Source organism: Bombus pascuorum, chromosome 14, assembly GCF_905332965.1.
Source record: "Bombus pascuorum chromosome 14, iyBomPasc1.1, whole genome shotgun sequence".
Classification (NCBI taxonomy): Eukaryota; Metazoa; Arthropoda; class Insecta; order Hymenoptera; family Apidae; genus Bombus; species Bombus pascuorum.
Genome location: NC_083501.1, coordinates 5,033,701 through 5,257,134, shown reverse-complemented (window position 1 = coordinate 5,257,134; position 223,434 = coordinate 5,033,701). Strand labels below are relative to the sequence as shown.

The 223,434-nt window shown below is 30.9% G+C and overlaps 31 protein-coding genes and 2 long non-coding RNA genes across 65 annotated transcripts; 14 read left to right on the top strand and 19 right to left on the bottom strand.

Moving 5' to 3' along the window:
• Positions 1 to 275: 275 nt before the first annotated feature.
• LOC132913986 (synaptic vesicle glycoprotein 2A-like) lies at positions 276 to 22,742 on the bottom strand. 3 transcript variants are annotated; one of them, XM_060972716.1, is made up of 11 exons: positions 22,479 to 22,742; positions 10,000 to 10,050; positions 9,409 to 9,570; positions 6,711 to 6,873; positions 6,400 to 6,521; positions 5,821 to 6,062; positions 5,238 to 5,564; positions 4,360 to 4,504; positions 3,821 to 3,980; positions 2,708 to 2,835; positions 276 to 2,459 (listed from the first exon to the last, which is right to left on the bottom strand). In XM_060972716.1, the coding sequence occupies exons 1-11, from the start codon at positions 22,507 to 22,509 to the stop codon at positions 2,389 to 2,391; spliced, it is 1,602 nt and encodes a 533-aa protein (XP_060828699.1). In that variant the 5' UTR covers positions 22,510 to 22,742; the 3' UTR covers positions 276 to 2,388. The 3 variants fall into 3 exon arrangements, with proteins under 3 accessions (XP_060828699.1, XP_060828698.1, XP_060828700.1); XM_060972715.1 differs by lacking the exon at positions 22,479 to 22,742 and adding an exon at positions 13,040 to 13,299; XM_060972717.1 differs by lacking the exon at positions 22,479 to 22,742 and adding an exon at positions 12,676 to 12,979.
• A 5,383-nt stretch (positions 22,743 to 28,125) lies between these two features.
• Positions 28,126 to 33,570, top strand: LOC132913984 (proton-associated sugar transporter A). Of its 3 annotated transcripts, none has more exons than XM_060972713.1 (10): positions 28,126 to 28,302; positions 29,047 to 29,205; positions 29,423 to 29,685; positions 29,887 to 30,135; positions 30,474 to 30,724; positions 30,885 to 30,998; positions 31,091 to 31,384; positions 31,510 to 31,640; positions 31,920 to 32,094; positions 32,521 to 33,570. In XM_060972713.1, exons 2-10 carry the CDS (start codon positions 29,117 to 29,119, stop codon positions 32,749 to 32,751), a joined length of 1,797 nt encoding a protein of 598 aa, XP_060828696.1. In that variant the 5' UTR covers positions 28,126 to 28,302; positions 29,047 to 29,116; the 3' UTR covers positions 32,752 to 33,570. The 3 variants fall into 3 exon arrangements, with proteins under 3 accessions (XP_060828696.1, XP_060828695.1, XP_060828694.1); XM_060972712.1 differs by lacking the exon at positions 28,126 to 28,302 and adding an exon at positions 28,343 to 28,638 and having other exon boundaries at positions 28,886 to 29,205; XM_060972711.1 differs by lacking the exon at positions 28,126 to 28,302 and having other exon boundaries at positions 28,343 to 29,205.
• LOC132914003 (malate dehydrogenase-like) lies at positions 33,178 to 35,670 on the bottom strand. The gene is made up of 6 exons (XM_060972743.1): positions 35,287 to 35,670; positions 35,026 to 35,171; positions 34,797 to 34,949; positions 34,536 to 34,697; positions 33,974 to 34,180; positions 33,178 to 33,706 (listed from the first exon to the last, which is right to left on the bottom strand). The coding sequence occupies exons 1-6, from the start codon at positions 35,546 to 35,548 to the stop codon at positions 33,593 to 33,595; spliced, it is 1,044 nt and encodes a 347-aa protein (XP_060828726.1). The 5' UTR covers positions 35,549 to 35,670; the 3' UTR covers positions 33,178 to 33,592.
• A 23-nt stretch (positions 35,671 to 35,693) lies between these two features.
• Positions 35,694 to 40,057, bottom strand: LOC132913982 (tetratricopeptide repeat protein 21B-like). Its single transcript, XM_060972699.1, has 6 exons — positions 37,929 to 40,057; positions 37,543 to 37,859; positions 37,135 to 37,466; positions 36,843 to 37,050; positions 36,453 to 36,766; positions 35,694 to 36,344 (listed from the first exon to the last, which is right to left on the bottom strand). The coding sequence occupies exons 1-6, from the start codon at positions 40,055 to 40,057 to the stop codon at positions 35,712 to 35,714; spliced, it is 3,933 nt and encodes a 1,310-aa protein (XP_060828682.1). The 3' UTR covers positions 35,694 to 35,711.
• Positions 40,058 to 40,158: 101 nt separating this feature from the next.
• On the bottom strand, positions 40,159 to 40,913 carry LOC132914001 (protein NATD1-like). Its single transcript, XM_060972741.1, has 3 exons — positions 40,721 to 40,913; positions 40,456 to 40,562; positions 40,159 to 40,371 (listed from the first exon to the last, which is right to left on the bottom strand). The coding sequence occupies exons 1-3, from the start codon at positions 40,848 to 40,850 to the stop codon at positions 40,159 to 40,161; spliced, it is 450 nt and encodes a 149-aa protein (XP_060828724.1). The 5' UTR covers positions 40,851 to 40,913.
• A 6-nt stretch (positions 40,914 to 40,919) lies between these two features.
• On the bottom strand, positions 40,920 to 42,987 carry LOC132913995 (protein lifeguard 3-like). Its single transcript, XM_060972732.1, has 7 exons — positions 42,614 to 42,987; positions 42,304 to 42,548; positions 42,161 to 42,214; positions 41,997 to 42,087; positions 41,794 to 41,919; positions 41,551 to 41,700; positions 40,920 to 41,461 (listed from the first exon to the last, which is right to left on the bottom strand). The coding sequence occupies exons 1-7, from the start codon at positions 42,695 to 42,697 to the stop codon at positions 41,309 to 41,311; spliced, it is 903 nt and encodes a 300-aa protein (XP_060828715.1). The 5' UTR covers positions 42,698 to 42,987; the 3' UTR covers positions 40,920 to 41,308.
• Positions 42,988 to 43,104: 117 nt separating this feature from the next.
• On the bottom strand, positions 43,105 to 62,806 carry LOC132913980 (intermembrane lipid transfer protein Vps13). 4 transcript variants are annotated; one of them, XM_060972692.1, is made up of 60 exons: positions 62,164 to 62,806; positions 61,149 to 61,235; positions 60,863 to 61,060; positions 60,543 to 60,775; positions 60,339 to 60,474; positions 59,965 to 60,211; positions 59,663 to 59,897; positions 59,460 to 59,577; positions 59,117 to 59,363; positions 58,789 to 59,043; positions 58,613 to 58,712; positions 58,291 to 58,533; positions 58,032 to 58,215; positions 57,860 to 57,945; positions 57,665 to 57,797; positions 57,371 to 57,603; positions 57,159 to 57,296; positions 56,937 to 57,081; positions 56,644 to 56,861; positions 56,408 to 56,563; positions 56,201 to 56,335; positions 55,948 to 56,120; positions 55,563 to 55,864; positions 55,352 to 55,488; positions 54,946 to 55,234; positions 54,608 to 54,864; positions 54,409 to 54,531; positions 54,225 to 54,327; positions 54,012 to 54,158; positions 53,722 to 53,918; positions 53,514 to 53,651; positions 53,301 to 53,420; positions 53,051 to 53,230; positions 52,779 to 52,958; positions 52,529 to 52,690; positions 52,304 to 52,467; positions 52,110 to 52,230; positions 51,685 to 51,861; positions 50,704 to 50,928; positions 50,427 to 50,642; positions 49,979 to 50,020; positions 49,519 to 49,581; positions 48,594 to 48,797; positions 48,374 to 48,511; positions 48,128 to 48,274; positions 47,909 to 48,057; positions 47,732 to 47,843; positions 47,434 to 47,672; positions 47,192 to 47,354; positions 46,897 to 47,113; positions 46,647 to 46,822; positions 46,450 to 46,569; positions 46,263 to 46,384; positions 45,865 to 46,178; positions 45,669 to 45,790; positions 45,406 to 45,575; positions 45,189 to 45,303; positions 44,971 to 45,102; positions 44,714 to 44,878; positions 43,105 to 44,641 (listed from the first exon to the last, which is right to left on the bottom strand). In XM_060972692.1, the coding sequence occupies exons 1-60, from the start codon at positions 62,261 to 62,263 to the stop codon at positions 44,594 to 44,596; spliced, it is 9,996 nt and encodes a 3,331-aa protein (XP_060828675.1). In that variant the 5' UTR covers positions 62,264 to 62,806; the 3' UTR covers positions 43,105 to 44,593. The 4 variants fall into 4 exon arrangements, with proteins under 4 accessions (XP_060828675.1, XP_060828676.1, XP_060828678.1 ...); XM_060972693.1 differs by lacking the exon at positions 49,519 to 49,581 and having other exon boundaries at positions 62,164 to 62,805; XM_060972695.1 differs by lacking the exon at positions 51,685 to 51,861 and having other exon boundaries at positions 62,164 to 62,805.
• A 91-nt stretch (positions 62,807 to 62,897) lies between these two features.
• On the bottom strand, positions 62,898 to 65,009 carry LOC132913994 (carbonic anhydrase 2-like). Its single transcript, XM_060972731.1, has 7 exons — positions 64,895 to 65,009; positions 64,793 to 64,831; positions 64,558 to 64,725; positions 64,341 to 64,494; positions 64,170 to 64,275; positions 63,881 to 64,108; positions 62,898 to 63,803 (listed from the first exon to the last, which is right to left on the bottom strand). The coding sequence occupies exons 1-7, from the start codon at positions 64,932 to 64,934 to the stop codon at positions 63,633 to 63,635; spliced, it is 906 nt and encodes a 301-aa protein (XP_060828714.1). The 5' UTR covers positions 64,935 to 65,009; the 3' UTR covers positions 62,898 to 63,632.
• Positions 64,936 to 73,505, bottom strand: LOC132913983 (serine/threonine-protein kinase 11-interacting protein). 10 transcript variants are annotated; one of them, XM_060972703.1, is made up of 20 exons: positions 73,324 to 73,343; positions 72,784 to 73,018; positions 71,918 to 72,453; positions 71,548 to 71,844; positions 71,157 to 71,350; positions 70,731 to 71,055; positions 70,247 to 70,651; positions 70,093 to 70,171; positions 69,859 to 70,033; positions 69,648 to 69,777; positions 69,382 to 69,570; positions 68,911 to 68,988; positions 68,397 to 68,532; positions 68,167 to 68,291; positions 67,948 to 68,085; positions 67,676 to 67,866; positions 67,498 to 67,595; positions 67,211 to 67,416; positions 66,837 to 67,138; positions 64,936 to 66,734 (listed from the first exon to the last, which is right to left on the bottom strand). In XM_060972703.1, exons 3-20 carry the CDS (start codon positions 72,369 to 72,371, stop codon positions 66,540 to 66,542), a joined length of 3,717 nt encoding a protein of 1,238 aa, XP_060828686.1. In that variant the 5' UTR covers positions 72,372 to 72,453; positions 72,784 to 73,018; positions 73,324 to 73,343; the 3' UTR covers positions 64,936 to 66,539. The 10 variants fall into 10 exon arrangements, with proteins under 10 accessions (XP_060828686.1, XP_060828685.1, XP_060828683.1 ...); XM_060972702.1 differs by lacking the exon at positions 73,324 to 73,343 and adding an exon at positions 73,126 to 73,252; XM_060972700.1 differs by lacking the exon at positions 73,324 to 73,343 and adding an exon at positions 73,100 to 73,217.
• LOC132914000 (LDLR chaperone boca) lies at positions 73,268 to 75,137 on the top strand. Its single transcript, XM_060972740.1, has 6 exons — positions 73,268 to 73,394; positions 73,582 to 73,817; positions 73,906 to 73,980; positions 74,355 to 74,515; positions 74,595 to 74,739; positions 74,828 to 75,137. The coding sequence occupies exons 2-6, from the start codon at positions 73,665 to 73,667 to the stop codon at positions 74,909 to 74,911; spliced, it is 618 nt and encodes a 205-aa protein (XP_060828723.1). The 5' UTR covers positions 73,268 to 73,394; positions 73,582 to 73,664; the 3' UTR covers positions 74,912 to 75,137.
• Positions 75,138 to 75,848: 711 nt separating this feature from the next.
• On the bottom strand, positions 75,849 to 105,528 carry LOC132913999 (Kv channel-interacting protein 1). Of its 2 annotated transcripts, none has more exons than XM_060972739.1 (7): positions 105,428 to 105,528; positions 97,360 to 97,720; positions 83,644 to 83,713; positions 83,497 to 83,567; positions 82,981 to 83,253; positions 82,326 to 82,621; positions 75,849 to 81,967 (listed from the first exon to the last, which is right to left on the bottom strand). In XM_060972739.1, the coding sequence occupies exons 2-6, from the start codon at positions 97,522 to 97,524 to the stop codon at positions 82,574 to 82,576; spliced, it is 627 nt and encodes a 208-aa protein (XP_060828722.1). In that variant the 5' UTR covers positions 97,525 to 97,720; positions 105,428 to 105,528; the 3' UTR covers positions 75,849 to 81,967; positions 82,326 to 82,573. The 2 variants fall into 2 exon arrangements, with proteins under 2 accessions (XP_060828722.1, XP_060828720.1); XM_060972737.1 differs by having other exon boundaries at positions 105,189 to 105,509.
• Positions 83,721 to 89,041, top strand: LOC132913989 (dynein regulatory complex subunit 5-like). 3 transcript variants are annotated; one of them, XR_009659496.1, is made up of 10 exons: positions 83,721 to 83,997; positions 84,329 to 84,601; positions 85,145 to 85,336; positions 85,719 to 85,886; positions 85,977 to 86,115; positions 86,476 to 86,710; positions 87,500 to 87,655; positions 87,884 to 87,998; positions 88,058 to 88,579; positions 88,646 to 89,041. XR_009659496.1 is itself a non-coding variant. In XM_060972721.1 (9 exons), exons 1-9 carry the CDS (start codon positions 83,951 to 83,953, stop codon positions 88,143 to 88,145), a joined length of 1,413 nt encoding a protein of 470 aa, XP_060828704.1. In that variant the 5' UTR covers positions 83,721 to 83,950; the 3' UTR covers positions 88,146 to 89,041. The 3 variants fall into 3 exon arrangements, 2 of the variants coding, with proteins under 2 accessions (XP_060828704.1, XP_060828705.1); XM_060972721.1 differs by having other exon boundaries at positions 88,058 to 89,041; XM_060972722.1 differs by lacking the exon at positions 85,145 to 85,336 and having other exon boundaries at positions 88,058 to 89,041.
• A 1,685-nt stretch (positions 105,529 to 107,213) lies between the features above and the next one.
• On the top strand, positions 107,214 to 109,148 carry LOC132914350 (ADP-ribosylhydrolase ARH3-like). 2 transcript variants are annotated; one of them, XM_060973383.1, is made up of 6 exons: positions 107,214 to 107,613; positions 107,706 to 107,863; positions 107,938 to 108,156; positions 108,238 to 108,350; positions 108,412 to 108,640; positions 108,756 to 109,148. In XM_060973383.1, the coding sequence occupies exons 1-6, from the start codon at positions 107,442 to 107,444 to the stop codon at positions 108,921 to 108,923; spliced, it is 1,059 nt and encodes a 352-aa protein (XP_060829366.1). In that variant the 5' UTR covers positions 107,214 to 107,441; the 3' UTR covers positions 108,924 to 109,148. The 2 variants fall into 2 exon arrangements, with proteins under 2 accessions (XP_060829366.1, XP_060829367.1); XM_060973384.1 differs by having other exon boundaries at positions 107,485 to 107,613; positions 107,720 to 107,863.
• A 209-nt stretch (positions 109,149 to 109,357) lies between these two features.
• LOC132913988 (rabenosyn-5) lies at positions 109,358 to 112,031 on the top strand. The gene is made up of 7 exons (XM_060972720.1): positions 109,358 to 109,642; positions 109,783 to 109,908; positions 110,133 to 110,273; positions 110,343 to 110,504; positions 110,585 to 110,936; positions 111,053 to 111,440; positions 111,530 to 112,031. Exons 1-7 carry the CDS (start codon positions 109,507 to 109,509, stop codon positions 111,755 to 111,757), a joined length of 1,533 nt encoding a protein of 510 aa, XP_060828703.1. The 5' UTR covers positions 109,358 to 109,506; the 3' UTR covers positions 111,758 to 112,031.
• On the bottom strand, positions 112,017 to 114,017 carry LOC132913993 (protein Tube). Its single transcript, XM_060972730.1, has 4 exons — positions 113,892 to 114,017; positions 113,608 to 113,791; positions 113,329 to 113,492; positions 112,017 to 113,256 (listed from the first exon to the last, which is right to left on the bottom strand). The coding sequence occupies exons 2-4, from the start codon at positions 113,775 to 113,777 to the stop codon at positions 112,553 to 112,555; spliced, it is 1,038 nt and encodes a 345-aa protein (XP_060828713.1). The 5' UTR covers positions 113,778 to 113,791; positions 113,892 to 114,017; the 3' UTR covers positions 112,017 to 112,552.
• Positions 114,018 to 114,278: 261 nt separating this feature from the next.
• On the bottom strand, positions 114,279 to 117,324 carry LOC132913985 (asparagine synthetase domain-containing protein 1). Its single transcript, XM_060972714.1, has 6 exons — positions 116,938 to 117,324; positions 116,642 to 116,842; positions 115,615 to 116,535; positions 115,121 to 115,533; positions 114,867 to 115,048; positions 114,279 to 114,780 (listed from the first exon to the last, which is right to left on the bottom strand). The coding sequence occupies exons 1-5, from the start codon at positions 116,998 to 117,000 to the stop codon at positions 114,874 to 114,876; spliced, it is 1,773 nt and encodes a 590-aa protein (XP_060828697.1). The 5' UTR covers positions 117,001 to 117,324; the 3' UTR covers positions 114,279 to 114,780; positions 114,867 to 114,873.
• Positions 117,325 to 117,381: 57 nt separating this feature from the next.
• LOC132913990 (hydroxysteroid dehydrogenase-like protein 2) lies at positions 117,382 to 120,274 on the top strand. The gene is made up of 8 exons (XM_060972723.1): positions 117,382 to 117,560; positions 118,248 to 118,411; positions 118,513 to 118,726; positions 118,802 to 119,007; positions 119,087 to 119,284; positions 119,446 to 119,661; positions 119,739 to 119,867; positions 119,951 to 120,274. Exons 1-8 carry the CDS (start codon positions 117,520 to 117,522, stop codon positions 120,061 to 120,063), a joined length of 1,281 nt encoding a protein of 426 aa, XP_060828706.1. The 5' UTR covers positions 117,382 to 117,519; the 3' UTR covers positions 120,064 to 120,274.
• LOC132913996 (mitochondrial S-adenosylmethionine carrier protein-like) lies at positions 120,269 to 122,013 on the bottom strand. The gene is made up of 6 exons (XM_060972733.1): positions 121,592 to 122,013; positions 121,272 to 121,428; positions 121,075 to 121,184; positions 120,757 to 120,997; positions 120,545 to 120,683; positions 120,269 to 120,466 (listed from the first exon to the last, which is right to left on the bottom strand). The coding sequence occupies exons 1-6, from the start codon at positions 121,640 to 121,642 to the stop codon at positions 120,352 to 120,354; spliced, it is 813 nt and encodes a 270-aa protein (XP_060828716.1). The 5' UTR covers positions 121,643 to 122,013; the 3' UTR covers positions 120,269 to 120,351.
• Positions 122,014 to 122,532: 519 nt separating this feature from the next.
• On the bottom strand, positions 122,533 to 124,346 carry LOC132914156 (uncharacterized). Of its 2 annotated transcripts, XM_060972995.1 has the most exons (4): positions 124,047 to 124,346; positions 123,349 to 123,740; positions 123,053 to 123,261; positions 122,669 to 122,954 (listed from the first exon to the last, which is right to left on the bottom strand). In XM_060972995.1, exons 2-4 carry the CDS (start codon positions 123,379 to 123,381, stop codon positions 122,789 to 122,791), a joined length of 408 nt encoding a protein of 135 aa, XP_060828978.1. In that variant the 5' UTR covers positions 123,382 to 123,740; positions 124,047 to 124,346; the 3' UTR covers positions 122,669 to 122,788. The 2 variants fall into 2 exon arrangements, 1 of the variants encoding a protein (XP_060828978.1); XR_009659521.1 differs by lacking the exon at positions 124,047 to 124,346 and adding an exon at positions 122,533 to 122,650 and having other exon boundaries at positions 122,735 to 122,954; positions 123,053 to 123,962.
• A 149-nt stretch (positions 124,347 to 124,495) lies between these two features.
• LOC132914154 (uncharacterized) lies at positions 124,496 to 126,604 on the top strand. Its single transcript, XM_060972992.1, has 3 exons — positions 124,496 to 124,527; positions 124,604 to 124,737; positions 125,575 to 126,604. Exons 1-3 carry the CDS (start codon positions 124,502 to 124,504, stop codon positions 126,252 to 126,254), a joined length of 840 nt encoding a protein of 279 aa, XP_060828975.1. The 5' UTR covers positions 124,496 to 124,501; the 3' UTR covers positions 126,255 to 126,604.
• LOC132914155 (uncharacterized) lies at positions 126,404 to 127,471 on the bottom strand. Its single transcript, XM_060972994.1, has 3 exons — positions 127,326 to 127,471; positions 126,985 to 127,197; positions 126,404 to 126,856 (listed from the first exon to the last, which is right to left on the bottom strand). Exons 1-3 carry the CDS (start codon positions 127,362 to 127,364, stop codon positions 126,602 to 126,604), a joined length of 507 nt encoding a protein of 168 aa, XP_060828977.1. The 5' UTR covers positions 127,365 to 127,471; the 3' UTR covers positions 126,404 to 126,601.
• A 2,516-nt stretch (positions 127,472 to 129,987) lies between these two features.
• Positions 129,988 to 138,236, bottom strand: LOC132914157 (dynein axonemal intermediate chain 3-like). Its single transcript, XM_060972996.1, has 13 exons — positions 137,584 to 138,236; positions 137,275 to 137,480; positions 136,699 to 137,130; positions 135,989 to 136,309; positions 135,663 to 135,911; positions 135,425 to 135,576; positions 134,850 to 135,197; positions 133,255 to 133,574; positions 132,741 to 132,969; positions 132,056 to 132,356; positions 131,565 to 131,732; positions 131,096 to 131,428; positions 129,988 to 130,257 (listed from the first exon to the last, which is right to left on the bottom strand). The coding sequence occupies exons 1-13, from the start codon at positions 137,828 to 137,830 to the stop codon at positions 130,048 to 130,050; spliced, it is 3,516 nt and encodes a 1,171-aa protein (XP_060828979.1). The 5' UTR covers positions 137,831 to 138,236; the 3' UTR covers positions 129,988 to 130,047.
• A 556-nt stretch (positions 138,237 to 138,792) lies between these two features.
• LOC132914105 (neurexin-4) lies at positions 138,793 to 150,040 on the top strand. Of its 4 annotated transcripts, none has more exons than XM_060972932.1 (10): positions 138,793 to 138,964; positions 139,440 to 139,532; positions 142,539 to 142,735; positions 143,516 to 143,657; positions 144,034 to 144,404; positions 144,485 to 144,823; positions 144,903 to 145,707; positions 145,807 to 146,112; positions 146,612 to 147,238; positions 147,603 to 150,040. In XM_060972932.1, the coding sequence occupies exons 1-10, from the start codon at positions 138,901 to 138,903 to the stop codon at positions 148,454 to 148,456; spliced, it is 3,798 nt and encodes a 1,265-aa protein (XP_060828915.1). In that variant the 5' UTR covers positions 138,793 to 138,900; the 3' UTR covers positions 148,457 to 150,040. The 4 variants fall into 4 exon arrangements, with proteins under 4 accessions (XP_060828915.1, XP_060828916.1, XP_060828918.1 ...); XM_060972933.1 differs by lacking the exon at positions 142,539 to 142,735 and adding an exon at positions 141,776 to 141,972; XM_060972936.1 differs by lacking the exons at positions 138,793 to 138,964; positions 139,440 to 139,532 and adding an exon at positions 141,835 to 141,972.
• On the top strand, positions 139,440 to 141,200 carry LOC132914107 (L-aminoadipate-semialdehyde dehydrogenase-phosphopantetheinyl transferase). The gene is made up of 2 exons (XM_060972938.1): positions 139,440 to 139,532; positions 140,111 to 141,200. Exon 2 carries the CDS (start codon positions 140,249 to 140,251, stop codon positions 141,074 to 141,076), a length of 828 nt encoding a protein of 275 aa, XP_060828921.1. The 5' UTR covers positions 139,440 to 139,532; positions 140,111 to 140,248; the 3' UTR covers positions 141,077 to 141,200.
• Positions 150,041 to 150,228: 188 nt separating the features above from the next.
• LOC132914106 (CTP synthase) lies at positions 150,229 to 154,260 on the bottom strand. The gene is made up of 11 exons (XM_060972937.1): positions 153,901 to 154,260; positions 153,193 to 153,363; positions 153,031 to 153,116; positions 152,818 to 152,949; positions 152,399 to 152,563; positions 152,030 to 152,317; positions 151,801 to 151,889; positions 151,421 to 151,719; positions 151,229 to 151,336; positions 150,929 to 151,141; positions 150,229 to 150,855 (listed from the first exon to the last, which is right to left on the bottom strand). The coding sequence occupies exons 1-11, from the start codon at positions 154,064 to 154,066 to the stop codon at positions 150,803 to 150,805; spliced, it is 1,770 nt and encodes a 589-aa protein (XP_060828920.1). The 5' UTR covers positions 154,067 to 154,260; the 3' UTR covers positions 150,229 to 150,802.
• Positions 154,261 to 154,848: 588 nt separating this feature from the next.
• On the top strand, positions 154,849 to 155,771 carry LOC132914086 (small ribosomal subunit protein uS19). Its single transcript, XM_060972906.1, has 3 exons — positions 154,849 to 154,970; positions 155,162 to 155,247; positions 155,380 to 155,771. Exons 1-3 carry the CDS (start codon positions 154,962 to 154,964, stop codon positions 155,726 to 155,728), a joined length of 444 nt encoding a protein of 147 aa, XP_060828889.1. The 5' UTR covers positions 154,849 to 154,961; the 3' UTR covers positions 155,729 to 155,771.
• A 307-nt stretch (positions 155,772 to 156,078) lies between these two features.
• LOC132914082 (phenylalanine--tRNA ligase alpha subunit) lies at positions 156,079 to 159,995 on the top strand. 4 transcript variants are annotated; one of them, XM_060972897.1, is made up of 8 exons: positions 156,079 to 156,332; positions 156,562 to 156,902; positions 156,988 to 157,209; positions 157,294 to 157,409; positions 157,484 to 157,668; positions 157,732 to 158,093; positions 158,174 to 158,275; positions 158,525 to 159,995. In XM_060972897.1, the coding sequence occupies exons 1-8, from the start codon at positions 156,192 to 156,194 to the stop codon at positions 159,147 to 159,149; spliced, it is 2,094 nt and encodes a 697-aa protein (XP_060828880.1). In that variant the 5' UTR covers positions 156,079 to 156,191; the 3' UTR covers positions 159,150 to 159,995. The 4 variants fall into 4 exon arrangements, with proteins under 4 accessions (XP_060828880.1, XP_060828881.1, XP_060828882.1 ...); XM_060972898.1 differs by having other exon boundaries at positions 158,359 to 158,667; XM_060972899.1 differs by having other exon boundaries at positions 156,080 to 156,332; positions 158,174 to 158,310; positions 158,525 to 158,638.
• A 3,294-nt stretch (positions 159,996 to 163,289) lies between these two features.
• Positions 163,290 to 172,004, top strand: LOC132914088 (uncharacterized). Of its 4 annotated transcripts, none has more exons than XR_009659513.1 (5): positions 163,406 to 163,687; positions 163,928 to 166,396; positions 167,943 to 168,119; positions 170,996 to 171,166; positions 171,278 to 172,004. It is a non-coding gene; the product is annotated as an uncharacterized LOC132914088 (long non-coding RNA). The 4 variants fall into 4 exon arrangements; XR_009659511.1 differs by having other exon boundaries at positions 163,410 to 163,687; positions 163,928 to 164,940; positions 166,219 to 166,396; positions 170,996 to 172,004; XR_009659514.1 differs by lacking the exon at positions 163,406 to 163,687 and adding an exon at positions 163,290 to 163,350 and having other exon boundaries at positions 170,996 to 172,004.
• On the bottom strand, positions 166,121 to 169,723 carry LOC132914084 (uncharacterized). Its single transcript, XM_060972904.1, has 5 exons — positions 168,772 to 169,723; positions 167,889 to 168,228; positions 167,191 to 167,547; positions 166,768 to 166,950; positions 166,121 to 166,627 (listed from the first exon to the last, which is right to left on the bottom strand). Exons 2-5 carry the CDS (start codon positions 168,225 to 168,227, stop codon positions 166,256 to 166,258), a joined length of 1,251 nt encoding a protein of 416 aa, XP_060828887.1. The 5' UTR covers position 168,228; positions 168,772 to 169,723; the 3' UTR covers positions 166,121 to 166,255.
• An 821-nt stretch (positions 172,005 to 172,825) lies between the features above and the next one.
• Positions 172,826 to 174,590, bottom strand: LOC132914087 (uncharacterized). Of its 2 annotated transcripts, XR_009659510.1 has the most exons (3): positions 173,285 to 174,107; positions 173,122 to 173,215; positions 172,826 to 172,972 (listed from the first exon to the last, which is right to left on the bottom strand). It is a non-coding gene; the product is annotated as an uncharacterized LOC132914087 (long non-coding RNA). The 2 variants fall into 2 exon arrangements; XR_009659509.1 differs by having other exon boundaries at positions 173,122 to 174,590.
• Positions 174,591 to 174,754: 164 nt separating this feature from the next.
• Positions 174,755 to 181,639, top strand: LOC132914081 (uncharacterized). The gene is made up of 7 exons (XM_060972896.1): positions 174,755 to 175,076; positions 175,425 to 175,538; positions 175,624 to 175,776; positions 175,883 to 176,087; positions 176,164 to 180,505; positions 180,586 to 180,796; positions 181,100 to 181,639. The coding sequence occupies exons 1-7, from the start codon at positions 174,993 to 174,995 to the stop codon at positions 181,220 to 181,222; spliced, it is 5,232 nt and encodes a 1,743-aa protein (XP_060828879.1). The 5' UTR covers positions 174,755 to 174,992; the 3' UTR covers positions 181,223 to 181,639.
• Positions 181,640 to 182,491: 852 nt separating this feature from the next.
• On the top strand, positions 182,492 to 184,180 carry LOC132914085 (methylated-DNA--protein-cysteine methyltransferase, inducible). The gene has a single exon (XM_060972905.1). The coding sequence runs from the start codon at positions 183,021 to 183,023 to the stop codon at positions 183,582 to 183,584; it is 564 nt and encodes a 187-aa protein (XP_060828888.1). The 5' UTR covers positions 182,492 to 183,020; the 3' UTR covers positions 183,585 to 184,180.
• Positions 183,795 to 220,689, bottom strand: LOC132914083 (uncharacterized). Of its 2 annotated transcripts, none has more exons than XM_060972902.1 (13): positions 219,799 to 220,689; positions 188,553 to 188,790; positions 187,690 to 187,844; positions 187,413 to 187,607; positions 187,209 to 187,321; positions 186,973 to 187,139; positions 186,656 to 186,811; positions 186,519 to 186,586; positions 186,350 to 186,430; positions 186,104 to 186,265; positions 185,834 to 186,031; positions 185,651 to 185,755; positions 183,795 to 185,561 (listed from the first exon to the last, which is right to left on the bottom strand). In XM_060972902.1, the coding sequence occupies exons 1-13, from the start codon at positions 219,866 to 219,868 to the stop codon at positions 185,437 to 185,439; spliced, it is 1,833 nt and encodes a 610-aa protein (XP_060828885.1). In that variant the 5' UTR covers positions 219,869 to 220,689; the 3' UTR covers positions 183,795 to 185,436. The 2 variants fall into 2 exon arrangements, with proteins under 2 accessions (XP_060828885.1, XP_060828886.1); XM_060972903.1 differs by lacking the exon at positions 219,799 to 220,689 and adding an exon at positions 214,176 to 214,621.
• Between the last annotated feature and the right edge of the window lie 2,745 nt (positions 220,690 to 223,434).

Genomic DNA, 223,434 nt, shown 5'->3' with positions numbered 1-223,434 from the left:
ATTTATCAATAGCAGAATATAAATGAACTGTTGTTGGACATAAAGGATTTCGAAATTCCAAAATTATTATCGATATCTTTCATCACTCTTTGTAGATAAAAACATTGTTTCAAAATTTATACGAATAGTAGAAATCTTGATTGAAGTAGCGTTCTTTCCCGTAGTCCTTTGAAGATCACTGATAAGAGATATTAATAAATTTTCCTTTATACGGTAACAATATTTTGAAATCACTTTATATAAATTTGGAACTTTCAAAAAATAATAGACGATAATTGATTTTGATAGGTTCAGCAAGAACATATTTTTTATTGTACTTCGATGGCCGGCATATAAACAGTCTACAATATAAAAAGTCTCGTACATAGAAAAATAGAAGAATAACACGCGTCGGGAATACGATCGTCGCGTTCGATATTCATTTACATAGAGTTCGAGGCTGATCGATCGAATCAAGCTTCGTAAAAGGATCTGCACACGATGAGTACTGTTTGACAATACTTGGCGATATTGACAATATTATTAATCGTATGCGGGCCCCTTAACACCGTATAATTTGCAATGTTAAAGAAATATCGTGGCACTGCGTTAACAATACGAGAGATCGTCGTGATAATGGTTTATATAATTGAGCATTTATTTCCTGCCTAGTTTTTTTTAAACTACTGTATGTGTATTAAGTACTAAATACGTTAAACTATTTATTCGAAGATCTTTTTCGTTGTATATAATATTTTAACAGAATATTCTACAGGTTATTTCAGAACGAGTGTAGTAAATTTTTAAACGATTGCTTAATTATTTTCACAATAATTATACGTGCAAGTATCACAACTTAAAATTGTTCTGTTGCCACAGAAAAATCATAAGTTCAATGTCAAATGACTTTTAAAATACTAAGACAAAGTCGAACAATTTACTTTCAGGTCAGTTCAGGTCAGGTCAGATTTATTATTTTCTACTTTCCTTATTCTTTGAGAAAATTTGTCATTTTTACCACGACAGAATGCTTTTCACGTTCGAGTAAAATGTAAAATCCAAATTTCTCAAAGTTTACCAAAGGATACTTCATATTAATTTTATTCCCTCGTTATCACAACAATACAAATTCGAACCGCGATAGTTTCTCTAAATTTTATTCACACCCCTTCCAAATCGCTCTGTAAATTCTGAAGAGAACAAAATAGCCATTTTTCTCCTTCCATAAATTAGAAGAATAAAGTACAATATCCCGGAATACATGTTAAGAGATTTTAATTAAGAAACAAAAATTTTGTATACTCTTTAACTACCGTATACGACGCTCGATGAAGATACGTATTAATATTTTAGAAATGTAGAAAAACATGTAACACATATACTTTCATCATTGTGAACCTCTCGAATTTGCTGAGTATTCACAAACATTGTGTGCGTTGCGTGAAACTGTCACGTAAAATTTTCGCAACTACAAATATCTATACGGTGGCTACAAAATATATTGGCACACCATTGTACGTATTGATCATAGTATTTACGTACTAATTAATTAATTCCGAGTACGTGAGATTTCGTACTATATGACTGCAAAAATTTAATACTGCGAAAATGAAATGTACGACCTGATAAAAAAAGATGCTTCATCGGAAAATACGTGCCGCTACTTTTTGTAGCCATTGTATAGGAAGAAGAATCTTCACTTGTAAAATACACTCGATCAATAACAGGCATCCTCTTAAAGTATACTAAATTATGTCCGGTGTGTATTAAGAAAAATGTATAAAATAACGCAGACACCGGCCGTGATAAAGTATACGCAGAAAGTACACAGGCACGATAGTTTAATTATTAGAAGATGGTGTTTCTATATATGTATATGTATATAGATAAGTATATAATTCGTTAACAAGAAATGAAGACATTAACGTTCTTAACCATTACGAGAAAGAAATACTGTAAATTTAACACTAATATCTTTCTTCTAAATTTAAGTTGTAATATTATAACGTACATTTAAGTAATAACATGTTTTCATACTCTTAACTTGACAGAACTTAAGGAAAAGTAAAGATGTTTTAACACCAGAAGCACCATAGCTTAAAGAGTTGCAAATAATTATGTCAGGCTTACTAATGAAAATAATAATTTTTACCAATCTTTGTGAATTGGTCGTTCTGATTGCACTTTCTGGTGTCAAATAAGAGATCCTCTAATTATTTCGAATTTAATTAAATTCTTTCATCGATAAAATTGCCTATATTTCTTGTTTCCAAGCGAAATGCGTTTACATTATTAAAGAAAAAAAAAAAGAAGGAAAAGGAAATTATATAGAATTCTTGTGGATGTAAAAACCTTTTTGATTATTTCTTTTCTTTCGTCTCACTTTCTTTAGCTTAATCCGTACTATCGTTAAGATTTCTCAACGTCTATCGCCTTCGATTTCTTTCTTCCTGGTGTAAACAGGGCTAGCAAACCACTCACTGGAATAAATAAATAAATTTTACGCTTATAAATATTCGATAAGACATTATATAAGGAAGAAAGCATTAAATTAAAAGTAACTTATAAATATATTTGCAGATATTGAATGAATTTAAGTAGTCTAACAGATGTAACAAGTACTGTCACGACATTATCGCTATTTAAACGTGATAAGTTGATATGACACAATACATCTGTATAGAGATAATTTAAGACCTAATTAAAAAAATTGAATTTGAGTACGTACGGAATAATTGAGCAGCCACGATAACAATCACCAATGTACAATAGTCGTCGATCAAATATCCGATCATTAGAGTACCACTAATGGCACCTATTCTGCTGATAAAGGCAGACAAACCGGACGCCATTGCTCTGAAACACAATTATATTTGAAAATTATTAAGCTTTATATCATTAATTTTGTGACAGTTTTGGATAATTAATTTTCTTATGTTCGGAAAGAATCATAAATTTACGTTGATGATAACACGATTCTATTACAAAATAGTAAATGGTAATGATCGTAATTAACTTTCAATATTTTTACATTATAATTGAGTTAATGTATAACGAAGAAACAACGAAAATTTCCCTAAGAACGTAATTTCTATTTTAATCATAGATCTCTACCTAATATTCCAATGATAAGGTCTCTCTGTTACGATAATAACGTTAATTCCAGTTACATAATTCCAAAGACACCTAACAACAGCTACATAAATCTCAATTTATGAAACAAATATCAATGACGAAAATTTCAATCACGTTTCGCAATAAAACGCAACTGCAATTTCGATCTACAAAAATCAAGTTGCATAACGTTCTCTAACAACTATGATAGTATTAATAAACGATAACGATAATAATAATATAAGAAGACAAGTATTTTATCGTAGGTATTGAAAGCAAGAACACTCGAGATAATGTTTCGAGATCGACAGATTAGTTCAATATTCGATCGTTGGAAAGAATGATCGTTTCTATTATAAATAAACCAGTTGACACAGACGAAAAAATAAGCATTATATACCGGGATATTTATATCGATCGATAAGCACACAATAAACTTTCTTTCATATCTTTGGAGAGAATAAACAAGTGGCGATCTTTTTTTAGAAAACTCGTGCGGAAGAATGAAATTTTTTCAAGTTTCTACAGTAAATCACAGAGGTATTCATACTCTCACAATTATCGAATTCACGAACGGTCTCTTTGAATTCCCTTGAAATATTTACGAAACGATTAAGAAAATAAAGATACTTTACGTTTATTTTTATTCTTAGGATTTATTTTATATTTTTAGTATTAGAATTATTAAGTATAGGAAAAAAGTAAGAACCCCGTGTGGGTAGATTACCTCAAGTGCGTTGGATACAGATCGACTAAAAGACAATATACGACGCTCAAGCAAACGGAAGTGACGGACTCATAGGCACACGAAAGAACCAAGTTTTGGGTGGACGTCTCCACCAGAAAGAGGCAAGCCGTCACGACAGCAGGAATGAAAGCTGTTATCACTGGAATGACAGATAAAATTATTCGATATCTGTCAATAGACTAATTTCTCAAGTTAAGTAAGAAAATTAAATCAATTAGAGATTAAAGAGATAAATTCGAATTGCTCGATGGTATACTTATAAAGTCAATTAGAATTTCAAAAATATATTTAACACATCCACTGCTTTTGGCGCATATGGTGTATAGATTCGATTAATTTAAACAATGCCACTGACATAATTGTTGATAACATCCTTGATGAAAATAGGAAGGCAAAGAATTCAGGGATGATTAGTTGTATTTTAATAGCAACGGATGTGTTAGAGATAAAAATATATTTTGAACTAAAAATATATATATCTCGTAATGGTAGAGAGAAAAAAATATTTGTTTGCTTACCGAGGAAAAATTTATATCCTAAGTAGTTAACAAATAATGGCAATATCAACCCTGTCGGAATACACGAGGCACCCAAAATAAATGTGTGCACGAACACGCTAGTTTGTACTCTGGAATTGCAGCCGAACGGATCGTCTGACATATCCTGTGCAAAATTTTTCTCATTAAATCGCTATAATAGTATTTAGTATTTTATTATATTAAGTAATTTTTAAGTTATCCTAGAATTCAATTAAAATCGCCTAACATACTATACATAGAGTTTTATGTATAGATAATAACGCAATGAACAACGAACATCTGATCTTTGTATTCCATCTACATATCGCAAACTATTCCGTGCTTTTGCCTATTTTGCAATTGCTTCTTGGCAATCATCCTAATATCTCTTTAATTTAAATTCTAAATGTAGAATAATACAATTTCTTCTTCATAGAATAATTACAATTGCAAACTACACATCTACTCTCTACGAAGTTTCATTGCAAAATTCAATTCGACGAATAACAAATGAATAATTATCTACTAAATTTTATATAAAAATTACTACTTTTCATTCATCTATCCTATAATGCCTCCTTGGCAATCGTCCCAATATCTCTCTTCCTAGTTTCTAAGCTTAAAACAATTACAATTGCAAATTATAAATTTACTTTATGCGATATTTCGTTGCGAGAACCAACTCTCTACTAGAAAAAATTCCTATTGCAATGATTTCCACCTTTTTGTCTAATATATATATATATATATTTTTTTTTTCCGGTTTTTTTCTTTCGTCTAACGATAAAAAATTATGAACGAGATATTTAAGAAATATTGAAAAATTTCTCTAAATTTCACCTAGAAATCATATTTATATTTGTTATTCGATCACTCACTATTTCTGTAACATTTTTCGCGCTCTTCAATGTGCAAACGCTAGCCGTCTGATTGGGATACGCCTCCTGAAAGTCCGCGTATCTATGAAAAAGTTCTGGCAGCCATAATGTCAGCGTGTAATAAGAGGATGTGACGAAACATGCGATCAGACACATTACAATCGTTCTACAAAGAAACGGTGGCTTCAGTATCATCATGGTTTTCATGTATATGTCAGTTATCATCAGTTGGAAGGATTTCTCGCTCACATCTTCTCTCTCTTTGGTGTGCATTATTCGGTGCACCAAATCGTTTAAATTGTTATTCTCGCAGTTTCGAAGCTTTGTCTGAAAATGGAAGATCAGAAATTTTTGTTTCTTTCCTTTCATTGCTATCACAGAAATATTCTTATCAAATAATCAAATCAAGGATTAAAAGAAATATCACTCGCATTTAGCTTAATTTACATAGGATTTCGAGTTTGAGAGAAATTGACTTGAAGATAGAATTCCCTCATCTTCAAAATATTTTTACAGCAGCTTTCAACTTCTGAGAAATTCTCTAATGATTTCTGTTATTCGAAAAGCGAATATAAATACTTACTATGTACTCTTTCGGTGGCTCTCCACTGTTTTCAGAGTACATTCTCATTAAAACATCCAGCATCTGAACGTTGTGTCCAGTCTCCGCGAGATATTTTGGCGTTTCAGGGAAAAACAGCAACCAAGTTCCGGTCAACAAGGCTGGAAGGGAGCATATGAACACGAAAAGATTCCACGAATGGAAAAAGAAACCGCCGTCCGTTTCGATGTTCACGTTCAGCGGAATAATAATCCAACCGACGCCTGAAATTTCCAAACAGTTTGCAATGTTGAACAAATTTTGAGAAAGAAACGCAGGCAGAGTGAAATATTTAAAAATAATACAGGATTATGTTTACGAACTTTTATTCCTAATAAAAATTACCTATGATTTATTATCATTAAGATCGTTATCGTTAGATTATTATCGTTAAAACCTAACGTAATATATATACATTATACATCCATTAAAACTAATTTCAATAGAAAATTTAATACTTTAATCTCTTTACTGAATCTTATAAAAATTAACAAACGAAACATCTATACTTCAGGTTAAATTAACGGCATATTATAATTCGTAAATTTTGACAGTAATTACCTGCTAAAATGATCATTCCAACCACCCAAGCCATTTCCATCCACGAGAGCATCTTGTCCCGATATTTAGTCGGTTGAAATTCACCCAAATATAGAAAAACGACGGCCGATTGTCCATTCATACTGAAGCAATAATTAAACACGATAGTGAAATAAAATGTTCCACTTTAGACATAGGGAATCAAGATTGTCAATCGTGTGTTATTTAATCAAACACAATCAAACTTTTACTGTGTAAAGTATTATACGGTCGTTAAATTTATCATCTATCTGTTATTCTACTTAAGTGGGATAAAATGTAATAATACTAACGCTGCACCGCTTAGAAATTTCAAAAACAGGAAGACCCAATAAAATGGCACCACCGACGCCAATAATTCAGAGATACCATGTAGAAATAGCGCGACCAGTAACGATATCCTTCGCCCTTTGATAGCTGCGTAGCAACCCCACATGTACGAACCTGCTAACATACCTATAAATTCATAATTAGAGAGATTGATGACGCTTAAGGAAACCATCTTAGTTATTTAGTTACTTTTGCTGATAGAAAATATTGTCAGGACAATGTTAGTTGGTTATTTACTTTCAATCTTTCATAAAGGCATAAATATCCGTAGACTGTTCTTTGTATTTTAAAAAATTGACATATTATTTTTTAATGAATATTCCTTATCTATCGCGTAATAATCGATAGTTGTTGCATAGAAATAGCAGAAAACGATCAAAGAGTCACGTTCTTGCATCATGTAACCTTTCAAGGCTTAATTATTCGTATTCGACAGGTGTCATCTAGACGATTGCAGTAATTCTTTGACCGTGTCTCCTGCCACTGCTTTCATGAATATGTTAGCCGTTCTTACTACGTGCTAGTGATATGTTTAAATAATTAGCTTTATTCCTTAAACGATTTATTATGCTAACGGCGAACGGAAAAATTCGTGGCAAACAAGTTCAATGACTTGTTCTTTACTCGTGATATATTAGCTGAATGTGAAAAAGTATTATAGAGAGAACATTTATGTTTAACACAAGAGAATATGATAATAATAATTTAATATTTAATATTAGAATAATAGTAAATTAAATATTAATATCGGTATACGATTTTTAATACTGAAATTCGTAATAGTAAAATAAAAATTTGTAACACCCGACGAAATATCAATTAACCGACTAGGTAATTAAATGATATGAAGAACTAAGTGATAAAAGAATATAAAAGTAAAGCTATAAATATTACAACATCGATATGTTCAACTGTGTAGAAAATTTTAATTGAAAAATCAATTTTCTGACAAAGTGGAAACCATGTATGAACATTTTAACGATACGTCCCTGGTTTTCGCGCATTACGATTCAATTAATTTATGTTGCATTCCATTTGAAGAGCATTGCTGTCTGGATACTTTTGCACAAGAGTTTTCCTCTCGGACGCTCATCCACACCGCGATGAATCAACTTTATCTCGTCGTATAGCTTTTCTTTGTGCAAATTAGTGTTTGTACATTAGTTGTCACCTTTAAAAAAGACGATACCAAAGCATGTCTTCGCGCGTGATCGAACGTGGACAAATGTATAAGAAAGTATTAATTCGATAGAAATTAAAGGATATTATTAATACTATTTATTGTTCACATTGCTAACAAAGCGGTAATATGAAATAAATTATTATAATGAAGTTAAAATTTCATGGAGATATAGAGATGTGTTTATATTGCAAATTACACTAATTGAGTTATGAGAGTATGAAGAGGGAATAGACCGTTTTATCTTCAGAAACGACTTGAACAATGAAGTGAATCACGATAAAGGTGAATAAATAGAGAGAAAAATTTAAATCCGATACATCGTCATCAATATTTATACCGCATAAAGTGGAATAACACAGACAAAGGAACGAGCGATGGCAAACGGGAATGAATGGATAAAAAAGACTGAATTCGATAGAAATAGATTGCGGAATTTTTTTCTGCAGTTACGGGAAATTTAAAAGTGCAAAAATGCGCATAATAAGTAAAAGTATATGAAATATACAAAGTTCAGCATCTATTATAATATTTATTAAGCACAACAAATTTGTATTTAAACTTTATTCCTTTAATCGTTTTTATGAAAATAATTCTTCTATTTGTGATTGCCATTATTTATATAAATATTTGCATGAATATCTGGCTGTCCGTATATAAATAAGGAAAGTGAGACGGCTTGAACGAGTGGAAAATAACTTGAAATTTCACAAGGATTTTTATGTAACTCGAAAGGAACGCAGTTTGATGTCCTGTTCAGCTAATGTAAGCAACGCAACGTGTTGGCAAAACACCATGGAAATCGATTCCAGGGCGTGTGGAGCGAGCCTTGGAAAGGCACGCAACACATTTTCATTATAGTGATAAGGTGAATGCAATATATATACGCTATTTTCATATTTGATAACAGTATTAAAGTGATATCGATCGAATAAAGAAACATTATACGAAGCAAATAAGCCATTTTAAGCACGGAAATGGAACTTTTGTAAGTGACATATCTTTTTTCTTTTAACAAGAATTATTAAAGAATTATCATTTTATTATTTGTTTATTTATTTTTTATAAGTCCTTTTCCTCCGGTTTGTCTTATTTCACAGTTTTCTTTGGTACCAAAAAATGTATTTTCCAACTACAGGCAACAATATATAAAATGACGTTAAAAATAAATTACATAATCCTCGTTCATATTTGCAAATAACAAATGCGATAAGAACGATTAGTAATTTAATAAAAATCGGTAAACCCATAAAAAAATATAATTTGTAATTAAATTAAATAGATTATTACAGTTATTACAAACAACACAATCATAAAATTCTTACATGGTCATAAAATAATTGTCAAGCAAATGTCAGCGACAGACAAGGATTGTTGTTGTCATGTGTGTATGCAAAAATGAAAGTAGTTAATGATATCGTTAGTATGCCGGAAGAAACATTGATATATAATTAATAAGATGCTGATTATTCGAGTGTTACCTAACATGGGGGCGGCGCTCATGCGTCCCTTGTCGACAGTGGTCATTCTGAAGTCACATGCCGCTGATGGTAATACAAAACCGATACTTGTTATACTAAAAGCCACGTTCATGAAGATCAGACTGCAGACGGCCATAACCTTAAGGTTAAACTTGCCAAACCCTGTGGAAAGATACCACGAATCATTAGAATAAATCGTATTTATCGTTGCATACTCGTTATTGATCTTGTGAATTGTAAATTTATACAAATAAGATGCAAGAGATTAAGTTGAAGAAAGACGGATGAGAATAAAAATTTCTAGATATACAAAATCATTTATTCTTTCGTCTCTATTCCAATATCGTATAAATAAAAACTCGACTAGTAATAACAGTAGCAGTATTTTTCCCCCTTTATTGGGTTACGGGACCTTCGATCGACTCATTTACAACAACACCAAACGACTGTCCCTTAGAAAGTTCAATTATATTTAGATTAATTCGTCAACGATGATAGCTCGTTATAAAGATAAGCTATAAACCATAAAATAATAGTCAATTCATCCTTGCTCTTCAACATCCTCAAACTGAAAACCCAAGAAATGCATACCTGTTTGGTCGACGGCATCTTGAGCTACGCTTTCCGCCGTTTGCTTGGTGCCTGCGAATACGAGAAAATAACGCGGTTACTCATAAAAAGAATAAGAGAGAAAGAGGGGGAGATAGAAGAAAGAAAGATGGAATGAGAAACCGTACAGGCTGACGTGAAAGTCAGACCTGCCACCGTGATCATATGTTCATTCCAAGAATAAAAACATTCCTCGAATGTGCTACGTCCTCTTGCCCATCCGTCGAAAACAAAAGCGTACCAAGTCTTTCCGAAGGCTTTTCTTGCCTATAAATTATAAATCGTTCCTCTCGCTCGCGTCTTTGTAACAGTTCGCAACGCTACTCAAAACACTTCTTTGTTCTTGCAACACACTGGAATTACATACTTGTTTGTCACCTTCGATACATTACGCTTCTCTGACCTTTATTAGCGATAATCCATTAAAATGTACGTAAAATACATAAAGACGTACAAAGACACAAAGATTCGTAATACGTCGAGTATACTCGTCGAATATATAATAGGAATATCTGTTTAGGAACCAATTTATCATCCATTTGACAAAATTCATGAAAAAAAGAATTTTTTCGGGTGGCAACCAAGTGATTGCAGGTTTTGTTATTAATTGATATTGACAAAATCCGCAATCACTTAGTTATCAACCCAATACTTTTTCGACTAACGTAGAGTTTACGAGATAATTGCACTGATCGATGGCAATGAACCGGACTTTATATAAACACGACGTTGCTTATGGAAATGACCTAATTACATATATCTCTAATTATATCTCTAACACATTAACACGAGTACAGGTTTGGGTTAATGCATTCTTTTGTTTTAGACTTTGGAGGGTCGAGCTTAAGTCTAACATTGAGACGAAGATTAGTCTTCAGATTAAGTTTTGCGCGATATTTGAGTCGAGATAATTGTGCGAGATTAAATTTGACTAGAATTTTATTTACGAGTTAGTTTTTATTACTATTAGCGGTTAATTGAGTTTCCGTTTAAGATCTTTAATCAGAGAAATTGAGCCAGAGCTAAATACCTATATAGATAATTATTTGTAAGCCATTACTTATCTCTATTTTGAAATTTTGATACGATAAGAACAGTTTCGAATTAAGTTTGGATTATATCGCGTTAGATGTGACGATAGTTATTTATTTTTTGATTAAGTTTGGCTTAAACGCGGATTAACTTTGAATTGAATTTCGATCATGATTGTACGACTTCTTGGCTGAAGTTGTGAGCCATTAAAATGGTATTGAATTAAGCTAAATAAAATATAAATACACCGCTCTGTTTTAGTCTTTGGAATTAAGTTTTAGATTACGCTTGTATTAAGTCTAAATTTTTAGATTAATCATCAGTATTGGTAACTAGATATCGGAATTTTTCTTTCTTTTTCTTTGGTCTCATTGTATGAACAGTAGTATCAGATTAAGCTCGAATTAGAGAGACAGCAAATCACCATCGGTAACACATATGACTGATTATATTTGTTTCTTATGGCTGTAACTCATTGATAGTAATTTTTTATTAACGCTACTGATGTTTCTTTGTTTTCGCTGGTGATGATTATTTATCTATTAATATAATAATATAAAATAACACACGAATATTTCCAAAGAAATAATTGTTACAATTTTGTTGTATAAAGAAATCCAAATCGAATTCAAGATCTTCCAATTTTATTTTTTGAAATTTGCTATTCTCTAATTTGTGATACAAATGAGGCGCTTCATCTTCGAGAAAAAGCGCCTACACGTGCATCTGATACTTGGTGTAAATAAATTTTTTAACTTCATAATACAGTGTCAGTTCTTTCAATAGCAAGCAAATCGTTATGCTATATTGACGCAAGTAAGAAGCAGGTAAAGCAATTCAGATAAAAATAAACCACCAAAAGCATCGGGCCAGGCAAATATCTCTCAAACTGCCAGTCAAATACCGCAATGCGTCAATCCCGTTTTATTACAGCGATTGTAATCGCGCTTGTTTGTGAATTTCATAGAATAACGTTTCTATAAAGTTTGTACGATAAAAATGTAATGTCTGGAAAAAATAATATTTTTGCGTTATAGTAATTATTGTAGCATCATTCTGTTTTTTAACGTATTTACGTTATTCTCGTATGATAAGCTTATGACTTTCGGTGAACCACCGTCTCTGACGTTAATACAATGTCACAGCTTCTAATAACAAGCAACAAAAGGCTTTTATATATCCAATACAGAAACACATGTGGTATAATAATTTATAGTGAAAAGAAACATACAAAGTATCGATCACGTGTAAGCAACCCGTTTAAATTTTCGAAGCTATTGCTTCATAAGACATCATTTCCACTTTCGAGACAGAATTTGCCCGTTGTACTTTATTTTTATCGCAGATTATAATTCATCCTATATATCTATAGATATATCTACATACATATGTATCTATTTATAACTAGACTATGCATTTGTATGCATTTATGGGAAATTTGCAAATATAAGAACGTGCAGAATTGAAAATGCCGTTTTGACCACTGTTCGTCCAATCGAACCGTCGAATAGAATAAGAATCTTCTTATTCTATTGTATTCTATTTATCTGTTTCAGCCGATAGCCTAGGAATTGGATCTTGGTTTCACGATAAAATGCAATCTAGGTAAGAAGTCGTTTTACTTACTAAACGCTATAGCGAGTACTGTACTCGAATAGTTCGTATATCTCTACGTACTACGCGAGACTCTGCGCACTTTTGCATTTTCAAATTTCCCACGATAAACATCCGAATTCATCCATCGAACATCGTAGTCACAGGTTCGAGCGAAAATCGAACCGAGAATATAACTATCGCGTATTCTATAGATGCTCGGTCTAATCTCCTCGAACGTTCGTTCGCGTTCGTTGCGGGGAAACGTTTTTTGGTGTAAATGAGTTTGCACTAAACGAGCACGAGAGAATGCTCTTGCTCGTTTCCCTTAGACGCGCGTTAAGAAGAAGAAATGGCACAAAACAAACGTGCGACGTACGCGAAGAAAAAGAGTTACCTTGCAACGTGGAAACGGCGTCCGACACTAGCGGGTCGGAGGCGGCCGGCTCGCTCTCGAATCGAGCGATATCGCCCGACATCGTACGCGCGCGCAACTAACGCATCGCTGCGCTGTGCTGTGTCGCTGATCTCCCTAGCGGGTATAACAGCGCGGTAGTAACGCGTCCTTGCTTTCGTCGAACCACCGTCGAACCGACCTAAACCGAGTGTCCGCGGTCGTCGAGTTTCGCTTGCCACGAGATCGGCCGACCGACTGCGCCGCCCCCCTCAACAGTTCACGACAATAAACCTGCTGCCGCCGTTCCATAGGCTTTAGCTAGGCTTTTCGATATTCTCGGTTATCTTTCGTATGTGAGCCTTCTGCTCGCCGGCTGCTCGAACGGCTGTTTCTTATCTCCATTATAAAAAGTGGTCGGAAACTCGCACATCGCGTCAGTTCCTCCTTGTCATTTCAACCGAATCGAACATTCGCAAGAATACTTCATGAAACCAATCGCACGCTACTTCTGCCGTTAAACGCTTAAAAGAATCGAACAAGCATTTCTTGGTGCATTCTTAGAACGTTCCAATGGTGCGTTTAGAGTTTAGATGAAACGAACGAGCGCTCCGCCTTAGTGAAATTTAGAAATGCAAGGGTGAACGGGCGATTCGTTCGTCATTTGGCGATCCCCCGCATAGCCGGAAATTGTTTGCTTCTATCGACGACGAGCGCGATCGAACGTTCGTAAAGATGGATCCTCTTGAAGCATCGAACAAGTATTTTCACAGCGTTCTAGAGGAATTGCAACTCCTGTCATACCAAATCAGAAACATTTTGCTGCGATGTCTGCATCGGGGGGATGTCCTTTTTATTAATACACATATAGAAAATCCTGTATTTTTGTCGCTCTATGTGTATTTCACTGTATTGTCGAATAGCGGATTACGATCCATAATCTTTTTTACATCGGTGACTTACGGAGATGGCCATAGAATTAATTGATTCACCATTTCCTTACTCTTCGTCTAGCGGAAGTTCAATTTTATTATATTCGTCACGAGTATTTATATATATCTTTTTATTTGTTGCGAATGTTTGTTTTATAACGATTATATTATCATAGAAGCAAAATGAAAAGTCAAATTCATTTGGACTTAGGTTTTTTTCCCTTTCTTTCTTTTTTTTTTTTTTTCTGAGAAATGTAACTTTTGGATAGGAATGTCGAGTGCAAGCGATGTCGATCTACCTCGCCTTCCGTACATCAACCTTCAAACAGTGACGTCATTCGCAGTTGCCTTTCATTCATCTAGGCATATATGTACTCGCAGATGTTTCTCCGTATCCTACATCTCGTACAAAGAGCATTCGCTCACCCTTGTTCTTCCATGAAACACCTATCCTACTTACAACCCCCATAAACTCCCACGAACTTCCTTCTTCATTTCTATTTCGAAACAAATAGGTACATGAGCTACTTAGAAGCCAAATTAATCTACTCTATTTAATTAATAATTAATTAATCTCGACCATTTTCTGTCACGAAATAAGTCGAGTAGCTGAAGTAGCACTTCTGATTCTATTATTCCACGAGAATGAAAGATTAGACGAGGAAGATTCCAAGAATGACGTCGATTATAGTAGATATCGAATAGAAGCTCGAGTCTCTTCGAATTTCAAATCTTACTTACGTAAGGAACAAATATACTTAGCTGGAAAATGATCTGACTGAATGATAATTTCTGTCTATTAATTGGTTCATTAATCTTATTTGATATACGTTCAACCAATGAAATCATTAGCTCTTCGTTCTTGTCTTATACATATTTTATGTAAATTGCAATCGCCTTGTTTAACTCGTTTCCGTCTATTTCATATTTGCAATAATCTGCGAACGATACTTTATTTGCAAGGACGAAAACGAGGAATCTTAATCGAAAGCTGGAGTTTATAGATATATAATCGGCACTATTATCGTATTAATTAATAGATTAATTTTGCAACAAAGTTATAGTTTGTGTGATATAGTTTAATAATATTTTTTGACTTTCGTTGTTCACTCTATAGCCAATTAGGACATAAATCCGGGTTACCACGATAATTATAATTTAATCAAATAATATAAAACAAAACTAAAATAATTAAATATTCAATTCCGATAGCTGGAGCTGCGAGATATCTTCGATCTCGTTGAAAAAAATACCGAGAATCGTTGGCCCACATTGTCCCTACACAGCTTCACAAATTTCTTCGTTCATTTGTTTTATTTTATAAGTTTGAAAAGAGGTGCTTGTTTCTTTCGAGTTGTGGCGAAATTAAGCATTATCGTTAATTAACCGTATAGATAACGCAGAAATTTAGTTACAGTGTGTTTACGTTTCACGTGCGTGTATAGTGTGTTTTAGTTTTAGTATAGTGCATCGGACACGGCAATTGAGATAAACTAATCTACCCGATTAAAGTCTGGAAAAGTTGCATGAAACGCACAGATAAATATCCACTTGAAGTTCAATGTTTACTTATGCCAACTTTACTTTTTCAATCTATCTTACATATCGTATAAAATTCTACTAGATTTTTCTATTAAATATAATTGTTACTTCCTTTGTCAATTCTTTAAACAGCGACGAAACTCTTTTTCTATCAGAAAAGGACTAAAGATAAGGACTGAAAAGTTACAAGTATACGAGCTTAAAATATGTACATGACCGTCGACTCTCAAAATAAAAACAAGGTTTCTCTTATGCTAGAAAATTACTGAAGGAGGCGATTTAAAATATTTAAAAAATATTTGAAATTATGCATCTGCGTTATGAAATAATCTTTTACAAGGACATTGTAGTTATTGAATTTTTCATGAATATGTATGTACTACCAGCGAAGAATTTATATTTTTCCATTACAGCGAATATATTTTCAACACATTGGCAGTAGTTGACGCTAAATTACATCATTTTCCATATTTCATGTAGTAGATTTCAAAAATTTACATTTCGTGGATTCTGCATCTCATGTAAGAGATTTTAGAAATCTAGATATCGTAAATTTCATATTTCGTGTCGACAGATTTAAGAGATTGAAATTCTGAGCGACGCGTTCGCCTATTATATTGATTCCGTTTGAAAAAGTCGAACGAAAGGAGGGATAGAAATGGTAGAAAACCTGTCCAATGCCGGTTTACGCGCGACGAAAAAAAAAAAACAGAACGTATAACGGAGCGCATATAATTAGACTGTGGGCTAAATCCTCGTGTTTTATGGCACCAGGAAATTCCATCTTGAGACACTCGATCGATTACTATCTTCTGCTTGTTTTTACATATCTTTTTTATTATTATTATTATTACTTCCGTGTTAAGCTTTCGCTCGTTACGTGCTTAGGAAATAAATTGGTTACAAATACTGGTTACTGTTAGTTACATATGATTCTTTGTGTAAGAATATAGAATAATATTTTTTCATTTTCGACTTAGTTGCCATGAAAAAAGAAATTGGAAAATTTATCATGCGCGTGTACTAGGTCGATTTTTAATTAAACCTGTTCAGATTCTATCTTCTTGAAAATGAATTCTTAAACGAAAAACTAATATTCCACGTCTTCTATTTAGTTTCAAACGTAGAACGATATCCTGTCCCGATTATCTAGTTCTGTCCAGTCCGCAATTAACCATATTTAAGTATACCTGATAAATTTTCCAACTCGATATTCTTAAAAACTAAACCGAATATGAGAAAATTTTATTCCATATCTTTTGCTTAGTTTTACACAAGGAATCGCATCATTCCTCATGAGTAAATATAGCTAAATATATGTATATAAGTAACAATCTTTCTTTGATGTAGCGTTGATCTGTAGCATGTCTTTGAGTTTTATTCCTGTCCTTATTACTAGTAATTCGTATCACTATCTTAGTACTCTAGACGAACTGCTCAAATTCTCATTGCACTCCGTATGAAGTAGAGTCTTCGTTTTTGCATATCATAGCTTTGCAAAAAAAAGACACAGTTTAAAAAATGCAACTTTTGAGTTATAAATATGAAAATGTTACAGAGACATTTCTCGACCAATTGCGAAACTTTTATTCGCTTATCTTCGTAATTTTGTCGATATAAAGCAGTTATGTCGCTCTTCCTGATTTATACGATACTGTGCTGTATCCTACAAATGCGTCTTATCATTAATAATTGTGTCCTGACTAGAAGGATGATTTCCTACGGTTTAGAGTTAAATATGAAAAAAGAAGAAGAACATTTGAACCTATTTTATAAGCATTACTCTTCTTGTTCATAAATTTGATTTAATTACATTTGCAAGTAGTGTTTCGTTCGTTTCTTCCGCAAGAAAACATACTTTAAGAAAGAAACATACTGTAAGAAAGCGATATATATTTTTCAATGGTGCTTCTAGATTATAATTTATAGTTATACATTCTAATCTATTTAAATTCAAACAGGCATTATACAAATAGCTCTATTTTGTTTGTTACATACTATATGTGTAAAAATGACAAAGATCTCTGTGTTGAAAACACGAAAAAGAAAATCTTCCAGGTCATCTTTTTAGCATGAAGAGTGATTCACATTCTCAGTCATTGGCGAAAGAAGAGAAGAAACGAGATACAAGGATTCCTGTTTACGATCTAATAACAAACGATAAATCTAGCTGTTGAGAGTCTTGTTCAGATGATTTAGACACCTCGCAATCGTTTGATAAATATAAATCACACCAATTAAGGGAAGCCCGCTTCAGGTTTGCAACTACAGCCTTATCGATCCTGATAAAGGCAATTAAACTGATAAACGCAGACATACATACGTCGATTCGACGACTTTTCTACGCAAATTCTAAAGTTATATATAATTACACAATCAGATGGCAATTAACAATAAAGACACTAAATAACGATTTAAAATAAGGAATGCCTTCCTTAATATTTCATCTCAGCGATGCTCTAATAATTAATATATTTTAATATAGTTTAACGATAATATTTTAACATTTTTTAAAAACATTATTTTTGTGTAATTATTTCGAGTATTTCATTGTGAGCAATATTTTAGTACAATTAATTCTAATGTGGATCAACAGTATAATTTTAGTGTTCCAAATTTAAATAATCAATTTCCGTAATAAAAATCGTTTTAAATATGTTATTAAAATCTGGTTATAATCACGCGTTTCTCGAACAAATAATAAAAGAAAATGAAAAAAGATAAGGAAACGGTGGAAAAATGTGCATTGAGCGTTTGACCAAAAGCATTCTCAACTTCCGTCGAACGAACGAAACGCAGTCGCGTCAGGGTTTATTTCACCATTGACTATTTTTGCGCGCGTGCCAGCATGTTAAATCGAAACGATGTCAAGAACACAATGATGCTATTGCATCTCGAAGGATGGTTCGTTGTTTGTTTATACAAGGTTACAGAAAACTGCAAATTATTTTTTAGAAATTTATTTCCTCATTTCTTTGCTTACGTTATGTAATGCTTGTTTTTAAATATTTACTTTGTCTTTTTCCTTTCTTTTTCTCGTATGACGAGTGGAATTTTTCAAATTGATATAAAAATTGATAATTCACATTAATTTATCTATGGATTAGAAAACGTTGATCGATATCTTTCCTTTTCTTTTTTTTTTTTTTTTGTTGTTTATAATCCCTGGATTACTAACGTCTGGGAGTATATCGAAAATTCTGATACGTTTGGTATTTTTTTTTTTTTTTGAAAATAACAAACATTACGTATTGCCTGAGAAAGCGTAACTGCTTAAAAGAAATTCATGAATCCTCATTTGACGATGTAATCTGATTGGTATCTTTTTGGGTCACAGGTGACTACTTGCAACAAATTTCGATTAAGTAGGTTTTTTAAGTTTAATTTTCTTTCGTATCATTTTACACGATAAAAATCTTCAATAACTTATATAGAGTAAAAGTTAGAATAGAAATTGGTGTTGCATTTGGAAGAATTACGGCCGTGTAAATCTTTGGCAAAAACAAAGAAAGATTTATACGTGATATGAGATGAAACAAGCAAAATCCTCGTTTCGAATATCAACTTTTGCATCATCCTGTACATCGTACCTTACCTACTGATATGCACATACGTATAACATATAAATCGATATTTGACACTTTTATACATCGTTTAAATTTATTAAAGCTTATTTATTCTTATACTCAACTACTTTAACATTTCGTTTAATTTTAGAGACCTATGAATAGATTTCGTAAATCTTATATTTCGTACAGTAGATTGCATATAATAAATGTTAAACACATTTCATGCTTTTTGTATTTTCTATAACATTCACATATATGTACAAGTATAAATACATATGTATTTCAAAAATTTAGATTTCGTAAATTTCACACAGGTTACTATATTTGTAAACAATAATCACATTTGTTTTTTTTTACACAATGTAAGGGATCGAAATTTCTTAATCTATTCGACGAAGAGAATCGCTTGACGAAACGTAGAAATGCAAAATGCATAAGGAACACGTACTGATAAACCGGATCGGTTCGAGTCTGTTCATTCTAGTTCATTTGCGAATTGTTATTGGCGCGCTGCATTATTATATCACTCGATAACGAGTTTATTTGACGATAAAAATGCTGCCCGCTAATAATTCATGCACGCCGCGCCATTAGGTAGTCAGCAGCCTCTACAGGTTTATCCATTTACCACGTACCGGTCGTTTTAAACGAGAAATCATACAAATTTCATAATATTTCATCTTATTGCGAATTTTTATATCCCAATCTCACATTCATCTTAATGAAGATAGGCTCTTAATGGTTTAAAAAAAAAATATTTGTATAAAGTTGAACAAAGAAATTGCACATATTAACAATGATCGTTACATATTCTTCTTAGTTCGAAGATATTTGTTTATTTTTAAATAATTTTTACATCTTCTACGGTTCATTCTCTTTTTTATTTTCTATAGATTTATTACATGTTCGTGAGGTCTTATCCAGTTCGAATTTTATTTCATTTTATCTTGGTAAATTTCATTTGTTACACATCTTGTTTGTTGCTCGAGAATTTCTTCTTTCTCGCTATTGGCCCTCTGCCATAAATCGATGTAGATTATAGAACTACTACTTGGACTTTTCTCCTGCGACAAAGAGCTCTCTTTTTAGACTACTATTTTTTAAAGTTAAGATGCGAAACGTCTTTGTCACTTGGATTAAGTTCAATGACAGACATTATTATTGTTTATTAATTTATCCGTATCTCACTTTCTTTTTTCACTTTTTGACTTAATCACATAACAACGACATATTATCGTTGTTATTTGCATTAAGTGCATCTCTGTGTGCACGATACACGAGCTGTATACTAAAACAGGAAATATATGCTTCCGCCAGCAACACGATAAAACATCTTCGTAAATACATACTAGTGCTTTTAGAAATCATTTCCACGATATCTCTTTGTATACACGATACTGTTTTATTTCGTTATTATGACGTTACTATTACATGTTAAGTTTTCTTTGTTTTCCAAATATAACACATATTGTATGGAAGTTTGAGTATTTAAAGATTTGAGATTTAGAAATTTGAAAGTTTGAAGATTTCCTGGAAACTTGGAAATTTGAACGATTCGCAAATTTAATCATCGAAATTTTATAATTTAAAACTTTCGAAAGAATTTTTTTTTTAAGGTAGGAACTTCAAAAAATGTTGACGTTTGTATTTACGTTGATGTTTATATTTTTATATATAGCTCTTAAAGAAAGACAAGTCGTAAACGCTGCGAGATGTTTTATTTCATTAGATAAATCAACGAGAATGGTGAATTAAAAGCAATTTAGATAGTTCTAGTTCAGCGTCCTTGACATTGCAATGTGCGGAAAGACCAAGATAGAGAATTCCCATCCTATAATTTTCATTCGTTTATTATGTTATTCCAGTAAAACAATGCTGTAGACGTATAAACAATTTTTATTCCTTTATTCCTATTTTCATCATAGATGAAATAATAATATTAGAATATGGATATGGAAATGGAAATATAGAAATTTAGAGATTCGAAAATTTCAAAATTTGGATGTTTGAAAGAATAGCAACGTCTTCTGTTATTTGAAATATTCATCTTTTGATTTTCTTTCTCTTTAGAATAAATATTGATACAATTTGCTAATTAAAATTTCTAATTCATTGATATGTTAGTATTGTGTAATTCATTAACATTACTTTAGATTGAAGATGCTACGATAGATAATAATCGATGATCTAAGACTTCTAAATATATATTGCGGCAATTTAATCCCAATACCAATTCCAATATCAATTCTTAATTGATTTGCAAATGACGAATAATGCATGGAAGTTCTGATAACTAGCGATGTTGCAAATCATAAAGCGAATCATAGACACTTTCTATGTTAGTACATTTTAATTATACAAGATTAATCAGTGCTCGATTGATTAATAGTATTGATATATTTAGTTATTATTAATATAAATAGTATCTTTTATCGATAGACAGATATTCTTAACTTTTTATTTATATTTAAATTTGTTCCTCTGTGTTATTAGGAAAATTGTTTTACTAATTTTCTTTTAGCAAAATTTATTATTTTTGTTATTAAGTAAAATATATAAAGGTTAAAAATAACTTTCGGTAATACTATAGGTGATATCCAAATATTCTATGTTGTCTTGAAGTGTCGCAATCGAAAGATCTCTTATTTCATTACACTTTGCATTTTTCTTCAATTAAGTCTGCAGAAATGTGCTATTAAAGGTGCTATAAATATAAAGAAGAATACCTCATACGTTATCTTCTTTTTCAATGATAGACAAAGAGTTGAATTATAAAGAAAAAAACGTTTTACATAATCCAATTAAAAAACGCAGTGTAATCCAATTAAAGCAAAATATGTTTTGCATAATCTAATTGAACAATAAACAATATAATGAACCTTTCGTAAGAATGCCCTCAGACGATCAAGAATATTGTCAATATTTCAAGGTTCTCAATAAAAATGCGGTTTGTCAATAAATATTAACAATATTGTATTAATAATACACATTGATTTTTTGAATTGAGAACTGAAATATTGACAATATATATCGCTAGACTGAAAACACTATAAAATAGTACACCAACTTCTTTATATTGAAAACAGAGACACAGAAAGATAGAAAATGTTAAATATAGAAAATATAAAGAATATTTAAAAAATATAAAAAATGACGGTATCTGAAAACAAAAATTTCAGTAATTAAAACAAAATAAGTTTACAGATTGAAATATTCTGTCTAGCACTTTTCCATTTCCCAACATATGTTGAGAAATTTGAAGTTCCCCATATTTTCTACCTTTTGGTTGAAATTGTATTACACGTATCATAACGAAGCTGGTAACTAAAAATTGTAACTAAAAATTTTACATTTTCCGTAACTAAGGCAATATAGTAATCCAAAAATAACCCAACTTACCTGTTTCATTCTCAATTTCTATATCGACCATTGCAAACTTCCTCAAACTGTCCTCACAGCAAAGTTAAAATTAAAAATACAAAAAGAAAAATTATCTTTTCTACTAGAGAAAGATATTTTTCTAGCACTCTCTTCCTCTTCTTTCTCTTCTTCTCAATTTAAATCAGCCAAAAGAGCAAAATTTGATCTCAACCACTTCCCTGTTATATCCTCTCATCAAGGATCACAGAGAAACTAATCGAACACACGATGAATCAGCCCTGGGATCACAACGTTGACTGAGCTTCGAAATTAAGCGAGAGCATCAGTGTGTCGTTGTCCGAGCTTGCGAAGAAACATCGAGAGAGAGAGAGACATTCAGCTGGCACCAGGTACACGTGCCATAAATAAGAACTGTGAAAATGCTCATGAAAGGTTATTTCATTTGTGTAGGTTTTCCCATTAACGTCGATTCGTCGGAGGACATCGTTTCTATCTTCGTTCTTCCTTGCTTTCAAAACACACGCAGGGGCTATATTTGATTTCGTTCTGTTCGTCGTTCTTGGTATTTACGACGAAAGCAAACCACCGTAAAGCAAATTCACGTTTATAGTTACACGTTACTATTGTTCTTGAAGTCCTCCTGATTTTTTAAACTTTCGTATATCATGCAGAAATTTTGAGACTTAAAGAGTTGAAGATTTACAAATTTGACTATTTGGAAACTTGGGAACTTGGAAATTTGGAAATTTGAAAATTTGGAAAGTTTAGAAATCGGCAAGTTATGAACAGAGACGATCAATATTTGGAGAATACGAGGTTGAATAGATTTTAGGGGTAGAAGGATAATTAGGCGATTAGGGTGAACAGTTTGTAGAAACGTAGTAAATTTTCAAAAACGAAATAAAGGAGATATCTGATAATATGGGACTGAATGAATTTTAGGAGTGGAATGAGGATCGTGGGTTAAGATAGAAAATTTGTAGAATTTACAGGTCTACGATGGTACTTAGTTTAACTCTTAATTAAACTACTTTACTTAGCTACTCTTAACCAGACTCAATTAGAAAAACTAAATCAAACACTGTACAAGACTGTTGTGAAATTTGAATGATGACAATAGAAAGTGAAGATACAGAAATTACGAGATTGGACGGATTTTGAGAGAACTGGAATTCAGAGATCAGAATGTAAAATTTTTAGAAATTTAGAATTAGCATGATATATTTGATTTTGAAAAAGTGTTTCTTGTGAATAATAGTGCCTTCAATTTGATTCCACATAACAGAAATTGTTTCTAGGCATAATGGAAAACCGCCATGTAGAATGTTGCCTGTTTAATATTCGTCTTTTAATTCTTGTGGTTAATTAAATTAATTAGGCACAAGCCGACCCTCTCGAGGAGAAAGATTAAACTGTTGTCGGCGATAATTGTCACCGGTGTTCCTCTCGTTTTCAACACACTTGTCTGCCCGTTTAACCCTGTAATAATTGGCACAATTGCCAGAATTATGTCGCGTAACAACCGTTTGAAAAAGGAGACACGAATGAGAAGATTATTAATTAGTGGTGAATTAAACTAAGACACACGCAGATCTTCTAAGAAGAACACGCTCCAAAACCCCATTTTCAGTTTTATTCACGAAAGAAGTTCTTCGTATTTTAAGATTGATTTCTATTTGTTACTTGAGATACCTGACAGGTATTTGAAAAATCTTAATTTTTACCCTTATTACCTGTTCCCACCAAACGTCGTTTTTACCACGAAGATTCGGATATTATTTCGAAAATAATCTGTAACAGAGAATTAGACGACTAACGATATAAGTAAATTATTTCCTTTAATTTTCCATCGTCTTTCTCAACAAATCCATCGGATTTAAAACTTCTTGAATAAGAGGTAGGAACGAGAGCGAAGACCATCGAACCCATCGAACCTTCGATTTCTGTGCGAGCGAAGTTCACCGAACGATTTCTGTCTTCTTCCTCGAAATTTCCTGTTAACCTTGCTCCATCTTCTCATTGATTCCTTCGAAGATTCGATGAGAATCGTTACGTTCTTTAAAGATTACTACACCGTAACGTTGTGTACACGATTAATCGATTTTAATTTGACGTATTCTTAGATCAGATAACGTCACAGAGAACGTCACGGATCATAGAGAATCAACGAGAAACACGAATCACATATCGTTGAATTTATCGTATTGATATAACTTGTGCAGATAGGAAACGATATTAGAAAATTATCGAGAATATTTCCCTTTCTAGAAACCGTCTACGATAGAGATTGAAATTGGTGTAACGAATAGTCTCTGTATATGCAATCAAACGTTTATCTAGACTTTTCATTCGGGAAAGCTATTTTTAAAAAACGATGATTTCGAGTAACTCCTTAACAGGGTCGCAAATATTTCAGAGGATATAAAATTGAAAGGTTGCTTAAGTGCCAATAAAAATCACTTTCAGCTCGGGTACATCGTCGTAAGTTGAATCGCAAATTTATCGATCGTGTCTTTATCGTGAAGAAAATTGGAATCTGTGAACGTTTATTAGACGGATACTAGGATAAATAGCGAGGATAAACGTTAGAAAAGGGATATACGTGATCGAATAAGGATCAACGAGGTATCATCGCCGTGAAATTGATTGGTGTTTCGTTTTATCGAGGTAGCTGACAAGAAAATTGTGTTTTCTTCGGAGAAAAGGAAGCAGCTCATAACTTTTAGTTACCTTCTCTTTTAAAGATAGAAAACTCGAGTTCCTTCAAAGTTCTATAATTTTACGCAGGAATTATTTTAATCTTTGGTAAGTTCGTAGAATCATAGAAATTTGTAAAGTGGTAAATTTCAAGAATTGTAGCGTTATAAAGATCTGATTTCCTTAAATTGTTTCGTCGTGACCTCTCCGAAGAATTATCTTCATTTCGAAGAATTATCCCTGTTAAAATCAAAATTAGCTTGGGAAAAATTATTCTTTCCCAAATCTTATACCTGCGCACATACAAGAGTGTAAGAAAATCCTGCCTTTCATCGTTATCGTGGTCTTACAAGAACGAACTGGGAACTTGATAAGATTTAATAAAATAATCGGATCGAAAAAGATGTTTCGTCTTTATTAACCATCCTTCGAAAAGATTCTTCGAAGTTGACAAAAACACGATTAAGAAAAGTGGGAAACTGCCAATTATCTTCAAAATATTTTATAATAAATTCTATATGACCATATATTCGACCTCTCCTTTTATATCAACTTAAATCTCTAATATTACTCTTGATACATTAGTTTAATTATTTCCTTTCAACGTAATTTTCCTGCCAATTAATTACGTAACTTTCTTGCTTAATTTTGAGGACATTGGAAAGAAGAAAAATTACGCGATTGGGATAGGATAATATCTAATCCTGAAGAAATGTTAATTTCCGTGTGTCATTCCGTTTCAGATGAAGCTTAAGCCTGATTACACAACGCAGATTGGTTCTTGCGAGCGAGGCACGTCGTTAAGAAATAAGACGGCATTTGCGTGTGCCTTCAATCAGAGGGAATGTTAAATCATTAACAAATCAGATTGCCATTGACTCGTGCAAGGCTAACTAACAATACGTTCGTACTAAAACCTTTAAAAGAACGAAAGGATAGTATACGATAAAGAATAGTTAATTAATTCAAATTACGATTGCATACATAGTTTCCATTGCGCGAAAAAATATTTTTACATGTGTACATAGTGCTAGAATAAAGAAATTACATTGAAACATCTTTCGTACTTGCAATTTGAAAATAGCCTATTGCATTTGAAGGGATCATACATTCAAAAATTGAAACAAGCGATATTTCTTTTTGTTATTTTTAAAGCCAAGTATACTGTTGCCCCTCTCTCTTTCGTTTTCCACGATTAAATAATTTTCTTAGAAAATAAACGTATACAGGGAAGGGACGAAAGCCTGAAATCGATGTTGTCCATTATGGCTACAATGCAACGACTTCATCGAAAGTCCATCGAGGAAAAGAGTGAAACGTTCAACCGATGAACGTATTATCGATGCGTATTGCTATCGTAAGCTCTGACAAAGGCGAAGCTCGTGCCAAGGCCACATACGCAATAAGACCTACTTTGTAGGACTTCCTTGTCGACTAATACGATATGTTTGCCAATGTGTTATATGTTTCCTGAAAAAAAAGAAAATTAAAAATATAATATAATAATGTAAATAAATGTAAGTAAATTGCAAATGTGTGGTAATATAGTAAGACAAGAAACGAAAAATACAGGGAATTAAAAATACTCTCCTAGAATTCAATATAGCATTCAATGAAGCATAGAGCATCTATCAAATTGTATCTAAATGTACAGAATATATGTAGAACATCCTTCGGTGGTAAATCGAATCGAAAATCCTGGTGGGAAGGAGAGAATGGACAAAGTGCAATTTCCGCGGCGGAAATTACATCTACGACCAACGGTGAAAAGCATTGTTGAAAACCTGTCCGTGTGTACACGCGTAAACCATGATATAGCTGTGTGTTACGAGAATAGAGCAAATGTTTCACAGGGACACAGAAAGAGGAGCAGCTGATTCGATATTTGATTATTTATGTCAAACACGTATAATCTTTATAGGATACTGAATAACGATTTCTGCCATTCTAATCTTTTTCTTTCTTCTTGAAACGATATGCAAAAAAAAAAAATATTACTTAGAAGAGAAACTTAATCTCTTACGGTCATCGTTAAGTATAAGGCTGTTATTCTTAGAAGAGTCACAAAAGGAACCTTTTCTCCTATGGTCATTGTTAAGTATGAGGTTGTTATTCGTAAAAGAACCATAAATGGAACGAGGAAACGATGTGCAAAAAGATATTTAAAAAAGAAACTTAATCTCTTACGGTCATCGTTAAGTATAAGGCTGTTATTCTTAGAAGAGTCACAAAAGGAACCTTTTCTCCTATGGTCATTGTTAAGTATGAGGTTGTTATTCGTAAAAGAACCATAAATGGAACGAGGAAACGATGTGCAAAAAGATATTTAAAAAAGAAACTTAATCTCTTACGGTCATCGTTAAGTATAAGGCTGTTATTCTTAGAAGAGTCACAAAAGGAACCTTTTCTCCTATGGTCATTGTTAAGTATGAGGTTGTTATTCGTAAAAGAACCATAAATGGAACGAGGAAACGATGTGCAAAAAGATATTTAAAAAAGAAACTTTTCCTCTTATGGTCATTGTTAAGTATAAGGCTGTTATTCTTAGAAGAGTCACAAAAGGAACCTTTTCTCCTATGGACATTGTTAAGTATGAGGTTGTTATTCGTAAAAGAACCATAAATGGAACGAGGAAACGATGTGCAAAAAGATATTTAAAAAAGAAACTTTTCCTCTTATGGTCATTGTTAAGTATAAGGCTGTTATTCTTAGAAGAGTCACAAAAGAAACCTTCTCTCCTATGATCATTGTTAAGTATGATGTTGTTATACTATCAATAAGTATAAGGTTGTTATTCTTAGAAGAATCACAAGAGGAACGATGTACAGAAAAATATTATTACGACATCCTCTTATGATTATTCTATAAAGTTTCTTTTTTAATTTTTCTTTCTTATGAGTTTCTTTTTTTAATTTTATACCAACCAGATGCTTTCCGGTGCTATGTGTATATTTTTATATATTTTATATGTATATATACTTTTACTGAGCAAAAAACTGTTTCACGTTTTTCCAAAGGTAAATCACGAACAAACGACCGAACCGATTTTAATCAAGAGTAACAAGCAGCTGGCTGATAAGTAGGTTTCCCTTGGTACACGGGAAGCTCATTTTACGTCCTACCGGAACACGGATGGAGGGACTAGGTATGTAACTAGGTATCCACGGTGAAAGGCGACGTCGGTCGAGCTTTCGTCTTAGTCGCGAGCTTGCGGAACCACCAGTCGTTTCTCGCGTCTCGTCGACGAAACACATCCCCCAACCCTCTACGGAAAACATCCCTTCGCGTCGTTTCTTTCTCGTAAAATTTTATTCTATTCTTATCGAACGCGAATCTACGAAAATAAACGTTTTCCATCTAATTCTCACGCTAATTTCTGTTTAATTAAACTGGCCATTTTTTTTTTTTTCTTTTTTTTTCGAAGAAGAAGGAGAAGAATCGAAAAGGAGTATATTATTTTGTGCGATGTTCATTCGTAAAGGTTGATCTTTCCGTATAATCAATTCGATTATCGTTTTCTTTGTATTCTTGTTTAATATTCTCGTTCTTTTAAAGGAAAGTGATAAGAATAAAAAGGATATTATTTCGTGTTATTCATTTTTATTATATCTATTGTTTCTTGATTTAATCCTTTTCTCCGTATTTTTTTCGGAGGAAAAGAAGAAATAGTAGAAATATGAAGGATATTATTTTGTCTGATCGATGTTTACCCGTAATTCGTTCATAAGGGTTGATGGAGAATTTTAACGAAGTGACGATTAGTTTTGGTGTTGCTTTGAATTTTCTGTGACACAATGAGAGATAGGACATTTAGCTGAGAAAGAGAAAAAAAGTTTAAATCGTGAGTCATGGTGGATAAATTACACGAATATGAGGGTTTCGCTGGCAGGGTGCACGATGTCAGAGACAAGTTTAAAGAAAAATGGGAGACGTGGAAAGAGTGGAAGAATGGGATACCGATGGACCAGGGGATTAAAGGGTTCTTGAATCATCTACGAGGACCACCCAAATTGGAGAGGAGTTTGAATGATTACGCGCATATTTACAGGTATTTGTTCAATTATTTGCGCGAAGGTCCTGAAAATAATTAACTTTAAACGATAGAAAAATACAAAGGATATATTTTATTTTATACTTTCACCTCTAGAAAATTCATTTTCTGAAAACAAAAAAATCAGTTTCTCGGCTTATAATATATTAAAATTCAGTAAAAAAGGACAAATCTAAAATAACATAGGCCATAAATACGTATAAATATCTTGTAGAAAAAAGACACGAGGAGAATTGGTACGAATATCCGCAGCTGTGATGGGAATCGAATTTTCTTACGCCGCAGAAACAGCGTTTGTTTCACCGACTTTATTAAAAATCGGCGTAGATCATCAGCATATGACCCTCGTCTGGGCACTCAGCCCTCTCATTGGTTTCTTCGTCACACCGATTTTGGGAAGTCTAAGTGATAGATGCAGACTAAAATATGGAAGAAGAAGACCGTTCATTCTATTGCTGGCTCTTGGAGTTTTGATAGGTAAAATGTTTTTGTGTAATTTATGATAATCGTTTATGGAAAATTGAAAAATATATAGATATCTGTAAATGGCAAAGAGCAGTATTCATTATGATATTTATTTGTGAAATAGTCAATAAAATAAATGAAGTAAGTTTTGTATGCTTACTCGATTACAAAAAACGACTTATTTTATGATATACTTTCTACTTACTTTTCAAGGATTAATACTAGTTCCAAATGGGGAAGATATGGGATATGCCTTCGGGGATGTTCCACCTACGTGGACCAACTATACAGTTCCCTTAGGACATCGAACTACGGCGAAACATGCACAAGAAGAGTCACTGAAACCTCCGTCTCACTCTTGGGGAATTTTCTTCACAATCCTAGGCACAGTTCTGCTCGATTTCGATGCTGATGCCTGCCAAAGTCCAGCCAGAGCTTATTTACTCGACGTCACTGTACCTGGCAAGTAATTAAAGTTGTTATTTATAATATTATTTAATTATCTACACACTAACTAATATTTATTATCGTTTAATTATTCATCATACAATTTATATTAATTACTAGATAGATATTTATTGAAATTCAAAGCCATTAGGAGACCATAAAATGGACTTGGTTTACATATATTAATTATTATTTAACTACTTATTTTGAATAAAAGAAAACTTTTATTCTGAATAAAATATTTTATATTTGTTTTAAACTAAAATTGGAATAAAATTAATATAATTTGATGCGATGGTTACAAGAATTGTTTATGATCCCATAATCGTTATTGCAAATTTTTCTTTTCACAGATGATCACGCTAAAGGTTTAAGTACATTCACCATAATGGCAGGCTTGGGAGGATTCATGGGGTACGGACTAGGTGGAATTAATTGGGATGCTACTACGATAGGAGTTATGTTAGGTGGACATCTTCATGCTACTTTCACTTTAATTACGATTATTTTTGTTATTTGTGTATCCTGTACCATTACCAGCTTCAAAGAAATCCCATTGGAATTGTTGGAAAGTGACGAATATCGTCAGTTACAGGAACAAAAGGTTCGTTTAGTATTAATTAATTATTAAGAATAATATTAATAAATATACTATTACTAACATTAATAACGATTAATTTATATTGCTTTAGAAATAAAGAATTAGCTTGGATAGTTTTCCTGCATTTTTTAAGCATTTTTTTTTATTCTCGAAATTAATTCAGGCATCTGCTGAAGAATCGGAGGATCAGCCAAAGGAACATGAAAAAATCATCACAGATGATTGTGCTTCTTATGGCACCTTGGACAATGATCAAGAGATTGCTACGAAAAAGGATGTAAGTCGATATATTTGTTTCACAGAATATAAATCAAAAATAAAGTAGTAATGATAAATAAAGTAATCGTATCTTCTTCCTCTTTTTCATAGGAGTTTGCTCTGAAACCTCTTCCAGTTCAAGAACCGGAGAAAAGAGTTGGTCAAGTCCCTATGATACCAGATATACCCATCCAAGACACAAATTACGTTGAACATGGTTTCGATGAAAGTATCGAAGGAAATCCAAAAGCCACATTAAGGGAATATCTTCTTTCTATCGTATATATGCCACACAGTCTTCGTATGGTGTGCCTAACTAATTTATTTTGTTGGATGGCACATGTATGTTATTCCCTGTACTTCACTGATTTCGTTGGGGAAGCTGTTTATGGGGGGAACCCACAGGTATTTATTCATTAATCAATTATTATACTTTTATTACTTAGTTTTAAAAATTACACGTTTGCATAATGTATATAATTGAATTTTTATATTTGTATAATTTAATGTATTATTCGTGCAAATTACAGGCTCCAGATGGTAGCAAAGAAAGAGAATTATACGAAAGTGGAGTTCGCTTTGGATGTTGGGGAATGTCTATGTATTCATTATCCTGTTCCTGTTATTCAATGATCATCGAGAAGCTCATAGAACGCTACAAGTAAATATCTTCTTTTTTTTAAAGAAGTAATTTTTATTTGACAGAATAATTCCGTAATTAATGATAGTATAGTTTTACTGGAAGTTTAAACTTCGTTTTATTTTCTATTTAGATTCTTTTTTATCAAAATAATTCTTCATATCAATGTTATATATTCAAAAATTAGTTTTCTAGTTCGTCTTTTATTTAAGTCCTTCAGATTTTATTAAATAAAGGACTGTAATAAAAAAGAATCGTTTTTCTGGTAAAAGACGTATAATGTATCATGTGATTTAACAGAGCTCGGAGGGTATACATTTGCGGCCTGCTGTTCTATAGCACTGGTATGATGATGATGGCGTTGACGAAACATCCCGCGGGAGTAATCATATTCTCTTGGACCGCAGGTGTTATGTACTCCACATTATTCACTATGCCATATCTTCTAGTTGCACATTATCATGCTTCATCAACAGTAAGTGATATCTTATATCTTGAAAGAGTAATCCCAAAGGAATCGATCAAAAAATTTAAATCATTCAACTAAGAATGTCATGATTAAAAAAATAAAAATTTATTCAATTCACAATTTTATCTTAGATTGGATTAGGACCAGAATACTCCTTAATTATGAAAAAATATATATAATTTAAAACAAACCATATTTTCTCGTAACAAATAACATTCAGAATTTCAATAAACCTTAATAATTTCCAAAGTTTAATAATACGTACCACATAATATATCCAATTTTTATATTATTAGAATTATTTTATAAATAACAAGAATAATTTAATAAAACTCAATGGACGAGAAGTGTAATGCCATTAAATAACGTAACGTAGTAATGTATATAACAGACGTATATATCAAGGAGAAATTGAATTAGTCGACTTTGTAGTTCGAGGTGACAGCCGAGGGTGAAGCCGTTCAAAGCGGGGGAGTGCGTGGTCTTGGCACGGACGTCGCAATCGTCTCCTCTATGGTGTTTCTGGCGCAGTTTCTTTTGTCCTGCTGCCTAGGAACGATCGTCAGTAAATCTGGGACCACTACAGCCGTTGTATGCGTGGCTAGTACCCTCGCCGCCTGCGGAGCCATTTCTGCAACACAGATTATGTATTTGGATCTTTGAAGTTCCTTTGGTAAACAGACGTTAATTATTTTTATTTTTATAATTTATTATTTAAAGAATGGATTTTATATTTGACTAATTTGAAATAATAGCCCTGGAGAAATTATCGTATTATATATTATGATTTATTATTATTAATAGAAACTAATATAAATTTAAAATTTGAGTTATTGAAATTTAAAGGGAAGTGTCTCATTTTTATATTTAATTAACAATTCTCTTCTAAAATCACTTTTGAAAAAATTAGACTGCCGTCAAAGTGATCTATTTTTCCTTCTTTTTTTCTTTTTCTTTTTAGTGACACTGAAATATTTGAATTATTTTTATTCTTCAAATTAATACTAAATTATAGTATATATTATATATATATATATATATATATTAATACTAAAGAGATTTTATTACTCTGATACTTTTGAAGTAGACTACACATTTGGCGACGTTGATTATTTTTATTTTTACTATCAAGTATAAGAAGAATAGTGCTGTCGTAAAAACTGTTCAAAACAATAATTGTTGCTAAAGTGATGTATACATATTGTGTGATTCTCTCTATATAAATATCTGCTGTATTAACATTTCTACATTTATTGTTATTAGCATTATTTACATAACAAAAGAAAATTTCAATGATTTGGAAAGATCTATGAAACGTTGTGCTTAGGAAATATAATAATGATATAATAACGATAACGATGCACAAATAGTGGCTCCGTGTATCTACGATACATCGTACAGTTACGATTCTATATAGTTTAAAGATACTTGTAAATAAATGTAACTTGTAAAAACGTAATAAAATACGTAGCATAATCTATATACGAATGAAGAATATACCTTATTAAGGATCAATTGATATTAAACCACAAATTTCATAGGCAAACTCGATTTCCCTAAAAATCAACCTACTTAGATCCACAATGTATCGCAGAACGTACCGATCCATATCAAAATCCTGTAAAATCACACAAAAAAATTATATTTTCATTTTTTAATATTTTTATGTTTCTATATTTTACATTTCTTTATTATTCATATAAAAATTTTTGATATATGAGAGGAGAAAAAAGAAGTGGAAAAAAACATAGTCTTTAAAATAATGACCTCGGTTCTCCATAAATTAATTAATCAAAAAGAATCACATTTATGACTAAACACGAAATTAATTTAATGAACCATCACAAATGAATTTACTTGTAGATCCAACTAACAATTGTCATACCTGTACTATTTCATACTGCCTGTTCTTACAAATTACGGGATAAGAGAAAAATATTCCAGATCGAATCGAATAAGAATAATCAGACATAACACCCATAGAGGTCCATTCATTCTCTGGAGTGCCATTCCATAAGATTTTACAGTGCTCTGCCAACGCATAAGCTATGGAATTAACGAGGCTTGGTCTGTGAGCAACATTTCGAATAATCTAAAAAAAGAAGGAAAATATCTTAATTAATATCGAATATTTAATTCTATTTCGTTTTCACGAAAATAATGCTATACTACATCACTTCACATCATCTTACAACCATTTAATGCAACTATTCCAATTTACAACTCCATACACGATTCACATTCGGAAAGTTTGAAACTTGGATAAAAGATTAAAACTTAATAAATGTAAGCGGTAAAGGTCAAATTAAGAAACCTTTATGTATCCTGAAAGGGCAATATTTAAAAAAAGAAATATATGCGTATATAGTTTCATAATTTTTATTTTTAATTGCAATTTTTAATATTAAATATCTTATTTTCATATATCAAAAAGTCGAAGGTCTTACTTGTGGAAGAACGTCAGTGATCCAAACTTTCAAAACATCAGCCAAAGGTTTCCCACAGGTGAAATACATATATCTGCAATCGGGATAACTATACCAGCCATTCGAACCCCAGATTATTATATTCTTTACTTCTGTTGGAAGACACTGTGCTTGTGCAGCAATCTGAAATTTGAAGAAAAAGTTGTTTGTTTAAAAATAAATTGAAATCATTAATAAATTAAATTACTTAAGTATCAAACACATGAGAAACACCAGAAGTACCTGACCCGCAGCAATATTTAAATTAAGTAAAGATAATGTAGTTATATTCTTGATAGGAATAGATTTCACATATTTGGATATGATTGTGGCAGCAGTAGTTCCTAGTACAATAATTCTTGCATCCCTTTTTACATACTTTTCTATAACTTCACCCTACAGATGGTATAAGATTTATAAATACTGGAAATGTTAATATTATATTTGGACAAGATAGGAATAATTAATATACATAAAACTTGGAAGTCAAAACGTATTCTTCAAAAAATGGTTCAAGGTATTCATTATCCTTAAAGTCATACTCTCTTGCATCACCAATACAAATTACAACATCTGCATCCTTAAATTCAATGGAAGCATCATGACCATAACTGATGCCTATTGATATTAAAATATCTTAGTAATTGATTATCTTGTTATTTAACTTAACATAATGCACTGAATAATATTAAACAAAAGTAAACCATCTTTTTATTACTGCATGGGTATTTACCATTTAAAACTTTGGGGCTAAAGGAAGTGAGTTCAATTGCAACACTTTCCAAGAAGGTCGCCTTGTTTGGTAACTCATAAAGGCTGACAAAGACAGATTGATTTTCACCAAACACATTATCATTCAACATTCTATACAAAAATGCACGTGCAAGATCTGTTGTACCATCTGTAACTATTACTTTTAAAACATTCTCTTTACGTCGAAAATAATTTCTAAGTATATGATCATTCCTTTCTAAATGTAATTTTTCATTCAACATTTTATTGCAAGTTTATATTCTCTATTTAATTATTTACCAAACGAACATCGACATAAATCATAGTATTATTTTGTTTTAATTCGCAAGAAATGGAGAAAAAAGAAGGTTTCTAAATATATAAATAAAGATTGTTAATTAATTACAATGAAGACATAATTGTTTATTAAGTACGTAAGTTATTAATACATTTTTCCAAAATCTCCTTCTTGATGCGTGGATAATCAGGACTCTGTTTCAAAACTTCATTACAAGCTTCTATCCCGTCTGCGTAAGCTTTTGCTTTCATTGAGCAATATGCTAATTTATAAGCCACAGACAATTTCGATTTTCCACCATACTTCCATGCTTCGCTATACTGTGATGCAGCTTCACGATAATTTTGCTCTTTTTCTGCAATATATCCAGACAATTCATGAGCTCTAACACAAGTGGCATTATGTTGTAAAACACGTCTTAAAAGATCATTTGCCAATTCATATTTGTTGGATTGAACATAAATATCTGCTAAAAGTAACCAACAACGTTCCAGGTATTCTGCATCCTCAAAGGTCCATGTGTTCTTGCTGACACGTTTTAGATGGTTTCGAGCTCTAGGAGTTTGTTTCAAAAGAATGTGGGCCATAGCCATGCCTAAAGCTGGTCCTACGTGATCTCTCAATGCCTCTTGACTAGCTAATGCTGTGCAATCCTGCAATGCTTTCTCCACATTGGATTTTTGCTTTGTAGCAAGCAGAAAGAAATTGCTTAACAATCTGTGCGTCAACATTTCATGTGGACTACCTTTAGGATTTAATTCCTGTAATAATAAAGTAATGTTTTTAAAATTCAAATTTTGTAGCACACTATTTTATTAAAAATTTTAAATCATAGATTTACTATGTTCTTTTTGCTCTTTTTTGAGTACCTGTAGCAAACGATAGGCTGTTTTCAGAGCCATCGTTCTAGAGTCCTGATATTCAGCATCATCGTCGTTAAAGATTTCATTAGAGAGGGAAGAATCATCATCCGGATCTAAACAAATCTCGATCATATTGTATATTGCCTGTTGACCCCACTCAGGATCACGTCTCGCGAAATTGAACTGACGAAGCGCGGAATTTAATCGACCCATACGCCAATCCAATAAACCCGCGCAATAATAATAGCCAGGTGATAAATTTGCACCACTCATTCCTAGTTCTGCTCGATGAAGCCATTCTTCAAGGTCGTCCATATCCCCTAAATTTGTTACATCGTAAATAAGTCTTGCATTGGGGAATTATAAACAAAATTTAAATTTTTTAATGAAATTCACCTGTTCGACGAGAAACTTCTATCAATCTCGCTAAAGCGGTCCAGTAAGTTGGCTGCTTCAGCAATAGTTGTCGAAAGTGAAATGCTGCTGTGTCAAAATCAACTTTTCTAAATGCAAGATCTGCCATCATTATGGAAGCAGCTTCATTGTTGGGATCCGCATTCAATAAAGCTGTACAGCTTTGAGCACATCGATCCAAATTATTTGTCTGTCATTTTACAGTGTACAATTATTAATAATTTCCTAAATGATACTATAAATTGCAATTATTGTCATTTTATTTGCGACTTACCTGCATATAAAGTTTTGCTAAGGATAACAAAGCATTTACATCCGCAGGCTTATGATTCAGTGCTTCTTTATAGTACGTAATAGCTTGATCATAATCTCTTAGAGAAGAGGAATGATCAGCCATTGTTAAACAGATATTTGCAAGAAGTTGTTTTTCCTCTTCCAAATTAGAACCTCCCATGCGTTGAATGTATCTATGTTGATTTTCCTTGGCTTCCTTCAATGCTGACAAAGCACCGTTAATATTATCTGCTTTTTCTCGTGTTTTAGCAAGCAACAGCAAAAGCTGACTACGCACTTCTAAACTCTTTAAATCAGAATCTCGTCGACCATCTGAAATATCAAAACTCATTAAAATAATTAAAATTAAAGTAGAAGAATAAAATATTGCAGCTAAAATAATTTCTACCTTGTAATTCTTGAACCAATGTAGCTTCTGCTTTATCATACTGTTTCAACTTTATGAACAACTTTGCAAGATCCAATTTCAAGCTTTTAAAGTTCTCTTGTTTCATCACATCTCTGTAATAATTTATGGCTTTTGTGTACTGATGCGTCTTTATAAGTGCCTTTCCTAGCTTACTTGCTATATGTACTTTATTTGTAGGATTCTGTTTCAAAGCTTGCTCATATGCTTCTATTGCTCTCTCCGGCTCTTGTATAGAGATATATGCATCACCAAGCATGCTATATGTCTTAGGACCAGGACAATGTTCAACCAATTCTCTACAAAATAAAATATTTCAACAGATTGAAAAAAATGTAACAAAATGTAGAAGTTTATGAAAAACAAACCTGAAACACATAGCAAAAGCGAGACGATCCTTTTTGTGTTTCAAATTTATCTCGGCTAAACGCGTATGTGCTTGCAAATAATAAAGTTGGTCTGATGTTACTTTTGCCAAGCAATCAATGGCTCCATCCAACTCACCCATTTCTAAAAGTAACTCTGCATTTCCTATTAATATTCTACCTTTCTCTGAAGTGTTCCCAAGTTTTATATTTGCATCTTGTATTATGTCAATTGCCTCATTGAAATGTCTCATTTTTCCATAAGCAGAAATTAGTTCCAGGTACAAAGTTGCCATATCTGATGTTGAAATATCTGAAGCTTCTGAAGTATTTTTATGTGATTGCATCTCAGCTAATGACATAGCTAACTGAAAACTTGTTATTGAGCCCTCTATATCATTTGTTTCTTTTTGAACCATGCCAGTAATTAAATGATAAATTGGATTGTCTCTGATTTTGAAATTGTAACTTAAACCAACTTCAAGACTTTGTGAAGCTGATTGGTAATTCCCTTGACGAGCTAGAATCTGCGCCATTAGTAAATGCGCTTCTGCGTTGGATGAATCCACATTGTCTAAAAGATTTCTTAGTATGTATGAAGATTCTTCTAAATTTCCACTTTGCATTTTAGCTTTACTCAGTAGTAACTGTGAAATACTCAAACCAGGGTATGCTTCTGATAATTGCTCTAACAAATACAAACTTGGCTCTTTGTAATTGGATACATTTTCCTCAGAATTTGTTACATCACTTGTTACAGAATAAACTAAACGTTGTTTGGAAATTTCTAAACATAAATCAGGATTTAATTTTTTCATATAATCATAACCATATGGTACATATTTACAGTTGTCCAGTATGATCGTAGCTGCATTGTTCAAATAATTCAGGACTTTAATGGAATCATTGGAGCTCAATTTGGCAGACATAAAAAGCAATTCTGCATCCACTGAATTAGACTGTATCTCCATTAAAAAATCTACTTGCTGCTGTGCCAAGCCCAAGGCATCAATCGAAGTATCTAAAAGCTGACAATGGGCTAGTCCCATCAAAGCAGCAAACGACGATTCGTTTATTCGAACAGCGCTTCTGTACCAATTCTCTGCATCTTTCACTTTACCCAGTGAAACATACAAGTTTCCTAATTCCACCATGAGATCTGCACTTTTTGGATTCTGTTGTAATGCCTTCTCAATGGTCCTAGAAACCTCCAATAAAATTCCTTGATGTTTGCAAGCTAATCGTGAAAATAATTGAATATTGTTCACCAAAACTGTGACGTTCTTTGTTTCTATAATTATCATATTTCTGAAGAATGACTGTAAATGTTTTAATCCTTCATTATAATTTCCATCCCTACAAAGATATACAAATGCATGTGCTTTTCTTGCATCCAAATTATTCGAGTCGATCGACATTATTCTATTAGCGGTCTCCAGAACTTGGTCCCAATCTCTCAATGCGAGTTGATTGTACAATTTTTCTACCAAGGGTAGACATAATTTAGGATATCGTACAATTAAAGAATTCAATGTTGATATTGCTCCTGTATAGTCACCTTGCTGTTGTTTGTATTTTGCAGAGCCAAGCAAAGCATTTATATTCTTTGAATCTTGTACTAAAACAACTTCAAACAAGTTTGGCTCACTCAAATCATTTTCGTTTGCAATAAATAAATCCACCCAAGCTTTTGTTAATAACACGTTTTTATTGGATGAATCAAGCTTGTAAGCCCTCTCTACATAATCTCTAGCTTTGTCAGTTTTCTGAGATAAAAGCAACACTGAGGCTGCTAAAGCTAATGCGTTTGAAGACGATTTTCGTTTCTCGTCTCTAATTCTTGTTTCGATTTGTATTATAGTGGCCTTTTCAACATTTTCAGTTTTCATATATGCAATATTCTGAAGAAGCAATGCTGTCAATATGGTATCTGCATTGTTCATTAAGTTTGAACATTCTTTGATTGCTTCTTGTACTTTTCCAGTTAATATATACGCAAGACTTAAAAGAATTCTTAGATATTCGTTTGCTGGATACACTTCACATGCTTCTTTGCAATAAACTAACATGCCATTGTAGTAAAATTGATGACAGAACCATTCAATTAAAGCAATATACTCTATTTCCTCCATTTTACCAGTAAAATAAGGAACAATAATGAATTTTAAATCATTAAGTGATAGCTTAATTCAATAATTATTCAAAATTGCAGCAATTATTGTAACGATATTTATTAAGAAGAATATATCAAAAAATCTTCTGGATCAGGTAATTCATATATAATGTCAGGGTCTAAAGGTTCTGAATCAGGTCCTTCTAAAATATGCGGTGGTCCAACAATATATTCTTCAAGAGCTGGATTCTTAATTGCAAGATAATACTTCTGCATGTACTCACATGTCAAGTACATATATAAATAATTCACAATAACATATGTAAATGCAGTCTACAAATATAGATATTAATATAGCATAATTTATAACAATAAACATTCATTTGAAGTTACAAGAAATTTGAAAATAAATTTTACCTCTGTAAGCAAGCGAGCTAAACCTCTTCCTGTATATCTATAGGGTACACTTATCACTTGCATGTCTAAAACCTTCCTCTCAGCTTTGTATTGTAATACTGCTCTTGCTGGTCAAAAAATGAAAAAAAGAAATATATTTTAAAATACTATTCACATTAACAATATAAAAATCAAGTTTGTTCCATATTTTCCTCTCAATTCTTGGGTCATGAATAATATTAGAAATTTATTAAAATAATCATTTTTCGGATCAAATATATCTTACAATTGTCATCCAATTTTACGTAGAAAAGACCTCGGTTTTCATTATGATGCACTGCATAAAACAACCTTGCAAATTTATTTCGTTTGATTTGTAATGACATAAGTGACGATAATTTGGTCACGTAACTCATACCATTTATTACATGTAAGATACTAATAATAATACATCTTTTAAAAATTTCAACTAATTATATACTTACACATTCATTTAAATCTACAAAATATGTATTTTTTAATTGAAGTTTTGAACATGCAATAGGTTAGGTTTTTGTTGTCAAACAGTTGCTTAGCAACAGACTCGACAGAAACATGCTATTTTAAAGGACAGTAGCGTTTCAGAATCTTTCATTTATGAATTTTATATAATTATAGCTTTATAGCAAATGATTATTGACACTGTGTAAGTTAATAATCTCAATAGCAATAAAACACATATAGATAAGTCATAAAAAAGAAAACAGTTTTCAATGCTATTGTGTAATATTTCACATACATTTATTTATTGATATTTAAATCTGTATCTAAAATATTACTGCTATAATAAGAATAGATTATTCTTAATGACATAATATAAATTTATCCTTAATATTTATCGATGATACATCATACCCATAAACAATAACACGTATTGATATAACAGTACTATGTCAACATAAATTTGTGCTGTTGCAAATACAACTTCATCCGGACTTAATTCTATTCTTCTTCCACCCATAATTGTTTGCACATCAAAATACAAGTACTAGAAAACATATAATAATGTCCTTTTATGTTTGAAATAAATAATATTTTCAATATATATATATATATATATATTAATTTTATATTAACCATTGATAATAAAATCATTCCTATAACTGAGATTATTATATGTAATATTCTTATATATGTAAATAGCAGAACTATCATTATCACAAAAATTGAAACAATAGAAGCCAGTCCAAAGATGATCAACAGTCCTGTTCTCATTGTTAAATCAAACTGTAACATTATTTATAATTATTATTTGTTTTATAATTATTATTTATGATATTTTCTGTTATTTTATGTCATACAAGTTTTATAGCTAAGTACCTTAGAAAATGTTGCAATAAGACCTATTCCTAATGTAATTAAAGTTGTCATACCTAATGCCATCAATATTACTTCAACTTCTAAAAAGACTGATACAAAAGCAGCTAAATATGACATAGAAAGTGTCTGTAAATAATAATTTTTTAGTACTGAATGTTAAATTGTATGAAAGACATCCAATTAATTATGGCTAAGAACCTTACCAATTTAGTTAGCCATATATAATTGAAAGGTGGATTGCGTCTAGCTCTTTCAGATATAGATATAGCGCAAAAAGAAATGGTGAAGCATATCCTAATAAAATTATGAATTATTTACTAAATAATATATCTAAAATAGTTGCAATATAGTTGCACTATTTACATACATAGCTATAATCCACATATACCAATGAATTATCATAAATTTTCTGGCAGCATCCCTGGAATAGAGTTGTTAAAATAAACACGATTCATAGCTTTAATCCATAAAGGAAATATTATTAAAGCATTGCTAAATCATAATGCTTACACAAACAAAAAGACTGCAATGATGCCAGAGGTAAATAGTAATTGAATTGTTAATATACAGAAAATTTTTCTAATGAAACTTCTTCTCACTGTGTCATCTTTAAAGTCGCCCATATATTCTGAATCATCATCATCTGGCGCCATTGCTCTTCTTCGTTGTTGTTCACGCCAAGCTCTATATAATTGTTCGTTCTCCCTTTCTCTTTGTGCTACCATTTCATCCGTAACTGTAGTAGTGTATGGTCCCTAATGAAAATCACATTATTAATAAATAAATAGATGTACGAATGTATGTAATTTTTGTTACTCACTGTTTTTATCTTCTGCCCTTTATACAAAGGGGGAAGTTGTGGAGGACCTGGTATAAATTTTTGAGCCTCTTGATTCTCTTCCATCAGATAATTGTCTTGATAATGTGCTATCAAATATTTAAATTAATAGTTACATACTACATCTGAAATACCAACTAAATGTATTTTTATATCAAACACATATTTCTCTGGACATAGTGAATGTGTTAATACACAAATATATCTTAATAAAATTGAATTTGTACAGATTTATACTTACAAAAAAGTTGTTCACCTTTCAATTTTATTTAGATGCAGAATTTCAGGACATTGATAAGGAAAATAATAGACACACATAAAATGTCAAACTTCTAATTCATAGATAAACAAATGAATGCTATGATGCAAACAAAATAAATTTTTGGAGTGTGTAGTATATAAATATACATATACACATATACTTATCACACACATTGAACATTGATAATAGTGATCAAGATACAAGGAAAGAATAGAAAGCAAAAGTTATTTTAATTTTCCTATGAATACAGTTTGTTTATACAAGCAATACATAACAATACAGATATATCTTTCTTTAACAATAACATAATCTAATTAGATCACCGTTAAACTTAATCATAATTATACAGTAACATATACATATCTTATATCTATCATAAGCTGTAAAAGGTATAGTGTACTGACTTTGGATTTGTTTTTATTTTTTTTCATTTTCTTCCATTATGCACTTAACTGAACAATCTTGTAACAAAAGCTATGCACTATCCATGAATATACAGAGTGTTTCTAAGAATATGTAATGATTTGAATTTAAACATATAATTGATTGAATGAGTAATAGTTTCATACAAAGTATAATTGAAATAAAAAGTTATATAAACATTAGTGTTTTATATGAAAAGTAGTTGACTTCTGCGTGCATATAAAATTTTAAGAATATATATTTTAAAAACAGAAATATATTTTTGTATATAATTTAGAAAATTATGCGGCGGCTTTAGAAACATCCTGTATGTCTATATACATATAATAACAACACAGTTATACAGGTACAGAAGTTACTGAACATAGGATGTGCGTTTGAATTTTTGTTTATGTGTATGTGTATATAGTAAATAATTATTAAACTTATTATTAAACGATAAAAAATATTATATTGTCATATGATGGCGATTTTTTAGAATATCAAGTATATTACATTAACAAGAAATATTTTAAGAGATAAAGCGTCAATATTCAATTTGTATTTTTTAAAATGCTATAAAACTATGACATATCTCTATATTGATTTTTGCATATATAACTTTTTACATAAAATTAGTCAGGTATTTAAGTATCAGCTTAAAATATATCTTGTACCTTATAAAAACATTATGTTTTAAATTAATAGGATAAAAATATTTATTTAGATTTTCAACTATTTCCATGCATATTTCAACTTTGTTTTACATACCATAATACACCTTGAAGCAAAATTATACTGGATGCAATAATGTGATTTAGAACTTTTAACGATAATAAAGACTATAATAACTATTTTGTATAATATCAAAAAACGTGTCAGTAAGATTATGTAGATTAATTAAAAGCATTAAAAGCGTCTTGTGGCTTTTACTAACATTATAACAATTTATGGAATTAGAAACTGGCACGTTTTGTGATAAAAACAGTGTTAAATCGTATAAAATATAATAAATTTAAACCCAGAGTATTCAAAGCGTAATAAATATAAAACTATATATACATACTGATTCTTCTCTACTTTTTGTTGATTCTGATCAAATATCAGTCTTATGAATAATATTTGTAGAAAACTGTGTTATAATATACATATGTGTATATATAGAATTTATGAAATTCAGCTTGGAAAGCTAATAGAAATTTATGATGCTAGATGATAGTCAGACGCTATCAATTCATTTAACTATATTCAAATGTTAAATTATATTTGCGTGTATTATCTATTTTGATTTTCTGGCATTACAACTCATACTGATTAATTTGTTGTTGCATTTTATTGCATAGAAGCTGTGAAAATTGCAAAAAATTTATTTGTTTTTAAATATAAAAAAGATATTAATATTAAATTGGACAACTTACCTGTCTAATATTATAATCAGGTATTAAAATTATTTTTGATTGATCTGTACTACCAAATAATCCTAATTTCTTCTTCTTACTGGAATCTTTCATAAATATCTGAACTCCCTTATCAACTATTTTCGGTTGTTCGCTCATCTCTTGCCACGCGTGGGTCCAATGCACCTATATTATTGAAAACAATAGAATGTCTAGTTTATCCAAAACTAATTTATTGCTCAGTTTACGAAAATAGGATATTTATAAAATGTACTGACCCGCCATCCACCAAATAAATCACTATGCTCTAAGTATGCTATTCTCTTATCAGTAAGCAATAATACATCTTTGTTAATGTACATGTGATAAAAATAGATATCAGTATTCGCATATTTTCCTTTTTCTAATTCCTGTAAAAGAAGAGTATTCATAAATATTACAAGATATTACATAAGATTATATACATATATATATATATATATACTTATATATTTACACATAAGATTTTATGTCCCTCAGCTTCATCTCTGACATATGGTCTAACCAAACAGTCTAGTTGTAAAAATCTAGATGGTCTTACTTTCTTTACTTCTTCATTCAACTCAGTTGCACTGAAATAATTAATGAATAATGAAATAATTTAGATTATCCTTTTAGTATATTTGATAATTAGATTGATATTTAGATTGATAGACACAGTTTATCTTTTTTACCGTTTCACTGCTCCAAATGAACCACTAGCAAAATCTATAACTCCAGCAGTTGGTCGAGTAACAAGACCAACCATGCCTTTCCCAAATCCTTTAAAGAATCCTTCCACACCTTCTTCTTTGGCACCCGATATGGGCTTCATCACAACACCAGTTACACCATCAAAAACACCCTAAAAGCCATATATATAATTATTCATCTCTTTTCGTTTTTGTCTATCTATCAATAAAAGTTGTACTAATTTTTATTCCTTATTTTCACTTACCATTATCAAACCTTTTCCACTACGAGCAAGACCTTCTTGCAAGTTGGCTGGCTGTTTGTTAAGCTGTTCTTGTCGTTTTCTCTGATAGTCTTTGTCAAACGTTAAGGCAGCTATACCTTTACCTATAATAAAAATAAAAATGAAATTGGAAAAATATATAGAATAATTAATTTAATAATACAAAAACCAGATGTACCCATAGCTCCAGTAATTTTAGAAACAGCTCCAGCCATTCCACCAACAGTGTGACCTAACATACTCCTCATACCAAGAAGCAAACCTTCTGCAAATTCTCCGGGCCCTTGTATGGCACCTTGGAAAGGTTCATAAAACAAATCTTCAATGCCCTTCATAGTACCTACCACTAGGCCATACGGATTGCCTATTACATCGAGTCCCAGAACGAGAACGTAAACTTGTTTAATTGCTTGTCCTACATAATGTGTTGTTGCTTCAGAAATAAGCTGTTTATTGGTCATAAAAATGTACTCTCTTTCGAAATATGCTAATCTGCAAAGAAAATTGAAATGTATTATTCCCATATGATTTATTTCCTAGTAACTTAATTTAAAATTGATTGGTGAAAAGGTTTACTTGAAGACAATATCATTGATGTCAGTTAACGTAACACCTATTCCTTGTAACAATACATTTAATACTTGAGGTAGTGCAGATGGCCCGCTACCACTACCGCTCATTGAGAAACTTATATGAATCTGGAAAAGATGATGTCACTTATAGAAATATGGTTACAATTAATTTGAAGTGTAAAGTAACGAACCTTCAAGGGAGAAAAGTGAAGTAGATCAAAGAAATTCTTCTGTTCGGCTGTAGTAATCAAACTGACATGATACATCAGAGGTTCATTAACGAGTTCCATGTCCAATTTAAATAATTTACTCTAAAGTATACAATAAAATAATTATTATAGTATTTTAGAATTGTATATTTTATGCATATAAAGTAGATAGAACTCACTTCTTCCGCATCGTTCATTTCATTTGCTTCAAACAGTCCCACGATCGCGTTAATAAATACAATATCTACTTTCACATGAAACTCTTGTATAAGAACCTTAAAGTACCGAAATTGTTGTACATTACTATGTTCAAGTAGTCGTTTAACCATACTAAGTTCAGCGAATGGTTTCATAACTATTAAAAAATAATTTGAGAAACATATAATCACATATGTAACACTTATTTTAGTCTTTAATATAAAAACTTACCTGTGCTCGCTGTAACACTCTTTGGTGGCGGAACTGGAGCTAATATAACTGGAAAAACGCAGTCTGTAAGTTGATTATCAATTTGCAGCCTGTTGATCTTTGCATGTAACTGCACTTGATGCACTGAAGTACGGTATTGCAACCATAAACCAGTTTGAAAAGTACGTCGTAGACAACGACGATGTGGTTTTAACATTTCCATATTTAAATAATCAACCTGAAATTAAAATTAATTAGTGATTAAATTGAAAGTTGAATAAAAAAATTATGAAATTATTATTTTCATTTACATTACCTCTAATTTTGGTTCAAGTATTACTTTTTGTATTGGACTTTTATCCATTTGTAATTCACGTATATATTTTTGATAGCCTTCTTCTATAACTATTACCTCTCTTGTATCAAGATTGCGCCAACGATGGTTAACAGATTTGCGCGTTTCCCACATAATTCCAGAACTAAATTATAAAATTTGCCAATATGTGAAAACTGTGATAATTGTTAAAATAATGAAAATTAATATGTGTAAGGACGTACCTAGCTATACACAAATATAACAATTCAGTTCTCATGACGTTGTTAACGAGTGAGAAGCCAACTCCGTGAATACTTATTGTTATTTCCTGTTCTATAGGTTCAAAATCACCTGCTAGTTCGCAATCTTCTGCAACTTTCATATTTGTTGTAAATAGAAGCACTCGTTGTGTACCATCCAAAAATGATACATAGTATACTTCTTCTTCTAGATCTGGCAATTGAAAACCTCCTAAAGTGTCCTAAAAAATAAAATTTTTAATGTCTTTTTAATGATTTTTATTAAATATTGAATATTTACTTTTCGAAGAGTTTCTTCAATTTCTTTTTTATTGTTGTCTTCCCAGACTAATTTCCGCGGACCTGCAGGATTTTCCCAAGTGTAAAACATTCTATTGTATGACTGTACAGATCTATAAAGTAATTTACAATATAATAACATTAATAATAATATTAACTTCTGCATTAATGTTCATACCTGACATTTAGTGAACCTTTTTCCCAGAAATTAATTGTATGTGGAGTATGATTAATAATTAAAGCTGGGGCATTTCCAGAAGTGTACGCAGATAAGGAAATGTACACTCCACCTTCGCTTATTTGTATATCTACATTAATTCCTCCATACTGTTAAATAAAAGGAATTGTAGCAACATAAATTACATTACATTCGGAGAGAAATAAAAACAGAACAAACCTTATTATTTAATTTTAACAAAGTCGTATGGTTCTCTGTGTAAATAAATGGTGCAGTTTTTTCAGGGTTACCTGCGATTCTAGCACTTAGAGTTTTCTGTTCATGATCAGAACGAGGCCAATAAGCTGCACATTCTCTGGCAGGTACCTATAAGTAAATGAAATAATAAATATTTTTATTTAGATACATTAAAATTAATAATATACATTATATATTACAATTCTTTCTTTTGTAAATAACTATTACCTTGATCATAGGATCAGCTGGCCTATTACCTTCTTGGCATTCAATGAGATAATCAGAGTTATTTATCAGTACATAATACGGAGTAAATGTAATTTGTTTTGTCAAAGAATTATAAGTCAATTGATTGTGAACTCCAATCTGTAATTCATAAGAAATATTGCTGATATAAGAATATGGTGATTAAATAATGGAACTATAAATAAGGAAAAATACTACTAACTTGATATATTTGACCATTATATTTACAAATAACTACTCCCTCACTTCCTGCAACATCTATTGGAAATTTATCTGACCATTCACCATTCTCAACCCTGATCATTGCTTTCTTTTTACCAAAGAATACTTTGGAGCGAAATGAGAACAATATTGGTCCCTTAAAATTCTCTGGATGATAAAGCACATTTAGATGATCTTCTCCACTCTGAAAATATTTATATATATAAATTTTGTGCTAATGTTAATTGTATTTCAATAATTTAACTGTACACGAAAAATGCAATTAATTGCATTTTTGAACATATTTATACAATGTTACATTACATTCACCAACACCAGCCAGCTTTCTTTTATAATTTTAATTATATATCTCAATAAACAAAGCTTGAACTTATAAATTTTTGTATGTTATGAATCCTTTTTGTATTTAAAGTTTTCATACAAATTTTACAAAAACTCCTTGTATTAATGTTGCATTAAATTATTACTATTTCATTATTACAACATTGTTGCATTATTACTATTTCTATGTGTTTAATCTCATAGCAATCATGCCTTGTACGTGCCATAATAATACATATACAAGTATATAAGCAGGAATATCTTACTCATAGCTAGGAAAAATGTGTAATGTTGCAAGATTATGATAGTACCACAATATGCCAACTAATGAACAAAACAGAGTATGAATGAAGCTTAGTACATTTTTTTGTTAATTTTGGAAGAGTATATGCATGTAAATGTCATTAATATTAGCTAGTAAATTATAGTTAGTAAAAAAACACTGATAATAATGTGTACGAACATGTAAGACATTAATATATGGACGCAAGTAGTTAGTTAAATATATTAGATAATATGAAAAGTCTATTCTACAGTTTATAAGATTAAACCACCATCAATATAAAATGAAATCAATATATCACCGAACGTGCTTTCTTCCTCTTGTATTCTGTACGTGATTGATGAGGTTTCACACAAACCAAATTCTGAAAGATACCTTTCTATGTATTAGAATTCGCGAAATTGGCAAAGACGAAATTAATTTTTTAAAAAATTTTGTAAGATTGCTTTTAATATTTATGATTCAACCCAGGACCATGACTGATATAAGTCACAATAAAAGTTTAATATTGAAAAGCTATTCCAACATTCTGCGACATGCTGCTGTTTTATTACATTAAATAAATATACTTGACTTAAACAGAAAAAAGAATTAAAAGACTTGTATGCTGTATTTAACGATGCACTTTTCGAGAATACTCTAGGATCTTTTAAAATAAATTTTGCACACCAAGAAATATAGCAGTCATTAATATATTATAAGAATTATTTAATTAACATTGTGTCCAAAGCATGAAAAATACTGTAACATGAAATCACTACCTTGATTGGACTTGAGTGTTCTTTGCCACCCTTACTTGATTTCTGTAAAATAATGTATTGAATAAGATATAGTTATAGAAAATTAATAGTTTGCAACATAATACTACTTCCAGCATGCGTAATGTGGCATAGCACTTACATATGGCACAAAAATATCATAACTCAAGCATTGCATAGAGATTAATTACATACCTAATACAACTACTAAAAAGAAATTCATATTATTGTTTAATATATTAGAGTACTTTATTACGATATTATAAAATTATAAATAAAATTTGTGTATTTATACTTAAGGGTATTTTATTTAATGAAGAATTTTTTTTCTTTTTTTATTAAAAAGAAAAAGAATTATTAAAGGAAAAATAATAAGCGAGATTTACATGAAGCAGAAAATAAAATTATTGTCGCTTAATTAATTGTTTAGAATAAATTTCATGATACTTACCCGATAAGACAACATCAAGCCTGTTTTATTTAACATCCAAAATGGACAATATAAAGCCATAATGATAGAACCATGTTTGTATGATGTATGCATTCCCAAATCCATTATAACTTTTTGTGCACTATCAAAAGATTCAAAAGACCATACAGAAAATTCTGGTGGATTTGCAAGTATCTCACCTCTACATGACCAATCTTTTTCTAAATAATTTGGTAACTATAACATATAATTAAGTAAGTTATATGAGTCACAATGTATAGAAATGTGATTTACTTACTTTTATGATTATATAAGACTTTCCTGGGTCAATTGTAGGAATCTGATAAGATGTGCCAGCTTCTAAGAGTTTTTCTTGTACATTTCCAGGTAAACATACAATAATATCAATAGGCAAAAAATTCTTCAAATATACAGCTGGGTATAAATGAACATTATAGATTGTACTTGCTATAGTATGTCGACTAGTAGTCTCAAAATAAACTTGTTCCATTTCACCAACAACCTGTAAGTATTATAATACATTTTCAAAATATATAAATTCTGTTTTAAAATATTGGAATTATTTTTTCTCTACTATGTTATTCTATTATTCTCTCTACTACTGTCTAAATAATAAAAGACTCTTTCAATGTTTAAAGCATAACAGTAACAATACACTCCGTTTTATAACACCAATAAAACGTAAAAAAAAAAAACGTGCAATGAACACATTATACTGAATACCAACATAAATTTTCAACAACTATTTGAACATTTTATGCATAATACAGATAAATTAAAAAATTAACCATAATACATTGTAAAAACTTGTTACTGAAATGCATTGAAATAAAAAATAAAACAGTGTCTACAAAGAAAATTAAACAAAGAAAAGTCCTATAAAATAAAAGATCTGTTCTCATAATTTAATGACTGAAAATAGTCGAGTTTAATAAAAAGAATTAAATTCAATATAAAAATAATTTGTTCATATTTCTCTGTTTTTGTTTTGTTGTAATTATATTATTAATATGACACAATTAACAATTGTAACAGAAACCATGCCAATAACCATTTCCAATCAAACATATAGGGATTCTCTATCGATAATCAGTATAATAACTATACTTATCCTACAATATTATTTGTTACAGGTATACATCCACATTAAAATTATTAACTATCTAATAGCGGCAGTAAAGATATTTATTTAGCTGATACCCAACGTATACTAAGTAGCAACTGATTCTCAAACTAGTTTAGAAAAAGACGGTAGTACCTGTATAGGTGCTTCCAGATATTTTTTGTGCTCTGAGGGTAAAGTTTTCAAGCAAAGACGCTTGACGCAATCAATGAAATGACAGAATACGGATCGCCAGTTAATAGCATTCAATAATAAGCCAATAGTGTTGTTATTATATAAAATACTACCAACCACAATCATCATGAAAAACATCTAAAAGTAAAAACTGCTGCTTATAAAAGCATGTAGTGTAACTTTTTTAACGAAATTTTGTTTGATTACAGCATATGAAAATACAAATAAATCAAACGTACTGTTTCATTATATGACTATCAAACGTAATCGAAACGTCGTGAATAATAGTATTACACGTACTACACAGTGTGAAATTTTGAAAGATAGAAATCAAATATAAAAATTTTCTAAGTGTGTACATAAATAAACGCGTTTCATTTTGTTACCTTTATGTAAAATGGTTCTACAGCTTCTTGCCTCACTCGAGCTTCACATTTTAACAACTTTGTCATACTAACTGTTTTCTGTAAATCTTTCCAAATAAATTGTTCTAGCGAAACCATATATCTAAAAAGGAGAATTAAATAAGTATTATAGAAGGACATAAAAAATACAAAATTTATATAAAAGTATAAAGTACCCTTCAACACTGAAAAATAGCCCATAAACATTTGTTGGTGTATATACAGTGTCTAGTGGAAGATTTAATTTACTATCTGGAGCAACAGTTCCCACGCATTCAACTTCATTTCCACGCTTAGTCATATAATATACAGATATTGGTTGACTAAAATGATTGTGTACCTAAAAAATTATTACTTGCAATTATTACTAAAGCTTAGGAATAAGAACTTATGCAATTTACCTGTAAAATACTTCTAAGAGTAACAATAGTACTTCCTTCATCTACTATAACATCAGAAACAATACCCCATTCTTCAGAACCGTCCTTTCGATATTTCAGTGAAAAGAATCTTTTATCAGCTCTTAACACAGGTACAGCCAAAGTTCTATTAATTTCTTTAAACTTTAAAAAATATTATATATTAACTAACTAGAAATTATTTTAGTTATATAAAATAAACTCATAAATTTATACACTTTAAAAGTATTACCGAAATAATAAACTTATCATCGTCTTTTTCTTTGATTGTTTCAATTTTCAATTGATCAAGCAGTGGTATCTCAGTTTTTGTTGTCCTCGGAGCTAACTGTACTGACGCACCAGATTCAAGAATTACTTCCATATACGAATCTGCATTATTACTTGTAAGTTTGGATCCATCATTAAAAACCTAAAAAAAGATATGTATATTTATTTTATATACATAGTTCATAGTATTATATTTATAATTAAAAGAACATAAAAAATTCAACGGCAATAAACCTTGAAGTGACTGCGCTCCAAATCTAAAACTATCGCTAAACCAGTTTCATTCTTAAGTACATATGGTGCTACACTTTTAGCCGCTCCTTTCCCACTAGCTTCCATAGCAGATGAAAATGCATTACCGAGTTGTTGTAATACATCGAGACATGTTTTAGTCACGGTTATTTCCAAATTTTCCTATTGCAAAATGTCATAAAGATTTTACGTGAAATATACAATAAAAAAAAATCAATGTTTACGAACTTACAGTTGATATTATATCAATAGACATTTTGGGAATCTGATGTAATTCTTCTGTTTCACTATCTGATGTAGGACTGGCCGCACTTGCGCCTCTAGAATCCGGTGATACATCATTAAATTGAATCTAACATACAAAATGAATAAAAAGATACATAAAAACAATGAAAGAAGTTCTAAGAAATGTAACATTTCAATTTAAAAAATTTAAATACATTACTTTAACTTTTAGTTCCCAAGGTGTAGAAATCCGTTTTTCATTTCTGATCCCCTCTATTGGTTCAATTAATGGTTCCCACAATGCTAGACAACTATTATAATACGCCATAATTACCGACATTGTATACTCCATGTTCATCTAAAAGTATTTGAATTTTAAACGAATAGTGCAAAAAAATCTTCATTACAGTCATACCACTATATCTTACAGTTTTTGTACTCCAATCACTAATGTTACTTTCAAAGCCAATATGAAGTAGAAGCATTGGCAATGTTTTATTACCAATGCCCGCTTCTAATGTGAGTAAAATTGTTGGTGCAGAGATTATTGCTAATTCTGGCTTATAAATTGTAGTATCTTCATCATCAGAATATACAACATCTTCTATGGCCTCTACTCCTACTTCTAAAGAGGGAATAGAAAACATATAGAGGCAAATCACGTTAAATAAGAAGAACTTAAGTGTACATTAAATATATATATATATATATATTTTACCTGTTTTTAAGAACCAAAAATCATTTTCTTCAAATGGAGTGACAACCCATAATCCTTCGTAATTTCGCTCAGTAATAATAACTTCCTGATCTTGCTCTTGTGTCTTTGTAGCAGTATGAACTACTTTATTTAATATTTCTATGACACCTATAAATAGCAAATTCGATTAGTGATTCAATTTCGACATTAATTACCAATAATTTATTGAATCACCTGGCGAAACTGATAAGTGAATGTCTGTGCAACAAATATCAATGTGAAGTCCTTTTCCTTCTGGTGTAGAACCTGCTACACTTATACTACATGGTCTTAGCACCTTTATAAAATTAACATTTTAGTCGTTTCATATGTAGGAATAATATAAATCATAAGTGAACATTTTTATAAGAATCTTTACCTGATATATCCAATCACTTCTCTTCGCGGTATTATATATACCAGCTAGAATCGATAAATCTTTTATGGTGCCTGCTATTACTTGATGTTCATCCATCATACGTACTTTCAACAGTAATTCAGTCTAAAGAAATGTTACACATATGAAAGAAACAATATATATCATATACACCAATAAAAATACGTCAAGTAGATATTACATTTAATATAATACAATTAGAATTTATGTCATCCATGTCCTCTAACAAAATAATATCGGGTTTCTCAATATGTACATTAACCGTAAACATTTTTTTAATTGGTGATACAGTTTGTTTCTTTTTAATTGCTGATTCGTTATAATTCTTTGGTTGCACTGCTTTATTTGTCGATGGTTCATCAATAGTGAAAAAATCTTTCACTTTCATTAAATAGTCAAGTGACACAATAATACTAAATGAAAAGACTCGAATATCAACTGAAAACAAACTCAATTAAAAATTTTTTAATGACAATAAGGACATATTCTATATTAATTAAAAAATATTTTTCAACTCACCAAACATGTCATTTGAACTTTGTCTAATGGTCATATCTAACATACTGCGAACAGGTTTGGATTCTTTTTCTATATCATCCATGGAAGGCACTGCCGTAGTTCTTTCCATGATTCTTGTAAGAGAACCTTGCCTATTTTGACGTATGTCGTCCAAAGTACAGTTCATAAGAAGAATTGAAGTTGCCATTAATCCATCGGCAAATATTCGACCTTTTAACGCGAAATGGGTTAAACAAAATTTCGCTAATCCATTCTCCGGTAAATGAAGCAGAGAACTTTGTGATTGTAGCTGTAATTAATTTGAATAATTTATACATATGTCGTTATCAACTTACTATCCCACTATCCCACTATCCACAAAATAAAAATTTTCCGGTTGTATGTATATATATTTAATTGATATTACCATTTTTGAACCTCCTGTAAATAAAGTAATCATAAGACTATCCATAACAAACTCAAATTTGATGGACGTGTGTGTATGTACTTGCTCTTGCGAGTTTGGATCTTCTGCATCTTCTGCAGTAGCTCTTAGAAACCTATCTGCTCAGATAAAGACATTAGTTCATAATTTCTTTACTTTATTATTGTAAATAAAGCAAATTATATATTCTTACCACTTTGTCGATGTTGTAAAACTTCTACTTCAAGTTTCTTTTCGGATTGACTAACACTTGCTGTGAGCTTTGTATCTTCAACTGTTTCACCTAAATTTTTTTCTAATACTTTCAATGCAGTCGCATAATCCTCTTTACTTATTAATATATTAATTTTATTTAGTCTACCCGACATGTCAATATCAGGTATAGATGTAAACCAAGCAGTAGATAAATTACGTTTAATGAGTAATGTAAAACTGACTGGTTCTAACAGCAATATTTCGTTTTCAATCGCGAACTTCTCCATATTTAGTCTTACACTATTGTAAAAATAATACATTAAATAATTGTAATTATCAAGATTAGTAAATATTACTAAATTCTGTAAATAATTAATTATTACCGGGACAACTTTAAATTTTGTAGCTCGATTCTCATTTCATCGACAATAGGACAATCTCCAGCATCATTTGTAACTTCTAATTTCTTAAAAACATTACATATAGTAAGGTTACCCATATCTAGTGTTAAACAATGATCACTTTTCGAATGCATTGGTACATATATAACTGGAGCCTAGATAACAATTTCGTCATAACGTAAATGATTTAGTAAACAAAAAATCGAGTTATTTTTCTACACATTTTTCTACATACTTTAATTTTTACTGCAAGGCCAATACGTGCCGCGCTTTCTTTAACGTCTTTAATATTTGTCTTCGCGGCTTCTGCAGCTGCTGCTGATGCATCCCTTATGGCTTGTTGAGCCGTTTGAAAATTGTTTAAAAAGCTCTAAAAGATGAAATATTCTTTAATGCCATTTATTTACTAAGATATTTTGACTATTATATAAGATTTTTTTACCATTATACTAGTAACAAACATATTCAAAAAGACGATGCGATAACAGCCCATAACAACTGTGATAGACATATTATTTTTATCAATGTCTGACGGCTCAACATTATACATTATAGCTTGGATTTGCAAGGATTCAGTATCTTCTGTCACTGATACAATCTATATATCAAAAAAGTAATTAATTATATTATTACAATAAATTAACATTTAATTGATTTAGTAAGAAAATAAAGACTTACATCCTTATAACCTGACGCTTCGTTAAGATCTTTAATGCTAATAGAAGATAAATTAACATTTGCTTGAGAATAGGAAGCTTTCATTATAAATCCGGCAGTGATACCATCGATATAAAATGCAGTAATTTCTCTACAATCGCTAGTTATCTTCATACAAATAGTCCCAACTTTTGCTTGAACTTTTAGATCTACGTGCTCCATCATTGTTCTTCTCCGTCCTAAACATATATGTATAATTATAATTTATAACTTCAGCTTTAAAGTATAAAAACATATAATAGAAGTATACTTACGTGTCGTTGACCTAAGTTTTTGCTTTTGAATTTGTTCTCTTAAAAATGTAGAAGTTTCTTCTTGAATGGAAACCAAATGAGAAGGTCGTGGACGTATGCGAGGCTCTTTTTCAAGTTTACTACTTGCTATGACATTCATTTGATCCTACAATTTAAATATGAGACAATATAATTTACCCTTTATTACTCATATACGCAAAATTTGTTGCTACTATAAATTACCTGCACATATGATATAAATTGAAGAAGATTTATAAGAGCTTCTTGGTGTAATAGAACATCCAATGTTGTAAATTCTAATTTTAGTAATTGAAGAACAGATCCGTGTTTCGTCTTAAATTCAGGAGATCGCTTATTTACCTAAAAATAAGTATAAAAGAGTTAAATTATATCCCGTGAATAATTTATTTCATAATATAAATCTATTTACTTACATTTATATACTTTACTGTTATCAAATATTCATGTCTACCTGATAGCATCGGAGTGGTTATCATAAATATTTCTCTTTGATTGTAATGTTGCTTGACTTGAACTCCGCCTAATCTTAATAATATCTCTTGATCATAAGTCCGTTGTAACATCTCTGCTTCTAATTGTAGTACCTCGAACTTCACAAATGGTATTATTTCATTACCCTTTTGGGATGAAACTTGTATTGCAAATTCTATAATAAATAATATAATTTTTGAGTAATATCTAATTACTTATAAAACATCATTTGTTACCTTTCATTTCAAATTTCATTTCCATATCAATCGTTTGTTTAACTGAAGTTACAGTAGAATCTTCTTCTTTCTTCTTCTCAGTAATGGTGGTAGTTATATCTTTCAGCAAAGATAATTGTGAAACAGATTTACTCTAAAAAATATTTTTTAATCAGAATAGAACATCTAATAATCAATGTATAATACAAAATGTACCATAAATGACTTCTGGAGATCTGTTGGTTCCTCTTTTGGCTGCGGTATGCTCTGAGCAATAGAAAGAGCTTGCAATAAACGAATATCTAAAAAAATTAAAAGAGAAGATTATATTCTGTGTATTATTAATATATACTATTTACTAAAACAAAATTTTGTTCCAAAATGATACCTGTTATATTAACAACAACTGATGGTAATTGACCTATCAACCTTAATTTTGGAAGTAATGGATCATCCGTTACCAAACATTTGTGAAATTGAATTTCAAGCGTTGTTGGGTGTAATAATGTCATAGAATCATCCACATTTGATAATACTGTGCGCCATTCTTCACCAGGCAATGAAACTAATACCTATTTTACATCATAGTTAAATGTGATCATATTGATGACTACACATTTGATACATAAGAAATTGAAAATACATACTTGAAAATCGACTATCTTTAAAACAAATTTATCATAACTATGTTCTCTAAGATGCAATAGCACATCTTCTTCAGTTTTACCCATGCTGATTAATTGTTTAACAGATACATTTGTCTTATCATCGCCCTTTGGTTTTTCCAAAGAATGTATTTGCAAGCTACCAAGATTTACAACTAATAATGATTTTGTACTATCATAAAATCCATCATGTGGTATGATTAACTGAGAAGCTTGCATATTAACCTGTTATGTATTTATGTATTTTTATAGATATTAAATTTTGTTCATTATAACGAATGTATATTGTTGAATGAATTGTTACCTGTATGTCTAATACTGAATGCTTTTGAATAGCATGCTCTAAACCTAAAGCCGACATTTCTTTCAAACCTTCTAATTGTACAGCAGCAGCTGCTTGAAGACTAAGCATGAAAGTAATCATTTAAATGTTAAAATACTTACTGTTGAAAAACGGTATAATGTATATAATATCCTTACTTGTTCAAAGTCGATGAATTTTGTACTTTAAACAAGTTAACTATTTCTATCACAGTCTGTGCATCGTAAATAATATCCACAGATTTCGATTTTACTATCATACGATCGCCACATAATTTATCGAGAGGATTCTTTTCATACGATACTGATATTAAAACATTATCTGCGCCATGCTGATGGGAATTAAAAAGTGAAGGAATATGTTCATCTTGTTTCGTTCCTAATAATTTCATCTCATTAATCGATGCTGTAACTCTATAACAAAAAAAAACATCATATATTAATTCAAATTTTTATCAGAACTATTTTTATAATAAAAAACACATACAAAATAGCATTAGCAGATGGTCTCGATTTGAAACCAGCCTCAACACTATGGAGCTGAAGATCCAAAATACAAGGATGCTTTTTATCTGTATCTAAAATTATAATTTGTAGCTCATGTAAAAGAAATCGCGTGTCGATCATTTCATATGTTTCGGGATAATGAGCTGGTGCACTATTTTCTTGATAGTCAATTGCTCTATATAACTTTTCTTTCTCTTGTGGTGTCATTGCCTGCTCGAATTTCCGCACTAAAATATTTAAATAAATCAAAAAAAGTAAATAAGAAGATTATTTAATTTATGTGTCTTAAAATATAATATATAAAATATAATCGAATTTATTACTTATAGCAGCTGCAGAGTTCAATTCTTGTGTTTCCTCTGTCTGTGTACTGGACCACAAGAAACCGAACCAACCGCGTTTCGCTTTTAGACTTTTTTCTCTTTCAGCCATTCTCTCTACCTACGAAATATGAGTAAAAATCCAACTTATTAACGATCATAAAAAATATATATTTTTTACGAGATAAGAGTTTTTGTCAACTAACTTCCATTTCTATCTTTTGTCTAATAATGACTAAATTAAAAATGTCCAATTTTCTTTCACACTGAGTAAGATGATCTGCTATTTCTTGTGTGACTTTTTTGGTCGTTAGTTTTGTTTGATAACTGTCAGCATAAGAGCGACACATATCTCGATGTTCTTTCATGTGATTCCAATCCCAATTTCTACGTTTTCTACGTACTTCTTCTTCTAAGACACAAACATATGCAAACTTCCACCTGAGGATAATAACTTATTAGACAAACATCTTCTTTTTATTTCTAATTATTCAGGATAATTTATTACCATTCTTTATAATATCCTCTATATGATGTTAAATTTGGTCTATACTTTCTAAATGGTGCAGCTTTCTGAGCTTGATCTAAACCCTCTCCTAATTGAACGATGGTTTGATATTGTTTCCTTGCTAATCCTATTCTTAACTTTTGCATTTCCATGTCTAACCATACCTTGGGAATCGTGTAGTTACTTCCATCTGTTTCTGGCTTTGGATTTAATTTTAATTTTGCATTGACATTGATTGGACCTAATACTAAACAAAAAAGAAACAATTATGAAAACATTTTTAATTATAAAACTTAGATGATGAAAAATTAATTAATTTGGTATTAATATTCATTTATGTATTATATATAGTATTCCAACTTATATTTGCTTACAGTATTGATAACCAGGTGGATTATAATCTATGGTTGCAATTCCATTATGAAATAAATTTAAATAATCTGATTTTGTATTACTAAACTGTTCTAGAGTTGTATTGAGATACACTGCCAAACCATCTAGTGTGCATAACTGGAAAAAGATATGTTTTATTCTCAACAACACCTTTAGCACTGTTTATTTACTGGGTTTCCACATACCTTGTAAATTTGTGGAATAGCATACATATCTTTTAAGTTACCAGTTGTTTGCCAAGAATCTGTACAACTTTCTAAGGTAAATGTACTCAATGTAAAACCAACTGAAAAAGGATGGTCTTTGTATGAGATATGATCTTCATATCTCACATGTATCTTTTTGATTTCAATGTGAATATTCTTTATCATACGAGCAATGAGTTTTTCAATCATTGAATCATCTAATTTTTCTTGTGCTGAAAGATACAAGTAAAATAATGACTGCTTAAGCTACTCAATTAAAAAATACAAAATCATAAAATTATTTAATGAAATATTGTTACATTTGATATCTGCTAATTGTTTCTTTTTTTCAACTCTTGCAAGTTCTGCATGTTTTGCTTCAAGTTGTATTCTTGCTTCTTTTTCTGCATCATATGCAACCTGACTTGAAGGTACTACAAGTATAAATAGTTCCTCAACTATTGCATCAATTTGTCCATTCCACATATCTTTGAATGGTATTTTTAATATAAGTTTTCCTGAAGGAAGATAGAAGAATAAACTTATAAAGATTAATTTTATGTTTTGTTATTTATTATACAAGTATACATAATTTGATTTACAAACCTAATCTTCCATATTCCAATCGAATAGGTAGATCCAGTATATCTAATGCACTTTCTTTTATTAATAAGTCTTTTAACACTACATCACCTAAAAGGAAGGAACTATAATGTGTTTTCATTGCTTTTGTAAAAATAAAAAGTATATCTTTATTCCTAAACAAACAATAGGTAGATATATGTTTCCAATTAAATACTGTAAAATACATTGAAAAGAATAGTACCATAACATATCATAATAATATTTTGTAAAAATATTTTCTTATTTTATGTATATGCATAATCAACTTTTGAAAAATAAATGAATTCTAGTTAACTTTTTTTATGTAAATAAAAATAAATTACAAAATTTGATTTACAGGATTTTATAAGAGAAAAAATACAAAACTACACTATATAAATCTCTTTCTAATGTATTTATACAGTACTTGTATTTAATATACAAGAATAAAATATTATGTACACAGTAATGGTAAATGGATTTAAATATTTAAAATTCTATAAGAGACTGTGATAGTAAAGCAACTAATAACAAAGTAATTAAAATAGCAGCTACATGGCTAAAGTAACGAAAATATTCTTTTTTTTCAAACAAGATAACATTAAAGCAACAATATATAAATTGTTTATTTTTTCTCTTAGCATATAACTTTATATGTTACAAAACACATTTCTTAATTTTAATGTATGTATATATGTGTGTTCATAATTTTGATACATGTACTAAACCATAAGCAATAAAACGATGATAAAGTCGAAAAGATCGTAACATAAATAGAAGCTGATCTCACTTCGACGTACTATTAATATATCTGTATGTACATATTTATGAAATATCAAACTGCGTGTTATCATGTGTTATCATCGAATGCGTTTTATTTTTCGAAATTTCCTAGGGCCTCGCCGGACTTTGCGATTAAGTAGAAGCGCACTCCTTGTAACTGAACGCTACATCATACGTACATGAAACGCTCGTAACTTTCAAAACAATTTTTTCGTAACTGTTCGTGAATGCTTACCTCCCCATAAGCTCAATTTTAATTGCGTGCAATCCAAATTTTGAATATATTCTCCCAACACCTTGTTCAGGAGCTCGGCAACAATCGATTCAAAAACCATCTTCGAATCCTTATTTTACGAAATAAAAAGATTTCTATAAAAAGATATTTTTAGTTCACGATAATAAATAAATTATTTAGTCAATTTTCGCGCTCTGGATACACGTTAAACAGTAAACGGGTCAGGCACGAAAGTAATATCGATCGATAAGAACTGCCGCATAACCTTCAAGGTGTTCGTATATGTTGTGTAGAACTAATACAACACACAGATGAAAACAATAATCCGTGTGATCTTATGGCTGCTGTAATTATCGCCACCAAACGTTTTTAATTATTGTCATCATTCATGCTGTTGAAATCTCTATTTAAAATAAATACACTGTCACGCCACACTCGTTGTCTATATTTCGAATTTATCGAAGATGATTTAATTAATCTATATTTATCAATTGGCTTTAAATTTTTTGTAATTTGGATGACGACATTGTTAAAAAATGTGATATTGTCAATGCCTTTTAACGTAGTACGTGATTACATCAACTCTACCTTCACATTCTCTAGCTACTTGCAGTCACTTCATTAGATGACTATATACACACCAAACTTACACGGGTAGACTCAACTAGTCCATACGACTATATGTATGTACATATACATACGTATTACATACGACGATTGATAAAGTTTCTGCCTGTCTTTAATAAATATATTTGATAATAATGTATTTATTCACCACCTTTATTATTTTACATCGATTTATGAAGTTTATGTTATATTGTTCTTATTAAATAAAAAGATCTTTTATTGAACATCATTCGTCAGTTTTTATTTAGTTCTTTTTATATTACATAATTTAGTGATTTATAGTTTTAAAATAGTAAGAAATAGAAGAAAATTTCTCTGGATAAAATTAAATAGTTTAGAATAGTAAGAGAGTGAAGACATTTAAAAAATTTCAAAATATTTTTAAATTCATTTACGATTAATACAATTAATTTGAAAGATATTTTATCTTTTAAGTTTGTAAATTTTGTCAAATGAAAGATAAGGAAAGTGAACACAAGAATACTTAACACTTTTTTCTAGAGAATAAAACTACGCATTGATTCGCGTAAAAAAATATATATAAATCAACTTAAAAAGATAAAAGTAATTTTTAAAGCTTTAAAATACCGCCATTTACAGTACAATTATACCTTGTGATATACTACTCCGAAACCATTTAATTTTGCCTACGAAGATATCTTCGTGTAATATAAATTATTTCTAAGATTACTTATAATTCTTAATTGAACATCATAGAAATTTACATTTTCAATTCAATATTTTTTTAAAATACTTTTGAATACTTTACAAAAATATATCGTATTTTATTTTCTTTAAACAACTCAAAGTTGGAAAATTAATTTAATCTAGAATTTATTTAATTACGAAAACCACTTTAAATTCGTAACATTAAAAATCTCTTCGTTATATTTTGCAACTAAATATGGATTTAATCTTCTAACATACACTTTTCTAAGTCCTATATCTTGTAATTTTCTATAATTATCAGTTAACATACCATCTTTACTGAAAAGATTTCTAAATTTCTTTAACTGCAAACAAATAATACATATAAAAATAAATTTCTATGAAAAAAAATATTGATTGAAACTAATTAGTAAAGAAGTACCTGCGAAACAGATATTGATACAGGCGTGGGAAAAATTATCCAGGTTACTACTTCATTACATGGTGGTGTAGTTAATGAACCCTTATAAGTATAAAATACATCTATATTTTTAGGCAATAATGAAACTAGCCTTATAGGCTTATTTAATGCTATTTCATTATTTAAGAATTGCACGTTTGTTAAGGCATTTACGATAGAGTATAAGGATTTGTTATCTTCTTCCTGTAACTAAATATAAAACCTAAATAAAGTAATGTTCTGAAAAAAGGTTTATTTTATAAGAACTTACTTGGAAAAAGATTCCTAGAACTACAAGACCATTTTTGTAATTTAGTGCATTAGATAAATTTGAATAAGCCCTATTTTTATGAACTATATGCATTTCCATAGGATATCTATAGGATAAATGAGAAAATTAAATAAACAAAATAAAGTTTATATATATGTTTTGTTCTTTTACCTAACACCATTTAAAGTATGCTCTGATCCCCTGTTATTTTTTGCGCCCCAATGAAAGTGCAAATGATCTACTTCATATTCTTGATTTATATCAAGTGAGCCTCCAAATATATAAGGTAGTCTTCTTCTTAAGTGATTATTTATATTAATTACAACTGAAAAAACAGACATAGACTACTTATTAAGTATTATTCTGGGATAAAATCCAATGACAATACCTGAATGACCATTGTTTTCTAAATATAATGGGCTAGGTAGAAAATCATGATAGCCAATTACTTCAAGTGCAGGTAAAGGAAGAGTTATTGATTTGGATGATGATATGGATATTGGAGATTGCAATTTTCCACCACATAATTTAAAATTTTGAATCCATGTATGTTGATCTGGAATATTGTATTGAATGAAGAATAAAAATATTATGAGAAATGTATTGGGAGACATTATACATACCACGTTTACTATAGCTAAAATATCCAGCAATAATTGGTACTAAAAAAATATTTTTCTGTTACAAGTAATACAATAAAATAATATAAAAATAATTAAACTTACTAGCTGTCGCCAATATTACACATTTTATAATACAGATCATATTAATGTAATTTTAATTTATTCTTTCTCACAATTTAGTACTTCAATTTTACTCTTACAACTCGAACGACATTTAACGATACTATTAACAAGCAACGTAATGCGATAATTGCACATTCTTGCAATACATACTTTATGTATGGGCCCATATAACACACTAAGTTATTTCTAGCATCTCCCAACTGTTTCATTTACATATTGCATACCCCATTATCATCATTAATACAGGATATCTTATGTACACACATCTCAGTGTATTTTGTTTCAAGTAGAACTATAGTAACACGAAATTCAAGCACATTTGCTCTGTACATAATATTCACTTTTAAGTATATGTTTTTCTTTGATATGACTTTATGATATAGCTTGTATAATAGATATTATAACAATTTATTTACATATATACAAATAATATATACCATCCTCATAATACATTGTTATATTAATTATTTAAAAATTCAACATTTTCCGAAAAATAATTGGTACAATACGTAAATTTACAATTAGTTCCAATATTTAAGCTAAGGTATTAGTGACTTTGACAAAGTTGATATAAAATTGTCTTACATTTGTTTCATCTTGTTATAAATCGTAATATAATATAGTTTTACAATATGTACACATGCACACGAAATACATATATATGTATAGGTAGAAACATAAATAATAAAAATCAGTTCATCACAGATTATTATTTAAGTATTGTTCATGGTGAAAATTGCATTTATTTCTATAGTATTGCAAAGAAAGCATACAAATTCTTTGAATATTTATAAGATTTTTATGCTTCTGATATTTCCAAATATTTCAAAAAAGACAAGTTTATATACTTTATTCTCTTTGCAATATAAAAATCATGTAATTATAAAAATTTTTATTGTATCAATAACTATATGATATATATATATATAAAAAAACAAATTTGTTGTTGTTGAGTAGAATATGTATAATGTTCCTAACAATAAAATAATAAATAAACTATAACTATTGCTGTGTGAAGCATTCAGTTATTTAATGTATACAATAAATTATTGATATAAAAGGTTATGTATTGTATCTTAATATTAATAGCACCATTTGAAATTTTATGTCTTTCAACAAATTGAATATAAAAAATTATTAGAAACCATTTAAAAAGATATATTATTTGTAATATTTCAATACAATTAAAAAAAGTTATCATAAATATATCTATATAAGATAATTAATTTTTTTAGATATGAAAATGATTGTTCACACTACTTATTAAACTTTTAAATATTTTTCCTATTTTTACATTATATTTTCTTATAATAAGTATTTAAATAATCTCTAGTTGGAAAAAGATACAAAATAACAAATCAATTAGAAATAAAAACAAGCAAGTATTATTTATGATATAATATTTGCTATATTATGATTTTTATATATTTTTATTAGTCAAATAATATACTATTCTATGTGATCATTTGGTGAAATTACAATTTCTGTACAAATTAACTATGAGTTTCACTAACACATCAAAATTGCGTAAACTATTAATTTGATTTAATGAACCTATACTCGTTTAAAAGTTCACATGACGTGTTTTATACGACTAGAATACTTTCCTGTACGTATTAGTGTTCTATGCGCTTTCGCTATCTTGTGATTTGCAAACCATATTTTGTAAGGGAATTGAAAACAGTTCCTCCCATGGAGACCGTATAGAAGTAATGACTATTTCAGCAGCACTCGTAGAAACGAAGTCTAAAACCCACCTTTCCTCTTGTCCTATTATTTCATCTAAGAAATTTAAAGTTATTGAGGAGCTATAATGTTCCTAAAAATATAACAACCAATACGTTTAATCACAAAAAATCAAAGTACAGTTTTTCGTAAAGATTTCCGTTTTTAATTTTACTAATATTATTTCGATACTTACAACTCCAATCAAATTGCTCATTGCTTGTTCTCTTATTATCTGTGGCAACTCCTTGTTACCTGGAAGAAGCCACTGCATATTGCATATTACCAAGACGGAAGTAGTTACTATTAAGCTTGATAATTTCAGTTGAATTTCGAGGTCTTGATATTTTAACAAGGCAGAAGAAAATAAAGCAAGGTGTCTAATAGTATCTTTATCTTGGTAGTTTTTGCAATTTTTTAATAATTCATGCATTAAAGAAGTACAATGTTCTGATATTTTGAGTTCGACTTCTTCACAAATCGGTGGTAATAAAAAATCTGCAAACAAAGAATTGGCTTATTGGCTTGATGGTATTTAAGTATAAAATAAACGACGTTTCTATTCTTTACCAGTAACATAAAGCAAAAAGTTGAGCGTTCTTTGTAAGTCTTGTAAAACGCATAAAAATGTAATAGTAGAATTCAATTCGTCATTTGTTTTGTTAGGTTGTTCTAATTCAATCAGGACGCCTTGCTTAAATGGTATCGGAGAGAAACGTCTTAATCTATCTATAGTCCAGCTAATTTCTTTATGCAACCAGCGTTGTGGGTCTTCTCTATAATAACAACAATATAAAAATAGAACAGATTTCCAATAAATGGAATTCTAATAAAATTATGTTTTATTTTATTATTACCCTTCTGGTCCAACAATTTTAAGAATATAAACTTTCGACGTAGATAAAACCACACAACCAGGAAATGTATCTTTTGTATTTTGCATTAGGATCTCTGCCTAAAAATTTACGAATAAATTAACAACATTCACTTAGAATGTTAGTTTAATGGCTTGGATTATATGAAGTTCAGTGTTACCCTGAGAAGAAGAATAAGCTCTTCGTTTTCATGTTCAAATATATTTAAAATGATATGTAGTTTTATTCTGTGATCTATACTACTGAAATCCGCATAAGAATACTGGATATTACTACCCATTAAATGCGACGTTTCTTCTGTTTTTAGCTCTAATGGTTTATTACTGCCAATTTTTATACTCTGAAGTAGTCCTAAAATTATTCACATTAAATGAATATTGATATATACACAAATTAAATGTTAATATATTAAAAATATATAATTTTACTAACCTCCTAGCATAGAAGTTAAATTTGTTACTGGTGAAGATTTGGTCTCTTTATCATTATTACTAAGGGATTTTTCATCTGCATTAATTTGTCTCATTGCTTTATTTTCATATGCGGTACAAATACTATTCGTTAAAGAACCTGTAGACATAGCATTTTAATAATAAATCTAAAATAATTTTTATAACCAAAAAAAAAAAAAAAATAGAAGTTTTAACAAACCTGAGGAGCTACTCTCTGTTAAACCAGTCATAATTGGTGCTGCATCTGGTATTGTTAAAAGACATGGAGCAACTGCAGCACGTCTTTCCTCTGAAGAACGCTTTCTATGTGGTGTAAGATGTGTTCTGTATTAATATGGACATGATATAGAACAAATTTTATATAAATGAACATATTGAAAACATATTGAATAATTGTCTATACCAAAAATATTAAAAAATATAATTTACCTTGACCCATCATCTAGAACTTCAATGCTACTTTCACTTGGATTACTGAGTACTTCTATGTCACTTTCATATTTTTTATCTAGTACATTTGCAGATGGTGTTGATTCTCTTGATTCCTCTAAACTTGTTGCTGAACCTATTAATAACAAAGTAAAATAATTACAACTCATCTAAATTTAATATATACTATTTGTTATTTGAATATATTAATCAAAAAGATACTCATACTTTTCTTTTTGTTTTATTTAACTTGAAAAGGCCACATTTTCCTTTATATGTCTCTGTGTATTTTTTCTTATGGCTAGTTTTTTTTTATGCAAATTGTTATAATTGTTTAGAATAAACGAATGTATCGCAAATACAAAAATAAAAATATGAGCCTAAGATATTTGATAATAGTAGTATAGAATCATAGATAGTAAAGCAACTAATATCATAGCTTTATATCTTTAATTGTGAAGAAAGCTTGAGAAAACAGAAAGTGCTGTAATCACATAGTGTGGCTGAAGCTTACAGCGGACTTGAGCTTGGATGTGAGAGTCGGAGTGCACCAAAGAAGTGGTGACAGATATAGCTCGTACCCCCGCTCCACCTGCACCGGGATTAGTATGTTATAGTCTCAGTCAATAGTACAATGCACGGATATGCAGTTAGCAGTTACGAAATTAGTGCATCCACATTCGATAAATTAATAAATATTATTTTTATCATAGAACTTAAAGATACTAATATTACAAAATCTTAACATCATAAACAAATAAATATATATGGTTACTTTTTATTGTAGAAATCTCATAAATACATAGCTCTTATTACATACTTAATATTTTAAAATAAATAAATTTGAACACCACGCATAAATTATAAAAACTGTGTTATATGAAGTAAACTCAAGATATTACAGCTCATTATTAAAAAATTCATAACTTTTATCAAATGTTTCATTCATTTTCATATTACATGCGCAGATATGAGTGAGACTTACCAATGCTAGAAGAAGATTCAGAATGTTGTAGATTGGTTTTTACTGAATTCTCAGAATGTTGATTTTTAGTTACGCTTTCCAATAAACCTTTAGAAGTATCATTTTCCATATCCAACATCGATAATTCGTCTGTTTCTATAACTAAAGTACTTCCACAGGTGGGACATTTCAATTGGTTTGTACCTGGAACTTGGAATTTTTTACAATACTAAACGTGCTTGTAACTTATAATGTCTTCCAATCTATAACTATTATTGAAAATGTACCTGATGCAGATGAATTTATGAAAATATATTCTGAATCTTGGGAAAAATGAGTTGAACATTTCATACATTTAAAAACTTTCAACAATATCGTTCTCTTTTCTATTCTCTCGTTAATTATTTGAACTATTTCCTACAAAACGATCAAATATGTAGTACATTAATACTATTTACATGCCATTTATATCTCTGTTTGCATTTTCTTATTTCTTACTTTTGCAATGTTTGGTTCTACCAAATATCTCCTATTTTGACGATGTTCACGTGTGGTATCGAAAATTATATCTACTGTCACTGGTTCACTTCTACCAAGTACACACGATAATACAGAACTTGTTGACCAACAGCATCTCAGTTTCCCAGTAAGTGAATCTCTCTCTCGAATAACACTATAATTATATTATAAAATGAAAATGTAAAATTCTTTAATACAATAAAGAATACGTACTGTGTTGTTATTATTAAAAACAAATCTTCCAATTCGTTTGAATTTTTCCTCCTTTGAACCCGGTACAAATTCCCAACTTCTAGATATTAAAAATGCAACAATTAAAATAAAGTAATTTTTTAACGATATATACAATTTACTCTTTATAATATACCTTGTTCTGGATCATAAGGAGGCTCAGACAGATTCTCAAGAACGCTTGTGTCATTGTTCAGTAAAACCTCGGAAACATTCTCTTCTTCAGTTAATACTTTACTTCCATTTTTTTCGTCGTTAAATTCATTAATTTCTTGCTTTAAAGATTCAGATTTATCGTTTAATTCATTCATGTGTGTATCTTTCATCAAAAGATTTACAGAATCTTCAATACTATGCACAATATCTTTAGCGTTTAAATTTTCTATCGTAAATTCCGATGTTATTGAATATGTCGGAGGTTGTATTCCCATAATATCTTGAACAAATGTGCCAGCTTGACTACTTAACCACTTATCTTCTCCATATCTTCTTCGTATCTCCAAAATTTGTTTTTTTGTTTCTAAATGTCCTTTCGAAATTTCTGTGAATAATAATATCAAAAGAATAATATATGTCTCAACATCATAAAAAAATGATTAAAATTGAAAGTAATTTATTACCTAAGCAAGAAATACTACGATCTGCTTTTAAATCATCTTTTTCTTGCTCGACTTCCGCGATAACTGCTTCCTTTATGTTTGATTTCTTTTTACTTTTAGAAAAACTTTTTTCCATGCTACCTGTCCCTTCTGCAGATGTTCCTGCTACAAAATCACTAATCGTAGACGTGTTAATAGATGTAGGTAAACTACTAGAATTTAAGGAATTTGACATTGAGTTGAGTAACTCGTTCGACACGGATTTTTCAGATCTGATGATAAAGAATCGATTTTCTGCAATAATTTGTTTCTCTAATCTTGAAAGTGATGAATGATCTACAACCAACTAAATCGTGAAATTTTATTTATATTTATATAATACTTAAATGTTGCGAAATTTACATTTTGTAATAATATAGCATATTATCGTTTTTTACATCTACCTACCTTGCTATCACTCAAACATGGATGTAAATGTTTTATGGATAATAATCGATGTTTTGGATGATATGACAAGGGATTGCCTTTTAAGGATACCCATAACAAAGCAGACATTTTCTCTAAAGGCCACAAGACTGAATGTTCCATCAAACAATTATAAGATAAATCTAATGCTGTTAAACATTCCAAACTTTGCAAACCTGTTTGAACAAAGATAATTCATAAATATATTTTTGCTTTTATAAATTATGTGTGTATGTGCAATAGCATAAGCAAACTGACAATATGAAAGCAGAATGGTTTTAAAAACACCATTTTTTGATGTAACACTAATGTACTGAAAGAAAAATAAAACTTAAACTCAAACTCAAAATAATTAAATACACTAATACATTACCATTTAAACTTTCTATGTAATTATTCTTCAGAACTATTACTTGTAATAAACGTGATGCTGCTTCATTAAAGGTGGGTACTGTTTCAAGTTTATTATATCCAAGATTTACATGTTTTAAATTTGGCAAACAAGATAATTCATCTGCAGATGTTATCAAGTTATGACTTAAATCTATTACTTGTAACCATGGTACTAACTCTAAAGATGTATCTAATTTTTCAAGAGCATTGTGTGGTAATGCCAAATGTTTCAAAGAACCCCATACAAACCCAACACCAGTATCACCACCACAATTCACTGCATAAAAATAATGTTTATAATATTAAATCCATTTTTTAATTAAAAATTATAAATTTTTAATTATAATTACCCAAGAGTTGTTTTACAGTACAAACTCCTTTTCTACCAGTACAAACAATGCTTTCAAGTTGGCCTCTAACACCTCTGAGTCCTTTTACAGTATCAATGTTAACTTTTTTTAATTCTAGATATTTCAAACACCTAAATTTAGTAATATCAACGGGTATCTTAGGATTGCTTGGACAATAAGTCACTTTTAGTCCAATTGTCTTCTGTACAAAGTCATGTAGAAATTTCAGATCACGGAATATGTCAATTTTTGAGCTGTTGCATACTTGAAATGAAGCTTCTAAATTTTCACATCCATCGACGATCAGAGAAAAAGCTTCATTTAAATTATATAGTAAAGTAGTTGACAAAGAAAGTTTGCCAGATGCATTTAATACTTTTTCTCCATTCTGATGCAGGAGCTTTCCAAGTACCATTATCTCTTGCATAATAGTTTCATTTTGAATTTTACTCATTTTTGTATCCTTTCCAATTTATAAAAGCCAACAAATTTCAATGATAATTTTAAGATTGATTCCAATGTATCTTCATATCAATCTACGAAGTAGCAAAATAAACTTATTACTACCTAATGTAATATACGAATAAAAGTTTCATTTAATCATTAATAATATTTTACAGATCACTCAATTTTTCTTACAATATATCTAAAAATTCCTATTTTTAGTTTTGTAAATAAAACGCTCTTATAATTAACATAATGCGCCTTAAACATTTTCTATTACATTAAATAAAAAACAGAGTTTACATATTATTCAGAAAAATGTTTAGACAGTTCTATTCTTATATTTTTAATTGTAAATCATAGCAAGAAAGTAATGCACAGTATTAATTTAGCAAATATAAAGGAAATGGCAAAGCACTTACTAGATTATTATACATTGCTTAGATCATCCGCTTAGTCAGTGAAAAATATATACTTAAGTGACAAATGATGTAGGAAGTACAGTCTCACACATGTTATCACAAATAAACAATACAAGAGATTATGTGTCTGTCAATGACTAATAAATGATCATTCGTAAAATGTTATCTATCATCTTGCAACTGAATAACCTTAACTTGCGTTATCTTGCATGCACTCTCACCAAAAAATGAAACCCTAAAATACATACTTAATATTTATAAACAATTCAATTATATTACATAACTGTTACAACCAGTATTACAAAATTCACATTACTGCGTATTGTAATACTGTAGATGTACCTCAAAAATCGTTTCAACACAAGAGAAAAAAAATTAGGAAAACGTTTCTGTCCTACTTTGTATCCAAATAATACAGTTAATTAGAATAATTTATTTCGTTAGTAACAAGATAACCGAATTGTTTCTCGTGGTACAAGCTTTAGTAAATAGTTACTATGAAATTTTTAATGAGGTTAAACAATGGCAAAAGTGACATACTGACTGTAATTTGCAATTTATAACATCGTATAAAACTGTCGACATTGTTGTCTTTCTTGTCATCATTTCTAGTACGATAGGTGGCAACACTAATCACGTTTTTGTATTGATATAAGATGAATGAAACTTGTTCTTGTTAAGCACAAATTCATTCACATTTCAGTCGTGAATATTGAGATTGAGATATATTATAAAAGAATAAATTTCAAATATAGATTTCTTAGAAAAACTTCTATAAAATTTTGTGTAATTTATTAGGAACATTTAAAATGTATTAACTATTTGATGATCAAAGAACTGTAAATTTTGTATCGACGTGTTGATTTTTACAATTCTCAAATATGAGGAGCGAGATTATTATTTATAGTATATTTTTGTTAATTTACGTGAATGCAACCGATGATAGAAAATCAAATAAAAAAAAGTCATGGCGAGACAAAGATATACGTGATATGAATGATGCAGATTTAGAACAGTTGTTAGATCAGTGGGAGGTATATTACGTTTTTTTTTAATTTTTTAAATTCCATATTTACATAGAGTAAAAGGAATTAACAAAGATTATAATTCTTTTATTATTAGGAAAATGATGAACCATTGGAACCAGATGAATTACCAGAATATCTTAGGCCTAGCCCAAAAATTGATTTATCGAAGGTAGTGTATTTAAAAAACTTTATGAATTAATTTTGTACATCTTCACTGACTATAAAAAATATTTACATATATTATTCATTTTTATAGCACTAAATTTTTATAGTCATATTACAGTATTTACCAAATTTAATATTCTTGAACTTAATTAACTCTTTACCTTATAAATGGATTATGGATAAAATCCAATGAAAGCAGTTTTAAAATACAATCTTTTAACTACTGAATAACATCAGAATCAAAAAATTAACAAAATTGTACTTATTATATTTTTCTCTTGTGTAATCTATATTTATTTATATAATCTTTTTATTTAGCTTGTTATATCATGTTTTCTGTATGTTCTTCCATGTAATCTATATTTATTTATATAATAGCTTGATATGTCAAATCCTGACAACGTACTGAAAGTGACAAAAAAAGGTAAAAGTGTGATGATGTTTGTTGATACAAATGAAGATTTGTCAGTTGAAGAAGCTGAGACTATAATGAAAATTTGGCAGACTAGTCTTCAAAATAATCATATTATTGCAGAAAGGTAGTATTTTTTCTTCATTTTATACTTAATGTGTTAAAATAATAAAAACACTTATATAATATAGTTGAATCTTTTACAGGTATCCAATTGATCAAAAAAGATCTGTGTTTCTATTTCACGAGGGTTCTCAAGCTGTAGATGCAAAAAACTTTTTTTTGGAACAACCAGAATTGTCTCATGTGACTCTTGAAGGCCAAACTTATTTTAGGGATCCAAAGAAACAGGTATGAGAATATTAAAATACATTAACAAAAGAAAAAGGTAACGAAATAAAAATTTGTATGATTTATAATCATCTGATGACTTTTTTAGAGTGAAAAAATGGCAAAACTTAATAAACAAGCAAGTAAACGAAATATTAAGAAGGACAATAGTAATAAACAAGAGGAGCTATAATTTATATTATAAATTTTTCGAAGATACTGAATATTTTTCATTTGTTTATTTTTGTACATGTAGATATATATCTATATCTATAAGCAAATAAGTACAAGACAATTTTTGATACAAATATTTTTTGTTTCTAAAAATATACAACTTAAATTACTTTTATTTAAATATTTTATAACTTACTGAAATACTTATAAATATCATAAATAAACTTGATTTATCCTATAGAGAAGTGAAATCTCTATTTCCTACATCATTTCTACAGCAAAATAAATGTATTTCATATGCAACGTTATAAACAGTAATTATTAGTCACATGTTTATTGGCCTTATGTTAGAACAATTACAAATATTAAAAGTATACTTTAGATATTGACAAATTCAACTAATAGCAATTCATCAGTAACATCACTAAAGATATAATAGTGGGCAACAATCAATAATCTCATAAGCAATACAAACAGTTCAATATTTCATTGTTGAGAATATATAATCGGAATATGTGTACAAAATTATAGATTAACAGAGTTCATTTGAATATCTAAATTATGAAGAAGACATAATTGGCGATTACTTATTTAAACTAGACTTGCTCGTGGGAGAATCAAGTTGATTCATACTATCCATGGCTCTTACTTCTCTTTGTAATTCTTTAACAACTGTTGCAAGCGCATATGGATTTACGCCGTTCTCGCATAATCGTATGCATATACTTAATGTTGTAGGATCTAAATTTGTATTCAATAGCTTCGAGATTTGGTAAAGCGTTTGAAATGTTTTGCGAGCAGCATTTATTTGATGATGCACAGGTTCTGGCATGCTGCCTCGGTTTCGGTCTTTCCTATAAAATCAAAAGTAAAAAGGTAATATAAAAATAATTAATCAAATCAATATAAAAAAAGGTTATGTTTTTGCGTAAAAGAATTGTTCTATGAATACGTACTCTCCGCTGTGAGACAGTTTGACGTCGGGGTTAAATCACTATTGAATCAAAATTTACAAGTAAAATAATAAGCATAGAATGCGAAATACAACGTTATTTAATTTATGTGTTTTAACAAGATTCTCATCTGTTTGAATGGCTTAATTTCGTTATTTTATAGAGGTTGTTTCCATAACAACCGTCAAAAAGGCAAATTTATTTTTAAAAAAATATCGAATTTTTAATTTATACACTTGTACAAAGACGGAGTTCAGGTCGGAAAGGTAAATAAAACCACGTGATTGAAATATAGGAGATACTAGATGGTTATCTTCATAATTTTGTGATATACAATAGAACAATTTTATCTCGTTGATGAAAGAAAAGCTGAGGATCTAATTCGGAAGATGCAATCATAAAAGTTCATAAATTAATCCTCTTAATTAGCTCTTTTCAGTAATAAAAATTTGTTCAATTTATGGATACTGAAACACTATAACCACGTAGAGGTAAAAAGGTGAAGTTAATCGCTATTTTTCTCTTTGTCGCATGGTATCATCCTTCTTGCTTATCTAACACGAGTACATATCTGTCTTTGTTGCACAATATTGCGTTCTTTGCCTAGGGAATACTTATGTGCTACCATCTATTCTTAGATACTCTAAGTTATTGTTCCTACCAAACTGGTAGATGGCAGTACATGGCTCATTTGTACGCAAAACTAGCACTTGTCCTATAACGAATCAGATTATCTCAAAAATAAAGAATGTTGGATATAACAATACATCTTGCAATGATTTTAGAGAAAAAAAGGTACATTGAAGATTAATAATAATGACCATCTCCCTTTATTCCTCTGAATATACAATTCAGTTATGACGAGATATAAGTTCTTCACACGTTGCAAAGATCCGACGTGAAGATATAATTTCTTTAAAAATCATTCGTCGGTACTCGGTATAATTATTTCTCGATCTAACGAACGAAGGATCGGGAGTATGGACACTAGAAATATCAGAGAAAGGCCTGGGCAAAGGACAACACGGTGATTATGAACTATCGCATGCAAAAATGTTCCTTGTCTTTCTTCTTTAATTAATAATATACGTGATATTCGAATTCTACAGAAAAACTGGCAGTATAAGAATTAACAAATGTACTTTACGGAGCATCTAGATGCAATGTATCACCAAAGTATTCGAACGATGATCATAAAACGTTTTATTTTACAAAATATATTATATAGTATTTTAAAAAATAGATACATACATAACATTGAAAGTAAAAGATAGAAAAACAGCTCTACTAATATTTTTTGTCTTGATCGATTTATTACTGACTTATAATTTCCCGATAAATTAACTTAAATAATTAATTATTTTGAAATTAAAACCGTTTCGAATTCTTTGGCGACGCGGAATCAATCACTAATAGATTCACTTTAATGGCTAATCGTAAATTCTTGTCATAAAAAACTGCTTGAAAGCTTAACTATCGAGTCGTATATTCTATGAATTATATAACTCAATACTTTGTAAGTACACGCTAAATGTCTCTATCATAACAAATTTTGATTCGTTACTCGTGCTTTACGCTACCGTAACCAAGTTTAAATCCAAATCACCTAAAACAAGATTCTTGAGATGTAAAAACAATGTCACAATCATTGACAGATATATTTTCTTTGTTGCAATTAAGCGAATCAACCAATCCTAACGATCAAATCAATTAAATTAGAAACGCAAATCGACCCAACTATCAATAGTATCGATACTTGTTAACGAAAATTATGTTGTTTTTGACTCGATTTAAACCAAGAATCCCCAGTCGTTCGATCGATCACTGCTAATCGATTATTAGATGCTTCATTTAAATTTTTGTACACAAAGAAGCAAATAAGTGTACAAGTTAAAATACGGTTCTATAAATTTTGATACAATTGGAAACATTGGTTTACAGTTCAACAAGATAAATTCTAAAGATCAATAAAGTTAATTACGATCTATGTTACCCCTAATGTTCATGAATTGACTATGACTACTTCGATCTATACAGAATGTTTCAAAATATGCGGGAAAAAGCTAAAATTTAAATTGCAAACTCTTTCAAATGAAAAGTATATTTCAAATCTATATACGAAAAAATGTTTTTCCACGAAAAAATCGTTTTTGACGTTACTCATATTTTGGAATATTCTGTATAGTACCTCATTATTCTCGTTTCGAGAAAGAAACCAACACGTACTAGATTTACGATCTAATAAGTTCCTCAAAATTTGATTCTTAAACATCGATCTTACGCTTCTATATTTCAAATTGAATGGCTGTCCTGATTTTAAAACGACCAGTAAGCACGCACGATATGTAACGATCTAAATTACAATTCTTTTCGAAAGGAATAAGCTAAATCATTGACTAACAAAAGTGTAACATTTAGTTTCTCTTACGTTCTAAAAAGCGTTGACAAAACCGTGTTCAATTCTTTTGGCGGGAAATTTGAATTCTCTTTTCCTTCTTTTTTGTAACGGAAATGATCGTCAAATGTTTGTGTATAAATTTGTTTCATCGTAAAATGTTGGACAAGTTCCTGAAAATTTTAGTTCAAAAAAGTATCATTGATACTTTGTAAGATAGGGCATTTCCGGTTTCATTACTTTAGAAAATGACGAAAACTTGAAACGAGGAAAAAATATTGAATAATTTTAGATTAATAATTTTTCAATTGCACTAAAGCATTAAATAATAATAAAAACTTATTTTTTCATTGAAAATTATCGTATTTTATGATTAAAAATTCTTTCTTTTGAAACCGGAAATACTCCGCATTTTCCTACTCCTTATCGTCGCTTGGAGACTTTTATTCTTAAGTATGCTTCCAGTTGTTTCATAGAAAATTGTTTTTTTCTTTTTTCTTTCTTAACTATAACATTCGTTGTTTCCATCTTCTAAAGTCTCACTTTTGTTTTTCTTAGAAAATATATAAAAATCGTTTAATATTAGATCGATCGCGATACACACGCATACTTGTCGCCAAGAAGCATCGATAATCGCTTCTTATATCGATTTCTTTCATTTTATTTTTATCCAGGTGAAAAAAACTTCCATTTAAAATTCGAAGAAACTTTCGTGCAATTAGAAAAATCTTTTCTTTCCAAAATCCTCGGTCATCAGAATTTTTTGTCCGCCTTCGGATGCAATTGACTTGTTCAGTTAGAAAACCCAGAAACAAGCGGCTTTCAATTAATATTCTCGACTTGTGAACTTTCCACGTTAACGCTTTCATTCATTATTAGGAACAATGGACAACGGATTCTTGATTGTAGCATACTTTCACTCTTTTTGGTCTAAAAATTGAAAAAATTTTAATATAAAAAAAATTTAATTTATAATTTATTTTTAATTTTTCAATTATTTAAAAATATTCGTATTTGACGAAAAACTTTAGTTATTTTTTATACAAAATGAAAAAACAAAATTTTTAATATCTAAAAATTGGTGTTGTCGTTTCATTAAAAAATTTTTTTTAATGAAAAGATAGAAAAATAAATAATTAAAAAATTACAATTTATACCCATAGGTTTAAATCTGTAATAGCTGATTATTCAGAAATGGTAGAGATCCGAATTGTTCACGGACTCTATCTGAGTGTCTCTATCTGAGAATCGTCGTTATTTAATAATATAGTTGCTATAGGAACGCGCTTAGCAACCTACGCGTCTTCGACTTCTATTAAAACACCATGATGAAGGATTTCATTGATTAACAAGTAACAGTGCGAGTGCTACAAAGAGACAACAACGGTCAACAAACGGTACTTATCCTAAATTCTTTTTCTAACTTGAGCCTCTATCTCGAAAGATTTACGATTAAAAAGAAAAATTACATATAATATATATGTATGTATATATAATATTGCCTAAAAACTTTGAGGCAAGGTAACTATTATTTTTAAACGATTCTAGTTAATTCCAGATGGCTAGATGATTCAGCGAATTAATATCCATTTGATTATAACGGATACTAATTATTATTAATGATTTTGTAAATCCGCGCCTCATAACTACAGGTACTTGGGGGACTCAAAAAATGGACTAAAAATTCTGATTTATCTATAAAGTATCTAAATTACTCGCTATTATTCAAATTAGCCTATTTTCCAATAAAGAAAATTTAATATTATTGTTTGTAAATAATTATGGAAAAAAGAATGTTCTTGAAAAATTATTCAGTAGTTTTATAACGTTCTAGTGGTTTTTAAAGATCTTATAAAATGGATCTTGGTATAAATGTGTTCTCAAGGTGCATGTGCAAAATTTGAAAGGATACTCTAGCTTGAAAAGACATATCTGGTGTTGTATATTGATAAAACGTGGCTGTACGTTACTAAAAAAAGTTGGAGATTCTATAATCGACGCAAGCTGCCTACGTCTATGTCGACTATCATGGTCGTGCAAACGTTCAATCGACGATAAATCGTTCGATTTTTTAATAACAAAATCGTCTCATATAATACCATGTAATTTTTCATTCTTTTCTCCTCTCAGATTTTTTTTTTTCCTCTAAATCACTAGATAATTATTGCAATTTGGTGTTTCGTTTTGTGGAACGATCACTGATCGAAACATCCCTCTATGTATTGAACAAGAATATATAATCTTAACTACGATTTAATTTTTCTTTATATCTTTATGACAATTGTTTCCTCCTTTTTAAACATTCTAACAGATTTATCGATATTAGAAAACTGATTCTCTGTTATCGCTCTTACACCTACGATATTATATAATTCTACTTTAATAACTTCATAAAACAGTTGAACCCTACAGGGACATATCATATGATATAATTGTATAGTATTCAATATGAAAGAGATAACAGAATATCGTCTTGATCTTATTTCCTCAGGAGAACCACATTGTTTTCGTATACCTTTTTCATTCAACTCCTTAAGACATGTGAGATTGTTTCAAATGAAAATCGAACTTCTTCTTTGTTCGTGAGGCTCTATCGCCGAATGCTCGTTGCACGCTTGAATTTTTAATAGGTAAACTCTTCGTGTAAGCACGTACGAAAGCAATGCTTTCTAAAACAAATATCTTGTTCGTTAAGCACAGAATGTTACCAAAAAATTAAAAATCATTCTATGATATTTAATTTAATAGTGTAATTCAATATTTTCTGTATTGTATATTATAATAGACAAAAATGAAGACAGAAGTAATAGACAAAAATTTTTACTCCACGTAGTGTACAATAAATTTTTGATTTTTTATCCTTCAAAATTTTAAGCTTAAATTATTTAAAAAATTGTAAATAAAAATTATAAAGATAAATTCATTATATCGATCACGTTATAAAACTAGAAACATTCTGTGCATGATTAATTGGTTCAAATCGATACTTAGTACGTACTGCCTCATTTTCAGCATCTTCCAAGTTACATAATCTTGTAGATAAAATCGTATCTTTCAATCGCGTACACAGTCATACCCATACCTTGTTTCATCGCGTATGAAAGGAATAGTATAATTTTTTTACTCGAAGTTTGGCACGGAAGTGAAAGAAGACAAAATGCTGTTTCATGTTGAATTCTTCTCGTTTTTAGCGTGTTTTCTTCTCTTTGGCGAAAACGATAGTGTTAAATACTTTTTTTGATATTCAAAAGTTCTTCCCTTAAATAAAGTTGAAGTATTCGACATCATTGATAGTTGCTTATTTAATATTCTTCCTCCATGATATATTCGTCGAATCGATTTTTATTTTTTCCCCCAATTTGTTAATACAATTCTCTTAGTCTTAACTCGTGTGATAATATTCGACTTTGTAATGTCGATTCCACAATTGACAAGTCGTTCATCTCCCTCTTGTAAAGGGAATGCTCTACTCCCATTATATCTGGATGCTTAATAGATTTGTTTATGTGATGTAAAATAGTTCTTCCGCAAGAAGAAATAACTTATAGCTCGTTCGCCTATCGACCGCGAGCGTTTAATTGAATTCTTGAACTCGCAAGGTTCCTAAGGGCTTCATTATTTTTGTTTTCATTTTTATCTTTTTTTTTGTTTTTTTTTTACGGTATTCTCTGTTTTTCTTTTCAGAAGTTGGAATTCCTTATTGTAGAAGTTGGGAATCACGGTTTATCTATGGAAAATTTGAAGATTTGAGAAATGCACAGAATACACATAATATGTAGAAATATGAGAAATATTCAAAGAATGATATTTGTTATATTATTTAGTGGATGAGATAAATGATTTTTTGAATTTTAACACTTCAGAATTAGGATTCACTTATTTAAGATAAAATTTATTTATATAGAATCTATTATTTTATATTTATTTAATATCTCTAAAATTCTAGCTGTTTTATTATCAAACATGTTCCAATTACGTTAGAGAATCTATTGGTATTTCTAATTTGTAACTTGTAACTTTTAAAATTTCACTAATGATAATAATATTAATTGGATTGTACAAAAAGGTTCAATATGATAATTTACCCTTAGCAAAAGAGTGGAGCCTCCGGTTGGTTCCACCAGTGTGCCGCTAGGAGCATATAAAGCTCCTGATCTTGAACGGTGTAACCTGGAGGTGGTTGAGAAGGCAAAGGCGGTGGAATAGGTGGCAGCAGAGAGTAGGACGGCGGTGGTGGCGAGGGCGATTGGGACTGCGAGAAGGTGGTCGTGGTAGAGAGCGGTGTTGGCGGGGTCGTCTTGGTCATCACCGGAGGCTCTTCCTTCTCCGGAGATCAAAACGCGTAATCGAACTTTGCCAACGACCGTGTAGTCACATCATCCTAAACATACCATTTCTGTTAATATAATTGCCATTAGCAGAAATATAGAGATCGATATGATAGACAAATAAAACTTTAGATTTTGATACGAATTGTGAACAATTTTTTATTTCTGAAGTTTTATGAATTCTTTTCTTGGAGATTGGAAGAAAGATGATCATGTTCTTCCTCAATCGTTCGATCGTTTAACAAATTTTATTTGTCTTATAATACTAACGACTCCAAATTGTAATGTTAAGATTTCACGAGATATTGATTCTTCAGTGGACTAACAATATCGAGAACTTCTCGCCATCGGCAAACTATTCACGAAGTAGCAATATTGTTCAAAGATGCATAAAATGCAAACGTGTCGATACCCTCAGACAGCTTTCCATAAATTCCTCGATCGTTATTATGCCATCCTGGTTTAAATCGAACTTCTTGAACACCCTATCCAACTGCTCTCTCGCTTTCCTTTCCTCTTCGGCGTGATGTCGTCGTCCCATCAGCTCATGCACCGCAATCACCACTTCCCATAGCTCTCCCCTGGTGATGCATCCGTCGCCATTTATATCGTACAGTTTGAAGATCCATCGTAACTTCTCGTAAATACTGCCTCGTAGTAGAGTCGATAAAATGACCAGGAGATCCTGAGAAGAAAAATCGTATCGTATGTTTCGGATCTCTTTACTTCTTTTTCTTTTCCTTCGAAGATTGGGAAATTAGGAAAAAAATGTAGTACAATTAATTGGAGATCAAAGAAATTGAGGAATTGCACAAAAAGAAAATCAGCAAAAAAGTAGATATTAAATATGCATTATTAGAAATTAAATTAAATTAAGTAGAAAAAACCCGATAATAAAAGAGAATTGTTAAAAAAAGATTGAAATTACCCTAAAATTCATGGCACCATTGCAATTAACATCAAAGGCCTTGAACACGTAATGAGCGTAAAGACTAGAATCTGCAACGTGTATACGAATTAATATTAAAATTATTCATAATAATTAACTACAAGGCAAGACATAATTAAAACTTACTGCCATGAGGAAAGAATTTCGCATAAATATCTTTGAACAGATCCTCGTGAACTACACCCTCGGGACATTCCTGAAAATATAATTATTATGATGGATATTATTTCAGTGGAAAATAGGTCATTTAATTGAATATGAAAAGAAGGAATTGGCGCAGTATGTTAACTCGTTGAAGATAGAAGCTTTTATCGTCGATTATATGTTTCGTCTGAAGCAAGTTATCATATGGTGGAGATGTGGAGGAAATGAACCAGGGGAGATGCTCGTGTTTACATATTTATGGATCTAATGCATAGAGGAGATAACAAAAATGAAAGTTCCGCACACTATACCCAAGAACGTGTTGGAAGCTTACAGGTAAGTTCTCCAGATTTTCTTAATTTCGTTAAAAACCCTATAATCTGCTATTTTTCCAACTCCGTAATTCTGTAATTCCTCAATTTACTAATTTCTTAGTTATCTAGTTCTTGAATTTAAAAATTTAACAATATTCTATCTTTCTCAATCATTGATTTCCTATGTTTCTAACATCTCAAATTCCAAATTCCTTAAACTTTCTACTGCTCAGTCTTCAACTTTCTCCAATACTTGATATTCGGAACTTAAAATATTATCAAATTCTTATTATAATTATATATCATAATTAACACCAAAAAGATGCATATGTAATTAATATCTTTTTTGGAAGATGTTCAGAAGAAACGACGCGGTTAACGAGCGAGGTCGATCGAACAATTCGACCGGAAGATGTTTCCTGGGACGAGGAGAGAGTCCCAAGCTTAAAGACCCTCGCCCTCCGTGTCATAGCCTCCGTATGGAAGAAAAATCCGATACTGGAGGAATTACCAACCTGTGAGGATAGAAATATGCTGATGGAAATTCTGCCTACCGATTTACCGTTCGAGTTGACTATAAGGAAAATCGACAATGAACACTATTGGGAACGTTGCTCGAGAGCTAGGTGAAAAACGTAATCGAAAGCATTGAAAACACTTCGTAAAAATTTCTTTATATTATCGTGTAGTACAAAGTTGAAATGAAAAGTATAGATTGTAAGAATAGAAAAAGTAGAGAAAATTGGAACGAGTAACAGAGAAAATTAAATGGTAAGGAAAATAAGGAAACGTAAAACCCCAGGAAATCAAGAAATTAGAAAAACAGAAAATTTAAAAAATTCGCAATCCATAAAAGAAGCCGTCAAAAAAAAAGTTTATTCGTGTCCTCATAAAAGCATAAAACACGGAAGCAATCTCATAAATGGATGTTTAATTTACCGACTATGAGTAGTTTTAGCTTACTATCCGCGGTAGTATATGTACTTTATACAGTATCAATTCCATTAATTTCTCTTGGCCGTTTTTCAACGAGCATTCTCTTGAAACTGTTCGCCCACTTTCCAGCACGAGAACTATCGAATTTTCATAAAGAAACTCGTTTTTGGTTTACATAAAACGTGACCCCAAATTCAAATGCGAGAATGCGGGAGAGACTAGAATTATTTCAGATGGGGGCACAACGATTGCGCTGAACATGGCAATTCCTGGCGGCGACGTTACTGCGAAGGTGCTTTTCGTGAATATTTGGAGAATCTCGAGCCAAGTTTCTTCGAATCCCAAAAGGAAGATTGCGAAAAGATGATCAATCTTGTGCGTGATTATGTGCACACAATAGAGCTACGTTCTTTACTGCCAACAAAGTAAATCTTCTTAAATAAATAAGATATAATATATTCTAAAAAAATGTGAATTTTCAATATAATAACTATTCTAAACATAAATACAAGAATGCAACAACAATCCTAAATTTAAATTGTTTAAACGTAATAATAGCAATTCTAAAAATAATTTATTTATACAAAATAATTTAATTCCAAATCTAAACTATCTCAATATAACAATAGTTATTCGAAACATGGAGGAAAAAATCGGAATCTAAAAAATTTACAAAAGGTAGCTACGATTAGACTTTCAAAAACTGAAATCTTTCTCCTTGAATTTGTCGTATAATCCTTCACCTTATATAATCATTGTACATAGTACAGTACTACTTATTTGCACGAAATCTGTTCACATTCACAGGAAGGATAAGATATCTCTAAACGAAGAAGATCCGTGTCTAGCAGAGGAAGTATTCGTCCATCACATCCCGTTGGAGCTTATTCTGCCACAATTCCCTCATCTTACTGAGCTTCGCATTAATTTCGGGCTGGTTTACATGAACGATGGTTTCGAGTGGCGAGACTTCGAGTAAGTTGCTTTTCCAGGCTACAGTTTAATACTCTACTATTTCTTCAAGTCTGATTTATGTACATTAAAAGGATAAAAATAAAAATAAAGGATATCCATTGAAGATTGCTTTGGTCTTGGTCGTGGGATTAAAGCTTGCCCGAAATTGAAGAAATTTACTTTGACTAGAAGCAATTTGGATCAACCACGTGCAGCAGCTCTTCTTCAGGGTGTGTTGGAGAATGATAGTGTTAGTAGCGTCACAACGGCTTACAAAAAATTTCCATATCGCACAATTTCTCAATTCCTTGATCCTCTAATTTTCCAATATCTTATATCTCTTAATTCCCCAATCTTTTAATATCTCAAATTCTTAATTTTACAAATTTCAAGTCTCTTAATTTTTCTATTGTTTAATTCTTCCGGTCATTTAAATTCCAATTTGATTAAACTCACTCTGTATTTTAATACTTAGTATTCTATTTCTCTATTTCTTCAGTGTCCTATTATTTAATAACAATCTGGAATTAAGAACGTATTTCCTATAATATTGTTTATTGATCATTCTTATAATATTGTGCAGTTAATACCAAATTTTTTTTCAATTCAGATAGAAGAATTAGACTTTTCTCATTGTAAACTGGCAGACAAAGGAGCAAAGGCAGTTGGTGAATACCTCTCGCACAGGAACTTGAAAATACTGCATTTAGCGAACAATGATATAGGACCAGAAGGAGTGGCTGGTATAATCTATGGGCTGCTAAAGACGGAGCACACGACACTACAGCATTTGAATCTGAGGCTAAATCCTTTGCTAGACAACGGGATGTTTCATGTGTGTGCCTGTAAGTGTACAAAGTATTAAGTTACTAACTTTATCCTCTTATGAGTCAATATTTATACTGGTTACCGTATCGAAGCCATGACGGTGATTGTATCTCGTAGAACAAACACCGTGCTCGACTTCCGTCTCGTTAATCTCCAGCGTGTTCCGCCCGGAAATTACACCGGATTCCTGTTTGACTTTTGCTGAATCTGCCCGAATGGACACTACCCCGTGATTTATGCGTTAAACTACAGAACTTTGCAATATCGTTCCTTAAACATTTAAGATGACATTTTTGCAGAAAAATGTTGTCATAAAATTGATACATGACAATGAATTATTTATTAATTGGTAATAATTATTCCGGATGAATTTCGAAATATGTTCACCGTGTGTTCTATTTAACGGAGAAACTGACATTAAAAGATTATGGAGATAGTATTTATTAATCGATAATAATTATTAGAGATAATTTTCTGAATATAATAATATAGTAGAATTAATATTTAATAGAAAGAAAGATAATAATTATCATAAACAAAGTGAAGTATTATTCTTTGTTCATATTCTTTAAATGAATTAAGATTGAAATACTAATAAGAAAGGAGAAATATTGTGATTCGATATTTGAAAAGAAATTGTAAATACTATGATTAAGTTACAAAATTATTTTTAATTCATTATATGTATATATGTAGTTCCTTATTTAGAAGTCTTTACAACTTCCTCGAAAACGAAATGATCGGATTCTAGACAAAGAACACGTGGAAATTGCATTCCGAGAGTTCATTGTCTGTGTTTGTTTTAGATCTGTTAAGAAGCGAAAGTTTGGAAGTTCTCGACGTGAGTGCTTGCGGAATGGAGGCTGCTGGAGGTGCAGCACTTGCCGAAGTATTGACTTCCGGTTCCATAAAGCTCAAAAGTTTGAATCTTAATTTGTCGAACAATGATTTTAACGAAACAAGTAAGATAAAAAGAATACTAAAATTTTCTTTCTCTTTTTTATTTTTCTTTATATTTTCTAGAGTACGACTTCAAAAATTCTATAATTCAATAATTTAAAATAATTTTAATTTATCTTTTACAAATCTTAAAATAAGAGGTGTAACATTTTTATACCGAATACAATTAAATATAAATATAATTGGAGAAGGTGCATAGAAAGAATTTAATATGGTGTGATTTTATGTAGTTGGGGATTCATTTGAAGTAGCGTTGAGAAACGCTCCATTTGTAGTGGGATTCGAAGCTCGAATGTGCAATTTCTCCAGACAATCAGAATACTCTATCCACGAGAGTGTACTCAGGTAAGGAAAAGCAATGTATTTCGGTGAACGATATTTCACAGACTTTCCTTACTTTTCAGAAATAAACAGAGGAAAAGAAAAGAAGAAACGAAGCGGATGCTTGAGAAATCACAGAAAATCTCCATTGATTCTTTCGTTTCAGAATAAATTACCAACAAAACATACTGAACATAAATCATATGGTGGAATCAATAAAATAAAGATACGAATGACAAAATTTTTATTGAATTCAATTATTCAGATTTCATAATTTAAAAATTAACAAAAAGAACGAATACAAAACAAATATATAAAAGGAGTAAGACATTCTTTCAATTTGTATTTAAAAAGAATGTTTCAGAAAAGAACAAGAAAGCGTAAACCTACATAAAAGAGAGAAAATATAAAAAGAACAGAATAAAAGGTTCGTGATCTTACATGAAAAATATAAAATCAAAAAAAGAAAGAATTCAAGCTTCTATTTTACATTTCTATCCTCAAGATTCTATGTTCTCTAACGTTATTATTCACAGAAATATTAAACTCGGAACTAATTACTTAAAAGCAATTAAGGGAAGTACAGGAATCTTAATGTTGGCAAAGTAATTACCATTTTTGCATAATATTCGACGATAATGTTTGCATTGCATCCGGATTTTCGGTTGTAGCTGGAGAAAGCATGGCAAGAATAACCATCGTGATGGAGAAGGGCTAACGAAAGAGTTGGCAACAAAAGAACAGCGGAACGAGCGTGTAGCTACTTGGAGGAAGTTATGCGAGAGCTGTGAACACGGTAAATTGCGGCGAAAGTAGGCCAGAGCTAAGACTTTTTCCATTATTAAGACGAACGGATGCAGGAAAAAACAAAAGGTCCAGTTTCGTTCGTGCAATCCTAGGGATATTTCTCCGCATCGTTCTATTTCTGAAGGAAGCAGATTTAACCACGTTGCCACTCTTTAATTTTTATATTTCAATCTTATTCCCATTTTAACAGACAAAAAATGTTTATCTTAATGAAGTGTTTAATATAGCGAGCATATTCATGTAATAGAATATATAGTAAACTGTTGATACAACATTTTAGAATAAATTTATTTAATTAAAATTCCTCCTAAAAAATATTTCTAATTGAATTAAAAAACCAAAGATTCATATTAGATGCATAACGTCACAATATTTAAAATGACTACCTGCTTTGTACAAAAATGTTTCCCATGAAATTTTACACGATATCTCTCCGAACGATCGAGCCCATAAAGTTTTATCGACTCTCTGGAGGTTAGGTTTTATAGCTTACTCGGAATCATACCTACATATGTTCGCCAAAAACGAACATCCTCCGTTGCATCCTATAGAAAGCAACCATCCATTACGAGATTCCAACGCCAGAAATCGATTTTCGTTTTTTAATATGGTATTTTTAATATGGCAACGAAAGTTCCCATACTTCCGACAGTTTAATCGGTTTGATAAGATAGCAAATATAATGCAGGGCGTAATCTCTCAATTGATGTTATATAAATTGAATGGAAACACTATGAAAATCAAAGAAATAAAAAAATTACTTTAGCAGTATCGTTAATATAACATAAAAAGATACACACTCCAAAATAAGGGTTAATATTTTAATAAAATACTATAAATAATAATTAAACAATTAATATAAATAATAATGTTAAACATAAATGTAATTATGTAAATATGTCCTGGGTGATTAATTTACACAATACGCGAAAGGTGTTCGTGGCCGACCTATATTTGCATTCGAGAAAGTAAATTATGGAGGTACACTTCAATTACATGGAACATTGTCACTGAATTCTATTCGCCCAGAAAATTACGTCAGACTTCAACTCATTAGAATTTCAGTCGACACGTGAACTTCAATTGGAGCGATTAATCCAATTGAGATTGAAATATAATATAATGTAAACGTCGTCAAAGATATAATAATCGTAATGCTTGTATGGTAAATAGAATAGAGGTCCAATAGTTCACGAATAGAGGCTACATAGATACATCGCGAAACGAACTGAACGAACTGAATTGAGAAGAGACTTAGTGGGCCCTAGAAATTGTAGTTGGATTCTTCATTGAAGTACCACTCAACTTATAATTCTCGTTAACCTGTACTTACGGCGCCGTTCTTATTTTTATATGAGATATAGAGAATAAGTCAAAATTTGTTATTGTTTTGTAATAAGAGATAACAAAATAGGAAGAGGAAGTTCTTGTTCTAATGATTTTGTAAACGAGATAAACAATTTAAAATAAAATCATATTTTTCATCTATTTATAAATTACTTGTACAATTCTTACTCCAGATCGAGATTTCACTTGCTTTAAAATTATCATAAAAGATAGACTTTCTTATAATGATTTCAATCACTAATAATAAATCAAATTAATGATACAAGAATATTTAAAAGCAAAGTTCAAATTCTTTTCCTAATCTCACTTGCAGTACCTTATAACTTTACTTTGGTATAGCATTTTTAATGAAACTACTGCTCGTGAATGTGTTAAACTCATCTACTAAAATACTGTATTGTACGGTAGTAATACATCTCTTTTTATATTATATTCAGTACCGTGCAGTCGTTACAAAAGTAAACTATCGATAAAAGAAAAGCATAAATTTACTTCTCGTAGGAGAACCAAAGGTTGCTTATCCAACGACACAAGGTAATTGGAATAGGTCAGAGGGATGCGTGAAAGTTCGAAGGTTCATCCGAATTAGAAGGCGACAATTTGCTGAAAAGTTCAGCTATCCTATCGACCTTCGTGCGTGCGCGGCTATTGTATACATACGTAGGCCTAAATCCTCGCAATTTTCCTAAACGTCAAGGTTCCGGCCTCGACGCGGCCTCTGGTGGTCGGCCTTCTTCGATTGCCACTAGATACCGACACACACGCTTACTCCCGCCATACTTCCCTTAAATAGAATCGAGTTCAATAGGACGAACGTGCTAACGCTCGCCTAACCTTTACGCTTTCATTGAAAAAAAAAAAGAAAAAGGAAAAAAAGACTTCTATACTCTAGGCTTAAGATCGAGAGAAAGAACAAGGGAAACAATGAGGTTACGTTGTGCCTCCTCGATAGTTGTGACAAAGGAGCCACAGAATAGAGAATATCGGACTTGTTTGCTGCCTAACCATATATCAATGCCATGGAGGAGAATAAATTCGACGCTTCGCGGTAGATTCTGTCCGCAAGATTACACTTGAATATATTTTGTTTCTGTATAGAGCAGCGTTTAGAAAGTTAACATTGTTATCATGTCTTTTCTTTTCCATAAATAATAATTGAAATAGAAGTTTTACTTGATACTAAACGTCGTATTTATAGCACCTTTTCATAATAAAGGGTAATTGAAACAAAAATTTGATTTAATAATAGATATTATATACAGGTTGTGTAATATGGGTAACAGCTTTTTCCAGCCAAACTTCTGATGCCTTCTGATAATAAATGAAGTATGAAGAATGTCATAAATTAATCCTCTAAAGTCCGTTAACCGTCTACTATATACATATCGTGTTTCTTTGCTGTAATTCTCAATTGTAGAGACAAAAGACCCAATATCAATTATATTGACTGATTTGGTAATTTTAGCGATACATTTCTTTCATTTCGAGAATTCAATGTTTTTTAGACATTACCTATTCGGATAAAAAATACCATAAACATACCCGCGATACTTAGCACCGTACATTTTCATCGTCATGCAAACGCATGCTCTTGACACAATTGCCAGTCTCAAAGGCTCAAGTGGAGAGCGTACAGTGGCGAAATAGCGCAATTAAAACACCTAAGGAACTCTCAAAAAGTCCGACGCTTTTTTCGCCCATACACACAAAACGTTCCAAGGCTCAGGGCTTTTTCTACGTAACGTGCAAGTGCTCGTGGACGAGTGGCTGTGCGACGAAAGTACTTACGATATTCAACCTTTCGATCCTTTCAGGGGCTGATCAAAAACATAAATAAATTCTCTCCAACTCTCTTTGCCTTTTACATTTTAATTGAATACATTTTTTCATTCAGAAAAATACAGTGGATATAAAAGGTATTGTCACATACCCTTATTTTGCAATGAAGCAATCTTTTTATTAGGTTCTATATATTTCATTTTTACAGCATCAAATTTTTGTAATCATACAAAAGTACATATGTACTATTAAATGATCCGAAAAGTATACTTGAACCTAATTAATTAATATGTAAATGCTACGATAAATGAATGGTAAGTAAATATTGTTTGTAGCCGCTGTACGTCTAAATACCCTTTAATATCATCAGATTAAAACAACCGCAGGAAATTTCCCTTTTAAAATCCCTTTTTAAAAATAATAATGATATACGAGTGCGCTGGAGACAATTTTATCAGATAATTTATTGTTTAAAGCAGAAAAGGAGTATAAATACTTTTATAATATAGGAGAATATTTTTGAAGATTATTTCGTAAATGACCTATAAAAGATGCTTAAGAGGATAAGTAAAAAATGTGATTATAATTAATGACATCTTATAATTCAACTGTTACTTTGAAACACATTTTATAAAAGAATAATAAAAACAAATGTTAGAGACAATCTCACCAGGGAACCTGTTGTTTGAAGCGCAGAAACAGTACTTAATATTTAAATAATATAGAAGAATAATATTTTTGAAAATAATGCCAGTTAAAAAGAAAAGCCAAATGATCGAAATTTTAATATCTCCCTTATTTCATTCTTTTCAGTAAAATGATCGATTGAAAGTAGATCCATTCGTCAGTTCGAAATCTTCCAGCAGAATTTCGAAAACTCAATGATATCTCGCGAAATAGTAATCGTCGTGACACACTTTTAGGCTGGCAAAAGCATAAAACGCCGGTCGATATCTAGTATACGTGTGTTTAGCCGGGAAAAAACTTCAGTTAAAAGCCACACATTTTGTGACAAAACTATCACATCGTGTATTCACGACTTTGATCATCAGTATACCAGTGGCAAAAGCGTTTTATACGTACACTACCGTTCAAAATTTTTCAGAAACTTTGGTCCATTTGTAACAGTACTTTAGTTTGATCGAAGTATACAAATTAATGATAAAGTGACAATTAGAAGCAACATCTTTTTATGGAATTAACAGATCATAAACTAGCCATACTTATTAAAAGATGTATCTAGTAATAAAATATTTTACAATTTACTATCGATACTATGAAATTATAAAAATCTACAAGTAATTAATATTTTTTACATCAATATTTTTTCGATTCATTGTATATCTTGTCAAAAGTAAGCAAATATATACACATACATGTATATGTATAACATGATGTACGATATACAATAAACAACATGTTATATACAATATATTGTACATATATATACACAACATATGTATGTACATATATTTTTGAACGATAGTAAACATGTCGATCCATTTCCATTCATCTTACACCATTTATGAAACAACCAGAAACAACGTCGATCGATCAATCGATCGAACATGTCCATTCTTCCGAAATGTTTCATTTCAAATATGTATATGTGCTGTCATATCGTTACGATTCAAAGGGAAATTTTTTGTCGCTTTAGAAAGTCGATTATGCTAGTGCAAACTAAATCACGTGGAAACGTGTTAAAATAGAGATTCGCGTCGGTGCTTGAGTAATATCGACTACGTCAGACAATAAGCCATCTCTTCGTTGTCTACCTCGTGCCAGTTATCTATATCGATGGCTATCAAAAAGCGAAACGTTTAGACTGCAGCCGACTTTCATCTGTCGTTAATTGAGCAAAGAAACATTGTTAATGTATAAAAACTATTAGGCAGAAAAAATAGTAGAGATTTTATTGAAACTGTTATTGTACAGACAGTCAAGAAAGTTTATATTAAATTTTTATATGTACTCACTAGCGTTAACACTAACGTTATCAGTCTCGATCAAATGACCGGTTCAAACATTTAACTTAAAATTGTACATTCATTGTTATTTTTTTTGTTCATTTAACTTTATGTAAATTCTTAAATTAACATAAATTAAGAAATTGATTAACCGAATAATATAAGAATCTACATAAAGTTAGATGAACAAAAGAAATAACAATGAATGTACAATTTTAAATTAAATTTTGAAACCGCTCATTTGACCGGGCTTTGTAAGGTCAGTGTTAACTTGCAATACGGTTAACATAATGGTTACACCAAAGAAAATGTTTCTTTAAACAAGAGTAATACGTACAACATATGTATTCGGTTTGTCCAAATGAGACAGACATCGTGCAATGTGGGTAAATCCTGGTTGAAGAATAGAAAGTTCTAAACTCGACAAATTACCGTGAAACGTACAGGTGGTTCTGTTACAGTTCCGAACTCGTTTGTCTGCGGATAGTTACATCCTCAATGGAGGAAAACGCGGTTAAGTAAGTTGGAACACTTAAACGAAATATTAGTCGAAAAGAAAATACCAAACACAAAGTACAATTACCAAGCACAAAGTACTATTTCTTTTAAACTTAATTAACTTTACCTTAAAGGTTTGACGTTACACTAATAATACCACAAATCGATTTTCACATATATCACAATTAAAAATTAATTATAATATATGTTAAATAATTTTTTAAATTTGTAATACCGTAATTTTAATATGTGTGATATAATTATAAGTGTATAATTGTATTTCATTTAAAATGGTACAAATATAACTGAAGTTCGAAGTATAGTCTTTAATTTAAATTTCCTGTGAATGAATTTTCATCAATTAAATTACCAATTAAGGATCAACTGAAATTTTCGGTTAAATTTCATGTTTTATTTAAAAAAAGATCAGACCTAAAGTATAAAATTAGAACAACAAACGTTTTGGACTACCGTATTGACATGCTAGAGCGTACACCTATGACATTTACGTAGAAACAACATCAACCTTGAAGGAAACTCGAGGAGGTACAACTACCGTCTCTATTACCCTCTAAACGCTACGTAAATATTTTATGAGTGACACGGGATTGGCGTGGCACGTTACCTTCCCCTTCTAAGCCTCGAAAACTCATTTGTCGCAAAAATCGAAATTTCTCCTTTGCAACATCAAGGTCATATTCGTCATGAAAATCGCTGGATTTGCGTGTACTCGTATGGTGATTATTTGATTAAAACTGAATCGTTACTGCATGTATTATATGAAAGAGAAATAAGGTACTTTACGCGATTTTATAACTTTACGTACTTGCAATTATAGATTAATCATCGTAGCGATATTGTTGCAATTATTACATATGTGTGTGTAAATTGCGTTTGAATGTCATTCCTCCAATTTCTTTTTTATTTTACAAGCTACGAACATTTCAACATACGCGACATAATTATTATTATTTATTTCTTATGAAATGTTGAAAGTATGTATTGTTTGTATCTGATACCAAAAATACAAAAAATTTTAAGAACGAAGAAATAATTATTTTCTAAAAATTGTTTATTCTAAATTCATCGGCATTTTATTGTACTGTCAGAGAAATCCGTCCATCATCAAAGAATGACCTTGTACATCACAAACCTTTCCACGCAGGCTCATTCAAAGAACTGGGATAGACCATAATCTCTAGCTTCCTCTCATCTGAATATAACTACAGAGGGCGGTAAAAAATTACCTGTTTTTATATGAAACTCGAAGCTACCTCCAAGCACAAAAAGGAACGCAATCTCTAAGTTTAAAAACTTCATTCAGGAAGTTGGACAAAATTCATTTCACAAAAATCCCTCAAATTCACCTTTTTCTACTAATCTCTTTCACGTTGCATTTTATTTCTTTCACGTTTAAAAACCAACATTTCAACGATGGAATTACTTTCTTTTATTTATCGTCACGCGCGTCTAAATAAATTTATTAAAATCTAACTCGAACTTAACCATAATATATCAGAAATTTTAGCGTTATTTAATATTTTTCATTAACATTGTCACAATCTGGGTACTGTTGCACAATTATGAGCCAATATTATCAATAAAGGTTTCCAAGTTACAAATTATAATTTATCAGCATTAACAAATTTCCTTGCATATATATGCTTGCTAATGAAACACATAAAATCGTATACGCAATGTTTACGAAATTATGTAAATTTTACGAGGCGAAAGATTATCCTATTTGTCATAACATTATAAATTTATAAAAAAGAAATGTATAATCTATAACTAGTAATTCGTCAATTCAATAATATTATTAGTTGGTAAATAATTGTAGACAATGGTAGTAACGCATAAGAAATGATTGTTAATTCGCCAAAGAACATTATATACACAACGTAAGAGGAAAAGGGAATATTCAAAATAAAATTCTATAGCAACATTTCCGTCCCCTTATGAATATTCATAGCAAATAAAATTATGACGAAAATTGATGGCAAGCCAGGAACACGCACCAGCTGACTGGTTGGCAAGGTACAATCATCGTTACGAATTATAATTAATTTTACAAAAAGACTAACTTAATCAAGAACTGAACGATCTTATTCAACGTTTCATGAAAGATTATTCTTATATGAAATTTTCTTTCGTGAGAAATAATTATATATAATAGGTTTCGGATTACTTAGATTTCATAAAACGAATTCATTAATGCAGTATCGTGTTGCAGGCTGATAGCAAGTTAATGACTACGAGAGATAACTAACTTTGAGGGGAGGTACAGAGTTGTGATTCTTGGAACAACTTGAATGAGAAACTGATGATAAAGCGCTTCATAGAATTTTGTATTATATAGCACTTTGCATTTTATATTATAGAAGATAATGAAGTAATTCATATAAAATATATTTGGAATTTATATTTCATTAAAAATTCAAAATCAGATTAATTTGATCAATCGCTTTAAGATATAAATTATTCATTATTTTAATGTAGAAACATCACCAATTACACGTAATCAAGCTCTAGTTCAAAATTACTTTTTAAAATTATTGCACAGAAATGAAACTTCAGTTGGTTAAATTAATTTAGCTCTGAATTTGTAAATAATATTAGAATTAAAAAATTTTGTAGAGACAGAAATAGAAAAATGTCAAATGTTAGTATGTAATTATACTGAAATTATTAATAAAAATACTCGAACTGGGAGATTAATTCACCTCTATGTGTCTAATAGAATATGAATTTTAAACAAGTGCTTATGTTAAATACAAATTTTAAAAAATCCAGATCTAACTAATTACATTCAATTAAACCCTCATTTAAAACATCTTCTTACTGCTTAGAAACGAAATTTTAACTGGGAATGTCCTCGGGGGATTAAAGTGGCCAGACCATTCAAGAGTGACTCACGGCTCTACTTGTTGTTCCAGGAACCGCAATTCTGTATCATCGGCTGTATTTTCAGATTCAACGTGGCTTACCTGCTTGAAGCCACGGTACATCACTCGTATTTCTTGTCTGGAGAATTTGGTCTGTCGAAGCAGTTCCTCAAGGGCGACAGGTCTGGTGGTTTGTTGTCTGGTTCGTGTGCTTTCGAAATCAAACAGAGCCTCTTCCGGTCCTGGCGAATCCGGCGGCGTAGCCATTTGTGATCAGCTTAACGTTTCTTGTCCGACGAAATTCTTTTGTTTTTCAATTTATCAGATATCCTCCTCTTGATTCGTTCAAGGTCACACGATTACTTCATCCCTCTCCATTCGTTATTCTGCATTGCCCTCTTGCCTATATTCCCAGTTTTTAATAGTTAAAAGAAGGATTGAAGAAAGAGTGCTAGACCAGTGTCTGAAAAATGATGTTTTTTGGTTAATTCAAATATTAATTATATTTTAATAATCTTAGATTGTTTGCTTATAAATTTTTTACCATTAATATGATAACCAGTAATATAATAGTTTATAATGACTGTTATATATATTATTAAATATAATTAAATTAACATAAAACATTTCAATACAAAAGTGTCCAACCACAAAGTAGATTTATTATATTGCTGAAATAATGAGTTTTTAAAAAGTGTACTTATAGAACGTGGAGTGGCTTATAAAGTACAGAACAATTAAATTTTTTGCATTTGAAATACAATCAGAAACTTTTGGCCATCACTGTATAAGAATAAATCAGTGAAGATAATTGCGTGTTCGTAAATTTTATCTATTTTAAAAATCCAATTAATATGACGTAATAGTGGCAATTTGATCGATAAGGAATTGAACGACAAAAGAGGAGATTCAACTTTAAGTTTGAAAGTAGATAAAGTAAATCATTGGTCAGGCTTAAGATCAATAAAACCTCCAGAAAGCTAAGTATCAAATTTTTTAAAATTTTGTCAGAACTTAAAATGATCTTGAATAGGCATACATAAAACTATTTGCCACAACAGAAATTTAAACATTCCAGAATATATAAACTATCAATGCCTGTATTATTGGTATTTATATTAATTCCTTATATTAAAAGAAAATGAAAAATCTTTTAACATTTTGTTTTCCGATACTTCGTTTTTAAAATACAAGCAATTAAAACTTTTGCATCCTGACTTTCGACGCTCGAAGTTCGAATTTCGGTCCTCACGCGCCCATCAATCTTAAATGCTCCTCAATTCGTAAACCTAAAATTTTAACAGCAAAATACTAAAGAACTTTTCTCTTCCATTCTTTCCAAAGACCTCTGCTTTTAAAGCACCAAAAGAATGTTGCATAAAATTAAGAAAAAAACATTCACAACTTGCTATAAATATCTCATACGTTTCCATAACAATATTTCCAATACAAAAGGAATACTCAGAAAAATTAATACGAAGTACAACGTACAAATCTGATACTAATGCATTAATAAAATATTGCATAGAACTTTCAAAGAGAGAAATTCACATTTTTAAATAAATACGTACTTCGTAAGTTTTGATATCTTTCAATCTGCATTAAGAAGAAATATTAGAGGAAATCCAAACGTAACTTTAAGCATCAACAAAACGTAACGTTAAATTTCTAAAATAAGAAGAAGAAGATCCATAACTCACAATGAATGTTTTCATAGTACAACGAGAATAGCCATAAAAATTGAAATGAATCTCTTTTACTTAACGTCAGGAAGAAATATTATGGAGAATCCGAAACTATCTTTACTATATCAGCAAAATGTTACATAAAAATCCAAGAAGAAAAATACACACTCCACACAATAGGAATTGTATATTTTCGAAAAAAAAAATATTTACTAAAATTCGCGTAAATCTTTTTAATTCAGCATCAAGAGCAAATATAATAGAGGACTCAAACCTAACTCTATTACATCAAGAGATATTATATAAAACTTCAAAAAAAGAAACATTCACACTTCATAATCAATACTGCGTATGCGCGACAAAAGAAATATTCGTAAAAACTCACAAAAAATTCATTCGTTCTTCGAGATTCGACTGACAAACAGGAAGAACAATTTAAAACGGTGTTCCATAAATATGCACTGGTTGCCATGTATTTTACATATACGGCCTAGTACGAGGCTTCCATAAACATCCGGCAAGCCAACGATAGCCGAATGCATGTGGCAGATTCATGGAAGCAGTTGTAAAATGACGGATTTAAAGCTGCAGCTACTACGTGTCTGGCTTTTGTACACGTAAGCGCGTTGGAACGGCAAACCGAAATCCAAGTCGAGTCAAATATTTACGTACCGATATTCAGAGAGTAAATTAATGTCAAAATCAGATCAAACGATGTCAATCGATTCTTTTAATGAATTAAAAACTCTCTGATTGACGGAGCCACGTGTTGCGAGTCGCGTGGTCTGACTCGACAGCGCCTTGTTCTACTTAAAGTATGAGTGGGCGTATCAAGTAGATTTGAAGTAGTTTGAGGTGATTTTTATATGCTGGTTCCTTGTTTTATATATTTTTTTACTTGTTTTCGGTAATATTGTATAAGGTAGTACATGTACTTATCAATTCCTTATTTATAACTTTATACTTATTAAGATACATCTTGTTAAAAAGAAGCAAGTATCTAGGTACTTGTAAATGATAATGTACATAATATTCAGCTTAAGATGACTGATTTTATTCTCGGGTATTATATGTTTCTTTCTTTACCAACAAGTCCTTCCAATAATTTTTGTAAAAAAGAAAAATAGAGAAAAAGAAGAAATTACGTAAGGTTACCATACGGTTGGCAAGATTCAGGTCACTCGGTTAACGCCTATTGAATCAAACGCGATGTCACAACCGTGTTCTGTAAAGAAGCAAAGAGAGAAAAAGATAAACGTGTGGGGATGCTCGTCAGGCATCGCTACCTCCTTTCAAGAATCGATGATGGTTCAAAGGGTCCCCCTAATGACATTTTCAAATCGTTTCATTCCAATTCACACCCTCTGTTGAACTCGAACAGATTGTTTCAATAGTTGTCCCAAATTAATTCTACTACAACACATGGCCAATCACTTGAGAAAATTCTCCATTTTCTATTCTAGTTTTCTTAATCTTCTTAGTTTCCTAACAAATTAGAAGAAGCGAATTTTTGCTTCATTCTAACAGATCTTAATTTTTCTAATAAATTAGGAGAAACATTTTTATACTTTATTCTAACAAACTCTTTCTTATAATATGACCAGAAAGACAACAGAATATTTCCTTTTAATTTCTCATTATTAAATTCTTATAGTATAGGATTTTTAGAAATGCCCCTAGGAAACTTACTAGAAGCGCCTAGTAATATCTCATTCATGCAGTTGACAATACGTTAACTTTGAAATAGACTATAATCAATATTATCATAATTATAGAACGATAATTTAATTAAACCATAAAACCTGATTAAATCCCTTTTGATTTCGAAATATATTATAATTGATATCACTATGGTCGCACAATATTTATTCAATCAATTATGTAGCATTTAATGTTATTCAATTACAAAACCTGATTTTAACATGGACGTGGAAATTGATTTTAAGGTGTAAATGTTTCGTTCTTGTACATACAGTGGATAACAAAAGTACTTAAAGACATACCACAGAAAACTTTCATACTATACTATGTATTATATGAAATATACAGACATACAAATATACAAATCTACAAGTATATTACATTGGTAAAATTTGGAACTAATTGAAAACGTATATGAAAGTTACAAGACATTTACTATTTCTAGTACATTTTCTGTATATATCATTATATATAATTTTCAAATTCTCTCAAACTTCTTCAATATAATCATGATGCTCCTATTATACTGCGCGAAGGAAAATTCATGTTTCGCGTAGCACAGATAATATGTTCATAAAAAGTTTTTACAAATATCCGAATACTTTCGTGAGCTGCTGTATTTTGTACAATATTAAATTACTTTGTTTCGAGAGTAAAGTAAACCGAAAAAGGCAATGAATAAACGAATGCAAACACGGTGAAACATCGGACAAAGAATCGACTTATCGATTCCGGCGATTTCTTTCTCTGTATATGCAGATCGTGTACGCTGGTGTACATTCATTTTAAAATTGATTTTCACTCGGAAGAATAGCTTTCAACGTTTTGCTTCCCAACTACATATGAGGTTCAATCTATTTCTAGAACTTTTTTTCACGTGGCAACCGACTTGAAATATTTTATGGTGGTTCTCTAGTAAAACAATCAGTTCCCTTTTCCCATGTTACACATTAAAATTCATCTCCATTCCGAGAAAGGATTATTATTCTTCTTATCACAAAAAATTGAAACATTAAAATTCATCTTCATCCTTCCTATACCAAGAATCAGTCCTAAATCAGCTTTATCGTTTACAAAATATTGCACAGCAAAGCCAGCATTTTCAATTTATTTCAACAAACATCGAAACACCTGTTTTAACTGCACCAACCTGTTCCTAAATTTCTCCCAATAAAAAGCTGTCGCGCGACGAAAGTAACAATCGTTTTATCGTTTTCTATGTATCCGTTGCGAGAAACGCAAAAAAGAAAAATGGTTATAAAGTTGGAACGAATCATGATTGTACCCATATGTGACCGTCGAGGATCGATAGATAAAGCGAATTTTTATTTTTCATAGGCGCATAGGTATATGGCTATTATGTGACACATACATGTATAAATGAAAGATACATAGCCTCGTTACAACGTTGGGTGTCTATACCTATAGTCTATACTGTATATTAGATATACAGTTGTTCGGTGTTTCATTGGAAAGTTGGCAAAAGTAGTGCACGCGCGAATTTCTGGAATAAATTTCGATGCTCTCAGCTTAAATCCACCCACATTCTGCAACAACCCTCCTCAACCCCTTTATGACCTTCTCAACGTGGGGGATGATGAGTATCGTAAATCTTGGAGTGTACCAAGAATTCTTTTCTTGAACAATTTTGTAATGTTAGCGCGGACTATATATAGTATAGTTCCGATTCATGTCAATATTAGGTTGGTGTAATTAGAGTAATGAATCCTTTAATTCGTTTGCTTGATCACATTCAGAGAATATTATTTTTATTGTATATTGATTACTATCTTTATTGATTTCTAAATTTAAATTATTCTTGTGAAGTCCGTTAACTTTCGACATCGTTCAAGCAATTGCTGTAAAGTAAATAATGTAAATAAAATTTTAAATAATTAAATATAACTAAATGTATAATAATATCCGTAAGTTATGTAGTTTCACTTATTCGTCGATGTAATCGAAAATGCCTAATATAAGAGACTTTTTAAAGAAATACAAATATTACGATCGATAATGTCGCGGTAAGGTAAAACACGAGTTTACTTCGGAATATACTTTTCTACGAAGTTACTGTAAAGCTACGCAAATCGTTAATTGCGGACCTTATTACCCACTTTTATATGTTCGTTACAAGAACGGTGAAAACGAATTAATTAATTCATGCAAATCAGCCTATACTACTCTCCTTTACCACGAGAAAAAAATTTGCTAATTATTTTATAATAATGTCCTCATAAAATATAACATCAAAAAAAAGAATTTTCTAGGAATATTTTAATATAATATTCTGTAGGGAATTCTTTTCTTTGATTTTACGTATATTATTCAAATATAGAAAATATATATTCCTATATCAATAAATCTCTTTTAATTATTTTCGCATTTAATATGTATTATTGATAATGACTCATTATAAAAATGTATATATCTATTCTAAATGATAATAGAGACATGCTTATTGTCAGAAGTAAATTTTCAGATCAGCTCTCGTACCATCAAAAATAGACGGTGAAGTAAACCGAATACCATGCGTGCAAGAAATTAGCTACACACCGCATTAAATCTTCCGGCGAATTGCTTTTCTATGGCGATGACCGCGTACCGTTTCGACAATAAACAAGCGTTACATCTTCGTTACCATCATCTACATTACGCATTCGTTCTACTGACGGATAAAATGGACTTAATGACACCGATTGAATGAGAACTCAATTATGCGATTAAGTTAACAAATTTCACAGATTTTGTGGCAAATGATTATAAAAATAAGTAACAGATAATGTTTCAAAATATTACAATTTAAATATCTTCATAATAAAAGACTTAAAAGTAAGTTAAAAAATGCTTCGAAATCGAATATGCTTTTATTATTGTATAAACAAAATTTAAAAATGTATAATAATACTATATAAAAATATTGCATTGCCGTACATATGCTGATAATTACATAGTTGAATACTTTTTTATGATGTTACAGAAAATATTTAAAAATATGTAAAAATGATAATTAAAAAGAATACTTCATGCTATTTTATAAAAAGATTTGACATATTATCATTTATTATTGTAACTAATATACTATTCTATCATATTTGAAAACTAAATTGAATTGCGTAAGTAATTTAAAAATTAAATATCCTGCTACCACTTTGAGAAATGATATCGATTACACGAACCAAAAGAGGAACAGTGATAATATTAAGTACTCGACTTAACAATGCACATTATCATTTATTATTACAGTTGAAAAATTTAGTATCCTTTCATGCTGGTCAAAGTGAAAGGATGTCCAACGTGAATGACTTTATGTTTAAACTAGCTTAAATATTTCACCCGGCTACACGAGCATCCACTCGAGATATTGCTACTATTACTCTTCAAAGAATGTTTCTAACTTATCCACAATTGTAAGACCATTTCTTCTTTTGAACTAACAAAATATAGGAACTGCATTTTTTTATTTATACATCTATCACGTGTAAAGATTATTTCGTTCGTGTCGTACAACACGTTGTCGTACTATAATAAATCTTATTAGCTTATGAAAACAGCATGGAATAAGTATAAAATATCGTCCCTTACCAGAGAACAATAGAAACAAAGGACAATTTGCCACACCGGGGCGCACGGTAAAATAACATTACGTAACGCTCGCACCTGTATTTGGCTATTAATTTTGAAAACGAAATATCGTTGCCAAGAAATCTGAAATTATCTCTTACTATCCTAATTTATTTTCATTTAAAAAAGACATAAATAGATGTTTTGTTGAAAACTATTCAGTTCAATGCTAAAAAGTATTAGCATTTAACATTATAGTAAATAAAATACCTAATGGAACTTATATAATTTAGAAAAGTAACAACGGATATAAAAGACACAAAAAGAATACTATCTGTTTGATTCATTATATAGCTTCATCTAGAAAATATTAGCACTCTAGAGTAACGATGTTATAGTGAATAGAGTATAATATTTGTAAAGATTTTAAGGAAAATAATAATATTTGTATAAGACAAAAAATGTAATTATCTGGAATAATACATTTTTACTCTTGTCTTGATTACCTCTATTTAACAAATAAAAGTTGTCTCTATTTATCTAAATTTCTCCTAGAAAATATTAGCACGCAGAATAGAATAACCACGTTACAGTGAATAGAATACAATAATACTTTTATCAATTTTTAAAATCTAATAATAAATGTAAACAATACGAAAATACTTTGATTATCCTTTCTTAAATATTCAATCTGTTATCAACCTTTTTAAATATTTAATTTATTACTAATTTATTTAATCCTGGCGAATCAATCGAGCCCATTTACCCCAAAATAATCCTAATGCTCAACGTACAAAACCAAGCCTAACAACAACAAACATAGAAATCTCTAAAAAAAAATCAACAGTATAAGAATGAAAACATCCTTTTCTAACCTCCTTACAATAACCTTATCTATCAAGTATACAGTTTCCTTGACTCGCGCGAGCGCACGAAAATGGCAACAGCCTGGCGGCAAGATAACAGAGAGAAGTCGCTTACGTTTCTCCGCGTAGAAAGAAATGTCAGCCAACTCGCTGGGAATTCGATCAGGACGTGGTGGACCAGACGAAGGAGGCCACAGAGAGAGAAACAGGAAAACAGAGTATGTATTCGTTTTTTTGAAGGACACCGCGAGCACGCTGGACTTGCAGGGTGAACGACCCTGGGTCGAAGAAGAGACGCGACGTTCGACGAAGGACCGGAGAAAGAGAGTCAGGCTAGCCCGAGCACCGGCATACCGTTTATATCCTCTTCTAGTGGCACACACAACGTTCAACAACGATACTGCGCAACTACGTAGTCGGCGGCAGACTGGATGTGGCCGGGTTAGACCGGACCACGCATCCTCTGCCCCGCCCAATCGTCGCCCTCCTTCTTTTTCGCCCCCATACGATCCTTCCCCACGGAAGGAAACTACCCTTAACGAGCGAGCTCCTTTCTATTTCCCCACCGACTTACTCGCCTATTCTCCTTTGTTTCTCCTCTTCCCTCTTTTTTTACATACTGCAGGGAATACATTGTGTTATGAAAATTGCTTGAATGATGAGATTGTTTAGAAGATAGGGTTGTCTGATTTTGTACATACCTCTTAGAATGATGCTTGTCTTAAGAAATTTTAATTGTTCAAGATTGTTTCCCACTCCATTAGATAGTTTGGTTATATTGTTATGTTGTTTAACAACAGAAAGAATATGTACATGTGTCTTCGTATTTTCTAAAATTATGTTTATTTAACCATATTCCGCTTGATTTTATGATCATATCTTATTATTATATGTCTGATTTTTGTACCTTTTGAAATTATAAATGTACTAAGGAGAGATTTGTTTAATTAATAGCGCTTTCCTCTTCCACTAGATGGTTTGAATATTGTTAACTGACTACTTGTTTCTTCCCCTTATTTCTCCTCGTATGAAATATTTGATCTTTAATGGCCTAAGTCTATATACCTGTTTGTAAAATGTGGGAGAAGCCGATCTATAATCGAAAAATACATAATTTTATCGAAAGAATATACAATTAGATTTTTTAATCACCCTATATATTTAAAAATTTTTCTTTTTATACAGAAAGATATTGGACCCCATTCTTTGAATAAAATAAAATCAAAATGTTGTAATAAATTGTTTGTTTAAAATATTTAAAGCATTTTAGAATAATTAAGAATATTTTTTTATATTACATTATCTTCTCTTTTGTAAGCAATCTCTGCAATAATGTTATATCTTGATGCAAATAAAATATACATCCAAGCACAATTACTCTATTAAAAATAAAATTATATCGGAAAGTTACCAACACATAATACCATCAACATACAAGATTTACCAAAATTTAATACACGCTACTTTCGTCCCTAATAATAAGCTAATTAAATTTGCATCTTATTTTCATTATTTCTTTTTGTATTTATAAATATAAGAAAAACAAACTTATGAAAAAAAATTTATAAAATTTTCTCAATTCATATAGGATATAATTTAAACAGAACATTTTGAAATAGACTATAAAAATTATAATTTTATAAAATAACTAGTAAAAGAATGGAAAATTTGATTAGTATCATGAAGATTGATTTGAAAAATTGGATACTAATTTTTTTAAATGCAATGTACTACAATTATAAAAAGATTGCTTCGGAAAATTGCAATTCGACTAATAATCGATAAATTATTAAATTTCATTATATGTTAAATGCGCACTGTCATCGATTTTATTGCATAAGAATCAAAAGGATATATGAAAATTCAATTTTTTACGAGTTGAAATGATATAATAACGGATTACATTTCATTTATATTATTTATATTAAAAAAAATAAAACTAAATTTCGATTTATTGATTCGATTCGTACTGATTTAGATTAGTAGTAGCAGTAGTCATAATTTCTTATTATAACTATGACAGTATATGTAATAACATTCATTGACTTTTTATTTTAAATTTCTCTTACGAACTTACAAGCAGAGACATCTTACCGTACCGGTAAATAACTTGATATGTATGTATATGTATATATAATCAAGTATGGTATAAAATATAATAAAATGCCCATAAGTTAAGTGATCAGATTGATATTTACATTATTTTTATTACAACTATCTTTTTTATCTTTATCATTATTTATCTAAGTAATCGACATTCGTAACATAATATTTACTTTGATATCGCTTTAAACATCATATTAAGTCCTACATTAAAGTGTTCGCAAACCCCCAAATTTAGTTAAAGAATTTGAGGTGCAAGAAGGTTATGGCAAAGATGGATTTATCATTATTAAAAAGCAAATTTCGCGGTACAATGCTTGGTGCTTTAATCGGCGATTGCACTGGTAGCCCTTATGATAGCGGCGATCAGTTAACAAACGGCATGAAATTAGTTTTACAAAAATCATTTGATAAACTGGAAGGTCCACCATTCAAAGGTATGTATTTAAAAAAGTCATCATTCTACAAAATAATATAAAATATAGAAATAATAATATTTTTCTATAGAACATTTTTTTTAATTCTATAGCACCTGTCATGCAGTTTACAGATGATTCTGCTATGACTTACTCTTTGGCTAAATCTCTGGTTGACCAGAAGGAATTAGATGTTGTTGATGTTGCAAAAAGATTTGTTAAAAGTTATTACCAAGAACCTAATCGAGGCTATGGTATGGGTGTTGTAACGGTATGATGTTACATGTATCATAATTTTGTAATCCTGACACAGAGATTCATTCTGAGATTCAAATTTTGTTAAAGGTATTTAAAAAATTACGGGGTAACAAATTTGCAGACATTGTAAGTCCAGCCAAAGAGCAATTTAATGGACAAGGGTCATGGGGAAATGGTGGTGCAATGAGAGTTGCACCTATTGCACTATTCTCTTATCAAAACTATGATAAACTTTTAGATACAGTTAGGAAAGTGACTCAGATTACTCATACTCATAAAGTTGGAATAGATGGGGCTATTTTGCAAGTAATTGTACTTATAAATTCATTAACATGTTATAGTCTCATTGAGTAATTATAATCCAAACATATTTTTATTATTTTTCAGGCAACAGCAATTTATCAAAGTCTGCATTTAAATCCAAGTGAAGAATTAAATGTAACAAATTTTATTGATGATTTGATTCATAAAATGGATCAAATAGAAAAAGATGAAGAAGGGTAACATAAGATAATACAATTTTTAAAATTATTGTTTGTTTAAAATGCTTATTTTTCGCAGATTAGGTTTATCAGAACCGCAACCATACAAAGTACAGCTATGTATGGTAAAATCACTAATATCTGAAGATGGTGAAGGATCACACGATGAAAAAGTGATACAAAAGTTGGGAAATAGTGTTGCAGCTTTGTATTCAGTACCTACTGCAATATTTTGTTTTTTAAGAGCACAAAAACCAATCACCGGTATACAAACAGATAATCCTTTCAGAAGAGCAATTCAATATGCTGTAAGTACAATATATTACTTCTCTGAATAAAATAATGATAAAGTTACGATTATTAATATCAATGATTTTTTCTCTTTAATTAAAAATTATACATAAAATAAAAATTACTTTTCAGATCAGTTTAGGTGGTGATACAGATACCATTGGTAGTATGACTGGAGCGATAGCCGGTGCATATTATGGAGAAGAAAAAATTAGTAGTAATCTTTTACAGCATTGTGAAGCCTCAGAGGAATTTCGGATTTTAGGCGATAAACTACTTGAATTGTCGATAGCGCAATAGAAATTTCCTTTTATTTACGCAGAAGATCAAATGTAATAACTGTTTTATTTTTTAATAAGAATTTTGTAGAAATGTAATTATCATTAAGATTGTCTTTGTTAACTACTCAGTTATTGTTCCGTTATTCGTGAAATATTTTTACGACTGATTTATAACATCTTATGTACCTATAGCTATTATGAATTTGTACATTTATCGAATAAATAATCTATACAATCTTTTAAATAGTTTTAATTGTTCTTAAAATTATAAGAAAGTATTTTATATGTACAATGAAAATAATTTCTAATTAATAATAGAACACATTGTCTAGAAATAAAATATTAATTGTTCAAGATTTTTATCCAAATAAATCATGGAAATAAGTCAGAAAATTAATTTTAAAAATTTAACTTTTATTAAGCTGAATTATGTAAAGGAAATTTGACATTTCTCTCAGCTGATAGGATTCAATATGGCTGCTCAGAAAACACGTTGCTTATCCACGATTGAAGAGACGCCTACAAATGATTTCTGTGGAGTATAAGTTAAGAAGAAATTACAAAAAAAGATAGTAGAAATCCTTCGAGTATAAAATTTTACAATGGCTGGCTGCGAGGAAGTATTAGAAGGATTTATTTGTCCAATATGTATGACAGATTTCAAAGCACCTAATCAATTAACGAAACATTTCGAGGATTTCCATAAAGATGATCCAGAAATTTTGAAGTCGCTTAAAGGTAAAACTTCAAACTTTCGTAATTATCCTTAAATCTTATAAATTTATTAAATAAACATATTAATGCATTGTAAAAATTGATAATGTATTTTAAAAGTAAGTGTGTCACAAACAAATATTTAAATCATTTTATTTTTCTAGATCTTTTTGGTAAGGCTAAAAAAAAGATTTTAAAGCAAGATGAAATGTCAGATTCCTTTGCAAATAGTATACCATCAACTACTAGGCAACGTAGCCCAGAACTTAATTGGGGACCTCAAGAAATAGGTACTGACAAAGAGAAAATCCTCTTTGATATTGATTTATGTTAAAGAATTTAATATTACAACAATTTTACTTTGAAGAAAAGAAATTTATAATACACTGGAGAAGATAACAGAGATATATTCAAGCTATCTTTTAAAAAATTAACAAAAGATCTGTAGAATTTAAAATGAATTATAGATGCTTCAAAAGAAAATGTTATGTAATTATGTACTAATAATTTTCAGGTGCAATGACATCACATACAAACTATTTTAAAGAAGTAAGAAATATGAGATTGGAACGTTATTCTACAGAAACAAATAAACTTCTCATAAGACTAGATAAATTATTAAACAATTTACCATCTGATCCAGTTGATAGAAAAGGTAGAATACAAATTTTATTATTCATTTTACAAAGAAAAATTAACTAATATTTTACTTTTTTTATGATAGTTCATGAACGCACCATTGTGCCATGGATAGATGAAAAAGATGTAAAATTATGCCCTACTTGTGCAAAAAGTTTTCATGTCGCAAGAAGAAAACATCATTGTAGACTTTGTGGAGCTGTTATGTGTCACAATTGTACAATATTTCTATCGTTACAAGATGCAAGTTGGTAGTTTCAAAATTATTGAAAGAAAAAGATATTGGGAAAAAATTTTTTATAGAAATCTAGTTGCTTACGTTTACAGGAAAAATGACAAGTCCTGTTTCTGTACAAGATGATTCAGCAGTATCTCCTACTTCCGAACGACCAATTTCGGAACGTATAGTACGTGCGGGTATTGGTCTTACAAAATTGGCGAGGTCACCATCCAGTGGTAGTTTAAATAGTGTACTATCCTTGGTTAACGATTCAACAGGTAGCGAGCAGCATTTTAGAATTTGTACGCACTGTGCGAATCTGCTTGATGCGAGAGAAAAACAAAAAGCGAAACATTTTGATAAACCGATAGTATGCCAGTTTTATGAAAAGCTGAGGGCATATATGGAAGAAGCTTCGCAACACGTAAAAATGTACAACAAAATGTGGGAATCCTTAAAGTACGTGGTCCAATAATTGTAAAATGGACATTTGTAACACTATAACATTTGTGTACAATTTTATATTACTCCTAGCACAAAATTACTCGTACGAAGTTAAGAGATATGTTTTTCAGTGAGGGGGAATCCACATATAATTTAGAAGATGCTCAAGCTTTAAGAAATAAGATCGCAAAGTTAGGCGAGAATATAGATTTAATTAGCAAAAGAATTTCAGTACTCGGAACGAGATGCGTAGAAAATCCTCCGCAGGATCAAGAACTTCGATTACATCATATGGTTAGAGTGTCTGCGATGATCTTTTTGAAAGAAGAATTATTAAGCGTGCAAGCTTTACCTTCAGAAGAGAGATACGTGGAATTACAGAAGGAACGACAAAGACGTATAGAAGCTAGAATTGCGTATGAAAGACAATTGGAAGAAGAACAAAGAGAAAGACCGAAAGAGCAACGTAAAAGGGAGACATGGAACCTCGAAGTTCGACCCATTATGAAAGAAAATCAGGTGATATTAATTTATTGAATAAACGGAAAAAAAGTTTTATCAAAAATTCCTATTCTTAATTTAATATCATTGATGTCGTGTTCACATAGCCAAATGTGGTACTAGATCAATCACAAGGTTGGGGTCCATCTAGCGTTACTCCCATAATGCCATCTTCTATGGATCCTATAATTGAGCAAATGAGTAATCTTCGAGCTTACATTAAGCAAGCTAAAGCAGATTGCAGATATGATGAGGTTGCAACGTTAGAACGCAATCTTAAAGAGCTCCAAAGCGCCTACTTCACAATGAGAGAAAGTAATAACAGTGATGGATAAAGTATATACATATCTGCATTTTTTATTAGGTAATTCTGTATTTCTTATCGGGTTTAAATAAGACTTAATAAACCTTCCCATTATATTGAAAGTTTCACGTATCACTGTATCCATTTCATGTATTATTGCACAACGTGATGTACTTTAAAAGTTCCTTTGCATTCATGAATTTTATTATAAATATCATGATGATATTTCGTAATGTATACATTTAATATACTAAATTATTATTGTATATATTAATATTGAAAAATATATATGATTTTTAATACAATATTATTATTATTTATTTAATTTCGATTCCACAGTCCAGAAATGTATCAGGTTTTATAACATTATCTGAAACTCACACATACTTACATATTTCTCAAACTTGACTTCATACAAACAAAGTTCATAAAAAGAAATCTATTCCTATATATATACATATGTATATTATAATTCAACTTCTCTTAACATATATATTTGTAAAAACTATAATATTGATTTTTAATATAATATTTATATAAGAGTAGGAAAGTATATTTTTCATAAAATAAACTTATAATATTTATTTATACACTGTAGTTTTTAAACAAACCATATGTATATATATGCATAATGTAAGAATAACGGGATGGTATGCCTTTTTATGAAAAATTAATCTACCTAAATCAAAGTTTAATTTTCTCTTTACAAATATTTTATAAAAATATGTATTTATAAATAATGCTCATCATTTTGGAATGTTAGATGTTTCATAAATGAAGAAAGTATAAAATACGTATATAGTTACTAAAATAATTAAATCCTGCATTATTCATTATATTCTAGTACTGTAACTGGTAATTCTTTCGAGCTCAATGCATTTTGCGCTACATTCGTGTTATTTTCGAGACTGTATGTACTATCAGAGTAACGAAGATCAACAATACATTGCGGTAATTCGGTAGAAGATATTTCGTTTTCATCAATATTTCTACTGGATAAATGTAATGAATCCTTTGTTTCGTAATTGGTTAAAATTTCATTTGACGAAATTGTATTATTCAAAAATACAGGAAGTTCTTTTGATAATACTTCTTGATATAATTTCGTTTGTTCTGCAGATTGTCCGAACCGATTTAAAAGAACAGGCAATTCACCAGATGATATTTCTTGTTGCTTGAGTACTTGTTCTTGTTTTCTACATTCTTGTACGTTTTCTTCACTACTAAATTTTATCAAATCTGACATTTGTGCATTTAATGTTCCTTCATTATTTTCTAATTGCTTTTTGTTGTGTTTCCTTTTTGAAGAAATCAATTGTGTTGACTGCATATTTCTTTCCAAAGAACTATCATTCATTACATTAGGATTAACTGTTTCATTGTCATCAACTTGCGTAGGTAATTCAAATACCAAAGATTCATTAAAATTGAAATTTTCAAGTTCCTCCTTATCTTCCAATAATCTCTTTATTTCGTTAGAGATATCTACAGGTGCTGCAGGTCCGTATTGTGGCCGTTTTGGAAGTTCCTCTAAAAAAAAAGTAAGGACTTTATTTAAGTTACAATAATTATATACTTTATAGCAATATTTTTTTATTATACCATTTAGTAGTTCTCCAGCAACATAATCTGCAGCTCTAAATAACTGAGCTTTTGTTAAAAGGCTTAATAAATAACCCAATGTTGGTCTCCTTTTACCAATTGTCCCCCACTCTGATAAAAATAATTCTGCTGCATTTCCCTGCTGTGCAGCTTGCTCAATCATACTATAAAAGTTTAAGCAATAATAAACGAGAAACATAGTTTACTTTATATTAAGTATAATAAAATATTATAATAAAAGTATAATACAATTTTTAATTGATATTTGCCGCTGTATACCTAAAATGTTCAACATTAAATTTTGGCAGATTAGAACCATTATCCTTTGGTATAATTGCCATTAACTTTTTCCATGAATCCTGTATACTTAATATTTGTCCCAGTTTATATAATTCCGCAGGCCTTAATTTTCGTATCTCTGTGTCGAAGCAAATTGTACTTTGCGACATTATCCTTATAAATACTTCAATTTTTATGAAATGTAAATAAAAATGGGCAGTACAGTAGAAATAAACTTATATTAATTCAGCAATAAAACTGGAAAATAATTTCTAATGACTTACGATTTTTTAACCTCAATTCTTTGAATTTTCATACATAATTACGGATATATGGTCACATGGCTAACAACCACTATAGAGAAACAGAAAACTATTTCTCTCTCTCTCTCTCTCTCTCTCTTTGTAGATCCTATTATCCATTAGTATATAAGGATATAATAAACAATAAATAATAATAAAAATATTAGTATATAATAAACATACTATCCATTAGCATGTAAGTAATAATTATTTTTCAATATTCACTTTTAGGTTTACATTATTTCTACTACAGTTCACTTAAATTAAAGATAGAAAATGTAATACGTAATTTCTGAAATTCATATATAATACATATAAAATATAAACTTTAGGGAAAATGATATAAGGAAGCACATATTAAATATAGAATATTTGAAAAATTTGTTATTGAAATATTTTATTTTTATGTCCTGTAAAAAAATTGGTATATAAAATTTATTAAAAACAATGTCTTTATAAGACACGTGTATACTAATTTGAAGTACAAAACTACAAGAGCTGCAACACATACCAAATATCACAGTCTTGTTCAAAGTATGCATATTTTGAGGTAGATTATAAGCTAAGAAAAATATTGACTGATTCAGTGAAAAAAAGAAACGCTAGTTTTATATTCTCTTTTCTGAACTTGCACACTTCTATTTTTAAGAAATTCGCTGAGCTATTATTTACACATAGAGAAAAAAGACATTAAGTTTTTCTGCAGTTTTTTCACTTCAGGCACTAATTTTGCATTGTATATTATGAACCTTTGAATGCCTATTACAATTACATTTAATCTTGTTATGTATAATTTGTTAAATGTAATTATATATAAGCATTATTATTTTAATGATTTTAGAATATAAACTCTGTGAATATGAAATAATACCTGAAACATAGGTCATAAGTAATTTCACAATTAATTATACTACAATTAACTAAACATTATATTTACTGACATCATATAGCATATACCATAATTTCATAAGCGGTCTGATATATCTTTGGCGTTTTCTTTGCCATTAGCAATTCGAGATCCAAATTGAAAAGCTCTTTTAGGGAAATTGGCTGTATTTCGGAAACCAAGTTTATATGCCACTAAACGTAAAAGTAATTTATCTCCTAATCCAGATGGCATTTTATCTGTTGGATAACACCTATAAATAATTGAATAATATAATTTCGTTTTATTTTTTATTTTTCTTTCTATATTTATTTTACCAATTTACCTTTCCCATGGTTTCAGTTTTTGAACATATTCTACTATGTTTTCATCTAAGTATGGCAGTCTAGATTGTCTTCCATGATCTGATACGATACGATCATCACGGCCTAAATTTCTTTCAGAGATTCCAGCTAGTTCAATGTTTAGTTCTTGTGTTAAAGCGTCCCAACCCTTATGTCTTAATATCGTTCTATGTCTCATATATCCACCAAACAATTCATCTGCACCCATGCCTAAGAGAAGTACTCTGCATGGGGATTCATATACATTTGTATTCAAATGAATTGTACCTTTTGCTCGACTTGCAAACCACACAGCACAACCTAAGCTTTCATCTAAGATGGTGCATAGTGGATATAGTAAATTACAAATTCGCGATGAACGATATTTCTGTAATTCTGTTTGACTGATATTTACCTGAAAGAATTAATATAAATTAGTTATTAAGATATCTTTCACATTTTACGGGTATTTCAAAGTATATTTTGATTGATATACTTCTACAAAATTCCATTTCCGTTTTGGACAAATCTTTGTAAGCTCTACAAACGTTTGTCTTCCAGTTTTTCTGTCAGGAACATCATACTGGTCCTCCATACTTTGTTTTTCATTATTTGCACTTGATTTCTTAGATGTATTAATAGACTTTTCAAATGCAACATTAATCAAGTCAATAGGTTCATGTTGTGATACATATTTATCAGCAATTAGTGTTAAAATAGCCGAATCTAATCCTCCAGAAAATAATATACCTATTTTTGAATGATTGCATATAACATCTTGTTTCTCTAAAACTAATTTAATACATGTTCTACAGAATTTGGGCTGTTTCTTTATTCTAACTTCCACAGCCTTGTAAAGAAGTTTCAATAATCGATTGACTCTTTCAAGGATATCTTTATCTTCTATCAAATATTCTAGTATTTTACAAGAATTTTCCAAACAAGGACTATTTTCCAAATATTCCAAGTCTTTAATATTAGGATGCAAATGTAGACACGTTGATACATCTGATTTTAATATAGCTTTTTCAATATCAATATCTACACCCAAATGTGTTTCTAGTGCTTCAATAATATCAGTAAATCGCAAATCTGGCTCCTTCCATGGGTAGCATGTAAAATTCACTCTAGAATTGTTTAAATTCATAACAAAAATTCCAATTGCAGGAATTTCCATAATTCTATTTACTTCTTTACTGGCAACAGATGTCAATGTTAAAATATTTTCATCAGTATTCACTTTTAAAAGCAAACTGTGTCTGCCAATAACATCTCTACCAAAATACAGAAGATTTGTAGATTTTTGAAAATATATAAAACTATATGGACCTTGGATTTCTTGGAACACTGATAGTACACTTGAACATGACTGTAGAGCATTTAACAGCACAATAGTATCACATAAATTATCTTGGGCCTAAAACAAATAACATAATGATTCAATAATATTCTATCTCGTTCCTTATTAGTACATGAAATAGTTATAATATAGTCAATATATTCGCATAATATATAATATTTACCAAATTTCCAGAAAATATATCTCCATTCCAAAGAAGAATATTACCACTCGAATCTATAGCTGGTTGTTCACAAAAATTTGAACCCTGCATCCATAATACAGAAGCAACAAAGTGACCAGACCAAATTGAAGTCAAATTTTCAAATTTCTCAATTAAACCATCAGGACCACGGGCAATTATTAAATTCTTGCAAGCTTCCCACTGATAGAGAAAAATATTAAATATTATAAATAATATTATAACTTATCAGTTACAATTCTTGTTTATCATTATGATGTATATTTCAATAATAGTACCTCATGTGAAATCTCTATACAATTTGCATGGTTTTGTGAAATGTTACAGAATATTCCACACATGGCTACATTGGCATAAACATAACCCTTTATAGTTATAAACCAGTTGATTTACAAATAAATGTCTTGTTATGTGTATATCTCAAATCATGCTTTATTTAAACATAATCGTACGTATGTTTGTGTGATACGAAAATAATATGAAGGTAATATAAGATATATAAAAATTATGATTTTAATTACGTTAAAATTACGTTAGCATTTAATTTTAATTAACAAATTTTTTCCGATATTTTTCAATTTCATTTTAAAATATTTAAAATCGTCAAAAACGTGCAAAGAAAATGTAGATGTTAATTTGAACGTGTTTCATTGTTCTACATGAATTCTCGCCATGTTGTTAAAGATGGCAATTTTAAAGAATCGATAATTAACCACGCATTGGACCCTGAATCGTATAGTATAGTGATACTGTGTAGCGTAATATGTTTTTTGTACATATTTTATTCTGTCATTATTAGTTAGCTCGAGTACAATCTTACAATTACATAGCTGTTTATACGTTTATATCTTATATCGTTTATGACAGTTCCTCGTTTTATTTGCAATATGATCAATACGGGGTTTGTATTAAAAATTTATATTTTAAATTATAAATTGTATTATACATTATAAATTGTTATACATTTATAATATAAATTAGTATAGTATAATATAACATAAATTTATAATTCATATATTACCTATAACATAAATATAAATAAAAACAAATTATTTATAACAGATTGTTTAAAAATAAAACAAACTGTTCTTTGCAATAATTTTGATGATTATGCAAAAGAAGATAACTGTAAATTATCAATTTATTGCTTAAAAAAGTTCATTAAATTTGAGTGAAAATTACACATATTGTGCTGTTAATTATGCTCTAGTTACATTCTATTTGTACATAAGTTAATTATAAATGCTGCAAAAATACCATTAAATATATAATAAATATCATTACTACAGACGTTTATGTAAATTTATTTTTTTAACATAGTGGACTTTAATTAGAGACCTATTTTACTTACTTAATATTGTAATTAATACCTTATTTTGGATATTTTATATATTTTTGTATATTATGTGCATTTTTATATCTGCAAATTTCTCATAAATGCATAAATATCTGCAGTTTAATCATTATCAATACATATTAATAAATATACATTTTCATATGTACAGATATATATAGATGTATGTTTTTAATATCTATTAGTTTTATAGAATAGGCTTATCATGTATAAATGTTTAATATATGTATATAGAAAACTTGCCGGCCGCACAATCTTTATCACTGGTGCAACAAGAGGAATTGGGAAAACTATTGCCTTGAAAGCTGCAAAAGATGGGGCAAATATCGTCATTGCAGCTAAAACTGCAGAACCACATCCAAAGTTACCAGGCACCATATACACTGCTGCCAAAGAGAGTAATTATAAAAATAATAAAAAATATTAAATAATAATTAATTAATTATCTCAAATTTTGATATATGAAACTTCCTTCATTAAAGAAATTCATTTGTTTCAGTTGAGCAAGTGGGTGGTAAAGCATTACCTTGCATTGTAGATGTAAGAGATGAAGCACAAGTAGTGTCTGCAGTAGAAAATGCTATTAACAAATTTGGTGGTATTGACATTGTTATTAATAATGCCAGTGCAATTTCTTTAACAGGCACAGAATTTACAGATATGAAAAAGTATGATCTTATGAATAACATCAATGCCAGAGGAACATTTTTAGTGTGAATATAAAAGTTCTTTATGAATTACATGTACAAATCAAGAATGATAATTATTATTGTGATATTTATTTTAAGGTCCAAGATATGTTTACCTTATTTAAAAAAAAGCACAAATCCTCATATAGTAAACATCAGTCCACCATTAAACATGAAACCAATATGGTTTAAAAATTATGTTGCGTATACAATATCTAAATTTGGAATGTCAATGTGTGCTCTTGGCATGGCTGAAGAATTTAAGGACAGTGGCATTGCTGTAAATGCTGTCTGGCCAAAGACTGGTAAATTATTCATTTTTTAATTTCATTATTTTCTTAATTTTTATTTATCTGTATAAATTTAAATTTATTCTTAATCCAGCTATTTATACTGCCGCGATTGCAATGTTATCTGGTGCTGAATCAAGAAATTACAGTCGTAAACCTGATATAATGGGAGATGCTGTGTATGCTTTGATTTGTAAAGATAGTAAATCTATTACTGGGCAGTTTTTAATTGATGAAGAAATATTAAAAAATGAGGGAATCACGGATTTCACAGATTATGCATGTAATCCAGGTATATTGAGTGAAATATAACATTTCTATAGATCTATAATTAATTACAATAATTAATTATTATTATTATTATTATAGATTATAATTAATTATTTATATGATCTATAATTAATACTTTGTTAAAAGAATCTATTATAAATGTTTCTTTCTCTTTTTTTTTAGAGAATAAAGATAAATTAATGCTAGATTTATTTGTGGATGATGATTTGGAGTCTTTGGATTCACAAGCTCAATCATTATATAAACTAACACAAAAAGATATACAGGATACTAATAAAACAAACGGAAAAATTGCACAAATATTTAGCGTTATTCAAGCAAACTTGAATAGTGATCTTGTTAACAAAACAGGCGCCATATTTCAATTCAATGTCAGAGGTAAATCAGCCTGTGAGATTAAATATTGTCTTTCATTGATTGCTCTAGAAACATGTCAATTAATATAAAGTTAATAGGTAGTGAAGCTGGTACATGGTTTCTGGATCTTAAAACTGGTCAAGGTTCGGCAGGTAGAGGAGAACCTAGTCAATCACCAGATGCTACATTAACAATGGATTCCGATAACTTTTTTGCAATGTTTTCTGGTAATTAAATATATTTATGTATTAAACGCATTAAAAATTGATTTAGAATCAGGTTCATCAATAGAAAATTTGTATTTGTTTAGGAAAATTGAAACCGACATCAGCATTTGTAATGGGAAAATTGAAAATTAGTGGAGACCTTCAAAAAGCAATGAAATTGGAAAAATTAATGAATCTATTAAAGTCTAAACTTTAAGAATCAAATGTTTCCTCTTTTTAAGAAACACTAAATCTAGAATATTCTTACATGAAACTAGAATATTCGTATTGTTACTTTTCTTTTAAAGTTTAATGTTAAGTATAAAACGTTTATACAGTTTTTAAAGATTAACGTAAAATATATTTTTATATACTCTCTTGTAATATATTTTGTAACAACAAATAATAAAAACATTATGCAATTTAAATGCTCAAATAGTTATTCATATATTTCAAACTATATTTACAAATATCATTGATGTTTATCATTTTCCATAAAAGCAATCTATAAATATAAGCAATATCTTATTCCTATGGTTTTTACCTTTTCATAAGTTCCAAAGAAGATAAATCCTCCCATAATTATCCACATTACTCTGGGACCCACACCAGCAAAAAGTCTACAAAGTTTCCAATTTTAAAATCAAATCAATATAAAATTTGAAAAATTATCCATTATAAATCAAATACCGACTTACCCATGAAAACCTTTATCTCTATATACATCTTTTAATACATATAGTACTTTTAATTTTGAAGTATTTGAATTTCCATGTGAAAGCATTATTCTTGTTTTTGTAACATCTAGTGGTGTAGTAACAGTAGCAGAAATACCACCTACATAATTAAGTTGAATTAATTATACATTAATTATAAAGTAAAATTATCATAGGATACTAAAGATTTAAACCTGCAATTGCTCCACATATTGCACTTTCTATAGGAAGAATTTCTCTGTCAACATGCAAACTCCAAACTTTCTTAAAGTATTCCCACAATGGAAATTGTATTAAACTAAAAGGCATATCTCTTAATACAGTGCTCCAATAACAACTATATAATAATCTAAGATTAATATCTTGTCTATCTAGCATAGAAACTTGTCTCCTTTGCTTTATTACTTCCACAGGTACTCTTATTAAACAGGATACCTTCATTCAAATTAAATATAATTGGAGTTTTATTCTTAATGAAAATTCTAATTAATTACTTTTTTCCTAAAAATTACCATTTCTGCTAAAGATGCTGAACCCATGTGAAGGAATGAATGATATTTCTCAGGTACTCTACATTGTATTATATTTTTAATACCTTCATATGTAACGAAAAACAATGATGCTAAAATATTATAAGAGTTTAATTTATATGTAGTTGTATACATTTCTAAATTACTTTATATGACTTCATACTACAGCACTTGTTTACCGCTTGGTGCAGATCCAATTATTACAGGAAGAATTCCTTTATAAAGATTAGAAAATCCTCCTGATTTTGCGAATCCTTGCTTAGATTGTAAACGTGTTTTTAATGTGTCTAATGGGAACAATATTACATCGACAGATGTCCCAGCCAATCCTCCTGCCTATTTAAATGAATACTTGAATTATAGAATAAATGAGTATTTGAATTATAGAATAAATGAATTATAATGAATAAAGTTTCAATTTTTCAAATACTATTTAAGTTAAAAAATAATTTAGATCAATTTTTGTTTCCTTCATATAAATAAACATTTTGTTACTTACTATTAAAGACATAGCAAAAGTAAATTTCGTATCCGTTGTTTCTAACATCATTTTATATTATGACAACTTTTTTAATTTAGTTTAAACTAAACTCATTGGATGAATTGTGGATAGAAGCCAACGTAGCATGAAAGTAAACTATCAAATACACTAAAACCATTCAACTTTACATATGCATAATTTTTGAACTGCCAAATTTCTAAAGTTAAGGTGCATTTTTTGGATTCCACGCGTTGAAAATTTTTAAATTGCAATAAAAGAAGACAACAATTCTATTTATTTTTGTACATGACAGCACAAAGATAACCTAGGTTAATCTACATACACATGACTACTATATTTCGTTAAAAATTTATCTAATGTTATTATCGTATTAAAATTTTCATGTCATTGTTTTTTTTTATCGTAAGATTATTCAGTAAATGTTATTTCCATGTAGTAATTTAACTAAAATGTTATTGTGATTCTAAAGCGTTCTATTTATTTTATTTATTAACACCTTAAGAATCGTGTAATTTAAATCACTAATTTATTATTATGTCGATAATATCTATTATCAATTAGAAATGATGACTTTTCGAAGAAATAATCTATATTCTTATTTTTTAATCCTATAATGGTAGACTGAAAACTTTTACAATCCTAAACAAATTTTCTGTATAGGTAGATAAATAAATAAAATTAACTTTATACAATAGTTGCCAATTAACTTTATACAATATTCTATAAAAAATCTTCGTAACAATATACGTAGGTAATTTAAATAAGTTTGATAAGGATATATGAGTTGAATTTTGAACAGTTAAAAGATTACAGTTCAAGTCGGTGTACTTTCGCAGGAAAAATATATGTTGGGTTATTATCAGTATAGTCATAAGTACTTAAAACGTACTTAACGAGTAAATAAAGAGAAAGCAATTTTACTATATAAATGAAAAAAAGCAATTCCTTCATAATTCTTTAATTTTTAGTAACTGTATGCAGAAAAAACCATTATTGCTTTTTCATAAATATTTCTTCCATATGTTTTTAATTTTTTATATTTTGTAAAATTTAATTCTACAATAATAGGGTAAATTCATTGTAAGATTATACGTATTTTATTATAGATTTTTAATGACTTAAGGAGAGGGATACAGTTACCATTTTTTATTATGTATAGATAAATTAAAATATTGTTCTAATTCTGTTCAAAATCTAAAGGTAAGTAGAATTGGTATCTGAAGTTCCACGAGAACCAACTGATCGTACTATATGAGGATAAGGAATACGAAAACCTTCGAACATTGCGTTTCCCTTTCTCACGTCAAATGATTGACTCGACATATTTGCTCCACACGAAAAATATGAATTTGATGCAGGTCTACAAAATAAAAGGAATTTTCCAGTTATATATCTTTTTTAGTATTTGAAGTTATAAAATAGTTTGAAATTTTTAATTTTGGATTTGTATCCATATACCTCATTTTTGAACTTCTGTTGTTGCCAGATTTTATTGGTGTAGATACATCACTTAAAGAGTTTAAAGTTCTATTTTGCATCTCAAAAGACATTAATTTCTTTTTCTGTTCAGTATTTTCCATTTTCAGTTTAATATATTTATCTCTCATCATTTTCATGTTTTGAGTTAGGCTATAGTAGTGGGACTTCAATGTTTCGTATTTTTTGTCCTTGAGAATTTGATTAAAAACATATGTTTCTTTCAATTCAACATACAAAAGTTAGGAAAAAAAAGGAAAAGAAAGTAAGGAACACACGATTTCATGAAAGCGTTGTATCATAATTTTCATTTGATTATTCTGAAAACCACATATTTTGTGTAATGATTCCAATGATTCATTCAATGGAGCAAAGAAATTCTCTACTTTCGACAATGATGGTTGTTGTAACTCGACAGAAAAAATATCAATCTGCTGACATTGAGGACACTGTTTTTCAGCTAAATTATGAAAGAGAAAATAGATTTATTCTTATATACAATATGAGCATATACTTATAGCATGAGTAATATTTATCATTTTATGTTGTTTATTATTGCCTTGTTGTATGCATCCATTACAATATATGTGACCACATTGAGTCAAGCAAAATGGTTTTTTTCCTCTATGTGGTGTGGCAAAACACTTGTTACATATAAACATATCCATCACTGTTAAAAAGAACAAACAACGTTTATATTTTACTTTCGAATAAAATTCACAATTTAAATTATCTATGGTGTATTGGTAATCTTATTTTGTGCTGAATCAGTAAAATTAGCGCATGTGGCGGGAAATTCAAATATCTCAATAAATTAAAAAGATGAATTAAACAAAGAAAGTTCGTAGTTTAAGAATACGTTGTATTTCCTCTATAATTAATATTATTGGATTTTATTTTTGAACAAATTTTATTTTGTAACTCTCATAAAAATACATTTTCTTCAATTCTTGCTTCAAATTTGCTGCGAACTTACCAAATAACCTAATACATACATTCAAATAAATAAGAAATTACTAAAGATTCTCATCTTGTAAATTCTTGTAAAAAATAATTTAATGTATGTATCGATGTTTGAAATTTATCGAGTCCTGAAAAATCAACATGGAAGACAAGAAGGATCTCGTTCTGCACATGCGTGACATGCAATAAATGTTTCAGACAAAGGCAGAGACACTCTATTCATCTCTATCTATCTTGTAGTATGAAAACTTGTTACTTTGTTGATTTTCACAACTCATTTTTCAAACAGTTTTTCCTATCGAGTCTGCAGGTCCAGATCTCTCTATAAGACCGTAATATTGAGAGAACCTGAATTAATAACTAATAATTAATAACTGCTTATGATAATAAATAATAATTGTTGATAATAAAGATAACCTGTCTCATACATGAGTAGTGTAGTATTTTATTATTAACTAATATTGTTATATGTTGATAATGGTGACTGTAAAAAGGTATTGTAAATCGAATATATATAAGTTGTATACTATTGTAATGTTATTTGTTCATTGCTCCATATATTTTATTTAGGATAAATGACTTAAAATTAATACAACTCGTGAAAGAACATGAACTACTATACAATTCTTCTGCTGAGAATTATAGATCTAACGTCGCACGAAATAATGTATGGCAAGAAATTGCGAGGATTATGGGATTATCAAGTAAGAAATAAATTTAATATTATTTAAGTGTGAAATACACAAAAAGTAGTAAAATTATATTGAATACCAAAAACCAACTATTTATAAACTATCTATATTTTAATAATAGATAGTTATTTGATCCAGCTTGAATCATGTATATCCAAAGAGAACAACAGGATTAGTTGATTAACCATATATTCGCATACTGTCTTTTTTGGACTACTAAATGGTACATTGGAATTTTTCAGATGTTACATGATCTTTTCATAATTTTAACAACTTTAACCCTTAGACAACTAATGGACAATAAAAACTATATTGTAAAGATAATGGCAAATAACTTACTTAAAGATAAAGAATTGTGTGATAGATTTCAAAGCTGTGTTTACATAGATCTACACCATATTGTCCATAACATTATTTTATATCTTTCCTTTTATTATTTTTTATACATACGACATCTTTGTAAATCTGACTTTTTTCTTCAGAACAAATTTTTAAATGTAAAGACATTGCGTAAACCAGAATATCATATATAAATTGTATGACTTCTTCACCCGTTGTGAACAATGATTCATGATACATCATAGAAAACTTTAACATATATGTTAAGCATGTTATATAAAACATTTTGAAATTTCATTAACACTACAATGAGATATGACTATTATGGTTATATCAGTAAAGTTTAAAACAAATCTGAAAATATACATGCCCTTGGGCAGTTATATAAAACAAAAAATGAACAAAATAAAATAAAGGAAATAAAACAAAAAAGTGGGCAAGATGCAGTATTTCAAGTATCCTGTACTTATTGCAAAATGTGTGTTAATTATAAACTTTGTTCCATTTCAGCTGCACGATGTAAAAGGAGATGGATTATTATAAAAGATCAGTATTTAAGATTTCTACGGTGGAAGCCAACAGTAAAAAAAAAATTGCCTCCAAAACCATATCAGTACCAATCTGAAATGGAATTCTTAAAGCCATATTTGAAGCAAGCAACATTATATGGATGGTTACCGGAATTTTATACTCAGGATGTGCGAAGATCGCCCCGTATTTCAGATACGATAATAGAAAATACCAATTTAAATGACACCAATGATGGAAAATTAAGGTCTGAATCGATGTCTGTAATCACTATACCATCGGATTCTCTTCCAACTCAACAACTTTCAAATTCAAATTCAAAGAACGCATATGAGAAACCTCGTATAATCGGATCTTCATCTTTTGTAATGGAATATGCAAATGATAAACAATATGAAACTCGTGATGTTCTAATGAAATATTTCGAAACTATAGCTGAAACAGTTCGAGAATTTCCACTAACGTTACAAGTGAAAGTAAAATCAGAAGTATCAAAGATAGTTCATCAAGCTGAAATGGAATATATTCATCAAATTCAACTACAACCATATGGACAATTGATAAACAGTTTTTCAGAACCCGAGCAAATGCCTTTTAATAACGTTATGAATTCGCAATACACAGTCGCATATACTTTACCAAAAATTGAACATCTCGGATAAAGATCGTCGCTAAATGTTTTATTGAAATGGTGAGTCTATAATAAATTGAAAAGATTCACAATCTTCATCAACAATTTGCGTTTCTTGACAAATTTGGAATTGCAATTATATATCGTTGGTATTATATAATATTATATAATATATATATATAGCATTTTGAAAGCATTTATTTAATAAGTAATAGCGTGTTAAACAGAAATTGAAGTTCTGGGATTCTTGTGATGAGGAGAAACATAGGACAAGATATTAGAATTTAAATTTTAATATTGGACGTAATATATAAGTAAAATCACTGAGGCCTAATTATATATAAATATAATGATCAAGATTAGATATAGATTAGGAATTTATTCAGCTTTGATTATACCGCAAGCCCAACGATCTCCCGAATTTCCAGTAGACGCAGAAAGAGGGCTGCTGCCTCTTCCAAGATCATCTTCGCCGGAATGAATGACAATTGCACGTCCTATGATATTGTTATTTCCAGTAAAAGAAATAATAGAATCTTCGATATTTACATCAGCAACTCCGCTTTCGTTTGCTAATATGTTACCTAGATCGCCAACATGTCTCACCGGACTATTTTGTCCGCCGTGAGTGACCTAAAAGTAGAAATCAAAGATAAATTTCTTTTATAAGCATCATTTATAGTTCGGTCATATTTTATACGTAATTTATTAAGAATCGAATGCAAATTTTAATGTGGCCTTGTTATTAAATAATAACTTACATTCTCAGGATTGAAATGCGGACCGGTAGACATACAACCATCTTGTAAGTCTCCCTTTTCGTGTACATGGATACCATGTAACCCTGCTGTAAGTCCATATACCTTTCCAGTAATTTTAATTAAGTTATCTCCGCATTGAACCAAAGTTAGTTCCCCTGTTACATTTTTCGTTCCAGCGTTATTTGGTACCAAATGGACGTGTGCAGCCTTTTGCTATGAGATATGGATTTCGCAATATTAAATAATTATATTAAGTAACTTATGAAAGTATAAATTAATTTCACTTTTTAGGAATATTTCTTAATTTCTTTTTAATGAAACTGATATTTTGGCAAACATACCTGCGCAATAAAAGTGAGCAGTATGATTATTCGATACATGGTGGAATATTCTGAAAATAAAATAAAATAATTATATAATATTGTATACAATTATTATATGATAAAGGTTCAATACATTTCTATAATTTTTACCTACTTTAAGAATCGTTAAGTTAGAGTTAAATCGATTATCGATTTGTTTATGAATCAACTTTTGATCTATAAATTACGAATTCTATCTGTTCATCTTAAATCCACATGTTAATTAAAAAGGAAGATCGATTATGTTTTAAAACATATCAAAAAATAATTTTAGTTTGAAAATATATTCATACCATGAAAAATAAAAACTTATATAATTATATTAATAGATACTAAAAATTACTTGTACTCTTTTTAACAAATTTTTAAAATAAATTTTACAATACAAATTTTACAGACAAATTTACAATAACTATGATGATAAAATTATTTTTAAATTATAGTAACGCGCGAAATAAGAAAAAATAAGAAATTTTTATCAAGCACGTAAACTTGTGAGATAATAGTCGATTAAAAAATTAAAAATAAATATTACGTCGTAAGCGAACGAATCCTTCAATCTTGAAGGATAAACGCAGAAAGTAAAAGGAACGTACCACGTATGTACATTTCTGCACGGATAATGACAACCTGGTTGGATGCTGTGCTAAAGGCCTGCTTATACTGTCCGTACTATTAGACATATCCCCACTATTAAATATATCCCCACTATTAAATATATCCCCACTATTAAATATATCCCCACTATTAAATATATCCCCACTATTAAATATATCCCCACTATTAAATATATCCCCACTCGTTATTCCTTTAAGATGGTAATGAACAATTACTTCGAGAATGATCCTATTCTATTAATTCACCTATTACCGCGACAAAATGATCATCAAAGACGACGAACGATTTTAGATCTAGATTTCACTGGCAACAAAGAGAATAATTCTTATACAGGGAAAGAGAATAATTCTTATACAGGGTGGTTAATTCGAAGTGGATTAGATTAACATCTGGACCATAATAATTTACCAACTAATAATTTTAATAAGTTGATGAACTATAGCTTATAAATTTCTTTTTGCAATTTTATGTTAACTAGAATAATCAGATAACTTACAATTTACTTTGCAATTTTTTTTTGTTTTGTTATATTGAATTTCTCTTTTATAATGCAAAAGAAATGATTGATATACATATATATTGTGACTTGTCACTCGTAAAATTTCACTAATAATAATTTCAGTAAATTGACGAAGTCCAAGTTGGGTTCTGGAAAATCCAGCGAATCCATATTTTTTTTCCTGATCATTGCATTAATGTATAAACATGAGTGTTTATATACATTTAAACATGAGATTATCGCATTTGAAAAGTCATATAATATCGTAAAAAAATACTAGAGTTGTCAAGCAAGTTTAAAGATTATGTAATCCCTTTTATGTATATATTTTGAATGACGATGAAAAATATTCCCAGAACAACTTTCGTTTAATTCGTTATGTAGGTCTCATTTCAATAGATTTCAAGGACAAAAATAATTGTAAGAATAACATGCTATTATATTTGTTATCACGGCAATTTCCTTAAATTCTCAAAACATGTTATTATCTTTTAATTGGTTTATAATCCTTATTAATTTAGAAAAACTTTTGATCTTTTATTTATGTACTTTTTTATTTATTTACTTTTATTTATTTATGTTATAAAGATAAAAATTGTTTGCAATCATTTTCTATAACAAAATTGAAGATCATTTACAGCGTATGTGATGGTGGTTGGAGACAACTACGACACAAATTGCTCTCTTTTGTTTGCTTGAATCCTTCTTATAACGAATACCGGATATTTTATTTGTAAGGCACTGATTGCTATTTCACCTACATGAATGTGAATCATCTAATCCCAATTCATCTACGCAATATTTCTTGCAATTGAATAAAGCGCAATTCTTCATCTTTTTTTTCTTTTTCAATGTTTTCTTCAACTTAACTTTTTGTTACCTCAACATTACTTTAATCTTTTACATTAATTTTCAATAAACAAAATAAAATTTTATTTTTGTAACACAATAATTTAAGATTACTTTCATTGAAAATTAAGTATATTTTCATGCTAAGTCATATTGCGTACAACATTCTGCTCGTTCAACGCGCTTCCAGGGTCCACACATTTTTGAGCGTTCCAAAAAAATTTTGTATAATGCATATATGTACTTTTTAAATTCACATTTATAAAGTATTCTTAAATATTACTACATATTTTTTATACATCTATTTAGTATATAAGCTTCTTAATTCAAGAATGTTGCTATCGTCACTAAGTTCAGGCCTATTTTGTAAAATAATTAAAAAACTATTTCCTCACAAATTAAAACGCGGACTTTCAAATAACAAAATGTTGTACAACAATAAAACACTCTATAAAGTACGATGCACGATTGACACAAACCTACCGATGTTGTGGCAATACTGACCAATTATCTTTCATCCTCTCGAAATTTCGACATATATTTATTTTGCTAACCATTTGTCACGACCATATGCAAGGTTCCGTAGCCTTGGTAACGTAACAGAAAAATCAATTTATTTTTAATTTCTCTAACATTAAAACGAAATATCTCGTGATCCATACGTAATGTGTTAAGTATATTTTCATGATAAGTCATAGTTACATAGTTAAATTAATGTTTTATTGTAGATATCATTTATATGATTATACTGAATCTTTTCTTCGATTTGTTCAATTTTTTCAACTCGGTATCCATCGTGACGCGTATCGTTTTCTTCTTTCTTAGAATATTCTCCCAATTAAACGAATGCTGAAACGGATGCTTCTGTAAATCAGCTAACACTTTAGCCTGCGTTTCCATAAAATGGTAAATGATCTCTTCATTCGGGTCAATTCGTTGCATTTCCTTAAAATTCATTAGAGAAAGTATCATAAATGAAGAAAGACCATAATTAAAATACGATAAGGATATCCTCTAATAATATTAGTCCATCGATCATAGTACATAGCGGCTGACGAAACTATTTGGACACTTACAAAACTTTTATATCCATGTTGTATGTAAAATATTTTGAAACGTTAACACTGTAATAAGACATAACTGTCATGATTATACTGATCAAATTTGAAACTTAAGTTTCGTGTAACATATATAATATATTCATAAAAGGTGTCTGTACAAGTGTTCCAATACTTTCATCAGAAAAATTAGACGCGATATAAGACACACAACAATGGCCAATAATAAAGAACAATAGTACTAATAAAGAAAGTCATGTAAATACTCGGGAAGCTCTCTTTAAAATATTTAGCTGTATTGTATTCAACATTATTCTTCTTGTAACGATGTAATAATGATACAATATTTATGCAATAAGACGAAACGAGATGAATAAATTGGACGTTGTGATATAGTGTGTTAAGTTATTATTGACCTTCTGATGATTCTCCACAGGCAAATTAGATCAGTTATATCCAAGCTTATCTTTCTTAGTATTCTAAACTATCAAAAATTTAAAAAAAGATTCTGAAGTATTTAACCCCTCTACTACAGTTAATCGCCTCTAATAAAATCACTCTGTTAATCCGCATTAATTATGTGCTCTTCGAATCATTTTTGATGAAAAAATTCAGAGATAAAATTTTGTAGTAGTTTGCCTATAAAATCTGCCTATGGAGGGATTATCATAGAATTTTCTGCTATATTTTTCAAACTATAATCCGACTTTCGTCATTCCATTTACCATCATTTCCTCTTCGAGTATAGTGTCCTCCACAGTAATTGGTTTATCGATTTTTCCTGGCACTGGCGCCACGGAAATTCGTTTGGTCTCTGGCTGATGTTTGGGGAAGAAAAGGTTTTTGGTGTGCTCAAAAATACTTTCTTGCATTTTTAATGTCTGCCGTAATTTTTTCTTCTTCCTTTCTGCATCCTGCCGTAATCTTAGAATAGGTTCACGCTGTCTTTCGAGGTCGTCTTTCTTTAAACCTTTCTTCTCCAGAAGCACTTGCTGCATGTGCTTCAACTCCCTTGTTTTCCATCTTTCGCGTGATTCTTCAATCACTTCCCATGTTCTCTAAAAATTCGTCCCAATTAACGATCAAATAGCAGTTTAAATTCTTTTTGTTATTATTATTACATTAAAAAGAAGTCCGATTCTATAATCTGATCTTTTTCTTTTAATAATATTAGTTTATCGAAAAGAAACATACTAAGCTTTTTTTTAGAGGCTCTACTAAAGGTTCAGCTTCCATTGTTTTAGAGGTGACTGCTTTCTCTTCTTCCTCTTGCTTCTTCCTCTCTGCTTTTCTTTGTTTTTCTTCGATTTCCTTATAAGCCGTTTGTGTCCATCTCTCTAACCATTCTCTACAGCTCTTTACCTAGAATTACCCATCCGAATGGATTAATAACCCATTCAAAGCTAATGAGTATGCCACAAGAAAAAAATTCTAATTGTATTCGAAAAGATGAAAAAATTATTATGAAAAAGTTGAAAAATTAAAATATTACAATCCTGAAAAATTATATAATACAAAGATAATAGTGAATTAAAATAAAATAGTACAAAAAGAATAAGTGAAAATAAAGATTTGCGTTGTTTATAGTATAGAAAATGAGCAATCCAGTAGTTTGACCAATTTATATCGTGGCGTTGATAGATTAAATTAAGTTTCAAATATCATTTCATTTTCTACAAATTTACCCTTTTAACTTGGCGTTCGATAAAATTACTCATCCATTCTACACAAGCAGTGTCGCTCTTGAGAAAAACATCGGGAGCGAGAAACATCCTTAAGATACCATTGAAATCGCAAAATCCTACGCATTGTGGAGTCAAATATAATTCGTGTGTGTATATCCCCGTAATTATGCGACCTGACAGACTCTGCATGACGCATGGTTCTTCTGTTTTCACCATGAAATCCCATAATTCGACGGTACCATCTAATCGTGTTAGAATTACTATCGTGGGGCGATAGCTACCCCAAGAAATAGCAGTGAGGCTATATAAAAGGATAAATTATTTTTTTGTATATAAAAGTAAAGGAAAAGAACGTGATAAGTTGCGTTTTCTTTTACAGGAGAGCAGTTTTAAAAGTCAATACAGAATGACTATTCATATTGTATACTAATTTCTTACTAATATCTTCGTGTCAAATATCTCATAGCTTCTATATACATTTCTAGATTAGATTCAATATAATCAAGACACTCATGTCTCATTATAATGTTAATGAATGTCGAAATGTTTTATATAATACATACAACATATACATATAAATGTATTCTAACTGTACAAATACTTTCGAGAACTATTATATTCGAGAGATATTATATTTCGAGAGTATTATAATTATAATGAAATGTTTTAAAAATCCGAAATGTACCTAACTTGTGATTTCTTCCAAAATAACGGTATACCAATATCCTCCTTCCAAATAGCGAATATTTTGCCACCTACGGTTGCAAGCCACGATCTATTTACCTTAGATCTAACAGAATGTGTTATAGGACCATCGTGTATTCTTTTAAACCAACACCATCCACATATTTCTGTATTAATATTTAAATCTGTTGTGAAATCGTATCCTTCCCACGTGATGCAACCAAAATCACCTAGAAAATCAAATGTAGTTAAATTACAATTAAATTAATGATTTAAAAATATACAAGGTGTTTGATTTATCTTATATTGCTTAATATTTTACAATTATTTTATATACAAAAAATTGTACCAAGACGAAGAAATTTAAGATAAACCTGTGTAGCAAAAATAAATATAATATATAATCAATATACATAAATACCCTATATAATTAAAAATGGAAATATTCATTTTGAATACTGATCCTAGAGGGACAAAATATCTACTTTTTCTTTTTATACATTGTTTTTTTATACCTTCTACAGTACCGACATGTATCATCGGTTTCATCACATAATCTGGTTTCTTGATAACATTTTCAAAATACCTCCGTATAGTTACATCATGTGTTGATGGAACAACGTCAGTGCGTTTTTTCATAAATTTCGGTGCATACATGCTCATAGTAGTTATTACTACATTTCGACTTTCATTTGGATGTTGGATTGTCAAGACATAATAGGGCTTGAAAATACGGTCCAGTACTTTAAACGGAGATATCGACTTTGCCAATGCTTCTGGTCTTATTACGGTACCTTTCTTTTTCTCTTTTTTCTCCTTCTTATACATCTGCCATCTTATAATAAATAATAATTTCTGATTAACTCGCTAGTAAAGTTTAATTCAATAAGAAATTGTAAACCATATTTTAATTTCCGATTAATTCCTTCTTTTTTATTTAATTTCTGAAAGTGCATAATCGTGAACAAATAAACTTTTCTGATCGAAGCTAAAAAAGATATGAAACAGATGAAAATGATGACTTACTAAAAAACAATATTCATGATATATTTATGTAACAAAATAAAATAATAAGGAATAACATTTAATTTCTGGAGAACCTTCATTTTAATTTAATTAGCTTATATTTAATGACAAATACTTGCACTTTAAGTAAATCGTATTCTAGTTTCTGAATGTGTAATCTTCTTTTCTCTCTAATAATATTGATCTCAAAGTTCAAATAAACATACATTTTTTATAATGATAAGGAAAACTGGAAGATTATTTACTTATCGTGTAAAAATTGTATATCAACTCGATATTAAAAAATATATAAAAACTCGATATTAACTTCTGTAATCTAATTATAACGAATACTCTGTTTTAGATGTTTTCTATATTTTATATGTCGGAGATGAAAGGACACCGGAGCCTTTCTTTCAGAATGTTTGGGAAAGTCCCCAATACTTTAGTCCAGACTTTTTATTATAGTCGTACTTAAACAATAAAACTGAGAAATAGCAGTTTATGAGTCAAGTTAATTATGATTGTCCGAGATTTATGACAATGGGCTTGGGCTCGATGTGACATAATGGGTCACTGGACGTAGCCATGGTCACGGGAGGGACGTGTACCTAACAGAGGCATAAAATAATTAAATAACTCTCCTTAAAAACAGGGATTGACCTGTGGAATTCGGAGAGGAGTATATAAGGGCAGTTCCACTTGGACTGAGATTCTATTCGATAAGTTCGACTAATACAGAGAACGCTTGTCATCCCGTTGACCGTGTATTCGTTATCGAACCTAAATTCATCATCATAGACATCTCGATCACTCAATTATCGATATCACTTGTTAACTTTTGTAATACACTCCCATAAACAAACATCATCTGGTATAAGACAATTATGGACAACTGGCAGCAAGACTCATTACACGCTCCGTTTTCCAAAGATGATCCGACATATATATCTTAGTTTTTAAGTATCTTTAAAATGCTCAAAGCGTGCTCCTATTTACATACTCGTACTAGGATTAAAGTACTCTAAAATATTAAATTAATTATGATATCCTTACAATATGTATAATAAGTAATGAATCGAATTTACTTAAAAAAAAGACCAACTTTTCATCTAACTTCAAGTTCCAGAAAGCGATCGTACCATCCTCGCTTGCAGTTACAAATTGCGAGGATAAATCATTGACACTAGTGTCTTCTGGCAACGATGTAATTCTGCCACTGGAATCAAGCTGATCGTACGGAGCAATCCATATAATCTGAGTCACAGCCGCCTTCTGGCTCTCTTTTAACGAGGATATTGCAGTAGGTCTGATTACGGACGTTCCAATTACTTCCTGCATCCACACGGTCAAAGTCTTTATCGCGATTCTATGCTTGATTTGAGCAGCTGTATACACAATTACCGCTTCCACTTTCTCGATTTTACCTGGGATGTGCCATAGTACGATCTGCAATAGTTTAAACACGGTATTTTATAAACATAAAACATTAAAATTATTAGTAATTAAAGACATTAAATACGAAGATCGTAGAAAGAAAATCTGATAAGTACATTTCTATTGATTTTTTTCATTTTAATGTTAAATTATAATTATATTGTACATTAAATATTGCTATGAAATACTCATATTTTTCAATAATAGTCTTCTTAGCACTTTAAATTATTAATACTTAACTGGCCATTTGCGCAACCACCTACGATCAGATTTCCATCTAGTGGACTCACAGCTACGGATGTCACTTCCCTTGGACATTCAAGAACCAATTTTGGTGTCAAACGATCGTTGAACGACCATACGAGAACAAAATTATTGTCGCAAGCCTTAACTACCTGGGACAAAAAATTCGAAATTTATTATCTTAAAAATTTAAGAAATCTAGAAAATTGGAAGAAAGACATCTTTTTTATAGATTCACCTCTTCGTTCGATTTAGGTCCAATTAGATATTGACTCTTTGAGTAGCTCGTATAGGCAGCAAACGCTATACCAGTCCATAATGGATGCCAGCAAAGATCATTGATGACTTTACTAGCCACATGCTGTTCATCATGAAAGCTTAAGTGTTCCTCATAGCTTACAGGTATCGGCCACTGTGTATCTCTTATGTTCCTCACTAAATTGCCATAATCGTTCGTGTAAATGTCCCAAGTAGCATTTAACAACAACTACAATAGTATAAAGACGAGAATAGACGAGTTATATTACATATTATATATTATTATTAGATTGAAAAAAAACTAACTTGATCGCACACATAGTCGCTGAAACGACGAAGGAAGCTCCTCAAAGATTCTACTTTATCTGGCGTAAATTTCGATATATCCGGAGACTTATATTCATATTTGTACTGAACCCAACAATTTGTAAGTACCGAAAGAGCCGTTTGAGTTTCCACATCTCGAACATCCGGAGTAACCTGAGTCATATTGTTTAACAGTTTACGTGGAATATTTTCAAAGATTTGACGGTAAGGGAGAAGTTCGATGTATCCATCTCTAACGTCGTCTACTTTTCTGTCTTCGAATTGAAATGATGCATTGAATATATCTGCTGTTCCTATTACCTAAAATGAACCGATGATGTACGCAATACACTATCATCCAAAAGTGAACATTTACTTATTTTTAACAGAATGTAATATAATTGCAAAATTATCAAAAAGAATATTCAGGACAATTTTATCTTAAATATCGTAAAATATTACATTATATATATATATATTATATATATTATATATATTATATATATTATATATATATATATATATATATATATATAATTATATACCATAGATTCCCTATATGTGTATAGTAAAAGTCCATTTCATTCTCCAAAAATATATTAATAAAAAATGACACGTTTGTTACAAGAAACTCTTTCCTCCATTCTAGTATTGCATACATAGTAAAAGTACTTTCATTCGTTCCCTTATTTCGCCTTCCACTTTTTTACCTCGATCTCTAACAGCGGTCTAGTATTCTTAACGATGGACGCCTCGATCTCTACACTGCTGTTAAATTCCTGCCATTTCCCTAACGGTTTATAGACGGCGGTCCTCACACGATTTTCATGTTCCTCTCTTTGTTTCTGAATTTGTTCGACCACAGCATCTCGACCTTCCTCCGTCAAGCATATATAAAACTGACCTTCTTCGGTTAACGATGGAACATAACCGATTAGTATCTTCGAATTCGGAAACATTCGAATCTCGTTTTTTATTGGCAGGAAATCGCTACTGTCTTCGTGGAGATCTATATTGTCTTCAATGATCTCTTTCCGAACGTATACCCAAGGATACTCGGTGCTAACGTTTTCTCCTATGACACAACCAACTACCTTTTGCGTTAGAGGCGACAAGTTGATTCTTGCTATACCTGGTGCGCCCTGAACAAGAACGTACTACTTAATAAGTTGTTTATTTGATCCAGAAAAGACCAGTGATCGAATAAGAACATAATTGAGGAGTTTTTTGGTCGGAAAAACCAATAAAACAATATAAATAAATAAAATGACATTGATTTGAATTACTAGTGAAACAGAATAGCGAATTTCTTTCGGTGGTTCGGGTACATAATCCACCGAAGCAAGACGTAGAAGATCGCTGGTTGATGGACCGGAAGCGGAATAAGAATCTAAATCGAAAATCGTTCTTCGTCTTTCTTTTAATGTACTTATGTCCAAGCGTACTGTTTCCTTTGCTTCCTTCTCCCAATCTATGGTTTCGCTAGAAATAGCTTCACAGAAAATTCTAATTAATCATATTTATAACGTTTCATAAAATTAATTAGTTATGGTTAGTTAAAGAATTTACTATTGATTGACAAAATGGAAACTAACACTTTACTGCTTCCGACCAGTCCTTTTCATATTTAGGCATGTATCCATAATCTTCAACTTCGGAATAATCGTCATCATACATGGCATCGTCTGCTAACGCAGAATATTCCCTTTTCTTTGATTCTTCAACTGTACTTTCATATTCTCCCTGTTCAGTTTCTTCACTTTGAAGAATTTTGTCATCTTGATTAGGTTGCTCATCTTGTTTCTCTTTCTCTTCATTATGAGTCCCATGTTCATCAGCCATTATATTTCAGTTGATTATGCGTATGTTGATTATGAATATTCTACTTATAATAGAAAAATTATATAAATAATACTAAATTATTTAAACACGTTAAACAATTTAAATACGTTTCTGTCACACATGACGTTGTCGACTATGCTATGACAGGAATCTGTCAAATATCTATGTATTGTATTCGATTTGTAATCGTACCACGAACGAGGTACTGAACGAGACGTGAGATCTTAATATTGACATACGAATACCTCTACAATACTTGTTCATCCTACTACAGAGCATACACTGTTTTTTCATGTATTAATCAATTAATCTTTGGCAAACGATGCCAAGTTAAGGACTACGCTACTTGTAGTCCAATTTAGGCCTCAATAGACTGTGTTCTATCTTTTATTTAAGCTGTAGAAATATAGAATTTTATGTTTTTTGGAATTTCATAGAAAAATTTACTTTCAATTTAAACATTGATGAGGCATGTATAACCACCGATTAGTCAATATACGTATTTGACTTTATCGACTACCGGTAACTTTTTTTAAATTTTAAGTTATAAAATGTATATAAATATAAACATATACATATATACATATAAAAACATATTTCACAACAAATAAATAATTTGATAACAAACTTAGTATATCTGTAAGATACGGTAGAATAATAATTTCGTTACATCTTATATCTTACATTGCATTTTAAAATATGTATGTACATTAAATTTCACCAATGTGTTTAAAAAATTCACGTTTTATTCCATCAAATTAAAATTTAAATATTCTCTATATAATTATTAATATCTTATCTTAAATAATGTGATAGTAGTATGTAATATGCTATAAGATAATCCAATATTTTACAATATAATATAATATGATAAGTATTATATAGTTATAGTAGCATGTATGTGTGACCATATGTGAGAGTAACTATGACTCGTCGTAGTGTGCGTATGAGTAGTACACTAGTGAAATGACTCCAGTGAGAACATAAGAGAGAATCAGTAACAGTTTCAAGAACGCGTCTCGCTTAGGAGTAGCTTCTCGTATGTTGCTCTCTGAAAGGGCAATGATACGATGAATACTATCAGGTGTTTTGTGTTCGTTTTCGCAATTGCAAGTAATTCATTCACCTCTGCGTGTAAGTACATATTATTATTAACTGTACGAAATTTTTCCTCCGTAAGAGAAATAATTTTCCTAAAGATGATTCAATGCAGCCAAGCCCATTTTACAACATGGCGTAGTAGAGAATTAATGTATGATAAACCTATCGAAAAACGAGCAAACTTTTGTTTCTAATTCAACCAATCCATTAACCAATATTCAACTTAAGAATTAATATTCTTTATAACTTGAGAAATGAATTGTATTACGATCATACATTTATTGTACCCTAATGTACGAATGTACATATATTGTTAGAGAAGCATGATATTTTATACTGATTACATAAAATAAAATTCTTTAATCCTATTATTAAAAATTGATAGGTATTTTGTATTATATAAAATGAAGGTACTATATTGAATCTATAATTGTTAAGGAATTATTTTAATGATATTTGATATGTTGATGTATATTATATTATTAATTTAAATGTAATTTTTAATTAGATGATGAATGTAACGATCCACTTTTGGACAGAGCTCACTTAACAGCTACCACATCATTACCTAACAGAGGTCCAAAAAATGCCAGGCTCAATGGTAAAGCTTCTCTAATTTTTTTGTCATATTATATACTGCATTTTCCCTTAGTTATATTGTTCAATAACATTTCTTATGTTATCTTCTTGTACAAGTTTAGAAACATTTGATAATTTGTAGTTTGTTGCTTGCTATCTATATATTATATTTTGAAAAAGTATGTGATGATGTATACCTGTTACTAAGATTGCTTTTCTTTGTCTATATTTATTATTAAGTTTAATAGCAATACAGGTAGTGTATTATCCACATATTATGTATCTGTATATTTAAGTTTAGACATAAAATTTGATTTGTTTGAAAAGACATAAAACTTAAAGAAATGCTATTCTCATTGACACCCACATACATTAGCCAATTAAAAGAACTCCAGACCTGAATTAGGTAAAATGAACTTACTGACTCATTGCAGAGTTATTCTGTGCATCTGATTTCTTCTTAAGCAACAAGCACTAGTCACACAAATGATCATTATTAATAATTAATTAATAATCCTTTAATGAATACTTTATCAATTAGAAATAAATATTGTTATTTATTAAAAAAGTAATCCAATGTCTTCTGTCTATTTGCTCCAGGTGGATGCTAAAGAGTAGCCTGGTTTTTTAAAAGACAAGAGCCTTTAAAAAAAGCAGTGCTTTAATAAAACAAGCAAATAACAGTTTGCAGAACTTTAACCTGATTATAAATCAGAGTTAAAATTAATATTAGTAAACATGTTTCAAAGTATTCGGTGGGCATTCAATTGGAAGGAATGGAATCCCAGTGAAAAGGACTTTGCTTATGCTATTTCTTGTATACAGTTAGAAGAGAAACAAAGATTAGGCAGATTTGTGTTTCGTAAAGATATTAGGGCTTCTCTTGCAGGTAGATTAATGATGAGAAAATTTGTTAATGAGTATGAACATATTCCATACTCTGCTATAGTATTTACAAGAGATGCATATAATAAACCTATTTTAAAAAATGTTTCCTCAAATTTGTCTTTTAATATATCTCACCACGGGAATTATACAGTTTTAGCAGGTGAAACGAGGAATATAAACTTAGGAATAGATGTAATGAAATTCGAGTACACTGGTGGTAAGCAATTGCCTGAATTTTTCCGTATAATGAATAGAAATTTTTCACCTTTAGAATGGGAAGAAATAAATATGTTCTCTAACGACTTTGATAAAATTAGTATGTTCTGCAGGCATTGGGCATTAAAAGAAAGTTATGTGAAAGCTATAGGTAAAGGTATTACAATTGATCTTAGATCAATGTCTTTTAAAACTAATTCAGAACTCATGGAAAATTCTGTTACAACTGATACTGTTTTATACATAAATGATGTAAAACAAGATTGGTTGTTTGAGGAAACATTATTGAATTCCCAACACTGTGTTGCTATAGCTTTGCAAAAAAATGGAAAAGCACCAAACTCGCAAAAGAAAATATTTGAATATGTAAACAGTGATACACTCTTAGCAAATGCTATTCCATTATTTTCACAAGATCCTAAATATACAGAAGAATATTTCAAAAAAAAGGAACATCCATAACTTTAAATTTTATATATTGTTACATTAGTTTTTTGTGAGTAATGCTTTTATGTATGCGTAATAAAGATGTACAGATATAACGGTTGCATTTAGTTAGTAAATTTAATAAATATAATTAGAAATATGTGTCCAAATTTTATTTTACCTCCTTATAAAATTCATAGTTTCGTATGTACACTTAAACATTCACATAAATGTATCAGATTATTTACTATTAAATTAAGTACAAAATTTGAAAAATTTAAGATTTTTGAAAGAATACAGTTTTTACAGAATATTGAAATTAATTATAAATTTCAATTTAAGAACTACAAAAGATGCAATAGAAAATTTTTAATTCATTTATTTTATGTGCATACAATACACAAACCTGTTACTTTTACACATTTCCTCTCTTTTGCTTGGGAAAGGGAGTTTTTCATAAATAACACATAACATATATATTTCCAACTTATATATATGTATTTCTTTTAAATGATATTGCTTTCAACTATTTTAATACACACCTTTGAAAGGTATAACTTAAGTATTACTTGTATTTTTCAGCTATAAATATATTTAGTTATATTATAATTATCTTAAATTCATTACATGATAATTATAGTAGTATTTAATTCTCTGATAACCCTACTTTGTTAAATATGACTGCTTCCTTAAGTTCATTTTGAGTTGCATGCATGCGTATATGTTGTGGCGTAGGCGGAAGCGCATGGACGGCTAGCAGTTCAGACTTTGGTCAGTACCTTATAATCGACCTGGGTCAAATAATGAACATCACAGCTGTGGAGACCCAGGGACGAGCAGTACAAAATGAGTATGTTATGGAATATGTTATCAGTTATGGTACAAATGGCCTGGACTACGTTGATTACAAAGAAGAAGATGGTAATGTTAAGGTAAACTGAACCTATACAATTTTTGACTCAGTGTCTGTGCTAATATAGCCATAATCCATGAGCAGATTTGTTGAAAAGGTATACTGCACTTAGTAACTAATATTAACTAATGACTAACAAAACTCATTGCACTGTGATAATGCAAAAGACTGGGTTTCTGAAATTCAGTATGATATTAGTTAAGTATCTTTAGCATGAATGAAATAACGAATGAATTTCCATAACATTGTATCATAAAAACTTCTAAGTAGGTAGATACTGTTTGCATGTTTAACACAACACTGTTAGTATGCTTCTTCATTTGTACAAATGAATACACAACAGCTATATCTTTTTCGTGCATTTCATACCAAATTTCTGAATGATGTAAATATTATTATGGAAAATAGAATTTTGTGTTATAATATAATATGTTTATTAAAATAATTATTTATTAAAATATAAACACAAATGATAATCATTATGTTACCATTTTCCAATGACTCATAACACTTTCTTTCTCTTACTTAACTGCTTTGCTTCTACTCTTTTCCTTTTACACATGGACATGGGGCTGGGCTTTGCAGGAGGTTCTACGTGGTCACCAGAGCTTAGCAGTTATGATCAACATCTTACTGTGGAACTGGGGGACAGATATGAGATACGCAGCATAGCTACACGAGGTCGTGCACATACTAATGAATATGTGACAGAGTATATTGTCCAGTACTCTGATGATGGGCAAGCCTGGGCCAGTTATGAAAGCCAGGATGGTGTAGATGAGGTATTAATAGAGATATTGACTATAAAGAAACGTAGAACTTTTCTGTACAGAATCATTTGTATCTTTTGCTCCAAGATATGATATACTTGCTACAATATTGTACATATGTAATATAACATTTACATGTTATACATAGCAACGTATTTTTCAGTAAAAGAATTATTTCATTATTTCTAAAATTATATATTTTCAGTGAGAAATACATAGCAGAAGTGCTCTCTTTTTATTGGTGGAGGCACATTGGGAACTATAATTCTGCTTTTATATGTTAATAATTTCTTAAATCTCACATGTTTTAAAAAATTAAAAAATATGATTTCCTTAATTTCTAATAAATGCTCAAGCATATAGCTTGAAGATCTTTTTTCTATTTATGAGGATTTTTTCTTAACTCAAATCTATTAAACACTATACATATATATAATTATTTTAATAATTTACATTTTTTACATGATACTTTCAATAGAATGTTTAACATTTGCTTTCATGCTTCTGCACTTATAAATAACAATGCTATACTAACATAACATAGATAAAAGCATGCCAAAATGTCTACCAACCTAATCTAATTTATTTATGCATAACAATCTAGGCATAAATGTTGTACTTAAATCAAACATAACCAACTAACAGATTATGTATATGTTAACAAAAATTCCAAAGTTTTTATATAACATTATACAAAAGAAACACTTCGTTTTTGAAATGATTATAGTAAATTTAACAAAGATTGCATTTCATTATTAAATAAGGATATTCGTCTTCTTTCTTTCCTTATAGATGTTTAAAGGCAACATAGATGGTGATACTATAAAACTTAATAAATTTGAAGTACCAATTATTGCACAATGGATAAGAATAAATCCAACCCGATGGCGGGATAGAATATCGTTAAGAATAGAATTGTATGGATGCGGTTATGGTAAGCAATGACATATTTTTAAAAGGAAGTTGTGAATTTTATTGAGAAAATTAGCGACATTCCATGATGACTTTATCAAGAAAAACATGAAACCATACAAAATCATAACTTCATTATGATATGGAAAATCTACATAAATCAGAAATTGACACATTTTTACAGTTAACAAAGTAATATTTTAAAGAATTATCTCTTTTTCTAAGATAATAATTACTTTCTCATACCAAAAAATAAAAATAATAGTGTGGTTCCTATTTTCGTAGTGAATAATTCTCTTGAAAAAATGTTTTAAGGATGACTAAAATTTAGTCTTCCAAATCAAGAAATTCTCTTAATATGCCAAAGTCTTTACTTAACTAATTTTTTCTTTTTGTAGTGTCCGACATTCTTTCCTTCAATGGTTCATCTCTTTTACGGTATGATTTATTGAGGGAACCAATAGAAACTGACAGACATTTTATACGCTTCCGGTTCAAAACGAACAATGCAGATGGTATTTTAATGTACTCTCGCGGGACACAAGGGGATTACATAGCTTTACAATTAAAAGACAACAGAATGATATTAAATATAGATTTGGGGTCTGATATCATGACTAGTTTGTCTGTTGGTAGCCTTTTGGATGACAATATGTGGCACGATGTTCTAATATCGCGTAACAGGAAGAATATCTCATTCTCTGTAGATAGGGTATTAATTAGAGGAAGGATAAAAGGAGAGTTTCATAGACTGGATTTAAATAGAGCAGTAAGTAGCTAAATAATGTATAATATTTTTTATTACATTTTCAAATCTATAATATTAATTAATTCAAATACCTTCATCAGTTATATATAGGTGGTGTACCTAACAAACAAGATGGATTGGTAGTCAATCAAAATTTTACAGGGTGTATAGAAAATTTTTATCTAAATGCGACTAGCATTATTCACGATTTAAAGGAAACAGGAATTACCGGAGAGAATCTAAGATATTACAAAGTGAATACGCTTTATAGCTGTCCAGAACCACCTATAATCCCTGTAACATTTTTAACTCATGGCTCATATGCCAGACTTAAAGGATATGAGGGAGTATCTTCTTTGAATGCTTCCCTCACTTTTAGGACATACGAAGATAGAGGAATTATTTTATATCATCAATTTACTTCACCTGGTTTCGTAAAGGTATGTAAATTTATTTTCAGAAGATGAAAATTTTCTGTATCAAATAAATGTTAATAATGTTTTATATTGTATATATTAGCTATTTTTGGAAGATGGTAGATTGAAAGTTGATATTCAAACGAAAGGAAGTCCTCTAGTAACTTTAGACAATTTCGATGAAAAGTTCAATGACGGAAAATGGCACCAAGTTATATTAACAATTTCAAAGAATAGCCTCATCCTAAATGTCGATGGAACACCTATGAGGACGAGACGTATATTAGATATGATCACAGGACCTGTTTATATGATTGGTGGTATGACAGGGATAGAGAGCAATCGCGGTTTCGTTGGTTGTATGAGAATGATTAGTATCGATGGCAACTATAAGCTACCAACCGACTGGAAGGAAGAGGAATACTGTTGCAAGAACGAAATTGTCTTTGATGCATGTCAAATGATGGATCGTTGCAATCCAAATCCGTGCAAACATTCTGGTATATGTCGTCAAAATTCTGATGAATTCTTCTGTGATTGTGCCAATACAGGATATACAGGAGCTGTCTGTCACACTTCCTTGAATCCTCTATCATGCGAAGCATATAAAAACATAAACTCAGTCAGTCAACGAGCAGATATCAAAATAGACGTTGATGGAAGTGGTCCTTTGAAACCATTCCCGGTAGTTTGTGAATTCTATACAGACGGACGCGTGAGGACTATCTTGCGACATAACAATGAACGCATTACACCTGTGGATGGATTCCAAGAGCCGGGTAGTTTTGAACAAGATATTATTTACGACGCGGACATGGATCAAATCGAAGCTCTTCTTAATCGATCCACGAATTGTAGACAAAGGATCAGTTATGAATGTAGACTTTCTAAATTGTTCAATTCTCCAGGTAATTATTTATTAATCTATTAACAGGGATTTAAATGTGTGATTTTCGTCGAAGATTATATATTTTGTATTTGAATAACGTAATATAATATAATTTTAGTACCGCAAGGAGATTATTTCAGACCAAATTCGTGGTGGGTCAGTAGAAATAATCAGAAAATGGACTACTGGGGTGGAGCATTACCAGGTTCACGTAAATGCGAATGCGGTATACTTGGGAATTGCGCGGATCCTACAAAATGGTGCAACTGTGATGCTGACTTGGATACTATCTTAGAAGACAGTGGAGACATCACTGAAAAGGAGTATCTTCCAGTTAAACAATTACGATTTGGTGATACTGGTACACCGGTGGACGATAAAATGGGTCGTTACACGCTTGGGCCACTTATTTGTGAGGGAGATGGTAAGTTAAAAACATTTTCCATGCATTATGCATGTAAACCAGGATACTTAATTTATTTTAAATTGTTTGTAAGGTTCTAATTTACCTTGGTTGATTACCAAGGTAAGGTCAGGTAAGATTCATACCATTTAAAGTAGCTATTTAAAAGATACATTTGCAAACATTTCAATGTGTATTGTATCTTTGTAAGTACATTAGATACTGTAAAATAATAGTAATTAGCATTTTAATTATTGATTTCAATCCACTTGTATTAATGTTCAAACTTTTGTAGTCACCTCTACTTATTTGTACTTGAATAACAAAAGTATTGATAATTATTCAGTATAGAGGAATCAGCTTCAGTGATATTTACTTTAATATGTAACATAGAAGTGGCCATCTTTTTGGGTAATATTTTATTCTACAACAAATTTCAAGATCAATGTTATTGGAGCTGATCCCTCCCCCTCCTTAATCCTGTCCCATAAAATAAATAAAACATTTCGTTTTATTGTAGATCTGTTCAAGAACGTAGTAACATTCCGCATCGTTGATGCTACCATCAACTTACCAACCTTTGATATCGGTCACAGCGGTGATATTTATTTCGAGTTTAAAACGACCGTCGAAAACGCTGTTATAATTCATAGCAAGGGACCCACAGATTATATAAAGATTTCTATAAATAGTGGAAATCAGATTCAATTCCAGTATTTAGCAGGTAGTGGCCCACTTACGGTCAGTGTACAAACCTCGTACAAATTAGCTGATAATCGATGGCATTCCGTGTCGGTTGAAAGAAATCGTAAGGAAGCTAGAATCGTAATCGATGGAGCGTTAAAGAATGAAGTAAGGGAACCTCCGGGGCCAGTACGAGCGCTTCATCTCACATCGGATCTCGTGGTTGGCGCCACGACAGATTATAGAGATGGTTACGTTGGGTGTATTAGAGCTCTCCTTTTGAATGGTCAGTTGCAAGATCTGAGAAGTTATGCTCGTCAAAGTTTATATGGAATTTCTGAAGGTTGTATGGGTAAATGCGAGAGCAATCCGTGCCTTAACAATGGCACGTGCCATGAAAGATACGATGGATATTCTTGTGACTGTCGATGGACTGCATTTAAAGGTCCAATTTGCGCAGATGGTATGTTTCTCTCCTTGATAAAAATTAACATAAATATTAGGTTGTCCAGAGTGTCTTTCTTTTACAGACAAGTCTTTTACAACAACGTATTTTTATACAAATATGAAATCTAATCTGTCGTACGTTGTAATCTTGATAGAACAAAATGGATCATACGTAATTCGATAAAATAATATAAAACGGAAAATGTTATGCATCCTTTATTTCCTTATAAAACGAAAGAAACTTTTCGAACGACCTAATAAATTTTGGGAAATGATAATTCTTTATACTTCGTTCTGCATGATTCTAAAACTATTAAAAATTCGGTATTGAATATTATGTATTACATTGAGTTTTAACGTTAAAATTTGTTTTATTATAGAAATTGGAGTAAATATGCGTCCAAGTTCAATGATAAAGTACGACTTCATGGGTAGCTGGCGTTCCACTATCTCCGAAAAAATCAGAGTTGGTTTTACAACGACGAATCCTAAAGGATTTTTACTCGGCCTGTTTTCGAACATCTCTGGAGAATATATGACAATTATGGTCTCAAACAGCGGACATTTGCGTGTCGTTTTCGATTTCGGTTTTGAACGACAAGAAGTTATTTTCCCTAATAAGCATTTCGGTCTGGGACAGTATCACGATGTTAGGGTAGGCAGGAAGGATTCAGGAGCGACACTCATTTTGCAAGTCGATAATTACGAGCCGAAAGAATTCCCCTTTAACATTAAAACCTCAGCTGATGCACAATTTAATAATATACAATATATGTATATTGGAAGAAACGAATCCATGACAGAAGGTTTTGCTGGTTGCATATCTAGAGTAGAATTTGACGATATTTACCCTTTGAAGTTACTATTCCAGGAAGATGGACCTGGAAACGTTCGTTCTTTGGGTACTCCTCTCACGGAAGATTTCTGCGGTGTGGAACCAATCACGCATCCGCCTGATATCGTAGAGACTCGTCCACCACCGCAAGTAGACGAAGAAAAAGTTCGAGCTGCCTACAACGAAACCGACACCGCGATTTTAGGAAGCGTGTTGACAGTCATTGTTATAGCATTAGTTATAATGGCAGTACTTATAGGAAGATACATGTCAAGACACAAAGGCGAATATTTGACTCAGGAGGACAAGGGTGCTGAAATAGCACTGGATCCAGACTCAGCGGTAGTTCATTCTGCCACTGGTCATCAAGTTCAAAAAAAGAAAGAATGGTTTATTTAAGTACGAAGTTAGATATTTCGCTATGTCGATGCTAGAATATATAGATGAAATTATGCTTATAAGTGCACTTTGAAGTGTCATAATGAAAGATTTTATAGGAAGGATAAAAAGAAACATAATTCTACTGTTTCGATTTAATGACAACTGTATAAAACTGGAGACTGGTAAACTTAACTAATTAGCACGAACAAATTTATCGAATCCCTTATAATAATGAAAATATTAAAAGATAACTGGACATTAAACATTTTTATTTTATTGATTTTCGTCATAGTAGAATTATCACAGAAGATAATATAAAAGAAATAATATACAATTATGAGTTCAAATATTACGTTAAAAAGATGTAAGCATGTAGAAATATCTTATTTGTATTAAGTGTACCTTTGATATTTTTTCTGAATACTTATTAATGTCAGTCATCATATAGCTAGGAATAAGAAGTAGTAAAAAATCTTTCGAATTGCAGACTGTTATTACTTTACATTATGAGGTGCATAAATATTTATTATGTACATTGAAATTTAGATTGACCATCGCGACAGAATACTATGTTAGATTAGATACTTGTTTAACATTTTATTATTTTAAAAATGAGAACAGTTACTTGTTTCTTTTTTACTCTGTTATATCAGAGTTTTTACCTGTTAGCGTTAATCATAGGAACATTAACAAATCAACTGATTTTGAAACTCATTAAAAAATTTATTGGCTATGCTATTTTTCTATCAATGACAACAAAGTTATTTGTACATATATAAAATATTTCTAAATCTTCAGAAATATTTCATTACATGTAAAATATTTTTTTCTCTCTTTATTTCCACGAAAAGTGTGTTCTCAGTATTATTTGTAATGCTTACCGTCCAAAGTGCATTTTACTTTTTCTTTATATTTATTTTATTTACATTTGTTTATTATGTATTTACAGATATTTTATTTCTTTCGTGAAGTGTAACAATCCGAATTCTATACTGTAACTTAACATTAATCTTATCAAAACTAATATTCGTATACTATACGTGTAACAGTGAGAGTGTGCTGTATATATATCATTTTTATACAAAGGAAATGTTTTACTGTAATAATATGCCAGTGTATATTTTATATACTGTATTCAGCAGAGCGCATGTGCTGCTAAATAAAGACAAAAAGTCGTGATTATGATTTTGTAACAATAAGTCCTTGATAAAAACTAGTTAGCTGAAGCACGTAGTTTGTAACAACAAAGATTTTGTAGAGTTGCCATAAACTTAATTTTACACTTTCACATATAAACTACGAAAAAGTTAAGTGCGATAAAAGTATCCAACGTTCCTGAAGAACGTAAAATTTTATTTTCTCATAAAATGTAAGATGCTTTAATTTTGTTAGTGAAACTCTTAAAATATAACAATTAACGAAAATACACTGTACATAGTAATAGAATTACATTTTTTAACTGGAATTATAGAAACTATATATGTAAGTGAGAAGGAAGCGAACGAAATATGCGATGGTTATAGAAAACTAATAGTTTAACTATCAGTTTAAAATAATATAATTACAGAAACGAAAAACAATAAAAACACTTCAATGAACAAATTTTATTCATTAATATTTACCACAGAAATAACATGTTTACGATTTTTCAAATTTGTAATTCAAACAAAATTTTGATGCTAGAAATAGACTTCTTTACGTTAAATCAATATTTAATAATAATAACAGTATTATTATAAATTTCATATTATTTATTATGGAAAATTCTTGTTCATAGTAGAAGTCTAATCTATCAGAAATTTGCAAATATTTAAGCTTTTCATTTATTTAGTATAAATTATTATCTATGGATTCTTTTGATTACATAGTATATATTGTACACGTATCCGAACCTCCGTCAACCGATCATTTCAGCGACCACTGGTAATCATGTCAATACATGGATAAAATATAAAAATACTTTATATCATAAAATATATAAAACTTACTAATAGAAAAAACAAATTCTTCGGATATAAACACGAATCTACCTTTTTTTCGAGTCATATGTATATTAAAAATTAACCGAAGAATATATTTCAAGTCATACATATCGTCATATCATTTTAAATAAACAATTAATTAGATATGATTTGAGTTATTCATTTTACGAACATAGAACGAAGATAGGTCTAAGCACGATTGAGGGAGGATTAAAAGTACAATTATATAATATAAGTATATAGTATATTATTATACATATATTTGAATATGTATCTAAAACTTTGTTCTAAAATAAAAAAATTTTGTAATATCAACATACGTACATATATGAACGTACTTCATTATTGAATAGTACTTCATTATTAATTACTCAAATTAATATTAGCCTCGCTCATTATTTGTTGTTTTATCGTCATCAACTAGATTTTCGGTATCTATTAAGAACGATAAATTTTAAATAAGATTATAATAACAGAAATTACAGCACAAAAATTCATTGCTTATTACCTGAATCATTATCACTGATCACTTGAGGTGACAGTTTACAACCTTTGGCTAAGTAATGTTTTAATTTACCAACACTGGCCAAAATTAGTCCTAAAAATGGGGGTGAAGGTTTTAAGGGTCTAGACAAATATTCTGGGTGGAATTGCGTTGCAACATAGTAACTATGCCCTTCCAATTCTGCTATTTCCATACGTAAATTTTCCTCATCATGACCTAACATAAAAGAAAGGCAATATATATTAGTTTAATGAACATTAAAATTTGTTAAAGTTACAAATTAGAAAATGAATGTTAATTTACCTACGAATTTCAATCCAGCTGCTTCTAAATCATCGATATATTTGGGATTAATTTCATATCGATGCCTATGTCTTTCTTCTATAAAATTCTTATTGCCATACAGCTGCTCTATATATGAAATAATTCAAAATATTTATGAAAATGAAAATACATTATATTACATAACAAATTTTTAAGCAAGAAATTGCTAACTTATGAGAGAATTATTTTCTGTAAATCGAGTGCATCTTTTTCCAAGCCTCATGGTTCCACCCATTTGTTCTGGATTATATTCAGGCATGTCTATAACGAGGGGATGATCAGTTTCTGGATCAATTTCTATACTATTTGCATCCTTTATGCCTAAAACATTTCTTGCAAACTCAACCACCGCCACTTGTAAGCCCAAACAAATACCAAGAAAAGGTTTATCATTTGTTCTACACCATCCACATGCTTCCATTTTTCCCAGCATACCTCTTTTGCCAAATCCACCTGGTACTATAACACCACTAAATATAACCCAATTATGATAAACAAATTTGAAAGAAACAAAATGTTATAAAATAATAATAGAAAGAAAAATAACTTACTTGCTTCTACAAAGTTGATGCCAGGCTTCATGGTATAGTACAGGATCTATTGCTTTTGTATTGTGTTCTAAATTATCAGCCTCTATATACTAAAATTATAGTTATACAGATATGACAATAATCATTATATATAACAATATATTTGATAAATCAAATTAATATTTAATTTTAATAAAAATAAATGAAAAATAAATAAAATTTAATATTTAGTAAAAAGCGGATACTTTACTGTTAACTTGAGTTTGTAGCCAACTTGAATACAAGCATGTTGCAATGCTTTTGTGACTGATGCATAGGAGTCTTCTAATTTTGTATATTTTCCAACTAACGCGATGTTTACTTCTTTTCGTAAATGATCAGTGCGATCCGCCAAATCTCTCCATTTCCGCATAAAATATCGGGGACGTGGCATTCCAATATTTAATTGTAACCTGTCATTTAGGAATTCAATAACACCTTGAGATTCCATCAACAAAGGAACACGATATATAGATGACAAATCATGTATTGTTATCACCTAATCATAATACATCAAAATTTCTATTAGTCTTTTAGCCAAATTTCTTAAAGTTTTATTGAAATGATTAAGGAATATCACCTGTTCAGGAGCAACATGACAAAAATTCGAAATTTTTTCTTTCACACAATCGCCTATTGGTAGTTCAGACCTACAAACTATGAGATCTGGAGACAAACCCAAACCACGTAATTCTCTCACACTGGATTGAGTTGGTTTTGTTTTTGGTTCTCCTGTAGATTTTGGCTAGAAGAAACAAGAAATATTCAAGAAACTTATAAAAAAGAAAAAGTAATATTTGTATCCTTTATATATACATTTTTGCTTTCTAAACAGGCATAAACATAATTTATATCTGGTTGTAAATTTTACAAATAATAGTTACATAATTCTAAGGATTAAAAATAAACTGCCAAACATGTGCTTAGTACTTGGCAGGAATTCAAAGTCAAGGTCTAGGATGAAAAAACAGAGTTACTTAAATAAAAAGAGTTTCATACTTGTGGCACTAATGATACATGTGCACAACAGAAGTTTTCTTTTTTTACTCTAAATTGAAATTGCCTAAAAGCTTCTACAAAAGGCATTCCTTCAATATCTCCTATGGTTCCACCTAATTCAATAATGCAAACCTGAAATTAATACAATGTAGATTAATTTAGCATCTTTTTCTTTCCACTTATTTGTAAATGTTATTGTACAAAAGAAATTACATCTGGTTTATCACCATCCTTTGTTACAGATTGTTTTGCAACTCTTTCAACCCATTCTTGAATGGCATCTGTTATGTGTGGTATTACTACAGAATAAAAATAAGCACTTATTATTTATATGAATTATACATTAACTTTATGTGTCTATAAAAAATGTCTTGCCTTGAACTGTTTTTCCCAAGTAATCGCCATGTCTCTCCTTTGATATTACATGTTGATAAATTTTACCTGTTGTAATATTATTGTCTCTGTGTAAAGTAATATCTAGGAAACGCTCATAGTTTCCTAAATCAAGATCTACCTCTCCGCCATCATCCAACACATATACTTCTCCTGAAATGTAAACAATTTTCATGTAATCAAACTAACATCTATAACATAAAATTAATAATATATTTTTTTAAAAATTAGAGATAATAATAACAAACTTGAAAACAAATTTCATAATAGTTTAATTGTACACTGAGAAGAAGATGATTAATTAACGTCATATTTATTTAAGTACATTTTAATTCAATACAATCTTTACATATACAAATAATAAAATTAATAAAACTTTTCTATTAAAATAGACATAGTCACAAGTTTGTACAATAACAATTTAAGCTTTTACAATTTTTGCATTCGCTATAACTTATTAATCTGAAGCAGCATTCGTACATAATAAGATGCATAAATTTGATTTTGTGTTAGAATTAAAAATGCTGTTAGAAATATAGCACGTGATTATAAAATTGGCGGTAGCAACGTGTAAAATGGCTTCTCACACCACATGGCTATATAAAACTTTAGATTTTCGCACAAGTGTTTTTGAACATATCATTCTAATCAGATAAAATATTAAAAAATAATAAATGTTTAATAACGTACCGTGTTCGTATGGAGAAAAGGTGCCGGCATCGATATTTATATAAGGATCTATCTTGATAGATGTCACATGAATATTGCAATGTTTAAGTATAGTACCAAATGAACTTGCAATAACACCTTTGCCGACTCCACTGATCACACCACCGGTTACTAGAATATATTTCATATTTTATAAGCGATCTATTCTACAGAGAATGTTTACATCAACTTCTCCATATGCATTTGTTATTCAAAGTAGTTCAATTTCATTGAGTGATGTCTGGATCCAATGGGAACACGCAGCCTACTCCTACTGTTTGTTCGCGATAAGAAGAGTAGGCAAAGGAATGCTAATCTGATTGGTTATTTCTGATAGAACTAATAAAATTGTAAAGATAAGTACATATATTGGTGAAAAGTATCACATATACAAATATGATCATATAGCAACGCGTGACAGTCAATGAAAAAGCCGTCCCACATGTACTATTAGTTCTATTCACGATCAAGATTTATGTGCCACTTATAGTATTTGAAAAGATGGGAGCGTTATGGCGGGATTTTTAAACGTACAATATAATTATATATAATTATATATAAATATATATATAATAATTTTATATATTTATATTTATAAATTAATTTTATAAATTTATATATATATATATAATATTCTAAAATTATTATATAGAAACTGAAACAATATATTTTTCTAATGTTTATAATTTCCTAGCTTTATACATCCTTGTACATCGCTTAATCCTTTATAGTAGTTTTAGTAATAAGAAAACTTTAAAGTAATTAAACTGTGTAAGTTGTTTCACTTTTTCTAATAATTGAAGTTGAAACTTTAATTATTTAGAAAGTTGGTAAATCGTGTCAAAATATTATTAGGCTAATATATTTCATAGTATAATTCAAACTATTGATGTTGTTTTTTAAAGAAAAAGTAATTTCTATATCCTACAAGAAAAAGTATATTCACAGGACCATCTAGTAATATTTAGTTAATGGAGGAATCGATTTCCGCGTAAAAGGCACAGCGCCATTTCTTGTTGTCTTTTCTCCTTATAACTAAAAACATGGCTGAGGTATGTGTCACAAATGTGTTAAAAATATCCAATAAAATCTTATTCATCTATTACAGAAAGATATAAGTAAATGCTCTAGAATAAGATATTGATTTCTCTTTTAATAGAAAGAAATAATATTGACGTATAAGAATGAATATTTTTTACTTGTAACATAACCTCTTACCAATTGTGTGTTGTATGATTTTCAGGTAGAAGAAACTCAAAAGAAAAAGAGGACTTTCCGAAAGTTCACTTTTCGAGGAGTTGATCTCGATCAACTCCTTGATATGCCAAAGTGAGTATTTTTTTATGTCTTAGAAAAGCCAAATCATTTTTAGGTTATAGTGATCAATTGAAGGAATAATGTACATTCAGATAAATTTTCATACAAGTTTTATGTTATACAATATATATATATTTGTTTCAGTGAGCAACTTATGGTTTTGATGCATGCTCGTGCTCGTAGGCGATTCTCTCATGGTTTAAAGAGGAAGTCTATGGCTTTGGTAAAGAAGCTGCGTAAAGCAAAGAAGGAAACACCACCAAATGAAAAGCCAGAAATTGTTAAGACTCACTTACGTAACATGATTATAGTACCAGAAATGGTTGGTTCGATTGTTGGTGTTTACAATGGCAAAACGTTTAATCAGGTTGAAATTAAGCCAGAAATGATAGGTCATTACTTGGGAGAGTTCTCTGTTACTTACAAACCTGTAAAGCATGGTAGACCAGGTATTGGTGCTACCCACTCTTCAAGATTTATTCCACTAAAATAATTTATGTTTTTCATTTGAATAAAATGTATAAAAATTAATACAATTATTTTTCTGAAATACCTTATAAATACCCAAATAATGTAATATAAGTTACTGAATACTTTAAAATTATTGAATCTAAAATATATCGTAAATATATATATAATATAAAATGACATTTTTTATATGTACATAGAATTAAAACCGAATTTTGTTTAAGTAAGAAACATTAAAAAATATATACTTAGTAAATTTTTAAGTTTTACTTTTTATCCAAGTATAAAGTAAATCTTGGATTATAAATTTTGGATATTATATAGGGATTAAAATAAATTATAATGCATAATATCGAAATTTAATGACGTTTGTCTTAAAATTATCTGTCATATTAAATGTGTTGATGTTATGTTATTATCCACGTATGATTCACGTGGATGCTTGCCGGCTGTTTTAATGCTAAGTGAAATCCACTGTCATTTCAAATATGGCAAAACAATTGACTGACCAAATATTGGATTATTTAGATAAGCACGGAGAAATAAATTCGCTGCATTTGGCTGAAGTTTTTAAAGAAAATCATCAAAAAATTATTGGTGCCATTAAAAGCCTTGAGGCACTTGGTGAAGTAAGTTAATTACCGCAAATTGTTCGTAATCATTATAATAACTTTAACAAAGTTTACCAAAAATTATTTTCCACGCTTTTTATAGTCTAAAAACGAATAAGTGCAATAAATTTTCTAATATAAATTTAAATTTCATCATAACCTTAAAATGTTTATTTATGTTTATTAAATTCTTTTTTATCAAACTGATATTAATTGCGTATTAATAATAGCGTAATTTACATTCTAGTTGATTACTACTAAACAGATTATTGATAAAAAGTGGGAATTAACATCAGAAGGTCAACATGTAGTGAGCTATGGAAGTCACGAAGCAGCTGTTTATAATGCAATTCCTGATGATGGAATGCCTCAACCTGAAGTTATGCAGTCAGTTCCCTTTGCAAAGGTTGGATTTTCCAAAGCGTTACAGGCTGGTTGGATAGTAATTGATAAAAGCAGTGGTAAGCCTATTGTGAAAAAGAAAGTAGCATCTATCACAGATGTTACACAAAATGATCTAAAAACCCTTGCAAGTTTAACTGACCGCCTTAAAAATGAATATAAGAAGAGAAAATTAATCCAAGAAATGTAAGGTTTTTATTAATTTAATTTAATAGAAAAAATATATATATAAGTATTGATTATATTATACGAGCAACTATTTTGTTAACAGAGTTATTAAATTTGTACAATTGGAAAAGGGTCCAAATTTTACAACAACAATTGAAAAACAGGAAACAGAGTTGACTGCTGATTTATTAGTAAATGGTGCATGGAAAGATAAGAAATTTAAACCATATAATTTTGAAGCTCTTGGTGCTACGCTTGAAGTGGGTCATTTGCATCCACTATTAAAAGTTAGAAGCGAATTTAGAAAAATTTTTCTTGAAATGGGGTATACAGTAGAGAAATTAAAGTTTCAAATTTTGTAGTATAATATTCAACAGATATTTTCATATTTCTTTTATTGTTTCCATAGATTCACTGAAATGCCAACAAATAATTTTGTTGAGAGCTCTTTCTGGAATTTTGACGCATTATTTCAACCTCAGCAGCATCCAGCAAGAGATGCACATGATACCTTTTTCATATCTGGTAAATAATTCTTTTGAATTAATTAAATTATGTATGTTCAACTGATTATAATACATTAAAAATTTTTACTTTAGATCCATCTCATAGTACAAATTTCCCTATGGATTACATGGAGAAGGTAAAGAAAGTACATAGCGAAGGAGACTATGGGTCTTTAGGCTATCGTTACGATTGGAAAATTGAAGAAGCACAAAAGAATGTTCTTCGTACTCACACGACTGCTGTTAGTGCACGGATGCTTTATAAGCTTATGCAGCAGGTAATTAAATTAAAAATAAAAAAAGTTTTTAATTTAAAAAATATTCATATGTAAATTTTTCAGGGCGAATTTAAGCCAGTGAAGTATTTTAGTATTGATCGAGTATTTCGCAATGAAACTTTGGATGCCACACATCTAGCTGAGTTTCATCAAATTGAAGGTGTAGTCGCTGATTACAATCTCACATTAGGTGATTTAATAGGAATTTTGTATGAATTTTTTAAGAAACTTGATATTACGCAACTTAAATTCAAGCCCGCGTACAATCCATACACTGAACCAAGTATGGAAATTTTTTGTTATCACGAGGGCTTGAAAAAATGGATAGAAATTGGTAATAGTGGAATGTTTCGACCTGAAATGTTATTACCAATGGAATTACCTGATGATGTAAATGTCATTGCTTGGGGATTGTCCTTAGAAAGGTAATAGAATCATGAATAGTATTTGTATTATTAAAATATTATAAAATTTGTTTTTAAATATAAATACATTTGTTTTTTAGGCCAACTATGATTAAGTATGGATTAAACAATATACGAGATTTAGTTGGACCAAAAGTGGACTTGGAAATGGTTTATAACAATCCTATTTGTCGCTTAAACAAGTAAATATCTTTCTAATCATTATTAAGGTATTTATGTAAGTAATTACAATATTGGAATTAAAATGCATTTGATTTTATGATAGAACTTAATTTCTGTTACAAATCATCTCCTCCATTAAAACTATGAAATATGGGGATGTAATTTATTCAAATTTTTTGTACTTATATATTGTTGTTTTAATTCAATGTACAAAATTTTATTTATTAAATAAGCGAATAAATAAGATAAATACAATAACCTTCTGACAGGACTAGTCAAAATTCTTCTCAAACAAAGAAGCCCGAAGATAAGAAACAAGAATTAAACAAACATGAAAATAAATCGTGTGCAGTTAAATGTGCAGAAAAATTCGAGAAGCAAAGGCTCGTCATATTTTGTGATCCAGAACATCCGATCAAGTTTATAGAATTGTTCTTTCGTCACGTAAAATCTTATGTCAACATTTTTGTGACCTCTCATGTACATTCCAGTGTGCAACATTTTCCAAATCAGTTATTAACTTTTTGTTCAGAGTATCGAAATGCAAAGCAAACTACTGACATACACTTAACAATAATCTGGAAAGAAATTGGTATTGATCCCATATTGCAGTTACCAGGAATGCACGAAATTATAGGCGAGATAAATGTAGCGCGATATCTAAATCGCCTAATCGAAAACTGTTATCCACACGTTTTACGTTACGAAAGCAAAGGTGCATTGTATGCAAATGAAATAGATAATTACTTAGAAAAAATACATAAGTTCTTACATACTAATGTGCATCAAATTATTCATAAAAAATCACGTTACGTAATGGGTGAAGATAATATATCTATTGTAGATATTTTATTAGAATCCCCCGAAAAATGTAAACTACACAAACAGAAATAATATGTAAATAAAATTTTGCAAGAATACTATTACATATTTACATATTGTTGGATTTTTTATATGTGGTATGCTTTCTATAAAATTAAGTTACTATATATGTTATACATATATGTATTTGGTTACATATTTATTTATATTTTTCAATGGATTGGTACTTAAATGATGCGATAAAAAATATTTGTCTTGATGTTTTAAATATTTGCAGTAATCGTGAGAATGATATTTAAGTAGTTGTTTCTGCCATCGTGTAAGTGGCTGCGAGATGAGAATGGAAAGAAAAAGCTGCATTGAGGCGTCTTCTTTGTTCGTCTAATCAGGCATGCATATTGACGCCATTTATTAATCGGTGTATATGTAAATATTTACTATACGAATGTTATGCGTTATTACATAAGGACTCAAGAAGTCTCTATGCAGTATTCTTTTTCTATTCCTATATAGCTTCTTCAGCTCGCTCATGCACTCTATCTTTATATCTCTATGTTCATAACCAGTATAACCCTAGTTGCAGCAACAGTTCATAGATGGTGGTTCATAGATGTGTGATTATAATAATAAGTGCACATATGACTAGTGTTGTTATTTTTCAAGTTCTTGCGCGCGGGTTCCAAGTTAGATGGATGGCTGTACAAGAGAAACATTATAGACGTTCAAAGAATTCAACAAGTTATTACAAATTTTTTATTATTCTAATTTTATTTTCGCACAAATCCTGCATTGTGGAGAACATTATATACTTTCTCTCGTGGAATTTTATCCGTTTCACGATCGATTACCTACAATAAAAGTAGGAGGTGCTATTATAAGCAATAATATGTATAATAATACTACTATATGTAGAGTGTCTCACACTTTTCCATTCAAATTTCCTTAATATGTTCTATAAGTAAAATTAAGACTAAAATTTAACAAAAAATGTATAAATTCTTTATTAAGAAGTTATAGCCAAAGTATCGAAAGTGACATAAATAATTTGAGTATGTTTCTATTTCAAAATGTTGTCCACCTTTTTATTGATGTAGTATTTACTGATTGTGATTGTCTAATTACATCATATGCCATATTAGTTTTCGTTATTAATTTGTTTTATATAGATACTATATTATTACTTTTACTTCTATATTCTAAACCTTTCTTTTAGCATGCCATACTAAACAAGTAAATATTTAAATGTGTAAGGTTAGGTGATCTAAGGAGCCAAGACGACGACTGGTCGCGGTCTACAAATTCAACGTTGGCAATAATGTTCGTTAGATATTATTACATTTTTCATGTTTTATATTTCTGTTATAATTTCTTAATAATGGAATTTTATTATATATGACATTTTAAATTTATTTTTATTTATAAAGCAGATAAAAGTGTGGGTCACTCTGTATAATATACTACATATAGATATTCTATGACAATACTAATAGGATATTTGGAAAATATTGAAATTAAAGTACGCATTTAAAAGATAGAAAAATACTGACAATTTTAGAATTGACATTAATACAAATTATATTTTTTTGATAAAGAAATTTGATTAAGTAATTAGAGATTTCTATACATTAACAGATCAAAAGTTTTTTAATCGTACTACAATGTATCACATACATCCTGTTACGAATTTGTAACGAAATATGATATGTCAGTGATAGATGGAGATAAAATCGGTATAAGAGAGAGAGAGAGTAGAGAAGGCTGCATTCTCAGATTTCAGAAGTAAATCTAGCAACCTCGTTTCAAAATCGTTCAATGCTACATTTAAAATCATAAAATACGTTTTCATAACATTATAGAAGAAATATATTAAGATAAATGGGAAAATTTTTACCTGCATCTCTTTATTGAAAAACCATGATTCCTTCGCGAGACGGGCAGCGATTCGTGGGTTTTTGTAAAAATTATTTCGTAATTCGTTTGGCAAAGTATCTTCGATTGCTGAATTCAATACATTTGCCGGATGTTGATACACGAATTCCGAGGGAATGTAGTATTGTGGAGCGGCCACGCATAATCCTATCACGGCCATAAGCAAGATTATTACGTTCATATTTACCTAAAATTCTGGAAAAGAATAAACTCCAACTAATTTAAGGTAATACGTAACTTATTTGATTCAGAAAATTGGAAAGACTTTCTCATATTTTTTTTTAATTTCATATGTATGAAATATTGTAGCGAAACGAGCTTTTGAAATTCATATTGAGTGGTTGAAGGTATTTATATTGTTCATATTAACTTGTGAAGAATTTGTTAAAAAATACCTTCAAAATTTGAGTGCTTTTTTTAAACTATATTTTTTGACTTGATATTGAGCAGACTTTAAAAATCGATTGCCCGATAAATTTCAAATTTCGGTACATTGTTTCTTATAAAATTATCCTACAATGTAGTCTGTAGTTTTTTTCATATTTTAATTTGTTCAATTTTTTATAAATTTTGAAGTTAGTATTTTTAATAATTTTTTAAATAATTGTTTTAATTATTTTTTTCTTAAAACTATGTTTTTTAACTACAAGCTACATATTGTATAAAATTATCTTTTTATCGAACAAAAAAATTGCACAAAGATTTGTGAGAATAAGAAGTTTGTATCTTTCACAGAGTAATAAAAAGTTTGAACGGAATTCATGTTGGCTGAGACACCATTCTAATTCAAAGCTTATGTATGCATCTATCCTGTATGTACGCTAGTACAATATTCAAAATTTTATTAAAAAGATACATTTTTTCACGTTTGCATACAAGGAATCATATAATAGTTAAATAATCACGAGTCGAGAGATTATCTGACCAACTATCAAGGAAGGTATATTATCTATTAATATTATTATTAATATTATCTTCTCTGTTGAGTGCGAATGAGATACAGATATTTGACACATTTGTTTATTTTACATACAGCAATGAACACATAAGTAAGAGAAAGTTCTTACAATAAAAATTTAGTTTATTTTAGTTTATAATTATTACTTGAAATAAAAATGTGAAAGCCACTCTATATCCAGAATGTTTCAAAATACAAGAAATTTGTTCGTTATGATACACTTAAATCCTACATAATGTAGAATTAATATATAATTTAACTTGGGATTTAAAATGTTGAAAAGATTTTAAAAGTTTTATTTCTATTTTTTTCTATAATGTAGGACATAAACTATGATTTTAGAAAAAAGTAGAAATAACATTTTTCATAATACAATTTATGGTTTTGGCAGTTATCATGTTTCATTTATACACTCGCCATTATACACCAAAAACTCATCATCAGTCCAAGAAACCAATTTCAAAAACTGGCGAAGGTAGTAATAGCCAACTGCTGCGACACTATTATAAATACTAAACACGAAAACTGTAACAGAGTTATTCTCGTAAATTTTGAGCTGTGCACACAATTCTTATTATGGACGAAGGATGTGTCGAACCACTGATTCGCGTGTCAGAAACTACGTTGAATATCTTTATCCTCCATAACGTCTATTTGCATCCTTTATGTATATATTTCAGTCAGATCTCGTGCTCCACGACTTTCTGCGCAAATCCACTCACCTTACGAATACAATACTGAATCCACAAGATCTAGTTATTTCTCTCGCGCGTGTCTAACTGAATACAAGATCCGTTACAGTGTTACTTATATAGTAGCCGCCACTTCAATACAGCTTGCTAAGGTTACCGTGAACGTTTTCTTGGTCATTATCCGTATTCTGGTTCGTTCTGTCGAGCTTATGTCCCCGACGAGGTCATTCGTTTCCTCTTTGAGGCGTTTCAAGGGTGAGGATCCCTTCGAGCTGACTGATCACCACTCGCCGCCGTTTATTCGCGACCTTCCTCATTCTCGTGCGCTTTATTCGCTTTGCTTCGCTCCTCAGTGACGGAGACCACGATATTAGACACTGGATACGCGATAGACTCTATCCGGTAGATTTTTTTCGTTGGCGTGTTTCGGGTCACGCGACATTCGAGAGATCCAATTGCTAGCTAAGTAAGGCGAAGGAAAATATTATCACAGTGGCTACAAAAGGTATTCGTACATTATTGTATTTATTGTAGTTGGACTGCGGATGTTCATCTAAATTTGTATTTTTAAAATATAATCAAAGATACAGAATCTTGGTGGAAAATTGTTTTACCTGTTATATGTTACAGTGAGTACTGCTCCCTGGGGATATTTTGTATATCTCTGTTCATCATGCGATATCTCGTGGTACAAGTAAGTTAAGTAACTTATTTAATCCAGTAGTTCCAAAGTTATTTATTCTTTCATAAAAAAAATTCCGGTTACAGTCGTTGTTGATTAGAAAGTAGTTAAGAATTCATCGACAGCGACTTTGTAATTTGTATTATGGATCGTTACAAACCAGTAAAACACAAAAGTCCGGTGAATTACTTTGGATGGCTATTCCGAAACTGTCCTTTCAGTTTTCACTTTGTTTGGGAGAATAATTCAATAGGCATGACCGATTCATCGATCTACGCACAGTGAATTTGTTAAGCGCCTATTATAAAAACGATCCTCTGGTTCAAATCGATGTGTACCGTGAGATTTGGTGGGTGTAATGCTCCTACGTGCCTAGAAATATCGATTTCACGTTGTGATCGGAATTTCCACGCGTTTTATGATTACTTAACTATGGTCATTATTGCACCATTTAAGGAACCATATTATACTACATTTAACTAGTAGCAGATTATCAAACAATTAAATATGGTATACTCGTATAATCAAAAATAGATATGTAAATACAGAATTCGGAAATTAAATTGAAGCTTTTCATCTTTTTTTACAGAAATTAAAAATATAATTTTAATAAAAATCGAAACTGATTTGGAGAAATCTCAATTAGAAGATCTCAATTAGAATTTCTAAAGAAGTTTATATTGAATATCAAACTGTTCTATATTTGTTAATAGAACGTCTACAATTCAACGAGGGTTCACTAAACTGTTACTGTGCCGGTTTGCTGCAGTTTCAACCGCCCACGTAGGTTCTTATGGATTTTTTCGAGCAGCGCAGTTTTCCGGTTTATGCATTACGCATATATATATAGTCACTGTCTCTGTTCGACGACAGTGGAGTCCGGGTTAAAACTCGTGAGCTACGCTATTACGAGCCTGTGCACCATTCGCAATTCCAAGCTTCTTTGCTTTCCTCCTGCAATGACCATGTAACTACGCTTTCTTTAGTCACGTTCGACTTTCATGCAAATAAGTTCTTTCCGAATCATTTGATTCCTTGGATACTAAATTGTCTTAATTTTTAATATAATAAAATTCATAACATTAATTGGATATATCCCTGCAAATTTTTCAAATATCTATCGGTATATTTTTTAGAATAACTTTATTGAACAGAAACTATAGTATACATTATTTATAACAGGAGCAAAAGAATGGATGCGTGTGTGAGACATTATGATTGCATACAAATATACTAAAATAAATTATGCTTAAAGAAATAATAATGATTCCTATTGAGTGATACTCCGAACAAGTAGCTCTTTAACCAGGTCGAAAATTATAGAAATACCATATGTGTACACGTTCTCGAGGAACAAATATTATGCTTTTATTAATAGTAGCTTTAATTAGAGACATCCTGGTACATCTATCGAATAATGATTTTATCTTTTTATTTAAGATATTTAAAAGAGGCAGGGGAACGGATATATGTATAATGGTATTTAGGTCAATGTTACGTCCTTATAAGCAATAACCAGAGGCAGTGGTTACCCTTGTCGGAACAGACTTGCCTGCTATAGGAAGTCGCCGTTTTTCAGCTTATTCTGAATAATGCATACATGTAAGTCATTGACAGATGAAAGGCGGGAAATAAAAGTTCTACCAGCGAAAGGAAGTTATGTAAGTATACGAGAGACCTTCCTTTTCAGCATATTACAATTAATTACAGAGATATTCTCTTTCACGAGATCACATAAGAAATGCATGAATTGGGTCATAAAAACATTTTATGGCGTTCGATGAAATGCATTGAACGCATGTACATGTAATTCCTTGACCTAGCATCGTGTTTTACTTATACATTTACCATTTACTTAATTAGATAACTTAAATTTTTACATTAATTTTCATAATTAAATCTTTAATTTAATCTTATTGTATAATTAAGTTTATCAAAATTTAAGTTTCTTTAATTTTCTTTGAAGTAATTACTAATTGTATCTTGTGTTGGAACGTGGAATATAATATTCGAAATTTGATTTGATATTTCTTTATTAAAGTAAAACAAAGCTTAATCAATTTTATATTTAAAGTTTCTTTGAGCTTCTAAGTTAGGTGTTAGTTATCTTATGTGAGAATATAAAAAGTTGTCAGTTTCTAAATTTAATTATATCTAATAATTTTTATCTCTTTTAAGTTTTGAAAAAGATCTATAAAATTTCTTCTCTAAATTTATGTAACTAACACATAAGTTTCAGAGATCGTTGTGAAGATTGCTACTAATTAAAAGCTTCATTTGTCAAATTTATTTCTTAAAAAGTAATTCCTATTATTCGAATATCTTTTAACTGAAATTTCAACATATTGATTCTTAAACTCTATATTCACAGACAAACAAAAGAAGTTTTATTCTCGAAACTTTCATGTGCTTTAAATAACAGGTTTCGTGACAAATAAAACAATCGCATGTCACTTCCGTCTTTTATATAAACATCTTTTAAAATACGTACAAAACAGAAATACAAGGTACACAAGTTTCCATCTGTTCACAGGATACAACTTACATAATTTCACAAGCGATACAAAAAATTATTTCATTTTAAAAACCCAATACAATTTCACTTGCAATTACATACATAAGATAAAACACAAGTTTCATTTTGATTTAAAAAATCAATATGATTCTACATACAATTTTAGTTATTACCACCCACATATAATTATTTGATTATATTACAAATAATAGTAATTTAATGTAAATTGATTACCAGTTAAAATCAAGTTCAACTCTTTCAATATAATTACCTAATCATCTGCATGTAAAAATCCAATATATTATGTAGTATTAAAATATTCAATATTACTCGTACACTATTTTTAACATTGAATCCTGTTTTAGAACGTTAGGGAACTAAGATCACAAGTTGTCAAGCGATTCAATGGTAATATTCATAAGCTGGCGAGATGGTTTTCTGATAAACCGGAACAGCAGCATGGGCAATCGTTGGTGCAAAAGCTTTTCCGACCACCGGTACAGAGCTGTGAACCTGAACATGATCGAGGCGCGCTGTTTTTATGTAAGTTGGCTGTTGGACGGACACTCTCTCGATTTTAGTCGCTGGTTCCACGACATTCACTTCTTGGAGAGTTTCAATCGGTCTGCTGACAACAACACGTCGCGTAGAGACGCGTTCGTCAGCTGGTTCTGCGTATTCCGGAGCTGGAGTAGCAGAGATTACACGTCCCCGAACCTGGCCAGCGTCACCGGCTGCGGATTGGGAGAGGGAGGAATAGCGGCCAAAGCCAACCTATAAAAATATAATGCTTATCTAGAAATAGAAATATAGAAATCTAAAAAGCAAATATATTAGTTGATTCATCGCATATATTAGATGATTCATCTTTCAATCGTCAGTAATTATAGTATTAATAGTTCTTATGAAATTACCTCAGCAACGTTACCACGGGCAGTGAGCAAGTCAATCAGTCTATTCTGGTTCTCCTTGTCCTCTTCAGGGGAAGATTTGGGGCTAACCACAACGCTTGGTGAAGGATCATGTGCAACGAATGGTTCGTTCGATTGTGCACCACCGTTCAAGTTAGTTCTTGTTTGAGCTGTAGGTGCACCAGCCTAGAATAAAAGCAATCGTTAATTCTTAAAGTATAAGGAAATAATAGTAATTGCAAGGTTTGCGAAAATAAGGAGGAAGCTTCGGTTTCATATTCAAAACTGCAAAAATTGATTACTACGAATATTAGTTGATTATGAATTTGTAGCACATTCCAAAAAGTGATTTGATCTCAAGTCGGCTTTCGTTGGTTTACTCGAATTACTGAAAATTAGAGCTTCTAGTTCAATTTCTAATCATACCTGGCTTTGAGGACCGAGTCTGCGGAAGTCAGGATTTTCAACCACAACAGTTTCGTCATCGCCGGAGGAGGATGGAGTAGAAGATTCTACAGGAGATGACAAAGATGGTAGAGATGGCAGAGATGGCAGAGATGGCAGCGATGGCAGAGATGGCAGAGATGGAAGAGATGGAAGAGAAGGAAGAGATGGAGATGCTTGGAGACCTGAGAAGTGTTGGAACAGAGGTTGAATCACAGCTGGTCCTTTCTGAGTCTTGGAGGTCGGTTGATCAAGCTCGACTACTGCTGAACCAGCTGGACGAACGACTACGCGTTCTTCAATGTCGAAGAATTGCTTCTGGATTGCTGGGCGGCGTACCTAATTCATAAACATTATTTAACGTTTAAAATGAAATTTTACTCTTTTATTGGCTTCTTTCCTTTTGAAAAATTGTAAAAGGAAATATAGAAATGGGTACCCACAAAAGAGTTAATATAGAATATAAAATTTATAAATAATATATTATAATTTATAACGATAATTTCATTACTTTTAAAATGAAAAGAAAAATGAAGGATCTAAAGATAATTCTTACAAGTAAAACAAAGTATTAAAAAGTCTGAATTTAAATATGAAGTGAGAAGAAAAAATAGAAAACAACGAACAGGTAGAGCGTTTAACAGGAAAGGAGGCAATTTGTCAAATTAACAATCACTTACTTCGAATTTTCGAGTAGAAACAGCCGGTTTAACGACGTCTAATTGTTTTTCCAGGAGAGCAGGTTGTGCCTCAATTTTCGTGACTGGCACATGAGAGACAGTTGGCACGTGTTTGACGTATGGTACAGCAGCCACTGCTGGCACTTGGGCAGCGGCATATCCAATGTGTTCGGCTTCAACTTTAGCGGGAACACTATATGCAAGCTGTGCCTCTTGTCCGATATTATTTATGTAAGTTACCCCTGCTGGATTCAAGTAAGGCATCCTAATGGATACAAAACTACTATAGCTACCCTGCAACAGGGCGGCTGCCACTGTGAAGAGAACTCCAAACTTCATCCTGGAATGACGTAGTAAATTAACTATGAAATACTAATTATGAAATTTCCTAATATTTTTTATTAGTGGACAGTTGCTAGAAAATTCACAATTGTATAGAGTGTATTAAACGTTTTTCTATAACTAGTTATCTTAAAAAGATTGAAAAGTGAAGATGACAATTTTTAAAGAAAATTCCAAGCTTCATTCTGGATTGATATGATAAGTAGTTTGAACATTTTTTAACATTCTATTTTTTAGCATTTTTTATTATTAAAAAGTTGGGCAGTTTAGTAATCGCCAATAAGAAATATTGGAATATTAAAAAATTTCAAATCTGAACCATAGATATATTCGAAATAATGTTTTGAATTCTCTCCAAAAATTTTCAAAGTTTTTAAAATAGGAATATAATTATTTAAGATATTTATAAGAAAATTAATTATAGAAAAGGGAATATGGTGATGAAGGTAGTAGTATCGATTAGTAATTGAAATAATCGTCTAAAAGCACTAGAAGTGTGAAATTAAGAAGTGTTCAGACCAACTCAGAAAGACAAAGTTACCTTGATCGCCCAAAAATGAAACGGCGTGCGAATAAGCGAAGGGGTGTAAGGTGCAAGACTGTCCCATCTGTGGCAGCAGACGTTGCTTATATGGACGTGGTCGTAAAGGGGACCCCTTCTCACAAAACCATCATTGCCTTACCCCTCCCATACGAACAAAGGCTCAAAGTTGACCAAAACTGGGTCGATCTACTTTACTCCTCCACGTGTTCAATCTTCGAGAAACCTGCTCCCTCATAGGAACTGACAGTTATGCATCACCCTGTCCCTATGACACGATCGTTAATTTCACCATTTCGCAATATCATATTGGTCATTAAGAGCACTTAATTATTCTGAAAATTCGTTGCTCTTGATTGACTTCATGTAGTTAATTGTTGAGAAAGATTACTTCTTGGCTAAGGATTTGTAAAAATAGTTTAATGTATACAACGTGGTAATTTTCTAGATGATAGAAGTATGTAGCATAAATCAATCTGGTAAGTTTGTAACTATACAAAATTTGGTTTTGTCATAATTTGAGTTTTTTATAATTAATGAAGAATATTAAGATACTCATTTAAATAATAATTTATCTGAATATTTGTATAGTATGAATTGAATAATATCTATGAACGTGAAAATTTCTTTTTCTTTAATTACTTTTATTTATATATTTCTTTTTTCTATAGGGATATTAGCCACTTTGATCACAAGAATTTTTATTTGTACGTTTGAGAAATGAATTTATCGTATAAAATATAATTGAAAAAAAAAATTTGTCATCAACGTACTCGTTTAAAAGCAGTGATCGAAGATTAATGAATAAAGTGGAGCAATTTTGAATGCCAAAGGATTATAGGTATTCGAAAGTGAAAACAGAGAATTCAACTAGGTCGATGCGCCTTTACAATTCGATTGTTATTCGTCCCATGTGCGTGTGGGCCCGTGTAAAATTCATCACTCACGAAATGTTGACGCTAACTTACGCGAGCTTCTTCTAAAAAAAGTGAAAAGAACGTTTCCTGAACTGATCACACGAAATTTTATTATTCCACGTACACTTAACAAGACGATAAATATTGAATAGTTACTATTTCCAATAATAGAATATTTTGAAGATTAAGACACAAATCTAAGATTGTAATTTACTGAGGTTTGTTAGCTTAGGATTAATTTAGATTGAAATTAAAATCATTATAATCAAGGTTATTGCATGGAAAATAAAAAATTCATATTGTTTTTGTAAATTATTTTATTTCATTCAAAAGATTTTTGAAAAAATTGATGTGTAAGCAATATGCGTACAGATATAGATTCTATCAAAATATGGTCTTAATCTTAATCCTAAATTAATTCTACATTAACAAACCATAGTAAGCTATAATCTTAGACAAAAGTTATAAAGATGTTACAAAAAAAAATGTTTTGCGTTGAAAATTAAAGCAATTTTAAATGCCAAAAGAACGCGTAAAAAGTGCGTAAAGGCTTCTATTATGACTTTACCATAATCATTTTTTTCTGTAAAGGTATCAAGGTAATCTTCTCTTATTTTGTTTTCTCAACAACATGCTTATTTTTTATTGACAATTTTAGAGCAACTTACGTCATGCTTATATATATTTACTTTCCTATAGGACTGCTCTGGAAATGAAAGACAAAACGATTCAAAACCAGATTGGAATCTAGAAAGGTCGTGGACATGTTAATTCATTCTTCATTCTCGCTGGATTTTATCTTTAATTTCGCTTCCTATATTATTACTGTAACCTTAAATCTCTTGTTCCGTTTCATACTACTACAAGCATTCTTTTTGCAGTACCAAGATTGGTAAAATGTCATGAACAAAATTGCACGAATACAAATTCAGTTATTTATTAATAACATCTTGCAATGCTAATTCGAATGATGCAACAATATTGAAAATTATAATCAAATCGGCAATCATCGTTTAATAAATAACGTAGTTCGATTTCGAATTACCAAACTCATTGCAAGCTCAATGATTGCTCAAAAAAAATCACGTTGCTGTTGCGAATTGATCACATGACGACTGATTAATTATTGTTCTGTAATCATATGGTAAATCATGTTAACTTCGTTTCAGACTTTACGTGGATAGAAGTTGTGAGGGATAATTGTACATCATAAATATTGATTGCGACTCATTTAACTCGTGATTTTCGATTTCAAAATTTAAATATTTACACAATCGTTAAATTGTGCTATTATCTTCCCTTAACAGAAGAGATCCTGGTCCTTAAGTCCGGTCGTCAAGTGATCATTTCAGCCTTGCTCAATATCTATGTATGTATGTGTACCAAGGTCGGGCGTTGATCAAAGGAATAACGATCGATATTTTCATGCTCTCGATCCAGATGAAAATGTTGCGCAACTTTATGTATACCCTAAACCGGTAATTCGTTCGTACCCTATCTCGCTTTTATTCGTTTATTACATATACCTTAATATGCGCGATAAATCTCTTTATACCCAGTAATTACCTAAAAAAATACTCTTCTTACAGATAGAGATGATGTTTTCAGCGAAAGAAGTACTGTGTGACCCCTTATGTACGATATGCATCGGAAGATGAAGAAATAATACAAATTGCTCGAGTCAGGTTACTGATACATATTCGTGCTTAAGAAAAAAGTCTATAAAACCTGATACTTCTCACAATTAGCTCAAGAAAATTTAATCGTATGCAAATCTGATTCTAACTTTGATCTAATTGTAATTTAATGTGGATTTATTTTTCATTTAATTCTAATTCTAATTCATTCATTTACGTTATTTTGTAACAACTCAATTGTAGTTCTAACCTCTAATTTTAGTTTTAATATGGAATTATTATGATCTTTATAATTGTTCTGATTGCAACTTAAAGAACTATGATAAATTTAAAATTACCTACGTAATTTATTTATAAAAATTGACGACAGGCATAAATTTGGTTTTAAGGTGACAGAAAAAATGAAGACCGAAGCAATAATAATAAATCATTTGTACTTGTAAACAAATTGCTGTTGCTTTAGATGAAGTAGTTGACACGATAAATACTTAAAAGGAAACAGAAAGAAGTAATTATGGAGATACGAAGTTAAAACGGAACCGAATCCATTTATCTCACGTCATTTATGACGTTTTACAAGAGAGCAACTGCAAGTCAATGTCAACATCCCATTACATTACTTGAGCATATTTCTTTAGTCAGTTATTCTTTAAAAAATGTGTACATAAAATGGGTCATGAAAAATATATTATATTTTATCTTATATTAAGGTTAAGTCTACAGAGCATACTATTTTTCATTGCACTATCATATGGCATACATATATGTATATTTGCGGTGAAATTACTATTTATTCACTAATTAGATCTTTTAATGGTACTATGGATGAATTTGCACCAACATTATAATTACAATTATTTTTTAAGTTATAATATCCTTGCGAGTGAATTTTTTTCACGGTAATACTAAATTAACAAAGAAATTTTTACATTAAATGTTTGATATCACTGTAGGATTAATGAAATATGTATCTAGAGAAAAATACCAATCTGGTAAGTATGCAATAAATCAAAGGTTCTGCGAACCACTTAAACATCGCTTCAAATGTTATGACTATGTTGAAACAAAAATCTTCTGTCATACTGGAAACTGGACACTCAGTTATCGTTTCTTCTATACGGATCTCCTCCCTCTTCCTCGCTCTTTGTCTCTTTCTTTCTGCCCCACTAAACCTTTTCTCATCAGTGAAACTGAAACCGAAAGTAAAATGCATACCGGGCATCGCGTACCGAAAACTGGTTGTCCTTCTTTCGCAATGTCGGTGTGGCTTATAATCCTCAAAAACGTAAAAACAGAAAATCTTTTCTTTATCTTATTGCAAATGATTCGGACCTTTTTCACCAATCATTCTTACAACCTATTTATGTATCATGTGGCTGTAAAGAAACTCGGACATATTCAAAATATAAATCCGTGTTTTATTAACGCAGCTAATGTTTTTGAAATTTAATAGCCCACTCCTCCCTTGTCATCATGTCTGATATTTTTGCAGGTTAAAGGTGAGATAAGATTGTATTACTCTTTAGGTGGAGATTTCATAACAATATTGCGATCATTCTTTTTACTTCTTTTTCCATTGGTCCAGTTGCAATGTTTTCTGTGTCTATATATACAGTTATAACTTTGGTAATTATTCTGTCTTAAGTTCTGAAGCAATGTTGATGAAAAAAAAAAAAAAAATAGAAAAAAGAATATGAAGTTAATTACTTTTCTGCCATAGTTGGAAATTTAATATCGATTAAATCAAATTTAATATCAGAATCGATTTATTAAAAGTAAGAATTTTATGTACCTACGTATTCTTTTATTTTCAAAGTTTTTGCAATATTTCAAATATTGATGATATCTCCCCTTCACCTTTAAGTTAATTTCTTTAAAATGGAAGGAAACCTGAAAATATATGGATATTTTAGTTTTTATGAGTTTCACGTTATTGGAACAACTACATGAATTTCTTACGTTTTACATCTATTGATGAATCATAGAAATTTCACCATTGATTTCGTTTAGAAAATATGCCGGTAACTAAACAACAATTCTTGTTCGAAATGAAAGGGAATGTAAAAATCTATAGATATTTCTTTGGTATATACAAACACAACCTGGTGATTATTTTATCGGTGGGATATGTGGGACTCGTCTGAGGTGGTGCGTAGTATATCCATTAAAAGCGTCTCCTCATATCTATCATAAAGCAGAAAAATATAGCCATTTACCCGACATGACCGAACGTGCGAACGTGTCCAGCGAATTTTGATTTTTGTTCCGAATCCTCATTCAAATTCAGCACTGTGCAACGATTTGCAATACTTCAGGAGGAGGGATTCCGATTTGACACCGATTTCTTCCCAATATTTCTGAAATCTTTGTAACTGCGTAATTTTTGTCTTTTGAATCACTAATTAATCCTTTGCCGTACGATTTCATTTAAACTGCGTCATAATGAGGGACAAAGTCATTGTTTGGTATAAATAAACTTCAAGCTTTAAGCTCGATCTCCCTTCGTCGAGCGTGCAGATGTCAACGGTATTGAAATAACAACCTTTCATACATTAAATGTGATTTCTTTTTTATTAATATATTGTTTTAATATATGATTAACATAAATTTTTAATGTATTAAAACATATAGATATATCTTAATTCCTCTAGCGATCTGTAAGAATTGTTTTGTCTATTGTCAAAGGTAACACTATCGATAGTATCGATAGTTTCACTATTTGAGTACATATTATCTCTAGTATTACTATTTTTTATTTTAAACGTTATATAAAGGGTTTTCAAATAAATTTCACTCTATAACATAACTAAAAATAGGATGTAAGTAATCGTGAATTCTTCTTGATCGAACATTTTCAGTGTTCAGAAAGCATAAAAACGATAGACCGCATTTCGTTATCGGCGGGATTTTCAATTTATATCGCCATTTGAACGCATGAAACTACACCAATACTAATTATTTAAATACTAACTTTGGTACGATTGATGTCAATATATGAATGAAACTAGAAAACTTTTTATAAGCATATTCCATTGTTTTACGTAGTTTCTATACATAAACAGGTATTATTATTTAGACAACTATCATACATTCGTAATACTGAACCATAAGTCCGACTTGAATTTATGCTTTGAGTCGTAACGTAATCAGTACTATCGGAGTGATCTGAGCACGAATATGTGAATCATCTAAATTCTGCATCATGAGTTTCATTCGTCATTTTACAATAAGGAATTAACATGAGAGTAGACGTCATAAACACTTCCTTTGCATCAATTATATGTATAGCAAGAGAATAATTTTGTAAATAACTCTATAACAACTAATTAAAGAATTTCACAGTAATTCGATTTAAATTATTTTACATTAAGTTCCTCGTAGATGTCGTTGTTTGCGATATCTGAGTTTGAATTTCTGTATGCATATCTGTATACATGGCATAAACGCAATTTTCATTCGAAAAGGGCGGTAAATATCAATGCACGTGTATTTATTAAAAACATTGTAAAACGAGATATTTATTAAGTTTTATCAACTGTATTGTATCTATAATCATATCATTTAATTACCAGTAGAAGGGTCTAAGAACCGTTTTCAATGTAATAAAAGAAGACAGGTTATATAGAGGATTAGGTGACCTCTGAAGAAACCGATCATTATTTTAAAAATGAGTGCTGATAACTACTACCGATTTATATTGGAACGTATTAATACTTCGGACACAATTGTATTAGATCAACCAGGACATACAGTAAGTATAAAATGTTCTTCTCTTCTATTATGCAAGTAGCAAGCATGTACTATAAAGCAATTTTTGTCTTTCAATTTTATTGTTAAATTATGCGTAGACTGCAAATATTTATGCAGTTGTAAAGAATTGAAATACATAGAAATATTCAATGTATACATAATATGTAAAAATATATTAAATATTCAAAGTATTTAGTAATTTAAATAAATCTTCTATTTATGTTCTACTCTTTTATATGTGTTTATAAAAATTCAATATTTATGAATAAAGAAAGTATTCTAAGTATCAAAAACAAATAATAAGGATGTTTTACATATATAAAACATTGTCTCTTTTGTATGTTTTCAGTATACTTGTGGTAGAGGCAAGGAGAATGAAATAATATGCCTTGGTTTGACAGTATCTAGGCGCCATTGTATGTTTTTCCATAGCAAAAATGAATTATATGTTACAGATTTAAAGGTAAATATTATGTAATGAAATTAGTGCACTAGAATGTATTTTCTTAATATAATACTTTCATTTGATGATATTACATTATCTTTAGAGTGCAAATGGTATATTTATAAATGAAATAGCCCAAAAGCCCTTTCAGACAACTAAATTATACTCGAATGATGTTATTGGCATTGGATGTCCTACTGTTGCAGCTGCAATTGAAAACAATGATCTATATGTGTATAAATTACGTTCAATTGGAGTAAGATTTAATTAATTATATCATCAGATTAATTATCATCACATGATATCTTTCTTGAAATATTTATTGAGTAAGTTTCTTACACATATTATAATAATTTTAACAGCCACAACTTCTGGAAGATGGTCACGGTGTTAGTACACTTTCAGAAACTACTATAGTAAATAATGTAAATATAGTTAATGATAATTCAAAGACTAACAGAGTAGATAAACGTAAAAGAGAAGACACGAATTCCAGCTTGGAAGTGGCAAGTAAAATTCCCAAGTTGAAAGATGAAAATTATATCTTAGAAAAAAATTATCTGCAAGGTATTACTGCATTTTTATCCAGGTTATTTAGGTTACAAGACAAAGAAGAAATAGTAGAATTTTGCTTTTATTTCAGAAAAGGATAATGAGAAAAATGAAAATGATATTGAAATAGTTCATATTTCATTGAATAACAATTCATCAAATGGAAAAAATAAAAATTGTGATAAATTAAATGCAAAGAAACATATGGATGCCAACATGCCTACATCAAGTAATCGGACAAACAATACAAGAACAGAATCATCAATGGATGAATTAATAAATTATCAGGATCTGAGATCAAATATGATAATAGGCAACACAAAAAAAGATATTAAAAAAGGGGAAATTTCTCTCAATAAGACTACAGAGAAAGTAAATGCAAATATGTTACGAAAGATTGATACTTATACTGGAAATAATTTAATATATACTAAAGATGTACAGAATCTTGAATCTACAAATACAATCAAGGACAGTAGAATAAGAGTAAAATCTGATTTAGAAATCAGGAATTACAACTCAAAACGCAGTAGAAGAAATAATAGTGAAACAAATACTGTGAATGAGATAGAAAAACCAAATACAGTCGATAAAACCAATCAATTCAAAAACAATGAAGAAGGAAATTTACTCACAACACTTCCTTCAAATTTCATGTGTAACGAGGATGGTATCATAAAATTTGAAGATGTATTGCAATTGACTGATACTGATGAAAATGCTATTTTAAATTCCTCGAATTCAAGTTTCGTTCCAGTCGGATCTCCAATAAAACTAAAGAAAGTGGAACAACAACCAAAAACTAAATTTTCAGAGGATGATGTTATAAACTTAAGCGATAGTGAGGATGATATTTTTCCGTGCTCCCAATTGTTTGATATTGGCTATGGTATGAACACAACCATGAAAGATGAGGTAAAAGAGGAGCAACCTACAGAAGTAGAAAGTGAGAGATTTGGTATAGATGATGTGGATTTTGTTATTTCAATAACAGATAGTGAAGATGAAGAAGATAAGAATTGGTTTCACAGATTATCCCGAAGTCAAATATTCAGTGAAAACGATGAAATTGATCTGAAAAGTGAGAATGGTGTAAAAAAAGAAGATATAAATATAAATGTTAATACTAAGGAACCAATTGTAAGCGAGTTTGAATTAATCAGAACTAATGAAGAGCTACCAAATGAGTTAGTTCCTAGAGCAACCATAGGCGAAGAAAAAGAAGCAGGGAACTCGTCGTTGCAGGATATAGACAATTTAAATAAAGTATTTTCACCAGAAAATACTTTACTTAAACAATTCACGAGCGCTACTAGCGATACTAAAAAACATTCTAAGTCTCCGAAAAATCAAAGTTTGCTTCCAGTGCAAAAAGAGGCAGGAAATTATATTCATCCCTTGAGTAACAATAAAATAGAAACTATTACATCCACCAAGAGCAGAAGATCGATTGAGAAAAAGGTGCCTCAAATCGAACCTCCACACTTACCTACCTCCAGAAGACGAAAAAATGTTTCTAATAAAGATAAACAAAGCCCGGAAAAGTCTGATAAATCTGTAAGATCTGGAAAATCTGAAAATCCTTCAAAACCGCGATTAAGTGCTAAAGAAAAGAAAGAACAACAAGAAAAGTTGAAGTTAGAGCAATATATGTATGCAAAGGAGCAAAAGAATCGTAAAATACTTCATAAATGGGCCGTTTGTCTTCCCCCTAGTACAAAGAAATTAAATACTCTTTCTAAGGAAGAGAGGAAAGCATTGGCAGATAATAGAAGGATAAAATTGAAGAAAATTGCCGAAGAAAACCGAGTATCTTTAGAAGGTAATCAAGAAAAGAAACGTATTGTTTCTAAACCAAAAGCGAAAGTAACGACAAAGTCCCGAAATGATTTCCTTGTTGAGGAAACGATCGCTGCATCTAGAGAGGAAACTGCAACAGAGGAGTCTAAAGCTTCATCTAGTCGATCCACAACAGCAAATAGAACTTCTTCAAATGCAAAAACGATTGATTCAACAAAACGTAAAAATGTCTCTAAAGAAATAGCAATGGATATACAGTACAAATTAACTCTTAATGATATTTCGAATTTGGGAAAAATTCCTAAAAAATCTAATAGTACTAAAATAAAAATAAATACCGTAGAAGCAGAAACAGCATTAAAAAATCTTTCGTTGGAAGAAAGAACAGAGAAAACAAATAAATTAAAAGATACTGCAGTAAGTGGTAAACCAAGCTTAGAATCTTGTAAGACAGTAGAAAAGGGACCTTCTGTACCTCTTAAGTCAAATCTTAAATCACCAGTTGTAAAATCGAATTTAAAGAAACGAGTGTCTTTTTCTACAGAGATTCAAACTGTTCGTGAATATGAAATTGATGAATCGAATGTTTTAAAAAAACTGACAGGAAAAGATGCTCCTATACGTCGAGAAAAGATCAATACAATGAACCAATTCTTATGCCGCATCTTATGCTGGAAACCAGTATGGTTGGAAGAACAGCTATATTTGAATCAAGATCCACCTGTTATTCGGCCTGAAGAACTTAACCCTACCTTAACTCATTATAGATCGTACGATGAATATTATAATACTATAAGTTCGCTTTTGTTGCTGGAAATTTGGCATAATATCACAAACAAATTTCAGAGCATAGAGGATATACACAAACGGCCCACATTCATGTGCTCTATAGTTGAAAATTCTATTCAGACGAATGAAGAGCCAAATAATATACGTTTTACAACGTTGATGGTAGAAGTATTAGCCACAAAGGACGATATGCAAAGGCAAATTCATCCCAAGTATGGGGATCTTGTATTTTTTGAGTATGTTCAAAATCACGAAAACTCACAAAAATCAAAAGATTTTCGTAAAGTGTTCGCATATGTTACTAAGGTATACACAACAGTATTAACGCCTCTGACACATTTTAACAGAGATTTACAAAATTACGTAAAAAATGCTCATACATTGTTGACATATACTGTGATAACAAAATACCTCGATAAAAATATTCTAGTGAATCGAGTTCAACGATTAAGAGCTGCGTTTTATTTACGTCCTAATTTACGAATGGTAAAAGCATTACAATTTCTCCCTAAGTCACCGTTAGTAAACTTAATCTTATGTCCAAGAATCGATATGTATAAGTTGCCAACTGTTTCTGAATTAGAGACATTGATCACGGGAGATAAATTAAATGAGAAACAGATGGAAGCTGTAAGTAAAATAACCAAAGCAGTAATCCAAAAAGATACCAAATTGTGTTTTATTCAAGGACCACCTGGAACTGGAAAATCGAAAGTTATTGTAAATATAATTACTCAAATTTTGTATGGAAATAACAGATATACAAGCAATGGAAGTTCTTTTACAATGTTAGTTTGTGCTCCATCAAATGCAGCCATTGATGACATTGTCTTAAGATTATTACAAATTAGGACCATGATAAAAAAGCAGGCAAAGATAAAACCATTCAGGATGGTTCGTATTGGACAATTACAAATGATGCATTCAAAAGTGAAAGATATTTCTATTACTGAATTGGCGAAACGAGAAATTAAAAAAACATGCAAATCGAACACTGTTCCATCCGATAGTGTAGAAAGTGAAAAATCATTTTTACAATCTAGAATTAATGCCCTTCAATGTAAACTAAACTCAAATAATTTGGATAAAACTCATAAAGACCATGTTAGGATGAAACTGGCAGATATGTCTGCAAAATACGAGTTACTAAAGAATCATACGTCATCGAACGAAGTAAATGATAGAAGCAGAGAAAGCATTAGATTGCAGCGTACAGCAGAGCACAGAATTCTTGAATTTGCAGACATAATAACCTGCACCCTCTCATCCTGTTATACTAGTCAAATGGAATATATTTTTGGTGTTAATAAGAAAAAGATATCTGTGTGTATTGTGGATGAAGCTACTCAAAGTTGCGAGGCAGAAACCTTGATACCATTGATGTTAGGAATAGATACATTGGTTTTAGTTGGTGATCATAATCAATTACCAGCTACTGTTCTGAGTACACGGGCAAAGAAATATGGGTTGGATCAATCGATCTTTTCTCGAGTGCAAAACGCCTTTGATTTACAACCAAATAATCCCATAATTACGCTAGACACTCAATATCGAATGCAACCTGATATATCCTCTTGGCCAAATAAATTCTTCTATGGTTGTAAATTAAAAAATGCAGTAGAAAGTAATGATAAATTTCCATTCCATTCATATCGAATTTTAAATTTGATTACAAATCAGAATCATGATAACTCAAACAACGAAGAAGCAGATTTTGTAGCTAATATTATTTATTGTATGCTAAATTTTGCCAATTTGGATAATTGGCAATCATGCATTTCGTGTGGAATTCTTACACCATATAATAATCAAAGAACTATGATATTGACTAAAGTTAATGCAAAGTAAGTTGTAGCATTTAATGCGAGTGTATTCTAAATATTATCTGAATTAATCGTTGCATGTTAATCTTTTATTGTTTTAGAATATCTTCATTGCCAGAGAATGTTAAGAGAAAAATAAAATATATTGTGGACACTGTAGATCATTTTCAAGGTCAAGAATGTGATGTAATAATTTTTTCATGTGTACGGAGTGAGAAGATTGGCTTTCTATCAGATAGACAAAGACTTTGTGTTGCACTTACAAGAGCAAAACACAGCCTGATAATGTGTGGTAACTTCAACATTTTCATGGTAAGATTATATAATATTATCTGCATTTAAAAAATATTGATATATATTGCATACATATTTCAAAAGTGTTACAACAATTCAAAACAAACAGTCCTATGTTAAAAAGACATCAAAACCGTCAAAGAAGTATTTTAAAGGCTAGCAATGGAAAAGTAACATTTGGCTTAGAGTTTATTCTTTTTGCCCAATAGTTTCTTGCTGTTTTTGAAAAATTTGTTTATATAATATAATATGCATTTATAATACAAAAATAGTTAATATATTACATAATTAAATATACAATGATTTTTTTATTGATTACAGAGGTATCCAATGTGGAATTCGTTAATAGCAGACGCAAAAGCGCGTAAAGTATTTTTTAATGTTAAACCCAACGCAAATTCTCATGAAATCAAATCTTACGTAATTAAACGTGTGATGAAATAATCGTGCATGTTTCATTGGACGATTACATAAAATATTCTTGTATATTTGTATAAATCTTACTTCATTCTCTTCACCATAGATGTAAGAAGTATAAACCACAGTTATCAAATGAAGATGTCTTCGTTGAAAAAGTGATAGAGACATTTAACATAATTTCTCTCCCTTTTAATACATACTAGAATATTATTAATAGACATAGAAAAGAAGAGACCTCGTTATTTATTTGTATTCCTTTTTACGAGGTCCACTTGCTCAACACGGCGTCCATGGTCTATATTTCCTATACCTTCTTCACGTGACTTGAAATATTGTAAATTTGTTTCTCTATGATATTGTTTTTGTAAATAATAAATTTTTTAATTATGACGTCTTAAATAGAATAAAATAAACAAACATGCCCTTTATTAATGATCATAATTAATTTCTTTTTGGAATATTACGTTAATTGATATGATTACATTGATGTATCATAAGCTGAAAGAATAATCACATATGGTTTCATTACATAGAACTATTATTTTTAATATATTATTCTAAGTAATAATATTAAAAATAGAAAGCCAAACCAATTTTAATTATTTTAAATATATTATAACAGATATTTTATATCATTTTATTTATTTAATAATTATGTATTTTTAATAATCAGTTCAACAATTTTAATTTTATTCTATTTCCTCAATTAACCTTGTATAAACTTTGATTGTATATTGTACATATTAACCCATTCACTGCCAACTACGAGATATCTCGTATTTTGCGCTACAAGCTTAGATTGATTGCAGTTGGTCACGGAATAAGTTGTTAGGAATTATTAGAAAGGATGAACGAAAATTTTATATAATAATATTTATATAATAATATATAAATTTGTGAAATTCCATGTTTTCTTTAAAATAAAGTCTTAGCATCCAGGGAAAGATGCTCTAAATTTGTCTGGCAGTGAATGGCCTAATTCCACGAAATAATTCACATATTAACCACGTAGTAGCGTTTCGATAAATATTCATAAAATAATAGATTCAAATCATTCTTCCCTATGTATTTATCATATATATAATATTTCGAATTAATTTATAATTGATTACTATTAAATAATTAATTTAAAGAATTGTAGTATGAACAAAGTTTGAGTTTAAAATTTAGAACTTGTATTCCAAGTCTTCACTTGATGCCGAAAGCCTATATAAGAATTATATAGATTGCAGATCTTTATATAATTCTGTATTTTAATGAACAGAATTAATGAAATTTCTTTTATCTCTTAAATATTGAATATTTCGTATATTTTATCTTATATATAGTATACAATTTTACACTTTTACATTTTCCATAAACTTCCGCAGTTTTTCCAAGAGTAGTAAAAGCGGGTACTCACCCACTGGAACAGTTAACAAATTTTTTTTGTAACGGTTTTGTAACCGCTATTCGATCTTTTCATGAAATAATTACTTATAACAAATTGACAAACAGCCTACGAACAACATTTAAATACAGTGGTGTCATAGGAGATGTGGAGACATAGGTAGTTATATAAATTGCATAATTGTGAATCAAGGGTAGGAATGCAAATCAAGCAGTGCGAGAAAGATAGTACAATTAGTGTATACGACCATAGTGTATACAAACATAATGTATATAATTATGGTGAAAGATATATCTGTATATGTCAAATCATTGACATGATTGAAGATGCACCTTAAGAATGACAGCTAACATCTAGACATATTACCTTCTAGTAACTTTTATTTTTTCATTTTCCTAGTATCTACAGATTTGAATAATTTAAATAATCATAATGGTTCGGTTTGAAAGTATGACACCACAAGAGTATAAAGAAAAGCATGAAAATTTTAAGATAATCCATGGTTTTCATGCTACACCTTTTGGGGATTGCTTAATTGGCATTACTAACACTAATAAGGCAATTGTGCATTTGGCTTTTGTTGATAAAAATAATGAAGAAGCTTTAAATGAATTAAAGAACGATTGGCCTCTTTCAAAATTGGTCGAAGATACCTCAAACGAAACAAACAAAATTATAGAAAAAATCTTTTCCCGATGTGTAACTGTGGATGATTCTACTTCTGTTCTCATGAAGGGTACACAGTTCCAAATAAAAGTTTGGGAAGCCTTGATACTTATTCCGCATGGTACAACTGTTACTTACGAACAAGTTGCGTGTAATATAGATAAACCAAAAGCTGTACGAGCTGTTGGAAATGCGGTCATGAAAAATAATATTGGTTATTTGGTGCCATGCCATCGCGTAGTAGGTAAATCTGGTAGTAACAAATATAAATGGGGAACGAAGCGTAAAGAAAATATCCTCTTCTATGAGCGTGATCATATAGACACTTAAGTTTATTTTTTATATGTTTACATACTTCCATCATTTTTTTATTAATTTATAGTTTAATACAAAGAGATATAGTTTATGTAATATAGTACGATTTTATAAGTTCTGTTACTTACGAATTGTTTATTTCGTAATATATATAAATATAAAAATTTAAGCATTAAAAATTCCCTGATATTTGCATAGATTATGTAAAATAGACACTGGATAATATAAAAAGAAAAATTGTTTATTTTTATACATTAAAAATTATTTTTATTATCCTTAAATACAAGTATGCAGTATAATTTATGTACACTTAAAGTAATTAATAATTTAAGCTGTAATGATAAATCCATTGCACTCTTGCATACAGTAACAGGAACACTATGATATTAGGATGGTCTTCGGCATTCACAATAATTCTAAGATGGTAATATAAATTAAACATAAATAAAATTGTGTAATTTTATATTTGAATTTAGATAGTTATCGATATATGTAACTGTTTTGTATAAAAAAATGTAGCATTTTGTAAATATCTTGTGTTAATTTACAAAATACTAAACTGTTTAATTAGCAATATATAAAATAAATGTCAAAAAAAGTGCGAAAGTAAATTTATGTATGTATTTTTGTGAAATTTTGTGATATAATTAATTTTATTTATAGTATACAAGCCTTTCAGATGTCAAAATAATAAGCGTTACAAATGCTGAAGTTAAAAAGTAATTGTTAATGTTAGAGAACTTGCAATGAATGAAGTTAATAATTTGGCATCTGATGGACTTATTGTTTAAGTTTATACACAGCATGACTGGAGAAGTACTATCTACATTGTAAATATTACTGTACTATTAATTCTATACATTAAGGTATAAATTTATAAATACATATTTATATACATTTACAATATAAATATAAAAATGAGTTGCATATATATAAAAGCATTCTATAAATGTGTAAACCATTTCACACAATACTTATTTGTAAAAATTCTACTTTAGGTACAAGTATGACACTTGCTTGTGTTAATTGCAAAAATCGATGTTAAATTTAATTCAACAATTATATAAAAAGTGTAAAATTTATCGCGACTTATTTAAAAATTATTTTTTTTTGCAAATAATCACAGGGAATAAATTGTATTGCCCTAAGAATGATTACATATTTCTTATTTTGTATATTGCTTTAAGTTTGTAATTTTCATTCATTTCATTCGATGTAGATTATAATATATTTATTTCAACGAGAAAAAATAGTGCTAGTTTCTTATTTTAAGTACAAATTTGAAAAAAATATATATTTTCCTATTGGTGAATCTTTCTGTACAGTGTTATTAATTCAGTCAGTCTCATTAGTAACTTCATCTACGTGATTGATTTAGTAAAAAAACCATTACGAAAAGTGTTATAATCAGAAAATATATAAACTTCTTTGGATTCTCCTAGCAACATACAGTTTACTATTACTTGTATCTTACAAGGCAGTGTTTGGTGGAGATTTGAAATATAACAAAGTTCTATGTATCTACAAAAATTTTTGTTAAAAGCATCTCTCAAATGCAAAGTAGATTAGAATGGTGTTTGCTAAAGGAACACATTAATGTCAACAATACAATATTAATATAATTAGTCATTATATCAGATTAAAAGTATTCAAATACTTATTTTTTCCTGATGAAATCATTCAACAGGATAGGCATTTTCTGAATATACTTCATGTATAATATTTTCTTTCTTGATCATTTAGCTTTATCTCAATAAAATTAAGAAAAGTTTTATGATTTTGCTTTAAGACAATAAGATTTTCTTGTTTTATATCCCATAGCGGCATTCATTCACTAGTTCACTGTTCGTTATTAATGACTTGGTACTCAAACGTACATATAAATGTTTCTAAAAAACGCGATTACCATTATGAACATTATAAAACCATTGGATGCAGTGGTTTTATGTGAGGCAAATGATGGGATATTGTTTCCTGATATACTGGTGGTACCTGGTATCATGATAAAATAATCAATTGTATTATAAACACTATAACATACAATATTGTTAATCAATGAATGTAAGTAATATTATTTCTACCTGATACTCTCGACCGCGGAGTTGTAGCAGTTCTCATTATTGGATTGTGAGGAATTGGTTTCATTGGCGTTGGTGCAGGACTTGGAGAATTTCCATAACACTGACCTAATTACATGAAATCACTATGCATGTAACTTTGAGATTAAATATTAATTTAATGTAGAATCAACCTTACGAACCTACCCTTCTTATACAGACGCATTCCTTCTTTCTTAGGATCAATATTTCTCATGCAATGATCCCCCGCTTCCTTGATATAGATTTCTTCATCATTCACGATTAAACCAACAAAACATTCATTGGTACTAGTATCGTTTCTCATAGTATATGCATACATAACACCTTTTTCTTCCCATTGACCTAGACACAAGTATGCTCGTTCTGAAATATAAATTCTTTTAGTGAGTTTTGGTTTCAATGAATTTAGATGAATTAAACTATTTAAGTAAGTACCTTCATAGAGTTCTCCAGATTCACAGTCAGTAACTTTAAAGTACATTATTTCACGAGTGTTGCAGTTGCTGCTTAGTTCAGCACACATGCCTGATAGGTCAGTTATCATACCCATATATTGTCCAGTAATTGGACAAGGCGATTCTACTGCACGTTCAATTCCTAATTTTAATAGCATTTGATCTAATATCATGATCTTTTCTTGAAATATATAATTTACATCTTCTTTCTTTGAAATTAACTTACGTGCTTGTGTCATCCAAACAGGTTTATCCAAATTAGTATCGTCACACAAATAAGATTGATAAACTGGACTTAACACCATTCCTGTATGAAAAATTGATTATACTTAGCGGATTAAATAATTTCATTAATATCTGTGGACGTTTAAGATAATTATCTAAAAGGTAAATACCTATTGCAAATTCTAGTACATTTTCACTTCGTTGCCTCATCATTAAACACACATATGCCACTTGTTCACTGAAAATATTTTTATTATTTTAGAGTAAAAAAATATTTTGATATTATTCGATTAATGTCCTATCCTACCATTGATTTTTGGAATAAACGATGTAGCGGCCAGTTTCTTCATTCGAATCAACGGTAATGAACGTGTAACTATTATAGCCATTAAGATCAGTAAAAGTCATGGTGCCATTGACAATCAGAGATTCTTCCCACACACCCTGTGCCCATTTTGGAAATCTAAATCAACAATAGCTTTTAATTAATTAATTAAGTCTAATAGAAAATTATTAAAAGACTACGAGACCATCGGAAACATTTAATCAGTGATCTAAATGATCTAAATGTCGATGCGATACTAAATCTTAAATAAAAAAAGAAAATAAAGAAAATATACTAACGTTGCTACGTGAGTCTTCACATAATTTGGCATCTTTTTTTGGTTTGGAATTTTACTAAGGACTAGTGTCTCATATCCACTAGTGGAATTATCTAAATTCTGTGTACAGCTGGAATCGCTGCTGAGAGCCATGTATGTTTTTCCTTTTTTATTGTCAACATGAAATAACTAAAGAATTTAATTAAAGAAACATATTATATACCTTAATTGAAAAGAGAAAATAAATTTTCAACTTACTCCACATCTATACTGTGGTCTGCCTTCATAGTTGTCACTGATGTCCATCAGGGCAAAATAAGTAGAACCGTTTGGACCAGGCCAATTGCCCAAGCAATTAAACGTAATATTCACTGAAAAATAAATAACAATAGATAAGTTCTTCTTTGAATATATTTAAAATCCTAAGAAAGGAAACAACAAGAATATTAGGAAGAAAATTACTGTGAGGTTCGAAGCTACAACGATTGAAGTGTAATCTTAAAACAGAGCCATCAGGACAATTGTTGAAGGAAGATGAGAAGCTATTACACTCGATAACTTTATCAGATCCATTATTGAGATTATACGTGAAGTGATACTGGCCAGTTATTGGACAATACTCGTTTCTTATGGGAATATTTCCAATCTCCTTGGTACCTACCCAAAACAATCAAACAATTAAATAATAAATATTTTCGAAATGTTCTTATACGTAAATGTTTATAATTATTATACTTACGATATAAAACGGACGTGGAATTTAATTTTTCACAGGAGGTCAAAGCAGTAGTTTCTGAAGTATAACACCTGTTCAGATCTTCAGAGAAGACTTCAATAATGTTGCGTGATCTCCTTAACAACCGGAAGCATCGGATGCAGTCGCCATCACCGTATCTGAAATAAACGTAATTGACTTTATTTGGTTTTAATTTCCCGATGAAATGTTCAGAGAAGAACAACGATGGATAAAAATACCCTGGATTATCAATCTCCTAATCTATTTCTTACATTAATCAAAAAGTACTTGCAGCGTGAAAATAAAATTTGATAAACGCAAATTAATTACGATTGGATAGATTTTAACCCTTGTAAATCTAATAAAATGTGTTTGTATAATTCTAACTACATCTCAGGTACAATTATAGCTGGGAAAGAAGAAAGTGCAGACCGACACTGTCTGAGATCTGGTCTATTTCCATCCCAGACACGCTGCAGACACGTCGGGGCATCCCTGTCCCTAAGGATGCATTAAGTAAGCGTGCAATCCGTAACTCATAATCAGTCACGGATTTAGTTACAGCCTGACTTTCATAGAACCACGCCTACTTGCAGACTAAACATAAATTCTTCGCTATTTATGCAACTGTCTATGGCTGTTAAGTCTAGAACCAAGATCTCCTCTTAGAATAATTTATCCTCACATTTACAGATATTAATTAACTCGCCGTTACCAATCGGATTCAGTCAACTGGCAATTATCATTACCGCGTTAGGGTCAAGCGGTTACCGGAAACGGACAAACTGTTATCGCTGAACAGGGGCAAATCGTAACGACTAGCGGTCGTCGGAATAAATTACTCGGTGATTTCTAGGTAGACCCACCTGTCCATTAGCAACACGTTATCGCCGATCCTCCTGTGGCAGTAACCCCATACGGGGATCGCGTTGAACGTGATGTTGATGGTGGAATATTGAATGGGCTCGTTGCTCGTGTCGCTGGCTTCCTTTCCGCTCACCTGCGTCACGAACTCACCCTGAAATTCCGCGGGGAAATAACAGCCAACCATGAACTGGGGGTCGTACCCTTGGAGGGCGTCGTCACTCGTGATTACAGTCGCATCTGTAAATTAAATAACAGGCTCTTTTATACGGTTTCCCCAGGCTAACTTTATTTCAATGAAAGAGTAGTTTAGTATAATTATCGAAGTATTTCTCGTTCGTAGAAAAATTAAAACTTGCGATGTTTTATTATTTAATTGATTTAATATGTTTGTAAGAAAATGATGTTGGGAAATATGGTGTCCTATCGATTTGTGGCCAAATGATATTTTGATACCTAGTTGATTAATTAGTCTACTTAATGTAACGCATATATACGTAGTTGTAGAATAAGATAAAAAATTGTGATGCTTTAATTTCGATACGAAATTATTCTACCTTGGCATCTAATTGACTCGTCTTCCCTGATTCATAGATCGATCGCAGATTGTAGGCGATTTAATTGAAGCGTGAATTAAAAAGAAGAAAGATTTATATAACGAGTAGAGAAATATATTCATAGGAAATATTGAAAATTCCGGTATTTTAGTGTGAAACATTTCCTTAATGCTAAATGATTTAATTAGACGATGAAGTATTTAATTGAGACTAGTTGAAAAGAGATAATATAGCGAACAAAGTATTTATATTAGTCAAAAAAAAAAAAAAAAAAAAAAAAAAATTGGAAAACAGTATTTTAGTATGAAATGCTCCTTTTATATCAAGTGGTTTAATTGGTTTACTTAATTACTTATAGAGTATTTAATTGAGGCTCTAATTAAAAGGGGATTTAATGTAATGAGTCTATGCATTCATAGAAGATTTGAAGATGCAAAAATGCAGAATGCACGTATGTAAAAATATATAAAATATCCAAAGTGTAGTACTCGTTATAATGTTAAATGAGTTAAAGAAATCTTCGTTCAAATTTCATTTCTATAATTGTGTTCATAAAGATATGAATTTGTATAAACATTTGCGCTCTAATAACGAATGCAACAAACATTTATATTCGTCAGCAATATTGATAGTTCTAGTGCTTCCCTCTTTGTTTTAGTTTGTCTAAAGTATTTCTTTGATACCTGGTGGATTAATTAATTCTTGAGATTGCAGAGTATTAAAAAACACGCGATGAAGATAAGATTGTAGAACAATTACATCTAAGTTGATTTAATTATTTATAAATTCGCAGAACACTTGGCACTTGCGAAGATAATTCATTTTTAGAAGGCAAATTTAATTTAGCTTCACGGTGTTCATTGTTTTCACGGAACAAATCAATAGACTCGAGTAAAACTAAAAGAATTGCGAAATGAATTCCCATGAACGAGTCGAGGGTCATGTGAACGACCTTAAAAACGAGATGCCTCGATATTAATTTGTACAATGTCAACGGCCTTCGAGGTGAAAGAACAAGATTAAAATTAATTTCCAACTAATATCTTCTAATTACGTGGGTTAATTAATTTACACGGCGAAGCTATTTGAACCCGTATTCTTAGTTGATATCATTTTATTATAATTTAAACAATTCTAAGATTTTCATGAAACATGAAACATGCTATGAAAATTAACAGAAATACATTGATTGCTCTAAAAAATATAAATATTAATAACTAATACAAGCGTACGTTTTGAAGGAAACGTCGTTTCCACTTTATTTCCCACCTCATAAGCTAGGCAAATCATTTTATTAAAATTCTATTAAAATGTTAGTGTAACGTTAAATAATATCAGTCATGGATTAAAAGGTAATTCCAACAAAACGCGAAACGTTATTCGATACGAGAACGCAACAAGTTCCCCGCTAATTGCTCAATTCAACGCCAACTGATCGATCGACTCCCCTCGGTTAATTATCTTCTAAAAAATGAAAAGAGAAAAAGTGGGCATAAGGAAATGTAGAGGAGACTACCAACCAGTTGTTTAATATTGTCCATATTAACACGGTGAATAAATCGCATTCCACCTTATTGCCCACATGTCGTGCAGCCAACGATCCATGAATAGTCATTAGCGTTGGCATTAAGTGGTTACGAAGGCAGGTGCTACGCTGACAGGTGGACCACCGGGCAAACTTTGCAAGGAAACATAATACATACTATGTATCGCTTCTTTCATTCCATTTCGCCTGCTGTTCGTGCACGTGGCGCACCACTCTCCTTCCCCAACTTTGTTCTCTTTTAGTTTCGTCATCGACAATGGTTATCGGTAATTAAAAGAGAACATTCCGTCGTCGATGATGGTTATCGGTAGTCAGAAAATATTCCTTCATTAATAGTGTGATATTATTACGTTAATAATGTTATTACATTAATACTAGTAATAACGAAAAAATTCTGTCATCGATAATGGTTACTCTTAACCAAAAACAATTCCATCATCGATGATGATTACCGTTAACGAAAAAATATTCCATCATTAATAATGGCCACTGATAATAAAAATGAATTCCGATATCGTTAATGATTAATGCTAACCAAAAATAATTCCATCATCCAATAATACCATATAATCATCAATAATTCCATAATGGTTACCGATAACTAAAAAATAATCCGCTATTAATAATGATTACCGATGACAAAAGAAATTTCTATTATCGATAATGTTTTGTTAGTAACCAAAGAAATATCCCATCAACGATAGTAGTTTACTGGCGATAAAGAAGATTCCGTCATCGATAATGGCCGTCGGAAACCAAAGAAAAATTTTGTCATTTGTAAGGATTATTGAGAAGCAAAAGTAATTCCATCATCGATAATGATTATTGCTAATCAAAAAATATTCCGTCATTGATAATGGTTACTGGTAATGAAAAAAATTTTCGTCATTGATAACGGTTATCGTTGAATAAAAACAATTCCATCGATATCGATAATGGTTATCGGTAACCAGAAAATATTCTCGTCATCGATAACGGTTATTGGTAATCAAAAGCAATTCCGTTGTCGATGATGGTTATCGGTAAGCAAAAAATATTCCGTCATGTTCTGTTCGTTGAATTTTTTGAAAAATTTCTATTTTAAATTTACCGATCACTATCCTCCATTTAAGTAGAAATTACCATTTTGGCACTGACTTTTTCTATAGAAATTTTCGGGACAATTATTATCTTTTGTTACCGATAATAAGGAATATCGAATATCAGATATTAAACATCGAATAACAATAAAATTTCAATGAACTCTCGAGTAGATATCTTATTGAAATGTGCAATAGGAAAGTATGGAATGTGGGCGGGTTAACACATGTAGCTTTAATATTCAGTGGGCGTGTGCAAATTATCAAGAGTGGAATATGTACGTGAGTCTAAATCTGAACGACAGTGTTTTACGGCCGTCTGGGAGTCGTGTTCACAAGCACGGACAAGTAGATGACTCATCTGAACGTGTCTCTTCCGTTGCACCTGATTAAAACGGGATTTACATAACATACATATAATGAACGGTGTTAATTGATATCGTTGGCCTAATTACTACAATTACTTATCCGCTCACAAACATTGAAACATCGATCTTTACACAGTCGACCATCCTATAGAAAATACGACAAATAATAAAAGAAAAATAAAAAGGGGATCGACCGACATCCGGAAGCGTAGGACAGTTCTAATTACAAGAATTCTAGCGAAGAAAATCAGATAAAATACAGTCGTCACCTAGACCAGAGATGATTCTAGGATAAGCAACAATATGATTACTGTCATTACGTCAGTGTTCCTTAATGACCGAGTGAGACCAAACTTCCTCGTAAGGGGGAAAATTTATTCTTGAAGCAATTTAGGACAAATTTCTCGAGGAAGTGTGTACTTAAATCAATTTCTTGACGACTGAATATGAAATATAGAGTGTCGAATACAGGGTATAATTTTCTTTTTTCTTGAACGTGAGATACTAAATATTTGGAATCAACGGTAACATTTTTCCTTAAAAAAAAAAAAAAAGACTTTCTGAATGAAATTATCGATAAAAATCTGTGAGACGCATTTTTTCTTTAAATAATCGTTGCTTTTTATCTCTGATTATTTTTAGGTATCTTGGGTGATGTACCCTCTTCAAAATCCTCGAGACACGAGTCGTGTACCATTAGCCAAATAGGAATGCGCGTTTACCACTTAACAGGAAAAATAGTCCCTTTGGAAAGGCAAACGAGGAACCCATTGGCCCCTTCGACAAGGTATATACAGCTGATCAGTGGGAAGAGGTTTCGAGTTAAGGGGCAAATAGAAAGAAAGCTGGACACAGGAAAGAGACGACTTCTTGGGTAGAGAAGAAAAAGAGACAATGTGTACAAACGGGCTGTGGCCGTACGTGTGTGCCCCGGAACGAAGGAGGGGCGTAATGCCTTTAGCAAAGCAGCTTGTTCCTCGCATTCCTTCTCGCGGTGCTTGTCGCGTTCTCCTCTGTGCATTATATACGACTAAACTCAGTGGTCTCAGGTTCCTGAGAACCAAACCCCAACGAGGACTCATAACGCCGCGTTGATCCCATGAGAGTAGGTACCGGCGCACCTTCTTCTCTACGAGTTCGCCAAGTTAAATAGAGTCCAACGTGACCGTCGTTATTCACGGATTCTCTTTTATTATAGTCGCCTGTTAGGCAGGGAGCTAAGCTGGCTCTTTCCTTGTTACGTCACGGTGTTGAGTTACCCGTTTTCAGATTCGAATCTTTTCTCCTTCTTCCTGGATTCTTCGCGTAAAAATATACTTTAAGTATTTCCTATTTGGCATTCAGTATTTAATGTTCCGTATTTAGTACTTAACAACTGTAAGTTATAAGTTGTAATAGGAGAATTAAGTACCGTTTTCAGGCTAACATTTATTTTCTATCTCTTGCTGCATTTTCTTGCTATCTTTAACATTTAATGCTTAATATTTGGTATCTGACGAATGTCGTATTTATTACAGCGTTTGCATATTAATTAGTCGAATCCAAGCGTATTGAGTTTCTTAACGTCTTTAGTAGCGCACTTTCGTGCGATTACAAAAATTTGATGTTGTGAAAACGAAATGTAGAACCTAAAAAAGCGTTTCATTGAAAGATGATGATACGTGCAAATACTTTTTGTAGTCATTGTATAGTGAGAATATTTGGAAAAGAAGAAGGAATAATAGAAAGAGTAATCGTAAAGTAAAAACGAAGAATGAACAGAATTAGTGAAACAATAGGAACTTTTAAAGGATCGCTTAATCATGATCAAGGATGCACAAGAAGCGGAAGATACGCGAAGTACAATATCGCGTGCCTCTGAAATCGTCGTGTCGGTCGAGTTGACCGTGAATTATAGATCTTCGATCCATTTCTTTCGCCTCACACGGAATTTATTTAAGACACTTGTTCGATGCACTTCGCGTGACACAACACGCGGATGCTACCTTCTCTGGCGTGGAAGAACGGGTATTCCAGGGCGATAATGAGTGCAGCAAGTGCAGTTGGAAACACGATGCCCACTATAAATTATATCCTACTTATTTCCAGGCTCACCGATGAGACAAATGGATACTGGTGCCCGGCTGCTGCAACCTTTTCCGCTAACAGCGGATATAAATATCTTCCTTCCTAGGATAGTAGGAAATTCTCGTTTTTCACGTATACGGTGATGATATTTCCAGTTATCAAGTTAGAATACTTAGTATTTGGATTTTGATATTTCGGATTTCACTCTGGCATTCTAAATTTCGTATTCGGCTTTTAGAAAATTTGATATTCGACTCTTGAGAAATTCGACATTCAAAACTTGGTATTCAGCTTTTAGAAACTTTGGTATTTAGATTTTAGAAAATTTGGTGTTCCACTTGTGGAGAATTCCATACTCAAAATTTGATATTCGGTTTTCGAAAAATTGAATACTCGTCTCCCGAAGAGCGTGAAATTGAATATTCGTTATTCAGTAAATTGGTAACTTCGATATATAATTAGAATCTTCGATAGCAATTCGAAAATTGAGTATTTGGTAATTAGTAACAATTTATTTAGTACAGTACCCAATAATAAAAAAGTTCGATATTTAATTTTCAGTATTTAGTTCTGGAAAAATCGGCTACTCGCTATTCGATATTTAATATTCCTTTCACATTGGTCTCCTAATAAATAATAATTCGTAAATTATACTAGATGTTCAGTCCCTCGAAAATTTATTTAGATATGTTCGTGTAACAAACGTGTTCTAAATTCCTTCGATAATTGATTTTTCTCGTACGAGCGGTATCGTTGAAAACCCCTATCGAGTGTAAGGTCGTTTAAAATCGCTGAAATTGTTCTACCTGTGCTTTGATCTTGATTAGGGCTCGGTTTTTACCTTTCACGCGAGTAGTACCTACGGTTACCTCGTTGCTACGTAGCTTACCTTCGTAAACCGGAAACACGCTATTAGCCGGGACTCTTGTTTTACCGTGATCACGTGTTCCTTTATAATTGCCTCTGATGCTTTTTGTGTTCATCAACCTTTCTTTCATTTTTTCCCCTCCCTTTCCGATGCGACCTGCATACGCTTCAATGAAAGACCGCGCGAAAGAATAGCAGGATAACGTGACGGAATAACCCGAAACAGGTTGTTTAATTGCATCAGCTAATACTCGGCAATGTGTAACTTGCCCGTTTCAGTCTTCGAATTTCTGCTTTCATAAACCGTTGCTTTCATACTTACGCATATTCATCGAGCGTCTCGTACAGATATACTACCATTCAAAAGTATTTAGATATTTGCTAGTTTCGTTTTCATATAATTCATTAAAGAATTCCTATCAAATATGTTTAAAATACATAGAGAGAGAGACAAACGAAAATATTATTTATATTTTATTCGACTAAATACAATAAAATTAAATTTTAACTAATATATTGTACAAATCTTTTGTTATTTTTGGCATAAATTTTGCGTTATTTTTATTAACAAGTTGCCACTATTTTTGTAAATTTTTATTCTTTTTTAAATCTTCTACTGTACCTATCAGAGATACTATACTCTGCTACATAAACGTTTATTGCACCAGTACGATATTAATAGCTTTTAATGTAAACGGAACTTTATGAACTGCATTTCCATATAAGCTACGTGCATCGCGAGGAATCTCCACGTATTCCGCCCCATATATGCCATTTGTGAAACTTGTTTTCATTTATGATTAAATTGCTCTTAATTAGAATCAATGTTTTAGATCTTTAGTTATAGGTATATAATAACGTACAATTGTATCGTTAGTTTACTAGAAATGGTATACGTATCACGATATTACGAAAGAATTTTGCAATTTCAAACTTTGCGATCTTCGTTTCACGACCAGTAATAATTATTTCGAAACTTTCTTCTTTGCAGCGTCGTACACGGTAACCGTAATAATCGTATCCTTTGACGAAAAAAATATGGCACGGCGCGCGAAAACGCAACAGGCAGCTCGTCTTCATCTATTGAATAACTAGACGATCGATTGCAACGAGGCATAACACACGGCTTCACGCTTTCTGAAGCCGGTCTACGAGGTGAAAATCGTGAGGAAGAACGAGGTCTTTCGCTTCCTTTCGGATACCACTAGTTCGCCAAATTGTAACGTGGCCACGGTGAAACTTTCGCGAAACAATCGTGCAAACGTATAGCTTTTGAAATTAATTAACTTTTTCCATATAATTCGCTAAAGATGGACTAACATATGGATCTGCGAAATACTTTAAACGATTTACATGGAATACATTTACAGGACAAAATTTAAGCAATCGTAGCTAGTTCGCTACAAGAAATTTTTACGGATACAAAAATTTCTTGAAATTTTACTAACGCTACAACAAGACACGATTGACACGAACTGAAATCGTATTTAAATTTTGATTAGGAATAATTCTCTTTACAAAAAAGTTCCATTGAAACAGTGGACTTTATCTTTCTTATGTAAAAGCACGAAAAAATTTCAACAGAAGCTTGCCTTGATTATATTTAGAAATGAGAATCTTACAATTTCGTAAATATAAACCTTCCCTTTTACGAAAAATATTCCGGAAGTCTCTCGAAAAAATTGCTCAATCTGAAATTCTTATTTGAGTTACGAGTTGAATTTTTCCATTGGCGAAGAAACTCGGAAAAAACTGCAATTTTCCTTCGATTAACGATCACATCGACAAAACATCTTCTGCAAAAATTCCCTGACAAGTTTCACCGGAAAGATCCATCCGTGAAAAAAGGTGAAACCCTCTTGCTGCAAACAAAATCTTGTCTCTTAGAAAAAAACGTCGAACAAGTTGCGTCGGAAATAGCCGTCATAAATGGCAATCGTAAATTAAATTTTTTCTCCCGCTGCGTAGATCTGGAAAAAGTTTCGCCGGAAGTTGGCCCTCCGAAAGGTTCACACCAAGGTTTTTCTCTTGAGGCCGCAACGAATTGGATCGTTCGATGACCGTTAAAAGATTTTAATCGCGCAATAAATGACCGGTATGGTGTACCAAGAAAATCGTCGATGATCCACATCCGGTGGTCCATCGTCGGCATCTTTTCTCTCCTCTTCTTTTTCGAGGTGAACGCGCTTGCAAAAAGTGACCTTGCACGATCTTCGCGGATCTTCTACGCGCAGCCAGGATCGGGGCCCACTTTGTACACCATCTGGCTCGACTGGCAAGAGATAGTTATGGTTGCCTCATCATCCTTAATACGAAACTACCGCCGGGTGATACACTACCTAATTCGAGTCGATGATTTCCCTTTCTCTAATCTACTCTAGGGTTACTTTTACCTTCTCTTCCTTTTCTTCTTTCGAATCACGTCACTTTTTCTTCTTTTGTTTTCGGTTACGAGTGTGGTTTATGATATTAACGATCGACAGAATGTTGGTAGATTAATTTGTTGAAGAACGTAGAATTTAGAAGAAGTTGGAACATTAGGGTAAACTCTATGGATGATGTGTAATGGTCAGTGATGTTTTACCACTGGATTTACGTAATGGTAGTAGCAATTCTAGGTAATTGTAGTCGATACTTTCCCTTTCTCAATTATCTCTGCCACTATTTTTATATTCTTTCCTTTTCTTATCTCAAGTCACTCCTTTTCGTTTTGCTTTTGGTTGTACGTGCTGTTTATGGTATCAGTGATTGATAGCACGTTGGTTGAAAATTAATTCGCTTTCATGTTTGTGAATATAAATTCTATGAACGACGCATAATAGTTATATTTTACCGTTGGATTTACGTAAAGTGAACCAGTGATCGATAGTGTATCGGTAAATGCAACAAACAGTATCTCGTGGAAACACCTGGTCTATGCCACTATTTTTGTTCGTCGTACAGTAAATTTCAGAAAATCCTTTCAAAGTCCCCATATGAAAATTCTGTCACAAAAATTTAGTCCTTCCTTAAGTTACAAAACTATACATAAATCAGATTTTTTCCTTTGCAAGAAGAATCGAAAAATGTCCATCAAAGGATCGTACAAATACTCCCTTCGAATAATAATTCTAACATATTAGGTTGTCCGATAAGTTTCTTTCGTTTTATAAGGAAATAATAGACATAATAATAGAAATAGAACGAAATGGATCATACCTAATTCAATAAAATAATATAAAACAGAAATTATTGTTCATCTATTATCACCTTATGAAACGAAAGAAACTTTTCCGACAACTTAATATAATTACGAGATAGTAATAAAATAAAATTACGAATGAAAATGTATGAAATATAGATTTAACTACTTTTAGTAGCTGTAATTAATTAGCTGTAAAGAACTGGTTAGAAGAGATTCGGAGAATGTTGTGGAAATGATAAGCGGAGATGAAAAGCATAGCGGAGCAATAACCTTTGGCTCGCGAATGCAAAGTCCATCGGAACGATTCTATGAAATAATTGGTCGTGCTTTGCCATTGATACAACGAATTCGTAGTTCCCTTTCTAACGAGTAGAATCGTTAACGACGGATGTTCTGATTGTGTTCGAAAGCGAGGGGAAAGAGGATGGCTGGCACTCACCAATGGCGATCCTCTCGACAAACGCGAGCAGAATTGTTATTCTACGTTCAGTCAAGTCTTTTTCTAAATATAATCAGCCGGTTTCCGGTGGTGCAGCAGCCAGACGAGAAGTCGAAAACTATAAATACTTGTCCAGTGGAACACGCACAACTGCAGGAAACCGTGTCTTCGTATAATACGTTCAACAATCTCTCACTGCTGATGAATGAACGATTGTTCTAACGTTTTTCTGTGAATCTAATTATCGTCGCGGCCACTTCCTTCGGATAGTTTAATGAAGTCACTTGTTAAGACGATTGTAATAAATCGATATTTATTTTTTTCTGCTTTTTTCCCCTTCTTTTCTTACTGATCGTGAGTGTGGACGATGTCTTGAAATTCAGAGAGCAACAAGGAAAAATATTAGGAAAGGAAGAAACAACTAAGGAATCGTAGAAGATTAGAAATTAATAAGATTGGAACGTGGTAATTTTGGGATTGAAGAAGAAATTATTAAGAATGTTGGGAAGATAAAAGGCAATAAAAGAGTTGGGAAGCATTGAAGATCAATGAGAGATTATTGAAAAGTGACAAAGAGCAAGGAAGACTTTTGGAAATTACGTCAAAGTTACGTACATGAATGCAATTCGAGAAGAATGTAATTGGAAAACAGAGAGTTGGAAAACATTATACACTGTCCCACGACTTGTGGATAATCAACTGGGAGATGATTCCAGACGCGAAAAGCAGTCGAAAGGAAAGAATAAGATTTTTTCATATGACGCTTCGTTTGCAAGAAGATCGAGTTTGAAGATTTGGCATATCTAAGCTTAATTAACTAACTGTGGTCTGAGCAGAAGCAAATAATCGACGGAAGGTTAAACTACATGCGAAGACAAGTAAAAAATATAGAATAAAATTTTATTATAAGATGCTTTGCTTTCGAGAAAAATAAATTTTCTTTACCGTCCTCTACTAAACGTATTCAAACTTTATGTCCTTGAAAATGAGGCCTGAAACGAAAAAATTCTATTTTCCATTTTTCCATTTTCCATGATAGTCTTCTATTAATTGTTTGCTCGTACCTAATCGGTATTTAGCCAAGTTCAAGTCTACTTGACAAATTTCCAAACTCGATCCTCTGGAAAACGAGGTTTCGGACGAACAAATTTTATTCTTCCTGTCCGACTTATTTTTCCACGTACAATCACCCGCCAGTCGAGTCTAAACGTTTTTCAAACCATATATAAAAATAAAAACAATTTAATCCTCGAAATTATCCACGTCACATGATATAAGCGTACATGAATGTACAAGTGTAATGGCCGATTATGGTAATAACCAGATGCAGTCTAACAGGGCTTGGCATAGTCTTAGAAACCCTGTAGACAGGATGTTCCCTCTTATATTTATCAAGGAAGAAAAAATCCGCCGGAGTACTTTCGCCTTCCTTCTCCGGTTCTTATTATACAGTCGGCAGCCACGCTCTTGTTAACGAACTACCAGGAATGCGTTCGAAGCACAATCCCACATAACGTCGTTTTACGTTATCGAATGCGCTGTTTGAAAATATCGATCCTCTGCTATCTTCCAATTGTACGTTAATTAACGTTAAGTAGCGTCAAACGTACAATAGAAAGCTATAGCTCGATTGAAATCAACTGGTTGCTCAAGGCTATCGAGAATATATTCCCCCTAAACGATATTTCTTCCGCGTGAAATATTCAATAATATTTTTCAATAATTAGAAATTATACAACGCGACCTATTAAATTTCTTCTCGGAGCTAAAGCGATTCTTTTAGAAACTATAACGCAATTTTTAAAGCAAAACTCCGAGCATCGAATTTTCAGGCGTCTGAAGAATCAAAGACGGTCTTCTTAATTTTACGGTACGCAATTACACGCGAACGCTTCTGTGCGTTTCCGTTGCGATCAAAGGGAACGCGCGCGGAAATAAGAAGGAAGATCGTCGAAAAAACAGACTGGTAAGAAGAGATCCGTCTAAATATAAACTTGGCAAACTGGTGACGAAGGGTTGCTTTTGAACGTTCGGACTTCTTGGACGAATTGGACCGCGTTTGTATCATTTCCCCATCTCCAGACAACGTAATACAAATTGCCGCTGTAACGTAATTTGAAATGTCGTGATAAAAATGGAGAAGAAATAGGTCACAGATAATTCGTAGATGATCTTAGAATTCAAGAAAAAAATCGTTCCACAGATTCTAAAAGAAATTAAAAAAAAAAAAAGAAAGAGAACAAATTTAATGCGCGTCTAAAATAGCGAATATAAAAATAGATAGGATCAGGTTGTATTATAATGTAATTTAAAGTGTACTGATATTATCGTACATTGTAATAAAGATAATGAAGAAGCAAGAAGCTATCGGAAGGGGAGGAGACGAGACTAAAATCGAAACAAAGACGAATTCACAGATAATCTTAAAAATTGCACAGAAGAGCCGGCCGACGGAGCAGCTAATCTAAATTTACTTCGACATAATAACACACTTGGAGCCCTTTCCACCATCCTGTGTCCCGGACCACCCAGCATGAAATTTTACGACACCGCCTTATTACATGTTAATCTTCGCACGATAAAGATTACGCGATACCAAATACTTACATACGTGCGTAACGACACTGTACACGGAATGGAATCACAATTTTGCACGATAACACGATAATTGCTATGTAAAACGGCGATTAAATACAGATTTCTCGGTCGAACCAACTTCTAATTGTATATTTGTTTGGCTTATTCGACCTATGAGATATCGCTACGACACCTACGTTTTTATTTGTTTTATGTCCTTGTTTTTCTTTTTTCTTTCTTTTACGGTGGCGACGAAAAGTATCTTCACGCCATTGTATTTATAACGGTATTTACATACTAATTAATTAGGTCGAAGTATAATAACTTTTGTATCATTCAGTGGTATGTTTCGTAGGACTAGAAAAATTTCATACGATCCACCGAACATACAAAAACAAATTCTTTTCCATTTTTCGAAACCAACAAAGTGTACCCTCTTAAAGTAACCGTGATCCTTGAATTTTTATATTTCAATCGAAAATATTTTGTACTAGGATCATACGTTCTTCTACCCACAAGATTGTAGAGGACTTTACGACAAATTCATGTTAGGCATATCACGTAATATTCTTATTAACTCGATTCCAAGTTTACAGTAGTGGAAATAATAATATTTCATCCGTTGATACATTTCTGAATTCCATTTGAGAAAGAGAAAATTACCCGAGCATGAGTTGTACATCCAGCCACTCTAATAACATTAACACGTTCGAACTACTGCAAAAGAGCAGAATGTTGAATTGCGGAATGCGGTATACAATTTGAACAGGCACTAAAATAAAGTGTACCGTAAATTTGGCTCTGGATTAATAAAAATATCATGTAACACGCCTTTTTAATTTGTCGTAAAGTCCCTTACAATCTCATGGAAAAGACAACGGTTCTATTTGTTTTACCAAAGGTAACACTGGTTTCGCTATGAAAACGAAATATTTTCGGAATCTTTTTCATCGTCATCCGATGAGTACACTCGTCGCTATTAATATTAACATAATATTTATGGATCGAGAAACAAACATTTTCCTGGAACCATAGATCCCATTCCTTTATTGTCATTTTTCTGAATCCACCCAGGAACATGTCACATAGAACGAAGATCCCACTTATGGAATATGGATTCCGGCACTATTCCCGTGGGCGGTTGCATTCTATTGTATCGAAGCGATATTCCTTTGTGCGCGGACGATTATTCACAGGGGAACACGACAGTCACGCCGAAAAAAGAACGCAATAGATCGAAAGATACCCGTGTTAGGTCGAAACACGTTGGTTCCTGTTGGTTCCTGTTGGTTTCAGCTTTTTGTGCCGCGTTCAACCCGAGGAATGCCGTGATTCCGAGGGTGCTCCGGAAATTACACGAGTCTAAGGTTGGCTATCCAAATTATAGCAAAAAGAGAACCACTTATCTCAATAGAGTTATTATCCTAAAACTCGCCAGTGTTTTCCTTTATACTGTAAGGATATTCTTTGGTTGTGGATGCAAAAGAAACGAAATAATGCAAGGCAATTGGAAAATGTAGGATCAACTCAGTAGAAAGTAAGGTACGGTACGAAAAGCAAAATTTTTTAACCGAATGTGTCTTTCATTCGAGGGTACTTTAGCCCGTTTTAGGGTATTCATTTTGAAAACGAGGGTCGTTTTTCGTGGAAACGAACCAAAGTTTTGAAAATCCGATTTTGTGAACGTTTGGTCAACGAAGGTCTTAACTGTAGAAATCGGCGTAAGACCGTGATCGTACGGAGCATTAAACGGTAAGCGGCGAGCAACTGATGGCACAGTCAATGCCAATGCTCTGAATGCCAATTTTACCGCTTACCGTTCTCTGTATGGTCACGTCCGCAACACAGAAAATAACCCAAATCTAATACAATGCTCACGATTCAGGTGCACACAGAATAAGCTATACAAGAGTTTAAGAGCAATAAATCTTAAGAAAAGACATGGTCGAAATCCACGAGGATGTCACGCATTGACAGGTTGACAGAATTTTTTTTTGTTTACCTTATTTCGGTGAAAAACGACCCAGATTTTCGACTTCGATGATCTCAAAAACCCCGAAAAAGTCTCGTTTTAGTCGAATATTTTGCTGTTCCGATGCTATACCGGAGCCGAAAAATATTTACAAAAACCTAGAATAATCCGTGTACAGAGAAAGTAACTGGAAAATATAGAAGAAAATCCACGGGATTTAACACGATTTATTACCCCAACAACCACGAGTGTGTTTTCCTTTATTTATTAGAGAGTACTTCAAAGTGCCGATGCGGAAAACGAGGTACTGATGTAAGAAGCAACCGGATACCATCACAGTCCATCTGTCTCGTCGTCAAAATGACATGACACGTGGTCGCACCTGGTTGTCGTCGAAAGAGGCGTTCGTTTCGCCATGTGACCGTTTCTGAGAGCCATCAGCAGCAGTAGAGAAAGGGAACAGCGAGGAGAAGCCCGCGAACACAAAGAGGAAAGAAGCATCGAAAATGCGGGAGGACGTCGCAAAAGAATATCCGGCTCTTCGACATATGTTCGAACATCGCATCGGCTCGAGCCTAACGCTATGTACTTATCGAAAAGGTTCAAGTCTCCTTGTGTGTCAGCTGGAGAAGCTGACTTGTTCGGTAATTCGGTTTCAGAGCCACACTTTCATTTTAACCCTGCTGCTTTTCTAGTCATCTTCGATCCAATTATATTTTTTTGACGTTAAAAAGTATCTTCATGACTTGGGCGAAATAGCAAATAGTCATGTTGGCGAGCATGAGTTTTACGTTAAACATCTTTTTATAATTGTAAATAGTAAAAAAAGTTCGTACAAACTTGTTTTCCAGTTAGAACGAATCTCTTCTTTACCGCATTGTATCCGCTTGGTTTCTCAAAAGCTGTTTAAAATGACCTCTGACAACACAAAGCTGGAGACGCTTCGGCATTGACTGCCCTGCTCTTTTCATTTCTTCAGGTATTTTCTCTGTAAGTCTTGTTCGATTCTTTCATTCGTCAATGAGCTTTCCGTACAGGATAGATAAATAACTACAGGGGTAAAAGTCAATGACAAAATATCCCGCAGACTTACGTTCAGATGTGAAAAGATCGTTTCGAACATCTCTTGCGAAGATAAGCAAGTACAAACAGGTGTCGAAGAAGAAGCAATTCTCCAATGCGACTGAACACCCTGTATATATATGTATACGTATCTAATTGTATTACTCGTTAATCTTCATCCTTCGAACAAACTAATATAAATTATTTAATCCCACGAACTTACCGTTAATAGAATTCTAAACTAACTTTTCTTTTTTTAATTTTCATGAAGCGTGTATTGATTTGAAATCTTTGACCTGCAGTCATAACGGCTGTACGTATAATACATATTATTATGTATATAATACAAGACGACGATGAAATAAGATTGGGCTAATTGAGGTAATCGAACGAAAAGGAAGAGGAAGAAGCGGCTAATTGCGACACTATTCGTATTAAACTAGATGGATCGTTCTGGAATGTTAATGGATATCTGCACAGTGTTTCCTGGCTGTCAGCGATGACTTTCAAAGTGTTGCCCGAGCCTAGTTCGCTCTTTAATACGTGTTTTAACGATGCAGTTCACGGCTACGATTACCCAACCATCGTTAGTTATATTTAAACACGTTAATTGGAACCGCAAACCTCGATAGACACAATCGGCTATTAAAATCAGCTGCGTCAAAACACCAGTACACGTGCGCCGCTAATTCTCAAGCGAAAAAGGAGACATCAGTTGAACGACCTTGCGCCAACGGGTCGTTCAACTCTTTGTGACCCTTTGTAAGCTAGGATTAATTAATTGCAACTTGCATCTTACGGTTCAATGGAATCTCTTTAGACCAATTTTATTCATTTCACAGCCTTATTTCCAGACCGTGGATATTTATACAATTTTTTGCTTAAAATGCAGGAGGACTAGAAGACGTTGACGAAAATGCCATAGCTATTTGCAGATTATAATACTTTAGTTGGGAAATATTATTCTATAATGTAGATAGTATCGTTCAACTCTAGATCCTTTGGAAACTAGGATTAATTAGTTTCAACTTGTATCTCATGGATCAATAGAATCTTTTCAGACCAATTTTATTCGTTTCTGAGCCCAATTTCCAAACAGTGAACATTTATAGAATTTTTTATTTAAAATACGTGAGAGCTAGAAAATGATGAAGATATCATTGGAAGGATGGAGAAATTTGTAGGAATAGATATAGCTATTTATGGATTATAACACTTTAGTTAGGAAATATTATTTCATAATACAGATTATATGTAGTATCGTTCAATTCTTGATCTCTTGGAAAGTAGGTTCAATTAACTGTAATTTGCATGGTTCATTGGAACTGTTTTAGTTTAATTTAATTCACTTTGGTCTTAATAATCTTCAAACTGCGAATGCTTATGATAATTTTTCTATAAAATACCTAAAAACATAAGAAAGCATCTACTGTAATCGTTTGTTCAAATTATATTATACATGCATCGATTGTCAAGTTAGGCATGCGTTTCCATTGAACAGATATAAAATATACAATTCATTGCATCTTTTGGAATTATAGCTTGTAATCTGTTCAACTTAAATCTATACAGTTATCCTTATCAAAAGTAAAACAGTAAATGTGCAGCTACCATACCAGAAACGTTTGAACATTTCATACATGCGAGAAATAAATAAAAATAATTTTTTTCTAAGGTATAGGAGGATCTTTATGGATCACTGTATATTTATATTTAGCTCGAAATAAAGTGAACATTTTTATAACATGACACAAGGATAACATTGTACCTTATTCGGTTTTCCCAACCGATGAGCCATTCAGAATGCAATCGCACAAAGTGTCATCATTTTACTCAAAATCCAACGCTATCGATGATAAACTTCCCTTAAATATCTTAATAATTTCTTAGAAAGTATCTTCTGCTTAAAGAATTCGCTGATCGGTGCGTATATATTTTTACAACTGAAGATTAGATACCTATACGTATGATCAAAGAAAACGGTGAACTTCCAAGAACTCAGCTAAGATAAGATAGCGAATTAAGTCTCAGCCAAACAAACGGTGCAAATTTTTCCCGACCACTGTGTATACACCTTGACAATAGGAATATGACGAGTTATACGGAAGTAAGCGACTAATGTTCGTCTTTCACTCGAAGTAAGAATCATGCCTCGTGGATGCCTCGTATACTTTCTAGGGAATACAGACATCAGACTTGCTCATTGTGTCTCAAAAGGAGAATACAGCATCTTTGAATTTGGTGCCTATAGGAAGTACTGGTACACCATTGTATTTATTATAACATTTAACTCTGCTATGCAATTCTTTCAATCATTTTCAATCCAATTGTATTTTTTAATGTCAAAAATATATCTAAAATCTGAACAAAATTAGATATTAATACAAAATTTTCAATTTCGCGTTCAATATGTTCTGAGACTATTAGAAATCTTCGCTGATTACTGAAATTAGTACAAAGTTGACAAAAATCGATAGAAATGTGTTTATATTTCTTTATTTGTGATTCTGAAATGTTCCCACGCTTGAATAGGAAAAAGTGGAAGTAAATAATTAAAAAGAACTGAACAATTCCATTCCACACAAATCTGAATTACTAAAAAGGAACTTAATATAGACCAGCTGACTAATCCACGTGGAAACAATCGTTAAAAGAGAAATTACCATGTAAATATCGCAGATGACTCACGGAGCATTCCTCGAGTGAACTGTGTTTCGCTGTTTCCTCCACCTCCAACTTGAATGGCTGGAGGAAATACCAAAAGGATCTCGCGGACTGAACGAGATCACGACAACCTGCTGGTAGAATCAAACGCGTTGACCTGAAAATTATATCGATGGATCGTGCATGGAAACGTGAATGCGTGAGAACACGAAAGCAAATCTCGATCGTGGGACGAGAGAAAAGAGCGAAAGAAGAAGGGACAAGAGTGGCGGGAGCAAGTGCCGCACCCTGTAGAACCTCTCCAGTTCTCATTTCTCTGTCGATTGCTCACGGATGTTTGAAAAGAAAAGGGGGAAAGAGAGAAGAAGGAAAGAAAAACGGAAAACGAATAGGATATGACTTGGTTGAACTAACTTTGTTTTACAGTACTGACTATGTTTGACTGACAACACACGAGCAGAATCTAAAAGCAGCAGTTTAACTTGAAGTCAAATCTAGCAAAATTTAAACGAAATTTAATTCAAAATCCTAATTCAACTTAAACACATGTCTAATCTAACCTAGCCGAATTATAGGCTGCTAAAACTTTGTTTTAGAACACCAACAATTTTTGATCGATCTCTGTGCTCTCTGATGGTAAACAAGTGGAATTTAAAAACACTACTTTTGAGTTTAGAGAATTTAATCCTGACTAAATTTGTCAGTTTACATTTCAATTAGATCAGGTTAGATTTCGAGTTTGTATTTAACAGTATTTTCGCTTTAAAACAAAATTTGTTGTACGGCGTAGTTGGGTTAGAGGAGATTACGCTGTAAAAAGAATAATTGATGATGTGGAGGAGGAAAGGCGTTTAGAAAGAACGGATCGAGGCTGTCGGGTCGTCACACTCGCTGCCCGGTGCAACAATGACCATCAGAAGGAGTAGACCGGAAGTCTCTTGTAATCCGCGGATGCCTGGCCTAGGTTAGAATAGGAGAGGCTAGATCAACGTCTTGGCTAACGGTATAATATTTTAACCATTTGAATTATTCTCATACGATACATTCATATGTATATGTGGAAGATAAAAAATCCAAAGGTATCTGTCGAAGAAGGAAAAAATTTATTTTAAAATTGATACGACGAACATATATTACAAACCAATAACAAAGCCTATAAAACGATGTAGAAAATGCAAATATTGTAACCGGAATTAAATGCAAAAAACGCGACACATAATGGTTCTCTGGTTTTCTAATAAAAGAGAATTCCTACCCCAACGATTAAATAGTACGAGAATTCGTGTTTCGAAATTCTATCATTTCTAACCTAAATTAGGTATTATTATCCTGAACACCTGGTATCTCCGCCATCTTGAATATAGACAGTCCACATCGCGTGTAAAATCCCCACATTATTTGTCTGAAAATTCCTTCGGGCATAGTGATTAGCTGAAGCGAGAATTCCAAAGCAAATTTGTCATTCAACATAAAAAAGAAGAATAATTCGCGTGACCTAAGAAACTCCCTATTCTTCGCTCCATTCGCATTTTTCTAGGGTCCAATCCTCTTTTTTTTTTCTTTAGCTTCGTCGTCCTGCGGTCTATCATCAACGGTAATTCTGAAGCTCTTTCGACCGGTGGTTAACAGGAATTTGGGTCAGTGATGCTTCTTACAAAATATCGAGTTCCTCCAGTGTCATTGTTCGGCATAAATCAAAAACTGCTAAACTGCTAATTAATCTCGAAAGAAGATTAAAGTTTAGTTGATATTTTCTTTAAAAAAAGGTCTTTATTCCGGTTTCCTGGTCAGTTTACAAATACGTCATTTTATAAATTTTATAAAACATTTCATAAATCAATAAATACTGTGATAGCTAACTATTGTAACATAATATAGAGGAAAAACTGCAATACTTTGGCTTATCGTACGCTTCGTGCCTTTTTCTTTTGAGGTTATATCATCTCGTCAGGAAGATTTCTCGATGTTTTGTGACTTTAACAATACGTGAGATAAGATAGTATTGTGAGGAAGAAACATGGGAAAATGTAAACGCGTACATGGTTAAATTAGATTAGGAATTAGGAAACAACAATTCTGATGATTGAGAAATATAATGAGAATATTTATGACACTGGCATATAGGATCTCTCAGAGGTATTATAAACTGAGATACTTCTATATTACCTCATATTATTTTAGTACATAGTTTCGTATTATCAAAGTTAAGTAAGTATAAGTAAAAATATAGTAAAATAAAAAAAAATTGGTTTCTAAAAATGGAAGTAAATTTCTTAATTAAATAATATTAGTTGTGAAAAAGTTACTTAGAATCAAAAAAGGTTCTGTATTATAATTTTAAAATCTTTCTTAGATCAATAAACTACTCAATTTAAGAAAAGTAGTAATAAAATCAGCGCAATTCAATAATGTTCCTAATATTTTCACTTGATAGATTGTAGGAGTACTAATATGTAAATGTATATGAACGAACAAATTACTTATTTTCTGTAAACCTAACCTAATCTAATCAGTTCGTATCTTCTTACGCAGCAAGGTTGAAATATGTGAAATATGAATGCACGTCCTGTTGTTAAAATATGAAGAAGAAGACCTTTTAGCAGTCTAAACTTTACTTAGTGTATCGTTTATTATAATATCTATCCGGTTACGGGTCATGCTTTTGGTCTGCTGGGGGTCTCGGATGATTATTAAGGTTTCGCGTGGAGTCACCTTACCGTAACCAGCCCGTTTCTGGTATGTTTCAAATGGAAAAGGTAGTACATTGACATTCGTAAGAACTATTATTCATAATTTCTTTCTTAAAAAAAAAAAAGAAAAAAAAACAGGAAAGAGAAACTTTTGTATAAAGAGATCAGCTGACTAACTTGCAATTCAACAGGATTAATTAGTATCTCTAGTAATTTAAAGATAATGTAAGTGCATTTAATTAGATAAGATAATATAATACAATAGAATATTAGTACGTAAGGTAGTGATAGGTAAATATCATGAGATATTCTTTATAAGCAAGATAGCTTACGCAAAACAAATCTATCTATGAATCAACTTTCTACGTATTTCCAACTCATTGAAGTAATGTAGAAGTAATGTTGATAATTAAATATTCCATTACAATATAATTAAATAAATGAGTTATTTTATATTATAGGATGTAAACCGGAAACCGTGTCAAGCAAACGATCAAGTATTAGAATAAATAATAAAATAAATATTTGCAACAATTGCTAATCACAGTTTGGCCCGCCAAATTTGAACCTTCGAAAGAGAAGAAACAAGCTTCGTATTTCGCAAAATACCATTTAAAATGTGTCTCAACGAATCTATAAAATTTCTATGAAAAATTACGATTGTACATATAAATACTAATATAATTGTATGTATAAATAATTTAAAAATGATTATCTAGATTACTTTAGTAGAAGTCTCGAATAAAATGTAATTGAAATATCTGATGAGACATAATCTTTTCCAACGAACGAGCAAAGATGTTCTACAGCAAATCTATAAAATTCCAAGTATATAATTTTGGTTATTTGGATCAGTTTCGTAATTCTGTTGTGAAATATAAATGTAATTGAGAAATCTGAAGAAATGTAATCTGTTCGAATAAACGTCCACATGTCGTAAGTAACATAAATGTATGTATGAATGTATTATAGTGTATGAAAGCAGAACGCATTCAGAGGTTGCCAAAGGAAGATTGCAAGTACGCGGCCACTTATGTTCATAATGCATCCCGTGCGTAAGTTCGCATGCACATACGCTCGTGCATTGTCCAGAATCGTAAGCCATGAAAACCAGTCTCTCACCCATAGCTCGTGCCGAACTTTCAGCGTTCATGTTGCGTGTGCATGTGTCATTAAAGTGGGAACGCTGGATAAACAGATACTTGTACAGGGTGGTCCATCCAATTGGGACAAGTTATACCTCTTCCCTATTTAATTATTATTTAGTTACAATTCGACTATCGATTAACACATATTGATAACTATTTGCGATCTAACAAATCTCATGGAAAGTATTAAAGAAAATGAGTGATATTTAAATTATTTTCATTTTCAGTAATGTCATATTAAAATTCTGCTGATCGATCCGAAAGCAACGTTAAACTCAGCAAATTAACAAAAACGTAATTACAATATTTTTCTCCTATGATCTTCATATAAGTACACACGATAAAAGCAAATCTGATATAATAAGTGAATCATTGTACTAAATTCTAAAATAGTATATATCAAGAACTAAACGAACATGTACATGCTACGTATTTCTCAAAAAGTGGATCGAAACGTAAAATAAAAACCAAAAACGTAGGAACTTCTATTTCTCCCTAATCCTTCGCAAGAAATTGTTTAAGAAACAACAAAGGAATTTGCATCTTGCGTGTCTTCTAAAATCCAGCGACCGCGCAAAAAAACTCCCCTAAGGAAAATTGCATAATAGAAATTGCAAGCTGCTGCGAGAGCGGCGTCCACTTTGGACGGAACAAGAACAATAAAAAAGAAATAAGAAAAAATATTGTAAGAGGAAAAAATGAGAAAGAATAAAGGAAGGAATTGTCTGGTATTTTCTACGATAATAAAGGGCGCGTGTGCCATATTAGGGTGCAAAGGAGTGAAAGAATTCCGTGATACTTCTGATGGAACGAAACATCTGCCATAAGCTCCGCCACCTACTTCCGAATCGTCCACCATTCTTGCATACCCTTGCCATCATACCGTGAATATTCAATCCTTCTGATGACCAAAAGAAAAAGAAGGTTATAACGAAGGCTCGTGACACGCGAACCAGAAAGCACCTGGTCGACTTTGTTCCTCTTAATCAAAGGACATTTTGTACGTGGTCATTACGCGTGGAAAACACGCGACAATTGCGTGCACGGATTGTCAAGGAATCTTTGTTTTGTTCCCTTTTCTTGTCCTTTTTGCTTAACCCTTCCTTTTAAAGAAAGGTTCGAAGCTTTCTTCTTCTTGGTATTTAAAATGGCATTTGCGGTTTGTGGGAGTAACTGGTAATTATTGCCTATTTGTTATTTAGCTATTTGTAATTCCCTATTTGTTCCTTACATTTGAAAAAAAAAAATAGTGATTATTTGGAAAAGTATAATAAAAATTGATTATTTGAGAAATATAAAAGAAACATAATATAATATTTGACTGAACTTATGGATATTTATGTGTTTATGCAAAACTTAGAAAATGCACAGGATAAATACATTATACAAAAATATAGGAAATATCTAGAGTAAGATGCTAGTTATAATTTTTGATAGGTAAAACGAATCTTTAAGCTCTATTTTCTTAACTATGTTTATGAAACTTTAATTACATAACTATTATGTATATTATGTTGTATATCCCTTTTTATATTTTTTAAATAGTCACTTTTTTATTTTTCTAAATAATCAATATTCTTTCAAAATTCAAGAAGCTCAGTGCTTCGAATTACAAAGCGACACTCGAAACTTCAGAGGGGTAGTGCACAACGTAGTTGCATCCCCCAAAACCTGTTCATTACAATAGCACCACTGTTCATACGTGCAGTTTCTTTTTTAAGCAAAGGTTTCTATCGATTGGCCGAGGGTTGGTTCTAGTCTCGACGGGGTGATTTACAGGACCCCATGGTACATACGAATCGAAAGTATTAGAATCCATTCGAGGGATCCTTCGAGATACTGAAATTCAGCCTGTTCAAAGATTCAGCCAGCCACACGAAGATGAATGCGTTTCGCGTCACTTATGCACTCTCTATGTTTCCCTTGGTTAATGAATTATTCGAACAGCGTTAAATATTTTCGAAGTCACGTTGACAAAATTTTTATGTGGTAAAGGGGAGGGAAGAAACGGGGTGGAGAATTTTGTTTTATTACTGAAGTTCCAAATATGTAATTACTTTGAGAAATTTCGGCTGTAGAAATGTTTTCAATCTATGTAGTAATTTAAAAAAAAAACTGCAAGAAAGTCAACGAACTCGCATTAAAGTTTCAATGCTATATATTCTTCTTATAAAAAATTACCTTTAACGCCTTACTCTCTATTGCCTTAAAACTCAATCCTCTACTACAATCCCAATCTTCGCCAAAGATCCATAAATAAAACAAAACCTACAAACAAATTCAACTGTAAATTCCACTATAACTAGCAATAAATTGTTTTCATGAAACAGGAAACAAGCTCCTCCTGAATGTATCAAAAGGGTGCATCCTGTTTCTTCATACAAACAAATCGATTTCACAGCGGGCGAAGAAAAAAACACGGCCAACTCGCGAGCATCGTTGTGGTCAGGAAAGAATGCTGAGAGGAGATTTTGTGTCCTGGTTCCTCGACATCTTTCGTTATTTTCCGAGCGATCGAACATTTGCGCGGCAAAACGGAACGGGCCACGGAACGAACTGTGGGAAACACAGACGGAGGGCTTCGTGTCGGACGCGAAATGTCGAAGCCATTGAATCGCCTAAGAGACAAAGGAAGCGAGCTGCGCACCACCGGCTGCTGAACAATGAGCCGATCTTTGGAAATCGAGAGGCGGTTTTCAGCCTAAACCGGTATCAACGTATGATACGTTTCTTGTTTTTTTTTATTCATCACATACCTATATGAATTTGTAGGTATACATAGTGGTTTGTATACATAAGTATTCGAAGACTTATAGGAAATTAATTTGATGAATATATTGTGTTATGTATAGACTGTTGCCTTTTATACAATTACGTATTTTTGAGGATATAATTTAAAAAATTGTTTTACCTAGCACGTATTACAGGAAGCAGTATACTTTGAATACTTTATATATTTTTTCATATTACGTACATATTATGTGTAATTTTGTGCTTTCCAATTTCCTATAATTATATAAAAGTCCTCAATGTAATGATCATATTAATGAAATTTGAAAATACATATACAGAGATATTAAATATAGGCAAACTTAAATAATTGTACAAGTTAACCTTTTCACGCTTGATGTTGACACGCACACCATTGTATCCTCAACAAGTTGTTAGTAAACTGAGTAATTATTTTCCTACTAACGTTTAACTAAATATTACTAACTTTTGTTACAGATTAAAGAAAATCCGGTACTTAAAGAGATAAATAGATCTCACATATATACAAGTTTTTGACGTTCTTCTGAAGAAATGCGACGAAATTTATTATATAACCTAATGCATAGTTGAGCAACGAAATAGTTTATGGAATAATAGAAATAGCATTTGAAGTAGCGAGACAGAACAACGAACCTTTTCGTCGATCATATTAGCTGTTAACGTTGCATCGTCGTTGGTATCCAGCTTGAAAGACACATTTGCATATCAATTATATTCTGCCTACACACTGTGCAATATTATACTTCGATAGTTCCCAGACAATCTCACCGCCAATACTATCCCTCAGGCAGCCACCTACAACGATCCGCTATTATAAAACGCAATATACCTGCTTGTTCCACCAGATTTCTCAGTTTTATTCCACGTTTCGGTGCAAAATTGCATCGTGTTTAACTCCTTCGGGGAATTTATTAAAGCCAAAGATAGATAATCATCTTTTTTCATTTTTCAGTTTCTAGAAAGAAGAGTACTTCCTGTATCCTTTATAGCATTTAATAATGACAACTTAACCTCCCACTTAGGTTAGTTTTCTCTAATTGTAGTCTAGTTAGTTACTTTGATTTCTAGAGGTATAGTACATACATAGGAATAATACTACATAGGAAAACTATGAAATATCGATTACAGTATTATTTTAAAGTATTTTAAAATATTACGAAATTACTAGAGCACAATATGAATAATACAGTAATAAAATATTCTAAAATATTATAAATTTACTATGAAATATAGTTTCTATAAAATACTATGAGTAATGTAATCATATTAGATACCGGAAAAAGTTCCTAAAAGTTTGTAAAAATTGGTTCTTGTTAATAATATGTTAATAATAACAACAAATTAAATTTTGTGCAGTAATTGGTAAGCGTAATGCATGAAATTTATTTCAGTGGAAAGTTTGATCTTTGTAGTTGGTATAGATGTTTCACTGTTCTCAATTGTTTTGACATTCCGTTGTTTAAACTTCACACAACAATAAACATGGATAGCGGGGAGTTAAAAATTTATGCTTTCCTACTATACCAGTTTGAACTTGGAAATACAACAATAAATGAGGTAAGACGCATTTGTGTACATGAAGAAGGTGCTGTTGGCAAAAAAAATAGCGTAAAAATGATTTGGACGGTTTAAAGAAGGAAATGAATCGTTAGATGACGAGTCGCGTTCAGAACGTTCATCTGTCATCGAAAATGAGAACTTGGATTCAAACTATTTCAAACTATTTCGAAAAAGATGTTCAGGCGAACAGAATTAAATGACGATTTCTACGTCGAATAAAATTACATTTATTCTCAAAATATACTCGGAACTTCATCTATATTTTCCACCTATTTATTTGTATAAAGTTTTCTAAATATTTTTCGAAACAGTTTGCTCGTTCGTATTTTCAATTTATTTGTTTCCACAAAATTAAAGTTAAAGAAGATCAGAACATTTGAATTTTATTCTAAAAATGCACATACGCACATACCTTTTCCGGTACCTAACCTTCTATTATAAAGTATTATGAATTAATCTAGAGAAGGGGGACCTCCCGTATCCTGCAGGACATATGCTTTAGAGGATTTCAAGAGCCATCTGTCTGAGAAAGATTCGCGATACGATCTGGGGCCCTTCAAGAAAGAATACTTAGGATGTGATATTCAAAGGGGGACCATAATCCGGCCTCCCACGATGTTCCTAAATTTAACATTTCTTATGAATTACGAGAGGCTTGTACACAGTTTTCGAACCCTAGCCAACTGTGTTTTATAAAACGTCGGCCCACGTGCGCACGAGCGCAATCGACGCGATGAATTGATTGGTACAGTATGCTACAAAAGTTACAACCCCTATTGTTCCTTTCGTCGTCTGCTTCTTAGAATTTACATGAATATTTACAGAAAATCATTGCCTTGAATTTTATTGGAACGAATAATTATTTTAGAAAATTTATTATTTTAGGAGAATAAATTATCTGGAAAAAAAGTCTTAGTAATTTTATACGAACAAATAAACTAAAAAATATGAAGAAACAAATTGCGTTAGTGGAATTTTGTGAAAACAAATAAATTGAAAATACGAACGAGCAGGCTGTTTCGGAAAATATTTAGAAATCTTTATACAAATAAATACGTGGAAAATATAGATGAAGTACCAAGTGTATTTTGAGAATAAACGTACAAGAACATATCGAGTCCTACATTTCACTTTCATAATACCAAAATTTTGTAACTATATGAAAATACTACTAAATGGTACGGAATTAAATATACTTGGACTTGAACAATTATTATGCAAATGTCTATAATAAATACAATGATGTTCAAATACTTTCTGTAACCACTGTATGTAGAGTAATCGTTTCAAAAACAGGTTCATGGTGCATCTGCCCTTTGAGGCGTGCTACCCTTGAAACAACAGGTCGATCGTTATCGTTGATGCCACTTTCGCCACAATTCAGATGAATGAAGAGAGCCGAGCATAATCACGCGTTATTGAGGCGAATGGTTTCCGGAAACGACCGTGATTCGTTTACGATTCAGAGGATTATTTTTTTATGAGATTTATTAGATTGCTTCTTTAAAAGAAATTTTAATATGACAAGAAGTTTTCTTTTTTTTAAAAGAGAAGTATAATATTAGAAGTATAAAATTCACATCGGAAAACTTTTCGTATGAAAGACAATTTGTCTGTCAACAAAAGTAATCGTACAAATATAATAAAATAATAAGTATAAAATCTTAATTACAGTTCTTCAACTTGAACCGTTGAACGAAGGATTAAACACTTTTTCGTGGCACCTGTTTACACCGGATTAGATTAAATATCACGGCCATTAATCACGAATGCATCGTAACACCGAGGAAAAAGAACATAGTTCCCATCGTCTTCGAACGATCCTGTTTACCTGTGCGTCTCAGGGAGAAATCATCAATCATCTCTTTGGCGACAGCGCTGCTATCGAAATCACCGCGATATATAACTCTTGATGTATTTTCTCTTTCAGTACGGAACAAAGCGCGTGTGCGCGGGCGTACATCCATTAGGAAACACAACGGGAAAGAGTTAACCACGCTAAAGTGAAGAATAATAAATAAACGATCGCGTCAAATTTTCCTTCCAAGTGGTTTCCTACGTAGTATTATCCTCCTCGAGATATCAAATAATCCTTTTACCCTCTTTACATTTCTGTATATTATCGACTACAATCTAATCTTCTTTCGATCCCCGCAAGAACAAATAATTACGCCTATTAAAAAATTCCAAAAATCTCTGTCAAAAGAAATCATTTACCAAAGCAACCGTATTCTCTATTTTAACCAAGATACCAAGGTCTCCGAAATTTTATTATATTTGGTCAATATATTATCGATCGCTCTTTATCCATTTTCAATTGGATTCGCCTGAGAAGTAAGAAAAGATTCGAACTTTTCTGCGTCGGTCCATTTACACCTTGGTGAAACAGGATAAAAAAAGGGACCGTCGGAGGACCATTAGGCTGGTAGGAAAAAATGTTTCTTATTCGAAGAGCGACCGCAACGCGGCTCGTTTCGCTCTCCTCTAATTTCCAAGCGTACCGCGGAAAGATGGAGCATGTCGGCTAGCAAGCGATTTGTTCTTTTGGTGGAAGTCGATGATGGCTTGTGCGAACCACGGTGGAAAACGAAATGAGCAACAAGAAAACGCGATCTTGAGCAAGGTGGTAATTACACTACTGGCAGAAACTCTCCATCATAGTCTCCATCATACCCCATGAAATACACGTTTCTATGCTCGATGAAAGATCGATGAATTGATCGACGATGGTATTCCTTGGAGATTTTGAGTGAAAATTAGACGTGAATTGAATTTCTTGCGAACTGCGCGCAATGCTGATTACTACAAGATAAAGTTGCGCTGTAAGTGAAAGAAAAGGAATTTCGAAATATTAGGAAATATTTTTGTAAAAAGAGGATCTTTCAGACTAGATTTTTAAATCCATTTCTTATATTTATGATATTCTGTAAATACCGGAGTGTATAAGCAAAATTGTGCTGTGAACGAAGAAACATAATTGTTATAGCACTTCAAAATTAAAATTCGATATTCAATTATTCTTGCGGTAATAGACAGTAAACTATTCTGCTTAAGAAATGTACCTCGATAATATTACAACCATAAATTTGTATTTAAAAACGAATCTTACGTCTTAGGGGATGATCCGCTAGAAAACTTCCAACTTACAAACTTGAAATGTTATATCTCATAAAGAAACATTTTTAACGATATCATTGGAATATCTCTAAAGAGATCTTAATTAATGGTTGTTTAAAGTAAATTGTAATAGTTTGAAGCGAAAAGAAATTTTGTATAAAAGTAATAAACTTTCAAAACGTTTTCTAAGAAGGAATCAAGCAACGCTACAGTATAGAGAATGTAATGCAGAATATACGTAATTGCTTGAAAAGGATTAACATCGGATATGCAATTCCAAGGAAAACGTAAAGAGCTTTTAAGATAAGATTTCCCGTTGATGAGTTTCCCACATATTCATCTTTATAGTTTCGTCAGCAATTTGAATCTTGATCAATCGTTTTGATACAGTATTTTATACGTCTGATGCTTTAAGAAAATTAAGAAATATTCCCAAGAGTTGAAGCAAAAAGAATAAACTAGTAAAAACTGTGAAACAGCAAAATATGGTAACAATGTCAACGGATTGTAATTTGAAATAAAAATTCGCGGAGGTGGGCTGACCTTAAGAATGACTAAGGCTAAAAATGATCATAGTTTAGGTCAGTACACCTGAGTCATACAACTCGAATTCCATTAAGATGAGCAATATGTACTACCGTGTAGTTAACGCGTAATTCATAAGTAGACTGCGGATATTTATGCAGTTATGGCAAATTGGAAGATACGAAAGTGTACAGATTGCGCATAACATACAAGAATTGATAAAATATCCAAAATGGAATATTCGTTATAATTCTTATGGTTTGAAACCAATATACTATTCCTGTAGACGTGCCCATACAAATATACATTTTTTGAACGCTGTCATTTCCATATCGAACAGTCATTCGATACCTGTTTCATAATCATTGAATACCTATTTCGAATATTACTCGGGAACAATCGTGACTCATTAGAAAAACACTCTTGAGTTATTTCAGAGCACGATGACATTATGCTATGAATAAAATCTGTTTGATCAATGATCAGAAAGGCGATTGTACCGCGAAATTGAGACAGAAGAGTAGCCCGGTACGAATAGGATCGTGGACGGATCATTTGCGTGTTTACATCGAATAAAAAGCTAATCGAAACCATTCAGAGTTATACAGTGACGAAATGTAAACAGGCAAATGCTTAGTCCTTAATTTAACTGTAATTGTATAAGAAAAAGTTTCATTTCTATTCCTATTTTTATAATATGATTGAAAAATTTTTATTTCTTGCATTTTGAATAATAATTAGACTACGGATATTTATGTAAATTCACATTTTCATGGATTTATATAGCTAAACAAATGGAACCTAGGTAAAGAAGAGTTACCAACTAAATATTTCGAATGTCACCACTTTTTAAATGTTTAATATTATTTTTCGTTATATTTCACATTATAATTACAGTTATACTAATTAAAAATTAGCTGTAGGGAATACATTTTATAAAAGATACCTCACTAGATGCCTTATAATTATCTTTTTTTAATAACATTCATGTATTGTACATGATACATAAGTATTCATTATAAAAAAATGAAATAAGGTGCAAATATGTACTCACTTTGACTGTAGACTGCATTGGCAATGACCAACAACACAAGCGTTCCTCTGACAATGAGCCTCATATTCATCTGTTTTCTTAAACTTCAGTCTATTTCTACACCACTTGAACTCACTCACTTTCGATCCTCGAGATCCGCCAATATTAATCGCGACTCATCGATTAACGATCAAGCAAAATCATCCGCGCAACATTCATTGAACTATCGTATAACTAATGTTGTGCAAATAACCTTCTTTCCAATTATTAATTTATAAAATAATACATCTCATTCATAAAATAAAAGAGGAGGGAAAAAAGAAAATATATAAATACAATGTATATTCGTCGAAAGTCAAAATCAGGATACGTCAATGAAGAGACGAGACCGTAAAAGCTCGGTCGTGAGCACGCCTTTCTTCAGCAAACGTGACTTCTCTCTTTCTTCCTCCCTTATTCCCTCTCTCTTGTTCCGTCCCTCTGAATAGTGCACCGTGAACCGGAGCGTACAGCACTTTCCACGAGTTTTGCTCAGGAGGAACGCGATGAAATACCGTTTGATACTTTGTTCCTTCTTACAAGCTTGTGTTTACTTTTACAGTACTATTCAATGGATAATAACTCTCGCTCACAATTGGCAATGTAGGCACGAGAAGTGAAAATTTTGGGAAATTTTGTCAGTTTACTTTTTCCTTCCTCTGTTCGTGATTTTATTCGTTGAATATTTGATCTCTATTTTGTTAGATAATAGTGAATGACTGTACGTTAAGAGTCACTTGATTTTGAGCTGTGTCAAAGACTAAGACAGCGAGTCGAATCGAGGGGTTGAAATTGAAGATGAAGAAAACGAGCCAGGAAATAACCGCGACCCGCACCGTGCCGCGGTTCGCAAACGAATGCCACTGAAGTTGCCGCTCTTCCGAATTCCGTGGCTACATAGGTGTGCGTGCGCCGTATCCCCCCTTCCTTCCCGCTCCGCGTGAATTTAGTTATCCCCACCACCGCCGCTTCTCGGCTACGCGCACCATCTTCCCCCTGTTATAAATACACCACCGCGGTACCGGTGTGCAACATTCGATTAGGAATGGCTCCGATCTAATTTCAAGCTTCTTTAATTTATAATCTCGCGTTCGAGATGAAACTGGATCTTTTTTTGCAGGTTACTTTTTCGGGATTAAAAGATGTCTTAAAGCAAGAATAAGCTTTTGAAAGAAATGTGTGAGCAATTGCTGCCTATTATAAAGTTGAAGAATTGATAATTAAAATTGTTTAACATTGGAAGCACTAACGATTAGGACGTAAAGTTTATGTAAAAGGAGTGAAAATGAAAGGTATATAAGGAAATATATAATGTAATTTTATACATATATTTTACACAATATTACTGAAACCTTTAATGGATTTTTATATTATTTCTGTGAAAGATTACTGAAATTATTGAATTGGTGATCTTAACTATTCTAGTAATTATAATATTTATTTTTCGATTTTTAGAAAGAAATTAATGGAACTCATCATATTGCATCATATTAAGCTCACACCTACAATAAGGATTCCAGAGTTAAGGAATGCTACAAATGCGTGAACGTTATTTTGAGGTTATCGATCTTCGCAACTAGAAGATTCTTTCGTAAAGGTATTTCATATTTAATTGTAGTGAAAAAATTTACTGGGATGGAAGTAATTATATGTTTTTTTAATTACAATAAATAAGTATTTTGATTCAAAGGTAGTTCTTTAATTATTTCCAGCATCATTTTAAACATTTTTAAGTTCTATTGCGAGCATTAATTTCTGTGTATTGAAGATTTCAATCATTAGCTTACGCAATTTCTTACTTTTATGCACACAACTTTACTTCAAGTATCTTTGTATATATGTATGTGCGTTCTACATATTCTTACATCCTTACCTAAGTGCAAATACATCCTAATGGTGATTATTTTAAATTTCATATTGCTTCTTTTTAATTCTGATTTGATATTTTGAATTATTTTTTTGTGCAATTTATTTATATTATGTGCACATAATTTTAATAATTATTTTGAGTCATATTTTGAACACCATTTTGAAATAAGTCTCAATAAAAACCGTTGAACTTTCTGTTAAACACTAATTTAAAATTTTTTCTTCTATAGATTTCGAAAGCGTGATCTCGCCTGGATAACTGTTTTGTGTAAGACATTTGCACATGCGCGACCAGCTTGATTCCGTTCCTACTTTCCACCGGCCTCGAATCTGGTATATCCTCACTTCCTTTATCCCCACTGTATCTAGCTGAGCGCGTGTGCGGTCGACACGTCAATTATATCTGAATCGAAGGCGACGTCTCATCGTGATTACGCCGCAAAATAAAGACAACCTGACTTTTCTTTAATGGGTTCAGGGGTTCATAGTTGTTTGCACCATTTTTCGCTATCATGATCGTACAGTGATCGTTAGATAAATTTGAAACCTTAATAGTAGATAATGAACTGATTCTCATAGAAAATTGCTGCACTTTGATTGTTTAGTTTAACTTTGTCTTAAGTTAAACACCATGTAGTTATTAAATTGAAGAATCTATTATCGTTTAAGAATTTATTAGATGTACATTGGCCTATATACTGCTTATAAGTAATTCAACTAAACCATAGAAATTAATTTTTATCTTTCTTATTTCAATTCTGAAGGAGTTGAACATTATCTGCAGCCAGTGACAAGCACCGAGTTGACTTTTTCATGTAATCAGAAAGCAACAAAGTAGTGATGTAATTTCGCGGCATTCCGCATAACTCGCTCACAATACACCGTTTTATCATTAGCCGTTGAGAACAGAAGCGTAGGACTCCGCGATTTATGAATGATTCGGAGGAGTGAATGAACGGGGTCGACGCATGCGCACCATCGGCCAGATTCCATTCCCATTCCGATCTCGCCTCTATTCTCTGCTTTATCCTTTTGCCGCGCTCTGCGTAGGTACCGTGAACGCACAACAGCTGTAGAATTTATAAAAAGGTCTGTTCGACCGACCGATGAAACCCTTATCAAGGTCTTTCCACCATTATAGAGGTGTTAGTGGAAGGAAGGAAGAACGCGTGTTTCTTTCACCGTTACGGAAATATTTACACAACCATGTGCAAACCAACTTACGCCAGGATAAATTAGACTGCTGTCGGCTTTGTCATTTCACCAACCGACAAGTGAGATTTTCCTTGGCACTGATAATGCCGTGATACTGTTACTTTTCCCACATAGCTTTTGCCTGACTGTCCTAAATAATCAACTTTTTTTCGTTAAATCTATAGACATAGATACTGTTGAATTAACAGAGGCCTTATTTTTTCATTCTTTTGGTAATAAATAATAGGACTCTCTTGCACAATAATTTTCAAAATTTATTGTTACACAAAAAACTTATTATTTATGACTTGTAAAATATTAATATTAACGTAATTGTGCAAAAAAGACCAGAAAAATAAAACAAAGAATAATGAATCTTTATTTAATAAATAAAGAGAACAGGTACTTTTCTATCTTTTTTTAAATTCGCTTTGTAAAATTATTGAAGTATTCTTAGTTGGAAAAAAGAAGAACTGCATCTTTATATAGATTGTTTAGATACGATCGCTTTTCAAGATTTCACTTTCAGAAGATCACTATCTTTTGAACACGGTC

What these genes read in the sequence shown, in the direction of transcription:
- LOC132913986 (XM_060972715.1), bottom strand. Translation starts at nt 13,121, where the DNA reads ATGTCGGGCGATATCGCTCGATTCGAGAGCGAGCCGGCCGCCTCCGAC. An exon ending in AGGATATAAATTTTTCCTCG is followed by an intron (nt 3,981 to 4,359) that starts GTAAGCAAACAA and finishes CTGTCATTCCAG; the next exon opens with TGATAACAGCTTTCATTCCT. An exon ending in CGTGGCTGCTCAATTATTCC is followed by an intron (nt 2,460 to 2,707) that starts GTACGTACTCAA and finishes TATTTATTCCAG; the next exon opens with TGAGTGGTTTGCTAGCCCTG.
- LOC132913984 (XM_060972712.1), top strand. Translation starts at nt 29,006, where the DNA reads ATGGTGGATAAATTACACGAATATGAGGGTTTCGCTGGCAGGGTGCAC. An exon ending in ACTCGACGTCACTGTACCTG is followed by an intron (nt 30,136 to 30,473) that starts GCAAGTAATTAA and finishes TTCTTTTCACAG; the next exon opens with ATGATCACGCTAAAGGTTTA. An exon ending in AGATTGCTACGAAAAAGGAT is followed by an intron (nt 30,999 to 31,090) that starts GTAAGTCGATAT and finishes TCTTTTTCATAG; the next exon opens with GAGTTTGCTCTGAAACCTCT.
- LOC132914003 (XM_060972743.1), bottom strand. Translation starts at nt 35,548, where the DNA reads ATGTTGAATGAAAAATTACATTTAGAAAGGAATGATCATATACTTAGA. An exon ending in TAGCCCCAAAGTTTTAAATG is followed by an intron (nt 35,172 to 35,286) that starts GTAAATACCCAT and finishes TAATATCAATAG; the next exon opens with GCATCAGTTATGGTCATGAT. An exon ending in TTTTGACTTCCAAGTTTTAT is followed by an intron (nt 34,950 to 35,025) that starts GTATATTAATTA and finishes TACCATCTGTAG; the next exon opens with GGTGAAGTTATAGAAAAGTA.
- LOC132913982 (XM_060972699.1), bottom strand. Translation starts at nt 40,057, where the DNA reads ATGGAGGAAATAGAGTATATTGCTTTAATTGAATGGTTCTGTCATCAA. An exon ending in GCTTTTGCTATGTGTTTCAG is followed by an intron (nt 37,860 to 37,928) that starts GTTTGTTTTTCA and finishes TTTATTTTGTAG; the next exon opens with AGAATTGGTTGAACATTGTC. An exon ending in CAGCCTATCGTTTGCTACAG is followed by an intron (nt 36,345 to 36,452) that starts GTACTCAAAAAA and finishes TTATTATTACAG; the next exon opens with GAATTAAATCCTAAAGGTAG.
- LOC132914001 (XM_060972741.1), bottom strand. Translation starts at nt 40,850, where the DNA reads ATGAGTTACGTGACCAAATTATCGTCACTTATGTCATTACAAATCAAA. An exon ending in CGTAAAATTGGATGACAATT is followed by an intron (nt 40,563 to 40,720) that starts GTAAGATATATT and finishes TTTTTTGACCAG; the next exon opens with CAAGAGCAGTATTACAATAC. An exon ending in TAGCTCGCTTGCTTACAGAG is followed by an intron (nt 40,372 to 40,455) that starts GTAAAATTTATT and finishes CTATATTTGTAG; the next exon opens with ACTGCATTTACATATGTTAT.
- LOC132913995 (XM_060972732.1), bottom strand. Translation starts at nt 42,697, where the DNA reads ATGGAAGAGAATCAAGAGGCTCAAAAATTTATACCAGGTCCTCCACAA. An exon ending in ATTGCAGTCTTTTTGTTTGT is followed by an intron (nt 42,215 to 42,303) that starts GTAAGCATTATG and finishes ACTCTATTCCAG; the next exon opens with GGATGCTGCCAGAAAATTTA. An exon ending in TTATTGCAACATTTTCTAAG is followed by an intron (nt 41,701 to 41,793) that starts GTACTTAGCTAT and finishes ATAATGTTACAG; the next exon opens with TTTGATTTAACAATGAGAAC.
- LOC132913980 (XM_060972692.1), bottom strand. Translation starts at nt 62,263, where the DNA reads ATGGTTTTTGAATCGATTGTTGCCGAGCTCCTGAACAAGGTGTTGGGA. An exon ending in ATCTGGAAGCACCTATACAG is followed by an intron (nt 50,929 to 51,684) that starts GTACTACCGTCT and finishes TAATACTTACAG; the next exon opens with GTTGTTGGTGAAATGGAACA. An exon ending in TTATATTTGTGTATAGCTAG is followed by an intron (nt 47,355 to 47,433) that starts GTACGTCCTTAC and finishes TTTATAATTTAG; the next exon opens with TTCTGGAATTATGTGGGAAA.
- LOC132913994 (XM_060972731.1), bottom strand. Translation starts at nt 64,934, where the DNA reads ATGATCTGTATTATAAAATGTGTAATATTGGCGACAGCTA. An exon ending in CATACTTTAAATGGTGTTAG is followed by an intron (nt 64,276 to 64,340) that starts GTAAAAGAACAA and finishes TTTATCCTATAG; the next exon opens with ATATCCTATGGAAATGCATA. An exon ending in TATCAATATCTGTTTCGCAG is followed by an intron (nt 63,804 to 63,880) that starts GTACTTCTTTAC and finishes ATTTGTTTGCAG; the next exon opens with TTAAAGAAATTTAGAAATCT.
- LOC132913983 (XM_060972704.1), bottom strand. Translation starts at nt 72,371, where the DNA reads ATGAGTAAAATTCAAAATGAAACTATTATGCAAGAGATAATGGTACTT. An exon ending in TACTGTAAAACAACTCTTGG is followed by an intron (nt 71,845 to 71,917) that starts GTAATTATAATT and finishes ATTTTTATGCAG; the next exon opens with TGAATTGTGGTGGTGATACT. An exon ending in AACAGAGAGTAGCTCCTCAG is followed by an intron (nt 68,086 to 68,166) that starts GTTTGTTAAAAC and finishes CTATGTCTACAG; the next exon opens with GTTCTTTAACGAATAGTATT.
- LOC132914000 (XM_060972740.1), top strand. Translation starts at nt 73,665, where the DNA reads ATGAGGAGCGAGATTATTATTTATAGTATATTTTTGTTAATTTACGTG. An exon ending in AGTTGTTAGATCAGTGGGAG is followed by an intron (nt 73,818 to 73,905) that starts GTATATTACGTT and finishes TTTTATTATTAG; the next exon opens with GAAAATGATGAACCATTGGA. An exon ending in AATCATATTATTGCAGAAAG is followed by an intron (nt 74,516 to 74,594) that starts GTAGTATTTTTT and finishes AATCTTTTACAG; the next exon opens with GTATCCAATTGATCAAAAAA.
- LOC132913989 (XM_060972721.1), top strand. Translation starts at nt 83,951, where the DNA reads ATGAAAGTTCCGCACACTATACCCAAGAACGTGTTGGAAGCTTACAG. An exon ending in GTGTGTTGGAGAATGATAGT is followed by an intron (nt 86,116 to 86,475) that starts GTTAGTAGCGTC and finishes TTTTCAATTCAG; the next exon opens with ATAGAAGAATTAGACTTTTC. An exon ending in CAATGATTTTAACGAAACAA is followed by an intron (nt 87,656 to 87,883) that starts GTAAGATAAAAA and finishes GATTTTATGTAG; the next exon opens with TTGGGGATTCATTTGAAGTA.
- LOC132913999 (XM_060972739.1), bottom strand. Translation starts at nt 97,524, where the DNA reads ATGGCTACGCCGCCGGATTCGCCAGGACCGGAAGAGGCTCTGTTTGAT. An exon ending in TGTACCGTGGCTTCAAGCAG is followed by an intron (nt 83,714 to 97,359) that starts GTAAGCCACGTT and finishes TTATATTTTCAG; the next exon opens with GAATGTCCCGAGGGTGTAGT. An exon ending in GAAATTCTTTCCTCATGGCA is followed by an intron (nt 83,568 to 83,643) that starts GTAAGTTTTAAT and finishes TACACGTTGCAG; the next exon opens with ATTCTAGTCTTTACGCTCAT.
- LOC132914350 (XM_060973383.1), top strand. Translation starts at nt 107,442, where the DNA reads ATGGCAAAGATGGATTTATCATTATTAAAAAGCAAATTTCGCGGTACA. An exon ending in GGAAGGTCCACCATTCAAAG is followed by an intron (nt 107,614 to 107,705) that starts GTATGTATTTAA and finishes TTAATTCTATAG; the next exon opens with CACCTGTCATGCAGTTTACA. An exon ending in TAGATGGGGCTATTTTGCAA is followed by an intron (nt 108,157 to 108,237) that starts GTAATTGTACTT and finishes ATTATTTTTCAG; the next exon opens with GCAACAGCAATTTATCAAAG.
- LOC132913988 (XM_060972720.1), top strand. Translation starts at nt 109,507, where the DNA reads ATGGCTGGCTGCGAGGAAGTATTAGAAGGATTTATTTGTCCAATATGT. An exon ending in TTGGGGACCTCAAGAAATAG is followed by an intron (nt 109,909 to 110,132) that starts GTACTGACAAAG and finishes AATAATTTTCAG; the next exon opens with GTGCAATGACATCACATACA. An exon ending in AAAATGTGGGAATCCTTAAA is followed by an intron (nt 110,937 to 111,052) that starts GTACGTGGTCCA and finishes TATGTTTTTCAG; the next exon opens with TGAGGGGGAATCCACATATA.
- LOC132913993 (XM_060972730.1), bottom strand. Translation starts at nt 113,777, where the DNA reads ATGTCGCAAAGTACAATTTGCTTCGACACAGAGATACGAAAATTAAGG. An exon ending in TTTAATGTTGAACATTTTAG is followed by an intron (nt 113,493 to 113,607) that starts GTATACAGCGGC and finishes AAACTTTTATAG; the next exon opens with TATGATTGAGCAAGCTGCAC. An exon ending in TGCTGGAGAACTACTAAATG is followed by an intron (nt 113,257 to 113,328) that starts GTATAATAAAAA and finishes CTTTTTTTTTAG; the next exon opens with AGGAACTTCCAAAACGGCCA.
- LOC132913985 (XM_060972714.1), bottom strand. Translation starts at nt 117,000, where the DNA reads ATGTGTGGAATATTCTGTAACATTTCACAAAACCATGCAAATTGTATA. An exon ending in ATATATTTTCTGGAAATTTG is followed by an intron (nt 116,536 to 116,641) that starts GTAAATATTATA and finishes TATTTGTTTTAG; the next exon opens with GCCCAAGATAATTTATGTGA. An exon ending in GGAAATGGAATTTTGTAGAA is followed by an intron (nt 115,534 to 115,614) that starts GTATATCAATCA and finishes TAATTCTTTCAG; the next exon opens with GTAAATATCAGTCAAACAGA.
- LOC132913990 (XM_060972723.1), top strand. Translation starts at nt 117,520, where the DNA reads ATGACAGTTCCTCGTTTTATTTGCAATATGATCAATACGGG. An exon ending in TGCTGTCTGGCCAAAGACTG is followed by an intron (nt 119,008 to 119,086) that starts GTAAATTATTCA and finishes TTCTTAATCCAG; the next exon opens with CTATTTATACTGCCGCGATT. An exon ending in CTTTTTTGCAATGTTTTCTG is followed by an intron (nt 119,868 to 119,950) that starts GTAATTAAATAT and finishes GTATTTGTTTAG; the next exon opens with GAAAATTGAAACCGACATCA.
- LOC132913996 (XM_060972733.1), bottom strand. Translation starts at nt 121,642, where the DNA reads ATGATGTTAGAAACAACGGATACGAAATTTACTTTTGCTATGTCTTTA. An exon ending in AATTGGATCTGCACCAAGCG is followed by an intron (nt 121,185 to 121,271) that starts GTAAACAAGTGC and finishes ATAATATTTTAG; the next exon opens with CATCATTGTTTTTCGTTACA. An exon ending in AGAGATAAAGGTTTTCATGG is followed by an intron (nt 120,467 to 120,544) that starts GTAAGTCGGTAT and finishes GAAACTTTGTAG; the next exon opens with ACTTTTTGCTGGTGTGGGTC.
- LOC132914156 (XM_060972995.1), bottom strand. Translation starts at nt 123,381, where the DNA reads ATGAAAATTATGATACAACGCTTTCATGAAATC. An exon ending in TACAACGCTTTCATGAAATC is followed by an intron (nt 123,262 to 123,348) that starts GTGTGTTCCTTA and finishes CAAATTCTCAAG; the next exon opens with GACAAAAAATACGAAACATT. An exon ending in AACAGAAGTTCAAAAATGAG is followed by an intron (nt 122,955 to 123,052) that starts GTATATGGATAC and finishes TTTATTTTGTAG; the next exon opens with ACCTGCATCAAATTCATATT.
- LOC132914154 (XM_060972992.1), top strand. Translation starts at nt 124,502, where the DNA reads ATGTTGATAATGGTGACTGTAAAAAG. An exon ending in ATAATGGTGACTGTAAAAAG is followed by an intron (nt 124,528 to 124,603) that starts GTATTGTAAATC and finishes TATTTTATTTAG; the next exon opens with GATAAATGACTTAAAATTAA. An exon ending in GAGGATTATGGGATTATCAA is followed by an intron (nt 124,738 to 125,574) that starts GTAAGAAATAAA and finishes GTTCCATTTCAG; the next exon opens with CTGCACGATGTAAAAGGAGA.
- LOC132914155 (XM_060972994.1), bottom strand. Translation starts at nt 127,364, where the DNA reads ATGTATCGAATAATCATACTGCTCACTTTTATTGCGCAG. An exon ending in TGCTCACTTTTATTGCGCAG is followed by an intron (nt 127,198 to 127,325) that starts GTATGTTTGCCA and finishes CATATCTCATAG; the next exon opens with CAAAAGGCTGCACACGTCCA. An exon ending in CGCATTTCAATCCTGAGAAT is followed by an intron (nt 126,857 to 126,984) that starts GTAAGTTATTAT and finishes TTCTACTTTTAG; the next exon opens with GTCACTCACGGCGGACAAAA.
- LOC132914157 (XM_060972996.1), bottom strand. Translation starts at nt 137,830, where the DNA reads ATGGCTGATGAACATGGGACTCATAATGAAGAGAAAGAGAAACAAGAT. An exon ending in TTCGCTATTCTGTTTCACTA is followed by an intron (nt 137,131 to 137,274) that starts GTAATTCAAATC and finishes GTTCTTGTTCAG; the next exon opens with GGCGCACCAGGTATAGCAAG. An exon ending in AACTTGAAGTTAGATGAAAA is followed by an intron (nt 133,575 to 134,849) that starts GTTGGTCTTTTT and finishes ATTTATTATAAG; the next exon opens with ATGGCAGATGTATAAGAAGG.
- LOC132914105 (XM_060972932.1), top strand. Translation starts at nt 138,901, where the DNA reads ATGAATACTATCAGGTGTTTTGTGTTCGTTTTCGCAATTGCAAGTAAT. An exon ending in GCCAGGATGGTGTAGATGAG is followed by an intron (nt 142,736 to 143,515) that starts GTATTAATAGAG and finishes CTTTCCTTATAG; the next exon opens with ATGTTTAAAGGCAACATAGA. An exon ending in TAAATTGTTCAATTCTCCAG is followed by an intron (nt 145,708 to 145,806) that starts GTAATTATTTAT and finishes ATATAATTTTAG; the next exon opens with TACCGCAAGGAGATTATTTC.
- LOC132914107 (XM_060972938.1), top strand. Translation starts at nt 140,249, where the DNA reads ATGTTTCAAAGTATTCGGTGGGCATTCAATTGGAAGGAATGGAATCCC.
- LOC132914106 (XM_060972937.1), bottom strand. Translation starts at nt 154,066, where the DNA reads ATGAAATATATTCTAGTAACCGGTGGTGTGATCAGTGGAGTCGGCAAA. An exon ending in AGGATGGTGATAAACCAGAT is followed by an intron (nt 152,950 to 153,030) that starts GTAATTTCTTTT and finishes TATTAATTTCAG; the next exon opens with GTTTGCATTATTGAATTAGG. An exon ending in GCTACAAACTCAAGTTAACA is followed by an intron (nt 151,890 to 152,029) that starts GTAAAGTATCCG and finishes CTATAATTTTAG; the next exon opens with TATATAGAGGCTGATAATTT.
- LOC132914086 (XM_060972906.1), top strand. An exon ending in CAACTCCTTGATATGCCAAA is followed by an intron (nt 155,248 to 155,379) that starts GTGAGTATTTTT and finishes TATTTGTTTCAG; the next exon opens with TGAGCAACTTATGGTTTTGA.
- LOC132914082 (XM_060972897.1), top strand. Translation starts at nt 156,192, where the DNA reads ATGGCAAAACAATTGACTGACCAAATATTGGATTATTTAGATAAGCAC. An exon ending in AAAATTTTTCTTGAAATGGG is followed by an intron (nt 157,210 to 157,293) that starts GTATACAGTAGA and finishes TTGTTTCCATAG; the next exon opens with ATTCACTGAAATGCCAACAA. An exon ending in TGATACCTTTTTCATATCTG is followed by an intron (nt 157,410 to 157,483) that starts GTAAATAATTCT and finishes TTTTTACTTTAG; the next exon opens with ATCCATCTCATAGTACAAAT.
- LOC132914084 (XM_060972904.1), bottom strand. Translation starts at nt 168,227, where the DNA reads ATGAAGTTTGGAGTTCTCTTCACAGTGGCAGCCGCCCTGTTGCAGGGT. An exon ending in GACTCGGTCCTCAAAGCCAG is followed by an intron (nt 166,951 to 167,190) that starts GTATGATTAGAA and finishes CTTTTATTCTAG; the next exon opens with GCTGGTGCACCTACAGCTCA. An exon ending in CCCGTGGTAACGTTGCTGAG is followed by an intron (nt 166,628 to 166,767) that starts GTAATTTCATAA and finishes ATATTTTTATAG; the next exon opens with GTTGGCTTTGGCCGCTATTC.
- LOC132914081 (XM_060972896.1), top strand. Translation starts at nt 174,993, where the DNA reads ATGAGTGCTGATAACTACTACCGATTTATATTGGAACGTATTAATACT. An exon ending in ATAAATTACGTTCAATTGGA is followed by an intron (nt 175,777 to 175,882) that starts GTAAGATTTAAT and finishes TAATTTTAACAG; the next exon opens with CCACAACTTCTGGAAGATGG. An exon ending in AGAAAAAAATTATCTGCAAG is followed by an intron (nt 176,088 to 176,163) that starts GTATTACTGCAT and finishes CTTTTATTTCAG; the next exon opens with AAAAGGATAATGAGAAAAAT.
- LOC132914085 (XM_060972905.1), top strand. Translation starts at nt 183,021, where the DNA reads ATGGTTCGGTTTGAAAGTATGACACCACAAGAGTATAAAGAAAAGCAT.
- LOC132914083 (XM_060972902.1), bottom strand. Translation starts at nt 219,868, where the DNA reads ATGAATATGAGGCTCATTGTCAGAGGAACGCTTGTGTTGTTGGTCATT. An exon ending in GTGAAGACTCACGTAGCAAC is followed by an intron (nt 186,812 to 186,972) that starts GTTAGTATATTT and finishes TTGTTGATTTAG; the next exon opens with ATTTCCAAAATGGGCACAGG. An exon ending in TCCGCGGTCGAGAGTATCAG is followed by an intron (nt 185,562 to 185,650) that starts GTAGAAATAATA and finishes TCATGATACCAG; the next exon opens with GTACCACCAGTATATCAGGA.